Below are 288,358 nucleotides of genomic sequence, written 5' to 3'. Positions count from 1 at the left end.
ATAATGGCCGGAAGGGACTTTTAACCAAAATATTGACGCAAGCGCTTTGTAGTTGGAGCCAGTAGCACATCTACATTGACGTTAATGTCGCGATAAGAACGTTGTGAAACGGGCTCCAAAAATTTCGTCACGTTTTTAGATGATAAAAAATCAATTTGTGTCATCGGGAGTCATCTATTTAACCTTTGTTATCGCAGCCTCTTGTTTATGCCTTATTAGAGGAATCTGCCACTGCTTAAGATACTTGTAGAAATTCAGGAATGCAATTGCCCTAAATATTTTTTCGAATTGCGGTCAACATCATCTTACATGCTACTGGTCAATCTTAAAAGTTTTAAAGATAATAGTAGTCCAGATATCACCTCTGTGGTTTTGACTGAGGATTAATTTTGATGGAAAACGCAACGAGTAAAAATTAGCTAGTTTATGTCCTTTTCTTCAGTTTTAGGATATTAAAGCCTTAAATTAGATTGGCCGAAATTTCTGTTCGGTTTGGTTCTAAGTCCGTCTGGCTAGCTATATCACCATTTTACCTAAGTCCATCGCCATAACAACAATGTTAACAGCATTGTGTTCCGCAGTTGGAGGTAAGATGGCCAGTTCCTCTGTGGTCGAGGATTCCGGGTGAAGCTCGCTTCTACCTTTGACCAGATCATCATTTTCCATCAGGTGAGATGCAGGCTAAGAGATTTCTCATTGTGAGTAAAAAAGTATGACTGTGTTTGGGACTTTAACCCTGTTGACGGCTTGGCATCTCATAGTCCGACACCAGATAACATTCATCATACAAAACACACTCATTTGAAAAATATTTCACAACATGAGTCCACTTTGAATATTGAAAGATGAATCAGTGGAGATACTAAAATACTTCATTGATTACAAGAATGATCTTAAATTGCTTCTGAGAAATGAATGAATCGGTGGTTTGAAATGTCAACCGAAATCTATGTTACATTATACCCGATATTTTCGGCGCTATCTCGAGTCTCGCACGTTGTAAACAAGCGTGATAAGGGCGGCCGATGACTTATGGGTAGGTAAAGTAAGATTTTATACCCGGATATGGGATCGTTCGTAGTTCACATTCCTGATAAGTGCCCGGATATTCACAAATAGTAACCCCTAATTGAACAACTTACTACAGCGCAACTCATTCACTGTGAGAGAAGTGGGCACTGGTATCGTTAAACAATAGAAATGTGTTTATGTTCGAATTTTGACAGGACAGGAAGACTTGTGTTTCCGTTTTTCCCTTTCAATGGACTAAAGAATACATACTTACTTCAAAGGACTTGGTTTTGATCAGTGACAAATAAATACCACAAATAAAAAGTCAGTATCAATCTCTAAAATTCATGTCTCTACCATTGATTTTTTCAATTTTCAATGAAAAACCAAGAAACTGAAAAAAGGCGGAATTATACTTAGTACGCGCTCCGCCCCGGGTGCCAAGCATCAGGGGGTGACACAAGTCGCGCAGATTAGTACTCACTGGCGCATCTGCATGGCAAATCTGCGGTCTATGTCATGATACGGGGGGGTGGGGGGTGCGATTGTCTTTCAATCGGTAGGAAACCCCAAAAATCCTGGGGGGGTACCAGGGGGTGCCATAGGACTTGTGACGGGGGGATTTAGAATGCGTAATATATGGACGGCCCCAAACTAAGTTGGTCCCGGTGAACAATTGGCGGGGTCAGCATTTAAAGTACATGTTTCTTAATCTCTTAAGATGTGTCTCAAGAGACATACACTTTTCCCTTCCCAACCTATTATAGCTAAGTCCTCGATTTGCCTCTGTTAAATTAGAGAGAGTCCTTTGTTACTCCTGTCATCATTATCAACAGCCCTTTACAGTCCACTGCTGGACTATGAGCCGAGGGTTTTGCCACTTTTGTGTTACTCCTGTAGTGGAGACTATTTGACCTGATGATGATGTAGATGTATTCGTTTGGTGTAGTGGTTCGAAACGGACTACTATTCCGAAGGTAGCGGGTTCGATTCCCGCACAGTACAAACATTTGTGTGCATGAACATATTTGTTTGTACTGGATTAGGTGTTTTCTATGTATAATAAGTATGCATTTACAAAAAAAAAGTATTTAAGTATGTTTATATCCGTTGTCTAATACCCATAGTACAAGCTTTGCTTAGTTTGGGACTAGAAGCGCAGTGTAAAATGTCTAAGGATATTTATTAGCTAGTATACAAAACGAAAATAGTGAACACTAAAACAAACATTAAAACAATAAATAGTGTTAAACACCTAGTCCCAAAAATGCTACAAGCAAAGCTGGACAGTCGCTCAGCCTGGCGCATGGCGGCTCGTGTAGCGAACTACTTTGCGCGGTCGCAGGTTCGCATCTCACACACAATACAAACATTTGTCCGCATGAAAATCTACTAAAATTTGGGTGCTTTTTGTATTATATTTTTTTTGTAAATTATCGGTTATATGGTGCCCATAGTACAATCAGCGTTAAATATGTAGTTCGTGACACCCTAGTGGCCAAAAAGTTGACAATTTGTGACAAAGACGTGTTACAAAATTTTTGCTACTCAGGGTGGCACGAACTATTTGACGCTGACTACAAGCATTATCGAAGTACTTTAGTTGTTTGTGATTTAAGGTGCTGTTTAAAAATGTCCAAAGATATAAATGTTTTTTATCAACAACAGGATAAATACCTCAGATGTTGTAACGATTCAGCGGCGCTCACATAGGTTTCAGCAGCAGGAGACTTCAGCTTCAGTGATATGATCTGAAACAAATAAATAATTTATTATTTGAATTTGAATTGAATACATAACATTCTCAAATGAAATACTTATGATCCCATTCCATAAGCCAGTACTGTAAATTAGAAATGCTACGACATAATAAGTTCACAATAGAACATCCAGAGCAGAGCCTGACAAAATGAGTATGGTAACTAAGTATTGAGTTAATTTACTCTTTTATAAATTGATATTATAACGAATCTATAAAGTCAAAGGCTCTCAAGTCCTATGACTCTACATTTCAAGAAATAGAATTTAACATAGCTGGCGCCACATTCAGCAAACACCGCACACATAACCTTCCTCAAATAAAAAAATACTGTCTGAATACTCGCACATACGCACGACACAATGAAAAGTGTTCGAGTATTCGTTTGTCCTTTCAGTTTCATAATTTGTGTACAACAATACAGAAACTGCGCACAAATTGGTGCTGCGAAACCTTGCGCCGGCGCAGAGGCGATCGGCTAAGGTGGTCAAGGATCGGCCCGTCCCAGTTTCGGCGTGGTGGCGAACGAGGCTGAGCCCCCATTTACTGATCTAGAAATAAGCGGGGCGCCGGGCAGACAGTTCGCAATTAATCGATTACAATAATTGAATTACGCGATGACGTAGCGGCAGCTGCGCAAGCGGTGTGCTCAGGTGGCGCGCGTCAAATCAAAGGAGACGCGCACACGACACGTTTCGCGAATTAGTGTTGCCATCCGATTGTAAAGCATGCTTTTGTAATAACAACTCTGTTCTTTATTCACCTACATTTTATTTCAATATAGCCTGAATTGCATATTTTGGATTTTTTTGATAAAATCTACCCATTACGAAAATTTTGTGTGAAAAGTGTTATTTTCCTGATTCATTTTCGCGGTTCTATATTTGTAAATGACAGTGACACAACTGAAGATTATTTGATTTTTAATATTTAACTGAGTTTTATAAAGATTAATTATAACATTTTAAAAGGACAAGTCAACCTTGATACTGACGAATTGCTTGCTTTTGTGAGAACTTGAGATTACTGCGCAATAAACGCTTGTATTATGAAACGTCACTCAGCTCAAGTATGAATCTACTCTTAAGAATAGATTCAAGCCTACGATTGATCCAAGCCATGATTGACTGAAGGCTTCGATTGGTGGAATTTCAATACGTAGACCAATCACAGGACAGAAACTATGCTTGAGATGGAATGGAGTATTGAGTGCTATTTCATTACATGGGCCACTTTTTGGTAGTCATACAGTTCATACTACAAATAGTGACTGTGTTTCTTGTGCTGCTTCTTCTCAGCACTGGCCCATTTGTTGTCCTGAAGCAGTGGTAGGGTTAATACTGGGACGTGAAAATTATTTTTTAAAGGCCTACTTGCATATAAATAAATGAGTAGTTTTGAGTTTTTAAAAAATCCTTAACCTTATAACATCGTGGGAATTTATTAACTATTACAATATAGGGATGATCTTTCAGTGCAAGCAAAGAAAAATATTTGTGGGGAAAAGTTTGATCCCCACCTTCAACACATAAATGATCTAGGGTTGCTTACATACTAATAAACAAACATTAATGGAAACGGGGAAGCTGTTGGTCTGTACTGTATTTTACAATTCCTGGCAAGATTTTCACAATGAAGTAATCTTTGTTTATTGATTTTTTATTGGGGAAAATTACTCTACCTTAGATCAGACTACGAGTACTACTTTAGACTCAAACTTAGAACGTTAACTTAGGTAATTTTACTGACACCTGCTGGTATCTTACCAGAAACTGATTAAATTTATACTTACTATTAAGTAACGTACTTAGTACAATTTATTAGCCAGTTTTAGTAGGTAAACAAATTAAAATTAACAAAAATATTTGGTTTAGTTATTTGTCAACCAAATAAGTATGAAGAAATGTATTTTTAATAAACGCATTTACCTATAAGAACTCACAAGTTAATTAGATACATTAAACATATTTTCCTTGTTTGTTTGTTCCACTGGACATGATATCTTAAATAAATCGCTGTTAAACGACATATCGTTTAGTAACATATCTCAATACTGACGTAGACACCTAAATGATCTTGTTAATGTTCGTCATTACTGATCACCAGTTTTTCTCAGAACTTCTTTTAAAAGAAGACATTTTAATGATTAAACAAATAATATCATTTGATTGGCTATTAATATTGTAAGAATAAGGTAACAAAGCAATGTTAAGCAAGCTGAAATAATAACAAAACTAACTTTATTTTTTTAATTTTAAAATAGAGCAGCCCGTGTTAGTGTGAAATCCAACTAGGGACAAGTTTAGAACACTGTATTTTAGTTGGGTTGGGGTGCAATTTGTAGGTGTACCTTTATAGTATTTACTAATTTTGCTATTGATAGGGAAATGTATTATTGTCACTTTAAGCCTAGGCACAGACCACCGATTTTAGTTGGCCGATAGTTGGGTCGGGCTGTTGATCAGTATGGATGATAAAAGTGCGCACATTACACTGTTTTAGTATCAGCCGATTCTTCATACAAATTAGATTCGGGCCCAACTAGCCGACTAAAAGTCGGTGGTCTGCGCTTAGGTTAATTATTATTAACTAAATTAAAATGTTAACTTGCATTCCATATGAACCTTCTAAGTATTTACTACGTTTGTATTAGGTAAATGTTACCTATTTATTTGTAGTTATCCTTAATTATCCATCTTTATCTTTGTGATGGTATTTTGATAGAAATAATCAAGCTTTTGCACTAAAATTTTAAATCAATACAATGCTATTAATTTATATTATTTAGCTTTTAGCTTCCATAACTACATTAAATATGTCAATTGTCTTTGGGAAATATTACAAATACTTATAAGTAAATGCTTTTAAATTGTTATAAGCAACATTACATTGTTTAAATTGCCAATAAAAATCTACAGAATTGAATTACTAAGTATGTAAGAAGCTCTATAATGGTAATATTTAGATAACTATAGTTCTACCAGGAGGAAATAAAGATTTTCAAGGTTCAGAAATGTTACTACTATTATTTATTATTAATAATAATATCCTCTCAAAACAATCAAGTTACAAACAAGTTAAAAATATTTTTTAAATTATATGAAAGCTATTCGAATAAGTAATGTGCGGTCTGACAAACCCATCTAACTATAATTATGTGCTATCTACAAAATAAATTATAATTAAATTAAAAATATTGGAATAATAAAATAGTTTTAATAAAATAAAGTAATATTTGTTAAGTAAAACCAGTTTAATTTTATTCATTCCATAAAAACGATATTTATTAATATTAAAAATTTAAATTAAAAGTGTAAAAATCAATATTAATTAATTTTTTAATAAAAAAAATTGGAAATCCAAATTCTTAATTTTCAACTGAAAAATTTGTATCTTTTCCAGTAGATTCAAATTGATAATGTTTAAATAATAAATTAAGATATAAATATTTTTGGACGAGTGTATGGCGTATACGCGTAGCGGGTGTGCGCGGGCGCGGTAGGTATGGCGCGCGCGGGGCGGCCAATGGGCGCGCGCGCCGCCGCCGCCGAACACACGCGGCCACCGCCGAAAAACACCGAATTTTGTGCACGTTTATATCACGCACTACCCCGCGCAGCACACCCCCTCACACCACTAAGCTCCAACCACCCCCGACATCAACCGAAATCACCAAAAAAATTCACAAAAATTTACACCCCACGCCGCTCCGCCGACACTTCGACGAATTTTCGCCGCTTTTCACAAAACATTTTCCCGGCTTTCTTCCCATATTTGGGTAGCTCCTGAAATGCGCTATCTGATAAGAAGAATTTGAAACGCAAAAATGTAGAGACGGTGCCCACAAGCGGTTCCAAAGATCGCACTTCATCAAAGGCGCGTAGTTCATATTTTTGGAAAAAATCCTGAATTTTTATGTGATATCCTGTTAGGGGTGATTGTGTGGATTGGTTTTATGCATTAAAATTATTTGTGAAAGGAATAGTTTGCGCGCTAGAGGAGAGCGCCGGGGGCCCGCCCTGCGCGCGCGCCGGGGCGGCGGCTGCGCAGCGCCCCTCGCACTCACACGTCACTAGTAAAAAAAACAACCCCTCACCCGACGGCTTTTGCCACTGGCGTGCAGGCGCAAGCCTTTAGAACAATCTTACACCAATAAAACTAGAAAATACGATAACCCTTTTCGTGGAAAATTACTTGAAATTTTCCGACCGCACCGTAGCTCTGACGTCAGTGCTGCGGTTTAGGTCCATATGGGGTGCATATTTTTTTCATAAAATGATTATTTGATTACGCCTTATAAAATTGATGCGAAGAAAGTATATATTTTTTTGTTAATACTCAGGCAAATAAGATGACATTCTTTTTTAAGATGCAAGCAGCCAACAATTAATTTTTTCATGCAATTAAAAATCAAATTCGTAACATAATAAATCACAAAATTAAGTTAGTTTCATAAAACATAAGAAATAGATGATTTTGTGGAGTAATTTTTAAAAAATAAATAAAAGTAGTGCGCATCCTTGATCCAAAACACATCCTTGTACAGTTCCAGTTAGTAGAAAATATATGTTTTTGACCAAAAATATTTTTCTAAAGTATGCTTTGTACCATAAAGTTAAAATATAAATTTTAAATCAGCGTTGCGTTATTAGAAAATGTCAGAAATTGATAATTGCAAAGAAAGCTGAATGAAATCTAAGTTCTTAAATACAATCCAAAAAATAATTAATATAAACAAATGCCTCGCGCAAAGATGACTTCTTGTCAAAATCTTGAAATCGATTTGACGTTTCCGAATGAAATGTCCCAGTCGGTGTGATATCGAGATAGCCCCGGGCCGTTATTCCCGTGTTATCGCGTAGAGCGCATTCCCGGCATTCCTGGAAGGCGCAGGCGCCAGCCCTCAACTCGTTTTTATGGCAGCTCCAAATCAAAGGCACCTTTCTAGTTAGTTTCTACATGAATATTAAGTAGTTGTCATTCAGTGTGCTTTGGTAAAAGGAAAGTCACACGGTCGGTGTTAAGTATTTTTAGTCCTGCATATTTGTATTAGGTGGAATTTTAAGACTTAACATAATAATTATAATTTTCAATAAGTAAACAATAGTTTAATTTAACACTTTTTAGTGTATAAAAACTTTTCAAATGATACAAATCCACAATTCGCATAGTTATTGTCTTGCAGAAATGTAAATAAAAGCAATTATTTCATTGAGTTAAACAGAAAAGGAAACGCTAAATAAACATTTTATCCTCCACTTCATAGTAATTTTCTAAGGGTGAATAGGGCGATAACCTCATAACGTAGAGCGCGGGCGCCGGTTGGGACCCAAACTCATTTGTGCCTGAATTTCATGACGATGAAACCTTTTAATCAATATTCACTAATATTTCACTTTAGGAAACATCATAAAATAATATCTATAAAATAATTTTAATGTTTTGAAAAAGCTTACTTTTTTCTAAAAGCTAAATATTCACAAATGCATTTGTTTTTTCTTTGATGCTTTCTTATTTCAGTTGACTGGGGAAAATAGAATAGAGAGCTGAGAGTACAATATTAACGAGTAGAAATGAATGGACTCCTCTTAGAGCTAGGTCTTCCGCCATTTGGCAATTAATTTGTAAATTTTTGTGAGTATCAGTTCGTTAGTAACTCTATTGTATGTAGGGCTACCATCGTTTACATTTATTTGGAAATGTGAGCTTTTTGTAGTTTCCTTGATTTATACTATCTCGACTTTGTATCAGTCATTGTCAGAATAATAAGTAAAAAAATAGAGAAATAGAGTATTCATTTGATTAGATTAATGTCAGGTTCGTTGGCTAAAGGAAAAAGCTCACATTTGATTTCACTCCAATTTTCAGTCCAATTAATTTTCAGTAGCCGAATAAACTAGGTACTATTACTAATTTTAGTTGAATATTTCAGATGAAAATAAAATTCCGATCTGATAATACAAAAACTTAATGCATTATTTAAGGTATGTTATATTCTTTATTGATACCGTGAATGTACAACCTAAAATGTAAGTGCCATTATAAGCTTTACACCGGAAAGCATTTCCTGTGTTTTGTTTTACAATTTTAGCAGTTAACTCTGAACTTTGGTAACCCTGTATATGTTAATTATTTGAGTAATTAAGTAGGGCTTTTATTGCCGACCTTGGGGGCGGGGGAAGAGCGGAAGCCGCACACGTGCGCCCCATGCGACGATAACCGAGCACCCACCGTGGAACAGTCAGCGTCAAACATCATTTGGCTGAAACGAACCCAAAGTGACCAAAAAGTTGATAACACAATCTTATTCCAACTGTAACAAAGACGTGTTGCGAACTTTTTGGCTACATTGGGTGTCACGTACTATTTGACGCTGACTGTACTAGTGTAATGTACCAATGTTGCTAGGACTCTACCAGAACTAAAAATAGGATGTACTTGGGCTATGAACCCGCGACACTATGAATAAAGCACTTTTTTGAATGAAGTGGAGTGAATGATCAAAATTGGCGGCGCGTTTTCAGTTTAGTATTTGTTCAAACACAACGTGTTCACGTTGAAAGAATTTTACTGCAAAAGGAATAAAGTTAATTATTAATTTTATAGTTGATTTAAAAGTTGTTTTTGCTATATTAGAAGAAGGAAAAATAGTTTCAAAGGTTAAAGTCCGCGTTAAACCCCTAAAAAGGATGATCGCCTAGTATCTTACTGTTAAACTGGCATCAGTTGCTAGCACATAATACTTCATATTATTGTGGCAAAATCGCACTAAATTCAACTAATATGATGCCACAATATATAACTTGACATACTTACCGCTGTGCTAATAATCAATACTTTAGTGTATTTTGATGTTAAATGATGATTTATCAATGATATACTGATTCTGAAAGGTAAGTAATTCCTGAAAAGTGTTTTTCAATCTTTTTACATTCATAATGGCACCCAAAGTAATTAAAATGAACAGAACAATAAAAACATAACCAACAAAATATGTAATCTAAAAATAGTGCTGCTTACGTGTATTCGGTATTAATTGATGGGTATTTCCATGCATAATTTGCATAGGAAATAATTGCAAATTCTTTCTCACAGAGTGTAGGAAAATGCTCGATCAGGTACTTTAACTTGCACGTGGATGGGACTTCCAAGTAATAGATGTACTGGTGCTACTCTTGATACGTAATAATAGATCTTATGTTGCGAGAATAAAGTTCTTTATGGTTAGTAGAGGGCGCCACAGCGGCCGATTATACCTACGAGGTGCTGACGCGGGCGCAATGGCCGCCATAGTGTTAAATTATTAGCCACGTCGATAACATACAATAGAAACTGTCATGTTTTCCTCATTGAATCCTAGCGTTTAAAACCGTATTTTTGGCATTTCCTTATTTATTTTAAATTTAATAATTGGCACTTTGAAAAAGCACGTGGTCTTTGGCAATATAGAGAATACAGTCAGTCATGATGACGATTCATCACATAAACTTTGAATTTTTTTTGAACTTTTATAATTTTTATGAATAAATGCAATAACAAAAAGATTTATTGCATTATTTTGTTTATCATTAACTGATAAATAAACACATTGACAGTTCACCACTGAAAAAATAACTATATTCTAGACATGTGAGTGTGAAATGCCTAAGTGCACACAGTATAGGACTAAATTATGTATATCTACCTACGTTACATTATTTATCAATACAAAGAAAGATTTGGTTGGCTATTCAGATAATGTTTATAGGACCTCTATCAGTGGCTTGATACACTGATAAAACTATAAAATACCTAAGTAAATGACAGGATATAATCGTATAAGTATTGTGGTTGGACATTTTCAGCCCGCCCACTTCCTTTTAAGATAAATATGTACCTATAGGTACCTAAAGGCACTTACCTAGTTTTATGCCACAAAATGGATCTATTGTTGGCAGCCTGTAGATCATAGATTTCTTATAGTAATTACCTTTAAAACATTTGTAATCACTTTGTTACACTGTGTATCGTGTTTCTGAAGCTCATAAGGTAGGACCTCAGGTGTCACTGCAAACATCTTCGTGGCTCAATGATTAGAGAGTTGGATGCAGAGGTTTTGGGTTCCCAGATTGGACGCTTAGGCTACTGTAGCTTATAAAGTCAAATAAGTTTTGGCCTTAAATGTTTCAGCTTCAGGAGAAGTTCGTTACAGAGCACTTTTTCAGACCCTTATTGTGATACCATTCTGAAGTATTTGTACAACAATAAATTGAAAGTAATATTTAGACAAACTAAATATTGAAACTATTTAATTTATTGAAATAGCTTGAGTAGAGTATAGAGTTAAAGCTTTAAAGTTACTAGAAATTATTAATAGTATGATCGTTTCTGAACATAGAGTCAGTCGACTACAGTTAGCTGTCAAATAATCAAGCGATATTTGATGACCGAGTGGCAAAATACCAATGAGGTTTCAATTTTAGCTCTACATTCTATACTCAATCTATCTATCAAAGAAACATCTTTAAACCAGTGTCTAAACTGATGGTGAAAGCATCAAAAGTCTGTTATAAATGAACATGGATATAAATAACAAGGGTGGAAAATTAAAGTGGCATTACTATTGCATGATGCATCTTAACAGGATTAATTTAGATCTGCAGCATTTTGAATAACAGTATAAAAATTATACCTAAGCAGAAGTTACACTTAAAACTGACTCTAGTTAAATATCTATTAATTGAAGCTTTAAGAGAAAATATCAAAGTATTAATAACGATAAACCAAGTAACCCTGTCTAGACTCAATTATTGAAGTTGTTCTCATTTTCATAACAGAATCATCAACATGAATTTGGATGAAACATATGAATAACGTAAGATATTGCATAGATAGAGTCATTTCCCTGAGATATAATATTCATATTCTTCCCTTTCATGTATTCAATGCTATTCAGAAATAACCAAAAGGACAGTGATCCTTTTAACAATACAAACTGACGAACTGTCTCTATTTCTCTATATTGATTGACATGTTCAATAAGATCAATTTCGTCGCTTTATCTATCCACTTTGTGCCGACAGCTATTTGACATTAACTTCCATGGGACTAACCCCTGCATTTGTTTCTCAAGGAGTTAAGGCAGTTCCTGATTCATGCTGTTAAGGGGTATCTTATACAGCTATTATAGAGCTTTCAGTATACACTTAATTACTCGTACAACAAAACTTTCATGAAAAAGGGACATAAGTACTTTATAAGATTTTATAAGTAAGTACAAGTGAGTATGTAGAGATCTTGAAACATAATGAACATGCTAATAACTCTAGACATACCATACATGGTCAACAGAGAAATAGATGTATTTATTAAAGTATGTACATAGAACAATAGTTTAAAAGCACTAAATTTCTTTTTAATGAAAGAAAATTATAGAGTATGAATTCCTGATGTTAACATATAGCTATATGTTTCAGGTGATGATAATTATGTAGGTATGAAATATTGTAATTAATTATGCAGATAAAACTACTATTTTACCAATTAATTGTAATATTTTGCTCACGGTTAATTTAACCACTTTGCTCAAATCAAATTACGCATCATTGATGATTAATAAAATATTTAGCGCGGCTAATTGAACAAAAAGCTTAAACATTATTACTTGTTAAGGTATTAAGCCGTTTAGAATATCTTTGTCACAATTTTCGTAGTCACATTCTAAAAGACATCGACCTTGTCGTGTAATTAGCATTCTATATTGTGTCTCGCGTTTAAATAGAGGCAAATTTCGGTTCTAGGCGAGTGAGATAAGAAATAGAAAAAGTTATTGAGCAATGGCGGAACGGTTCGGTGTTATATTAATTAGGACAATGGATGTGGAAGGCGCGTAGTTGAATTTCCCTAATCGGCGGCGCGCGCTGCCTACTTGGGGCCGCGAGGGTGCCGTTAGCGCGCAGACACGCCTCCTCGCGCTCGCAGCACAACTCGCATCCATCCTCACGTATGCCGAACTAAAATCACACCTACCTTAAATATTTTGCCAGACACCCATTTTCCACGTGTTAATCGCTGAAATTTTTCCTTGAAAAGCTCCTCGACCCCAGCACACTGCCGCGACGTGTACTCTGTCGTAATCGCACGCGCACGCACACATGAGCGAAGGCGCTGCTAGTTTTGTCGAATATTGATAATGGATGTGCTAAAAAATATACTGTTTTAAAAATATTTTCGAGGTGTGTAGGAAATGGTATGTAAAGGGCAATGTATTCCAGAAAATGGAGGACCAGTTTGGTAGTGTGCGTTGTGGCTTATTTAAGTGTGTGTGAGTTATGTTAGTGTGCGTACGAGTCGTTGCGCGCGGCCCACCAGCGAGGTTATCAATCTATGAATCGTTTAACGTTAAAGTATTAAAATTGCGCATTTGCTTTTTGCGAATTGTATCGGATTAAATTCATACTATTATTTATTCACTTTTTAGTATTTTATACTTGCTTATAGTTAATAGTTTACACTTTTGAATAAAAATGCATTAGTACCAATTAAAATGTAATTGCGACATTTATTTATAATTATTTGTATTATTTTTAAGACACAATTAAGCTTGCACAAAACGGTGCAATTAAAGTCAAGAAGTATTCTTCGACGGGCTACCGGGGGGTTAAGGCAGAAAAATACATTAATAATTTATGTCATTAACTTATTTTGATCATAATTAAAATTCCAATACGTGGAGTTGACTCGAATTATTCCGTTTCACTGGCAGAATTAAATGGCGTGTTCCGAAGTGTCAGAGCAGCAACATTGAATGCGACTTCGACAGGCATAACATTTTTCGTAAATGAAGTGGCCTGCGACACGCTAGCCCCGACCTTTACCAGCCAAAAGAATCCAGTTAGACATCGCAGCAGCGGCGCGAACAATGTTTCCGCCGATAAAATATAGTGCGCTGCAACGCTGGAGTGCGGTCGAAACGTATGGCGCAGCATACATTTCGCCCGCACTCTTGCTTTGTCGCTTTATATCGCTTCGCGATTAGAGCGGTGCATCGCTATGCAGCGGGGCCGGGGCCGCCACGACCGCCGGAGGAATGCGACAGGTATCCAATTCCTGGAAGGCCGCGGCCCGTTACCGCGCCGAATATCTCCCGGCAGTCAAACGCGCCGACAAGTGGCCAGCGCACTTGCGACAACACCGGCCGATGCGCCCCCCCGCCCCCCACCGAGAGCCCCTCACCCCCCACCAGCCCTCGCTGCATTCCAAACGACATTGAGTTAGAAACCAGTTGAGCGCATTCTATCTGATCCATGCACCCGGACCTTATTTGCCTAATATCGCTCATTCCGAGAATGCAAATCAATGTCATAGACTAAAGACCCGCGTTAATAAATCAATCTCACTTTTGAAAGCGATCTTAAGTAGTAAGGTTGTATTTACTGAGATAAATGGAGGGTCAATCGATTTAATATAAAGGCTGTTAATAAGTTGCAGTAATTTTGGGTTAATGTTTTGTATGAAAGGTTCTTGGTAGGTACAAAAGATTGAATCTGTTATAGAGCTTTTAGTTTATTATGATAATAACATGGGATTAGGCACTGAATTCACTGAAGTAAATATAACGAACTCATCCCTGAAATGTTCCCAAAAAATAATTAACTCTATAGTTGGCACATCTATGAAAAGGCGCTTAAGTTGCCAAAAAAACTGTTTCATTGCTTATAGCTGAGACGAAGAAATTCTCGCAGATTTACATTTTAAATGCTCAAAAATGCTGTTTTCTGGTGCCATTCCAAAGTTCTCTGAAGTCAGTTTCGAAGTAATGATATAATTTAGTTCACGTACGCTTTCATGGAAGAATTCGGCTGCCAACAGATATAAATGTTCATCTTTACTTCTGTTGATATCTAGTCCAGCGTGACATAAAATGTATTTTGTTTGATTCTTAAAATAAAATTGTTCTTACAAAAAAAAATGATGTAACAAGATGCATAAATACATAATGTCAACACTGTCTCTTATGCTAAAGCAGAAAATATTATTAAACTTATTTACTGTGCAAAAAATCTTAAATTCTAAGGGCATAGGCAGGCACACCCTCTTTTCTATAAATAAATAGATTTACCTTGGGGTTTATGATATGACCCTCTGTCAATTTGAAACATGTGTTGAGAAAGTGAACACGTGAAGGTATGTCAATATTTTTCGAAGTACCCTCTCATATTCCCCTTAAAGGTTGTTGGACCAATACTGAAGGGCTTATCGAGTTAGCGTTGGAATTTTTATTTAATTACTACCTACTAAAGTTGTAAGAATTATCGTAGCAAGAAAGTTCAAATTATAAGTCGCACTTACTCAAATAAATATAGTCAGAACTACCTGCCACTCCTAAGGCGTAGCTCCTAGAAATGATTGGGAAGAGACTGTTCTAATTCAAAACTAGATTTTTTCTATATATTTTTCTACTAATTCCAGAAATGCCACAGGCTGTCAAGGATGGGGAATTACGATTGCGTCAATTTCGTCATTAGCGACAGGAAAACAGTGGCTCGTTAGTAGACGTAGTGAATGCGTAGCACGTAATATGAGTAAATTGATAGGCATTAGTATTGTCATCACGCCACGTGATATATTTGTAAAAGGAACTTGTTCCTGGCGACAATGTAAGTACTCACTATTTGCAAAATATTTCATGCAAATAATGTCTATAATTGCTATTTAAATACTTCACAAACCAAACCCTTTTACGAGGATTTTATTCAGTCAAAAACATTTAACAAGTTATAGCTTAATCATTAAACGAATATTATGAGATAAGATCGTAGCTTTAAAACGTTTCGTTTCCAAGAAAATAATTTGAGAGTAGATAAACCGTTTTTTATGCGTGGCGCGCTATCACGAATATAAATTTAGGTGGCGTCGAGAGGACGTGCGCGCAGGACCTCCGCCTCCATTCATAGATGATAATCATTCATAGCCGCAAGGACACGCCGAGGGACAATTCATTCACAAACTCGTGTTTGCTTAGCTCCATGCGGGCCTCCGACAGTTAAAACTCATGAACTTTACGACCAAATGTTCCTTAATTTTAAGAATGGATGACTCTACATCACACGGGGGTATTGACAGACGAGCAAGACTCCGATCCGACTTGCCAGATGTATATCTTTCAAATATGTTTTCGTAGCATCGGTGCCACCGGGTGCGAAGTGGCTCCCATATGGTCCTCGAACAACAGGAAACGTCTATCTGTTTCCTGATTACATTAATTACCACCGTAATGAAAATGCTCGGCGTACGTATAGAGATTTTTCAGTGGCCTGTAACTACATACAAATGCACAATATCCTCGGTGAAGGGCGACTAAAAATAGTATAGTTATTACTGTCAAAGCGATGAATTCTCAGTTTGACGTGAGATGCGAAGCACCCTAAGGATCGTACCTAATGACAAAAACAGAGCGTCGTCTGAGCGACACGTGGTGCGCCCCACCGGAAATATCAACGCGATATATTTCGAGGCGAGCGCCCCCTGCGACGCATTTCAATCATCCACTAATAAGCAGACGGAAGGAAAGTAATCTAGACAAAAGTTTAAAAATAAGATGGCCAGGAATAGATCGAAAGGTGAGCTTGAAGCGCGGCGGCCCCACGAGTTAAAAATACGCGCGCGTCCCGGCGCCCACGCGCGCCCTTCGCCGCCCGCCCCAGCGCCCCACGCCCCAGCCGCAACCACCGACTTATTGCAAGTACCTACTTTCTTAAGTAGGCAGATTTAGGCAACTTATTTTAGTATTAATACATTAAACTTTATTATAATAACGTAGGTGAATTGTAAGAAGTGGTTGCAGTAGATGTTTCGAAGGGTTTTTTGAATTTACTTCAAGAAGGTAGCAGTATTAATCGCAAGCGTCGCTTTTGCAAGGCTGCGTTTTACTCCTGTTTTTTTATTAAATAAAACAACTTTTAGTATTCAAATTAAGTGGACAGTTTCTTATTTACTTCAAATTGACTATGTAGAGTCACCAAATCGACACCTTGTCTAATAGTGACTCTATAATAACGGTCTATAAATTTAAGGAAGTAAGTAAGTACAGTTTAAATAGGGATATCAAACACTGCATTGAACAAAACCTGTACTAGTTTACCATAATGATTATGTTTGTATTTGGTAATTAACGATATCATCCTCTATCGCTGAGGGAAACAACGTAACAATTTATTGCGCCCATAAAAATATTGAGGTCATATTAAATTTATTGTATTGACCGGTAGCAAATACACCAAATAAATTCTCTTTTGTGCTCTAAATAAATAATAATGGTGTGTACAGCGTCATAATCAGAATGTGCTCATTCCGGAATTGGGGCATAGCTTTGATTATAGTGGTCAAGCTCGTTATTTATAAAGACGACCATACAATATTTGAAATCACGTTCAACGTTATAAACGGTTGCATCCTTATAAGATTGAAGGATGACCCACGGTGCATGTACCCACTAGATGCATTATGGTTGCATAGCCACAGGCAGAGCGCAGATTGTGCTATAAATAAAAATATGTATAAAGTATACTGCAGAAAGCATAAAAGGAACCGATATTGTTCTAAATCCCTACTAAACAAGTAGAGTTGCAGATTATGAGACCACATTAGTTTTATTGTGAAAAAGCAGCAGTAATTTTGCCAATGTCATTTAAGTTACTGCGTAAGCTTTATCCAATAGAAGATCAGATGTTATTGAAGAAATACTCGTACAAATGCGTCTAAAAGTACAAGTAACAGGGAATGAAAATTTAAGTATTACTTATTTGACGACTCTCCTTTTAAGGTATTATAGAAGTTCCTTCTCTAATATCCCAGTTGCATTCGTGTTGCAGTAGAAAAAAAGTATAGAAATTAGTGCGTATTGTTTATTTATCTGTTTTCTGTTACGTGATGAACCGCATTTCTTAAAGTATAAACCTTTTTTTTATCCACAACGAGGAAGCTCTTGGCCTGTATCCCACCTGATGGTAAGTGACGCCCAAGGTGGAAGCGAGCTTCACCCGGAATCCTCAACCACGGAGGAACTGGCTATCTTACCTCTAACTGCCGGAACACAACAATGCTGTTAACATTGTTGTTATGGCGACAGACTTAAGTAAGATAGTGGTAGCTAGCCAGGCGGACTTAGAACAACCACCAACCAAACCGAACAGAAAAATCTGCCCCCACTGGGAATCGAACCCGGGACCTCTGCGTCTGAAGCAGGTGGTCTTATCACTAGACCACAGAAGCGGTTAAAAGCGCCGTTAAGTTTTAGCGCTTACTGAATAAACTATTTTTTTTTAAATCTATCCAAAGAACCTGGACGACAATGGTGACAGAATGATATGAGACTTCACAATTTCACCTTTATATGTAAACTTCAGTACGTGCATTGTTGTTTCTTGAGTAGAGACTAAGTACTGATCCCAAGACACAGCTACATTACTAAATTTACTTACATGATTTATACAAAGGAATGGGATAAATATCTTTTAAGCTGATTTTCATGGTAGCTGATGTTTGGTTTAAGTTTTTTGAAATAGCTGTTTTCAGACGATTTTTTTATCTTTATCGCTTTCAGAAAATCACCTTATTCACATCTAAAAATAATTTTTTTGTCGCAATTTCGTCATTCAAACTATAGGAAATAACATTCTGTAAAAGTGCATCCTAATAAAAAATTGCAGGAAAAGATACAACTTGAGTTTCTAATTGGAAAGTTGAATAACAAGAATTCCATTTCATTTTCTGAAATTCGCAACTTAACGAATTCTCGGTTTGTTTTTCTGACGGAGGATTGATTGTATATCCGTATTTAGTGAATCTCGTTGCAGCCCTAATACTCGTACTGTAACCATAGCACGGCCGCTTCATGAAAAGCACAAGAACATCCATTTCACCTTCTTAAATTCGCACCGTCTTCTCAATTTCGATTCGATTTCGTTTTGCGACCAAACTTTTATCCGAGAATAACTCCTGGTTTAACTGGCACATTGACAGTTTCAGTATGAGAAATATGCCAAAACTAACGATTTATTTTGAGATTAATATTACAGGTGCGATTGTGGTCAAATACCTGCCTTGTAATGCATAAAAAAACTCTTGTTTGGTCGAATCCACCCTTAATATTTCAAGTGTTTATTCTATTTATTCGTATTTGGTGAATATCTTGGCAGCCCTATGCTGTCACCGGAGCGGCGAGCGCGGCTGCTTCGTGGAAAGCGCGGTGTCGTCTTGCGCGCGCGTTTGATACTCGAGCCCCTCGTGTAAGGGAGCCCTATTGTTACACAAATATTACTTCGTTTAGATTTAATAGTTCTAAATTAGACACGGGATTGATGGTAGCTTACGACGGTTATTGACACAGAACAGACCAAGTACTGCTTGCTTGAAAAGAAATTGTTCGTAACAGAATAACCGTTTAATAATATGAATTTGTGTCCTGAAAATAGGGTATTATCATAAAAATCTGAGAAAATCTGTTTTGCTTAAGTAAATAGTAAATAAATACCCATGTTTTCAAACAATTTCTATTTAATGTTTGCTAAAATAATGCAGCAATGAGATGAAATCATATTACATTTTAACGTTAGGGCAACTTTTCACATGCTGCATTTGCGACATATGACACTAGTAGGTATCAGGGACTTAATGTTATTGCAATTTGTTTATAAATATCACGGTGGAAACGGTTAATTTGTAGTCTTTTTCAAGGTTTGGCACTTTAAAATTGGTATTTCTAATTCAAATAATATTTAGGAATGCCTAAGTGTTTTGAATTTTTGAAATAAATTAAAATTGGAGCTTTTAAACTTCAAGAGGGCGAAGCCGCGAGCATCCGCTAACTTTAATAAGTTTTATCTTTAAATGAATGATTAAAATTGACGCACCCTACGTGCTTAAATGACCAAGGGTTCGGTAACTAAAATATGTAAAAATTGTATTTGTAAAAGTAACATTCATAAGTAGCACTGAAAACATGTTTAGTTCAATAAAAATTGTTGAATCATAAGTAAAAATTATACTGAAATAAATTCAGGCAATGTGCTGAAGAGTAATACTGCTACTTAATAATAATAATGCTTTGTAAATTGAAAAGACATCACGATGGCGCCGGCGCTGCCACTTGTTCATAGCAAAATATTAATGTCCGCGAGTGGCGCATGAAATCCGAACGGTTCCGTTCTCACGACCACCGATTCCCGCACAAAAGGAATTTTCGGAAATGTAAGTCAAGGATGATTAGTGTTGTTCTGAGCCCACCGTGGGAGAGCCGGTCATCCTCGCTATGAGTAATGCTGACAGTCACAGAAAAATGCTACTCAATAATTATTATGATCTTGTAAAAGAGAGATGTATGTCTCGGAATAAGTAATCGCTCGTCGAAGCCTGGGAAGACGCCGCGCGGCGCCTACGCACCGTTCATCAAATAAGTCACGCTGTTTTCAGCCGAGAAATAGGGACAACCATTTACACACTTCATACATTTCGACTCTACCAAAATGATATTCGGCCCGTCTTTATGTGCGGTCGGCGGCCACGTATTTCAATGTTTTTTCTTCTATGTAGGTAGGTATTCTTTAAGCAGGTTTTGGGTCGACATTTAAATTGAGCACTAGAGGCGAGCAGATACCTACCTATCTCGACCGCTCCAATTAGCAAATACATACAATAAAATATATAAGTAATATCAAGGCACGCTTGATGTAGATAAGAATGTAACATTGTTTATATCTCAGATATGAAATGTAGTCCGGCGCTACCAAAATCTTAGTAATTGTTCGACAATAAAGCGATACGCTTTATCAGATCCTGTGATACGACGGCCATGTGGGCCGTGGGTGACGGAGATCGCTGCGGATGTAAACAGTCTTAGTGGGATTCATTCAATTAGCGTCGGGATTGGTATAGGAGTGGGAGTCACGTCATTGAAGGGCCGCTGCTGGCAGGACCGCGGGGCGGGGGCAGCCGGGAGCAGGAATATTCAAAGCGTGAGAACGCCGGCGACCCGCATGCCGCCGCTTCACATATCTCACGCGCAACCTCCACTCGCGCCCGTCGCCCGAAAACCACCTCTAATCACCAGCCTTAGAGCTGCAATTAGCGTCACGCCGATACGTGGTTATCGCTCGGAACATCGAGGACAATACTTTTCTAGTTTAGGTACGGACCGCTGGCATTGGCCCGGATACTGTCGATGAGCGCGCACGTCCACTCGCCACCGCAACTATTCCAATGGAATGTTTCTTAACGATTCGCGATATCTCGCGAAACGGTATGCTCGATTCGGTATGCTCGAGAACGACCCGTCACGGACGATGCATGACACAATAGGAATGAAATGCCAAACGGAACACGAAACCTCCGCGCATGTCATGGTTATCTTTCCAAAACTATTTCATGCCTGATCTACCACAAAAGCGTTTTAAAAATCATGTGATTACGTGGGCCCGGGCGACGTCAAGACATCGCGGACAGTAATGGTCCTTTTATTGCCGCAGCGTCGTCGTATGATCCCGCACGGTGGGTGCCGTAGGCGTGTCGTAAAGTTGAGGAATCGTTTCTTATTTTTGCGGTGAAGTAAGCGTTCTCGGAAAGGTGTCGGAGGGCGTCAGAGGTGCTAAATATAGTATTGGGGTTGTGTGAAATGGTGGAAATGTGGTGGGGTCAGGGGTACGCGTGCGGGTCGTCAGTTTCGGCGGGCCCCGCGGGCGTCGACCCCGTGAAAGGCGCGCGGCCGGCAGCAGATCGGCGCGCGCGCACCGCTCGCCTTTTTACGCGCTCTTTCCCGCGCCGCGCCGCCGCCGCCAACCCCGCGGGCCCCTGGCGCGGTCGCCGCCCGCTGATACTGCGCCAGCCGCTACCAACCGATTTGCTGTCTGCACCGCAACGCGAAAAACTAACACGCGAATATTTCCTAGTAATGAGACCACATTTTCTGACTGATGCAGTTATTAGTATGAATTCATCTTTCAAAGATAATTTTGCTGTAAAACTTCTCTAATATGAAAAATCGATGTGTCTACATATTTGTTAAACACACAAACTATGACCGTTACAAAATAATAAAGTAGATGTGTTTTCACACATGAAAAATGTGAAAATTTACATTGAAAATCGAATTAACTAAAACAGTTAATACCTACGTGTTACAGATTAGAATTAAATGAAAAAACTAATTTAGAGCAAATGAACAGCAATCAGAGATCTAATCATATTCCAATTAAAAACTGCAATTACATTGTATTTATGTAATATTTTACTATATCAGCGCTTAAACCCGCAGTTTGAGGCGCAAGGTTGTAATTATAATTGATAACAGCGCATCTGCCACGTTAATTGTGCACCTGTTGGTCGGACGGGGAACCTCGCACCTCGGAAATAATAATAATATTACACGAGTGTACGTAACTAAAGACTGGCCAAAAGGTGGTGTAATTATTATATTGTAGAGTTTGCAAATCATTTGTACAAACATTTAATTTGATTGCATCCGTTTTTAAATTAGTAATATTTTAACTTTTTCAGTTCCTACATTATCATTAATTGGGCCGTTGTAGATGGATGAATCATCGTTTCACGTGGATTTAGATCGTTTCTTAGTGATTACGTAATCGTCAATCACTCGTGATAAAAATAGGTTGTATTAATTGCAAAAATGCAAATAAACCAGTTTATGTAGAGTTCCAACAAATGTATGGCAAAATTTTAGCTTTGGAAGGAAGGGTAGTTAGAACTAAATGTAGTTTTGGTGTTATGGTGCTGCGTATCGTGTAATTGAAAGAGGCGTTATCTGTATTGTAACAATGTGTAATAGTGTAAAATGATGATGCGGGCCGCGGGTTGGCGCGCCCTGGCCGCCGCTCCGCCGCCGCTTCGCCCTAATTAAACAATAATCGAAAAACTACAATGAACGGGCGCGCGACTCCGCGTCCTCGCGCCCCGCCCCCCCCGCGCCGCGTGACGTCATCGTTGCACTCCTCATTATCGCCTCTCGCCTCGAATCCGACAACTAATACTTTATTCGCATAAATCCAACACCAAACAGGGATTGTTTGGACCAAACACAACCACAACGCAGACTTTTCAGATCACGTTCGAGTCTGCTCAGTAATTATTATCTGCAGCAATCCAAAGATTTACACCTATATTGTTCGGTAATTGTCGTCACGAGCATTGTTGCCGGGTTGTATTCCAACATTGTTGTTGCCAGCTGACTATTCTGAACGCAGGTAGAGAAATTTTATCGAGCGATGAACTCGCGCGCCGACGTCACCAATCGTTGACGTAATAGTTAATTATGCTCGCGGTACGTATTGTAATTCAAAATTGTTTAATTAAAGTAATACACGGCACGCAGGGTAATTACAATAGATATTCGGTCTGGTCTAGACTGAGTTAATTACACCGTATTGCATAAATTATTACATAGTTGTGCTGTTTGTTCGCGGTTGCTATACTTTGAGATAATTGATTGTGATTGTAAGTATGAGATATGTGTTTTGCTGAGTATCGTGCGGCTGCGCCCGCGCCGGTGGAGCGCGATTGATCGCTGGCAGTGACGTCACACGCGGCGGTACGTCACGGTCGCCACGTCACGTTGTGACCATGATTACACGCCTCGGAGTTGTGCCGACATGATTCTGTCAAAATTATTTGCGTCATCAACTATGAGAACATGTGATTCCATTAGGTACATTCAGAAATATTTCTATAAAGTTCAAACTATACTCGTATAACATTTATCGACACATACATTACAGTTACAGTTGGTAATTATAATGTGTTACACTGCACTTTAATCAATGAATAAAAGACTATAATAAAAAAGCCAGACAATCTCTTAAATAATTCAAACTTAGCTACAAGCAATAGCCAGACGAACAGTTAGGCAAGCAAGTGGAAACATCTTATTGACTGACTACAATATTTGTTTTTGTTAGATTTTAGTTATAAAACAAAGTCTAAACCAGCTTAAATTATTCATGTAATAAGCAATACTACAATAGATGAATCATAATGTACAAATGACGGTACGTCAAGCTCAACATAGTGGTATCTTATGTACTTATAAATAGGGGCCATTTTTCAACAAAAATGTAGAGTCTGATGTGCTGTCTGTACTATACCGTCTATGAAATATTCGTGATATAAAAACTGAAAACTTTGTATTAGATGATTCTTGTTACATCAATAGGTATGTGTAGCATATTTAATACACCATAATTTGTATTTAAATGGAAAAATTGTGGAAATCCACGTTTTCGGGGGAAGGTTGGAAATTTTCCAAGCCATGAAAATCATTTTTTATAATTTCATTAGTATTTGCTGAAGATAGTTTTAAAGAAACTATTCGAATTGATAGAGATGTATTAAAGTCTCGATTAACATACGATTGAAAGAAATGTGTCTGAATCTTGTAAAATATTAATGTTATGTGTTCTGTGTGCCTACCATGAGTTTACGTTAGGTGAGCTCGCTAGCGAATACGTCAAAAAATTCTATGAAGATTTTATTTCTTGAAAGTAGCCGCTAGAGGCGCTGCACAATATGTCATACATTTAAATGTCATTTTTTTACGCAGTCGCTAGCGAGCACACCTAACGTAAACTCATGGTAGGCACACTGTATGATTATTTTGATTTTGAAAGATGTAGAGCCGGGCTCATCGAATCTTGATAAAGTTTCAAGTAATGATTGACACACAATGTTATCAAACAGTTAGATTCTAAAATTCTAACTAATAAAAGGTGCCTGTGAAAAATCAAAAACCGCAGTTACTAATAGGTTATTAGGACTTTACCTACAATTGTTGAAGTCCCTCAATGTTTAACTTTTTCCGTAAATACCTACTAAACTGAATAATATTCAGTTTGATTGACAAAACATAATTCATGTTTTAAACCCTGTATTGGATATTTTACTACAGTATTAGTTTAATTTAAAAATGTTGTAATCTGCCACTTTTTTTGGCAAGGAAGCGCTTTTTTGTGCAATGAATAGCATCATCATAAAAACAAATCGCCCTTTTAACTTCCAAGGTGCATACCTCCATCGAGTGCCGCAATCGGCTAAAAATATTTACATTACCATGCCCTTCGGTGCGTGCCTTAGTTATCAAGGTACGGAGGTCGCTAAAAACAAACAAACCAATCCAAACCCTCTGTAGATAGACTTAAGGTTCACCAACCACACAGTCTCTACATACGACTGAATAAATACGTCGCTGCTCGATATACTAAGTGATACTTCTTGAATGTTTTCAACAGTTATCTCGAAGAGCAATGTCCAATTTAAACTGGAATATTATTGTTAACTGTACTATTTCATTAGAGTGTAATTTACTTAGCTTTTTTTACAATTATTTACATTTAAGTAATAATTTACAAGTCACCACAAAGGGTATTGCAAAAAGTGTTTCCAATATTCTTTCATTTAAGGTCTTGTATAATGTTGTGTATATGTTAAGGCGCCTAGTGGCCCCGAGATAAAAATCTGAAACGGATAAAAATCTAAAACGGATTAAAACATGCTGATAAAATCAAAGCTATGAAGATTTTAGTATGTTTTAATTTTCGCCGTAATTGCCATTAATTTTGCTTGCAAACATGTTTCATAAAACAGGCAAACTTCCCATGTTATTTATACATATACATTTAGTAACTGACTTAAATTAGAGTTAACCTTCTCTCAATTGTATAATGGGCAATATAAATTATACATCTATTGGTATTTTATCTTTCTCATTTTGATAGACATTCATCTCAATTTAGCTTAAATATAACGAAATACTGGCAGATTTTTACCGTAAATATCTGAAGTTGATTAAATTATTTCTCTACATAGAAATCACGACATAACTCTCTGTAACTCACGAGTGATCTATTTGGAAGGACTACATTAGAGTCAATCAGAATTCATATCTGTCATAGGTGCATCAGTTTAGAATTAATATTAGCCAATCAAATATTTTTAAGCTTAATCTATACTTATAATAAATCTGTAGAGAGGTCAATTCTGTACATGAAATATATTTTCAAAATAACTATCAGGGGGTGATTAGTGATCGATACTGATGCCAAAAATGCAATCAGTAAAATTTTTGTCTGTCTGTCTGTCTGTCTGTCTGTCTGTCTGTCTGTCTGTCTGTATGTTCCTTATAGAAACAAAAACTACTTGACGGATTTTAACGAAACTTGGTACAATTATTCTTCGTACTCCTGGGCAGGTTATAGGATACTTAGGAATTCCCACGGGCACGGGAATTAGCGGGAAAATCCTTTTTTATGAAAAATCTAAACTGCTTAAGTTAGACGCTTGAAATTTGGCATGCAGGTACCTTAGTTAACTTAAAGCTTAGTTACAACAGGATATTGCAAAATTTCTACGGGAACGGGAGTTAGCGGGAAAAAACATTTGTATGAAAAATCTAAACCGCTTAAGTTAGACGCTTGAAATTTGGCATGCAGGTACCTTAGTAAACTCAAAGCTTAGTTACAACAGGATATTGCAAAATTCCCACGGGAACGGGAGTTAGCGGGAAAAAACATTTGTATGAAAAAATCTAAACCGCGTAAGATAGATGAAGGGGGTAAAACGGGATCCACGCGTACGAAGTCGCGGGCGGCCGCTAGTTGTATAATAATTTACTAATCACTAGCATTATTCTTAGTGATGTTTCAAAATTGAGATTTTCCGTTTTGTGGAAAATTCGTTGATAGCTCATGCGCATACGCCACACACTGAGGCCCGGTCCTTGAGTAGGAGACGCTCAAACCGCGCTTGTCTCTACCGCAAATTGATCAAACGGAACTTTTGATAAGTACATGGACAATGGACATACCTACAGGTTGTGGTTTTGTAAAACAACGCTCATTTCAGGGGTAGTTACGGTATACTGTATACCTACATGACACTGATGCCAAAAAATATTTTAAATTTTCATGGAAAAATCCATGAAATCAGGAAAATGGTATTATTACGCAGGCGAGCTATAGGACAGTCCCTCCGCTCTCCCGAGGCGGCGGCCGCATGTGCTCGATGGTGTAGCTGGATACGCGGGAGTGGTGCGGTCGGTAACAAGCGCCGTCTCGAAAGTTTTAGGAGACATTTTATCAAGGTTTTTTACTATGAAAATAATAGTTAAAATTTTATTTATATTTTTCTTGTAATTACTTTCATGTGTACTACCCTGAGATAGGCGTTGTTTTACAAAACCACACCCTGTATATATCGGTATCTATATGTATACGAGTGTTGCGCATTTGATTATCACCTCTGATAGTTTTTAGCGCAACGGAGGGGCCCCGTTACTTTCGAGTTTACCGCATTTTGACGTCAAAATATGCGTTACGCAAGATTTACCTGACACCATGGTAAACCATCAGAAGTCTTAAGGCTATTGGAAAAATAAATACAATCTCATTGATTATCCTGAATAAGATAAAGCTCTGTGGGTGGCGATCACTTGATTATGAAAGAGAAACATCCATACCGATGCAATAATAAATGTAAACAATACAGTACTAAACATATAGGCAGTATGCAGGTAATGTCACCAGGAAAAGTTCACACGAGAAGTGGTTAATTTCATATAGCTGCTATTATAAATATACCTTTTTCTGTGTTATTTTCATTCGTCTGTAAGTCGCAACAGATGATTGTTTACTTATTTATATGTTATAATGAGAATTATGTTTTATAATAATTATGTTTCCAGCGCGATTGAAGACGATACTTGACTTAATTAATTAATTGTTGTACTTGTAAGTTTTATGGTAGATGCTACAGATACAGTCAGCGTCGAATAGTTCGTAACACCCAAAGTAACCAAAAAGTTCGCAACACGTCTTTGTTACAGTTGGAATAAGGTTGTGTTGGTAACTTTTTGGACACTTTGGGTGTCACGAACTACACTCGGCATCAAATAAATCGCACCTCCCGCGACAAGCACTTATCAAACGTATGCATCCCCACTTCCCAACAACGTTGGTACCATTTGAAAGCCTAGTACTAAACTTCATTTCATTAAAGGAAAGGTGTTTACCCCAAAAATGTGTGGATCCAGAGTCACTTCTTCAAAAAATAGGTAGTTACGCTATAGCCATTTTTTATGACTATAAAACTGTTAAGTTGGGATTAATCGCTATCCATCTGTTAAAGAGGATACGTGAGATCTTTATTTGGTTTTATAACCATAAAAATTGGTTTAATTGATCCCAGAGGTGAGCCCAAAGTGAGGTCTATTTTCAAGTCACATTTATGGTATATGTTAATCATTTATTTACAAATAAAATGTATTTTTCTTTAATGATATTTATTGGGCTTACAAATAACACCAATATTGTTGGGGTACCATGATTGTGTCAGAAGAAAATTTTTAAAGTTCGCGTCGCGGAAGGTGCGGTTTATTTGATGTTGAGTGTATTTGACACTGTACTGTACTCGTAGGTATTACAAACTATCACAGTTCCACAACTGCTAAGGTAGGTCCTGTAGGCCACAATTTCGACTACAATTATAAAAAGCAAACAACATAATAAAGTATATTCTTTACGGACTCGATCCCACGATTTGCATATTTAATTTGAATAATAGTTTGAGTTTAAAGCTTGGCCTAAACTGCTTCAACTGTCAAAAGTTTAATCGGCATCTGTTGGTTTTAAATATCGGGTTTAATGAAACTAAAAACACTTCAATCACCATCAGCTACTGAATGACTGAATATTTCTCAAACAATTTATTTTTAACAAGATATTTTTTGTTATCTGTTCCGAGGAATCGCTGAAAATGTAATTGTATCATCTCACCCGAAAAAATGGACCGTGATTTTCCGCAATAAACAAATAAGGACCATCTCCTAGAGTCTAGACACTAATGTACCTTTTCAAAGAAAGCTGTCCAGTACGAAACAAATGAAGGTATTGCCATCCGATACATTGGGCAAAAAAACCTAAGCCACTTTCTTTCAGGTAAATCACTTGCTCATATTCATAATGTTTTCTAAGTTTACGAACTCCATATAGGTACATGATCAAAATCACTCCACGGGTGTACAAGAAAGTGCGAAACACGAGTGTGCGAGAGGAATGGCGACGGATTATAAAGCTTGCCACCAAACCAGGTGTGACGACCACGACCGCTCTGGCAAGGGTGTAGCGAGTTAGCGACGAAGAAGAAGATGAAGAAAATCATAATCAAAAAATCTACTCCTGAAGGCAGACTAAGCACTACTTGTAAAGGCAAGAAAAGAAAAACAAAAGAAGCCTAATACTCCGCTTCATAGCTGAATTGTCACATGAGTCCGTTCTACTCACCCCTAAGCTTAATGTGTTTCATGATTTTAGTTTTAAAACGTAGTAGTCGTACATAATCAATGCGTTTACAATGTTACTGCAACAAGGTGAACCGACAACATCATAAAGGTAGCAGGAAGCCGCTGGATTGGGGTAGGCCTATGTTCAGCAGTGGACGTCCTATGGCTGAAATGATGATGATGATGATAATGTTACTAATTGCAGGTACGTACACAATTAGGTATTTTAAACAGAAATCCGACAACGGTCCTAGGTGGGTTGTCTTTTGTAATGAAAATGTGAGTGAAGAAAAATGTGTCTTCATTTATTTTGCTTAATGCGTTGATGTCTTTTTAAGGGATGATTTTTAGGAGGCTTTTTTCTCACCACACCTTCTAAAAATCTTTTAGTTGAAACATATTAACGGATAGATTAGATAATACAGCTAAGGAAAGCTCAGATGATATCTTCTAACAACCGAGGTAGGCCTAAGTATGTTGTTGTGGCAGCTTTGTGTGCTGCATAGAACTTGCCCCCAGTGTCTAACTAATTAAGATGCTACAGCGACCTAAAGACTAGGCCTCCATTAATAAGAATCTACTCTCTCATCTGTTTTGCTTCACCTCCCACCACTTAGCGACATGGAGCTCGCGCAGGTCCTTTCGCAACTTGGTCTCCCCAGCGGTTCCTGGGACGACCAACCGGTCGACGGCCACTTGGTCGTCCGAAGTACGCTTGCTTCTCTTCATGATCCTCTCCCTTTCTTTCTAGGTTTCTAAAATCTTATTTACTTTGAATCAACATTCCCTCAGCGCTTATATGACATCTTGTACATCTACAAGTATGACGCCATATTAATTTATGGTTTCGTAGGTGGTACATAAAGGTTTACTATGTTACAGCGGTCTATCCTTATCCTTTTCCCAGTTCATCAACGTGGATGGAGTGGAGATCCATGAAATGCTGCAAATGGCCTTGTTGTTACTACAATCTGCCTGAACTTGACCCTTTTAGGATTGTTTTTCGATAGTGGGTTTTCTTCGACCTACCTATACACGAGATAGTACAGCTTGCTTATTCAAAGTGGTTTCATTCAGAATATGCCATGCTCATCTCTATCTCTCAATAATGCTACACGAGGAAGCGCCTCGAAAATATGTGCATGTTAATAATTATTGTGCATTCGCACGCAATTTGTGAGAAGGGGACTTGTTTGCGACTGGAAGATGTGAAAGACTGAAATGTTAGTCATTTGGGATAGGGTGTGTGTGTAATTATAGTTAATTAAGAATTTTCTTATGTTGTTGGTCAAGTAATTAGTAAATATCAACAGTAGTTTAGTAGCAGCAGCTTCTGATCAAAGAAGCAGTTGGATTCTAAGGCTGAATTGCACCATCTTACTTTAACTTTGACAAACGTCAAAAAAGCTGTCAAACTTCATACAAAAACACTGGTTATCGTTAAAGTTACGGTCAAAGTTAGGTGGTGAAACTCAGCCTATGCTGAGGATCTTAACTGAAATGAATAGTTTCTAATGCGTTGTGCATAGGTGTCATTCTAAAATTGAAAAGAAACAGAACAACCCAGACTTTTCTTCTACAAAATATAAATATTTTGTAAGCTATTGGAATGAGGTCGCTCGTGAAGATTGTTTTAACATCGGAAACTAGGAAAATCCCTACGTGAGTGATCGCACGTATTTCACGAGATATATATGTTACGGTTAAAGATAGGTGTGAACGTAAACTTAAGATTAGACGGCTAAACTTAAGTTTATCTTCGAGAAGCAGCTAAAGTTCGATAACATGTTAGTTTGCGTCGTGATATTCCATCTTTAGCCGGCTAATGTGCACATTAGCCAAAACGAAACGGCTAAAAATGTATTCTATGGGCGCGCCCGGCCGGCGGAGGGCTTGAGGGGGCGGTGGGGAGACAACGCGCATTTTGTAATTTTAAATACCTACAGAAGATCCTTTAATGACCAAATGGTTCCTTATTATTTTATTTTAATGATTAGGTAGATATTATTTTAAGTAATTAATATTTTGTTATTGTAATAATTGTAATTTTGAATACCTACATAGGTACATAAAAGTATGTGTAATGAAAGTGATAATGTTTTAATAAAGTTTTCGTGTCAAAATAGTAAACATTATTACGTTGTTTCCTTTTCCATTTCCTTCTACATTTTTAGCCAAGGGCCTGCGGTTACACTTAAGTTTAGCCGGCTAAAGATAGAAGAAAGTAACATTAACACCTCGTCGAAAATAAACTTAAGTTTAGCCGGCTAATCTTAAGTTTATGTTCACACCTATCTTTAGCCGTAACATATATATTATTTCTGTTATACGTCACCATACCCTGTTAAGTATAATCTATGACAATATTTGAAGCCAATTAAATGGGCATTAGAGCTGTCTCTCTTCCTGTATCTATGTATAAATGGTTCGAAGGCAATAAATACATTTTTTATTTACATTATGCTCTGATTATTTATTTTAGCAAGAATGTTACGCTTAATATCGTTATTGATTAACTTAGATATGTTACTAAGTTCAATTTTGCATAAACAACAATGTTACGGATTTCTATAACGTGACTATGCTTAAAATAGTGATCTGCTGAAATAGCTCTTCTATTTCTTATGTTTTGTTAGTAGCAGCTGATAATGCAATACGAGTCCCCAATACTATCCTCGCCTAAAGCAAACATTGGGGTTTGTTGTTAAAAATAACTTCTTCCTCAAGGGAGAGTCAAAATAGTGAAATGTAGAGTTCGGTTCAGTATCCGGTTATACTCGTATTGATATGTCAGGTTTAAAAACAATGGGATTTTATTATAACCAATGTTTAAATTTTAAGAAGATAAATAATTCAGGACTCATTATTGCAAAAAGTTATAGTTGTTAAAGTAAATAAACATGGTACGCAAAATTGTTTGGCGGTTTTAGTTTTTGTCTACATTTTTTTAAGTTTTATGTTAACTAGTAGATAGCTAACTTGTAACTCATTTACCTATACAACAGTATCTAAGTATCTGTTTGGAAAATCCGTAATGCAAATGCAAAGATAATTGTAACTACCGTTTTATTGTTTGGGGATTTTCCAATAACTGTTTCACTTTGGACGACTCCTAATCTTCATTTTAATAGATAGATAGATAGCTTCAAACGATGCTAACCAAGTGATGGCGCAAATACGGCGTGACAGGCAGGTGTGCGCCGCCGCAGCCCCCCTGCTCGCTGGCCACTTCCGATGTCGTCTGTAGCCGTGCCCTGCTCAATTCATACCCTAACCCATCAAGATAAGGTCCACAATCGCCCGCATCTACGCAGCACGTGCATTCGATGCACTAACGGTTACACATTTTGTACGAAGCGAATTTACAGTTTCGTCAGTTTCGTTCTGCGTCTACAAAAATTAATTGTACCAACATCACTGGAAACGTCAATTGCGTTTACGTCGCACACGTAATATTAAATTATCAAAGTTGCCGATTACGAAGTGAAACGGCGCAGCGTAGAATGTAAATAAACAAACGGCTCGCGTATTGAATCGGGCGCATTGTGAAAATATGCGCATACGCACACGGGACATGCATAACTTACGCGTTTGTGCGGCGACGTGGAGATGTAAACAAAGCTGTAATAGTCCATCGGCGCGGGCGCGCTGCGCGTGCATCGCTGCAGCGTGCGAGGGGCGCGGGCGCACGCGGCTGACTGCAGCGGCACCCCGCCGCGCCCTCTGACCGCCGGCCGGCGCATTGTCAACAAACACCGATGAATGGAAATGAGGCCGTAGCACACCATCGATCGAATGCACTCATCTCGTAATGTCGAAGACGTACGCCACCGTTATTCGTTTATTTATCGCGCCACATCCCATAAATCCTAATAAACAGACGGGGTGATCATTTTATATTCGTTCCGTGGTCGCCTATTGTGCGCGCGGGACGGCTCTATCTTGCGTTGTGTTGAGCCGGCGAATAAAGGATTGAAATGTTAAGGAGATTACTGTTTCTTTAGTGATAATGATCTATCAATGCAATTGATTTATTATTTTATGTATCTGCTTTGATTTTCTGTCTGTAACGCCGAATTTAGAACATTATTTATGGGAGCGCAATTAGAAAATAGTCTAAATATGTAGACAGAAGTCAATAGTTTTAGGTATCTTTATTTTATAAACAAACTTAATGCGAATGCTAATTATGTCCTAAAGTACTCACAATAGTTTTTTGGTCTTGTTCTTTTACGGTTTTGATCTTGAAAAGATCAAATCAAATCATTTCTTTTTAGGTTTTCATACTTCTATATATCTGAAATTTTCAGCATCTTCTACGAGTTTTATTGGCATTGTAATCTTTCAATATAGGCATATGTCTTACTTCATACAAGCTCTAAAGTTCCTTAGGATTGAAATAACTTGGATTGATGCCTATAAAGATATTTGTGCAGGCATCAAAGAAAAATAAACGACTTGAGTTCATAATGTTCTCATAGTAGATAATTCAATCAAGTTATTTTATAACTTATCATAATAAAACATTTTCTCTTTTAACTCATCGCGTTAACGACCATTCAGTTTACTTTTAATGGTAATATAAAAGCAGGGAATGAAAAGTAAACTGATGGAATTAATGAAATGGCTCAGTACGAAGCCCTTATGTAACTTAATCATGGCGTGTTATTGAATCATTTTGATAAATGATTCACAATCGCGAGCTGAGGGCATATCTACTTGCCATCGTGTGTGTTGGGAATTTGGGATCGTTTAACCAATTTGTTTTATTAATGGCTTTAATTTTGAAGTATTTCATTATTTTATTCCAACACAATTGTTTTAATTTTCAACTGATTTTAAAATGTTATGGTTTTCGTTAAGGTATCTTTTCTCTTTGCTCTATGGACTTACGTCTCTGAAATACCTATAATTTTCCTTATGCTCTATTACAGCGAGGTTGAAATGTATGTCCCAGTCGCTATATGACTTGATTGTTTTAGGATATTATGAGACTCTACCTAACAGTTAATGGTTATGTATCTACCTAAATAATAAGAAGAGCTACACTCGGAGGGGAAAGAAAATGGGAAAATTCGTCTATTTACGAGCAAGTGCAAGATAAATCGTTCACTATTGGTCGCAATTTGTAATTTTGGCAACATAAAATCGTACTTCAAGGTTCATTATATCTTGTTGTTATTGTATTAGCTCTACTGTTGAAGTCATTCACGAATAGTAGAGACTCCTAGTCCTAGGCCTATTGCGCGCCGCGATAAGCTTTTCCGCCCTTTTATAGAATTTACGCATTTGTCGCCTAAAATAATCGATAAGATTTTATCACGACGTGCATCCTAGCCCGGTTGAATAAGTCCCTGAAGCCGTATATCTGGCAGCCCTATGAGCGCGTAGGCCAGCGCGTGCCACCGTCGTCGCCATATGTAAACATGCCTCAGATTCCATTGAGAGGGTTTTATCGGCAAGAGGCGCGTACGCACCGGAATTCGGGTGTTAGGCGCATAACACACCTAGCCTGAAGAAGGCTAAACAGGCCAAGACCTTCCTCGTTGTGGATTAAAAAAAAACTACGCTGCGTGGCAGTTATGTCGCTTTTACATGTCAAAAGCTCGCTTAATATTCGTAGCAAAGCTTCGTTATTTTGTGATTTTTGTAATCACAGATTAATATATGTAATATGTTTTGATCGAATGGTACAAATCCTTATGTATTATATCACGCCTAATGCGGACAAAACTTTAGTTCTGAGAAAAAATTATCAGCCAATTAACTTACCTACTAGGTAAAAGCTAGAGGTAAAATAAACGTACCTACTAGGTAAGTTGTAGGCACATTTTCCTAAATTCCCAAATCAAAATCACAACTTTTCTGGTCGTCTTCAAATTTCTTCAGCAATTCTTCAAATCCAAAATTATCCATCTTGAAAGTCTGAAATGAACACGTAATATTCGCGATATAATGTGTTACGCTACTAAGGATGCACGCTGCCGGGTCAACGGCCGCGAAGCGCCGCGCGCCCTTTGGGCGATTTTTCTAATGCAATTGGTAACCGTCAACATTCCTTCCACCTCGTGCAGGATGCGTATGCGTCCTGTGCCGTTGGGAACGGAGGCGTTTGTAGGCACGCGGCATGCATTGAGATTGACAATGGGAGAAGTCAAATGTCGAACCCTATACACATATAACATTATTTTGTTTGACGGTATTTGGTATTTGACATTCCATGCGGTCATGACCACTCAAGATGCATTCTGCTAGGTATTTCACAGAGCTCAAGATCTAAATATTTGCAGGAAGGTAGAGTACATACATAATTAAAAGCCCGGAGCCCCAAAGAGATTTTAAGCACGATGCGTTGTCGCGTTTTAACCGGAATTATAAAATTACCAATTCAGGAAAAGTTACTAGAAAAGGTAGGTTAGCTAATCATATAACTTAATAAATAACTCGCTACGTGGTAAATCAACGGCGGTGTATATGCTTACGCTGAAAACAAGGTTCATCTGGCTATCGGTTAGCGGTTTTGATTTTATAAACAATAGAAGTTTGCTTCCGGAAAATATACCATAGTCTTTGTTTGAAAGAAAAGTTTGTCTAGGCTTGAAATTCACGTACTTACTGTGTTGCAAAATAACATGCCATTATAAACTAACAAGACCCGATCTATGTGTGTTCATGCGTAGTTAATTTAATTGGCAGATACCTAAGCGAAACTAAAGTTAAAGACGCATTTTTTCAGTTTTCAGACGAATTTCCTAGGAAAATTCGTACAAGTTTCAGGGAAGTGCGTGGTGTATCCTCGTCTTGCTGAAACTAAGTGAATTCATGTGCTTACTACCCACTAATTGCTCTCCAAAAGTGGTCAGCGAAATGCACTGTAACTGAAAACAATTAAATTATTTGCCACGAAGTTTTACACGGCGCTTGTAAGACACGTCATGCAATAAAGTAATTACAAAACGTTCTTCGCGTTGATTATTTCACTTCAATTATTTTCAAAAAGTAAATCCGCATTCTTTTTTAAATAAAAACAATAAATACAAGACGATCTTGTAACTGGATTAGGTACAAGCTATAGTTGTAGGTTCGAATCCCTCTGGGCGCAAATGTAAGTGGAGGAACATAAATGTTCGGAGACTTGGATTATTATTTTGCGACACCTAATTCTTGAGTATCCTATCTATCTACAAGCTCTACCTAGACAACCTACTTGTTGGGGACTTAGTTCCAAATTAAGTGGATATCTAGACTTAACACTTATTGACTCTTATACTTAGTAGTAATCAATCATAATTAATTACACAGGCAAGAGCTTTTAAGTTCCTAGTATTTTTTATAGTTATACTATAGCGGCCGCCCGCGACTTCGTACGCGTGGACCCTGTTTTACTCCCTTAGGGGTGAAGCTTCGAGTTTTTTTAGGGTTTTCCCGGAGATTATTCGATTTTTTCTCGCCGTAAAACCATCCTTGGACTTCAACGAACATTGAAAAAAAGAATTGGTAAAATTGGTCCAGGCGTTATTGAGTTATGCGCTTACCAACACATTTTGCGATTCATTTTTATATTATAGATAAATACAGACTTCCTTTACAATTCACAGCAATTAATTTGTGTATTTCTTTTAGTATCGACATACTGATAACAGAATTTAGATTTTTGTTAATTAGTTTTTTTTATGTTATATAAATAGATATTTAGAACACAGTATTTTATGTTAAAGGTAGGTGCAATTTTTCCTGTTGATTACACACCATTCTCGGAACATTTATATAAAATAATAATATTAAAAATTTACAAAAATAATTAACTTTGCGGAAAAGACTAACACTAATTAGGTAAATCAGTCTATTATTGTCCTCCCTATGGTCGGGTATTTACGTATTTAATTTAATTATGTACTTACTTGCTAAATTTGCGTCATTGGTGGTACTTGCAGCAATCTTATCTTCTGGGTATTTCGTCATAAAATTGTTTGTTTAAAACAAGGGAAAAATAACTGCCAATCACATTTACATCAATAGTAACAAAATGCACAATGCCAGTAGGTACCTAATTAACTTATTCGTTAATTTTTACCAGTTATTTAAGTAGGTATATGGTGTAAAAAGGTACACCAGTATTCGATTCCATGATGCAGCAGCGGAAACTCGGTAGTCGCTGTGGGAGTGGGTTATTCTAAAGTTAAAGGACAGGGTTCAATTCTGTAACTATGTGTATGCTTCCACGTGCAAGTTATTTTACATTATACATAGATGGAGTAAAACTTAATCTAGGTATCAGTGTTATTTCCATGACTTATAACTCAGTCTACTTCAGCAAGAGTATCGAGTCTCTCTTGAAACTTCAATATCCTGTACCCTTACAGTTCATTATTATCAAAACTTCAAGTTTGTTTGTTTACGTATATTTAAAAAGTAAACATTGTAATCATTCGCTGATAAACTACAAGACCTATCTACACCCACATGAAAAAACCAATCAGCTTTGTGCCAGTACGACGCTTTTGACATGTTAACACGGCTAACCGCTGCAATGTTTACCTTACAGCAATAATAAACTCGGAATTGGCGCCACCCACCTATGCGGGTAATTAAAAAGTAAATGGGCGGTGTGAAGCAAACGTGACGTAATATTTTTAACAGTTAACTGTTATGGGGAGATATGGCGATGACGCTGTACTATTTTAGGGTTCATATACACGGCTGCTTTTACAGTTGCAGCGGTGCGTTACGCTAGATACTTACGATTACCTACTGGGAGCTTTCGCATGTGTAACACAATGTACCTACCTACCCGTTGTTTCACAATTCGAAGGTAATAACACATTATATTATGTGTTTACTTTTCTAACATGGGAAGCTTTGTAGATGCAGTCGGTGCTTGGTATATCATCAGATTTTCTTCTTCTTCTTCTTCGTCGACAATATGCCTCTATCTTCTTTTTCTTCTTCGTCGACAACAAACCTACACAGTGTCAGCCTAAAACTCCGCCACAAGAGTGGCGTTGTCAGTAGCACTCATCAAATCCTCCTGAGTGTAGTTGCTTGCCTAATATGCCTTTTTATAAGGTACTAGCTTTCCGCCCGCGGCTTCGCCCGTGTAAAATTTTGTCTGTCACAGAAAAACTTTATCGCGCGCGTTCCTGTTTAAAAAATCGAGATAAAAACTATCCTATGTCCTTTCCCAGGACTCAAAACTATCTCCCTGCCAAATTTCATCAAAATCGGTTCAATGGTTTAGGCGTGAAAGCGAGACAGACAGACAGACAGTTACTTTCGCATTTATAATATAAGTATAGATTTTCAGATATGTAGTTACTTAGCGTGCTTACTTGACTTTTTTACCTAGTTGAGTTGAGATGCAAAATACTCTAGCTGTTTAGTAGCAATTTGAATGTATGTATGTACTTACCTTATGAAGCACCGAAAAAGAGCTTCGGGTGAGCCACCAAAAGTAGTCGCATCTCGTAAAGTGACACCCAGTTTTACCCAAATTTCTTCTCCTGTTCCAAAATTCTAATACAACTCTTTTACAGTCGCGTACCTATAATTAGGAAGGTTCAGTAATTAAAAGATACTGCAGACGCACGGAATGTTACAGTTGGATATTTAACAAAAACTATTAACGGCTAGTTAATAACTTCATCCCAGACAACGGAAACGGCGTTAAATTCCATAAATATAATAAAAGTAATTATGTTAAGTAATTGTTGGTTTTAATTATAGTAAGTTACTATTTATAACTGGCGCGATACATCCAACTTATGTATGAAAGAAATAGTAAGAAAAATTTAATTGACAGCGAAGAATTAATCAGTAGTTACGAGAGTTCTAAAGTAGATAATTAAGAGAGTAATTTTATTTATTTCTTACACAGCATAATAACTATTACAGCGTTTTTAAAAAATAGGTGTAAGGCAGAAAGTCTGGGTTTATGATTTTCTGATCTTTACAACTGGCGCTCAGTATCTCGATCCCATTATATTCAACTTACAGCTAATCTTCTAATTAATTTAAAAGTTCATTTTAAGTGCTATGCCTTTGTCCAGCAGTGGACGTCATTTAGCTGAAACGAACGAAGTGCTACACGCAATGTTTTACGGAAGGGGATTGAGTAAATAAAATTCATTAGATGCTGCATAATTTCTTATAATGTAAAAATAAAATAAAATAATTACAATAAAGTAACAAATTCGTATTTTCACTGTGCCACCGGTTTATCAATACTTTTGTTAGTACAGAAATTCAATAAAATAACATTATAATTTTAAATGAAATCATTAATCAAAATAAATTTTTCTAATATTAATACATATAAAAATTATAATTCAAATTTTCAATAAAAATCTCTATTAATACTTTTTTACAAGTGGAAAATATTACTGCTTTGTAATAAATTGACGTTGTGGATTTTTAGCTGGCAATTATCTAATAACCGTATAACCACACATTAATTTATTAGTACTAACTATCGTACAAGTCTCACTCCTTATGAACCCTCAAATGAAATGCTGCTCTATCATTTAGAAGTAAAGTGCAATCTGGCGTGGAACATAAACAAGTTAATGAAACTATAGCAATGCATCGCGCATGTGCATTGAGCTTAATTACAGCGCACGAGAGTTTACTTTGCATCTTCTAGTTGATAGTGATAGTTAATATAAATATTAAATAATTCGAGTACTCCTAGCAGGGATGGCTAGGCCACATAAGGAGTGAGATGACGTAAGGGCTAGACATGCGTCGTAATTTCTTTAGTAAATGCTGCGGATTTGTGTTTCATTCGACAAACGCCAAATATTGTCTTGGTAATAATTTAAACTAACTTATTGGTGCTTGTCAAACAACTCACACTTCACTTAGATCTAAATTATATACACTAATTCATCTATAGAAATGTTAAAACGATAGGTTCTATCAATGATTTCAAGTCGGAAAGTAAAATATCATCAAGTATGTAGTAATTTCATTACTCTTGAAGTCTTGACATTAAAACGCTAATATATAAATTGATGTTCGTTAATAATTGAATTATATTATTAACAATTATGCTTTTATTCGTCTAATATTGGGCATCGCTTCCAAGTTATGATTCAATATCATATTTAGAAATTAAGTGGCACATTCTCTATTATCTCGTGCTTGCGTCTACAGCCGTTTTGTACACACTATACATATAAATATTTTATACATAATGTACAACGAATTCCAATTTAATTATTATGTGTCACTTTGGGTTATTTCATTGGTTTGAGAATACAGAGAACTTCATACAAAGGAACTCTATATGGAGGATTTAAGTATATTTCGGCTACCGATTGTTGGCAATGGTAGAAAAAAATGCTTAAAGCTCATTTATACCTACAGCATCGCATTGCATAAGTACTTAATAGACTTAGAAAGAACTGAAACTTAGACAACACAGTATGATTTTGTCCAAGTGATTTTTAAGGTATGAATGATGACGGTTTAGTATGGTCTCAGTTTTACACACCACGTACTGCAGCGACGTTTATATTCATTCTTAAGAGCCACTGCAATTGATAGTGGTCTGTGACCGGCTTTAAAACTATTACCAAACTCTACTTTAACTCTCATTTAAATGTATAAAAATTCTAATGAATGAAAACAGATTCATATTCAGGTTTTAAACCTACTTTAATATTAGAATGTAGTCTTAGGTGTAGGTTCCCTCACTGGGCTGGAGCGCGATTCTCAAGCACTTTCACGGGTAATCTACTTGCAGTTAAGTTTTTTTTTTGTGACAGGAGGCAAACGAGCAGACGGATCACCTGATGGTAAGTGATTACCGTCGCCCATAGACACACGCAGTCCCAAGGGCGTTACAGGTGCGTTGCCGGCCTTTAAGGTAAAGATACGCTCTCTTCTTAAAAGTTACTTTCTAAACAGCACACGCCATGATAAGAACACTAAATTAAATAACATCACATATCATCGCTTAGTCTTTACGTGGAAGTACTTAACAATATCTCGCTATCTTCTCAGGATCGACAACTTTACAAAAACTAATTATTTCGACATCAACATTAACAAAAATAATGCATTTAAGTATTGTGCGGTAGTTCCCATGAGACATTAATCCTTAAATAGAACATTATTTACGACTATTTTATCAAAAAATACAAATGTTTAAGGAAAAAGAACTGTTTCATTGATAAGACGACTCTATTAAGATAGAGACGGGCTTAGTTAGATCATTAATTGATTAAAATGAATTGACAAATTAAATGTAGAATAGTATAAGTACTTAGCAAGCAAGTAGTACATAACCTGTATCAGTTTATACATTATGCACAGGGGTGTGTATTTTGAAACAACATACAAAACTCCCTTTAAGCAAAGATTTCAGCATGCGATTGGAGAAACATAGTATTGAATATCATAAAGATATTCGATTATTCACAGGTTTGAGCCCATGATAAAGTTAGAATCGAGTCATGAGCGTCATTTTTCAATACAAGCAATATATGAGTTGAAGGTTCAAATAGTCTGACAATGATTAATTTTCACATAGGTTGCACACAGATACAATACGATATTGTATTTCTTTTGTTTTCACAAATAACTAGCACTGTATTTCTTTGATAGCCATCGCCTAAAAACAAAAGCATGTCGATCAAGTGCCAAATACTTGCTTTATGTCAAGTTTACATAACGTCAGATGTACCTACTGCCTAGTGAATGATCCTGAGAAGCCGCTTCGTGTGGGTCCGGTGGTCGCGCGGGTCGTTGTGGGGGCGATCGGGGCGTTAGCCAAGCCCCACGTCCAGGCACATCATGACGGTGAAGCCGATGATGCAGCCCCACGTCGCCAACTTACCGTTACCGCTGCGGACAAAAACGGTTTTATTTATTTATTTATTTATACTTCAGCACACAAGGTAACAAATGCACTGTGGCGGACTTAATGCCGGATGGCATTCTCTGCCAGTCAACCACGGGTCATGCAGAAAGAGTAAGGCGGTGCAAAAAATTTTAGTCATTTGTAGTTGGTAATAATGCCTTTAAAATAAAGATAAATGAACAAGCAATAAAGCAATTTCATTTGAAACAAAAAACTAATACAAAATTATTTAAGTTTTATCAATGTTATGTATAATTTTTATAAAAAGAAATCCAATCGGTAGTCTTAACTGACAAGATGTAAGGCTATTGTATTGTTGATTTACTGTCGTGAAAATGTCAAAATCATATTTGTGTAAAATGACGTGGACGTTCATCCATTATTATCACACTTTTATAGTGTGATCAATTAAAATTCTGTGTTCAAGACTAAAAACATCGACCACATCAATAGCGCCGCTTATTCAGTGTTAATAAAATATAAAGTTTCCAGCGGCTGACGCAACTTGTTCATATACATAATTGTATGTACATTCATGCATAAACCGCTCCGTTATAAAATGCTGTCGTCACAATGCCGGCCATTGAGAAATAACGAGCAAACGACATTTGAATATGAACGAGGTGGCAAAATTACGATATCGGAAAGAGTAACTGCGCGCGTCTCACGCGCAGGTAAAGCCGCGTTTACACTTTCTTGCATGCCCTAAAGGAAACTCGCAAAATCAAGTCAATATTGCAAATTAATTTTGAACATGCAAAACGTGTCACCTTCCTATTATAATCAATCATCATGATCATTTGAGTCAAATCAATATTAGATTACATTCCGAACTTGCTACACTTAAAATTGATATCCAAAATAATTTCGTAATGTTTGAACTGGTTATGTCAAAACTAGTGGAATAGTCACTTATGGCACTAGCTGTTTTAATGTAAATCAGGCTTTATTAAAGAAACAATGCTCATTGACAGCCGACCGGAATCCACTAGCTGGAATAACAGCCCATTACAATAAAGCGATTCCTAGTAGCTTTATGCCACCGCCATACAAGTGACCGCACGTTCGTACTTAGCTGCTGTCAAATTCGAGCTACGTTGAGCTATTTAGTATGAAGTTATAAAGCATTCTGATAAATGTGCGTGTGTCTGGCACGACAATAAGCTAATATGAGCAGAGTTATTTGAAAAATGCGTTACCGCGCGGTTACGATTTCCGGCTTGACGGCAAGCGGTAGACGCTAGTATGTGGTAGGATCGTCGTTACTACCACTCGCGGCATGCCGCATGATGTCTTTAATGCTTTTATGTAAATTTGCGATTTTAGTCTACCACATCAAACTAAGTTTCAAGAGCGGCAAGTTAATTACCAAGCAGTTAATATAATGAAGTTCTCCAATGTGAAACAAAACTTAGTTCTTTAAAATTTTTCAAGTATCTATTTTCTGCAGTTTTACATAAAGCTTAAATAACAAAACACTTATTTTTATTAACAATCGATATAACCTTTAGGAGCGTGCGAGCGTGTTATTATAGATTCGGACGTTCTGATGACGTCAATGTCAACTTCTCAGAAGCGTTGCTTGATGCATAGCTCCGGGACTCGGTTGATTCTCCACGAGCGTGATATAAATGTAAAACGTTGGCGAAAATCATGAATACATCATTCATGATTTAATGTGAATACATTCAAGTTTACAGTAAATCTAGAAATAAAAGTAAGATTCGCCCGATTTATAACGTAAATGGAAATGAAAAGTAATCATTCATTAGAATACGGGTATTTTTCTTTTTTCACAGAATCCATTAAATGTTTTATTTTTCAGGATTTGCGCAAAAGATGGCATGTAACACAGTGAGGATTAGGGTTAGTTTACACGGAGTACCTACTACATAAACTAATTTTTCAGGAACCTATTAACTTAGTTGCGGTGATAGAGTACGAACACATATTTCGACGTCTCTAATAAAATGGATAAGTTTTCGCGATATCTTTTTTTACTATAAGTAAATTAAAATGTTTCACACACAGATAGCAACCACAAGCCTGAAAGCCTCTCCTTATTTACATGTATTCCCAATTTCATAGAAAAAAAAAGGCGACAGCGTATTCAGTGCCTTAAGCTAAAGATATGACCACGCGACAAATTCCCGTCACGTAGCGCGGGAAACCCCGCCCGGCACACGGACAGCACTCAAATGTCACAATCTGACATCACGCAGAAAACAGCAGGAATTCAAGAGCCTACGAAGCTGATTTGAAACCAAATTGGCTGTTAAGAACAATTAATTTCTTGGCATCTAGCGTAAATAAGCGGAAAAAATATTTTGCAAAAGCTTCTAAAGTCTACTAGGTAATAAAGTTATGAAACAAGACACAATATAAACGGAGGATTTATAGATACTATCCATTTCGAATGTTAGGTACAATATTTGTGACTGAAACTAGCCAAAAAATTTACAGCAATATTCAGCACTTGGGCTGTAAAAAGATCAGATATCTTTAAATAGGAATAAGCATTAATATTTTTTTCGTAGAATCTAAAGAAACTACTTAGAAATAAAATCATCAATACTCATTTTAGTTTTCAGTTTAAGGAAGAAGCAATGCACAAAGACCAGAGAAGAAGACGCAAGATCCAGCCAACAGTATAAATACAATTTTGAATAAAATTTAGGTGCCGTTACTCCTGGAGTCCAGGGTGCACAGCTGCAACTTGCACGAGCAGTCTGGAGGTAGGTCAGGGAGTGTCCGAGCGGCGCGCCGGATTCCCAGACAGTGACGTCAGCGCATAGACAAACTAGAGCGGCGTCACCGGCCTTATCCCGGCAACAAACGCGTTATTTCATATATTTATTACTATTGACAGTGGCGAGACGGTGACAAGCCCACGCGTCGCACCGATTTACTTCATAATGCGAGTGCCGCCCGCCCTCCGCCCGCTGCAAATAGACAGAGGCGGCCGCAGACGCGACTCGTGTCTGCATAATCTTACACGCATCACCTGAACACAATGTTCGGCGACGCAAAAACAAACGACGACACAAAGGCAATCGATCTGCACGAATCGGCGAACACGAACCTTGTCTTCTTATAGCGTAGATTGACACATTATCATTTTGAAATTATGATAATCCAGAGGCGAATTTGTTGTGCCTAACTTGACCAATGAATCGACATCATATTGACATGATGTTAAATTGTAATACAATAGGTATTAGGATCATGCCGGGCATAGAATTTCTTAGACAACCATCAGATGAGGGCTTTCATAATCCTAAATTCAGTAATGTAAATGGAAAGGTTGGGAAAGTTTAGGATTCATTTTAAATTTTTGCCCTATCTTTGCACAGTCAAAATATCGCTGACGTTCAGAAGTCGTTGAAAAACCGTTCTAAATCCGTATTCACAAGGGTCATTTCGATAGAACGATTACTCGATAGGATCGCAACTCAGCGATTTGTTGTCGTTGAAGTTTTGTTACGTGAATAAGGCACTGTATTGTACATATATGCTGTGTACATATTATGTGTATCAATATACCTACATAATACTGTATGCTCCCTGTATACTCCTCAAGGAGTGACAAAAAACTATGAATAAAAACGTTTCACTTCAATTTCCTATTAACAAAAGCTTAATAATGATATAACGAATAACACTAATTAATACTATCAACATGTAATTTTAAAAGAAGGTAATTATTTCGATTAGTATTTAAATAACAGGTTAGGTTAAACAAAACCAATTAAAGCAGTTCATTCTGTTATCGTCTGGTGAATGTTCATTATTTTGAGTCATGTTCCTTACCAGTTTCTCGCATTTGCAATGCGACGAAACGAGGACAAAATGTGTCTAGACGATCAGACTAACTAAAATAGACTAGCAAGACAAAATTTCACACTGTCCCGATAGCGCCGCGACACGGCGCGTGGATTCACCGTCAAACGCTGGTGGCAATTCTGTGCCATTCTCTATAATGTATCAGTTAACTAAAATAACTGAAAATGACAATAACTGGTTTCACTTGTTTTTCAACCATATTTTAACAAGTAATGTCTTTGCAAAGTGGTAATACAAATTACTGATGGATATACACTCCAATTAATACAAATATGTACATATTTATGCTGTTATTGGAAGTGGTTGCACCACAATGGTTAACCCCGATAGTTCAGCGATATACGAGAATCGAACTAGCCACCTCTCGAATCGGCAGTCTTGAATGCAACTTTGTATACGGGTTGACAATCCCATACTCTTAATAAGCACTTAACGAACAAAAGGCTTTTTTGAGCGTCTAATTAAGATTAACCCATAAATATGACTTTGACAGGCATCTTATGTTTTGTTACATTCGCGAGAAATACTCAATGATGTATGGTTATGGACGCCAATTGAATTTCAATGGAAACTACGCGCATAAGTACATTTAAGGCATAATTGAACGACCTATAGTTTTCAATTGCGAGAATGACTCGCAAAGAATATGCAGTTTATTGCAATTCTCAGCATTTACTTAATAATCTGCATAATTTTTATGATAATCTTAATATATTCTTAACGCTTCCATGACCAACAATACAAATTATAAATAAATATCAATATTTACCATGTATTTTTACTTGATGACTTTCATATTTCAGCCATAATTATGGAAGGAGCACATCTTTCTTTGTGGCACTAGTGATTACTCATACAATACATCGGGGTAGAGGCGATTTCCTGAGATCGCAATGAGTCTACTTTTGGTAATGGAAGTTAGACTAGAAATTCTGTGACTCATTCCCAGCTGGAGTACCTAGTATGATGCGTATCCAAAGCTCTTAATCAGCTTCAAGAAAATATTATACAATACCATCGAGGTGGAAGCGTTTTTTTTCTGGGATCCCAATGAGACTACTTTTGGTAATGGAAGTTGGATTCGAGAAGATCTGTGATTCATTCCTAGCTAGAATACCTACTATGATGCATATCGCAGAAGGAAGCTTAAAGCGCTATTCAGTTTCAAGCAAAGATTATATTTTTTGATTGGTTCATTTCAATATTTTGATCAATCACAGCCGAATCCACGATTGAAATTGAACTTATCTAGTTTTGAGCGATATTTGTGAGACATACCTTAAAGTGGTCAATCTTTTGTAGAATACTTCCCGGTTGGGTTATTGCTGAATTCTCACGTCAAGAAGGCAGACAAATACCCACCTACCTACTTATAGTAAAGAGTTCAAACTTCAAAGACAGTGGTGATGAACCCGAGCTATTATTCGCCGAAGTTCTCGGAGGGTTGCGCCGGCGCACGCACGTCCGGGGTGTCGGACGTCTATTTCGGGCCCACTATTTGCGGCGCGAGCGCGCCTACACGCGCGATTGCAGCGGACCTATTGTCTCAGCGCCACTTATTGTTGCGGTTTGATGCGTTTAGCTGATATTTTTTTGACTTCTGTGAGACGAATAATGAGTTTGTAATGTCTAAATTTTGTTTGTGAGGAGACATGCGCTACACAGATCTAGTGATGTAGAGGTTAAGCATTTAAGCAATTCGATTATGATTTTAGTTTTCTTGGGGGCAAGAAACTTATTTATTAAATTAAGCAAGGAATTTTACTTTATCTTACCACTGTAACTCTTAGGCTATCCTATCATCATCATCGATATGGCATCATGGTCGATATTTAAACCCAACGAGATTGGGGATATCCAAAAGATATAGTTTCAGAAGAGAAGATGGCAACGATTGTTATTAGTTCTTAAATAGGAAGATGAGAGTTATCAAGAAATTACAATGAATACCTGAATATAATTATGACTGGACTATTTTGTTTAGAGCTGGGTACAAGTCTTTATCGCAAAATAATTTACAAATAAAGTGAATGTACTTATGTAATTCCCCTACAGCGATACAGAATAAATCTAGCTCGCATACTAAATCCACAGTAAAGTCTCTATCATTAAATTAAATGAGGTAGAAGAATGTTATTACTGTAAAGCGCATTTTTGTCGCAGACAACACGAACCAGCAGTTAACGCAACATTGTTGCTTCTGCATTCCCAAGTATGTTGATACTATGAGAATTTAACTTTTCATACCACGTTTACGATAAGATAATATAATCGATTATATTTTACGCATTATTTATGACTTTAAGCTTACGAAGACTAACAAACTTAAAAGTTGTGCTAAGACTGCCACTCGTGTAAGGGCGTTTTTACCCTGGATTTGAATGATGGACTGACTGAATGGAAATGAAATGTGCCTAAAAGATTTTAGACTATAATATTATTTGGCCTTTTTATTAAGCAGACGGTAACAGCTACATAGTACAATATCATTTGTATCACAGCCACATTTTTAATTCAATTCCATTTAGATACAAAATGTAATCTTACAAGAAGATATTCTTCAATATCGTACAAACGCAAGTGCCACATGGGCCTGACTGTAGACTCTAACGCTAATCGGCGCGAGATGCGCCCGCGCACCTCGGGAGTCAGGTGCGGGCGCAATGCCACGCGCACCATAACACTAATTAATTCCCATTTATACGACTCTAATAACGTTAATTATTACGCCCATTTAAATATCTCCCCAGTCTCTACATACCATATTTAATGCTATTATTTCATATTTTATTACAACAGCTTTTATAAGCTTTTAAACGGCTTGAAAAGCTCATTTAAGCATGTAAAATATGAGGACGCGTATGCAACAAATCACTTCCCATGATTTACTAAAGAAATGTGAAAATAGGTGTTGAATGTGCCAAAAGTGCATAAAGTGTGCAGGACAAGATTGAGAATTATAAAATAAACAGACTTTCTATAGAAAAAGCATCTACTGTTTACATCTCTACGTGAAACTATTTCAGAGCTTCTTGGGAATAAAACGAAGTAGAGTACGTTTACAATGATGAATTTGTATCCCCCAATTTTGTGGATCATGTGAACAATGATTCGCCAACAGTCCTTGAACTGGTTCTTATTAGCCCGGAAGGGAGCAAAGACCGGTCGCGAACAAAGCGCAAGATGGACAATAGCTCATGTCGCTAAGGGGAAGTGTCTCGGACGTCCTTCGCATCACCCCAACGAGCCCCGATCTATTGACGGTTATCGGCCATACGTGGATCCCGATCGAAATTGACATGAATCAGAACAATCGACGGCGTGACCCTCGTCAATTATAACAAGTATCCGCGGAATCCAAACGAATATTGTATCGAAGACAACAAAACGGGACTGAATAGTGCGCTAACTACCCGTAAGGGAGGTTCGATTCATATCTTCTGTAAAAACGCGTTCTATAGTAATTCAAATGGCAAAATTAGTATTATTTGAAGACGCAATGAAGGGCGTTGTTATCGGGCCGCCATCGGACGCGAGCTGTCTCGCGAGGGTCACAACAAAGCCCTGCTCGTCCTCACGATTTTTTTAGGTCAATCCCAAGGACAGAGATTTTATTTTACTATCTTGTAAGTAAAGGGTAAAATTAGACTATCTTGAAGTGATTTAAACCCCTGTTTATTTTCGTTTATTCATCAATCGATCATTGGTCTTTATATGAAGTACACATTAATACTAATGAGATATAATGTAGAGCTGGAGCTCTTTGAAGTATATGCCTCGGTATGTCATGAGCGACGACATATTTAAATCATGGCGTCAGCAACCCACAAGGCACTCAGTTATCACTGCCACAGCGTTCAGTAAGAGATGATAGGATAGTATATTGAAAAGATAATCAATACTTATGGCTCAGCTTTTCACTTTCCCACTATCGTACGTCCATGATTTTAAACGAAAATGTGATCTACTTTCAATACAATAAAATTATAGGAAGCAATTTTAGAGTCAAAATCATCGATTTTTATCAGCTTTGAAAAGTGGCGGATATTGAAACCTACCAACGAAGCCATTTAGTTACGAAATGCTACTTTCTGCTATATGCCCAGTGCCATGTTGTGCAGCACTAGTTCCATCAAAGCAACTATTCGGTTAAGGAAATGCCTAGGACACGCTAAGTTGACCAGCATTTTAAACACCAGCTAAATGTCTATTGATGCCTAATTAAATGCCTACGTTAAATAATAAGCAGGCTCGAATTTGACACATCCACTGACTCTACGAGGCAGTATGGCATGCGGTTTGCATTTCGCGATTTATAGTTAACAAAGCTTGTGGTCTTGTGGATTTTGACGACGCGCATCTTAAAAGCATAGTGTTTTAAGCCATAGCAACACACAATACAGCACATTTGTCACCAGTATTCATAAACGATACTTGCATAAGTGAAGCAGCAACGCTATGTGAAGTCGAACGAACAGCTTTGAAGAGCTCTGTGATTGGTTCATGTGTGTCACTCCGCCGGTCAAGTAGTCTATGTATAGGTTTTTGAGACCCTGTGTGTCCACGCGAACTGTGAGGCCTCATAGTAATGTATGTGAAAACGGGTGTTAGAGTACTTACGAAGCGTTCGCTTCAGGTATGATGTCGTCGGCGACGACGTAGATCATGGCGCCGGCGGCGAATGCCAGCGCGTAGGGCAGCGCGGGCTCGGCCGCCGCCACCGCGACTGCTCCCAGCACGCCGAACACCGGCTCTACCATGCCGGACAGCTGGCCGTACCTGGGACAAGCGACATAAGTATTTAGGCGTATAGGAATAGAGTTTTAAGTCCAGGTAACATGGAGCTTGTGTGCAGATAACATTACGATCGAGAACCAATAACAGGATTCCAATGCATGTGAAACGTTGACTTGTCACCAACCCCTACTCTTCCCGCGGGTGTCGTAAGAGGCGACTTAGGGACTACACATCAAACAGAGAATGGGCAGCAGCGCTCTCTGAAAAACATCAATCTTTTAAACTGTGATCTCCAACCCGCCTGCCAAGCGTGGAGATTATGGCAAAACCCTCCACTGTAGTGGAGGAGGCTCATAGTCCAGCAGTGGACTGTAAAGGGCTGTTGATGATGAAACGTTGACGTACGTCAGATCAGATTTAGAAGCTACATTTACCGACAGACTGAAACATTACATGCAGTCAGACTTTTCAATTTCATGAAAACTTTATGGTCAGACTAGAGTTGGTATGTCATCTGTGTTGAGAGGATATTCTACATATAAATGTTTTTTAACAGCCAATAACAGGCAGTGCAAGCAAAAAGTTGACTTATCCCAGCACGGAATCAAAAGTTCTACGTGCAGTGAGTGATACTTCATTTTCATGAAAATTGTGTCATAAAGTTGGTGTAAGTCATCTTGTGTTGAAAGGACATTCGAAAAAGTTTATCAAGAGTCAATAACAGGATTGGATTTTTTGCAATATCTTATGTCAGCTCAGTATCAGCCGATATGTTGTCCCGAAGTGGTAATAGAGCAAGCTTTTGGAAGCGTACATACATATAAGTACCCTGAAAAGGACCTACTGCTATTAATGCATATGAATCGAAGTTTCATTTACTGAAAGACTGAAAATACTACTTAGATCGCGATTTTTCAGTTTCATGAAAGCTTTATGTCAGACTAGAGTACATAAATCATATACAATTCATCAGATTAACACGCCTTTGCTTAATGTAAAACATAAAAAAGACTGAAAGTTACGACAGTGACGGTCGAGTCAACTGAACCGATAAAACCAACTACGTTTCGAGCGGCGACAAGTCGCGAGATTCGAAGAAAAGAAAGGTACACAGAAGTTCATTGCTTTCAGCGGTGCGGAACTTTAAAAGGGCCTCGTGTCCAAAATGCCGATCACGGAGTCAAGTATCAGTGTGTTGTTAATTTTCACGTGTGCGGGTGGCGGGGTGGTGGAGTGCGGTGCGATGCCGAAAGAGGCCGCTAACGAATTGTTTTGGTGAAAGTGCGGGCCGGTGCCGCGACCACATTCCGACGAACTGGTCGAGGAGCCGCCGCTGTGGGAAACGCCGCCAGGGCCACCCCACACGACGAGGCAGCCCATACTCGGCGCTGATGCCTCCCATCCTCGCTGCCGCTCGCCAAACTTTACCAATGCCTACGGCGACTCGCTCCGATTTCGAAGGAGCAGGCCGAGTTGGTACCGGACTTTGTTCTACATACACCAACACCTAAGCTTCCCTCTATTGTAAAACTAAGAGCAATGCTCAGGAGGAGAATCGCAGATATTTGAAAGTTTAGACGGTGTTGTGTAAGGATATGATAACGAGCACATGGACAAGTTTAATTTACGTTAGGTAACAATGGTTAGAATGTTAGAATGACGGAGGTATCTAGACAGAATGTACGGGGGAAACGGGTTTGGTGTAGCTGGTGAAGGGCGCGGGGCGAGCGCGGCGGGTGCGCGACGTGATGTTATGTTATCGCATGCATTATTCAGCGGGTGGCGAAAGCGGCAATTTGCGACAATATCCACTGATTCGGAGAATCGTCCGACTGTTGAGCCGCCGACAAGCCGTAAAACAGGATGCCCGTCACTCAATAACTACGTTGAATTTAAATAAAAGCTCACAAGTACAAAACTTTTATTTAATTTTTCGGTTATTTTTATTTGTTTATGCGGCTCGCTTTGTTCATTGAAACTTTTACAGAGAAGTTTTATTGGACTAACAAAACCAAAAATAGCTGAGTAGGTATTCCTGCTTAAAATGAAACAACGGGTATTTATCGTTAACCAGTTTAGGCATTAATCACGATCATTAAATCATATGCGCAAATCATAGAATACCAATGGTATTTTAAAGTTGACCTATCTTAAACACAATTTAAGCAATATGAACACAATAGTCCTATTTAAGGTTAACTGCCAATATAGTCGATAGATAATAATGATTAGGCTATTAATCCAAGTGGTCTTTGAAAGTTACTACTTAAGGCCGCTGCCTTTATTCTCGTCTGTTACGAAGTAGCCGTGCGCATTAACGAAGTGGTATTTTCCCACGATAGTTGGTGTTATAGTGATAACATGTAGTCGTTGTTTTACATAAGTTGATCGATCAAAGAGCAATTCGACCGAGCAGGATAGAGGCGTTCGAGAAGATTAGGTGCGGCGGCGGCGTGTTGCGCACAAGAAACCGGCCACGATTGCGCAGATCAGCGCCACCAAGGCTGGCAGCGCCTTCCGCGACTGCTTCTTCGGGGCCCGCTGCGGCTGCGGCTGCGGCGTCGCTCTCTCGATTTAATTATTTAACTCTGAAGGCCGATCGCCCGAGGCGGGCAGCGGGCGGTGCGCTGCGACTGGTCGGACGGGTGCGGTCCGGAAGAGCACGCAGACAGCGCGCCGCCGTCCGCTCGCCGCGAACACCACCAGACTCCACGGCACCGCAGCGACACATCGCACCAGAGCTCACGCAACGCTAAAATTTCGAAATAGACGACTTTCTCGGGCCCAGATAGCGATGCCTGTATAAACAGCATGCGATTCCGCCGGCCGGCCGCCGCGCGCGGTCAGCTCCCACCCCGGAACGAGCCGCCGGCCCACTTTTCGGTTCTCACCGTATCCCACCGATTCTTTGTAGCCCGTAGAAATATTTTTATTACGCTCACACGATCTAGCTTTGTGTCGATAACCTGGGTTAATTGCACGCAAATCAATGGCGCCGGCGGCGTCTGCGAATTTATATGGGCAAGAAAAAAGGACGAAAGAATTCCGAGAGCTTTGTATCGAATCGATACGATTATTGTATGGATAGAATAGTTGCCTAACGATTGAGGCACCTGTATGGAGCTAATGCGTGATGTTAGCCTCTACGTCACTATGAGTCATATGCGGTGATAAAGTTGACTAGACGCATTGTCTACAACAATGGATCATTGCTTGTTCTGATTATGTCATATCGCGGGACAAAAACTTATTTACACTTAACATGCATAAGTTTAAGCTTCAAGACCTTAAGATAAGGTATTTAATAAAAATGCTAGTAACCGCAAAAAGCTCTACGAAAAGTCGTTCTAGTATGTAGCAACACTAGAAGTAGGTTCGGAATTTCATAAATTCGGTCATGTGAATGTCAAAGATACGTTGCGTAAGTATCTTAAATGTTTTATAATAGCAATTCACATAACACTAGATCATGCCCGCAACTTCGCACGGTTGGAATTTGGCCGGGTCTCGAAGACTACGAACATGTGATAATAAGCTCTATTTCGTTTAGATGTTACTTTTATCCCTATCAAATATAATACATATCTTCCATATGACTTTAACCCATTGTGTATCGTCAGATGTCCTATGGGCGATGGTCCAGGGTTTGGGCGATAGCGGAGCGCACACGAGCGTTCGTGCCCAGGCCGCATTCCTGTAGCCTGCATTCCGCAACCGCGTCTGTAGTAGCGGCACAGCCTCCGTACTCATCACGTGTACAGTTTAGTAAAAATAGCTCGATTACCACTATTTAGACAATGTTTTTTCAAGACTTTTTTTCACGAAAGAATGAATTCATACCGCTGGAAATCAGTTTCAGTGTCCACTGTAGGTCCTGTAATTGCGTTTTTCGGTAGTTATTGGATTGTGAAGGTATTTTTAACCACCTATCTACTATTTATTATAGCGCCGGAAGTTAAAAATAAAAGGTAAATGGCGCATTAGACCCTATTTTTACATTTCGCTACACAAAACCTCTTTTCTACGACGTCTCTTTTATCGATTGATCATGATTTCATGAGTTCTTCTAAAATTCAGGAAAATTTCAGTAATTGATACTGCAGGAAACTATTTCAATGTAGAATGTCTATAGCGGAATAGCCGTTATTTTATTAATATGTACAAAAATATAGATTCTAGGTATAGGTACACGTTAGTCGAATTCTTTACTATATCACACATTTGGTGCTGAAAATTGTGTATAATTCGGAACCGATCGTGATTTCTAATTATTTTTCATCAAAAAGGGTAAAAAAGTAATAAAATAATGCATACCCAAACAGGTCTTTATAAACTATATGAAAGAGTTGCAAGAAATTAACTACTTAACTACGATTTTACCAATATTGCTTGATACTTCTTTTTACCAATATTGCTACGAAAAATGCTACGAGCTGTGCGCAAATTACACGAATACGAAAAACCGCGTTAAATATTTCAGAATACTTGCATGGGTATCATCGGGCGAGTTAGCGCGTTGGCAAATATTTCCCGTTCGCCGCGGGACAGCGGACGGCTAGGGGCGCTTCTTGCCAGAACCGCATTCCTGCTTCTTGCATTCCGCGCTACAGACCCTCTATTACCCGACGCTGGCTCTGTTATCAACTTATCATAATGCTAGGAATCGATTGAGTGGAAGTTTTATCGATACTTTGTAACATCGATGTTTATTCGTAAAACTGCTGTAATTTAATTTTCGTAAGTTTTAGAAAACGGATTGTTTCAAATTAATTCAGAAAAGTAATTTTGTGATTTATGTACAGCATGCGGTAAATTTTATATCTCAAATGTAAGTTAACCTGATAGAGTCCAGTCAACAATCTGAATAAGTTTGTAAAGTCAGTAACAAAAATATGAGTGTAAATTTTTTAAGTAACTAAGTATTATCCTTAATATCCTTACTCGCAATTGAAACTTTTGCAAACTTAAGGATAGGCTAAGCACACCATAGAGGTTGTTTTCGTACTCTCGCAATAAATTCGCGGTGCAGGTTAAGGGTACTCGGCGCGCGCGGCCGCAGGGTGGCGGGGTCGTCGCTCGCGCATTCCCGGCCTCCGCCGCAGGATTCCCACTCGAGCGCATTCTTGCCGCCGCTTCCACATAAAGAGTTAGGAAGCGACCGTTACGTACGAAATAATGGACGCGCGATTTTCAGTACGAGGAAAACTACGATGAAAATGTTGTTTCGATAAAGATAAACTTTTATCGATTTTGCTCGATAAGCCTCATTTAAATCGCCGAAATTTTGCCATACATCCTAATTCCTAGCCCGGCAGATTCACTAGTACATTTTTGATAAGCGGTATTTTGAAGGGAATCCTAATTATGCAAACTTTCATCTCTTCACACGATCAGTTAGGTATAAGCCGCACCAAATCTTACGAGAGTTAATTAAAACAAAATCCAATGATCGGCTCAAAATAAAGTTGACCAAAAATGGATTATCCGTTCGATATAATATTATTTATTTACCAAATCCGACTTTTATTGGCGTAATGGAAGATTTGAGTTGACACCTTGTAAGACGCGCCAAAGTTGACATTTATGCCAAACCATAAACGTCACGGTTGGCATAAAACGCGCGATTAATAGAGTCGACTCGTAAAGCGGCGGATGGCGGTCGCTTCCGATCATTTCGTCTCATCACTCCATTTCATCGCTATTTCGGTTTTATGTCCACAATCAAAGCCAAAGCGTTTAGAGAAAGAAAGTTGAATAATTACATAATGTCATAAATTGTTTATATAAATTTGATAAATATTTTAAGTGACGCACATTGCTATATTTTATTAACAGGGATATAACGTAGACATACATATCGTTTCCTGTCAATTAACTGTCGGATTCTTATTTCAGATGTTTTAAAAGTGTTGACATATTGAATTTCAACATTTTATAGTTTGGTTACAGTTCTAGCACATAACTGAAACAGTAGCTGAGGTATGAGAGCGACACGGGTGGGTGTTTTTGTGACGTCGAACGTCAGCAAGTCTTTAGAATTTTGAGCTCTGTCATATAATATGTCACGCCCTACCATGCTGCTTCCATACTTCAGACAATCAGTTACGAGCTAGACCTAGATCTTTACTTGACAAAGTCCTCATTGGTTTGTTTTGATCGACTGAAAAGCCATATCCACACAGGGTAAGTGCATTCATAGTTCGGTGGCGCGGGCGCTCCGCGGCGGCGGCGCCAGCGGTTCCGAGAACCCAATGGAATGCGACTATTTACAACTTTTACCTATTTGGTAACGTTTACAATGCGTGCACGTACCGCACTGCGCTAGGCAGATGTAACCTTTTGCTCTGACATTCCTTTGCCTGTATGTAGCCAGCTAATAAATAGCATACGATTCTTAGCGTTCGCGTTAAAATCCACTGCCGTTAAGTTATTGTATGAAATCCAGTAGTTAGTTTAATCTATTCTGAAGAGGACGACTTTTTGTAATACAATATTTTACGTCAAATGGGAAAGAATAAGACAGATAAAAAAAGACAGTTCAACTAAATACTGTGAGAAAATTTTCCTGATGACTCTGAAATTTCAGCTTCCTGAAAGCACTACAGTACCTACTTACATGAGAAATAACAAGCACGGTGTTAAACTGTTTTGAAAAGTAGCAGTTAATCGCGGCAGGCTGTGGCAGACACCGATTAAAATTTCAGCGGAACAGTTAAAACTAAGTTTAACATCTCTACAATAAATGCAGTTAGGGTTAATTATCTGAAGTACATATTACAGATTCAGCTAAGTACTCTTAGTAATTCGTTAGACAAATGATGCCATGATTAATAAAAACAACCTTATTATAGCACATGCAAATTATTTAGGAATCAGTTTTCTTAGAAATTGTGAAAGAATTCAAACAAAATCGGGATTAAAGCCGTAACACTAAATACATCTCTATCTAGAGCAGCAAAATCGAAAAGTCAAAGACGTCCACGAATCAACTACAAGAACACTGAACTTTACGTGTCCAATGCCTCAAGAAGCGCAATGCTAGTTAATTTTAGTATGAAAAGCAGCAGTTAACCGTTGGTTGCGGCCGGGCGGCCACTGTCGCTAAATGAATTAGCCTGAGCAGGAATGGGGTCGGCCAGTCTGGCTGCGCTGGCATCCGGCCTAACGACGATCGAGCGGCGCATTCTCTAGCCGCGCATGCTTGCTACAAGATGTGTTTGCCCTTTTGTTGTCTGTTGTTCTTGGGACAGTTTTAATCTGACTTTATTGGCATATTCAAACTCTTTAATAGCATATATGTATGTATCACAGGCCTTTTTTACACGTTGCAAATATTTATCTAGCCGCGCATGCTTGCTACAAGATGTGTTTGCCCTTTTGTTGTATGTTGTTCTTTGGACAGTTTTAATCTGACTTTATTGGCATATTCAAACTCTTTAATAGCATATAATACCTATGTGTGTATCGCAGGCCCTTTTTACACGTTCCAAATATTTCTCTAGCCGCGCATGCTTGCTACAAGATGTGTTTGACCTTTTGTTGTATGTTGTTCTTGGGACAGTTTTAATCTGACTTTATTGGCATATTCAAACTCTTTAATAGCATATAATATGTATGTATCACAGGCCTTTTTTACACGTTCCAAATATTTATCTAGCCGCGCATGCTTGCTACAAGATGTATTTGCCCTTTTGCTGTCTGTTGTTCTTGGGACAGTTTTAATCTAACTTTATTGGCATATTCACTCTTTAATAGCATATATGTATGTATTGCAGGCTTTTTTTACACGTTCCAAATATTTCTGTAGCCGCGCATGCTTGCTACAAGATGTGTTAGCCCTTTTGTTGTCTGATGTTCTTGGGACAGTTTTAATCTGACTTTATTGGCATATTCGAACTCTTTAATAGCATATATGTATGTATTGCAGGCTTTTTTTACACGTTCCAAATATTTATGTAGCCGCGCATGCTTGCTACAAGATGTGTTGGCCCTTTTGTTGTCTGTTGTTCTTGGGACAGTTTTAAGCTTACCATTCTATTGGTACTCGAATTCTTAACCAGTTCGTAGGCCCTATTCAGGACACTTAGGCCCTAATCGACCAAACTTTTATCCGAGAATAACTCCTGGTATAACTGGCACATTGACAGTTTATGTTAAAATTTACTCTTGTTTGGTCGAATCCACCCTTACAAACATATCCATCCCAAATGTAGCTTGCTCTACCACCACTTCAAAACAAAATACTTATCGGGTGATGTCAAGACCTAATGGCGGATCTCTAATCTAATGTTCGTCGTGTTCATAATGATATGAATTTAAATACGTAATAAGAATTAGCATTAGTGTTTGGTACTCATGATTACAAAAGAGAGCCGACAGCAAACTGAACCAGGAAAACACTTGCGGAACTTTCTTTAATCTAGGATTAACCTAGCGAATTGACAGCTATAGAATGTCGTTTTAATTTAGAGTTAGATTAATTATTGATTGAAGATTAATGAACAAAATGAACAAATAGGCTTTGTAAAGTGAAAACGTAACCTAATCAGATGTTATAACGAATTATTATAAACACAAAAGCTAAATCATAATGAAACTACGAATTAAAATAGAAGTTATGAAGTCTGTCTGTCATTAGGTTACTATTTTGTAATAGCCTTCTATCTTGACCTATTCAAAACGACAATGGCGTTTTCAGTTACAGACCAACTGATAATTAAGCTGTCAGTTCTAAATTACTAATGTAAGAGACGATTACCATTAGGTGTTTATGTTTACCTGTGTAATTAGGTACTCTGTGTACGGCGAAAAAGTTAATTTTAAGAACAAACATTTGCGAAAAGTTTTGGATTATGTCTATTAATGACATCATTAAAGTTTTAGCTGTAAATAAACATTACAACCAAAAAAAAGCGCAGAAGTATGAACTCGTGGGTCTTTAAGGCGCGATTCTACCAAACTTTTATCCGAGAGTAAATCACTGACGATTTATTCTAAGATTAATATTTACTCTTGTTTGGTCGAATCCCCCTAAGACAATTACTGCAATTCCACAGGTAAGAACCTAATACCTACCCTTCATGTGGCTTGACTGTTACTTTGAACAATAAACTTTTAGTGACTGTATCTTAGTAGCAGAACTTACCAGAAAGCTCTCCATACGGAGAAGCCCGCGGCCTGCAGCGGCAGACTGACCGCCAGCCCCTCGGGGAAGTTCTGGATGCCAATGCCAAGTGCCAGATTTCTGTGGACAAACAAATTTCATGCATCAGATATTGATTGACATTTTGATTGACAACACCCACCACTACTATTGCTATTGAGGATGGGATGCGTTAAATGAGGTAAGAAGGGTCTTTATCCAGCAGTGGACGTCTTTTGTTAAGGTAAAAATACGTCATTTTAGCACGAAGAGCAGCTACCATTCTATTGAATGGAAAATAAACTTCAAACACACGTGACAAAGCATAAAAGTTTTTCATTATTCACAAGTGACGTCTTGAGCCACTCCAGTTTGTCATCTTTAAGCCATATTAGGTCTCAATCGGCAAACAAGAGCACTGTTGAGCCCGTGCCACTCGAGCGGCGTGTGTTTACATTGCGGGCGCTTGGGCGGGCGCCGCCCACGCCGCGTGCGCTGCTTCGCGACATCGCCTAAACAGGTGGCTTTATAAAAACTACGGTAATGGTACAAATCTTTAGTGATGAATCAGATAGAATTGAAACGGTGGGATGTGCTTGTGTAGAGAAATGGCACGCAAAAATGGACGAGAGGGCGGAAGGAATAGCGACATAAATAGTCCCGATATAATTTATGTACAGATACAGTTTTTCTGGTAGACATTGCAGTGATGACACCAATTTCTTATCAAACTAGAAAACTAGTTTAAAAGGAATCAGTGATAAATAGATTTCTGTCAATCGATTTTAACGTTGGTCGTAAAGTTTTTATGAGCTTTTAGCGATTTTTCTTCATTTTAGTGCTTTCGGGAGATAAACTTTTTAGTTATCTCAGAGATTTAGATATGAATAAGGATAATTTGTCTAGAACTCCTTTGCTTGTCAAATGGTTATAACTATGTTCAGTTTATCATGAGATATTTGTAAAATTCCATGTCTAGGCGATAGTCTGCGACAACATTCCCTATGGTATGCAACATAATTTAAGTACAATTAAGGTTTATACAATAGGTTCACTTAGTACTAGTCTTAGATTGCAAATGTAGCCCATAAGCTGCCCGCAATGATTTACCTAACAACGAAGACCGAACCCGTGCTTGACGACAAAGTTTAGTTAGATTGATAATAAGATTTTCGACTTGTTTCATCGTCTTATACCTCAACCCAGATATGACTTATCTTAGAAATTATATCTTATCCCTTTTAATCAATGAATAAATTGTAGAGGAAAATGGATATCTCTAACCCATTATAACTATCTACAGGTTATTTTAAGTCTTTGTTTTGTTTTGTTCTAATGAAAAAACTGTAGGAAGATACCTATTATTATCAACTCATAGAGTATATGAGTAGTTTAAGTAAGGGTGTACATTGCTTATTGCGACATCTGGTGTACTGGGCCTACTGCACTCCATTGCGTTTCAATCAGCTCGAGTGTACGGCCGGCTTAAAAGCGCGAGGGAGATGCGCGGGCGCATTCCACCGGCGCCGCCCCCTCCCTGCACCTGCACCCTCCCCCCGCTCTAGGAATGCGACTAACTGTACAGCCTCCGTCACCGTTAAACGCAACTGTTACTGTAAAGGTTACCGACGTACGTATTACGTAAGCGTAATAGTGTACTATTTGCATGTTAGTCCAATTTCGTTTGATGTGTATGCTGATCGGAGATATTAACAGTTTATTTTGCATTAATTATGTTTAGTTTTAAAGAGCTTATCGATTATGTGTGGGGACTATTAACTGAATATGTTAATCGTATATAGGGTGTTTCTTGTAAGGTGTCAAGCCGAAGGCAGGTGATAGGTGAGGACTAGACCTATCGATTTCACCCCCATGTATGTTCTACGATTTTTCATAGTTTAGAAGTTATCGTTAATTTTGTGATTTTTTCAAATTGTATGACCCAGTAGGCTTTAAATTTTTTTATCTTTTTTTTGGGTCGACTTTTCTCAGATTTCTTTTTTTTGACAGATTCCCTATTAATTGCAGATTTTTAAAAAAAATAATCAACTTCCTATCTTTGATGCAAGATACAAAATTTTTGCTAGAAACATAAAAAATATGCTATTAGCGGAACATTCTAAAATTTTCAACTTAAAAGTTAAAAAAAAAAATCTGTTCAGTTATTGTCTCTAAATGTGTTCTACATAACGTAAACTTAAGGGATTGCAAACATTACTTAGTCCTAAGAAAGTCAAAAACATGTAACGGAATCTCCGACTTACCACTTTAGTGGAGCGATTACAGAAAATAATGGCCTATTAAGTACATGTTTTTTTGTGTTATTATGAAAGTTCAGAAAACTGCGCAGTTTTTAAAATTATTTTGGACCTATGGAAGTTCTTTTTTTTTTTCAAACTTTTAAGTTGAAAATTTCAGAATGTTCCGCTAAAAGCATATTTTTTATGTTTCTAGCAAAAATTTTGTATCTTGCATCAAAGATAGGAAGTTGATTATTTTTTTCAAAAATCTGCAATTAATAGGGAATCTGTCAAAAAAAAAGAAATCTGAGAAAAATCGACCCAAAAAAAAGATAAAAAAATTTAAAGCCTACTAGGTCATACAATTTGAAAAAATCACAAAATTAACGATAACTTCTAAACTATGAAAAATCGTAAAACATACATGGGGGTGAAATCGATAGGTCTAGTCCTCACCTATCACCTGCCTTCGGCTTGACACCTTACAAGAAACACCCTGTATATTAAGATTTTTGCAATTAAATGAACACCTTGCATGTAAAACAAGGTGAAAATAAAAAGGAATGAACTGATTTTCATATAGAAAAAGACAAAAATGACATTCCAGGTTATATAAAAACCAACTTTTAATAGTTCCAGTTGCGAGCAATGTTGCCACCAGGAAAGTCATTGTTCGACTTTCGGCAGTGCTTGTAACGTTTAATCGAGTTTTTTATGATTACAATTACCATGCCAACTAAAATATGTGTCAAAACGTTACACTTGGACTGTAAAATTTACGTAAACGGTAAACTACAAGGTTAACAACCATATCTTCGTCAAAAAGTTAAGTTTTCCAACACATAGAGTGAAAATATTTATAGTCCAGTAGAATTAGCTTTTAAATCGGAAATAATTCCTACAAAAGATTTTATTGTTTTAATGGCTTCTTTGGTTGCCCATTAAGACTCTCCTAAGTTTTCGACTTCGACGGAGTTGTGCTTAAGTGGTGGGGGCCCCCGAAAGAGGCATTTTTTCGGTTTTCCGGTTATACCGCGTAAAGGACTTACTCTATCAAAAAGTGGTCTTCATGACGGTTGAAGGGCACTTAATCCTGCATTGAATAAGACCAAATTCATATGTTTTGGACAAACCGTTCTCGCGCTAAAGTTCGGCAAAGTAGAAAATATACGTATAATTAATGACCCTCTCCACGTCCAATGGTTTGTTACCCACAGGCTTCAAAGTCTTGAAAAGGGCCACCTCAACCAGTGTAACCCTATCAAGGCTTACGAGCTTGATGCGCCTATCCTTGTTCGTCCCAGACGTTCCTTAACTGCGGTTGCTGCACCTCTTCCTGGCACTCACCTGAACGACTCTGTGTTACCTACTGTGGCTGCCCCTCTTCCTTGTATCCTCCTGCATGACTACGTTGCCTAGCCGTATGCCTGGTCTAAGGTTCGACGCCAAAAATCAACAACAACAAGTTCATATTAAAACGCTGAAGAGTTTTTTGTTTGTTTGTTTGAACGCGCTAATCTTAAGAATTACTAGTTAGCCCTTCGCCGCATAAATAACCGAACTTGAGTGCGAGCATTTATTGACACACGATTTTCAGTTTTCCTTCGGACACTTTTTGTAGAGACGACAGCAGACCAGCCCAGCTGAGCCTTTGAGCGTGGCAATGGGAGCTAACTTCAATCAACACGCGTCTCACGTGCTTACTGTTAGCCCTTCGCCGCATAAATAACCGAACTTGAGTGCGAGCATTTATTGACACACGATTTTCAGTTTTCCTTCGGACACTTTTTGTAGAGACGACAGCNCTGGCCTATTAGAGCTTTTTCGAAATAAAAGCTAGTTAAAAGGTGAATATTTGAAATGCGATCTTTAGGTACTTGTAAAACAATTATAAATTGTAAGCCAATTATTTAAAGAGAAAAGGGCTTTTACAAATTTTGTGCCGCTATAAAAAGAGCTATGATCAAGAGTCGGAAATTGTTATGAGTTCCTAATATGTACAGTTCTCTACTTTTCAACATAATAAAAAAGTTTACGGGAACATGTAAAAGCTACGAGTAGGTGTAAAAGCTACTCGCGCATAACATCGCATGACGCCCGATCATGTTTTCATTTAACGAGAATTTTATTAGAATACAAACATGTCTACCCTACAAGAGCGAGGCCAGGAATTCCTGTTAAAATGGTTAAGTTAATAAACATGCACAGCGGAGCCTTTGAGCCGGTGAAAGCTGTCCGCCGGCGGTGCGCGCGCGCCGTTCATCAATTGANTTTTATAGCGGCAATAGGAGCTAAAAACTCGTAAAACTCATTTATTTCTGTAAATAGGCTTAAAAAAAGCACTTTTACACGTCCCAGTATTAACCCTACCACTGCTTCAAGACAACAAATGGGCCAACAATTTTAAACAGCATTGGTCTGATTTGCTTATCTTGAGTGCAAGCATTTATTGACACACGATTTTCAGTTTTCCTTCGGACACTTTTTGTAGAGACGACAGCAGATCAAGCTAATTCAATCTTTTATAGTGGCAATAGGAGCTAATTTTCAACAGCAATGGTCTGATTTGCTTACTGTTAGCCCTTCGCCGCACAAATAACCTATCTTGAGTGCGAGTATTGATTTTTATTGAGAATTGAGTTATTGACACACGATTTTCAGTTTTCCTTCAGAAACTTGTAGGTACAGACGAGAGCACATCAAGCCAAGCAGAGTCGCATCTTTTATAGTAGTATGCGTTAATTTCTAATTTAATTTTTAGCACAGCAGATATTATCTTTTTGTATAATAATCGCATCTATTACACATGTCTAAAGAGTCATAGTTTGGCTGAAGTCTTGTCGTCTATAAAAATTGCTTTACGAGTTATTTTGAGTTAAGATTGAAAAAAATAAAACTTAGATGTGTAGGTACTGGTTTTAGGGGCCCAAACGGTTTGCTTCATAGAAAATGGTTCTGAGTTTGATATAAACTCAAAACGAATGAAATTCAATGATAAATGAAAGCAAGAAATAGATATGCACTTCAATAGTCGATATAACAAAGATTACCTACTTACTTAGTTTGGTTGTAACGTATTATGTTATAACCTTTTCAAATGTACAAAAATGTTAACTGCCTCATACTGATTACGAGAGCTATTGGCATAACATCAATTTGTTGCAAATTCCATTTGAATAAAGTTATTTCGTTACCGGATCGAAGTACAGTCAGCGTCAAATAGTTCATGACACCCAAAGTGGCCAAAACATTGATAACCAACCTTATTCCAATTGCAACAAAGACGTGTTGCGAACTTATTAGCTTTGGGTGTCAAGAAATATTGGACTCTGACTGTACGTACAAGTTACACAATAAACATCGATTCCATGGTCGCATTTTCCCAATCAATTGATGTATCGAATTACGGCAAAGATAAATCGTTTGTGCGAACGATGGCTACGTTGGGCCTTTCTCTGACCTTACAGAAGGAATGCTAGTTTTAATTTACAATTTTGAGCATAATTTTAAGCGAAAGGAATTTATTTCTGCTAATCGTTACATTTTTGAGGTTGTTGGGAAAAAGTTCGCAATCTTACATTTTCCTACGTTTGCTACGCTAACATAGTGTAGGTCTTAACTTCCTAAAGGCGGATGTGAGCTCTACCTTACTAAGTGCCCCTGACTAGACCAAGTGGAGCATTGATATCCAAATAAGGAAAAAAAATACAGACACATCATTTGTATATCAACCAATACACCGTTAATAATGACTGAAACAATGCGTTATTCGTTATACAGCTTGGGCGGCAACGAGGGCGAAATACGTGCGGCGGGCGGCGCGGAATGCGGACGAACATGGAGTAAATTATTTGGGACAACGTGTGTACTTTGACATGTAAATGTCCTTTTTATTGCCTCAGAGAGGTAATTTGCATAAGATTATGTCACCTATTGTTCAAACTTTCTGAGAAATAAAACAGTTTATGTAAGTATACTTATAGCGGCCTAATTTCGCATTTCAGGACTGGAACTAAGTGGCAGTTTATTAAAGCTTTATAATAAAGAGTAAGAATGTCAGCTTACGCAGTAACCACAGAAAAAAATTCATCTTACGCTCTATCGCTTTAATTGTTTAGTGTGTCACGGAAACGGTTGCGCACGCGGCCTATTATGTCAACTTACTAATATCTATAGAAATTTTTATAAGTGAACGGAGTAACGCTGACTCCGGATACATCCGAATTCCAATTACATCACAGACGAGTCCATTTCACTTTCCGACCTACCCGGAAGTGAATTCCTAAGCACGATCATACGGCGCGGCCGAATTTTCAGAAGCGCACACCAATTGCGACCCTGTGCGCACCGACAATAGAGGCGCCGCTTCGGCGACCGCAGAAAGTCACCGAGACACGCACGAAAACCCGAAGCGGATGTGAACGTTCGAAAGCGTCGGTCGAAAAGTGACTTAGTTTTCGAGCGTTAGAGTGTAGATTGTTGCGTCCATTTGAGCGACAGTCGCGAAAGTAGTGGCAACTTTCACGGCACGATGGGGGCGCAAGAGGCGGCTGCGCGGGGCCCAGCCGCGGCGGCCCATTGACGACACCGTGACCTACATACCGCAGCTCCATTCATGCCGCGGCCTCGCGAGCAGTGCGCACGCACAGGACTCTAAGCCCGCACACTTGCCGATACTGCGACACCGGAATTTCCATCGACCACTTGCATAACCTCGCGGCAGCCGTTGTCGCAATCGGAGCCGCTCAGGCCGAGGTCGCACCCGCTACCATCACTACACTTGTTCAATTAGAGCCTTCCAATAATATGCGCAATCAACTAAGTATAATCTCTATCCATCTCTAGGACGCGCCGGCTCGCACGCCAGATCGCCCTCGCAGCTGCCGAGCCACGAGAATCCTTGGTCAGATCGTGGTTCAATGCCTATTTTTAATTGATAAGCACCGGATACAGTATAACGTGCAGACTCGACTATAATGTATGAGTAATGTTAATATGGCTAATTCACGTGAGACTAGAACATTTGGGAAGTGGAGTGTTGTCATCTAACAAAGGCCGAGAACACAGACTCGCATGTCCGCGATCGTTGGATTAATCGTGAGAAACACATGTTTACTCACACGTCCTAATTATAATACATAGACACTTCATATAATGTTCACACCATTTGACAAGCTCGCTTACGCTCACCGATGATTCGTTATAGATTTTTTTAACTATAACGAAGATCGTTTTTGATAGTTTCGAATTAAGACGATATCAGTGGAAGCAATAATTTATTATCTGAACATCAATCGTTTCTTAGCGAGTAATTACATTTCGATTTCAGTATTTGTTATTAGCTTATTTATACAGTGAGCATTGTAACCTCTTTGTTTTGTAATTGATTGGAAATCCCAACAAACATGTCGAATACGTTTAAAAACGTTACCGAAACACATGTATTTACATACATAAATATACTTTATAACAGGTACCTAGTTGCAGAATTGTATTTCTTTGTTCTAAAAACAAGTTTTCAAAAGTAAACGAGTAGGCAGCGTAGTGCTTGGTAGACAAAGATTACAATGTGGAGACAAATTCTTGTGAATTGACAAAGCCAAATGTTTATCAAAGAAGTGACATTAGAGTTGTCGTAACAACGAAACGAGACAATTGGGACAAGAATGCTCGAGCGGAGTCGGGGTTTACAATGGGCTGAAAGGTTTTCAGTTGGTCAACCTTAGAAGTGGCGAAGAGGAATGTCGACGTGTCTTTGTAGTATGCGGTGGTAGATGAAGTGGCAGTGCGAGGTAGTTGCGCTAGGTATGACAGGCGGGGGCCGGGCGGCGGGCGGGGGCGCCGGCTGCCAGACAGCGGGGCTCCGCATGGGAGGCTAACAGCAGCCTCTTGCATCGCTCGGTGTTCCGACACGACAGCTTCACGCGAACGGTGCTCCACTTAGATTAAAATTGCATATTAAGTAACGATTACTTTGCAATCAGCAGTCTCGTTTGGAAACGTTTACACGAAATGTTTAATAGCTGTGACTTGGACGACTTTTTGTTATTTAGGAGGTGCGTTTATAAATATATCTAAGTTTAGAGACTTATTCAGACTTTTCTTTTGAGTGTCTTGAGGAGTTTGATCGGATTTACATCTTAGATTACATATTAATCTAATGAGTTTTGGTATGCGTGATGCATTACAGTAGTAGCTGGTACACCTTCACACAAAATATGGCTTGTGATGCATGCGTAATAATAATGTATGCTACGAAATAAAACAATGCATTTGATAATGTAAACGAGGCTTCACTTTTCAGGCTACGTATTAGAGATGGGTTATACTAGGTAAATTTGATACTAGGTGCACCTATTCCAAGTATTTATTAATACGTGATCCAAATACCTGTTCCACTTAGTACGTAGTAATTTACCATACTTGACGCGACTAGTGCGGAGTGCGGACTAATCCACGTATTATGACTTTAAAATACAATTTTCTTTGAAAAGATACAACCGTAGTATTAATAATGCAATTTGAAATTGAATAACTTGTAGAATAGAATGTTTCTTCTATAAAAAATAAACACTTCAAAAATCGGACGTGTGACGGCTCATGTCAAACTGAGAGTGTTCCATTTCAACATTTTTTCACATCGCTCACAAAACGCTTACAGATTAAAGAAATATCACAGATATCGCTAAATTTATCAACGTTGATGTCAAAAATAGCAAATCTCCATACATGTAAAGGAACACGCCCAAATTGACAAAGAAACACAGACAAAAAATCTTGGTGACAAAACTCCCCATGGGTCATCTACTACCAAAAATTTCTGGGAACTTTTGTCACCACCGGTATTTTAGCGGGTAACTTCTCAGAAACAGGAGTTAAATTCTATCTAATCAACACTCGAAAACTATTCCAATTTAATCTAATTATCAAATTACTATTTCAATACAAATTATGCAATTATCACGGACGCGTGACAACAAACCAAAACAAACCTGTCGGAAGAATAAAAACTGGTTTTTTACCGGCTAGTCAACAAGGAGTGAGCTGGATGAGAGAGAACAAAAATTAAAATATTCAAAACCTTACCTGTGTACAAATAGAGTTTAAATTACGTAATACATCAAACACCTATTCCTATCTCACACCTGCCTGCGCTCAAATTTGTTTGTCAGACAGAGACGGAGTGAATCTCTACGTTCGCACATAAGCTTAGCGAGAAATACGCGGTGCACGTAATACACGACTACGGATTATGCAATAATAACCTCTATTACTTTGATGGTAGGGTCGGAAATCGTGTAATTTAAAAAATACTTAGCGAGAAATACGCGGTGCGTGTAATACACGACTACGTATTATGCAATAATAACCTCTATTACTTTGATGGTAGGGTCGGAAATCGTGTAATTTAAAAAATACTAGGTGGATCAAGTATTTTAAAAATTGGAATAGGTGCCACTTAGTACTGTAAAATACCTAGTGTGTGGATCTGTTCTAGTAAATACGTCTCATCTCTACTACGTATCCGTTTCATAAGTCTAATGACAACATAATTTTAATTAACCTTTATTAGTTTATACTTAAAAATGCTGATTAATAACACAAGTTTACCAAAATTAATTGCACTTAACTCATGCAATAAAATGAGTCATTACAGTAAAGTTTTTAAGATGCACTGTGACTCTACTGAAACGTGACTGAAAATTATTTCTATAAATAAAATGTCAATCGATGTTAAGTAAAAGTCATAAATATAATAGAGCATATTGCCAGTCGGCGACACTGTATATCGGCGCGGCCGACGACCGTTACTTGTGAAAATTATGTTTGAGTCGCAGTGACGGCGGCCCGATCACAGTATAAATAAATAATTAGTAAGAACACTTCAATACCCACTCACGAACCCACCAGACGGCTGGTGCTTGAGGAAAAAGTCAGCTGTAAAGGACGCGCGCTGAAATGAGACGTGCTCTACATAAAGCTCTCGCGTTCGAGGATACGCTAAGATACATACATGATACATATCAGCTCTGCTCCACCGGCAGTTGATTGGCTACAATGCGCCGGGCTGTTGTGGAAAGTTTCGCATTCGACACGTTCCCAGCAGGGCGCGTTATTAGTCTACTTAATTACTATACCGCTTATTTGATTTTATCAAACATAATAATAGTGCGCATAAAAATATAATAGGCACCTAAAATCGACTACCTATAATCATAAAAGTTAACAGGCAAGAATTTGTCCATTCAAAAACATAATTCATTATCTATTTAAAATACAAATATGGAAGGAATGACAGGCGTAAAAAGTAAACAATAACGGCGCTTCAAACGTCCATAAACAAATAAGTTTCTGATTAAAAATAATACCTACACCATTCACAGATATGAGACGAGCGATCGGAATGTAATATCTATTGAATGAGAGAGCAATTAATAATCAACATTGGAAAGCGTAAAAGATTACAAGCAGAGCCGACGAATTCTTGAGCGGGCGGCGAGCGCCATCGATACAGGACATTAGCGCGCGGGACAGTGCGGGCATCAATAACGACAACCGATTGCCAAACAAAATTTATGCCGCATTCAGATCACTAACTGTAAAAAGGCATCATTAAAATGACTAATCAAACGATCAACATTCAAGAATCCAGTAAATGTTAATTATATGTCGGAATTTATTGAAATTATTCGAAATAAAATTAATTCTCGTTGTGATATTTACTAGAAGAGAGGTTCTGGTTGTTTGTGGTGAAGTGGAAGGCTCCCACGGACCGGTTGAGGTAAGTGGTCCATCAACCTCGTCGCCTCCTTGCGGGCAGCCAGCCGCGTGCTGGCGCTGCCTACCGCAGCGACGGTCGTTGTACAAGCCCCCCGATATGCGACTGAAAGCCTACTTTAATAAGTTTCAAAATCCTGAACAGGTCAAAACAACTCTGAAACAAACGATGCGCAGAAATTCTGCAACGACTGACCAAGCTAGAAACTTTAGATAACGAATCCTACAAACCTAAATACCGAGAAAATTGACATGAAGCTTGCGAAACAAACGACGATTCAGCACTTTGCGATACCGCGCATATTCTACACAAAGCAGCGATTTAGAATGTACGGCAAAAGTACAATGGTAGAACTAGCCCTATGGTAAAGTGCAACGAGATCGCGTCGGCGCCGCGCACGTCACGCGACCGCATTCCATGGCGCCTCCATTCATGTGGCGAGAGCGAGAAAACGCCACAATGCCTTAGGCGAGAACGAGAAAGGCGAACGAGCGCCGTTACCCTGTATGGGAATGCAATTCGTAAGCGCACGCGCACGGATTTGATGCCGGACTTGGTGCGTTCCATCTCACGCCCGTCACCCGGCATATCGGTGTCCCACTCGCTCGCTATGAGCGCTCCTTTCGGCGCAGCATATCTACCGATGCGTCTGTTTGCATACTGGCGATGTGATTTGATCGATCGCCGGTTTCCTGTGAGAAACACAGGTTGTTTGTCGAGTCAGGTGGCGAGGTGCGTTACCGTTAACTCTTTGTGTGTCCGAGCCGCACGCAGTGCTCATTCCTTTTAAGGATTTGTCTATTTGACTTGATCGTTACTAAAACCCTGACTGAAATAAATCTAATTTGGTGGAGAAACATAAAAACAAATCAATTTGGGCACACCAACGACGCCGCGACGTTTCTCCGTTGCTACTGAATCTCAATAGCAAACCAAGTAGAAAACCCATTACATTTTGTCGTATAATAAAAACACACAGATACAATAAAGTAGTGAGCGCGTTAGCTGTAAATTTTATAAGTACTTTCTTATTACGAACTAAATGGAATGCGGTTAGGCACGACAACCGTGTCCGAGTTCCGAGCCCTGGCCATAGTTGAAACAGGTTAACATTATTCAACTTTATGTTTAGCTCCATTCATATTATTAATGAATTTCGTTACCCAACCATTAAAAAATGTGTTATCGAGTCACCCTAACAGCCAAAAGATAATCTAGCAACCAATACGAGAATAGAGCATTGTCGCCCGATACCGTTACGCTTAGTCACATCCGCTTATACACATTACAATAGCAAGAAAGCTAAATATATCAAGTGAATAATGACTTTCTACGAAAAAAACTTTTATCATCGTACGAAATGGGAACGGCGAAATATTCGCCCATAACAAGAACCGCAGGAACTAGACTTACCACCTACTTTTGTTTTAACTAAATTTTCGATATTTCGAGCCGAATGATATTCAAATCTAAAGTGTTATCAGCGGCAAAAATATACAAGTTGTTGCGAGAAAACGTATAAAAATACACCAAGAGTCCCAGACACGCATAATACCCGCCCGCCCAGACATTGCACTTCCAAAGTATGTGATGAGCAGTTTATTCAATGTCACAATCTGGACTCTCGCCAAAAATTTCACAATAAGGCGAAAAATGTAAACACAGCCGCATTCTAATTTCACTAATAAGGTCGCATGGCTGGGACTGTCTCGCCGTCTGACCGCGGCTGCACGAGGACTCGCCAAAACAATTCGCATAACACCGACGACGTATTTTAGGAACCTTTGATCAAAACCGATGTAACGCTCCGACCGATGTAACATCAAATTTTTACATTCTTCTAATTCATGAAAAGAACAGTTTTGGCACTAATTGCTTGAAATATTGTCAAATATAAAACGGGTTTGATGCTGAAAACTTGGAAAATGTACCGTAAGTGTCTAAATAATTATTGTCTATTTACGAAAGACTTTGATATGTTACAAGGAGGCATCATTTTAATATTTTACTCTAATTTTGATCTGCATTATTGCGGGCAACTTCTAACAGGAAAAGTATAATTTAATTTTGCTGATTCTTAAAAAAGTTCAATTCTGCTGAAAAATGTTCAATTGATCAACACATGAGAAATGTATATTAAACTACCTACAAAACATAGTTATTGTCGTCTTTTTTTTTTCAAATTTATAAGAAACAGAGTTGAACTCTATCTACTTTTAATATCTAACAAGTTACATCAAAACTAACAAACGAACGAAGTTTACACCAACTGTTTGAAAAACTTTCTCAGAAAAATTTAAAGATAACTTCAATAAACCTTTGAGGGTCACGATAAATTTACGAATAGTGCACGCGAATTCCAAGAATCCTCAGAAAGCTGTCAACATACATCATGTTATGATTAGCATGCAGAGGCAGTCCTTGTGCATAGAATGTACTTAAGGACGACATGTTTCTGCTCTTAGTCATACAAGATAGAGTCATGCACACACGATTAATCTAAAATCTATTTAACAGTCTATACATATTCATACCGAACCTTTACATAAACGATATCTCGAATACATAATACATAATCGTCATGGTTTAGGTATTTATTCCTTCCTATAGTTTAATTGCGAATAGTTATCCGCTTACTCATCAAAGGTTTTATTCAAGATTATTCAAACCGGTAAGGTCGAGTAGGCAGTCAAGATAGTAACATGTTCAAGGAACACTCCGCAATCAGTCCCGGTTTTATACGAGTACTTATTTATAAGTAGAAACTACTACGAATCTGAAAAGTCCATGCATATCTTTCAAGTATCTAAGTAGCCCTGAACGTTCTGTAAAAATAAGATTTAAAGCTGTACTGTAAATAAAAGAATGATATTAGCATGGTATAAAAGCTCGTGGTTCAGCATGTCATAATGATTAAATTCTATAGTGTCATTTTACACAGATATTCAAGCCTAAGGAGCAATAATCTACAGCAACAAAGGCCTACCTTAAAACTAGCAGGCAATTCAATTATTCTTTAGTAAATAGCATTACTTGCGATTGCCCGTAGATTTGTATTCATGAAACATTTATGAAGATGAAGTCACTTAGTTTCGGCCCTTCGAGGCATCAGTATGCGCATGATGTCATTCGTGAGCAACATGCGACTTGTACTACAAACAGGTATGTAGGTGAGCGTAAACGGCGCCAATGCGGATTTCCTTCAAATGCATTCCTTGCAAGCCTTCGCGATTACTCAGCGATCAATGTACAGCGACAAACGTGTAGTGATGGGAAGATTCACCGTTGTGGAATTAAGAACGTACGAAGATACAGGAAAGATGCACATACTTATACTATAGGACATCCTGAGATCAGTAAATTAGTCGTTTTACTAAACTAATTAACTCATCTTTGCCTGCGGCTCTACATTTCGAAACTACTATGTGCTCAAGAAACAAGCTCCTGCGACAAGAACTTGTTAACTTTGTAGTTTTATATTGGTGAAGGAATTACTAGAATATCTCGAGAAGTTAGCTCTGAGAGAAACATTCATAAATCAAAATACTGTACATTTCAGGTCAATTATGCATTGGCATTAACAAAAATTATAACATTTGAGTATAAACAAACACATCCTGAAAAATCTATGTAGAGTCAAGCTTTCATCTCTTGGTTTAAAATCACCCACAGTTAAAAGATTTGAGATAATACATAATTAAAAAAGATACTGGGAGCGAGGAGATAGTGGTCACACACTATAGGAGGTACCGGTCGCATGTTGAACAGGTGAATTATGAATGGGACACGTCATTGCGCCCACGCAGCGGCAGCCTGGGCGGCAAAGACGCCGCGGCCAACGTCGATAATTGCTTAATCGATATGCTTCTCGATTCGGGATGGCTATTATCGATATCACACAACAATTGACGACCTAATTAGAAAGCCGTGACGGGAAATCGGAGATTTAAAAGATTTTATACTCGTTTAATCTTTGAGAGGCATTTAATTATACAAGTACCTACACTGTGACCAAAATTAAGGCTAAATGTGATAAAAATAAGTTTAATTCTAAAGAAGATTATTCAGATATTATTATACAGGCGCCTAAATTTTATATTGTTAATCGATAGTTCTACTCAGCAAAACTAATTTAAAAAAGTAAAGAAACTGAAACATCAAACAAACAAATCACCGGTGAAATCCAATGCCGACACATGAAAATGCATTTATCGAAACGTGCATTTACACTTAATGCAGTATCTGCCCGTGGCACACGATCAAAGTGCTAAATATGATCATTACGCTCGCAGGACATGAGCACAAAGGCGCCAGCGCATTGCTCACCCATTCATTCACCGAAGATGTCAAGGGCGGCAACTCGCGGACTTATCACAGATTTACTCACTTCACAATCATATAATTTACTCATGCAATACTCGGAAAACTTATGCAGATGATGAGAACCAGCCCAGGTAAACAATCATGACTCACGCTTAATTCATAAAAATAGCAGGCGCATTTTCCTGCGGCGGACGTTGTAATTATTTGTGTAACTAAAATGAGCAATGCCTATAAAAAGCCACGATGCCTCATTAATTCCTTTATTTATGAAAACAAAGATTTTATGTTGGACATGATTGAAACTACCAGAATCTTGTCCATCAAGACCTTTGGTGTCAGATAATATATTTTGCTTTAAACAGCGAATTATACTCTCATGTAGTACTTAATATGGGCGAGAATTTTGCATGAAAAATAAAAATGTTTTCAAGAAGAAGATCGGAGACATACGTCTAAAGATTAATAGGTGTACGATAAGCAGTAAACATTTTCAGTTACTTCCATTGTAACAATTTCAGCGTTCTACAATATACCCGAAAATCCTGCTTTCTTTTAGGAAAATAAATACAAATTGGAGAATTTACTGCAAAGTAACATTTCATGATGTTATAACACAAACAAGTTACAAACGCACAGGTGCCAATGCAATACATATAATTAGTAGGTAGGTAGGTACGTCAATAATGTCTTTACAAAACGATATGCAACAACTACACAAAAACTTAAAACACCTACCTACTACATCACGAAAAGCAATTCGCTGTTATTTACTCTGTCATCAACATCAACCCCCTGATTGTACGCATTGAGTTATGGCGTGCACAACGGGCAATTATGGCGCGTATGACGCGGGCGCGCCGTGACGCGCGGCGGCGCCTGCGCATACAAATAATTGTTACAATAAACCACTTCAGCGCCACAGATAAGATTTATGTAACCGAACATTTGACGTACACGACTTTCATAGAAGTTAGAATGCACCGATAACAAGGCTCGCTACAAGGAAAATAACAAGGGTTGACTATAATCGCATGGCGCCGTTGCAACTGCAATTCTAAGGAAATGCGTTTTAATACCTTTTGATATGGATTTAGCTTGAAAGCGTGGCAAAAAATTGTTTTGCTGTTGATATTGAATTGCGGAAAGGACATGTAACACATAATTCATTCATTTTAAATCGAATAATTATAGTTAGTTACACTTTCTTTATCAACGTTTTATAATATACCTTTAAGCAAACATTCTGAAAACAACATCTCTTTCCAACTTCAGTTCAATCAATAGCCTCGTCCATCAATATTTTATCCCAATAATCATAGTAAGAACAGTGCGTCAAAACGGTCACAAATTCACTTTATGCGGAATAGGTAAATTTAGTTCTGGCACATGGGGGCAAGTCAGTTTTTTAGATACTTTAGGTACGAGCACACAATTTCCAGGGGTGGGCAGCTAAACTCCCCTGCCCCCCAACCATTCTAGGCATGCCCATGCCTCAATCTTAGCGCAGGCGATCGCGTCCGGCGGCCGGCGCACAGGAAATCGTAAAAGCGCATCTAGAGCGGCACCGAGCCGGCGCGGGCGCTTCTTCCGGCATCGCCGCGTCACTTCCGCCTGTCCGCCGGTTTATGAACGTTTGAACTCCTCTATTTCGGGCAAAGGCGCCAAGGAAGTGCCGGAATGGCTAGGATGATTTCGCTAACGACACTTCCCGGACCACGAATACCGGCTGTGTAGTTCGCTAGGATCAGATATTTTCGTGGCGCATTGTTGGTAACCGAATACCTACCTACCTACTTATGAAACTTAAGTTTCCCACGATTATTATTTCAAAAGTAGGTACGTTATTGAGGTTTGATGTGTTTTCAGACATTTTTCAGTTTATTGCGATACAGAAAACGTTTCAATAACTTTTCGGAAAACGCCATAAGTCTTCGAAATTGTTTTACACAATTAGTTACCATGATGGTAGAGTTGAATTGATGTGAGCATGTGATTGATGTATTGTGTCAACCGTGTATCTTATTAGAGATCAATCAATGCAGCCACATAAAACCCAGCAGTTAAGTTGTCTTAATAAATCTCTTTTCTTTTGTGAGAAAGACATTCACGATATCGTCATTCCTAAACTACAATGCTGGCTAAACTATTAACAAATTGTTGTAAATTGATCAAACATTTCGGCACGATCATTTAGCCACACCGCCCCACCTTTAACCAAAGCGCATTCCATCGAACAAAGTAAAAAAAAATGTCAATACGTAAACCCGAGCGACTGTTTTAGAAAGTATCGCGTTAGTAAAGAATTCGTTATGAAATAGTATGAAAAGGTATTGTTTGTGGCGGCGGCGGTGAAAAAAAAAATGAAAAAGCAAACAGTTGCGCATTCCAGTGCCTAGTGCACGTGGTACATTCCAATGGGGTCATGCACCACGCGGCGCGTGCGCGGCTGCGCCTGCGTAAAAACAAGTGCAGCGTTCCACCGGGTCCGCACTCCTCATTCGCCCGGATCCTCCTCGCAACGCTCACGTGTCAAACGCTTCGGCGTGTCAAGGGTGAATTCGTTAACGAGATGTCACATTTATCAAGATGTTAATCATTTCAAAACATCGTTACGCCTCTGAAGCGATTTTTAATACATTATCCAATTGATTTTTTGTCAGTGCTTATTTTTGTAACTGAATTCGCGCATTGTTTGTAATTGATATCCTTAAGCATTTACTTAATAATCACTATCAACATATTTTGTGTATTCAAATAAACGCAGTACTTAATTGACATAATCGTGAACTAAAACAGAAACCACGTGTAAGGTAACATAATGCACAAACACAATAATCAACGTTTGCAGTTTTGAATAAACCTACTTGACCCCGGATTTCAATCTTGTCAATAAAAATTGGGCAGCTAGTCAAATAGTTTGATGTCTTGGGTTGAATGGAATAAGCTTTATAATTTTACAAAAAAAGGGTAAGCTGTTATTTTGAAAAACCAGTTACTGAAAGAATATGTTTCTGGTAACGAACGAAACGAAATATTCATTAATAACAATCTTTTTCAGTTTTCTTCAGTTAAATAATAGGTGATTATCGTATTGTGACGTATCTTGAGGGAATCGCTTTGCATTGATGTAAACGCTTTCTACAAGTTTAGCGGAAAACACCGGGGAAAACTTATCAAGAAATGCAAAACTTGTATTTACATTATTTATGTCAAGATTTGTAAATTAATGCCGTTGGTAGAGTCGGTAGCACATTACTAAATCCAAAATAGCACTTATTTGCAATGACATAAGATGCAGATTGCAGAATGATAGCCTGCTATGCTGTCACCTGTATTAATACATACAGTTTTCGTTTAGAATCAATCCTTTAGCGTCATAACATAATAAAGTCAATTTCACCGGATAAAGTTTCAGTTTATCTGCCATATAGGTAACTATTTTGACTAACTTCGTACACCAAGACATGTGAAACCAAAAGTTGCAGTTCGTGAGAGGTAAGCTTTATGGGATTTTACCAGCAAGTGGCGACTGAAATAGAGGATGAAAAATAAGTCCTTAATGCACGTTTTCACCATCAATCCCTAATTTTTAAGTGACCACTACGGTAATACCAGGAATTTTGTTTTCATATGGGTCACTTAAAAATGAGGGATTGATGGCGAAAACGGGCATAAGACTCCTGAAAACAAGCACACAGGCCTTGACACAGGCGAAGCTAGCGAGGTCCGCCGGAGGGCCGCAGGCTCCGCAGGAATGCGGCCGGCGTCCGGCCCCACTGACCTCCCCGCCCCGCCGCCCGCGCGCCACATTTTACAACGACCAACGGCATTTTCCGAGAGGAAAACTCTTTCTAGTGCCATTCCCAGGTACTGCCGCTTGGTGTTTTCGAGATTGAGCGCGTGGATAGAATGGGTCTTATTCAAATGATTCGATTTTGGACTTGCTGTTTGCGAAGTCACCGGTGTGATAGAGGAGTTGATCGTATAATTGATAGTTTCGTAAATAAATCGAGAAGTCTTAATTGTATCAAAATAAAAGGAGTAATTATAGCACAAACCAATGAACTGATGTTAGGTTTACAGATGTGGAATAAGAAAAGCATAATGAAATAACGAATTTTCTCTAGAGGCGCTTTCTATCGGACAAAGGGAGGAAACTATTAAGATATTTTTTTTGATTGGACACAAATGGAACTCAAGTCGGATTGTGTTACAAACCTTAATTTCACGGCATACCAATGTTTTCAAATAAACATGCGAGCATCAAACAAAAATAAAACTGCAATATTTTTCATCCCAAAGTCACCTCTAACTTAAATTTAAATTCCTCGACTATATTGTATACGTGTTACGGCGTGAATTCTCGGAGGAGGCGTAGCATAAAATCGACAAAACGGGTCCGAAATCCGTGGAAGGAGCCAACGCCGACACATTCTCGAGGCTCGAATCGTAAATTACCGCGGCGCGAGCGGCGCCGGCGCCGGGAGGAGCGCTTGTTACGTTATTTGAACAAATTCCCGGCGGTGTTAATCTGCATAATAACAGCGGCGGTACAAAGCGGTTGCCGACTCCCATTATGCGCGGGCGCCACCCGCCGCCCGCCGCGCCCCGCGAGCCTTCCCGACTCGCGCTAACTCCGCTGCCTTATCGCTTGCCATCGTTACGAACGTCTACCTCCGATGCAGTTTTCCTCATGCAGTAACAGTGAAATGCCTCCGAGTATTAAGACCGCAACAGTACTTTTATTAGGTGAAATAAAGAATAAATAATAATAGAATTACACGCGCGGGACACAGAAACATCAATCAGTTTCGGGTTGAATGTAAGTCGAGTTCTTCGCGTCTGTTTTTTTTTACTTTACGGTCTACTTTAGAAGACCTAAACTAAATCTAATCATACAAAAAAGCTTCGATTGGAAGCTGTTAGAAGCTGCAACTTTTGTGTGTCAGATTGCAAGTCAGGTAGAAAGTAAGTACATTCGCATAGAACTATGAGAGAGCTTTAGTGGCTATATTTATTTTGCGTCAGATTATTCAAGATTGGTGTTTGTCGATTGTATTATAGATTAAATCGGTTTGCGGAGTGGACCCCTAATGTGTGACTGACTACCCGTGAAAATATAGAGCGGCGCTATACAGAATAAAGTTTAAAGAACTGTTAAATGAATATAACACATTCAGTCTAGATACTCGTAAATATCGTAAAACACTCAACAAACGCACCAGAGTGCATATTTAACAATAGCTTATTGACCAATTACAATGCTCATCGTCACGTTGTCGGCGAAAGACAATTAATGGGTTGAGAACGACAAAATACGTATCGGCGCTGACCGCAAGTTCGAGTGTAATTAACAAAACGTTAGCTCGTTACAGAGAGGTGCAATTATTCGTATAATAAGGCAGGGGGCGATCTGCATAACAGGCGGGAACAAAGGAATCGTCGAGTGTTATCTTGTTAGCGTTACCGACCATTACCTGGGGCGGCCGCATCGCGCCCTGAGCGGTCGGCATTCCGATACCCCGGTCGCGAATCTTTTAATTTCATACGGCTATTTATATACCCGGTCCTGACGAGACAACACAAAATCACAAATATTCGGGAGATTGAAGCTTGGGATTGATTAATGAACAGTGCTCGGAATGTAAGGGTCTTTTTGCACATGTAGAGCAGGTAAAAGCATAGCATTCATAATTCATAACATTATTTAAGGGATCTCAGAGAAGAGACTCTCGGCAATTTACAAAACATATCTACGAATTATGGGCAATAAAAGCAGAAATTGCCAAAAAGTACTTGGATATGATGATTAACTTATTTTCAATCTAATCCATACCTATGCTCTACATTACAGATCGAAGCTCAAAACTCTATCTTCTATCTCAAACATAAATTGAGGCTTTTGATTGGTTACATTTCAATATTTAGACAAAATATTAAAGAACAAAATCAATGACTGTGATTGAAACGAGTAGGTAAACCGAATATCCAAGCTAAATAGTATCTAGAGGTTACCTAACTAGAGAGGTAATCATGAATAGACTGACAAACAGATAATCCTGCCAAACTATGTATAATATCCTAAAATTGCACCTACCTACGTAACTATTTACTATAATCTCTCCGTGAAAAAGTTTTGATCTGGAAAAGGGAAATGCCTCACATTCATACGGGTTGCCTGTGTATCATACCAAGACTGGAAAAGAAGATGATAGAGCTATATAAAGAGGAAGAACTTATTTAGGTGATCTCACGGTCTTCTGTCAAATAATAGTCTCACATTATGGACTAGGGTGAGACCTATTATATTGACCAGAGTTATTTTTTTTAAAAAGGTTTGGTATTTGACTAAGGTTTCTCTTCTCAGACCTAAGGATTGATGTCACTACTGAAACAAGTTAGTGGTTGTATCGAAGTTCTTTAGTCTAATTGAATTGGATGACTATTAACTTTTTGGTCCATCGAAACGTCAAATTACTGACTTAAATTCAAAATATGTATCATAATGTACCACCAAAATGATCTCAAACACTAAAGTACATTTTTTATCAAAGAATTCTACACATCGGCCACAAAAGCATAATAACCAAGTCTAATTAAACACGCAATATTCTAGCTATCGTCACTCGAAGGTAACAATGAATGAAAATTCAAATCGGTGGGTAATTAGGCGCCATTATCATTTTACGAGTCTAGCTTGAGTGCATCAGGAAGCTATCAATCAAGGAGGCTAAACTAGTGTTTAAGCATATTTAACTGCTCCCTATGCCTGCCCACACTTATTAAATTATTCATTACTGTTATTCGTAATACGAATAATATGTTTTTTATTGTATGATATAGCTATTTCTTAATTTTAGTAAATCGTTAAATGCCAATGGTCTGTAAATATTATAATTAGAACGAACACAATTAAATAATGACCGTGCCAATGACTTTTGAATGTGAGCACACAAATATAAGAGTTAACGTAACCCAATAAGAAATTGCCAATCATTACTAAGGTACTCAGATGCTGTATGTACTTGTTAACAAGTACATTAGTGACAGGTGGCAATGTTTAACGGTTATGAATATGTTCGGGAGGCACCCACGCGTCGGTATAGACGACGCGACAAATCGTCAAGGTTGACTTCAATGATACGTCGCGCCGGCAGATTTTTCAGTGAAATAGTTTCACCGGGCGGCGGCGGCGGCGGCGGCGGCGGTGACGGCTACGTCTGCGCCGCCGGGTCGATGCCCCGCGGCCGCCACGCGATTTGGCTCGACTCGGCGCAACTACAAATGAACCGACGTTGCCAATACACTCATTTCGCTACTCCTCGCTCCTCTCTCGGACACCTTCACCGGCGGGCCCCTCGGCCGTCTCGACTTACTCGCTTTGTGCACACAGAAAAAGTTTAAAGTCGCCGATGAATGGCGAAAAAACTTGCAACATCTCTAATTTGCCATAGAACGACCGGCGCTATTCAAACGTTTCATAATGAAATAGGCAGAATTAACTCTTGTTGCCAGAAACGAGATCACCATGCCAACGAGGTAAGTAGGCGTGTGACGGCTTATGCCAAACATTCGATGAGACGAGACGTGACAATTCTCTACGGCGTTTTATCTTTAACAAAAAGTAGACGGGATATTTATACTGAAACCTAAAAATATAACAGAACAACGATGAGCAATCTTCCATGTAAAAATAATAGGACAAGTATTTGGATCCAGTTCGATAGCACTTTACACGAGTGCACTCCAATTCCAAATTAAATCTGTATTAATTATTTTATGTCTGACACTTACATAAATTCTTCGAATAAGCGATTGCACGAGCGCAAGATGATAGAATTAAGTGTCGTAATAGAGTGTCGTTTGTTTAAATAGCCCTTTGTTTGGTACAAATCGTAAGTGGAGCATTACGTTCAATATCAATAAATTAAAATGCAGATGGCGCAAACAGTGTGTTATTAATTAATAGGTCGGAGACAGAGGGCCCGGGTCCCGGCCTAGCTTGCGTCCCGCTCCCGCAAGTTATCAATGAAATTCCTGCGCCAGCGCCGCACCAACGGTGCCTCACGTTCCTTCACTGACGTAACAAAATGGCGGACACATAAGTACGTGCTTGCCCTATCTAAGTATTCATAGAACTACGCGTTTTTGGCCCATGGAAATATACTAACGCAATTCCCAGGAAAAACCTAAGTTATATCATGACTACGAAATGAACTCTAAAGCAACAGTATCAGTTACACAATAGTGTTGTGTGAATCGCTAAACGTTATTAGCCCAATCTATTAAGAATTTGAGCTGAGGAATTGCTGCCTAAATGTTATAAGCATAAAAATTTTTATGGCGTAATACTAAATCAATACATTCGGAGTAGTTTCCTGATACGACTTGATGGTATTTTCATGTGGCTATAGACCTCTATTAGTTGTCCACAGTTTTATGACTCCACCTACTAGCTCCCTCTATCGATATATCTTCGGAACCATCTTATCATGAATAGTAAAATACACTAATCCATGACAAACGGTGGTTTGTAAAGTTAATCGGTTTATACAGAGGGCAGCACTGGTGAATGCTTAGAGCGCTGCTGGCTATCGCAACAACTTTGATAAAACTCGGTAGAGTCAAAACTTTTGTTATTCTTGGATAGATGGCGCAGTGTTTATAAGTCATCAGAAAAGGGAAATCAAGAAAAATTTATTCACCACAAGTGGCAACTAAATAAACATGCGTTTATAATGATTTTGCTTATGCTTGTTGGTTTAATATGATAAATTCTAGTCAACTGCTTTCTCTACAGGTGACCGAGGACATATGGCAGCGGATTTATCGGGAACTAAAATCAGTATGCAATCCGTGAATGAAAGATATTTTATCTTATCGATCTGTACAATAAGATCTCAGCAATCTTATATCATTGTTTAAAAATGTTTTCTTTTTATAAAATTATTTCAATTTTGCTTATACGTTTCATAAAATTGCACGTGTTAATCTATTATGCTCTCACTCATTACAACGACCTAAGTCTCTAAATTCCACCATTAAATTAATGAACTAATTCAAATATGGCAGTGGTATATTGAATAGACCTTCTAAAGGTTTTAGAGGAATTTTAAAGTTATCCGACTTCATGCAATAAATATACACCGTGTTACTTTGCATTCTTGCCATATTCACAGAGATAAAAGTAGGGAACAATACCTATTATTTAAGATAAACAAGAGACTCCCATAAAGAAAGTACACTAAGTTTTTAGTAAATTTGGTTTTTCAGTACAAATTGGAATAAACCAATTTTGTCTCGCACGTTTTACAGGTGCAAGTGGAATGAACCTAGTGGGCGTGGCCTAGTTCTTAATTTTATGGCTCTGGGTACCAGCCTTTTTATCCAGTCATAATAATTATTTTAAAATACTCTTCAGTTGATTTCAGATTTTCCTTTCTACTTTACGGGCTTAGGACCGTCAAAAATACGTAATAATTATTAGGGTTTTAATTAATTTATAACATTGTACCAAATTTTTACAAATTAATAAATTAAGTATGAAATGAAATCACCTTATTCACAATTAATTATTTATTTATAAGTTCCTACTTACAAAGTTTACGTACTGCGAAGCAAATTTTCAAAGTGTCCTCCGTTCTGATGAAGGCACAGTCTAGCACGGCGAAGCGTAGGTTTTTCGCTTTAGTTTTCTCAACACTTAAAGGTTTTGTCTCACAGTTTCACTAAAACAATCCTTTCATGTAACGCGTTTACACTGTTTATCTCTTCTGCGCATACCAGTCGTTTCAAGTCACTCCAAAAATCCATTGGTGTCAGGTCCGAGGATCGTGGTGGCCAAGCTACTGGACCCCTCGTCCAATCCACTGTTCACCAAACGTATTATTCGCGCACTTGACGTCCTTATTGTGGGGGAGCACCATCCTGCTGGTAGTAGAGCATTTGGTGTAACGCTAAGGGTACGTCATCAAGCATTTCGTCTAAGACGTCTTGCAGACACTCCAAGCACCATTTTGATTAAATTATTCGTTGTTTGAATACACTTCAGTCATTTTTGTATTATTTATAATGTGATTTGTGATTGATGGATTTCTCAGTTTTTTACAAGTGTCAAAAAGACATTTTAAAGACAATAGATTGCAATAGATATTTAAAAATACAATAAAAAGTTAAAAAGTCTCCATCGCCATCGCCAACAAGTGATGTGCATGCGTTACGATAATTAGTGGTGTGTTTAACAAATTGTCGATAAAATAAAATACTCAAGATTAAAAAAAAATTTTTTCGGGCATTATTTTTTTACTGATTTGTGTTCAGTATCAGTAATATAGTAACCTCTGTAAATATGGCAAGAATGCAAAGTAACACCCTGTATGTAGGAGAATAGGACACTACAGTCGCAATGGCCTCAGTTGAGGTATTATCTAGCACAAAATCAATAAAGCAGTGCCCGCTCCTTTATGTAAACGTCCTAAAAAGCATTTCTGCTTTAATAAACACAGAAAACTAGTACTAAGTACATAAGAGATAAGGTCTACAACATACCTGGCACTGTTGAAGTTAGCGGCATCGTTTTTGGAGGCGGCACCGAAGGAGACGCCCACAGCAAGCCCCTCGGGTATATTGTGGACTGTGATGGCCACAACGAGCAGCATGATCCGCTTCCACTGGGACTGCCGCGCTTCAAGCGCTTTGGCTATGCTGTCCCGATGGTCACCTTCGCCGTTCTCTTTCTGGAAAGTTAGAAGGAAATGTTACATGAAATGCTCCTGATTCCCTGTCTATTGTCCCTTACCACCGTTGTGGTGTATCTGGAAAAAAAGTTGCGATATCCACCTGCCAACGCTGGTCACAGAAGGAGTAAGTTGCTTTAGGGTGTATATCAAATCAAAAAAAATTACCCTCACTGATCGTTTTTTGTGGTTACTACAAAAGCACCATGTTTTTCAGTTTCCTATACAATCTTAAATGAAGGTCGGTCTTTATTTTGAATTGTGTCGGTGATTTTAACAGTTCTACAGGTGTTAGGTAAATGGGTATATGAGCCGACACTAGCCCATGTTCCCATATGCATATAAATGGTATGGTGAAGTCAGAAAATTAATATCATCATTCTAATTATTTTAATTTTCATACAAATCTGATTTTATAAATTTTATTTTGTATGAAAAGAAAAAATAAATAACTAAATGATGATATCAAATTTTTGACTTCATCATACCATTTATATGCATATGTTAACATGGGCTAGTGTCGGCTCATATTCGCTGGGTGCGAAGTACTAGGTGGGGGTAACATAATCTATCGCAGCGCTCATGGTGGTCAAAAGTAGAAATAATGTAAGCTCTGTCATCAGATGTATCTGTCAATGGCAAAGCGATTCTACATAATGCATTTTAATATCATTAATTAATAGCATGAAAAGGGTCCTACTGGGAACTTAAATAAAAGAGTGGACTGTATTTCGATAGGGCTGGTTTAATAGGCGTTTACAATTTGGAAATAACTAGACTATACAACGTGGTAGTACAAAAATGAGTCACAGTAGTTGTTGTGCACAGATGTGTGCCTTATGATGAGAGCGTGAAGTATTGAACTCTGCCCTTGTTTTGTTCTTAATTCTTCTACATCTCGGACTTGTCCAGCCAATACCAACAACTTCCCTTTAAATACGGTTTGTGGTTGGAATTTGATATTATAACACTCACAAACCAGGTCTTCAAAACAATACTCATTTCGATCTGAATACGATATTTAATTTATTACTAGCGATACAGGAACATTTAAATATATTTACTGTTATACAACGTGTCCCAAAATTCAAGGATAAGCCGACGCCACAGGATGGACATAGTCTTGACTACTTTAGGAAAAATAAAGAAAAAAATCTATCTCAATTATTTTTTAACTTGCACAATAAATTATGAAATTCGACGAAAATTGACACCCCTTATGATATTTTACATTACCACGACCACAAATTTTCAAATATTCCTGTTTTTCTGTTTGTATCGGCAACTTAAGTAGTGCTGCTGTCCATCCCAACTCTTAAAACCCCCAGATTCCTTGCAGTGTTTACACAAAAGTTAATCAAAATATGTTATTTCCTTAAAATTTTCAACGATTATTACTTTCACTAAACTTTGACTCATCGTTTTGTAAAAAAAAAGTATGAACACTACTACGGCAAGTTTTTTATAAAGTTGACGCAACTATCCAAGATTCCAAAATGGTATAATACTCTAAGAAACCTAGTCGCAAAAAAGATATGCGTACCATTTTTACAAGCACTTCGCTAGTTAGTTAGTATGGGATAAATCTTGCAACTGAATTTAAAACCAGTTCTCCTTAACCAATTGAGCTGAAATTTGGTATACTTGTGTTCGTACGATGACAATGTAATATTATGGTACCATTGAGCTGGATGGAGTCTGGAGGTGGCCATAGGAACTCTTAACGAAAAGGCGGAATTGCATCTAGTTTGGGTTTTAAAAACAAGCTTTTTTATTACAACTTTATTTTAAACTTTTTAGTTGTTTCTCAATCTCATGGCCCAAGTGCTCGGGAAGACAAATCCAACGAACCCAAACTCGATAAGCTTCCGCTGTTTCGTTTAGGAGTTCCTATGGCCAGCTCCTGCCACCTCTTGACTTCATCATCAGGACCCTGGACATCATCTAGCACTAAAGTGCTCGAAAAGACAAATCCAACGAACCCAAACTAGATGCAATTCCGCCGTTTCGTTTAGAAGTTCCTATGGCCACCTCCAGTCTCCATTCAGCTCAATGGTACCATAATATTGCATTTTCATCGTACTTACATAAGTATACCAAATTTCAGCTCAATCGGTTGAGGAGAACTGGTTTTAAATTCAGTTGCAAGATTTATCCCATACAACTAACAAGCGAAGTGCTTGTAAAAATGGTACGCATATCTTTTTTGCGACTAGGTATCTTAGAGTATTATACCATTTTGGAATCTTGGATAGTTGCGTCAACTTTATAAAAAACTTGCCGCAGTAGTGTTTATACTTTTTTTTTACAATACGATGAGTCAAAGTGGAGTGAAAGTAAAAATCGTTGAAAATTTTAAGGAAATAAGATATTTTGATTAACTTTTGTGTAAAAGCTGCAAGGATTCTGGGGGTTTTAAGAGTTGGGGTGGACAGCAGCACTACTTTAGTTGCCGATACAAACAAAAAAACAGAAATATTTGAAAAATGGTGGTCGTGGTAATGTAAAATATCATAAGGGGTGTCAATTTTCGAAGGATTTCGTAATTTATTGTGTAACTTAAAAAATAATTGAGATAGATTTTTTCCTTATTTTTCCTAAAGTAGTCATGACTATGTCCATCCTGCGGCGCCGGCTTATCCTTGAATTTTGGGACACGTTGTATAATGAAACCGTTAAAGTAGATTTTTCTTTTTGTTTTACTGTAAAACTACAACTATAAATAAAGTAAACAAACCCTTACACAATCAAAATTAAACACACTTTTTGGACTTACCTCATTTGATTTGAATGACCAAAATGATTTCAAAACCTTTTTTCCACCCAAATCGTGGTATCACAACAATCTATTAGTCGAAAATATTTGTTATTTTTCATTTCGATATTTTTTCACAAATATACGACTTAAATGTCAATGTGACAGAGCCCACAAAGTTGTGGACGCTAGTTGGCGCTGTAATCGTGCACAGAGCCAATACCCATTTACCTAACACCCTGTATACATAAGATCGCACATGATTTCGGTCCAGACTCATAAAAAATTGTGGTTTCTCCACATTACAGTTTCCGTTGAGGAAAGTCCAGCACAACTCAATGCCATTCGTCAAAAGGCTATTTGGCAACGGAATTTTCCAATAACAACAAAGAGTCTTACCAACTTGCTTTTGGATGATATGAAATAATAAAATTCGTAATAAATTCACCCATTCTACCACCACAACAACATTTAAATGTGCTGCACGTATAGTAAATACCGACCATAATAATTGCGACCCGCTGAATCTTTGCTCACTGGCGCAATTGCAAAATTTTCCTGCGATTGATGCAATCAGATGAGTCTGCATCACTAAAGAAAGAAAGAAAAGTACTCTACTCTTTTTCATCAATTTAGTTCATTTGTTTTCATCATCACCTGAGTAACATGACACTACACTATACTTCGGCCTGCACTCCCCACGCTGGCCAGTCGGGTTAGAGAGGCCTGATGTTCGTATATTTTCTTTTATGACATCGACGGGAAGAGTGGCAGTAGTTGCTACTACGGTGCATTTGTTTTGTTCTACTTACTCCAGTAAGTGCGGGCGGCGCAGGACCGATCGTTATGGAAATCCTTGGAGGAGGTCTTTGTCCAACAGTGGCGTCATTTGGCTAAAACGATTGCTTACCAGAGAATGCTGCGAATGGTGATGGCCGCGCCGCCTCTGCGCTGTGTGCTGATTGCTGATGCAGTCAGCAAAGTCTGCAGGAGGCGGCTGTGCGTCCAACGTCACCACGCTTGTTGACGGCCGCCTGTTGAGCGCCGTCATCATTTCTAAGTCCTCTATCTTCTCTTTTGAATCTTTAGTTTTCGTCATGCCTGTAAAAAATGAAGATATTTTGCTTACTCATATTATGTTAGACCCTTTTAGTCTTAGCTACCGGTCGTTGTGGAAATCCTTGGCGGAGACCTTTGTCCAGCAGTGGACGTCATTTGGCTGAAACGAACGAACTCTTAACTACGCAATTCTACTATACCAGACTATTGTAATCTCTAAGCGATTATCGCAATACAAATTCATAGAGGTTAGTACACAGGCACGCCTCGCCATTTTGTTCATTGGTCACCGACACGGTCGGGTATCGAAGATTTGCGTAAGCCTTGTGTACGAAGGACATTAGTTGATAAGTAAAAAAGCCTGCAATGATTTTAAATATTTTTCGAATTTGTTTAATTGATAAGATTCGGAATGTTTGTATCAATACAATCTCTATTATCTGACCGTGACATGACTGCTATCTTTGAAGTAAAATAGAGTCGTTTTGCGGATTTGGTTTGCAATTTATTTGAAGATTTAAATGTAAATATTAGAGACTTTGATGTTCAGTCTTTTAGAGAATTCTTGGAGGATGTGTGTGACGTACCTACACAGACAGAAAAGAGTTGAAAAAACAAAGTTATGAAAATTTTTCAGAGATTAGGCGTACGACTTCCTCGGATTTTGATCGTATTAGAGGTTCAAAGAAACTATACCCACTTGATAATACTCTTCTGTATGAACATCTACTTACCTATTCATAAACCTGACTTTTCGATTAAAATAAAAGAATACAAAGCTTAAGGAAAATGTGTAGGACACGTACTAGTTAGCCATTACCAAAATAAATGTTTAAACATTTGTTTTCTAAACCAGTTTTACTTGGGGTATATAGTGAACGACCTGGCTTCTCATACCTACAGGTAAGTATGTATAGTCTTTGCCTACAGATTTTGACAATCTTGCAAATTAAAAATATCGTTTTACACTCTTCGTAAAATCGTATCATAAAAACCGTTCCTTACTTAAGTCATTGAAATGCAGACAGAAACCTGCACTAATATTATAAAGTTGAAGAGTTTGTTTGTTTGAACGCGCTCACGCGGAAAAATTATAAAACTATTTTAACGCGCCTAGGTACCTCTGGCTACCTACACGAAGCTGCGGGTACAGCTAGTGTAATTAATAAGATGATTAGATAGACCATACATTGCCTTTCATAGCAAATCAGTAAATATTTTAGCTAAATCAGAGATGTCTTCAATCAATGATAAAATATGTTACCCATCTAAAGACATAATGATCTTAAATAATTAATGCACGAGTAACTACGTAAGTTATTAATTGTGGACTTTTCTCAGAACCTACAATCGATTCAGATCCAAGTTCTCATTGAATTATTTTAAACAATGAGGTTTTCTTTATCAAATATTGACGATCGAATCGCGCAAAGTTGACTTCATATTTATTCTATGATGTTCTATAACGAGAATACGTATAGGTACCTATATCTTATCCTATTTATACTTGAATTTTTTTATTTGTTTGTTGATTTAGTGATGATAATGTAACATGACCGACGACTTTCAAAATGTTTGTGCACTATGTGTAATTGTGTATTGATATCAAAACCTGTATTTTTATACATAACAAGGCAGATATTTGACTGCAATCGCACCTGGTGTTAAGTGAGATGCAGTAGTATTGACCATTTAAGAAAATATTTGGGAGTTACTATGTGCTCTAAAATTCACATTTGAAAAACTACATAAATGCATTATCATTTCAAAACTGCAATTAAAGCAAACAGACTCATATTACATGTTGAAACTTCTATTGCATGACATTATACATTTATGTCACTGCTATCTTGAAATAAATAAATAAATATCTACATGCTTTACATATTAGATTGATGCAGTCATAAAGCAATGCTATTCACTGTAAATACTGATAACACTCTATGTGAACTCCAGACTACATGCTGGTAGCCAAGTCTTTATAGATAAGATATATCTTAACAGAGACCACACTCTATTCAGAGTTAAAATCCTCAAGTTGATCTCTAGCAAGATAAAATTAACAATATTAGTATAAAGTTTAAAGAATCCTACACTAGTTTAAATAAACAGTAGTTGATGTATTTCCTTGTTATTACGTCTCATACAGAGTAACTTAAACTTGAAACACATCAGCGTCAATGTTAGAACTGTATGAAAGCAAGCCTTTGATACCAAGTCATAAAAGTAATAAAAATTACTGCTGATTACAATACATATACTACACACACACGACCCAACAAAAAACGTGATAACATACTCTTTTAATATTTACTAATAAAAATTGTATTTTGAATTATTTGTCCTCATTAAAATTTCCATGTTTATCAACTGTTATTTTTCTTATAATTATTCTTGCTTGAGGATCAATATGGGTGTGTTTCTAATTTGTAATCACAATTTCACACCAATTATTTAGCCCCATATTATACCTACAGAGCTTAAAGGTACTCTTGACAACTATATTTGCAGATAAATGTAATATTAGTTACTTAAAAATGTATGAATATGGTAATATCTATCACATAAAATATTCTGAACTTTGGGAATAAATTAACATAAAACATCACACAAAAGTTTGAGCCTTTTAGTATTCATACTTTGTTACACAATAAGCACTGTTGGCCATTCAATGACTATGTGTACTATAGATATGTGACCTTCAATTTATAAGAAATCATTATTGAAAATATCAAATTTGAAAGAAGGTAATGTAACAATATTGTAATTGTAACCATGCAGAAATAGTTTAGGATAATGAGTTAGATAGTACAGAATAACTTTAAAATAATGTTTGAAGATGTTAATAATAAAATTTTCACATCAACAACTGAAGTTGCTTCCATAGCCACATATTATTGTATCACTGGAATTTGAAGTACCAATATGATGATTTTGTTAATATTTGTTTAAAATTATCAATATATACATGCAAGGGCACTACATTGTAGCTGTTTCAATAAGGCATTCACTGGTGATTTTATAGATTTAATATGAACAACAAAGTTATATTGGTTTTATCTTTTTTGTAGGACCTTGCAATCAAAACAAGGTGAATATACTAGCTGCCAATAACAGCCGATGATAGCAAATATATAATCCTAGCAAATTCAAAGATTAATAACAAACAACAAAATGTATCACCTGTATAAATAGATTTTTCAAAAGTGGAATATCATTTAAAATAATTGAATGTTTCATTTAATACTTTCATTATGGTACAGATTACATTTAAAAAGTAAGTATTGAATAGTAACATTTATTGTTCCATTGCACGAATTTATTCTACCATGTTCCATAAAATTAAAATATTTATGATTTAAGTTAGACCGAGCTCAGTTATAAGTACTTACTGATAATAATTTTGTTGACATACATGCAATAGGGTTCAATTATTTGTATTATCTGGAGCCCAAGTAAAGGTCAAAATCAATCAAATAAATGAACAAGTCATCATTCGTAATGATCATAAAGGACCTACATATTGATGGTATGTGTTACTAGACAAGTTTATTTGGATGAAGGATAGTAGCCATCTGTCTATCAGCACAAACAGTAACTATTCCAGACACATGATGGTTCATTCAACCTGCACCAGGTGTGACCTCAGTTAAGCAAACTCACATAACGATAACAGAAGGGGACAAACCAACTCAATGAGGTAGGCAACAATTAACAACAAAGTAATAAAAAAATATACTTACTCATCATCATATTTGTCGAACTAATTCCTAAATAGTCCAAAAATCTGTCAGTTCCAAACACAAATACCGCTCCAAACAAAAAGCCGGCGGCGATTGGCACAAATGCAAACTGTCCTTTATCACCATATAGGGGAGATCTTTCACACATTTCTATCGCTGGCTTCAAGAGAGACCAATATGATGCCGCTGTCATTACTCCGGCAGCAAAACCAAGTGATACATCCAGTAACTTCCTCTGTAAAAGAAAGCAATAACAATGGAATCAATATCACTCGTAGTTGTTACTGAGGACCAGTAATTATCAAGCACAGCATACGCACATGTTTGCCTCGTATGAAGAATACGCAGCCGGCTCCAGCGGCAGTAAGTCCCCACGTCAATAAGGTCCCAAGAAGGGCCTGTGTTACCGCACCGTATCCCGATATCATTTTGTCACTTACTGCTAACTACGTATTAAGTAAATAATTAAATTTTTAAGTACTTTTTATGGAGCATTATTCAACACATGTTGACGCGAAATAAGTCACAGTTTATGCATTCCTTTTTATATATCGCACATGTTTATCTGCTTTGCTGTGTGGCCTTGCTAAGTTGTCGTCAATCAAATGTCAAATTTGACGTTTACTCCGGCTGTCATAGCCACAGATGATGTGGAAACCAAAGATAATATAAATTATGACCACAGATAATTGAGAGAGAAATCGAGGTAAATAGTGGAGATGTCTTATGACAAATAGTATTTTGATTGAATTTGTGAGATAGGAGTAAGAGGAAATTGTATGCTTTCTTTTTTGCAAAATAACACGATCACTTTTATTATCCTATTACTATCATATTCAGACATGATAATATTTTTAGATAGTTCTTCAGTTATAGGGGTTTAGGTAACTCGTCTCTGCACTTGCCCAAATCAGTTAAACAAAAAAATACAGTTAAGTTATATACACGCTACGGTCCTGCCATGAAGCTACAGATAAAAATGAAGGCCAGACTCCCAATACCTACTTGAAGCACAATTTAAGTATCAGTATCTCGCTCTCTGTGGGCAGACTTGCTCTTTCTAAATAAACAAACAATATAAAATTGCTCAAATTCAATGAAACCAATGTAAAATCTTTATTTCTTGACATAGGTATCATTAAAAATGATAAGTGTATTACTGGTAAAACGTTTTAGGAAGAAATTACTGTAAAAAATGTGAAAAATGTTAACAATGATCCAATGTCGGAAATCAGGGTCCATATTGGCTCACCTAAAGTTATTTACCCGAAATTGTTCTTCCTAACGATTTTAAATCCGAATGATCACTCTTCCTAAAATTTTTCATCCTAAAGTTTTCATTCATACTATTTGTAGTGCTACTGGCGATGTTCATAACACTCATGTTTCCTAAAATTTTAATTAATAATATCATTAATGTAAATATATTTAAACTCCTACTGTTTTTTATCATAACACTTTTATCCCTAAACATAATTACCATAATATTTTCACTCATACCACAGAATAATAATAAGTACTACGTACAGAAGGTTTTCTTCGCGAAGGTAACTTAAGGTCACAGTTCTAACCTAACCTAAACCAATAATTTTATGAATAGGACCGATTCGTTTCTGGAACTTGACTGAATGACTGGAGCGGGACTCTGGCTTCGCTTGCTCGACTCGTGCGTTGTGGTCACAGCTCTAAACCTAACCTAAACCAATAATTATGAATAGGACCGATTCGTTTCTGGAACTTGACTAAATGACTGTGGCGGGATTCTGGCTTCGCTCGCTCGGCTCATGCGTTGTGGTCACAGTTCTAACCTAACCTAAACCAATAAATTATGAATAGGACGAATTCGTGTCTGGAACTTGACTGAATGACTGGGGCGGGACTCTGGATTCGCTCGCTCGGCTCGTGTGTTGTGGTCACAGTTCTAACCTAACCTAAACCAATAATTATGAATAGGACCGATTTGTTTCTGGAACTTGACTGAATGACTGGAGCGTCACTCTGGTTTCGCTTGCTCGGCTCGTGCGTTATGGTCGCAGTTCTGATTTAAGTTAAACCAATAAATTATGAATAGGACCAATTCGCTATATGTATACTTCCTCAAGTATACGTGCTAATGCCAACAAACTTGAACTTTAGACAAGTAATATTATCGTCAAAAAAGAAATCTAAACAAAAAAGATATTACTTTAAATAATAGTGTAAAAGATGGTTATGTTGAGAAAATATAGGAAAACAAATAAAAGTATATTAGATGTTTATTGATAATGACATTATGATGTTGGATGATTCGGAATTATGAACATTAGAGACAGAGTAGTTAGGAATTGTGATTGTTAGGATGAAAAATGTTAGGAAGAACATTTTCGGATTTCCAATTTTCGGAGTTGAAAATTTAGGTGAACTTTGGCGCACCCCGGAAATCACGAAATAAGTAAACACTTACGCGTGGAATCTTATGTCACTTCCAGGACAGCACGTAGGTACTACCGCAACCACGCACTACATAAGTGTAATTACTGGTAAAACGTTTTAGGAAGAAATTACTGTAAAAAATGTGAAAAATGTTTACAATGATCCAATGTCGGAAATCACGAAATAAACACTTACGCGTGGAATCTTATGTCACTTCCAGGACACCACGTACTACCGCAACCACGCACTACAAAATTTTGCACCAATTCTTGTGATAAAACAATGATTATTTCCTGTAAACAATCTCAAACGAAATTAACTGCTTATTAATAAACAAAATAGTAAACAACCGCCATGAGATGGGCCGGATTGGGCCGATGTTGCCACATGGTACCGATTACCCAGGAATTGGGATTGTAATTCCCTGATTCGCCAACACATTAAGCCTAAATGGCCGACAATTTTGTGATTTTTTATTTAACTAGGTAATCTTAGTTTCAAATATTAATTATTTATTTGTTTAACTTCTGATTTGGTTAGTGAATTGGCTATTTCGAAGAATTTACAAGGAGATTTAAATCAGAAGATAGCAATACTACAGTTCACACTAAAAAGAGAGGTAGGGCCGCAGAGAGCGAGATAGATATAAGTAGGTATTTGACTCAAGTTTTTGTTCCAAACTCTGCCCTCCATTTTTATCTGTAGCTTCATGGGTCCTGCTAGGTTTGAATCCCGTAAGTAGCGTACCTACATTCAACTTTATTTGAAAGAAAGAAAGAAGAAATGTTTATTCAGTATTTGAAGAATATTGTAGTTTTACTCTTTCTTACTATTACTATGGGCTTTGTCCAGCAGTGTATGTCATTCAGCTGAAACGAACGAACGATCTTATTACTATTAGATCTACTTAATATTAATTTGCAAAAAGGTACCTACTTACATCTTATGTAAATAAATAGGTAACTGATACCACACAGACCACACTGCTGCACTGATACTGCCACAACGAACACTATCGAAACTGCAACGTAAATTAATAGATAGTTACCTTGTTTCAATAGTGTTCGTTATCTTGCGGCATCAATCGTTTAATCTGGTCAAAAAAGGTAAAAAAAGAAAAAGACCCACGCGATCAGATCTTTTTTTCTAAAATGACTCGACCAGGACAGAACTCCTGTTTTTTTCGTAGCGACTTAAGTACCTAATATGGGACCACTTCGACATCGGTCTGATAAATAGGAGCTTTCAGACATTTCCTTCTTATAACTCCACTGTTAAGTAGGTATAGGTATACCTACTCGCATTTTTGTAGGGATTTCCCTGTAGAAATAACAAAACTAATAAAAAACTAGCCGTTTCACTCAGGCAGGACCATCGTACGCCGCTGCAGATCTCATGACTGCATATGCTGGTAGCTAATACACTAGCAACAGCAGGTAACTAAGTACCAACTACCTGTCAAGATACCTATTTATTGTTTACTAGCTGACCCGGCGAACTTTGTTCCGCCTTAATGGCAATAAATAAGGAGACTTTTTTTTTTAATTTCGAACGGGATAAAAAGTATCCTAGTTATGTCCTTCTCCTGGCTCTAAACTACCTCCCTGACAATTTTCAGCTAAATCGGTTCAGCCGTTCTTGAGTTATAAGTGGATTAACTAACACATTCTTTTATATATATAGATATATATAATATATATAGATTTGCGTACAAGATGCATTGATCCATTACTTATCGCCGGCCGCGGCCGCGGCCGCTTGTAGGATCTTTCAGACCTTATGAAAATGAGCCTCTCCCGTTATTGTTATTAACCCTTGTAATATACCTTCCTACTAAGTTTCTACTAATAGTACTACATAATTAAGCGCAAAACATTTAACAGTGAATAATAATAACAAAAGTGTTAAATGTTTCCTAACAGTTTTAAATGAGTCATCATACAACCAAGATAATAAAGGCCGTTATAATTAGCCGGTAATATAAAAAAACGCACGTGGTAGTCCTTAAACAAACCGCACTATCGTCTTAGACGAATCAGTCACGTCTTCAGACATTCGCGAACGACGCGTTAACTGCCGTGTTAAGCGCTTAAGCGTTAATTAAACACGTGGGAATTGGCCCTGTAAAGTGAGATTACAGTAAATACACCCATAAATATAAAGATAAACAAACTCGTATTGTGCTCGACTATAAAAGACGTACGAATCGGTTCTGTGAATCATTCAACACTGAAACTCTGCTAGGAAAGCTCTTATTAGTAGGCATCTTAGAAAAGGCCTGAAAAAATTAACAAACTTAATTTAGATGTTTTTACATTAGCCCTAAACTAAGCTTATCTTATGTCCTGCCTAGGAGTATTTTAAACGAATATAAACATAAACATATTAAATAGGTATACTTACTTACATAGAAAACACCCACACACATAAAAGCAAACATACCTAGTCCTTCAATAAAAAGTTACACCTAGGATGGACATTGGATTAAAATGTCATTTCCATACTAAGTAAATGAAAATTTAAGCCAGAGTTCAACTATGGGAGCCTACGGGTGACGAGCTATTGGACGTGGAGAGGGTCATTAATTATACACATATTTTCTACTTTGCCGAACATTTGCACGAGAACGGTTTGTCCAAAACATATGAATTTGGAAATTAATACAGATTAAATGCCCTTCAACCGTCAGGAAGACCACTTTTCGATAGGGTAAGTCCTTTACGCAGTATACCTAACCGAAAAACCTAAAAAGCGCCCCTTTCGGGGGCCCCCATCACTTAAGCACAACTGCGTCGAAGTCGAAAACCTAGGAGAGTCTTAATGGGCAACCAATGAAGCCATTAAAGCAATAAAATCTTTTGTAGGAATTATTTCCGATTTAAAATCTAATTCTACTGGCCTACATATATGGTATAACTAACTTTTATTAGTAAGGGGGAGTATTATTATAGTGCGAGGTCGCGCGGATCGAACCCGAGACCTCCGGCATAGTACTACTTAGTCCGGTACATGAACCTATATCAAACGACCGTTACAAAAACTCCATTTGAAAATACCTAGTTAACCATAATCAAGCGTGCAGTCAACATTTCCTATTTAACAACTGTTTTCGGTTGTCGATATTAAAGTAATTAGCCCAATTTAGGTAGTTCATTAATACCGTAAAATTACTGCCGTAAAATAGACAATAAGTAAACAAAATTAATAAGGCGTTTAACTATAACTATACCTACTTACCTACCTACTGGTGAAAATTACACCTAGATACTCGTAGCTTTGACATTTACCGATATTTTAACTGAGATTAAATAAGATTTTTTTCTAAATAGGTAGTTACTAAGTTGTTTCAGCTGTAAGGTACCTACGTACCTACTTAGGTTTTCTTATCATCTACTTAAAAACACCAAAGACTATTATAGTTCACTAGACACCAATTGGAAAAGGTAGGTAACTTAGGTAGGTAATTACGATAAAACCATAAAACTAGGTTCTCCAAAATGAGCTTGTTAAATCTAACTGACAGTTGATAATCATGACATATCAAGTTCATGATTTCGCAAGATCGTTGAACCCTGAGGAGCACATTTGGAGCGTGGCTGGTAGGTAATGTAGGTAGCAATCGTACCAGCTGAGGCTTAGAGTGAAAAGCGCACTCGAGCCGTGGGCAGTAGATATACAGGGTGGGTAAAAAATAGCACAGCTGTTATTGGCAGCTGAATGCAGACACAAATTATATTATTATCACATTTGTTTCGACTACCACATACCTACCAGGGAATGAATGCATTAGATCAATTTCATGTTTCTTAAGATCATACTTAGGTAGGATCATACTCAGAATAAAGGATGATGGGCACAAATGTATGGAAAGTGGTACCCGCTCCAATAGCCATAACCAATATATATTTTAAAAGGCCTTTAGATGTAGGAAAATATCTGCTATGGGGCCAGTTCCAATTCACGTTTTGAAAGCAGTAATTCCACTAAGTATTATAATGAAAGTATAACACAATCATCCATGTATACGAGTATGTATTATGACTACAATCTATTAATATAACTAAAAGAAGCATTGAAAAGGAAAGGATTATACATACGATGAACTACCCAAGCTATTAGCCCTTTATTAGCTTTCATCATAATCATCATGATCATTTTAGCCATAGGACGTCCAGTTGAACATAGGTCTCCCCCAATGATTTCCACAGTGGCCGGTTGGTGGCAGCCTGCATCCAGCGCCTTCCCGCTACCTTTATGAGGTCGTCGGTCCATCTTGTAGGTGGACTTATTGGGTCTTGTAAGTTTATTCGCTTTAGCAACTCATAATAAAACCCTTAAGAAGTAATAAAACTTTAACACCTTTATTAATAAAAGTTACACCCTAGTTGTAGCTTAAATTGTCATTTGGTATGGAAATGTCATTTTAATCCAAGGTTCTTCCTAGGTGTAACTTTTTATTAATAAAGGGGTAGTACTTCTTTAAATAAAAATATTTATTTCATAATTATCCCCATCAATAATTATAGAGTTAAGGAAGGATGCTGGAGTAGTAAACCCTTCCTGCCTCGCATAACCTAAGTACCATACGATGGACACGTATGATACTTGTTCTACTTCTTCCTCGGTCCCTCACTGATGAGGATCGCGACCACAGATAGTGTTCCTCCACAGACTGCGGTCATAAGCTGTGTGGACCGCACGATGCAAACTCCCGCCCACCGTCTTCCTCACCGCGTCCGACCATCTCGTCGGTGCCCTGCCCCGAGCGCGTCTGTCTTCCATACTGTATGATACTTAGGTTACACAAAAAGTATCTTTATCTTCTAACGCAACCAGATCTGAGGCTGGTGGCCATAGTAAATGTTGTTCGTCTTGGTAAGATCTTTCAAATGACACTACAAACATAACTATTGGAGCCGGGTACCATTCTGCAAAAAAGTATGTAGGTATACCTTCGTACACAACCAGATCTGAGTCTGGTGGTCATAGTAAAAGTTGTTCATCTTGGTAAGACCTTTCAAACGATACTAGTCACATATACAGGGTGTTTCTTGTAAGGTGTCAAGCCGAAGGCAGGTGATAGGTGAGGACTAGACCTATCGATTTCACCCTCATGTATGTTCTACGATTTTTCGTAGTTTAGAAGTTATCGTTAATTTTGTGATTTTTTCAAAATTCATGACCTAGTGGCTTAATTTTTTTTTTATCTTTTTTTTGGGTTGACTTTTCTCAGATTTCTATTTTTTGACAGATTCCCTATTAGTTGCAGATATTTGAAAAAAATAATCACCTTCCTATCTTTGATGCAAGATACAAAATTTTTGCTAGAAACATAAAAAATATGCTTTTAGCAGAACATTCTAAAATTTTCAACTGAAATGTATGAGAAAAAAAAATAATTTCCATAGGTCCAAAATAATTTAAAAAACTGCGCAGTTTTCAGAACTTTCATAATAACACAAAAAAACATGTACTTAATAGGCCATTATTTTCTGTAATCGCTCTACTAAAGTAGTAAGTCGGAGATTCCGTTACATGTTTTTGACTTTCTTAGGACTAACTAATGTTTGCAATCCACTAAGTGTANGAGCAAAAAAGGGTGTAATGATTTAATTTAAAGTAAATGTCCGTCGCTGACCTGAATGCACATTCGACAACGACGCAAAACAATTATTCGTATATTTACAAAAGCTTCTTGCATTCTAATATGGTTTATCATCAAAATTTTCATATTCCCTTTTGTATACAACATGAAGAGCAAGAGCTTCCACGTTGTGGATAAAAAAAACTTTTCAGTTATTGTCTCTAAATGTGTTCTGCATAACGTAAACTTAGGGGATTGCAAATATTACTAAGTCTTAAGAAAGTCAAAAACATGTAACGGAATCTCCGACTTACCACTTTAGTGGAGCGATTACAGAAAATAATGGCCTATTAAGTACATGTTTTTTTGTGTTATTATGAAAGTTTAGAAAACTGCGCAGTTTTTAAAATTATTTTGGACCTATGGAAATTCTTTTTTTTTCTCATACATTTCAATTGAAAATTTTAGAATGTTCTTCTAAAAGCATATTTTTTATGTTTCTAGCAAAAATTTTGTATCTTGCATCAAAGATAGGAAGGTGATTATTTTTTTCAAATATCTGCAACTAATAGGGAATCTGTCAACAAAAAGAAATCTGAGAAAAGTCAACCCAAAAAAAAGATTAAAAAAAAATTAAGCCACTAGGTCATGAAATTTGAAAAAATCACAAAATTAACGATAACTTCTAAACTACGGAAAATCGTTGAACATACATGGGGGTGAAATCGATAGGTCTAGTCCTCACCTATCACCTGCCTTCGGCTTGACACCTTACAAGAAACACCCTGTATATTGGAGCCGGGTACCATTTTGCCCATTGTCCTTTCAATATGATAGGCATAGCTTTCTTTCTTCTTGAATTCTGGTATAAAATTACAACTGTAGTAACAACAACCATGGTGTCAGCCTTTATAGGCCACTCTATCTAAACTGGCTAATTCGTTTTTGAGTGTCTTCCAGAGTCTAGGTAGATTTTTTGACATCTGGTTTTTTAACTTTGCTCATTTGCTTGCTAATTCTCTCAGTAGATCTATTTTTATTATTTCTTTGTGAACATTTTTTTTGTACGTAGTTAGCAATGTTTTGGAAATTGTTGGCGGCGGCCTATGTCCAGTAGTGGTCGGCCAGTGGTTGAAATGATGATGATGATTGATTAAAGCCCCTTGAAAAGCTCTAATTTCGAATACCCGCAGGAACTAGTAAGTAACTACGACACAGTTATCTGATTATCCGTGGGGATCAGTTCTTTTTTGCTCACCCTGTGTGCAATGGATTGGCAGGCGTGGGGCTGTCGCGGCTCGCGGCCGGCATTATGTCCCGCTCGGCCCACATTGACAGCCAATTAGCTGGGAGGGGCTGACAGCAATGTGCGATCCACTTATGGTCACGATACGTCCCTATAGTTCTGCTGGTTCTGCTTTCGCCACCACTAAAATTTTCTTTAGATAAGGTAAACGGCTACTAGTTCGTGATAGTACGTAAGTTCGTAAGTTTTTTTTCTAGCTCAAATATTAAGCAAATGGAATATTATTTATTAAAATTCTTCATTACTACAAAAACTCTATTATTTAAGCTATCTAAAAAACCAAGTACCAACATTGTGGCTCCAAAAATGAGAGCAATACGAAGCTTTAAACTCTCAGAGAGCCAAAAACAGCCGTGCGGCGTGCAAAGGTTGCTCTCACCCTAAGGTTAGCGCTCCAACTTCTTAAGCTTATAGAAAGGCGAAGGAACGCCCATTTGAATAAAACTTGTAATAGTGGTTTCATGTGTTCCTTGACAATTGATTTGGCTTAGAAATATGTTATAAGAAAACGTAGAATTCCTTTAAAATTGCGATTAATTGACTCACGAAATAGCGTACATATTATTTTTCGGGTGTCCCTTATTTCGTGACACTACCGAATCAAGGATATTATGGATAACATTTTGATGCTTGGTTTTTAAATAATTATTTATGATAATTTAAATGTAAGTTATGAAACAAATAATGCATTTATTTAAGTTTCTCATGACCTAAATTCGGTATATGTTTCGTTCACTAGAATTTATATGACACGAGTTTGAAGTTCACATAAATGACCAATTTTAAGATAAATTAGCATAAGTACTACCAGTGCAATTTTGGCTTTCATTCGATTTGTTTTATTTATCTTTGTTTATTTGTGTAATATATGGGATAGATAATAGTTAATTGACACAATTTGACAAAAATCCATGAATTTTACTTGGGGAATTTGGAATAATCAATATCACGAAACAAGAAACCGTATTAATGTTACTTTTTTCCAAGTTCGTGATATGTAAATGTATAGTATTAGGTATTTTTATGATACACACCATCAAAGAAATCGACATATTTTTTAGTTTTTTTAATACTGACCTACCTACCTAGATAAAAAATGTATTAATTACTTACTTTTTATTATGAATCAGTGGCGTATCTGGGGTTATTTTCAGGGGGGGCTACCCTCACTTGAAGCAGCTCCAAAGATGGGATTAGGGGGAAGGATCCACATTTCTAATGGCTTGTATAAATTATTTTCACGTACTTATCGTCAGAAATAACAAATCAAAATTTCATAGGTACGAAGGGGGGGGGGGCAGCCCCCCCCCCACATTTCTAATGGTTATATAAATATTTTCACATATTGTTAGAATTAACAAATCAAAATTTTATACGTAGGTACGTACCTACTTAGCTAGACTCACATTATTTCTCATAAATATTTCAGGTAAGTAATATCGTCAATTTCACACAATTCATTTATTCTAAATGTATATTTTCGTTTTTAAATTTATTAAACCCTTAATCATTATTAAAATATCCTAACTCGATCCATAAAACCTTATCCCGAAATAGGGGACATGAGTTCACGAACTTAAAATCAGAGCAAAATTTTATCACGAAACAGGATCCAAACAAGAGGTCCACAGAACAATTAATATTAAAAAAAGTTCAAACTATATAACTATAATTTATATATTAAGTTACTGTCAAAAGACCAAAGTTTAGCATACAAAAGCTTTCGTACTGATATCATGCTTGGTTATTTTTAAATAAAATGTTAAAGTCGTAAGTGCCTTAATATACCGAAGTAGGGGGCACTTACCTTAACAGTGACATAACAGGTAATTTTGAATAAAAAATTCAATCTTCCAAGAATGTTTGCCTATCCTTTGAATTCCACCAACTCCAATTTAGGTAATGGTGAAGTCTGTCATTCACCATCAAAATGAATAGATATGGGAAGTAAAATCTCTGAAAGTTTTCAAGTTTTGTGATTTCTGTATAAAATGGACAAAACGAATAGTTTCGTATTAGGTAGGTCCATAAGGTTTAATTTAGTTTAGAACAGAAAGTAAGTAAATCTCTTTAATGGAAAAACTCTAACTCGTAATTTGGCTATAGTTTCACCAGTACAAACTTAATAGGAAAACCGCAATCATTATTTATTTTTGATACATAATGACCGAAATAACTTGACCTAGTGAAAGCTGAGCGTTTACGATAAAAATTCCAAGTAATTTTATTGCTCATTCTCATAATGTCGTGATCCAACCCTGTAGCTGTAGAGTCATGTTCTTGTAGGAAAGAAGCATGTCGTCTAGATAGATTTTCTTATCTGTTTTCTTGTCTAACCTTGTATGATTACACTGAGCAGTTCTGAGGCACTTTACTGACTTTAATTTTACAAGGAGCTTTTAAGCGTCATATGCCCGTTTTCACCATCAATCCCTAATTTTTAAGTGACCCCCATGTAAACAAAATTCATATTATTTGTTACCATAGGGGTCACTTAAAAATTAGGGATTGATGGTGAAAACGGGCATTAGTCAACTATTTTTGTAGTTCTATAAAATCGTATAATCCTGTTATGGCTACTTTACATGGTTTCCGCACCGCATCGGACGCATCGACGGAAGTAAAATTTTGGCATTCGGTGAGGAGAGCAAACCATTCGTTTAATTTTATTAACATAACCTAGACTAAGGCCAAATGAGATCTTTAGCATGCTAAAACAGTACCTAGTTACTTATCTGAAGCAGGTATAAAAAGAAAAAAAAATATTAAAATGAATTAATTACTTATGTAATATCTCGTAATAAGCCTAAACTAGCACATTCCTTCCTAGAAAGTTAGAAACATAATACTTAGGCTTATTTTAAAATGCGGCAGTATTACGAGTTAACTTGAAGAGCATGAAACATTAAAGTAAGTACCACATAATAAATTCTCTCACGATCGAGCGTTCACGCGACATTATAATGCCTTCTAGTGTTGATCGCAGTTAGCGCATCATAAAGTGCGATGGTACCTTAAAGCGCAGCGATGGCTGCGCTTGCGAGCAGAGCGTCTGCGCCGACGCAGCCACCGTAGCGATGAAAGAACAAAACATTCCGCTAGATCGTCATTATTCAAATTTTCGCTGTACCACTTGCCCGGTTGTTCCGGCCTCTGCTTTTTGTCCTATTTCGTAGCACTCTGAAATTACGATTAGTTCGGTCTAAATGAGACGCGGTCATCCGTGGCAGATGGCCGTGTGAACGTTCCGTTATCAAAACAGTTTACGCGGTTTGTGGAAAATCTAAGAGGGCCTGGGCGGAAGAGTTTACCGGCAAATGCTTACTTTCTATTGAAACAAAACCAAATCGGAAACCAGCAGCTAATGCCCTGGTAAGTCTCTTCAAATATAAATAAAAATTACGTGCGGTCTACCGCAATTTTAGTTCCCATTCGCATTTCCAGGAGTCAGTATTACCTACTCATCAAAATAGTTTTATCTATCAAAAATTACGGCTGTTTTCTAATCTTCAAAGTCACACTTAGGATTTTAAAATGTTGTTCTGAAATCGAATCCCATGCTGAAGACCATTTTAACTTCTGCACCATCGCGGCCGGCTCAGTCAAAATATTTATTAACTCGTTAGATTTTCACTAATCATCACACCATACAAGAGAACGAGCGCACTGACCGAGTAGTCCAATAAAACAACTTCAAGGATCTTAGAAAGTTATTTTAACATACCTACATACATACACCTAAACAAAATTTTGTATAAAATTAGAGTCGCATAAATCCTCATTAGCACTTGCATCTACTTACTAGGCTATCATCGACATCTACGCGGTTAATAATAGTTTTAAATACAATAGACCAAGTCCAATTTATAGCAATGACTATTTCATTTCCACACTTCAAAAAACAATTAAGTAGTTACCTAAATAATATTTGGTTGGCGCAATTAGATACAATCAAAATCTATCCAGGCCAAGTATCCGTTACTTGATACGAATATTAAGGCATTTTAAGTAGCTTTACGTTCTAAGAAAACAAAGCGGATTAATTAAAGAAGATTATTAAATAAACGCTTCCTCAGTCATGCACCTATTCGCGCAAGACGAATGATAGCAAACCTAATTAAGAAGTTGTTAATGAATTTTTATTCATCATAAGCCATCTATCATTACTCTGCTTATTCTCACGTCGGCTTATAATAGTACCATTTACATTCATTCATTCAATTTCATGCATTACAATACAGTTACATGATCTAATGTTCAGCAAGCCACTTTGTGTGTTAGTAAACACGACATATCTATTTAGGAAATAGACTTTAAATTACCGTTGTTATGTATCCGCTCGACCAAGACTTTCGGCGCATCTAGATGAGCGTGGTACCTACACTTCATACTGAATAAATACATTTTGAAATCTATCGCCACGCGCTATTTTTAGTCAAAGATCTAGAAAGGTAGAGCGGGTAGGAAGGTTCATTTTAAAAACAATTGGCTGGTTAAGTATCTTACTACAAAATTCACGATAGTTTTCGAGCTGATGACATCAGTCTTGCTACCGTAACAAAGCTTTGACCCGGCGTCCATTCCTGACCCTGAAAAATCTTGAAACAATACCGCATGTTCCTCACTGCGTTGCATCGTGACTTCGTTGTTTATTGACGTTGTGACTTACGATTGCGTCACGAAGCGCTCAATAACGACGCATACAGTTTCATGCAGCCGTGTGCAATTAAAACCTAATGTGGCGCATAAAACAAATGGCCGATGCAGATCGCCGGCCACCGCAACAACCGGTGCGGCTTTACTGCTTACCATGAGCATTACCTGGATTGCGTAACGGGCGCTTACTGTATCGATTTCGGTACAACCGATCTGGATGTGTCACGACAGCACGCGGAAGGTTCAACATCATCAATCATAGAATTCGATTCGCAGCGCTTCGTCTGGTAATGGTTACAAAAACTCACCATCGCACGCGCATGCCATACTGCCATACCGCGCGCGTTTCCCTTGATGCATTGCTGTAATAAATCGCAGATTCTGCGATTTGTATCCAGGCCATGCAATTAGGTTTACGATTTATTACATACAATCTTTTGAAATTTAAAAATGGCGGTAAAAGTGTCCTAGTAGTCGCCAGTGAATCATATATGATCCACAGGTCGCTTACTTTCACAATGTTACATTATTTTACATACGACAGGAGATTTAGAAAAATGACGATTACGAGTAGACAGTAATGTCTGCTATTCAGAGAAGGAAAGCAGCTTATAAGCTAGTGCACGACAGTAAATGAGCCAAGACTTAATTATAAGAAATTTTCAGTAAGTAAATTCAGAAAGTTTCAATTGTGACCCGTGGTTAAAACATTGGAAAATTGACCTACATATTTTTAAATGAATTTTCACTGAATTTCAGATAGGTACGATGCAAGTAAATTCATTATATTCATAAAATGTTGAGACTGAATTTGTAGGTAAAATATCATTACAAGTCTCTGAGAAAGAATATCAGCTATAAAAATCAACGCTTTAATTAGTAAATGTATAATGATAAGGGTACTTCTCATTTACACTCAAATTTGATGGTCACACAGTAANTAAACATTCTCACAAAACTTAGAGCAAATCTACCGTACATACCGTGGTTCCCGTTAAACAAGTATTAATATCGACTACTGGGTAAGTAGAATCTTTAAGTAGCATACAATTTACATTAAACATGGCTTTCATTACCATATACTAGCCTTATTTGATTTGCATGCGCCTAAAAAGAATATAATACCTACTTAAAGAGAATCCAAAGCCGTGGATTACGGGTTGAGGGATGCGGCTCTAGAAAAGGCTCTGAAAAATAAAACAGAATCGTCTAAGAACTACTATCGCGACCTTAGAAACTTCGCAACGGCAACCATTAAACGAGAAAAGAAAGCATACTTTAATCAGTTCATAAATAAAAATTCTAAAAAGCCAGAAATTCTATTTAGACACTTAAAAAAACACTGTCTTACAGGTAACGAGTGTTCTAAATTACTGCCTAGCCATTTAAATAATCCCGAAAAAATTAATGCCCACTTCTTGAACCTTCCTTCTTGTGGTAGTGCAGATACAGATCAGGAGAACTTGGAGGGCCGCCGATATCAAGGTCCTTTGTTTGAGCTGAAACCAACAACTGAGGCAGAAGTGCTAAAAATAATACACAAAATTAAAACAAAAGCCACTGGTTATGATGATCTAAATATAGAAATGATCAAGTCGACGTTACCGTGTACACTAACTATTATTACAGCAATAATTAATAGATCAATTGAAACAAGCACATTCCCATCTGATTGGAAAAGAGCCTTAGTAAGACCCATACCCAAAAAAAACTCTATTGAGGATCTGAAAGACTTGAGGCCAATTTCGATATTACCGGTTCTATCCAAGGTCGTGGAAGAGGTAGTTTTGAAGCAAGTGGTGAGCTTTATAGAAGGAAATAATATAATACCAAAATTCCAGTCCGGGTTCCGCAAGGGACATGGCACGGAAACAGCACTTCTGCATGTGACTGATGACATAACAGAAGCTTCCGATCTCGGACTGAGTACGATTATGGTTTTGCTCGACTACTCTCGAGCCTTCGACTGCTTGCATCCAGAACTCCTACTAAGGAAATTAGAGCTATATGGTTTTTCTAGAAATGCTTGCCAGTGGTTTAAAACTTTTCTGGTCGAGAGAGAACAGATTGTAATCACTGAATCAGATAACGGTGAGGAAAGACTATCATCACCTGGGAAGCTACAGCGTGGAGTCCCTCAGGGATCACGATTAAGCCCTTTTCTCTTTTCTTTGTTCACCTCAGATCTACCTGATAATATAAGAACCTGTAAATACCATCTTTACGCGGATGACACGCAGTTATATTACTCTTTCAAAGGCAGTGATGCCGCAGTTGCTATAGCTCGAATTAATGAAGATCTTCTCAACATTTACAACTGGTCACAAAAGAACTCACTAGTACTCAACGCAAGCAAATCGCAAGTGCTGGTCCTAGGTACTAAAAGACAGATGCAAACAGTCATCATCAACAGCTCTTTACAGTCCACTGCTGGACTATGAGCCTCCTCCACTATAGTGGAGGGTTTTGCCATAAACTCCACGCTTGGCAGGCGGGTTGGAGATCGCAGTTTAAAAGATTGATGTTTTTCAGAGAGCGCTGCTGCCCATTCTCTGTTTGATGTGTAGTCCCTAAGTCGCCTCTTACGACACCCGCGGGAAGAGTAGGGGTTGGTGACAAATATATTCTACTCTGCCGTCACCACACGGCTTATGCAAACAGTACTTGACTGCAAAGATAAGGTCGAAATAAACGGTGTACCTCTGGAACGGGTTGATGCTGCAAGAAACCTGGGATTAATACTGGATGGCGAGCAAAAGTTTACAGAACATATAAATATAAAAATAAGGAATGCCTTTTACAAACTAAAGATACTATATAAAATTAGACCTTTTATTAAAGAAGAATTACGGATACTTCTCACAGACCTGTTGGTACTCTCCCCCTTTAACTACTGTAGTAATGTTTATGGTCCAAGACTGTGTAGTAGCCAGGAAAGAGCAATACAGCGAGTTCAAAACGCTTGTGTCAGATTCAGCCTTAACGTTCCAAGAAGGCAGTATATTACTCCATATATGAACCGACATAACATCCTCAACATGAAGGGCAGGAGAGAACTCCATTATGCATGTACCGTCCACAGAATAATATGGAATAAAAAACCAGAATACCTGTATGAGAAAATAAATTGGCGTACGAATGAAGCCTTCAGGCTGCTCCGTTCTACGGCGCAAAATCTACTCAGGGTTCCTAAACACAGGACTTCCCGATACAGGGGAAGTTTCAGGTTTTCCGCAACAAAAATATGGAACGACCTTCCTCCACCCCTGAGAAAAAAAACTAGCGGTCAATATTTTAAAAATATGTACAAAAAGGCTTTATCCCAGAAACAAAATGTCGCGGAAGACTTGAAGCACGCCTACTGGAAACATTTGTCTTTGAGGCAGTTTTTTTTTTCTCCACTCATCCCAACCTAAATTCCTTTTATACGCAAATACACTAACAAACATACACCAACACACACAACACTCACGTCTCACATGTACACACACAATCAACTGAAACTAACGAGTACCGTACATACATATTGTCTTTGTATTTATAGGGTTTTTGTTTTTGTTTTTTAATTACCCCTGTTTAATCTTGCCCTCCTCCCCTTTTTACTGGTTGTTTCCCACCTTCCAACTAAGGGAAAAGGAGGAGGCTGAAAATCAGCGCGGGGTAGGGTATGCTTGACCTCGCATATGCTGAGTCTCATCCTTTTGCCTCTTATGTTTTTTAATGTAATTTTTTTTGTTTATATTTCTATGTTTGTAAAGCATGTAAAAACGAGGCAATAAAGTATTATCTTATCTTATCTTATCTTATCTTATTAGTTATATCGCTTGTCAGTAAACTAATTTTCTTAATAGCTTTACTTACCAATTTGTCCAGTCTGAATGTAGGTCAATATTTTTCTCATTTTCCCAGGTTTTTATACATTTTTTTTTTCATGTGACAGGAGGCAAACGAGCAGACGGAATAGACATAATGCCTCTTAATACAAATCAAGTCTCATACAGGAGTATCAAAAACAGAAAATTCTTCTACTGAACTCCTGAAAGTACTGAAATATCCGTAATGTAAATACTTACATAAATAAAATAAAAATATCTTTCTTTCTTTCTAATGTATACTATTAAGAGCAAAAATCTCAAAAATATCTTGCTACCCATAAGCCACGAGTGTCATGTCTTTATAACCTATTTTCTCGTAGCGCTATATTGGAAACAATACCTAAGTACAAGAACAAAGAGAGACATTACTCATCGAGCAGCTCGCATTAAAAGTGCATTAGCTGCTGTAATTCCGATCACTGAGAGCCGAAGCTCACGATGCGTTGCGGCGGCGATGCGACGCGCCGGAGCGGTGTCGCTGCGTCGTCTTACATAGAAATATCTGTGGCGGGCACAGGAGAGCGGTGCGGGCGCGGCGCTGCGTCGCGCGGTACGGCGAAATCTTTGCGGTACGGCGCCGCAACGCATCGTGTGCTTTGGCTCTAACAGAAATAAGTTCACAGACAAATCGTTTTCCGCTCCCCAGCGATGGTTCGCACAATCTCATAATTTATTACAGATAACGATCTGGCTGGAAGGACTGATTGGTGTTAATGACCAATTGATACTTTGTGCCAGTCCAAATTTGGCGCAGCCGAACTTTATGTTCTGATTCTCTGCAAATGTATCATTGCTTCGATCTTTACCGGAGCACTTGCTCTACATAGATAAAATAAGCTGAATGATATCTTCATCTTACTAGGTAGTATGTTAAAAAACAACAGACACAAGCTGCTGAGCGTTGATTGACATGACCTGGCGACTGTTTTAATTTATATTGCCTTGCCATAAAAAAGAAAAAGAATTTTATAGCCACAACGAATAACAGAGCTTTTGAAAGAGCTTTTTACTCGTACTAAGGTTAGACCACTGAAAACTATCGTGTCTTATAATTCCATCACCATTTAATTCCGCTTCCGAAGTTAGCATAAAGACTGCGGATAAAATTTTAAACGCAATGAATAATTCGTGGTAAAATTTTACATGGTACGGTAGGTCAGCCACTGCGCAGAAATCTATCGTGCAGGGATTCGCAACGCAAACAATGAGACGGTTGACGCGTGTCACTCACGCGCAGTCTGGCTGCTAAATTGGCGGGAGGCCTGTCACCGGCGCGAGCTTCCGTGGATGGACCGGCGCTACAGCCCCGGGGCCCCTACAAAAGAGGGGACCCCACAATAGACTTCAGAAGAAAAATTCAATTCACTAGAAACCATCTTTTCCTTTGATATTTTTTCGCGTTTTACTTTTATCTACAGTACTTTGTACAAACATGATTATGTTTAATATTTTTCATTTTATTAGGATGCATGATTGGGCCTGGGGGCCTCCACTCTTTTATTGCCCCTATGCCTATTTATACCTCTAAATCCGGCCCTGGCGTCAAGTCTGTGGTCAAGATCAACGACTGTCCACTTTTCTGCATTGTTCGAGCACACGGAACAGGTGGACGCACCGGCTTGTGTTTATAATGCACTTTCTTTACTCTGAGCTATACCTAGATACTGCGATTGAATTGCAATTTGTTTCAGGAGAGACTAGCTTTTTCCCACGACTCGTATCGCATAGATTTCGATCAAAATTAAACGTATTCGTTAGCACAGTTTACTAATAATTAACCTAATTAGTGCTACCTATTCAATAGTTTTGTATGAAAGAGTAACACTTACTTAATTGTTCGTTTCAGCCAAATATCACAATAAAAAACAAAAAAAAAATAATGGCTTCCCCCAAGAATTCACTCATTAGTATAGTTCAATGTATTATGGTACGTTTGATTGCATTTAAAATATTTATGACTTGTTTACCTACTGCATATTCTTCGTGCCCAATTCATGATTAGTAACCAGAAGTTGTTACATGTGTATGTATGACGATAACAGTATTTTTAACTAAAATGCACGTGCATAGGCTCTTGTTCATTTACATTTCATTGAACTCTAACCTTAAGCCCTTAGGGGCCTTTTGAGAAGTTCACAGAGTAAGTATTTTTCCTTTACAACAAGAATACCAAAAGTGGTAATAACCAAATAAGTTATCTTTCTTTTGGCTTTAGCATGCGTAAAAAGGATTTGGAGTCTGCCCGATACTAAGATATTACCTTAACCACTGCCTTTTGACAAGTAAATCTACTACTTTATACCTATAATAAATCTGTAGAGAGGTCAATTCTGTACATGAAATATATTTTCAAAATAACTATCAGGGGGTAATTAGTGATCGATACTGATGCCAAAAATGCAATCAGTAAAATTTTTGTCTGTCTGTCTGTCTGTCTATATGTTCCTTATAGCTAGAAACAAAAACTACTCGACGGATTTTAACGAAACTTGGTACAATTATTCTTCATACTCCTAGGCAGGTTATAGTATACTTAGGAATTCCCACGGGAATGGGAATTAGCGGGAAAATCCTTTTGTATGAAAAATCTAAACCGCTTAAGTTAGACGCTTGAAATTTGGCATGCAGGTTACCTTAATAAACTTAAAGCTTAGTTACAACAGGATATTGCAAAATTCACACGGGAACGGGAGTTAGCGGGAAAAAACATGTGTATAAAAAAATCTAAACCGCGTAAGATAGAGCGGGTAAAACGGGATCCACGCGTACTAAGTCGCAGGCGGCCGCTAGTGCAGTATAAAATTGAATTGCTTCCTAATGATATCAATTTAAATAAAACTTTTTTATCCACAAACTTAATTTCTGATTAGAGAAACAAGACCACAGCTGCGCAGTCAAGAAGACAAATTACTACCTATTTTTTTAATATGGTTTTGTTTTTATTAATACTTGATTAATATTTCCATAGTCGATCTGGAACGACAATATCAAGTTGTGGTCGTTTTAGAAGATATTGCTTTCCTCAGTAGCAAAAACGTAGTCCAAAATTGTAAGATGACCGGCGAACGAGCAATAAAAACAAATTCGAACGATTAGTAGAGTTTCGACAATGTTTTTGTTAAAGTTCTTTCTCTGGACCAAAAAACGTATTAGCTTTTATAAGTTTTTACTCAATTTGAACGGATTTTAGTTATTTAGCAGATATACTTTTTATGTTTAAGTTTACAATTACATTAATTATATTTTGGTATCTAATTTTAAGTTTTCACTAAAAAAACAACATTCCCTGAAATGTGAATGCCACTTTCTCTGCGTACAGGATGATCCGGAAAAAAATTCAAATTGATTAAAAAGTATACGAATAGTAAGATCATATTATGCAAGTACAATCATCACTGGTCTAAATATACAGGGTGTTTGGTAATATATACGAAGTTTGTCTAACGTTCTACCAAACACCCTTAAACATAATATCACCATTTAGCCAATGCGCGATGTTTTCGTTATTATGTAATAAGTAGATTTTCCAAAAAAAAAACTACAAATTAATTCACACTACAGATATGTAGGTATGTATGTATCAGTAATCTTACATTATTTTTAATGTTGTCAAATAGCCTCTTGTTGGTTCAAGTCTATAATTTCCGTCCATTTAAAATTTTAAATGAATTATTCAGTTATTTCTGGCCGTGAACATGTGAATGTGAGTTTAAATGTAAATAATGGTCGATGAGATTAGAAATTCCATTCAAATGGTTTAATACGGGTGAATACGGAAGTTAAACCTATTTCATTTATTATCATCGGTACTGAAAACAGGTTTTAAGCTCTACCAATCACATTTGATTTAGATATAATGCATTATTAGATCTGTGTACAGTGAACAGCATATTAGAATATACATTTCTGTAGCGAAATAGCACTTATTACAATTTCATAAGAGGCTACAGTGTTTAACTTAACGTGCCGTCGTCTGTAGCTACTAGATTATGTAGATAGCGAAAATTGTGATCGATTGTCTAGATGAGGAAAAGGCGACTGACTTGGATCCTACCATATGTGATGAACACGTACACCTCTATTACAAGGTTAGAAGTAGGAGGTATCTATCCTTAGTTACTCTGGGGTTCGTTCGTTCGTTTCAGCCAAATGACGCGCACTGCTGGACAAAGGCCTCCCCCAAGGCTTTCCACAATGACCGGTCCTGCGCTGCCTGCATCCAGATTCTTCCCTCGATCTGCACCAGATCGTCGGTCCACCTAATAGGAGGCCTGTCTTCCAGCCCGTGGTTCCCGGTGGTAGAACTTTTCTGCCCCAACGGACATCATATCAGACTTGTACCAAAACTTCTATTGACAAACTAAAGAAGTCGATGTTGCAGCTTCTATCACAAGTTTTGTTTTATGACTCTTTTTATTAGTTCGTACGTGCTGATGTTCTATTATTAAGCTGCCTCTAAACGCCTGTCATTAACACAGACAGTGTAGAGTCGTAATGTACATAACTGTAAACTAAATTGAAGGTATGAAATTGCCACCATAATTATGTATGCAACAATGTAGCTCCCCTATGGAATTTTAGCAATGTCAGAGCCAATAAGCGATCCGTCTTACTTACTTTGTTATTTCTTTGCTATTTGGTATTGGGTCACCACTAATAAATAGCGGGTATACTAGTAAAGTGTCAATCGTACTAAGTAGGTGACTATCTAACAACACGACCACTTACGTTGTAAGACAGCGAGACATGAAGTACCATTTCATTGTTGCCTTCCTGTAACTACAGTGATACAACGTTTGTCTTTAAAAGCTTCAAATAAAAGTATGCATGTTGAAAATACTGTTATTAGTCAAAATGATCAAACTAATCCACGATGTCATTTAACACCAATAAACGACCAAGACCCTTATATACATTTTTCGTTAGTTTTTCAGTTAAAACTTAACGTAACTGAAACATATAGCCACGGTCAATACACTTACTTAAGTACGTTTTCAGCGATAGCGAAATCAAACTGCAGCACCTGTTTCCCTCTGCAAGCATAACGAATCATTTTTTCTGCGGAGTTTCTTAACCTCTAGAGACAGATGATTAGACGATGTTTAATTACTGAGCAACCGTAGGCCATTAGCGGAACAAAGTAAGGGCGTGACTGGACGGTCACGGGTCGCCGCCTCAGCCACAGCTGCCTCTGGTCTTGTACCTCGTACACCTGTTAACTTCATCAGTGTCAACCTGTTTGCTGATTACCTCACGTATTCTGAGAAGTACCTAAGGTTCTTGCACTTTAGGCTGCTCAGAAGCAATAGTAGAAATCATTTAGAGCATTTTTATTTTGGAGCAACAAAACTTCATTTCGCGATATTTACATGTGTACATAGATTTTTGTGGTGATTCTTATCACTTGAACAACACAGCTAGAAGGTATCAAAATATGATAACTTCTGAAACATAAGCTTATGTAGGTAACATTATGGAAGCAATTGAGTACCTAACTATTAATTTATATAAAAAAATACTTGGGAACTTAATAATCGTAATTAGATAGAGATCAGTACTCTTAAGAGTCCTACCTGCATGAAAGCAGGGATTATAATATAATCTAAAAAGGAATAAATGCTAACGGGTAATGCGATGACATGTTTTGATAACTATTAACATAACAAGCAATTAACTCTAATTAATAGGTTAAAGCTGACCATAATATTTACTTATAGAAATAAGATTTTGCTACTTAGTTATTACGAGTATATCTATTCATTTCAATTAGATATACCTACCTATCTTTTATAACAGGTATTTATTAATTATTTTTATTTCCGATTGCGCAGTGACATTTCAGTGAACATAATTTATCAGTTCCAAATAGCACTAGCAATAACAAGACTCGTGTCTACGCCCAACGAAACTTATCTTGAGATATTCATCTAAAAATTGATTGACTTTCTATAGCGGTTCTAATTTTATATCAAGACGATAGCCGCGATGAGCTCAGTAAAAAAAGCTATTTAGCCATCTTATCGAATGATCATTTCCTGCGTTTGTAGTCATCGCTGTGGAGATTGCGACCCGCGCATAACCGCGCTGACCCGCTCTCGAAGCTCAGCCGACTGCCATTCAATCACAGCACTCCACAATTTCTCCACGCGAATGTCACGGCAATGAACACACCGCAAACTTTGGAACCAAAATCTGCCCTGATCCGATGCCAATCAGCAATGTAGATCACGAGATTGCCAAATTGCGAGGCGGATCGGTGATTGTGTCGTGAGAACGATAAGGTACAGGCGAACAGGTGGTGCCCTCCCCGTCGATGGCTAACTGTTCCACCATCATCAACGGAGCAAGCCGAGCGCGCCTGCGGCAGTCCCGTCCCGAGCCGTCGCATGCGCACCACGCAACCCGTCCCTAAGCGCAGACGCATCGAAACACGCGCGCGGGAAAACTTACGGCCGCGCTTTCTTCGGCGCTCGCGGAAAGCTTCGAACTTTGATCTGATCAGTGCCAGTGTGGATTTTTATTTTTTTCGCAGTGATTGATTTATTGTTTAGAGGAAAAAACAATTGTTGGTTTTTTGTCTTGCGTCAGCAAGGTAATCGGGGCAGATAGCATTAACGGTTGGCTCCGCGCTCGAGTGTGGCAGACCGCAAGCATGACGAGCGCCCACGGCTGCGCTCTCGTGCTGCTGTTGCTGGTATGTTTTTATGATTATCGGCTTGGTTATCGATTAATTTATTGCGTACGAGCAACTTAACTTTAATGATGATATAAGAGGGAAGTGCATTTTCTGCACGAGCTTTATTAGCTTTAATAACACTATGTAGCGATAATTTAACGTCATAATGACCAATTCTTTCAACTCATTTTCATGGAAAAACTAATATTTTTGGTGGTGGTTTTTAAGTCCATTTAAAGCTCTATCCGATCTATTACAGAAATAGATGTTCCTTGGCCACTGTACTTTTTGTCCCGATTATCAATAACTGATCAATAGGCCAAATAGGACATGGCCTAATCTTATGATAAATCAACATTAAATCTAATGCATTGCCTGTCAGTACAATTTTAATTAGACGGACTTTTTCCGTTGCGATATCGACTCGACTGAATGAGAGCGGATGCATTTGTTTCTGACTGACCCTGCCCCCTAGACAAAACGCACTTTTTGATCGAATCGAAAATCGAATCCGTCAAAACTCCATACAAAAAAGGGGCTTTTCGACCACTTTGCGACTGGTTTGCGATTATAATTTGCACTTTGTCTAGGACCCACTGGCATATGCTTTTAATAAGAAAGTCTTATTATCATGAAAAATATACATATAACAAAAAATAAGTATTTTTCTCATAATTATCTTCATTGATCAATTATTTAATTAAGCTTATTTTATCAATTATGCAGTTTTTCAATTTACAAAAATGTAAGTAAGAAGTAGTAGGTTATTTATATCAAACCAAATACTAAAAGCTATAGGATAAAGATCCTAGTTCACGGTAAAGCGTAGCACGTGTAGTAATCGAGATATCAGCGCTACAGATGCTGGACAAGCCTGAAATGATAACTGAAATACCTATAAGTCGACAGCTTTTGTCATTATCGCTTTTATGACTAAACCTAGAAATCTGTCATCATTTGTTTGAATTATGGTATACTTAGTTCTTGCAACTCACGAGGCGAGTGAGCTTCATTTGTGTGTGTACGTGTTCGTTCGTTCGTTCGTTTCAGCCAAATGACGTCCACTGCTGGACAAAGGCCTCCTCCAAGGTTTTCCACAATGCACGGTCCTGCGCTGCCCGCATCCAGGCTCTTCCCGCGACCTTTACGAGATCGTCGGTCCACCTAGTAGGAGGCCTGCCCACGCTACGTCTTCCAGCCCGCGGTCGCCACTCGAGAACTTTTCTGCCCCAACGGCCATCGTCTCTCTCTACGAGCTATGTGCCCCGCCCACTGCCACTTGGTTTTAGCAATTCTGCGATCTATGTCGGTCACTTTGGTTCTCCTGCGGATCTCCTGTGTACGTGTACATGCATATAACGATAGTGTAATGTTTATCAAAATTTTTGAGAAACGATAGCGAGCCACCACACATGTAAAGTTCACCCGCCTTCGTGAATTGCCACAACTATAAAGGTTAAGTGGTTGTTTCTGTCTCTGGAAGCGAGTATTCTGGACTAAAAAAAGAAAAAAAAAGTAGGTATTTCGGGCATGCATTAATTAATTTCGAAAGAGATGTTGTATCTCATAATGAATATTTGCTAACTTGTAAAAGCTTTTACAAGCATATTTTAATTGAATTAAGATATTTGTTAGCACAATTACTTGGTGTGCTTATATTTTCTTTTAGCTTTTAACTTCTTTCGTGTTATAGTTATTACTTGTTACTTATACNAAGGGAAAAGGAGGAGGCTGAAAATCAGCGCGGGGTAGGGTATGCTTGACCTCGCATATGCTGAGCCTCATCCTTTTGCCTCTTATGTTTTTTAATGTATTTTTTTTGTTTATATTTCTATGTTTGTAAAGCATGTAAAATCGAGGCAATAAAGTATTATCTTATTCTTATCTTATCTTATCAAAACCACTTTTGACTGCAAATTTCAGTTAATAGTGGTTTTGACCGATGGCCTTAGTCAATATTACTTTTGTCAAATTTTTCTAGTCGTATCATCGAACTCCCACGGGATAGGCAATTAATATTTTCAGGTATTATAGATAATTATATCGACGGCAGAAAGCGATTTTGTCGTATCTCAAAAAGTCCGATTTTACACCAGAGCAAAAAAACTATTTCAAAAATTCATAAATCTTAAATTAAGAAAGTTAGAAAGCTGAAATTTTACATGTTTCGTCTACTAATTAAACTTTATTTAATAAAGGTAATTGGAATAATCTAGAGTTACTACTTCATTGACTTTTGACTAGTTACAGCAATTGATTTTTTAATGTCGAGCTGCAGAAATGTTGTATCAGGAAGGTAAAATGTATGGCTTATTTAAGTAGACTTCAATTCCCAGGCAGCGGATCTGCTGTATCTCAAAGTAACGATAAACTGTACAGGGCTATTTAGCTGTATGGATCTTATAATGAAATAACTTTCTACATTTGAAATGTTTTATCTACAATAAGAGTCAGAGATGTGAAAACAATAAAATACTGTATCTTTTTCTTAACAGTTTTATTAAAATTTTAAGAATATAATGGCACAAAAAATCAGTCTGNTTTAACCATTAGTAGCAAAATTTAACAATTAGTTATTTTAACTATGAATCAAAAAACTGGTCCTAGGTTGAAGCAATTGCTTGTCTTACTAAACGACGGGAAGCTATGGAACCCTGCACTGCGCGTGGCACGAGCACGACACTGGGTTACTGATTTTTTCATATAAATCTAATAGACTCGAAGCATAGACATTGCAAAATAGGCATTTTATTAAATATCACGTGAGATTAGGGGGGTGGGGGAGGGGGTCAGGCAAAATCTCACCAAATCTCACCAAGGGGGGCGGGGGGGTTGAAAAATGGCCAAAATTGTCTCACGTAATATATGGACGCCCCCCTACCATTCACCAACTATCAAACCACATGTAATGCAATGCAATAAATGATTTGATTTGATTTGATTTGNCATGAAAAATATACATATAACAAAAAATAAGTATTTTTCTCATAATTATATTCATTGATCAATTATTTAATTGATCAATGAATATAATTATTATTATATTTTACTTACGAACAATTTATTTATAAAATGTAGATCGATAATGTTTTGCGATGACCCTGATTGTCACGTTACGAGTAGAATTCGGTCGTTTTACGGAATCATAAATTATTTTTATTGCCCAGTACCTCTAGTAGGAAAAACTTTCGAGTTCGTTTCGTTGCGTATTCAAAGTGTCATCGAAAAATTTTGTATGAAAAATTAAACAGCGCCCCCTAGGGCGGCTATAATATAGGGGGCGCTGTTTAATTTTTCATACAAAATTTTTCGATGACACTTTGAATACGCAACGAAACGAACTCGAAAGTTTTTCCTACTAGAGGTACCTACAGAACATAATGAAGTCGATCATTATAGACCACCGAGGAATCGCCGATGTCACATTTACGACCTAACATTAACAACAATAACTTCTTGAGATGTCAAGAACAGCCGAGAAAGCAAAAAGAGAATTAAAGTGAAAACTCAAAGGTGATCTTGCTAACCTAATTCCCCTTACTCTCTTGATTTTATGGGCAATAATAAAGACTTGATAACTGCTCTTAAAGAGATTTGCATTTTATAGTGACGTAAATTGAATTTTAATACCTTTCATATTACGTCGCTAACCTCCCTACATCAGTACACTAACCTGGGAGAACACCTACTCCTACAAGAGGCTATGAAACTACACTTTTATACAATCTGTATCTTACTTACAATCAAAACAAATGTAGATAACACCTTGTAGAGGCGTATCATTCGCACTTTACCAGTTTTTATTTCTGATAAAATAATTGACACCCCTTTTGTACAGAGTAGGTACGATCGCAATATCTTAATGCGTGTAAAAAGACTACGAAAAAATTAAATTGTTACGTAGGTTTTTATTCTTTTTACTTTACCCATTAATTGGTATGATAGTACCAAAGTAAGAAATGTAGAGAACCCGTAAAGAGTTACCACTGTCAGTTTTTATTGCTGGTTCAATATTTATTTAACCAGTTTCAAAAAAATGATTTCGCAATTACCTACCTAATTTGATAGAAAAAGTGACTATATGTACTATTTGTTTTACACATCAATTTACTTTCCTGTTTGCTTTTTTGTTATTCCAACTGTAATCATTTGTTAATTACATAACATTTTTCTTTTTCACGGCGGATTACTCAAAACGAACAGGCGGAATTCTATATTATACTTATTAATTAAAATCTGTTACGGTTAATGAGCATTTCGAGAACTATAACTAGGTAAGTATTATTTTAAGAAAAGGTACTATGGCTGTAGTAAGTTACTACAGTAAGATGTATGTTACAGTCAAAACTCATAATTATAATCGATCAAAACCACTTTTGACACCTAAAATCAGTCAAAAAGTGGTTTTAACTGATGCTCTTGGTCAATATCACATTTGACTGATTTATTCCAGTCAAAAGTGGTTTTGACCAAGGTCGTTAGTCAAAACCACTTTTGATTGCAAAAAATTAGTCAAAAATGCTTTCGCCTGATTTCAAATTTTACCAATCAGTCCAAATTTCATACAAAGTAGGTAATGATTTACTTCTTGTATTTTGCCTGGCTAATACCTAGATTTCTTAAAAATATGATTTCACTAATCATAATACTTTGTATGAATTTAGACTGATTTTTCGCAGCTAAAAGTGGTTTTAACTGATGCCCTTGGTCAATTTCACTTTTGACTTATTTGTCCAGTCAAAAGTGATTTTGACTGATTATGAGTTTTGACTGCAACATATACACTAAACTTTAGTGTCTAAAGTCTTATTAGGTGATGATAAGGGTTTATCACCCATTTACGAAGTCGCGGGTACATTACATACATATATTGATGGAACAAAAGTATAAATATATTACAATTTTGATTTATTGAATCCCAAAAATTTAAAGAAACTAGTAATTTAAAGTTTTCGAAAAAACAGACGAACGCAATTTAAAAACGCCGCGAAAAAAACAAAGAAAATTCTCCGTTCCATTGTTCCGATTTCTATTCATCAATAGAATCTTCTGGCCATCGTTTTATTCAGTTATCACATTGAATAGAAAGTCTCAAATGTCTCGTTACATGGCCCTGCGCCGGTCTATAGAAGAATCGTGATTGAAGCCACTTATAAAATTAAATTTCACGCTCGAGGGATTTGCGTGAAACACATAAAAACATCTTAAAGTGGAGCTTGTAACCATAATAGAGATATATTTATCGGTGAAATAAACAAAAACATGTCTGAAGATTAGATATAAAGTGAAAATAACTTTTTAGCACATAATTATGAATTATAAAAACATTTGCCTTTTTTACGGATTTAATCAAATATATTTTAGAAATATTTTCATGTCAGTCTACACTCTACAGGTTGGAAGCTTGGTAAAAACTTAATGAAAGCTTCTTTTAATTTTTCATTGTAGTAAATTGTTATTTCCGAGAAATTCAAGATTTTTATGTTTTGTTTTCGCAATTTATACTTTGAGTCGGAATACTTAATACAAGGGAAGATGGTCAAATTCCGTTAAATTAATTTACCCGAGAGATAAATAGATAATCCTCCTTCTGTCGCAGTCGAGTAATAAGATGATGGAGTAACAGTGTACGGTACATAGGTACGAGTAATACGACGTACTGTACAGTTCTGCTTTTAAGCTTCCCGAAATATGCAAGACAGCATCTTTCAATAGTTGTATCTACTAAGAATGGTACGATATAGCTCAAAACTTTTAACTAGAATATTTAGCAAAAACACAATAGTCTACGCATGACGACAGATATATTACTGCGGATATGGGTACTCTACCACGCGGAACGGTCTGAATTTTTCTAACTGTACCATTTGTAAGTACCTCCCTACCGTATTGTTATCGTAGCCAGTGAAATTGTATTATCCGTCTTCAGAAATATTTCAATTTATGTCAGTAGGGCGCGCAATTTCGCGACTGCCAAAGAATGGGCCAAATTTATTTCATACGATAACATCTTTTGAATAGGATTTACAATGTTACTATTTAGGATGTTTTGTGCGAATCATAAATCTTTGTCTGGCTCTGATTCTGAAAGTGAAAACGTGCATGCTAAAGCTCTCTTAACATAACTGAACTATTCTAATTTTACCCCCAGTTTCTCACAACCCGTTAAGTGTCTGACATTTCACTAAGTAGGCGATGGAGATACAATGGACTTGCACTAGAAACATTGTTTAGACAATTAAAAAACGTTCACCTAATCGTCGGGTAGGTGTATTGTTTTAAATGCATCTTTTATCAGTCCTTCCCACATACACCGATCGGGCATTTGAGATTAACTACTTCAATCCTTTCTTAAGCATCATTGATAATCTAGAGACTAAAAACCAAAGAAAAACGCAAAAAATGAGAACAAAGCCCTAAGTAGGTGTAAGTTTCATTAAGGTAATATAACTTTAATTACATACCAATAATTTTATTTATATTGCAGATAAATTACATACAAAGCCTTTTTTATTGCTAAGCGGTCAGTAAGGGGCATTAGCTCCCCCAAATGCCCAGCCAGTGTAGGTATTGTACCTACTGAGGTCAAATCCTTCACGCTAATTAGAAACAGTCTGCTCCTGCAGTGGAGACATGATAATGAACTATTCCCACTTCTCGTTCCTGCCGCTGCTGCAACTCCTGTCATGTGGAAGTAAGACCTACAGGGTGTTAGGTAAATGGGTATATGAGCCGACACAAGCCCATGTTAACATATGCATATAAATGGTGAAGTCAGAAAATACAAATTTGATTTTAATAATTTTACTTTATATGAACATTTAAAAAATTTAAATGGTGATATCAAATTTCTGACTTCACCATACCATTTATATGCATAATATGTTAACATGAGTTAGTGTCGGCTCATATACCCATTTACCTAACACCCTGTATAGCTTCAATCACTATCTTTAAGCCGCCGATCTTACAGCAACGCAGACGCGTCGCGAATGGTCGGCGCGCGCGCAACCGGCCGCACGCTATCAATTACGGTGCACGTGTAACTGCATTATGCATCACGATGACGGCTGGTGGCAGAGATTATTTTACAAATTGCCAATTAGATCAGTGTCAATTTATTCATAGGCAGTTAGATTCGCTATTATTTAATGTGCGATAAATTAACTTTATACTAGTAATCTATGAATGTAAACTTATAAAAAGTAAAATGAACAGATACCTACCTAATATAGCCTAGTAAAAATTACTTCATTAAAGTAGACCTAAAGTACGCATAAGTAAATAACTATTATGACAGACAAAGAATTGAACTTATCTTGCCCGAATAGGTACTACTTATCTTTCCTACCCGATCAAAAGTTCTTCAAAAGCTTTTTCCTAGTGATTTTATCATTAGGTGTTTGAAAAAAGCATTTTTAATCTACACTCGCGAGCAAAAGTATGGAATCACTTACATGAAGTTGTTTCCACGCGATCTTGTGTACTAACGAATTTGTTAGGAACAAAAAAAGTGGCACCATTTTAAAGATTAAACTTTTATCTTATATTGATACCAAATTCATTTAAATCACACCGGTATTTAAAAAGATATCCCGGCTGATGTGAAGAAGTAACGAAAAAGACATGTATGAACTGTTTGATACGTCGCGAGTTGCGGTCTATTTACCCCCTATAAAAGCACGCGTTTTCGGATTTTTGCTTTCACACGTAGATTCATACACATCTCCGCTTCTTTTGACACTTTACCTGGGATTCTACACCTTCAGAAGCAGCACAAATCGTTGCACTATTGCAAGAAGGGCTCAGCCAGCGGGCTGTCGCACGTCAGCGCCATATAAGCCAGTGCTGGGTTTCGAAAGTTTCAAGACGCTTTCGGGAGACTGGTGGCTTTATCCCGAGACCAAGTTCTGAACAGCGCCGGCGCACATCGCAGANTTAAATGCAACTTTTTATCAGTCCTTCCCACATAAACCGATCGGGCATTTGAGATTAACTACTTCAATCCTTTCATGAGCATCATCAAGGAGATATAAATAAGTACAATATACGAACCTTGTTACCTTAAAAAGATTCGTTGTTTTGATGATAATAACACAAACCTAAAATGGATTACTAATGTTTGGCCAAAAAACGTTTCCCAAATTATCACATCGCAAACAAATTTTCATTTGGCAAATTCTCATTTGGCAAAACAACTTATTGCAAACTTTTAATTCGCAAATGTTGTTTTTGGCATATTATTGTTTAGCAAATTTTGTTTGGTATAGTATGTTTTGTCAAATGTTTCATTTCTTTCCTTATGCTTTGATTTGTGGGTAACGGTGGGTAAGTATGTGAAGTGTCAATTTGACCGTTTTTGACCAAAAAAAATAATTTGGGATATAATATTTGGCAAAATAAAACATTTGCTATAGTATAAACATTTGCCAAGTAAAATTTTACCAAATGATAACTTGACCAAATGAATTAGTTGCGAAAAGTACAGTTGCTAAAAGTTCATTTGGGAAATGAAACTTTGGCGATAAGTTGTTTGCGAAGTGAAATTTGGCGAAAAGTAATTTGGCCAAACGGGAGGATACCACCTAAAATTCATATTCAACTGAACTAGTCTACCTACATGCCTACTTATTTTAAATTAGAGACAGTCTGCTCCTGCAGTGGAGATCTAATGATGAAGTATTCCCACCTCTCGTTCCTACCGCTGGAACTCCTGTGTAAGCAGGATCTACTTATAGCTTGAATTACAATCTCTATGCCGCCAATCTTACAGCAACGCAGACGCGTCGCGAATGATCGGCGCGCGCGCAACCGGCCGCACGCTATCAATTACGGTGCACGTGTAACTGCATTATGCATCAGCGATGACGGCTGGTGGCAGAGATTATTTTACAAATTGCCAATTAGATCAGTGTCAATTTATTCATAGGCAGTTAGATTCGCTATTATTTAATGTGCGATTAATGAACTTTATACTAGTAATCTATGAATGTAAACTTATAAAAAGTAAAATGAACTCTACAACTTACAATAACAACAAAACTTTCTGATACCTACCTAATACTCGTATAGCCTAGTAAAAATTACTTAATTAAAGTAGACCTACAGACTATTATGTGTAAGTACGTACGCATAAGTAAATAACTATTATGTCTGACAAAGAACTGAACTTATCTTGCCCGAACACTATCTTTCCTACCCGATTAAAAGTTTTTCAAAAGCTTTTTCCTAGTGATTATCATTAGGTGTTTGAAAAAAGCATTTTTAATCTACATAACATCATTACAGCATACTGATAAGAAAGATTGTATCTCCCCGCCCATCGTGTAGGTAATAGGGATCTTTTGCTGCTTTTAACTATTAAACTAAAGCGATTTTTCGCTGAACTTCAATTAAATAGTCGGCGGCCGCCTCTTCCGCGGTAATTACCTTACAATTACACTTGCAATCTTTTCTTCACAACTGTCCTGCTGCCTGGGAAAACGATAAGGTACCGTGGGACTACCCCATGCAACCGCATCCAATTTTCAAATTAAGGAAGTGATAAGTTTTAATGGTGTAAATTGCTTTTTATAACTTAAATGGCCATAATAAAGTAATAACTGAAAAGTTTCTTACTTAATAATTAACGTTACCTACCAACGTTTAAGTAACTGCTATAAACAATAATAGTTTTAGATACAATTGAGGAGGTTTACAGAAATTCTATTTGGTCTCTATTATTTATTTATCATCGTCTTAAATGAGCCTCTAAAGTAAAACTGTAAGTAAAAAGCAATTGCAAATACGTTTTACAAAACCAACTCGTTATCTAAAGAAACCGGAAAGCTAGTCTCTTTAGTTAGGTCTAAAAAGTCTGCATTCTAATATGGTACACGTAGAGTCGTAGAAAACGCTAAGAACCGTTTTTGTTACCGAATAAAATCGTTCTCATCCTCCGAAAAAGTCTTCACGCCCAATAACCAGAGCAGCACCGTTTTAAAATACTCGCTTACCGTTTGAATGCGAATTTGCATACGAGCGTCAACCAACGACCGATTATCAACAACATCCGAACGTTGTTTCCGCACGAAGCAGCTCGCTGAGCCAACGGTCAGAGGTTTGACCCCAACGAAACGAGATAAAATCAAGCACACTCTCCATTGCTTTCCTAACGAGCGCACTTTTCAATGAAACGTGTTTGGAGATGGTAATGCACAGCGTTCACTTACGACGGTTGGAGGAAACGAAGCGTAACTCGAGTCTGTCTAGCTATCTACAGCGACTTACTTTCGACGCCGCATTAGCCGGCATCACGTACGTGGGTTAAATGGTGTGGTGGTCCGATTTATTTGTAAAATCGCAAAACCATACTTTAACTTTAGCAGAAACCATCAATTTACCTACTCCAAAAGAATTTAGTGTTTTTATTGCTTTTATTTCATCGTTTACGTTGATGTTACTACGTTTTAATGCAATCTTGTAACAGTTTTCTATAATCGTTTTCTTTGAATTTTCTATTTAAATTGATCATTTAACCATTTTTTGTCAAAACGTATACCTTGCTACCTACTTAGATATTTAAAAGAAATGAATTAAAAATATGTTGAGGGAGTAATACTTACCTTGCATAAGTATGAGCATTACGTGCCTTAGGTAACATACTTTGAACAATGTTAATCGATTAGTGACTGAATAATCTCTGGCAAACATATTTCCATTCTTTAATTAGATTCAGAACAATATAAATCAATTAGTTACATACCTACTTTATTAAAAAAAAAACAGCATTAAAAGGAATGTAAAACCAAACTGAATTTGTGTGAAAGCAAACGAATCTATGAATCTAAATAAGAGGAAACTACAATAGAACAGTAAATTACTCGTGGCATTTGGCATATCAGCCAAGATAACATTCAATTCAATGTAGAGTTCATCACGTAAAATATTAGAGTATAGGATAATAATGAAATCGCCCATGACTCAATTCTTGCACACACCAAACTTATTCTAATGGTCATCCGCGAGGTTTTTACTTGCGGTTGATCCAGAACTCTATTAAATTAATCTTTAGATTGGTTCAGTGACTCCGATGTCAATTTCATGCTGTATCACGCATAGAGGATAGGTAGCTTAAAAAATTAAAAAATGGCTTGACATTCACATTTTATAAATACCTGAGATACAGGCATTAAATATAAAATTTGCTTAGTTTAGATATTAATTTTACTGATTTTACTTTCGCATACTAACCTTAATTTTATCGAAACCAAACTTATACGTATTTATTTAGGCTAAGTTTTTTATACAGTAGTAATTCTTATTCTTATTCTTATTCTATAAAAGGTTTAACAGTTTACTAGGACTTTAAATGATCTAACCTTGATAGAGTCTGTGAGAGCAGACTCGTAGCACTCACAGAGAATAGTCACCATAAAATAATATTATAAGTAGAGTTGTTTTTAATTCTGGTTTAGGAAAAATTGTGAAACGACAAAAGAAAATCTAATTTCATTCATGAACGTCGAAGTGTAAGAGCATTTATTACTGTGGGAATGCAAGATTATTGTTTAAGATTAGAGTTTCTTAATATTTATTATTATGTAAATTGTTATTCATGAGCAAGTTGATGTACTCAATGTATTATTTTCATACGTTAGGTATATTAATTTTTGGTCGGTTTAAGTCGTAGTCGTAAATGTGTTTTATAAATTAAGATTAATTAATTACATTAAGGGGGATAGAGCATTAGATTTTAAGTTTAAATGCTTCGAATTATTTTGATAACGTTCATCCCTCATCATCTCTTAGATAAAAACTTACATACCTATATCATTTCGTAACAACATATTTTATCTTACCCTACTATAAGACATCCCACTCACAAATAAATGCCTGATAACAATCGGAATAAAGTCAAAACTTTAAACAATGCGAGCGACCCATATACCTAAATGTCTAACAATGCATACATTCAGCTGAATTAATTAAGTTAACTGCACAATCGGCTGCCCTTCCTTCCTCTGATTTTGAATGCTTATTGTTACAGATACAAACTGCGTGCACACAAGATTACGATGGTGAGTTAATTTGTAATACCTATGTACACTACCTTTTAAAACACATAAATCGTTAAGGAGTCAAAGAAACAGAGTTATCTCAATAACTTTTGATATTCGTTGATATCAATCAATTACAGTCCATTGCATCGAGGAGCGCCAAAGAGCAAAGCTCCCATTTTTTACCTTAGCTATGTAATTATAAATAATAACTACCACTGACATTAAATGTCAAAGTAAGTAAGTGGTAACAGTGTAAAATGTTTTCACGCGTTCGCCGTTTTTAATGAATTAGAGATACCGATAATGTCAACATACAGATAACGTGCGAATAGAAGCAGCGTAGAAAGACGTTAGCTTCCCGAAATGCGTATCTTCATTATCATCATTTCAGTGATTTCAGTCACAGGACGTCCACTGCTGAATTTCCCAATGATTTCCAGATATAGCCGGTTGCGCATGGTTTTAAAATACTTTATCAGACAGCACACCACTCCTTTCGAATTTCCAAATGTATTTTACATTACTAACAAGTAACAAATGAATGCCCTGAAAATTACCAGTGTTTTTTTCTTCAGTCACAGACATCCAATGCACATTCTCAAGCGGCGGGTCGGGCATCCGTGACTCGGTGACAGCACTCCTGCGCAAGCCCGAAGGCTTCCGAGGGGCGCCGCTGTTCGCCGACGACCGCGCCACCGACCCCCTGGCCGACCCCGTGTGCCAGATCCGACCAGAACCTGACGACCAGACGGAACTGCTGTACAGGCTACGAATTACAGACTTCACGAGGTGCGGGGTGCTGAAGAGGAATGTGAGTATTTTTTCAGTTTCGCTTTACTGTGATTCTATATAATAACACATACACGATATAACGCGACCTAAACTTTTATTAACGCGCATACCGTCACGAAATTTTTCATCACATTACAAGAGCGCTACAGAATGGCCATGTCCAAAGTCATGAAACACTTGAAGGTGCTTCGCTATATTCTACTTCCCTGAATTTTTACACGTGGAAATTCATTTCGCTTGAAAATAAACAAACATCTCAATGAAACAAATGGATTTGGTAGAATTATTTTTGTCCTTCGTTATATTTTTTACGTGGTACAGATGTTAGTCATAGCCTTACGCTGACGCTCGAGTTTATTGCTGCTACTGAAGTTATCACGCTTCATTGTAAAGATAAGTATGTCCAGGTACATACAGTTTATTTCACGTTAATGTTAACTAAACAGATCATAAACGGGATTAGTTTTCACTACGTGATCTTTGCTGGAAAGAGTAGGTCGAAAATGTATAAAAATGCTCGCTCATCAGGTGATCAACGGGGTTATGTCAGGCATGTCGGCTTGTCAGAGGTAGAAACATTATTTGCTATCGAAAGTAGATCTCTAAAGGTTAAACGATTTAAGAGGCGATGATTACTGATGATAGAGATGATATGCACCTCATTTAGTCAAAGGCGCTCGTCATGAGTCATTCGACCTAAATATTTTACTTTTATCGTGTTTATGGTTCATTAATTGATCCCCAATGGATAAATATACCAATTAATAGATTATAAGTTAACTCATTTCATTATTAAATGAGCTTGAATAATTCAGGTGGGTATAATATGACATTCTAATAGTTGGTAAATATGAAAATAATTAACAATCTGGAAGCAAAATACAGAATGAATTTCCATTTACGCGTGTTCTATTGAATATGCAGGCAATGTTTTGTCATCGGTGGATAATAACCCGTGCCGTTATTAACGTACGGTGAGTAGTGGCCTACAGAGCTGCTCGCTGCGCTGATATATTATTAAGCGGTACCCTGGCATACTGGGAGGTGCATTAAACACGCGTACATCGATACGATTTCAAAGGAAACCTTAGAATCCACCGTACTAATGCTCGGTTTCCACGAAAGCGGAGAAGACGACAGTTTTTTGAATTACCACTCAGATTTCGTTTCGCCACGTTACCAGAAAACACAGCGTGGGACGTCTACCCACAAGGTGGACCGACGACCTGAAAAGGTAGCAGGAAAGCGCTGGATGCAGGCTACCAACCGTGCGATGTGGAAGTCAATGGGGGAGGGCTCAGTTTCGGTTACGAAACGTTTGGAATAACCAAACGTTTCGTAACCGAAACTGAGCCCAAAACATATCTCTTCGCTTTTGTGGAAAACGGGCCTTTCTCGTCAGTCGTCATTTGTTTATGGCGACGGAAAAACTATAGAAACGACCTCATTCATCTTTTACGAGATCTACTACTGACACAGTAGCTCTATAGTAGATGGGTAAACATAACATAAATGTCTATAATAAGGAAATCTTAAGCCCTTTATCTCTTGTTTACTGAATTGGATATTACGTCCACATAGTTTTACAGTGTAGGCGCATGCTGCATATTTTGAGATAACATTTCCTTGTTTAAACTTTTTGACCGTGGCCTATACTTTTCTCATCAGCTTGTGTATTTAGACAAGGCGTAGAAATACCATCTTCTGGCTCATCAGTATGCTGGTTTCAATTAAAGGCGAGAGTGAAAAGCACTTACAGGGCAGATTATGTACCATCCTGGACAGACTCTCATTTGACATCAGGTACGATAGGGTCAAATACCTAGCTTGTTCTGTATTAAAAAATCTACTTTAGTCTAAGTATGAGCCCTTTTCAGGCCTAATGATACAACACTATATGTCATTTTGTTGCATGTAAAAGACATTTTTACTAAGAGCGCAATAAAAAGACTGTTTAGCACATAATCTGTGTACGTCGAATTTGGACGCCTTATTGGAATCGCAGGTTTTAGAAACTGCTTTTGCTGCGTTGAACTTCCGAAAGGTCAAAAGTCTAAAAAGATTTTATATGAAAAAAACTTTGTGTTACTTTCAGGGTTTCGTGCACGTCCGAGTGTGGTTCCCACAGTTCCCCGGGGTGGTGATGCAGTCGGACCAGGAGCTCATCATCATGTGCAAGCCTCCGGAACCCACCATCATCGAGAACAAGGCAGCTGGCTTCGCTGGCAGTTTGTGAGTCTTCTTCTACTTTACTCTTATGGTGTTTCCACGTTTGCCGATGTCTTTGGAGCATAGTACCTACTTATCATCTTATCTACTCCTGATCATATGTCTTATTTACTTCGAAGTTCGAACTCCTCATAATTATTTTAATGCAATTCGTTGCAAGTTCCAAGTCAGTCAGGACCATTCAACTTTTATTGTTTGGGTTTCATTGGCGGCTAAACTTCGAAGTTGCAGCGATGTAAGTAGTCCTAAAATATATAANAATATTATGATGATAACATCAAATGTGCTACGTGCCATAATTAAGTGTTACAATTTATTTTATGACTGAAACTATAGCACTAATAACTACATTAGTTTCCTTTCTAATCCTAACACTAGTCTACGAAAGATCTAGCTAACAAATAAGGCACGAACAGCCTAGTTTTCGAGAAGTGGAACATCCGTAATAAATTAATTCGGATACTGCGTAACGATCAGCTACAGAATGGGTGTTATAATAAATCATCCAGTGATAGAATCACTCAATAAAGGAATGACGCTCAATAACAGCTATTATGTTAGATTAGGGGCGTTACCTTGTATATTAGGGAGACAGAAAGCCGATGATTATACCTACGGCGGTACAAATTTACAAGCCACGATTGTAACAATAATGTCTTCTTCTTGCGCTTAGAAGAGTACGTGCCTAATCATATTATGAGTTCAAAATAATCAAAACAAATGAAGGTAGGACTATTATATTAGTAGCGAAATTGGTATAATTTAAACACGATTAAAATTAGGTAAGTAAATTAATGACTCTACATAAAAATTCAACGTGTTTGGCTAGCCCTCTACCGAGCATCCTGTATAGCTGTATATTATACTGTAATATTTTACCCGGGAACGATGCGAACCTGCAACGGGCGCAAAACCACCAATCCATGGCGGCCTTCTGTCTGTTATAATAAAATGCAGTGACGTATGCTTATTTAGTGATGACGTTAGAATAATAGTTGCATTATATTTTACTGCTTTTGATAGTGATATGACGGTGATAGTAAATACTTGCTTACACATTCCATCAACAAGATAAACTCATGTTATTAGAGTGATCGATGGATGATTTTTTACTCTTTCACGCTTAAACCACTGGCTGAACCAATTCAAATGTTTTATAAGTTTGAGACCCCGGGAAAAACCAAGGATAGTTATTATCCCTGTTTTTTATTAACCGATATTCACGAAGACAAAGCCGTGGACATAAGCTAGTGTTATCTAATCTTATCTTATCTTGTTATCCCCAGCCCCCACGGAGCGCGTGTGTCCGGGGTGGTAGAAGAGACGCCAGGTCGGCTGGAGTACGAGGTGGCGCTGTACAAGGAGGCGCCGCCGGTCACGCGCCACTCCAACCACTCCGTCGACCTGCCTGTAGACCAGGTAACTGCTGTACGTTCAGCTGAGTATATTATTATCAATACTTAAGTAATTAAGAGAGACAGGGCAGTCATCCAGCAGCAAAACACGACGCAGCCCACAAATCTAGCTTAAACTCCAGATCCTCGCAATCCTAAAGTAAGCATTATCACCAAACAGCGCTGCAGCGTAAGAATATTTCATTAAAAGCATTTCACTACATTTGAATTCAGGAATTAAATTAATTAATTAAGGAACTCTGCATTTTAAGATTAAAGAATACATTTTTGATAAATCAATAAAATATCTCACCTCTCATCTCTTCGTAGGCGGTACCGATCGGCACAAAGCTTCAGTTGCGCGCGCGCATCAACCCCGAGTCAGCATGGCGCCACATCAAGCTGCTGGAAGTAGCCGTCTCTCCTGACCCAGACCGCCCGCACGCTGCTGGCTCCGTACTGCTGGTCAAAGATGGGTAAGCATTATTACGTGATAAGTACTAAGTAATTGTGTATCGTAACGTAAGCGTGTTTGTAAGGGCATCATCATATCAAAATACTTACCTATGGAAATGTAAAGTCGCGCTCACGTGGCATCACAATTTACCTAAATAAGATTTGTAGCGAGGGCGATACCGATAGATCACTGCAGATGGGAAGACTGAATTGCTTGCAAATGATGGGTTTCCTAATACGGGGAATCTTACTAAGCTATAAAGTACGAGTAGATGCGAACATCAGGCTTCCACAACCCGTGTAGGTACTTAGGTCGTCTGTAGGTCCTCTACATCCTCCATTTATCTTTTGTTTTGAGAGGCTCTACAGTGGAATATAAACAAATTACATAACGCTGAACTCTTCCATAATTAATTTTTCCATAAACAACACGATAATGATGTTACTAAGTATACACTTTTTCACAGCTGCCGTAACCGCGAGTACGCAACCATCATCCCGCACCAGCCGGCGCGCTACCGGGAGCGGCACAACGAGGTGTTCCTGGACTTCGAGGCCTTCCTGCTGGCCTCCATGAAGGAGCGCTCCACTCTCTGGATCCACTCGCAGATCAAGGCGTGCATGGACGCCGCTGACTGCCAGCCCGATTATTGCCTGGACTTGTATGAACCCTCGGGTAACTTACCAATTTTAAAAAAATAGAATTTACGAAGAGGCCTCACACCAACAAGGTTTAAAATTTTGGTCATGTGACATCAGAGGTTTCTTTATTTTTCGCGACACAAAACTTGCATATTTTCAGGGTAGCTGTAAGTAATGAATGGGACGCATAGTAACCCAACAGAAAGAAGTCAAAGATTTCTTTTTTTTAAATCGTGACCGCTTTTTATACTTTAATGATACATATTTACATAATGTATATTTTTCTTTTATTAACAAAAAACGTTATTAATTCCAGGACACGGCCGCAAACGCAGATCTCTCCCTGACGCGGAACACACCTACAACATCACCAGCTCTGCGCTGGTGTCAGACAACAATAGTACGCCCTTCACGCGGTTCAAGGAGAACCTCGAGTACACCGTGGTGATGCCAGGGGAGCTGTTCCACCGGACTCCGCTGGAAGCCACCTGCGCGACTTCCATGATGGTTGCAGTGGCGCTGGGAGCCTTGCTCTTTATGTCCGCGCTTTTGGTGAGTGAATATTAAACTGGGACTTTTTGGTCTTTTACACAGCTAAATACAAAATACAAATACAAAATCTCTTAATAGATGAGTCATTAAGTTGGATCATCTCGTATACCAAACTTAGTCTAATTTAGTGAAAATTAATCAATGTTTATTAAGCAACAACAACAACATGCGATTGACAGGCCCCTCGTTCCCACTTCGGGCAGGTTCCCAGGGCCCCGCGACCGAAGGGGCCCCATCAGACGATAAGGCCCCCCTTGATCCTTAAGTGCCCAGGGCCCATAGTAGGTTAAAGACGGTCCAGGCTATTAGCCGTTGTTTTTTTTTTTTTAATTAACTGAGTAAATAACTGCCTGTTTAGCTACTTGTTACGTAAGAAACAGTCTCTTCACATTTACCTACTTATAATTTGTGTATTCTACAACTTTATCAGTTTCTTAAATGCGGCTCTGTCATTTTCAGATGTGCTATCTAGCAACCAAACTGAACTCAACGATGATCAAGAACAGCAGCTTACAAGCCCCCAACGGGAAGGGCTTCGAACAGATCCTGAGGGAGCTGGCGCACCACTCGCTCCCTGACTCAGGATACGCTGGGAGACCCACTGTACAATAACACAAAACTTAAAATATAATTAACCTCACTCGCTTGAATACGAGAAACTTCTTGCCTATATTCTTATTCTATGTATAATTTTGGGGTTAGATAATTTTACATTCCTATAAACTAATAACATCCTCTTTCTCTAAACTGTATCTACACATCCTCAAGAAAATAAGTGACTGGTAATTTTAAAAGAAATTAGATAATTTGTAAAATATTCATTGTGTACAAAGTCAGTTTGAAATCATTATTTGTAAACTTTTTTATTATAAACGAATTCTTGCTTCTGGAAGTAGCAGATAGGTTATTTACATTGCTGAAAAAATTGCATTATTTATAATAATTTAATTATGTAATTTATTATTTAATTTAAGAGAAATGGAACTTATGACTGAAAAATCTGAAGTTATGCCGAGATAACTTTTAAACTTTTTCAGCCATGACTGTCACTTTATTGTAAGCCATTGAATAGCTCTAGAAGTTTAATTTATTAAACCAAGATTTTAATATTTAACTAGATTTAAACGATCTAATAAAAAAGATAAATAAACATTAAAGACTTTTCATTTAAAAAAAACCCTAAATTATCATATAGAATAATTTAGTAAAAATACTGCTGGCGAAGTGGAAAAAGCCCATGACGACAATTAATTATTTGAAAGCCTTCTTGGCGGGAAAGTATAGCGTCATGTTTAGCAGTTTTGTTTTATTTTCTAAAATTTATGTTTAGCCGACTTTAATCGTGGATTTAACGTGCATGAGTGTAAGCAAACGAAACAAAAGAGTGTAAACATATGATTTCAAGTTCCCTAAAGAAGTCCGCGTGTTTCAGTAGTGTTAAATCTTTACTGAAACTCAAGGGGATAGGGGGGTATCATCTCATTTATCATTATCATTTCATCAATTTATGATTATTTTTTATACTTGAATAATTTTTACACTTTGACACTGGCTGTGCAAACCACACGAATCACAGATATCGAATCCTTAATTGAACAAAAAAAAAGTGGACTTGGGGCTTTGCTAAAAAGACTCTAACCCAAGCCGTAAGCTGAAATTTAAAAGAATACAAATGTCATGAAAGAGTGTTGTGATGGTTGTAGATATCGATTGAATTGAATATCGATTGTTGTTGACATTTTTTTTGTGTATGATTATTATAAAATTAATTTCATTTAGTGCTATGTCCGAACATAAATAGTAGAATTTACGTTAAGATGATAAATTTAATCAGTAATGTAAAAACTGTTTTGCTATTAAATAAAATGATTCCCAATAAATAGGGTTGTTGAAATGGAAATGGAATTTTAAAATCTTTTCACTTATCATAGGTACATAATCATCTTGAAAAAGGATCATCATGAATAAAATGTATCAATATTTTAAGTGATTTGAATACGACTAAAAAATTTACCGATATTTTTATTTGACAATAATTATTTTGTTACTACATTACTTACAACACTAATAACATAAACATAACATAACCTATAGAAAAAGCGCGGGAAANACGCGTGGAATCTTATGTCACTTCCAGGACACCACGTATTACCGCAACCACGCACTACAAAATTTTGCACCAATTCTTGTGATAAAACAATGATTATTTCCTGTAAACAATCTCAAACGAAATTAACTGCTTAATAAACAAAATAGTAAACAACCGCCATGATGGGCTGGATTGGGCCGATGTTGCCACATGGTACCGATTACCCAGGAATTGGGATTGTAATTCCCTGATTCGCCAACACATTAAACCTAAATAGCCGACAATTTTGTGATTTTTTATTTTACTAGGTAATCCTAGTTTCAAATATTAATTATTTATTTGTTTAACTTCTGATTTGGTTAGTGAATTGGCTATTTCGAAGAATTTACAAGGAGATTTAAATCAGAAGATAGCAATACTACAGTTTGCACTAAAAAGAGAGGTAGGGCCGCAGAGAGCGAGATAGATATAAGTAGGTATTTGACTCAAGATTTTGTTCCAACTCTGCCCTCCATTTTTATCTTTAGCTTCATGGTTTTGACGTTAGAGCGATAAGGATGCGTGCGCTGCGGACATAGATTAGTTAGTGCAGAATCGTTAAAACTATAGCTATCTCTTTCATTTGCGTGCTATTTCGTATCTTTTGTTTCACCTATCAGTTACATTTGTCAATGTGTGCGATTTGGAATAGCTCGGCACGGATTCAAATCGTAATTTCTATGAACGTAACATATCTATAGTTCTTTAATATCATTGGTTAAATCTTTACTGAAACTCAAGGGGATAGGGGGGTATCATCTCATTTATAGTTCCAAAATACTGGACTGTCCTGTCGATGACATTGACAGTGGGGCGCCACCGTCAATACCGGATCGCTGGTTCAGATTTTTGCCATGTTGGAAACCATATAGTTGACCGATGGTAGCGCCCCCCTGTCATTGAGTTTGGCGGGACAGTTCAGCGTGGGTCATCTATATCATTATCATTTCATCAATTTATGATTATTTTTTATAATACTTGAATAATTTCTACACTTTGACACTGGCTGTGCAGACCACACGAATCCTTAATTGAACAAAAAAAAAGTGGGCTTGGGGCTTTGCTAAAAAGACTCGAACCCAAGCCGTAAGCTGAAATTTAAAAAAATACAAATGTCATGAAATAGTGTTGTGATGGTTGTAGATATCGATTGAATTGAATATCGATAGTTGTTGACATTTTTTTTGTGTATGATTATTATAAAATCAATTTCATTTAGTGCTATGTCCGAAAATAAATAGTAGAATTTACGTTAAGGTGATAAATTTAATCAGTAATGTAAAAACTGTTTTGCTATTAAATAAAATGATTCCCAATAAATAGGGTTGTTGAAATGGAAATGGAATTTTAAAATCTTTTCACTTACCATAGGTACATAATTATCTTGAAAAAGAGGATCATCGTGAATAAAATGTATCAATATTTTAAATGATAAATACGACTAAAAATTTACCGATATTTTTATTTGACAATAGATTTTGTTACTACATTACTTACAACACTAATAACATAAACATAACCTAAAAATTGTTTCGTCGAAATGTTATGATTTTACATAATCGTAATTAAATTAATTTACTTAGTTAAAATCTCGTTCTCCAAAGCGATAATAGTTAGTTTACATTACGGACAATTAGTTGTAATAATTTAGTTGCATTATTCCAAGAAAAATAATAATTAAAAACTTCAATTCAAAATTATTTTTAAACGCATTAAAAGACTAAAGTGCAAGTTTGCAGACTACAAAATGAGCAAAAGAAATCTGGATGCCGGCCCTAACACTGAACCGAAATCAAAACAAGTTAAGCATTGGTCACTTGGCTTACTTGAATCTATGAAGGATCCCAAGTCCATAGTCAAAGAAACTAAATCCGTTGTAGTAATACGAGACAAATTTCCCAAAGCTAAAATCCACTATTTAATGCTGCCAACAGAAAATATAAACAGTATTTATAAAATGAATTTGGAGCATGTAAAGCTACTTGAAGAATTTAATAGATTGTTTGAAGAAATAAAGAGTGAACTTAGCGATATTGAACTTAAAGCTGGTTTCCATGCAGTGCCTAGCATGCAAAGACTGCACATGCATGTAATAAGCATAGACATGATCTCTCCATGCTTAAAAACCAAAATTCATTGGAATAGTTTCACTACCAATTTTTTTATTCCATTTGAAGGTACCTACAAAATCATGCCTATTTAATATTATTTATACAAGTTTATCCCCTATGTAATTAATAGTAAATTTTTAATTATTGCAGATATTTTAAATGAACTGAAAGAAACTGGGTCCATAAAGAAAATGTCGCCCGAGCTTCACAAGAATTTAATGGCAACTCCTCTTCAATGTAATCAATGTTCTTTTAATCCTAAAAACATGCCACAACTTAAGGAGCACTTATTAACACATAATAAATCATAAGATTTAATCAATAATTAGCTTCTTATTTTAATTAAATCCTCACTTTGTTGTGCTTAAGCAAATAAAACAAATCACATGTACGATTGCACTTTTTTATTGCCAAAAATGAACAATCAGATCAGTCACTACACACATTATGTTGCTTTGTCAATATAAAAAATCTAGTAAATTACTAGGACAAATATGTAGAGAGATCACAACATGTTTTGTTGCAACAGAACTTAAAAACAAAGTGCAAATTTATAACTTTGTATTATTATGACAATTTAAAATTCAATTGTAATTAGTTTAAAATGTTATTTTAGCTCATTCTAATGAATAATGTAAAATTAACAATATTCTTAATCTAATCAACATTCACATCACATGACAATTCTTATTTACATACAAATATATAATAGCTTTAATGGGTCTACCTTGAATATCCTTAATAAAATTGATTTGTGAATAAAATTGTAATATGCTAAAATTCTCCTACAGACATACAAGTTGTAAAACATTTGTACAATTTCTGTCATATTTTTTTATAATTAACTTACATAATTTAAGAGAGTACATTAATCACAAAACAGAACCTCTACATGGCAGTTTACTTGATCGGGGACTTTCCGATTCTAGCATTGAGCTAGACGTACTGACACCATCATCATCTGGTGTATTGTAAATAGATAAATTTCTGCGTTTAAATGTCTTCTTAGCACCTGCTGACATCGGCGTAGCACAATCAACGGGAGAGGCACATGTGCTATCGGACAAAAATGATATTTCTGTCGATAGAGACGAGTTTCTATTTGTATCTTCACTGTCATTATCATTTGGAGTTACAGGAGCAGGAAGTGAAAGTTTAGACTTCATTGGTGTTCTCACTACAGATGTATCAACTTCAGGCGATTTAAATTGGATATATGGAGATTTCGTCAACTCTACATTCGGTTGAGTCATAGTCCTTCCAGATCGAGCCATAATAACTTGCACAGGGTCATCAATGCCAAGCTTTTCACACAAATTAACTGTTTGTGGGTTTGATATTGGATTCGAAGGCACAGTTTTGGGAGCACTAGGATTGTATATGGGCGCTGTCCGTACAAAGTTATCTTCACTTATTCTTGTATCTTGCAATAGTTTTAGAACTGCTTCTTTCTCAGCTTCTGTTGGAGTAAATTCATACCTAGAAAAGAAATAATTACATGTTATACTGGTACTAAAATAAATAAATCTAAGATTTCAAATAAGTTATTTTCNGGTTATATTGGTTATACTGACCTTTCATTTCCACCAGGACCAGGCATATGAACATCAATGTTCTTCACACTTAATAGGTGATTGGTACTTTGAAGAACAGCCAGCCATTCTTCATCATACTTCAATGTTTTGTCACCATCAAACTCGGTCGGTATATTCAGAATTTGCAGATGTCTACGCTTTGGAAGACACTTGTCTAAGGCCAAAAACTTTGTTTCGTGGTCATCATCATGTTTGACTAATGCAGCAAATTGACAATGTAAATGAGCAGCAAACCAGTAGTCTGGTTTCATAGAGTGCAATAGTTTTTCAGCTGGAACGCTTCCCAATTGGTTAGATTCAATATCTTCCCTGTGAACAAACAAATTATTATGATTAGAACTATGTACAAATCTGAGAGGATGGACATAAGCAATTTAGTACAAAGGCACTTTAAGTATGAAGAAAAATTACCTAAAAAAAGGTTTTCTTCTCAATAAAAACTCCTTATCTCCATATTCAGTGATGCCACGTGGCCAATCGTGAGAGAGCATGACATGGACTTTTTCCCCCAGTTGACTGAGCCGGAAGACATCCAGCGAGCGCACATGGTAGACTGACCGTAAGGAGTTCTGAGTGTATGGGGGACATTCCCACAGTCCTTGTAAGTAATCATGCCCCTTATAAATACCGGACATACCTGGAAAAAAGAGAATACAATATTTATTAAAATATGATTCCAATTAAATAACACATTGGGGTAAAGTTGATTTGAGGTTATTATTTCTGGTGTCAGCTAATTAAGTTCAAGTAACAATCCAATAAGATCTTTTGGAGCAAGTTATGTAGAAACAAACTTACAAAGTTGAAAGAGTCATTAATTTTTTAAATTACTTTTGGTTGTTTGTACAAACAGTATTATTCAAACAGAAAGCTTACCTCCTATCCTCAAATTCCCGAATTTGATGACACTCGCACGGCCCATGTAAAAGATGTTTGGCGCCACCCAGCCTCCATAAGGGAGCTCCTGAAGATAGTTTGAAGCTTCATGGTTTCCGCCGATAAATATGGTAAGTATTGGCGCACGTCTCTCACCACTATAGTACCTAAAAAGAAAATTCGTGTTATTTAATTTATGTTCAAAATACCACAAACTAGTTTTAGGTTAGAAAAACAAACAGGTTTTTAACTTAGTAAAAGTGTATAAATAGTGTAAAATGCTTACTTGTAGAAGCTGCACATGTGTTGATACTTGTCTGGCACTGCCATCGACCGTAAATCTTCACTATTTCGTACTGATTGGAAGTCACCACAACATATCAACAAATCTATTTTGATTTGCTCTCGCGCTTGTAATGTTTCAATACAATCGTAAATTTTTTCAAGTTCACCATGAGCACAACCTTCTACGGCAATCTTCATTTTAATAAATTGATACTCAAACACTAAAACAGTCAATTCTAATTCAAGAATCACAAGCACAAACTGGAAATCAACAAAACAACACAACACCGTCCAATGTCGTACGTCTGTCACGTTCCGCTGTCACCGTCACACTGACAAGAACAGATAATATTGCGCAGTTGGGCACTGTGTAGCAGGCACAGACTACGTCTTATAAATAACTCATTACGCTAATAACGGTATTTTAAAAGGAGTGGGGAGGCGGAGACGCGTGCGCTTCTTGTTTACAGCATTTTTTCTTATAGTCAATAATGATTTTAGCAGTAGTAAATAATGACAAAAGAGAATCTGATAATAAAGGCATAGCGGCCACACTGTTAACTATCGATTTCCGTTTTTGCTCTCGCTCTATTCAAATGGCGATTCTTGGCGATAGAACGAGATGACGTGACTGGCAATGGGCAGTTAACACTGTTGCCGATAGTACCTACTCATAATAAATTTCTCAAATCAATAAAATAGCCACCTTAGATTACATTATGTTTACTTTTACAAAATTGTATTTTTCAAAAATAGAATTTTGATAATCAAACAAAATTACATCCTACTAAAACTACGAGTAAGTATTTATCTTACTAAAAAGTCGATGAATCTGATTTCGGACAAAGATAATACGAGTAGGACTACTTAAGTATTATTCCCAGGCTCTACCCGTCTGAAATAAAGATGAAGTAAACTAAATTTACCTGATAATTACTTAGGTAGATCATAAATAAATCATCCATTCTTTAAATTTCAAGGCTTTATGCTTTATGGAGATAATATAAAAAGCTTCTAATTTACCTACTTACTTAGTTCCTAGAGTCGATTCTCGGGCAGGACACGCAAAGGTTGTTTCAATAAATAGATACGTTTACTACTTAACTACCTACTTAACTGCGAGAATTACAAACAAAATTTTATATACAAATACTTAAATAATAAAACGAAAATACTTTTTGAGTGGTTTACTATTTAACGACTTCGAAAAAATGTTACTGTTGAGTAAGCGTTCTTTGAATTAGCATGAACCCATTTTAAAATAGGCATTAGTCATGCATTATTAGCATAAACGTCATTAGGGCAGGATTAAACAATCATTAGGATGACTATCTACCTCTTACTTTCTTACCAGGCCTTATCTTTTTACCTGACAATAGTAGTTAGACAATTAGCGTTTATTGTATAAAATATTGTTTGTAATCCTTCAACACCAAACCATAAATAACTTGAGAAGTTGCTGATAATTTTAACAACAAGGAGTTTTCCTTTGTAAGAGCTTTCTTTTGTTTGAACAAAGCCGCGGCCGCTCTCGTGGTCTTTCTTTACCCTTTGATAAAGTTTTTTAAAATGCAGATTTGTTTGCTCATTGCTTGCTCGCTTGATTTCACGCTAATTGCATTCAAATCTAAAAATAAGTGATCAAGTGTGGTGGCAAAACATTTCTTCAATATTATTAGTAGAAACTAGGATGCAATTAGCGTTCACTCATTTTTTACGCAGTAGAGTTGGTGTAGGTATATTGGAATATTTTTTAAACCTTTCAGAACTGAATGAATTTAGGTGTTGAAAGTAACATGTTAAAAATACCTACCATTTACAATACCTTCCAATCCATTGGATCTTAATCCGGTTATTTCACTTCAATAGACTCTGTCAATTTTTCTGACAAAAACCACATTAACACCAATCTTTTAAGTAAGTAGGTAGGTGTTTTCTGGGTATCTGTGATTTGAGTAGGCAAACATCATCAAACTACTACCATAATCCAAATCTCTATTGAAATGATTTTTTGTTTTTAATTTACTGCCAATTTCTATTAGTATGCATACGTATACGATCTGAATCGGTCAAAATCTACCGACACAACCAAAACCGACTTTATTACATCTCAATAAATTAGCGTCGGCTAAATTATTACCGCGAACCGGATTGTAGGCACGAGATAGCGGGCGTCGTGACGTCACAGCGGCCGGCGCACGCGCCAATGGCGAGGCGAGGCGGCGCCGCCTGCGCGCGCGCACCGCCCACTGCCGCGCGAGGGAAAACTCGGAAAAGTCGTGCGACTCTATCAAAGCTGCAGCGGATATTGCTGATGTACATGTTTTGTAGGTATAATTTTTCCTTTTAAAGTAGGTACGTTTCATCATTTACTATAATAGTAGACTTAGGTAAGCTTCTCTGAAAGAGGAAATATTACGTATTTCATATTACTTACTTCATTAAAAAAATAGAAGGCTTATCTACTCTACTATGTGATATTTTAATCCAGACTACGATTATAATATGTAGCTACAATACTTAGCATTAACAATTCTTAATGGTTTCTAATTAGCACTGTTAATTTGAACAAAGGAAATTTTGAATAAGTAGGTAATTACTAATTAGGTACTTAGAATTACTAGGCACTTTTAATTTGAGTTGAGAACGGGTTAGGCATCGATGATTCAGCAAATAATCAAGGAAAGTACCCATTATAGGATTACCCAAGTTTAATGTTAATTAATTAAAATAATAAGTAATGAAAACTTAAAACAAGAAACTTAATTTGGTGTCACAGTAAATTAAATTCAGCTGTGCATATTTTCCACTGTCAAATCATTTCGATATCGTAATGTGCATTTAACCCTTAACCGCCTACCATACGTCTCACAGACCCTGTCGATATAATAAATGTGAATATTTTTGCGCCGGAGTGTTGCATCGACTCGTTCGTTTCTGTACCTTTTCCCCGCGCCCCTCAGCACCGCACAACGGCTTGTCGAGGTTGGACGTGCGCGCGTTTGCTTCAGGTGAGTAAATAAATACCAGAATGGGTCTGAGAGACCCCTGTTAGGAGGTTACGTAATTTTTTGTATGAGTGTTTTTTTTAATAGTTTTAGTTGTAATGGCTCTTAGTGAAGCTGAAATTGAATGTTGGGTGAACAAGATCTGCCAGACGATGAAAACATACAAAACGACGAATGCAGCGATGTGGAGCTGGTTGAAAATTATCATGTGCTGGAAGAAAGTAACGTGTCTGATTCCGAATGCGAAAGCTCAACAGTAATGCAAATTAACTTTCCATCACAATGTGATATTCCCTCAGTAAGTGACCAAGAGTTGTCATCTGAGGATGATGTACCGTTAGCGGAGGTTCGATCGAGACCTAGGAAAAATAATTATTTTGGAAAGAATCGTTTTCGTTGGTCTTCTGCCCCCGCGACTTGACGATCGCGGACTTTACAGGACACACAATTTACAGCAGGTTCAAGTTTATGAAGAAACTGGCTGAACAGCTGACGACACTGCATATGGCACGTCGTGAAAGCAATGTGAAATTGCAACGTGGTATACGTATCAGTATACAACGCATCCTCCAGGTCAACGTGACCCTTCCAGCAGCTGTCCCATGCAGTAGCACAGATGAAGAGCGATTGGCGGTTCGTAAAAACTCTTCCACTTGCAAATATACAAAAAAAACTCAAACACAATACATGTCTTTCGAATGCAAAGCGCCAATTTGCCTCGAATGTTCGAACAATATGAGTCTGGAATGCCGTGAAAAACTCTAAGTTTAGAGCCTGCAATTTTGATTAATTGATTATAATAATAAGTTTTATTTTTTTTATTAAAGTTCCTTGTTGATTGAATTATATAAAAAATATAAGAATAAGTTCCTATCACCTTCAATATTTTTTAGGATCTAATTTTCTATAAGTAATAGTAAGCAAGCCAAAAATAAAAGATTATGCTAATTATTCGAAGTTTTTGTAAAAATATTGATGATTTTCGCATTCCTCTTTTTAAAAATAAAAAGTTTAATCATTTTCATAACAGAATTTTAATTAAAATGTGCACATTTTGTACACCATCCCTTAATATTTATCGTAATCGTATTATTTTTTATTCTGGGGTCCCACAGACGTATGATAGGCGGTTGTGTGACAATAATATGTGGTAGGTGGTTAAGGGTTAAATAACATCTGATAAATCGATAGGTAAACAAACAAGAGTGGTATCAGCGCGCTCCCTCTGTACGAGTTTATACTTTATAGTATGCGCGGGAGCATAGAGGGCTCTTTATAGTGAGTGCGCGCGAGTCGGCCGCACGCGCCTCCGCGAAAGCTTTCGTTCCTCGTACACAATGAGCTGGGACCAGGAGCACGACCGGCCATGCGACAAGCTGGAAATTAATGAAGCTGTCGGAAAACTGCTGCGGAATTTCAATTATGAAAACATCATTCCACAGCCTTCCAAGTAAGTTCTTTTGGGTTTTCTTGGGTGTAAAATCGTAGAACTAAACAAAAAAAACTAGATAACTACTCAGACCATTTTCTATTTACAATATTTTATATTGACTCGAATTAGAATAAGTACCTACTAAGCTAACTCATATTAAATTAACCATTGCAATTAGTTAATTAAACTTTTATTTCGAGTAATATTTTCATAAACTAAAAGTTTNCTAAAAGTTCATTTTTTCAATAAGTAGGACCTAACTCTTATTCACAATTCCTCTGGATTTTTATGTAATATTATTTTTATTAATTTATTCCGATGTTATATTTGATACAATACTGAAATCCATCGAAACATTGTTGCGGTTATTCCCAAGTAGATATACAATTTTCACGAAACGAGCTTTTGTAGAGTTCGCCGCATACATTATGTAAAGTTGATAATATTTTTTGTATTTCATCTGAGTTGCACGAAAAAAGGCTTTCTAACTTTTACGTGGGTACTGAAACTTAATAGTATTTAATCAATGTCTTACAACTACCTGCCTAAATAGATTTTTAATAAAACCAGAAACATCATACAAGTCACACCTAGACCTTAGTTTCCATGACGTACTTACCTAACTGTTCATTTTCCTCATTCATTATTTTAATCTATTATGTTTAATGGAACTTTTATTATTAAGTATTATGAAGTTTTAATGGTCGTCGTTCGTCTCTCAGTACTCTAGGTTCAGAGATAAATATGAAAAAACTTTTTCGACGTAAAATTGATCGTACCTTCTCTTAGCTTCTTAAAGCTTTTAATATTTCCCAAATCATCAGATTTAATCTACTTATTTAATAAATTTACTTTAAAGTTATATTTAGACTGCTTAGTATTAAGTTGTTATTCGTTTTTAAAGAAACTCGATATTTTTAATGAAGATTTAATTTCGAATGCTCGTTTCATACCGGAAACAGATCTCGAGTGGACTGTAGGATTAGAACAGATGTTGAAGATATTCCTTTACCCGCGGCTTTGCTTTTGCCTTCTCTGAATGGAAACTTTTTACTGTCAGGAAAATACATAAACTTGTGCGAGTATACCCACCAGTCGCGGGGGCAGCTAGTGGGTTATGTGGGGTTCTCCCGGCCAGAAGGGCAGAGCCTACCCACTAAAAACCTGACGTTGCCCTCGGTAAGCCACATGGACTTGACATTGACAATGCACAAGCCGCGCGACGGCTCGAGCCATAACAAAAAAAGTCTATCTCGTTTCTATTAACTCATAGTAAAGTCAACATAAAAATTAGGTATCATCAAAATAGGTTCAACGGTTTCCTAGGACAGCCAATACAAATTACGATTCCAAATTACTCAAGCTCAACATTATTTGAGTAACAGGTTCCTACTTTACAATTACAAAAAACTAAAGCCATTTTTTTTTCAATAATTCAAGAATTATAAACTTATACTAGCCTTTGCCCGCGGCTTCACCCGCGTGAAATTTAGTGTCAAAAATCGTCATAAATTATAGCCATATGTAAATCTGGGTTACAACAAAAACAATACTGTAAAGTTTCAACAAAATGCGTTCAGTAGTTTTTGCGTGAAAGAAAGAGAATACTACATTTATCATGACATCCTAACATTCATACAAACTTTCGCATTATTTATAATATCCTACTTAGTAGAAATTAGTAGCATAGTAGGATGCTCTTCAGGCACAGCAAGCTTTTGTTTTCCATCTGATACTTACGCTATGTATCAGAAACGCACGTGTTTTCCGTAAGTCACAATTTCCTCTTGACAATTTATTTTCCGGTATTTCATTAGTTTCATAGTGATTGCGACGGAAATATTTATTTTTCAAATGTGAGTCATTGGTTCGCCATCTCTACTCTCGGGCCTATACTCACTAAGTACATATTATTATTGATTGGTTCAAAACATGTTATCTATTACATCTATCTTTAAATTACATCGCAGTAGAGTACTAATGAGAAAATAACATGATCAGCCGTTTCTATCGTTAATTAATGGATGCACAAATAGGCGGGGCCTCATAATGGCCAATGTGCAATGATGACAAATAAGTAATGCTACTAAATACTGACAATGATTATGAATAATAAATGTTTCACTTGAACTCATTTGTTGATAAGAAAAAATATCCACCACTCGTAATTATGCGAACTTTTTATCTGCTAAATTAATTACGAGAAATGGTAATAAATTATTATAAGTGAGATAATGAGTTCTGTCCTCTAGGTATATGTAAATAAGGTAGGTATATGTAAAATGTATATGTAAATATTTGTTTACTTATCTAATAACTCTACTTTAAAATTTGTGTTCATCCATTTCTTTAAAGTGCATAATTAAGATACATGACATTATTATTCAAAAACTCTACACTTATTATAGTCAAGAAATTAGGTATTTAGCTTGGCCGTTTCGGTACCATCACATTGAAAAATTTATATCTAGGCTGTTATTTACCTACTTATCTGTTAATAGGTCTAGTAATAAAGAAACTGCCAAATCACATTTTGACTAAGATATAGAATTTATTGTAGAGTTTGTGAAGCTTTTAATTCTACACGCCCTAACTTTATAAGGCCCATCGCCTTATAAAGTTAGGGCGTGTAGAATTAAAAGCTTGTCTCTACATGAACTCTGATAGCTTTTTGATAGAAAATTATTTTAAATTATAAAAAGTTTAAGAAAATCTAACTGGAACTAATTACTAATTTATTTACAATAATGATGTCTTTGTGGAAATCCTTGGGGGAGGCCTTTGTCCAGCATTGGACGTCTTTCGGCTGAAACGAACGAATGATGAAATAGTTATACTATAATTCTACGTAGTTTTGAATGTAGAAATGGAGTAACTTGTAAAAAACAACCTAACTGCTGCCAACTTTTTTCAGTCAAAAGGCAACATCTCTTATTGCCTCCTTTTTTCATTGTCATTGCGACCATTGCGGGATCATATCGATTATTTATGAACTATCCTACTACCGATAAGTATGTCGGAAGACGAATTTTACTGGAATCCATTATAGCACGTCGTGGAAATACCATAATTAGTGGTACATAAATATGGTTTGCGATAGCTTAACGGTCGCGGCCGACCTGGGGTCAGTGGTGGCACTTGATCCACCGCCTCAATGCGTTTCTTATCGCTTATCAGTCCCTTGTTCATTAATTCCGTATCATTTGTCGGCTCGTCTCATCATCTTTGAAGGAGAGAAGCCAGCAATGCTGTTCGTGGTATTCATTCTCGTATCTCGTGGTAGTTTTACGATCGAACGCGTTATTTTATGATTTGTAACGAGTTTAATTTGTTTAATTTTCCTATATAAAACATAAAAAGATAATTTACCCGTGTACCTACTTAGTTACTAAGTTAGGAAATAAGTATTTTACGGTCATTCTCACGATCAGGCGTTCTCAGCCTAATTACCATATCATTTTTGAAATTTGGCTTAATTGACTTAAATGCATTTAAATATAAAACACATGAAAAGTACGAATTTAACAATCGTAAAGGCGTCAAATTATTCAAAGCGGTTTTCGCTTAAATGAGATCCAAAAATTTTATGGTCACGGTAATTAGATAAGGCTAATACTTAATCTAACGGTAATTAGAAAAGATATGTAAAATAGTAAAAAAACAACATCTTGCATTGATAAATCTGTATACAAATATATAGCGTCATAAAAAAAGCTGTAGGTACACTTAATAAACCCTTTGCAAAAAGAAAAACACTAATTTCTATTATTTATTGTATCAAGATATTTTTAGTATACTGCAAGAATCGAGGCTATAACAGGAACACTTAATTTCAGCAAGAAGGGGCTACGTGTCACATTTCAAATGAGAGCAGAATCAGAATCTTAATCATAATTTATTTAATTTAAATGTGGTACAAACGATTTAACGTACAGATAATTAATGGATCAGGAGGTCTCACGAATTAGACTTTTCGGATCACTTACATCATTGATGATGTAAGTGATCCGAAAAGTCTAATTCGTGATGATGTAAGTGATTTTTCCTCTTTTTAATCTATCTGCGATCAGCCATCAGCCATTATCAGATTAAATTGAATTTGTAATAATGACAGTTCCAGCTCTGCATATCCCATGATTGGTCACCTCGATTCTTATAAAACAAGTTTTTAGATTGATGCTATTCGCTTTCTCCTGAGCCTGAATGCAGAATTCTCAGAATTTAGAAGGGATGCAGCAAATAGATTTCATGACGGTCTAGTCTTTGTTTGTAAGCTTTACAGGAATTTTCTACACCCTCTTTGACGTTTGGTATCACTTCAGTGAACTTTGTAAACCAAGGTGCACAGCTCAAGATTTTTAATACTTTATTTTGAAAACGTTAAAGTATTTCTACATTTGCGAGGCTAAGTCGATGCCATAGATATAGATATAGGATGCATTTGTATATAGTTTGTTCTCCAAGCTTCTTCTGCCCAGTATCCATTGCATATCACGAAGTTTTTTCTATGCATAACAAATCAGTTAGGATGCAGTCTAGGATGGTACAAAGTGCCTATACACTCTTGTCTTGAAAAGTCCCATTGTCTGTTGATTTGTTCCCTTTTGTTCTTAATGTGATCACGTAAGTAGTTAGCACCAGGTAAGTGTTAATGTTGGACAATCTCATCTTCTTAGGGCAAAGGTAATATGGATAGATTTTAATGGTATTATATTAGAATTCATTAATGATTTAACATGTTCATCAATGATATTAATAGTAAAAATAAGTGTCTGGTACGAGACATGTTTCACGCAGGGGTGACATCTCCTGGCCATCAAGAAGCCCCGATTTCACTCCAGCTAACTTCTTTTTGTGGGGTTACCTTAGGGGTTAAAATATACTCTAAAATCCAACAACCATGCAGCAACTGAAGCTGAACATTCGTCATGAAATCGAATCTATTTCGAGGTTACTCTAACGAAAGCTTTTTAAAATTTTGACTTCAGATTGGAAGAAAAGTCTGTAAAGTTGTTATGGGAAAGTCTAGGTATATTTCATATTTTATCATCATACTTATTCAATCGTGAGTGCAATTTGTAGGTAATAATTTCATACAACGGTGATTATTAATATATGGTAATTAGTACATGGAAATTATAAAACGATAGTTTTTCTTCAAAATTTCCAAAATCTGCAGCGTATGCAAATACTGTCTTACTACAACGTATGAAGGCCAAAGTACTGATTCTATTTAAATTAACAACGTGGATCTACCTTCAAAAATCGAATATAAAAATAAGGACATGGTAAATAGAAAAATTGAAAACCAAAGATATGGTAATTATACTCTTACGCAATTCATCGACGGTACGCCAACGCAATAGACGTCTACTTGCTAACAGGTCTTAGAACTAACTAAGGGCTCGCGCCGCGCGCGTAAATGATGTGTCAAATATTATTATTTAGGCTTGTGTGCCCAAAAACAGAAAACGTCACGGGAATTAGGACTTTCGCTCGGACAAGCAGTTTTTTAATTCTAATTATTTACATAATGGTTCTATTGAATAGATATTTTGCTATGCATAAGACAATCTTTTGTACTCTTTAAAATGTTGAATGGAGTGAACCAAATCTATACGACATAAAAATTACAGCCAACTTTTAACATTAAGTCGGTGTGCGGACGCGTAACGGTAATTAGAGAACAGAGGTTCATGAAATTAATTAAGTCACAAATACTTAAAATAGAGGCCTATGATTTAATGCACAACTGGATAGGGTTGTTAAGTAACATATAAAAATACTTGCATGTCTCTAATTTGTCATTTTTTACGATTTAACAGCCCGGACACGCAAAAACTAGCTCATCTGAGAATGGCCGTTTAAATGCATTTCATTGTTCAGAACTTTTCAGAAATTCTGCCCGAAGTTAATTATCATTGCATAACATATTAAGTAGATTTTACATTAAATTCGATATCATCGAATGAATACGAGTATAACTGAATTCTAAGTTGCATCCTATTTACTAAATAACTAAATGATTGCATGAATATTAACATAATTACATATCGAAAAATAACAGCCGAGGTCATAAACTAAGTTTTTCCATGAGCTTCAAGTTGGGACATGAAATCTTTCGGTTAAAAGTGAATTCGTTTGATAACCTTATCTGCTGCAAATAATGTTATTATTAGACACTTTACACACCTTTTGCTTGAGTTGACTCGGCTGTAAACTTGGCGTGGTTTGTAGAGCTCGTGTGACAATTTTTATCTTCTTCCTGCCTCTTACGGATTTGTTTCCGCGTTTGCTGATACGCTGAGCAAACATTTTCATTGTGGGGTGCTTATCTCCTGCCAGGGGTGTCCCCGCTTACCCTCATCCCGTCTTCTACTTAGTCAAATAAAGTGCTACATAAGGTACCGTTAAACTATTAGGTAATCAAGTCAGTTCCTCTGTACAATACGAGTACCTAATATATTTTATTGGTTAAACTGACTACTGACGATTTCTTGATCGCTTCATCTTACTCCACGTAGGTAACTGAAACTACAAAATTGGATGACAACTACTAAGGCCTTGTCGAATTTTCAACTCGCGCGTGTCTTGTGGACGCAATGTATTGGCTGTTACTCGTAGTATCTCGCCAACGCGCGTATGATTCTACGCGCGAAGACATTCGCGGCGAATTCGCCCTCCTGGACAAGGCCTAAAAGCTCGTGAAGACCAGCTTAGTTTAATATTTTAGTAGATTCAATACATTTACGTTATTTCATGCTTGACTTTATTTAATAGAATTCGTATTTTGCCCAAATGCAACTGGACATTTTAACGAACGGAAAAGCACTAAACACGTAGCAGTATCTAATGATTTACTAAACAATTAGCGAGTGCGCGAGTATGGTGTGGTATGGTCTACGAACACACCTTAATCAGGCCAATGTTGCCGCTATTATTCAATGATATTCAAGGACTTACTTAAACAAAATCTTAACCTATCTAAGTACATTAACATTTTAACATCTAGTTAGCTAAATACTTACCTAATTAATTAACAACGACAACTCAGTGACATGAATCATGTAGAATAGAAGACGTCATTTGGCCACCCTTCGTCTTATGCCCGTTTTTACCATCAATCCCTAATTTTTAGGACCCCTATGAAAACTAAATTCCTGTTATATGTTACCATAGGGGTCACTTAAAAATTAGGGACTGGTGGTGAAAACGGGCATTAGTCACTTTCATGAGAAATACTGAACTTATTATTTCCTTATTCCTAACCTAACTTAACCTACCTATTGCCATTTAACAAATAAAGCTCCCTAAAGCTTCATCAGTAGACCTATTTCTTGACAGAGTAATCGTCATTGACAAGTGTGTACAAGTAGCTCAAAAACTCGTGCCGGTAAAACTCTACATTCCACAAGAAACAAACAATTGAAGTTTCAATTCTAATCCCTTCAAAGGGGCCGGCAGATGAAGACTTCCGCGCCTGCTCGCGTGTGGTGGTGTGCTCTGCAATTGTGGCCTGCGCCCTAAGTGGGGGTGCAAACATGCACACAGGTGCCGGTAGACCCCAGTTTGTTTGCGCCACTTCGCACCCCCACTTCTGTTGCACTTTGACATTATCTAGGCTGCAATGTTTGATCATTTACTGCCGTAAAATTATTTTGAACACTATTTTTTATTGGCTATGTAGAGCTTTGATTTTTGCGTTAAATAAATACTAGAACCAAAAGCCTATCTAAGTAGTATATTATGCATACTTGTAGTAGGCACTTTTTATAGAGACATGCCTGCCTAATGCCTATACTTTGGCACTGAAGAAAACGGCAAAAAATCCAAGTACTTTTCTACTTGTCTTGATTTAATTAAACAATAATATAATAAACGCTCGGACCGCTTATGTATTTTGAAAATACATAAAACATTATTTCCCGTTTCCCATCGCATCGTTATAAGCTTCAGCTTCAGTCTGAATTACAGCCAAAAACATCTTTTTGATTGGGATACCAAATGCTATATCTGACGGATACCTTAACTTTAGAGGAGTAGGTACCAGTAAAAGTCGTATTTTAATTGCACATCAGCGTTTGCGCATTCCTCGCTTCCCGCTCCGGTCCAGCCAAATATTGACAGAGCGTAATCTGGGCGGCTTCGGCTGCGCGTGAGCAGTTAGCGGGCGCTCGGTAACGCGCGCGGCCAACACGCGGTTCATTACCAGGCCTACCTATTTCCAACGCATCTACTCGCTAAATGTTATTCGCGATGGGTACATACGTAAAGTTATGTTTTGAAGTGTTTGCAGCGAAGACGAACGAAGCAGCAAATGGAAAGAGAAACGAAACTTTTCACGCAAGCTACGAATTATCATTCTATATTCATTCGTTTCAGCCGAAACGTCCACTGCTGGACAAAGGCCTCTCCCAAAATTGGTATAATTACAAAATACCAAATGATACATACTTATTTCCTACAGTGTTAAAGCTTCAATTGGTATTTGAGCTTAATGTAGAGTTTCATACGATGATATAATAATCAATTGGTCGTCGTACTGTATCGTACTGAACTTATAAATTATTGCCTATCGAAATATTGATTAAGATATGTATAACAAATACCAGGCGCGTCAGCTATCGCTAACTTCCCAACAAAACTGATGTTTACAAAAGAAATGATAACATAAAATTGCGAATAGATATATCAATTTGAAAGATAATTATGGATTGCGCATTTCAGCGAAGGTTGTCTCCATTCAGCCTGAAATACATCTTAAGTCAAAGGAGCAAGGTTTTCCCCAGTATGTCTGTAATACCTACGCATTACGTCGATATTTCATATTATCAAGTGTTATCAGTGGCAGTGTGGACACAGATGCCTTGGATGCGTTCCCATGCGCCTCGCCACCCTTCACGGCTACTAATTGAACGCTTGAGAATCTGAGTCAAGGACTGATTACTTATTGAAACGGCTATAAACGAAGACTTGAACATGTTGCGATGGTCAGGTACTGATGGAAGAAGACATTAAACATCTATGACCTCTAGAACTGGTATCTTCAGGCTGGAGCAAGGTTTTATTATTTTTATATGGCTAGGGCATTAACTGATTCATCGTCAGTAAGCCTACTACTACTACTATTCTTTCTGTTTTGAATTTAATGAAATACATTTTGATAAGTTAATTTGGAAAAAAAACAGAAGAAACTTTATCCATTTACAATTTAGGTACATAATGACTTAATTTAATGAATACTTAGGTATAATAATGTCCACCAAAATATTTACATACTTATTAAGTTTCCGGGATACGCTTCCAATCGCACTCGTTCGCAGAATACGATAGTTTATCAATACATAATGTTATTATGCACATCTGCCATTGGCCACGCCTTGTATTTACCTACCTATATTGCAAAATTATTGCATTATTATGTGAGATACCTATTAATGTTAATGTTTGTTAGGGGGCTGATGAGACGAGTTTATAAATTAGACAAATACAGGACTTACAGATAAAATAAGTTACAGACAGTTTATAAATAAGGGCAGAGGAAGTTAGTAGAGCAGAATCTGAATTAATTAGATGCCAATGTTTGTTTGAATTTGATAATTAACAAAGAATATTATGAGCTTAAAAGAATAAAACATTTGTTCAAAATAAATATAAGACAGTTAAGCTAGAATTTCCGCATCTTATAATAGAGTTTCACACAAGGTTTCACCATTTTAACGCACTTAACTACTATTCGCAAAGTAAACATGAGTCTGTGAGAAAATTTTCCCTTTCCCGATTATGGGAATTCCAAAACACGATAAGGTTGCACAGGGGTGATTTAGTGAGTGGTAATTCCCCATTCAGACCCTATTTTCCCATGAAAGCTATGACCAGGTGATCTTTATCTGTCATTTGTTTTGTTAAAGGTTACAATATGTAATTTATAGGGGTGACACTAAAGGTATTTTAGTCGGTGTCACTTAGAACAGTGATTGAAATTACAACTAATTATGTTTGATAGGTGAATAGACTCGGGACTCTTAGATAAAAGTACTCCATCAGTAACTTAGGTTTTAGGATGAATTTAGAGACGATGAGTCTTAATTCTGTTTGACCCAAAGGCTGACAGGGAGAGTTGCCATATGGCATTAATTTTACCTTTTGTAGGTACCTACCTACCCTATGTGCATAAATGTATTTTGTGCACATTTGCATCCGTTTGATCCCATATAAAAACTTACTGCATTTGATCATATTATAACTACCATTCGTAATAATTTGATTGGTTTACGTCGATATCTATCATTTATCAATAAACACTTGAATAACTTACATAATTTTAATAACTGTAGGTACCTACCTACTTATTTACTGTAAACATGAAAATAATGAATGAAATAAAATGATTAAATGCTTTTTAATGATTGTTAAGTGGTATGTTAGTTATCTTTTAACATGGATATTAAAATCAGCTACTGCTTATGTCCCCCATTTGTGTACACGAGTTTTACAGAGTCATTAATTGTTTATAGCCGTCGTGCATGTCCTGAGATAACCGACATGTTTAGAGTGTTCAGCTTTCAGTAGCGAGGGACAGAAGAAAAAAAACATAACTTTCCTTCTGGCGCAGTCGGATAAAAAAACCGTAAATTGAACGATTTTTTCTTCTGTTACTACAAAATTTCCAAAGATAAACAAACTGATTTACCTAATGTAGGTATTTTTTCAGCAACTACTCAGAGCTTTCTTTATAAGGTCTTAATGCTAACAGTCAGTGGCGGCGTAAGGCGTAGGCGACGTGGGCCACCGCCTACGGCCTCGCGGAACAGGGGGCCTCGCGCATCAAAAATTTTGCTCACATGTCAAATTCAACTTTTAAATACTATTAAATATAAATTATTGATAGGTAAACAATGTAGTTAATTTTTTTTTTCAGACAAATTCAGCCATAATCAGACACAAAATTAAGCAACAACACGGTTTTAAGTGACAAAGTATTCTTTGGCGCAAAATTCCTTTAAAAATAATCACTGAATCAAGAAATCAGAAACTGACAATGAATAGACCATTGACCCGTTTTTTTTATTATTCCATAAAATCCGTCTTCAGGTCGCCACAGAACAAGGCCTCGCGAAATCTGTCTTGCCCACATCAAATTTAGGTATTGCCCCGCCACTGCTAACAGTGCTATGTTCTCCCTGTATAATTCCACTTAGATTAACTTACAGTAGTTTTTGCAGTTGTAATACAAGTGGTTGACATGACAACACTAGTTTATAGCAACTAAAGTGTTTTGCCAAACATAAAAGTAAACTTTAAAGCAAACAAAAGTCACTTATGACTTTTCGTGTAAAGGTGCGTAAAACACCGAACTTAATTTGTTAACTTGTAGTCCCTAAATAGCACTGACAGTTAACTATTTGCGACATGAAAACTGGATCACTTTTACCGCAAGCTGTCTGCGTAATGTTCGTTGTCTAATTTATGCGTAGTTATCCCGCGGGCTGCGCCGGCGCATCACAGGCAGAAATAGCGTGGGCGGGCTCGCGACACTCCACCGGTTTATGACTTCCTCAGCCAACGGCCTGGCCATTGTGAATCTTCTCTAGGTTGCACTTCTTAAATCGGTAGAACCAGCATCTTATGGTTTGCAATCAAGCTAACTTATTGTCATTTAGCAAATTATGCTAGTGAACTTTCACATTAACAACGGTTAATGACTTCCTCAGCCAATTGTGGATAGCTTCTTTAGGTTGCACTCTTAAATTGGTAGAATCAGCAGGCTAATAAATTATTGTCATTAGACAAATTCTGCTAGTGAAGATTAGCCGATCAATTTACACTTTAGATTACTTACAAAAGATTTACCTAGATGTTAACAATGCAGAATGCCCATCAATCTCATATGCAACAAATATTTGTGTAATATTTTGCCGTTTCTGTGCACTAAGTAAGTATGCTGTATATTGAAATGTTAAGTTAGTAGTAGCGTTGCATACTTTAAGGATATTTACTATACAATTAGACATTACGTCGCACTCGCAGTAGTTAAAAGTAATAATTAATACGGTCAAAATTATTTCGACAACAACAAGTAGGTAGGCATAGTACAATAGTTACACACATTATGTAACCCTACCTTTGTTTATAACTATCCATCACATATTAATAGTTCCTGGTATTATTATACCTACTGACGAAAATTGTATTGCTGAGGCTACCATAACAAAGGCCCGAACGTTTGTAGGCCCAAATTGTTTAGCACCAATAAGTACGCTCCCGTCTCTATTTCGTACGTGACGTTAGAAACAAAGAATACAAGTAGTAGCCATGTTGTACAATTCATCACGAATTGTAGACGATTTATTGAAGTTAGGTATAAAAGCCTGCTTCTTAGTGCTGAAAATAGTTGAGGTGTCAATTTTAATAATGTACCTAGAGTCTACTCGTATCTAGTTATTAATAGCTGGATTGTAGAGTTTGTAATATTCAGAACATTTTTCACCAATAAATTGAAGGAAGTCAATAAATAAACTAATCATTAAATATCTTACTGGGTAAGAAGTTATTACTTAAAAAATTGTAGAGCTATCAATCACAGTTAACTTCTTAATATAACTCTGCCTTAAAATATCTCTATAATATTTCCCACCCTCCCCTTTCTATTCGAGACTTAAATTGGGGCAGAAAACCATAAAACTATAAAGTTTTTGTGTTAAAATACCTATAATATTAATAGCTTGTCAGTTATTTTCAATTGGAGATTGGTTAGTTTTCTTTAGACTGATGAATGATTACCTATAGAATAAGATATTAGATAACTCTACATTATAAAAAATAATGTGTGCTTAATTTTATGACATTAAAATGATAATGATGTTTTAAGTATTTCTTATTTTTATAAACATATTCATTTTAATTTTGATTTGTTAATTTCAAAGTAGTAATTTATATGACGCGCTAGACAGACAGCATGAAATATAGTTGTACAATCGCAGATCCATAAATCATCAAGCTATAAGTATAATAGTCACATGTTGGTGCTTCTACAATCTACATGATATGGTACAGTCGACAACAGTATACATTTTTGTAGCAAAGTAGCCTCTATTACAACTGAATAAACCACTTTGGTTAGGTTGATGTGCCGTTGTCCGTACTCTTCGTACGCTCTTGTGCGATTGTCAGAGAGTTACTAAGCAGATGGCCGCGGCGGTAGGTCCCTGCTTATCCTCTGGCGCTCACAAAAACTACACTCCACGAACGCTCTAAAACGTTTTGATCCAGCGATAATTACAGCGGTAATTGTTAGCTAGGCAGATAATATTAAGAAGATATTTATGGAACTTTTAGGTTTTTAAAGTGCATTAAGCTATGAATGTAAGATTCAATATTAGGTATGTAAAAAGAAAGATTAAAATCATAGGTCAAGGGAAAATTCAGCACTTTCCTACGTTACCGCCTTAGGTAGCCTGCATGAGATTATTTTTTACTCCTACATTATTCCAGGCTGAGGAAAACTTTATTTGCTTTTATTCTATTTTATGCTATAGCACTAATTGTAGCTCCCATATAACTTTACAAAAGTAGAGTCAAAGGTAGATTTAAAGACATCATAGGGAGAATAAGCAATTTAAACTTAATTCTATCTTGTCCCTTCGGTAACATAATTTTCTTGGCAAAGAACCTAGCATGAAACATTCACCTAACATAATATACCAACTAATAATCGTTGTTGCTAGAAATGATTCCAATAAACAAGGAAACCGCGTCGGTTCCCCGAAGCAGTAGGTAATTATTCGTGCTCATATTGCTTCCCGAGAGTAATCCGTTAGAAATCGATCGACTTTTAGTGGCGTGTCAGTGTTCGAAAAAGTATAATTTATTGTCAGCATTCAGATCGCGAGGAAACCCGAACGCGTTAGAAAATAAAAAGAGCGATAAAATGAGAGATGTTTACGAGCGTAAAATGACGTGGGGCCGCGCCACTCGGCTGTTTACAAGTTTACATGCGCGGGCGCAGTATACAGCACGCAAAGGGTTAGTCGTAATTTATTTTCTTTATTGTAGTCGTCACTTGATGGTTTTGGTTACCTAGTAATTATCGGGCGCGCGCCGAAAGCTAAACCAATTTGAGGAGAGCCGGTGCCGGCTCAAGTGCGCATTTCATATTGTTTATGTCAACATCAGCTTTTTGTTCGAATCCGGGTCTAAGCCTCAGCTATTTATAGCTTTTGTGCTCAATGCGTGCCGCCGCGGATAAGTGCCCTCGTGTTCGACTTCAAATTGAAACACACATTAATTATTTATCAATGCCTGAAAGTGAACAAATGTGTTGAAATTATTATTTATTTATGTTAAGATCCTAAAGGCGGATTTGATAAAATATCAATAAATACCAGTACCACAGAATAACAGTGCCTGCTACTGTACCAGGTTCAACCAATGTAATCAAAATTTTTAATATAAATAGGGTTTTACTCCCACTGGGTGGACTGACGATTTGGTAAAGGTCGCGGGAAGTATATGTATGCTAGCAACGCAAGACTGGTCGTAGTTGAATCCTTTTGTCCAGCAATGGACGTCATATAGCAGAAACGAACACCTACACTTATCTTGCTCTATAAATTACGTCTGTTGTTGCGTATTGTGTTAAGTTAGGATACGTCTTCGAGCTTTCTACAGTGATAGTACCTAACCGGTGCAACTTTATCCACAGAGGCGGCGGCTGCATGCGGCGCGCGCACGTGAAGCGGCCTATGAATGCCTTCATGGTGTTCGCTCAGGCCATGCGCAGGCGCCTCTCCGAGCAGCGGCCGGCGCTGCACAATGCAGAGCTCAGCAAGTCGCTTGGCAGCATGTGGAAGTAAGTAAGACTCACGAGAATGTGTTTGAACAGGTGACGGACAGATATCCTTGACCCGCACTGTAGAAGAGACTTAATTAGTTCCAGCAAAACAAGGAACTGCTAGTAACCGTTCGTTCATACGGGGACCATACTTGCGACTCACAGCTCTGAGGTGATGAGCAGACCTCGTTACATGCACCTACTTAAAAGTGACTTTAGGGCCATTAATGTTTAATATTTAAGAATTGATGGCTTTGTAAAGTCCCTATTACGAAGCAATGATTAAAACCTAAGGACTTTTATCCATTGCATCCATTTTATGCATCTCTACATTGACATCAATGAAAGTTCCTGGAGAGGACCGTAAAATATATCGGCATTACTCACCACAATCAGGGTAAAGCTTGCTAATCTCTTAGCAAATCTCTCCCAATCATGATGAGACGTTTGATGTCAAATCACCCCAGATCTAGAGGACCGAGAAAGTATCAGGGGGGAGGGGGGATGCGCGTGCGGCGCCCAACCGAGCGCGTGCATCGATTGTTTACTCATTAAAATGCTATCGCCGCTAACCGACACGATAACATCTCTAACTGTCTTTGGAGAAGCAATTCGGATCAGCCGGACAGAAAATCAAAATTGTAGAGCGAAACTGATTTTTGGTATCGGCAGATTTTTTCTATAAATACAAAGATGCCTATGCAATATGCACCGACACTCTCAATATTCAGAAAGAATGCGATGACACTACTGAGTATGTGTCAGTTATAAAAATGCATTAAAGATAATGTAGAGACGCGTGCTACGACATTTGCAGTATAAGGTTTACAAAATTTTCAGTTGTTTATTTCGCAACTTATGAGCTTAATGAACATTTATATGTACACTCTACGCCTGGTTGTACATTGTACAGCCAGGCGGATTTACTTGGACTTAAGGACTTAAAGAACACGAATGTAACAATTTTGGTTACTTTACTAAGGAACCCTAAAATGGTCTAAAACACCTTGATGCAGGCCACCCACGCGCCACCCGCTATGACACCAGACTGACACGGCTATGCGGGTCAAACGCTTGAATCATCTAAGAAAACACTCGGTCAAGAGACCCTGATTGGTGTTTTGATCTGCCGGCCTCTCTACTGTCAGCGCACGCGCAGCGCCATCGACTCGGTGGAGATTAGCAAATACCCATAATTTAGGATTTTTTAAGAATATAAAGGAAATAATAAATTTTCTCTATCTTTTTGGTTCGCTATGCAGTTGGCAAATTATAGGAAGGCAGAATCATACCTACATACTCGTAGGTGTATTATAAAGTGTGTAACAAAATGTGTGAAAAAAGATTCCTTTTTTTGCGTCAGGAAAATGCATTGATAGCATTCTAGCTCAACCTTGTGCAACTCAAATACTTAATCATTTAGTATCTTAAGTCTCGTATTTACTTATTAAATTGATTGGGGCTTTCTACCAGCTCTACGGTAGAGCTAACTTAGTGGAGTTGCAGTGATGAAATTAGTATAGTTTTTACAAACTTAATCACAGCAACTCTACAACAATTCCAAAGACGCAAACAGACGAAATAAAATGTCTAAGATGTCTAAAATATAACTAATTATAACAGTGAGTAACTGGCGCAGACATCTGCGTTACGGTCACTGATCATCTCTTAAAAATTATCTCCATCCAACATCTCTCAGCAAATACTTACTTAACAAAAACAAAAATCTGATCCTATTTTTTATGTCTAGCCGAATCAGTGAGCAATAACATGTGTTTTTCTGCAACACTAAGATAATCCTATACGCGTATACACACAAGTCAGGATCTCTACAATAAATGAATTATAGACGTATTATATTATAGGATTAGTATCTTAATAAAAAAAAACGGTTTACCAAATTACAAAACTTTGATTATGGTGTTTATTTATTTGCATTTACTTTTTAATTTCATATTAGGCAACGAAAAACATATTTTCAGACTTAATTGTCACTAAAAATGGATGCTAGCTAATTAACGATGAGAAATTAAATGTGGAAATAGTCTAGCCGATGTTATCGCTACCCTGGCGGTCGGCCTAGACGGGGCGTCCCAAAACCGAATACTTTTTCAAACTACACCCAATGGTTTATAAGCTAGATTAAAATCAAATAGGGCGCAAGCGTAGTCCTGACTTTAATTTCCGGTCGAAACGATTTAGGTCTTAGATTTTACTTGTAATAGTGGAAGAATAAATAAAATGAGATTTTTTCTATTCTAATTTCAAAATGTTTCTTCCACAGAGGTCTGAGTGAAGAGCAAAAACTGCCGTTCATCAAAGAAGCAGACAAACTGCGCACTCAGCATAAACGGGAGTACCCTGACTATAAGTACCAGCCGCGGCGCCGTAAGCCGCCTCCTACCAGCACCCGGTTGAAACGGGAGCCCTCTCCTGACAGAGACCAGATTGACTTCGCTGGCATGCCGGAGATCTCACCAGCTCTACTGCCGGACGGGCCGCCAGATGGCGCAGAACTCGACCAGTACTTAAAACCAGGCAATATGCCCGAATACCACGAACTTCAAAACAGATACTCTGCGCACAGCTTAGCTCATCACGGCCCACCACCAATCTACGCACCAATACCCCCACATCTTCACCCTTCGTGTGCAGACTGGCAAAACTATCCAGGACAACCGTAAAGTGTTTCGTAGTGTTGTGTAATTCCCCGATCTAGTGATAAAAAAATAAAAACTTTATCGTCGCGAGTATGACGAACGAGCATAGCTTTTTTGTGAGCTTTTAAATTAGGTCACGCAAATAGGTATAGTTATATTGTATAATATATCACATACCGCCAGTCGGAACGATGCGCACGTGCGTGTAATCATGAACAAACATTTGCCATAAAATTATTAATACATCGTAGACTTCAGCAATGCGTTCCTCCTGGCTTGTAATTATTTGTTAAGTTACATTCGTTTAATAAAACACGACCATTCTGAATTAGATGGCTACAAATCTCCAAAAGCGAATGACAGATTACTCATACCTACTACTTAACTAATTACACAATTTAATCGGTCCATCTACAAGAAAACGGCCATGCATGTGAAATATTATATTATTTTTAAAATCTCTATGAATTATTCTTGTGATTCATGTCTAATATAATTTTTAAACTCCATGGAATCCAAAGTTAATTAAGAATTATGTTACTAAAATGTAAACAATGGTTGCAATTCCTTGAATCTTATAAATTACTAGTCACTTATTAGATTTTGCACTAAACTATGAAAAGTCATCATCATAAAAATAATTTAATAAATAATAAAACATGATAAAGGAACGTTATTTATATTGGATAAAACCAAACTAATTAATTGAAATATTCTATAAAATAAACTAAAAATGATTATTATGTTAGAGAATTGCCACCATTGATTTAAATTGAAGTTTATGGATGATCTAGTTGATAAGATATAAGTTAAAGAATTATTCATTAGGTTTAAATTATAAGAAACTCGTAATTTTAAAGTTAAATCGGGAAACAAGACAAATCCTTGTTTTCATTAAGCTTTGTTTAGCCTAATATTTTAATCAAAATTTAAGTTACATTACTTAGGGACTATTTTATTTGTAAATATATTTGTACACTACCTAGGTACATCACTATTACTTAAGACAATGCAGACTACAAATGGTTGATAAATTATTTTGTTGGAAATACTTAATGTTTTGCTTTATTTAAAAATAAATATTTTACTAGAAAGTACTATCTTTTACTCGAATCCCAGTATTAAATACCTTATACTCGTACGAAAGAAGAAGAGACAACGAAACGACCTAATAAAAACGTGTTAAAAATGCAGAGAAAGAAACCCTTCCACACATCAAAGCTACTTTATACATATGTACATAAATTAATTTTATCTAAGTCTAGTATTTTCAAGAGCTTTAGTTTTCAAGAGTATTAATATTTCCATACTTTCAGAAGGTTTTTCGTAAACTTTTATTCCGCTGAAATACCTCACCAGAAATAAATAAAATTTTTGAAACACGTAAGTTTGTGTAGGTATGAAAAATTACCTTTTTCACATTTTACATACTCCACCTACCTAGTTCTGTGTCGATGAATAAAATGATGTCAAAGATGTAAGCTGGTTTCTGATTTTCAGATAGGTTTCTGACATACTAACTGTCCATCAAATATAGGTACCTACTTACTAAAAGTACCTACTTATAATGCAACTTTTCCTATCTGAAATATGTAAAAATCTAAAGATTTCTATGAGACCGAAGCCTGTACCCCTATCTAGATCCCAAAATTCGATGTAAGGGGGATGGCAAATCAAGCTGTACATAGGTACGATAGCCATCGCGTATTGGAATCAATTAGAATGGTTCGATGGCGTTCTTGGAAATGTTATCCCAAGTCAAGAAGTTAAAGTTTACCAAGCGTCGTAATAAGAAACTCTTGATTCTACGTAATTTTCCAAAAAAATTGGTATTTTTAATATTATAAGTACTTAGTATACCTATTAAACTTAGATATTTATACAATTATCTTATTTCTTATTTCGTAACATTCTGCAATATCTTACTAAATGGTTGCTTACTCTACAATTCTACATAGATTTAAGGCTGAGTTGCACCACCTAATTTTAACGGTAACTACGACAATAACCGGTGCTTTTTGTATGGAGTTTAACAGATTTTTGACGTTTGTCAAAGTTAAAGTAAGATGGTGCAACACAGCCTAAGTTTTGCGTGGCAAATTCATTATGTATAGGATGATTAATAACATTTACATATTTCTACTCGAAAAGGAATTTAATCGATTAAATAAGCGCTCGCACATCACTTCGATTCAGATGAGCGATAAATCCGCGACCCCTAACCGCCCGCGCTTCCTGCGCCCGCCGGCGCAGGCGCACAGAGCCTCCTTGTTCGACCCTCTATCTTATCACTCTCACATTTTCGCGACTAATGAGTGCAATAAACATATCGGCAGATTATGTAATTACGCGACTTCACGTGAATTTATGCTCGAATGATGATTTATCATGCCTCTGATGTGCCGGCGGATGATAACGTGATCTACATGCGTCGTAACATCCACCAGCTACTTGTTTGGTAACTTGCACAAAAAGCCAAACAGAAAAGCTTCCATGCCTTTATCATTATTTTACATCAGGCGAGATGCATATCATGCAGGCCAAAAGCTTTACCTGTAGTGGTATAAAACAGAAGCAATCACTTTAGTGTGGGGGACTTTTCTGAAAAGCCATAAGTAATGATGAACAATTAAGAAGTAGGAAGAACCTTAAAAATTACCAGTGGCGGTAAACGTAGAGACGAGATAAGTAACTTGTAAAAAGTAAGTAAGTAGGTAGTAGGTAAGTACACGTGCTTCAGCTCAGCTCAGCTGGTTAAGGTTTCCAGTTTTCCACCAAGCAAGATAGACGTGAGCATCTCACTGACTGAAGATTATCTAAAAAAAAGGCGACGCCTTACAAAACTGTAAATCATAACTGAGGAAAACTGTCAATTAGACCGTCGCCAAATCATTAACAACATTAGTCACCGTTTCAGAGATCGGTGAGTCAAAAGCCAAACTTCACTAGAAGCAAAAACGTAAAAAGCTCTTGTTATGATATCGTAATGGTGCATCGTGGGCTGCAATATTAAAATTGAGCGCAAATGAGCCGAGCGGCGCGTGCGCCGGCGACTCGCGTTTCACATACGGCCGCCCGCCCGACGGACATATCGTGTAACTCCGAAGTTTTTGTGCTACAACACATAAGATATTAATTACTGGGGCGGAGGGTAACGCGTAATTTTACGCTTTAATCTGCTGCTGTTTTAGTTTGACATCTTTATTTGATGAAGGTCTAACGGAAGACAGTAAGTGGTATACGTTCCCAGCAGACCTTCTTAGGTCTGTATATGTAGATAAATATTGCATTGCATTGATCTTATGCTGATTTTTATAATATTTTTCTGAGTAAAGAAAATTAAAAGGCCTATGATTCTAATTCGGCTATTCTCGTTTGTTCCTTCAACTAAGTAAGTACTTAGGTCAACTTCAACTGAACTAAGAGGTACCTACTCTACAACTATATTACATATACGAGGGCGGCACTGAAAATTTCGGGAATCAAGGAAGTGAAACAACATTACTATTTAAAAATGTATTTATTGCTTTTTAAAGTATTCTCCGCGAAATTTGACACATTTTTCCATACACGAAACCATTCATTGAAGCAACCATTTCATTCGGAAGTTTGGGTCTCCAAAATGGCCGTTTTGTAGGCTTCCACAGCTTCTTCAGGTGATGAAAATCTCTGACCACGCAATTTATTCTTTATTTTAGGGAAAGTATGGAAATCATTAGGGCTTAGGTCGGGGCTGTACGGCGGATGGACTAATAATTCTATGTTTTCTTGCTCTAAAAACTCTTTTGTTCAGTGCGCGGTGTGAGAACTCGCATTTTCGTGATGGAGGATGATGCGGCGGTTGCAGTTCTCTTTACGGAGTTCAGAAACGACCTGTGGCAAACAAATGCTAGCATACTAATCTGCATTAACCATTCTTTGTCCCCCAAGAGGAATAGTCGCAACATGGCCGGTTTTGGAGACAACGGTGGCCACCATTTCTTTTGCAACACTCCGTGAACGAACAATTTTTGTTGGCTTTAATTCATTTTCGAACACCCAAACTCGTGACTGGTTTTTTGTTTCGGGTTCGTACGCATATATCCATGATTCGTCACCTGATACGATGTTGTATACAGCATTTGAGGATCCTGCATGTAATCTCCCGAGAGTTCTGACGCACCAAGTAACGCGAGCCGCTTTTTGCTCTTCACAGAGCGAATGCGGTATCCATCGGGAAAACAACTTTTTTACACCTAATTGTTCATGCAAGATTATTTGTATTTGACTCATGCCAATGTCTAAAGTTGCCTGAATTTCGCGGTATATCACATGTCGATCTTCTTCAATCAGCTTACGCACAGCATCAACGTTTTCTTAGGTGACTGCAGTTTTTGGACGACCTTGACGGGGATCATCACTGAGCTTGACACGTCCACGTTGAAATTCAGGAAACCAGCGATAAATTGTGGTTTTGGATGGGGCTTCATTACCAAATGCAGAAATCATCCGGTCAACACACTGTTTTTGTGTTAAACCACTTCAAAAGTCATAATAAATCATCGCTCTTGAATTTTCTCGAGTCAATTCCATTTTCTCAACGACTAAACAAGTTTGACAAGACCTTGTGATACGACCGAGAATCTTTTTTTAAATAAATAAATGGTATACGATTTTTAAAACCCTGGAGTTTGTAATTAAATAGATTTTAATATGACTGGAACAGTGGAAATATTCCATTCCCGATACTTTTAGTGCAGCCCTCGTAGGTACTCCTTCCTTTATTACAATTCTTTCAGAAAAAATAATTTGGCAAACTAAGTAAGTGATTGCATCCAGGCTTATTCCCAAGTCCAGCTGAAGACAAGTGGGGAGTATCAGTTCTACTTCAAGTGGCATCAGCGAGACAGTTCGTGTGAAATCTCATCTGTTGCCGCTCCTGCGCAGATAGCTGATGAATCAGAGGTTCTCAAAACGTTGGAGCATTCAACATTAACAGGCTTAACGTTTAATTCAACATATAGCGATTTAAAATATTACCATTAAAACTGTTCCTGTCTAGTTAGGTAAGACTTCGTAGCTAGCACTGTCCACAAATTTGAGAAACTGCTAGAACTTTTCTTAATTGTGAGCAACTTTCTGCAGCCCTTACATGTACATACTTGTGGTCACGTTACCTATTTAGAGAAGAATGCATATTAGAACATCCATGTTAGAACTAAGTATCATTAAAATTAGATACGAGAGACATAAAACCACAAAATAATAATGTAAGTAAGTACCTAACCTACTTACTATAAAACTAACAATAAATTAATTATTAATTTAATTTTGTAAACATTCCTGCTTCGTCTACTCTGTACTTACCTATCCATTGCTATCATATTGAGAACCATTGCCTTGTAAGGCGACACCGTGCGTCTGGCGTACATCGTTGGGAAATCAAATCCTGCGCCCGCTTCGGCCAGCTCAACATGTGGAATAAAGCTTTCGTGCCCATTGGATTTTAAATGAAATTACTTACATACTTATGAATTGAATTATAGTGGAGTAGGTAATGGTACCTACGTTTGTAACGCATCGTTATGATAATATGTGCAATTTCAAAGGCTCAATAGACTTCGGGCAAAAAGTAGGCAAAGCAACATTAGCATGCTGTGTGCTAGACAGGTAAGTAGGTATAACATTTTTTAGGTCGCGACATAATAATGTTATCCCTGGGTATAACATACATACGCAAAGTACTGGGTACATGCTAGAATCTAGACTGAAATCTAGGCTGAAATAGTAAACTGCCATAATTTGAGGAATTCGGCCTTGGTAAAGATAGACCTACAAAAGCTTAATATGGCATTATGCTTTTCAATGGGATATCATTCCATTACTATAAATTATACAAATGCAACATATCGTCACCGTCGTGGCAGAATTAAATAACTGACAAAACCAAAGTTGCGAGATATTCACGTTTTTGTGATTTTTTTCGTTAAAAATGGCGATAACTTTTAAGGGTAAAAATATTTTACTGTCGGTCTTTTGATATTTTATACAGCAAATTTACCTTTATTAAATCAATATTCTTCAATGATGTTATTTTGTATTATTTTAAATAAAAAAAATAAAAATGTAATTATTTAGTTTTGCCACAACCGTATTTTACAACTAAGTTGCAGTTATTTAGTTTTTGCATGTCACTTATTTAGTTTTGCCACAACCAAGGTATTACAAAAACGAATATTTCCATTGAATAAGTACACTTGTTTAATTTTGCCACACTTTTATTGACCTAAATGTTGATTTATTCATTTTATTTTATTTGTTTTGTTAATGCGATTTTAGTCAAAATCTGTAAAATTGTTAAATAATACTAGAATATACCTACTTATTAAATACTTATAAATGTTTAACAAATTGGTATGGTAACCATCAACATCAGATTCCTATAACATTGAAATTAAATTGAAAGAACCAACATCAAAATGAATATCAAAATTAAAATAATCCAAAAACAATAAAACTGTAATAGGGATATCTCCCTAGGGATCCATAGGGATCCCTTACCCTCAACGTCATGGCAGAACGACGTTCAATGTCACTGCAGATCTCCGTTGACGCTAAGGCACATCGGCAGCTCAATAGACAGATATGGAAGTCCTTGCGACATGATGTTCGCAACTTTAATACAAATAGTATTAAAGAGGCGATAGAGCGGAACCAAGGCTCGAAAGTGTTCGCTAGAGACAACTCTATTGGGCGAAGCTAGCTGACGAAGCTGAAGACTGCGGAAGGTAGTGTAACGCCAACAAAAGCCGAGGTTCTGGGTGAGATTGAAAAGTTTTATGGACAGCTATATACCTCGACGAAGATATTGTGGATATCAGCATTATCAGCCTATACGAGATTAGGATGGCTCTCAAACACCTAAAGAACAACAAAGCACTGGGTCATGACGGGATAACCTCGGTCCTTCAGAGACTATTTAACTTCGTCTTACTCCAGGGAACAACGCCAGAGGCATGGAACAGAAGCGTGGTGGTACTCTTCTTCAAGAAAGGGGATAAAACCTTGCTGAAGAATTACTGACCCATCTCGCTTCTGAGTCATGTCTACAAGCTGTTTGCGAAAGTTATCACGAATGATCTCGCGCGTAGGTTCGATGACTTCTAGCCTCCCGAACAAGCCGGTTTCTGAAAAGTGTCGGTACATATCGAGGTGCAGAAGTGCTTGTACAGAAACGCCACCATGTTGGTCCGAGTACAGGAGTGGAGTACGAGGGCGATTCCTCTGCAGCGAGGCATGAGGGAGATGTTATATCTCCGGATCTCCGAAACTATTCACCGCTGCATTGGAAGACGCTTTCAAACTCCTTGAATAGAAAGGATTCGGCACAAACATCAACGACGAGTACATCATTCAGCTTCGGTTTGCCGACGATATTGTGTGGTCATGGCAAAATCACTGGAAGACCTCGGCACAATGCTCGAAGACCTTAGTCTCCCAAAAGGTACGGGACTATTCCCACCTCTCGTTCCCACCACTGCAACTCCTGTGTAGCCAGGATCTACAGCTTGACCGCCACAAAAACCCAACCAATGAAGGTCAAGTTTGTCCCGGGGGAAAGTTAAACTGTCATTGGACCCGCAACGAAATTAATCAGAAGAACATAGGAGGAGTTCGAAATTAAGGTTCGACTTCCCTCCATTGCAAAGCGGATGACAGGTGACAAACAAAGGTTTAAAACCTTTAAGAAAAGATTATGCACCACGGACAATAAATTAAATTAAGGGGGCCTATCTTATGAGCAATTAGCAACTACCTGCCAATAATATTTTTCACAAAATCGCTTAAAAGCACGGAAATTTTTCCTTGTCGCGACAAGATCGGTGTAATAAATTGCGGAAACAGATGTATGTTGTATTGAATTAAGCATTATATCACGTTCATGTAAAGGTTCCCAAAAGGTAGGCCTTCGGGTGAACAACATGGAAAAACGAAGCTTTTGTTGGTTAGGAGCTCGAATCTTGAGATTGTTGACAAGTATGTCTACCTCGGACAAACGTTTCAGCTAAGTAGAGAAAGAGGTCGAATCCAACTCGGCTGGGTAGCATTCGGGAAACTACACAACATCCTTTCGTCCAAAATATCTCAGTGCCTAAAGACAAAAATCTACAATCTGTATGTGTTGCCACTGATGACGGCTCGGGAACGCGGCCTCTTACTCAAGTTGCACAGCGTGCTTTGAAGAGGGCTATGCTCAGTTTTTCTGTACAAGAGACAGGGCACATTATTACGCAGAACTGACAGACGATGGGGCAGCAAGGTTCTGGAGTGGAGGGCACGTACCGAAAAGCACAACGTGGACTTCATAAAGGTAGCAGGAAAGCACTGGATGCAGACCGCTACCAGCCGGTCATATTGGAAATCATTGGGGAGGCCTATGTTCGGCAGTGGACGTCCTATATGGCTGAAATGATGATGATGATGAAGGTTCAACATCTGAGTAATGAACATTGAAATTAAAAGTAACATTTAAAGTAATGTTACAAAAATGAAATAAATCAAAAACACAATTTGTACGAGTATTTTGAAGCAATGTTTCGGATTGAGTTGTGGCAGAATTAAATAAAGTCACTTATTGACTTTCTTAGTACAAGTATTTTGAAGCAATGTTTTGCAGTGAGTTGTGGCAGAATTAAATAAAGTCACTTATTCAGTTTTGCCAGGTAAATTTTACAACAAACAGAGTTGTAATTTATGGTCAATAGTTTCACTAAACTGAAGATATCTTTGGAAATATCATAGATATTGCCACGAGAGTAAGACCAAAATATAGGTAACACTTTCTACTATACAAAAAGTGGAAAAAGTGATTTTTGCCAAAAGTGTCAGTTATTTAATTCTGCCACGACGGTGACGATATTTTCTTTAACTCGATAACGTTACGGATTATTTTAATTTCAGATTCAGTCAAATGGCAACACTGTTATGTTTTTTTTTCATGGCAATAGTAAAATTCTGTTCCTTTTTATGTTTTGATCATTAATTTCATATCGTTGCTTATCACTGTGGTAACAGTAATATAGCATCATGATAAAACAACTTAAGCGTGGTGAATTTGGGACATAAATGTCTATCAGAAGTTTTAATCGACGCAAGTTGCAAATCGTGACAGTTGTAATCCAGAGCCCCGATTACGGTAACTTTTAACGTTTACAATCCAGACACGCTTCTCGATTCTGCGATACGATTGGTCGTTCAACAGCGTACGTCAGCTGTTTCGACCAATCGTATCGCAGCGTCGATGAAGCGTGTCCGGATTGTAGACGTTAAAAGTTACCGTAATCGGGGCTCTGAAATCACTTCACCCCGGTCTGTGTTATTTGTATGTAGTTCCTTCACTCCGTGACGCATCAAAATATGAATAAAAGTACTCTGCATTTAAATTTTAAATTATTTCGTAATCTCAATTATATTATCTGTGTCTCAATGTATATTCATTTGTTCGTAGTAAAATAAACATCAACTAAGAACAAGCCCTGACAGACAAAACGTCAGTGTCATTATTCTGTCAGCGTCAACAGTTTGTCATTAGTGTCATTTCAGTTAATCTTGTCTTGCTTGAAGGAAATGTTATCAATTGAATTGTACGTACCGTAGTGAATAGTTTTCATTATTTTGAGAATTCTATTTTTTTTCGGAAATGGTCAAAGTTTAGTAGTGAAGAGTATTTAGAGACAGCATTAATGGCCAAACTACCGAATGGCTGGGTTCAGCTGGTGAGTAATACTTTAGCAATGAAATTGAATGAGACCCGATGCAACGGGGCTTGGTATTTTGTATAGATTGCCTTGTATGAGCTGTTTAATTGGATGGAATTACCCAATTGACGAGCCAATGTGTTCAATATATTGTAAGGTAGTTAGTAAACTATATAACAAGTGGTTGTTAATTGTTATAACATACATGTATCCTATTTGTAAGTAACATTGCGAAACTATTGTGTTGTCAACTCGGCCAACGAAGTTTACGAGTTATTAAATTTAGAACCAGAGTTTCGCAGTCGGTGGTTGAATGGTACTACCATACAATCAGTGCAGGTCATAAAACATCCAACATTCTGCCAAAGTTAAAAGTAAACTCATTCCATACTAAAATTATTTTTCTTTCGTTTGAATCTTAATACTAAGCTATTGTATTTTATGAACCATCATAGGGCAGATTTTTTTGTTGTGGCTAACAAATTTTTGAGAAGGAAAGTAGTTTGATGCTCTAGATATTTATTATCCACTTAACAATACCTCAAATGACTCCTTTCATCAATTTCTCATCATAATTATTGCAAAACAGGTTTCAATAATAAGTAAAAAATATGCAACTTCCAATCCCAGCATATTATCTGAAACTTTAAAGTTAATTCTATTCTAAGGGTGAGCAAACTTTTTTCCCCAGACAGCTTAAAAAATGTAATATTGAAAAAACTAATCCTAATACAAGTAGTAGCCCTTCCTCTATTTCATTTGTAAAAGTATGATTTTGGGATAACTCTTGTCTGCAGCATCATAGAGCAGTGTTAAAAACTACCTCAGTAAAAAATCAGAGAAGTTTTAAAGCTAGATTTATTCTAAACCTAATTATGCAAATGCACAAATGTTGTATAGATTGAAGAATTTGGTCCCTACAACATCTTTGTAAAAGGCATGAAAAAAAAGCGAACGGTCGAGGGGTCGCAAAAAATTTTTTCATACTAGGGGGGTCGCGTCATAAAAAGGTTGAAAAACACTGTTTTAGAGGAATCTGATGTATATTTTTTCAAAATATGTACTAGATGTACGTACAAAAATATGTTTTTTGCTTTTAAATGAAGATAAACAACTCCATTTTATTCAACTCATTCTGGTACATTTAAGATTATTTAGAGGTTACAGTATTTCTGTGAAAATTGCTATCCCTCCTTTTAGATTTTTTTCATGGCTACTTACAATGCAAAGAGCTTCACTTAAAGCTTTGCGAATTGTAATCCATTATGAATAATACTTTGTCTAAATAATACCCTTAACTTTGCTTACCTTTTACGTGCTGGTACAGTTAGCAGATCCATTAATAAAAAAGTACATAATTTTCTGCCTTCATAATTATAATTAAAAATCATCAAAAAAACTTATAGGAAAAGTCCTCTTCTAACAACAATGATACAGTATTACAGAAAGTGTGATTTGAGACGTAGTAAATTTTATACCTGATTAATATATGTATGTCCAAGTCTGGTCAACTGAATTGTTATTAATTTTTATCTATTCTGCTTATAACAGGTACCTGTCTGAAGGCTTCCAAGTGATAATTGAAAAGTCGAAAGAAGCGAAATGCTCTCTAAAAGACGTACAATTGCGTTTCTTGTGCCCTGATGATTTGGAAGAGGTATGAAAGTTATTAAAAGTTAACTAAATTAATATTACAAAACATTAAAATCATACTGATGCTACATCATCATATTTCTGTTATAGGTTCGATCGCTATGCAGAGACTGGTTTCCCATAGAATATCCGCAGTCATGGTATGAAGACATAACATCGTCAGAGAGATTCTTTGCGCTCGCCGCCGTGTACAAATCACAGATCATCGGCCTAATTGTTGCCGAGATCAAGCCTTATCTAAAACTGAACGCAGAAGACAGAGGGATATTGTCGAGATGGTTCGCGTCAAAGGACACGCTTGTTGCGTACATACTCTCTTTAGGTAAAGATTCATTTTATGACACAGATAACTTTATTTGTCTGGTTAGTAATGCAGATAAAACAATGCGAAAAAACATATTCCTCTTACGTTGGCAGTTTAGTACTTATCAAATGTTCTGGCGATAAGGAATAGCTGCGCAAACTTTAAAGCATTCAATTATAGTTTTAACTCATAAAGCATTAAATTATAGTTTTAACTCATAATTTATGCTTAATTTAACGATTTGCCTCGTGTCATCATAATTTATTGCACTGACTAATGAAAATGCTTACTAAATTATTTCCATCAAAGAGGAAAAAAGTAGTTTACTAATTGTTGTGACTAAGTTTTAGAGGTTTTTCAAAATTATCCTCAACAGTGCAAATTCTGTTACCTAAAATAAAAGGTACAGAATGTGTCTGAACAAAAATTCTTTACCTGATAATCCTGATATTATACCTCAGTACAGTAACGTAAGGGTTTCGGCATTGGATTCGCTAGCCCGATCTCTGTAGCCGGATTGAGTGGGTTCCACTTCTAAAGCAAGCATCATATTAGCTACGGTAATATTAGTAACTCGTTCCCAAATAAATTATTAACTGTACTAACCAATTTTAAACCTTCCCTCTCTCTCATTAAAGGCGTAGTTCGCTCGTACCGGCGCTCGGGCGTGGCGACGATGCTGCTCGACGTGCTGATCAACCACCTGTCGGGCTCCATCCCGCAGCCGCCGCACGAGCACCGGGTCAAGGCCATATTCCTGCACGTGCTAACCACCAACTCGGAGGCGATACTCTTCTATGAAAAGAGAAGGTAGGTGCCAATATAGATTAACTACACTGAACCGTCTCACCTGTGACATTGACGGGGGCGCCACCGTCAATATCGGATCGCTGGTTCCGATTTTTGCCATGTTGGAAAACACTGGAATGTTATTGCAGGAGGGCGCTGCCATCAATGCCGAGTTACTATTTCCTATTTCCGATCTTTGCCATTTGACGTTTCAAAATCGTTCAACTATACCTACTTGTTTCAAAACTTCAAAGTGCTCTTTCATAGCCTACTTCCAGATTCTTTTTTTGCTGCGTGTTTTTCATAAGCCCCCGATGTGAGTTCTACAAAAGTGCCTTAGCTACCTGCGCTGCTAGACTTTTAGAAGAACGTTTAGAGAAATTACATTGATTGCGCTAACACCGCGTCCATAGCACGTTTCAATAGAGCAGTGGACACCTAGTCAATTGACATACTTTTAATGATATGACGTCGTTAGGTCGTGAACTCAATTAACTGACAATTTATTGGTCTCGAAATTACTAAAGATCTAATTTCACTGGGTTTTCAGGGCTAGAATGAAATGATTTTTAAAGAAGTGATTTGATTGATATTTCTTGTTAATGGAAGTCGACAATCCAATTTTAATAAAATAATTAATTCATTTGGATATAGATAGATGTTTTATGCCATGTAAAAAGAAACTAAAATTTCTTAGAAAAGCTATCTTAACATAGTATCTAACATATAAAAATTAGGTCACTNAGGTAGGTGGTAATACCACAGAATAATAATAAGTACTACGTACAGAAGTTTTACTTCGCGAAGGTATTTAAAAAAATGTATGCTCAAGGTCATTAACAATATGGTGTAATTTAGCCTGTCTCTAGAGTCAAGCACCATTTTGTTGACAAACGTCAGTGATCGGCACTGCGCCGAAGCTATAGGGCTGACTTCGGTAAAATGATGTGACGTGAGGTGCTAAACTGCGGAAAATGGCGGAGAAAATACATGATTTAGCATGAATTATCATGAATAATATTAACTACTTATTTACCTCTCAGTGTCTTGAGGCAACTTAAAAAGTACATTCTGTGTTTTTATTATTATTTAGGCAGTTAAATACTGCACAGTATTTAGTACACCATTTCTTTATTTTCTTCCACCATACACAAGAATACGTGTGCGTGAGTCAATGTTCGCTCGTATGTGAGGCCTTTTCGAATAGTATCCTGTAGGTGGGCCATCATGCGTGTTTTGTTTTTGATGTAAACTCGCGGAGATGAACAGGCCTGGTAATACTTGTTTCAAAACTTCAAAGTGCTCTTTCATAGCCTACTTGACTTAAGGTCCTACGTCCCCTAGATGGGGCAGAGGGCTCCATAACAGTCCTCCATCGCGTTCGATCTTGAGCTTCGCGTTTGATCTCGCTCCAGGTTTTGCCGATTTTCTTCGCCTCGTCTGCTTCAGTGCGCCCCCAAGTTTGCTTGCGGTGACCACGTTTCATAGATTACAGATTATTTTCTTGTTTTTTTTTACCGCGTCTTTTTCAAACGCCTCCGATGCGATTGTTACAAAAGTGCGTTAGCTACCTGCGCTGCTAGACTTTTAGAAGAACGTTTAGAGAAATTACATTGATTGCGCTAACACCGCGTCCATAGCTCGCTCCAATAGGGCAGTGGACACCTAGTCAATTGACATACTTTATACGTTAGGTCGTGAACTCAATTAACTGACAATTTATTGGTCTCGAAATTACTAAAGATCTAATTGTAAGGTTTTCAGGGCTAGAATGAAATGTTTTTTAAAGAAATGATTTGTGTGATATTACTTGTTAATGGGCGTCAACAATCCAATTTTAAATAAACGATTAATTCATTTGGATATAGATAGATGTTTTATGCCATGTAAAAAGAAACTAAAATTTCTTAGAAAAGCTATCATAACATAGTATCTAACATATAAAAATTAGGTCACAGAATTTCAAGTGTACAAATGAAACATAATCTAATCAGTAGTATCAATACATTTCCGTAACAGTGATAAACGATATCTGAGTTCGTAAACAGATCTTACTACTGATATTATGGCTTTCTGAGCGGAGCTAAATGAGAAAATGACCAGACGTTTCTATTTTACGACATTACTTTTTGTTAAGTCTGATTCAATTGTCCAAAAAGAATAATGATTGCGTTTTTCGAAAGGTCCTCTCCTGGTTGAGCCAGATATTATGGGAATTACTGGTCAGAAGGCTTAGTGCGAGTTTAAATCAAACGTCTTCACTAGTAACTGCGTAAAAAACAAGACATTAAATGTACGACGGATTATACAGCGCCCCTAGCGGATACTTTGAAGAACTAAAATCTTCATAGATTTTTGTGACGTACTCGATATCGAATAGGTTTGATGTAAACTCACACTAGGCCCCCTGATTTGTACCACCCTAGACTGCTACTCACTTAACATCAAGTGCAATGGGGGTCAAATACCTGCCTTCTTCTGCTTAAAAAAATACTTCTAAAATATGCAGTGGTCATACAAAGTGGCTGCGTAAGTAAGTACCGTGGGACCTTCACTAGTTAAAATTGTATCACTCTGCCTCAGTTTATTTTGTCCTGTCCTAAAATATTACTACCTTTTTTTTTATTCCACCTTTTAATCTTACACCTGATCACTCTCATTTCAGATTCCGCCTCCACTCGTTTCTGCCTTACTACTACTCAATAAAGGGCCGCTGCAAAGACGGGTTCACGTACGTCTACTACGTGAATGGGGGCCATGCACCGTGGGGTCTCTACGACTACGTGAAGTATGTAGCGCGAGCGGCCTGGCGAGGCGGCGGACTTTACCCGTGGCTGTGGGGCAAACTGCGCACCGCACTAACCATAGCTTGGCACAGGTAGTCCACACACGACTTAGGGTCATAACACCCTGTTTGCGACCACCTACTTATTAGCATCTAAACGACGGATCACTCGTTAAACTACTCACACATTACTAAAACAGTGAAAATTACCTAAAGCCTTCTATAAATGCCTGGATGTGACAGGTATTTTCCAACTGTTCCAAAGATTGATTCGTCGTTTTAATACTAATAATTATATGGACGGAAACAAGCGACATGACCCTACACTTACGCCGGCATACCTGGAAATCATGATCATGACAGTGAAACTTTTTGCACTCGCATCTCTGTTATTCTGCCACGTTATTGGTAAGTATGACGGAGATGTGTGTGTAATTGTTTCAAGATATAAAGGTAATGTCGGCGTAGTGAAAGCTTTCGAGTGAGCGAGGTGATAGTGACTTCTCTATGACGTGATAATGTATATTTTTAAACTGCAATAAGAACAGACCTTTACAGGTTGTTGCTACTTATAGACTATGGCCATGATCGACAAAATAAGACTAATAACAGTAAATTATATTATATTAATTATTCTATTTTAATATCGTATGAGATGTCCTCTGCAATGTTTGCATGGCAAGTCACTGCCACGTCACTCACTATGACGTCATTACCAACACTAATCATCGGTGATACTCAACTTCGGCTCTCAGAGGCAACGTGAACGAGAAAAGCATTAACTAGATTATGTGATATATTATTATTCTTTCGAATTAAACGCCTTATTAAACATAGAAATCAATATTCAACAGGTGACCCTGGGAGCCGAAATCAGTATAAACATTATACAGGGTGATTCAACTGTATGTGGTAGAACAAATCCGAAACTAAGTCGTCTTTGGGCATTTAAAGCTTGTTTTCTCATAGTTTAGGATCTGTCCAATCACTGATACTTCACCCTATGTGGTTTTCTTAAACAAATTGGCGCAAATGAATTACAAAACATATACCAAAGGATGACACGGCATACACGACGATGACATAAGAATTTTATGACAAATAAGTTACTCTAGGTTTAAATAAACGTGAACAGGACATAGTACAAGAACTTGTGTAATCCTTTGTCAGTTCGCCAGTTTGTTTGAAGTGAACGATATTTGATAGCTACTCACGACTCGCGTCCACTTCAGTTATTATCGGTGTAAATCGTAGCACACGAATTTATGGAAAGTAATAAGTGACTATAGGATGTACACTGCACGGGAACGTACAGAATACATTATAAGCTGCTCCCTAATTGTGTAACTCAGTATCTATATTGCATTCAGTTTAAATTGTACATATTGTCATTTTCGTTGCAAAATAACACCTACTAGTCTTCTACTACTTAAGGTGGCAATACCTATATTTGTGAATTCCGACTTTTTATGATGGGTGTATCAGATTGCCACAATACAATCAGTCGTAATCGTAATAGATATTGAGTTAAACAATTAGGACCCTGGTTGAAGTGGTATTGTACCTCGCAAATGAATCGTGAACGTATTGTCCACGGCATATGGACCATGTTTGATTGACTGACATACTCGGAAAGGGTCGAGGTGATGTGTGCAGAAATGCACTTCTTCATGAATATACGTTAGTCGACGTTTTGGATTGTCTTATGAAATCGATTTTTACAAAATATATCGATTTTGTTCGTTCATGTAAATGTTATTACTGATAATTAATGTAAAAAACTAAGAGCAGAAGAACAAAATTTTATGCATCGCGATCTCTTCATCTTTTAGCGACAAATAATTTTATAAATGGTCTCTTCGCAATTTTATTGTTGTACATACATCGATTGGCTTAGTGAGGGAAATATGTATAGCATGATATTATGTATCCGCCTTTACGTTGGTTTTTGGATGACTAATGTTCGATGTGAGCATGGGGTATCGTGCAAAAGTCAATTGAAATTAGTATTTAGTGTTAATTTAGTTCAGTTGATGGTGATCGAAACAAATTATAATCGTCGATGACGCAGACGTTATTGTCGTTGTTATTAAACTTGACAATCCAAGACGCAATTATAACAAACGAATTATATTTCAATTCATTATTTTACTCGTAATCATTCATTGTTACTTTATTTTTCATAAAACATTATAACAATAGCCAAAGAATGAAACCTAATAATTTCTGTATTTTATCACCATCAACTATTAGTGAATGTGAGTCACATATTATTTAACTACTTCACACAGTAATACACGTTTCATAATGTATTATTTTTTAATGATTTAGTTATTAAGTTAAAATACAACAAATCCTTTTATTTTTCTTCCGAATTAACTTACGAAATTCTTTGTTGTAGATCAATGTATCCCAAAAAAATCTCTTCACCGTTATAATTTTTCACTATTTGCTACATTATCGTAAGTTCTCACATAACTTAGAGGTGCAGTGTTTGTGCAGTCATTGTCGCAATTTAAATTTTAAGGTATTTTATTTTAACGCACGAAAACAGTCCTACTTACCCTTTTCAGCGGCAGATTAATAATTGTTTACCGCATTCTGAACGTTCGCGTATACGTCACCCTATTAGATACTCAACTCGCTACTCCAATTCTAAGATGGTGTTTTGTGATAATTATTAGTACTCGAAGCTTTAAATTGTAAATGAGTACACAAAGTACATTTTCATGTTTTACGAATATTGTAATTGACATCTCATTTGCCTGTAAATGTAACATTGAAAGTTGTAACAAATGTAAGAGAATTGCAGAAATATTGTAAAGACAGTATTGTGTGCCATGTATAACTGCCAAGAAAATTAAAGTAAGGTGCCTGTGTGTTCAGTATAAGATGTAATTTTACAGATAAACATTAAATTAATACTAATTTATTCAAATTTATACCTACATCAATAGTGTGACGAAGTGAAATATTTTCATTGTAATAGATAATAATTAAAAATTATGTTAAAAATCCTGGTCCATTTTAGCTACTCCGCTATGAACTTGTTTCTGCACTGAACCTTACTTATGTACGTAGAGGCCTATTCGTTACTCATTGTAAACCAAAGTATTTCATCATTTGTTATTATTACTTACTCATTATCCATATTTTATTCTTAGTCAAGTATTAATTAAATTATTGTTAAGTGTTTTTATAATAAATGAGTATTATTTTTGGACCACAATAAATTATTTTATTATTCCATTGATTTTGTATTTGTGATATTGTCCTAATTGGAAATATTTTCATATTGTGCACTTGGTTTAAAATGTTGAATTAATATTTTGTGTATTTTTGCTAGATATCGAGGCTCCGCGGCCTGTGATCTTTTTAACACTAGCACTCTCCTAAGTAATATTGAATATAAATTTATGTTATATTTCTACTCTACACTTTAGTACATGACTATTATGAAGAAAGAATTTAGCTTCCAAATAAATATCATTGTTGACTACTGCCGTGTTTCACTTCACCCATAGACAAGGTAAATCAAAGAGAAGTCATAACAATTTCAGAAAATCTTTAATTTTAATAATTGCTTCTTTTTCATCAACTATGCTGTACAAACTATATCGCTTAAATTAGAATTAGCAATTAATAATTGCACGTAAAAAAACTTAACAAATAGGTATCTTCAACTTTTCGATTGGAATGAACGATTATTACATTATGTAATATTTTTTTACAATATTTATAACCCTACTAAATGAAAATCTATTCAACAAGCAGTCACAATCGCCCAATGATATGTTAAAATTATTAATGTTTGAATCATTATTGCGCTCTAATATTGTAGGCGAGCCCGGGCGGCTACGAGACCAGGCTGTCTCGCTCGTGGGGGCCGGCCTTGTGGTTCTGCCCTTTGAAGTCCTTCAGTCGAATTGGCGACGACTCGCTGCCCGAGTCGCCCTGGAATATAGCGTATATTTAATCATTAATCAATTATTTAAAATTACATTGATCTCTATTATGCTTATTGACGGAATGAGGAAATGCAGTATGCATTCACTGGTTGGCGCTACTGCAGCACTGGCGAGTTATTATGGGCCCTCGCCCACGGCGACAGAATCGCTACTAGTGCGCGTTAATCGCATTTGCAACGCACTACAGAAGTGATGGACGATTATTTTAATTATTTTAAATAAGGGAAGTTGTTGTAACCTTGATATTTATATTCTAATTTTTGACTACATACTCGGTGACTTTATTCATATCTAATATTTGTGTTCTATTTGATGTTAATAACTTTATTGTTGACATAATTACTTACGTAAAATGACATTGTTTAAATTTTATATTTTTGCGTGCCATACTCTGGCGAAATGTGTGATACTACTCTAATCTACTTTACCATCACTTACATGTACCACTTTCAAGCGAAATAAATGATTTGATTTGATTTGATGCCAACGCGCTTCAGCATCGGGACTGCATTGCTACAAAAAGTCGCCGTGGACGAGGGCCCTAAGGTCGCTTTGCTGTAACTATGGCGTCAACTATACCCTGAACATTAGTGAACATTATCGTCCGCTTTAAGGCCTGGTAATCGTTTATTTTTACAAGTATGAAAGTACGTTTACGAGTGTTATCCGTGCTCAGGGTACTGATATGCGCTTAAAACAATACGTTGACTATTGTCTATTCTCCCTCAAAGCACACATGATAATAATTGTTTCAAATTCGATTTTTCCACCAATGTTACTACCGAAGCTACCAAATTACCTACACCTAGGTACAGGTAGGTATTCCCTCGTGGTTCTTATGAAGTTTTGAACTTCCGTTTAAAACTTTTATTTACTAAAATTATTTTGACTATTGTTAGTAAAGGTTAAAGAAAAACATCCTGTATACTAACATTGGCGCCAAGCGAAGTGGTCTCCTGGAGGAGGAGCTCGCTGTCGGTTCCGCGCGACTCCTTGTTCTTCAGGATGGACCGCGAGCGCGAGTCACCTTGCTTATTGCCGTTTTTACCTGGAACATAAGGAATATAGTAATAACTTCAACTTTTTCATATTTATTGTTACCTTATACATTTTCAAACATTATTAAGTTCGCTTTGCGGCTGATGTCACTATTTTGTGTGAAAAAAGTCGTCGTGGTCACTCACGTTTCTGGTAAAGTATATGGGTGGTGCTCGAAAAACATTTGCATGAAAATCAAAGCATTTTGCATACATTTATAATGCGTTAATAACAGCATTGGCAGAGGGAGTTAAGGAGAGGTTAGAGCAAAAAAAATGTCTACGTCAAAATTTTGATAAAACCAGGGATCAATGGCTATTTACCAAAAAGGATGTGGTGATTGATTATCCTCGTAGCTATCCCTCTCGGCGGCCTCCTCTCCTCCTCCGACCATTCCTGAAAACCAACCCAACCACGTTTTTTTTACCATGAAATAATTGATTGTTGTACCTAAGTACAACTCTCAAAGCGTCTCCGGGGAAGGAAGCATGCACTCGATACTTTTCACAAAATTAATACCATGCAGACAGGACAACGATACGATTAGTACTGCATAAAGACAAGACTGGGACAGTGCAAGATTCGACAATTCGGGAGTCGTTCGATTTCTCCGATCAGACCGGTATTCGGTTTTGTTCTTACCTGCTGGAAGCGGGCCTTTCTGTGTTTGGGCTTGGCGTCGTCGGGCGGCAGGCCGGCGGAGGCGGGCGCGTCGTCGAGCGGTTGCGGGAGGCTGGTGCGCGAGGAGTCCAGCCGCGGGCCGGGCGCGGCGCCGGCGCCCGCGCCGACCGAGGCCGCGCCGGCCAGGCTCGCGCGCGAGCCCCGCGGCGAGCCCTCGCCCTGAGAACCTTTCGCACATAACACGCCCCCGTCCCCCGAAGCGCTCCTGCGCACACCGTTAAACTCTCCCGACACCGTGCCCCCACCCGCCCCAGAGCCGCCACCGCCGCTACCGTCCAGAGGGTTCACATACAAGTTTGATGAGTCGTTCTCGCATGCGATGTCGCCCTCTGAAGGAAAAGGGTGCGTAAGGCATGATGCAAATGTATCTGTAACGTAAGACATAAGACGCACATGGAGCACGAAAGTGGTGTGTGCTGCCCATACTAAACACTAAAACATGTAACGAGTGAGTGCTTAGAAAAACAACATAGAAGTGAGCTAATGAGGAGCTTTACATTGAGACAAATCGAGGATGCTACGGGAATCTTTAACTACTTGATTACAAGTAAATATCAATGAATCAAAATGAATAATTACTTAATAACAAGATACAGCATTCATGAAAAAATATTTGAGGAGCAATCGTGAACAAGTCGATTTCATGAAGAAAATCCACTCGAGATTGCGATTGATTCGCAGACTTTGGTGATATGAATCAAAATGAAGTTGGTTGTGGAATTGTTCACGCTTGCCCAGGTGCTAAGGCTTGGCTACGTACCAGGGCTGTCGAGGCTGTTGGGCGTGGCCTCGGGCAGGGCCTTGGGTGCAGGGTGCCGCTGTAGGCACGCCAGCTCCACGCACACCGGCTGCCGCAGGTCCGACGTCGACATCGGCATCAACTGCTCCGCGTCTATGAACTCCTTGTAACCCTACCGATCACACAACAAAGTTACGAGATCTTCATTAAGTTTTTTTTTTTTCATGAAGAATACCTACTCGAATTCGAGGGAATTTTCTGTTAATTGAGAATTCTAACGGTTTTAATTTTAAACATTGCCTACAAGAAATAATATTCTTCTACTGAAGAAAAGATAGAATAACCCATGAACCTGGGAATATATTGAAATAGAAAAACATTAAGTACCGAAACTAATGAGAAGAATAAGTTAAAGAAAGTTACTTAAATTAAGACTATTAAGAGATAGAATAGCAATTATACCTTTCATACTTACAGGTAAAACAGCTGGTTGAATGGACTATTAGTATAAAATAGTTTTAGTATAAACAGTAACTCAAAAGGTACGCAAAGCTATACAATATTATTCATTAGTTGTACGCGAGAATGTTATTAATTAGTATCTTAGTACCTTGAACGTGCAAAAACAACATTCAAACTCAGAAGGCAGCTGATCCAAGTCAAGCTGTTTGTCAGCCATCTTCTTTTCCTAGAAAAAGAGAAACCATTAGATGCTACTGTAGTTTTCTATTTCTTTAAGTTTAAAAGCGGTCAAAATTTTCACAACAGTAAGTGACAATAAGATATTAGTTAAATTGGTAAGTTTGAAAGCTGAAATACAATCACATTTATCATTAATCTTGTTTATTTAAGTTTGTATGTAGTTAAGTAAATACCAGTGCTCTAGAAGGTTTCTATTCTAATGATTTTGTAAGCTTGGTAACTAACTATATTATTTATCACTCCGTTTTACTTTCAGTGAGTTGGCTGTTGCTAAGTTGCAGCACGTGTTAGCGAAGAAATTAAAATTCTTACTGGTGTTGGTTCAGGATTAATGAGCAAGCGTTTCTCCGGCGTGCCCAGGCCCTCAGTCGAGTACCGGCGCTCTTTCTTAGGACTGCTCTGAAACTGACCTACTGTGTTAAGAGCAAGCCAAGTGCACAAATTTATCGAGTGGGTGCGTCCGCATCTTTGACATGCGTCTGGTTTCGAATCCGTCGCGCAGTTGCAGATTGATTGGGAAGCTTTATTGGGTCAAACAGAAGTTTAAAAGTGGGTGTGCTGGAATAAAAAAGCGATCAACTGATCGTCATCAATTTAGAATTTCGTAATAGGAGAAATAAGCATACTGCACTACAAGTAATCAACTATGAAAACTGTATGTTACCTACTTAGCTCACCGTAAGAAATAGCCACGGGCCGTGGACGCACCCAGGCCGTTCGTTTGTGTCTCTTACCTGGCTAGGATCAGTACTCTGAGGTATCTTGTTGGAGATGGCGTGTTCATACTGTTTGTAGCAGCCGGTGGTCGCGGGCGCTTCACCTTCCAAGCTAGTGGCATCCGCCTGCGACAAGTTGTGTCCTGGAGACACACACCATCGTAAGTAGCCACGATTTTACATTCCTCCACCCGGTTAACTCCAATTTTACGCAATTATTTTAATGTAAGAGTATTTATGTCCAAGAAAACGAGTAACATTTAAATAACAGATGATAAACAAGTAGCAGCGTGAACTACACAACACACATTCCACACGAATAGTCTATGAATCCAGCTTCCTCCGGATACATACATCAGAAGGTCCACAGAAGAAATTATTAGTTCTAGGAAGCGTTAGGCTTACGCTGACAATTAACGACCTTAGATTATAGTGTCTTCGCCGCACATCGCAAGCTACACGCGACGCGAGCCCGACCCGAGAACGGACATTAATATTAGGGTCGAGGGTGACGACTGTGCAAGTAGCAAGTAGCTCATCTGGCGTCGTCTCTCGCCTCAATGAGGACGCACTTGTCACCTGAAGACAACGAATAAAATACTCTGAGTGCACCACGTGGGAACGGCCGGGTGAAGATAGCTGTAGCTGCGATGTAACGTGATCTGTTTTGATTCTGAAGATGTCGCGAGTCCGGAGAGCTAAACGATACGACACATGCGTTCATTCAACATTCATTGCATTCAATAACACAAATGCGGAATGAGCACGAGAGGCATGCGTGCAAAGTGAAGAAACATACGCGGGCAGAGACACATGACATGGACTGAAAAAGCGGTGCAAGCAGGCGCCCTGGGGCAGTACTGACCTGTGTCCACGATGACGTCGATGAGGTCCATGCTCTTGGCGAACGCGTCGCGCAAGTTAATATGGTGGAACGAGACGATGGAGCCCTCGCGTTTGGCGCGCTCGAGCGCCTCCCGCCTCTTTAGCGCCTTCTCGCGCCGCATCTGATTCTTGTAAAACTCGGCGAAATTGTTGACGATAATGGGGATGGGTAACGCAATTACCAACACGCCGCAAATACAGCAAACTGAGCCGATGACCTTGCCCAACGGGGTCGTGGGGTAAATGTCACCGTATCCGACTGTGGTCATGGTGATGCCGGCCCACCAAAACGTTTCCGGAATGGAAATGAATTTTGTTCCCGGTTCTTCTTTCTCGGCAAAATACGCCAATGAAGAGAATATGAGTACTCCCATCGCGAGAAACAACATGAGCAGTCCGAGTTCTTTATAAGAGTTTCTAAGTGTGAAGCCGAGCGACTGCAGTCCGGTCGAGTGCCGGGCGAGTTTGAGGATGCGCAATATTCGCATGATACGGAAGATTTGTACGACGCGACGTACGTCTTGAAACTGGTCCGTCGCGTTCTTATTCGTTTCGAGCAGAAATAGAGATACGAAATAGGGCAAAATTGCCAGCAAGTCTATCACGTTGAGTCCACCCTTGAAGAACTTCCACTTATCCGGCGAGGCACTGAATCGCAGCACATACTCGAGCGTGAACCAAGTGATGCACACGGCTTCAACCATGGCCAGCTGCGGGTTGTCCATGGGCGCGCCCTTCTCGTCGTACACTTGCATCTGAGGTATCGTGTTGAGAGTGAGCCCTATCGTGGACAGCACGATGAAGAGGATCGATATCACCGCAATCACCTGCAAGTACGCAATTGTGAGGCCGGCGCTCCCCGCCACCGCGCTGCCCGCGGCGCTGCCCGGGGGCGGGCGCCGCGTGTGTCAGTTTGTTAAACTAAGTATGCCAGTGTCTATACATCACTAATCTTCCTACAGTTTTGTACATCGGTATGCTACGAATTCTCGTAGGAGGTTTATGTAAGTAGGTATATGTAAGTATTTACAGTAGGTAAAAGACGGTTAAAGCCAATATCTTATGTAACAATGTCTTAAAAATAATGCTTAAATTTTGGTGTAAAAATAACATCTATACGTGTGATATGTTAGTAGTGTTGTGTGGTCGAGGTGTAGATAGTAAGTAACTAAAATTAATGGGTGAACGGACGTGCGTTTAGTCGCGAGTGGCTTAAGGGGGAGCACGCGCGTCCGTCCATTGCCCGCGTCGCTCGGTTATTCGGATCAGTACCACGAAGCGGAAGCATTAGTGGGTCGATGGGAGAGCGCTGGGGCCGGGAGCGGGAATCGGGACGGGAGCGCGGCGGAGGGCGGGATGGGAGAGGGACGCCGGCGAGCGGCGCTCAGCCGTAGTGGGAGGCGGCGCGGGCGCGGCGCGGCGCCGGCCGCACGCGTGTCCGGGGGCGCCCGCGCCGTCCCGTGCCGCCCCGCACGCGGGCCGCGGAGCGCCGCCGGCGGCGGCTGGTCACATCGCGTAAGCCCATCCCATGTTTGCAACTTTGCGACAACAATTAAGCTTTGTTTTATTAAATATTCTCCATTCGGAGAACGATCGACGCGGCTGTGAACATTTATAAAAATTAACTGTTACAGAAGTATTGTTTCGGCATGAAATGCCTTTCTTCGCGTGAACATTGAATAAGAAAATTATAATATATATTATATGTATAAATAAGACCTATTTTTACAGTACCTATCCAATAAATATTATAGGAACAGAGTCGCTGCATAAATGTTTTTATTTAATTAAATATTACTACGAGTACTACAAGGATTTTCAATATTAAGCTATGCAGTAGTGGAAGGTAGTAAATAATATAATTAAATGAAGCAACTCTTTTTCCAAAGTGGCTAAGATAATTTTGTTAATTTTCCACGTGTAGTGGTGGGTGTAGGGTTTTTTTTTTTTACAAAATATAGAATGTTATGGAAAATGTTAAAGAAGTATTAAGCGTAAATTGCATGGCACTCTCCCAATACACCGTGGAATATGAACAAAAATAAATGTGTTAAGTACTAAAATTGTATAATATTGTATAAATGTCAGATACTTTGATACAAAAATAAAGGCAAAACCGTTAACCATATTACTTATATTTTGTAAAAATATGCCATGATGTTTAGTACTAATGCAGAATTTTCTTAGTTTTTTTTATTCATAAAAGATTTTTTTAAATCTCTAACGATTTTACCTCCATTTTAAACATATTTATAAAAAACGAAATAAAAAGTGTATTATTTATAATACAGTATACCATACTATACAGAAAGTACAACCTTTTAAAGTTATGAAATAAATACATCGAGTTCATATTATAATCAATTTGCTGTGTAGGCAAGCTGCATGAAATAAGTTCTATAAAAAAATTACAGAAAAAGAAATAAAAAAAGGTACAAAATAATACTTCCGAACTAAAGGTTCATCATAAAAAAAAAAGAAAAAATAAATAATATTTTATACTTACACGCGCGTTAGTAGCACCGCTGTTGTCGAAATAATTATGAAATGTCGAAGTATGTCTACAAGCTGTAAGGTGATCCAACAAAGTAGCGGAAAGTTTGGTTCGACAAAAGCGATCACATGTCATGGTCACGATACACGTACAACATTTGAACACAACACCACATTCCATAACACAACCAGCGACAAGACACAGACACGACATCCAAGTAGGAGCAGCGAGAGATAGATGTTATTCATGCACCACAAAAACTACACGGTCGTACAAAAGCCTAGTTCCTAAATAAACCTACGAAAATACCTAGTCTTATTAAAACTAACTCATTTCACTTTAAAACACTATTTACAGTTACCATTATGTGCTTAATATCGAGTAATAGGTAATTAAGAATGACAAAAGTTAAGCAGCAATTAAACAAAGTAAAGTTAAATGAGTTCCATACTTCGAGTCCTGCCATTGTCTGTGATGTTAAAACTCTCCAATGATGTAAAACTGTGCACTGTGCAGTGCAGATAATGCACTTAACTACTGAATAAAACTGTATAACAATATTATGTTGCCAGTGCGTAAGCTTTTCCTTTTTAAGTAGGTATACACAGAAATGGATTTCTTAATAACGTACGAGTATGTAATTAGCATTAACTTCTTTGTAAAAAAGTGTTTACTGTGTACTGAGTGTGACCTAAAAAGTTCGTGTACAAAAGACGTGTGTGACAAATATATTTTACATAAATAACGTATAGAATAAACTGTAAAATCTACTATCTACACAAAAATACAATATAAGTGCAAAACTTTGACATTGTAACTATTCAAATTGCTCACAGTTGACAAAAGCGTTAAATTTTATATTGGCTATACCTTCCCGTCAATAAAGTTAACATCCTTGGCAGCATTGCTAGAGTGGCACGATTAGTTGAATATAATTTTAGTGTCTTTTAATAACGGAGTCAGACAATACGTTACCCTAGCTGCGATACTGGTCGTGGGCTTCTCGAGCAAGTCCCAGAGCCACTTCTGGTACTGAGCGCAGGTGCCCTGGCCGAACTCTTCCTCTTCTCTCTGCCGAAGGCTCTCGGCCTCTTTGCGCATTTCTTCGTGCACGTGCTCTTTCCGCTGGTGGTACTTGTGCTGGCAGCACGACTCTAGGTAGAGCTCGTCGACGCCCCAGTACTCCAGGTCATCGCTGAACGCCAAAACGCACATCTCGTCCACTAAATGCAATTTTCCAGTGCGGTAGAAGTTCAATATTGAACTGAAGCTTTTCGGGTGCCTGAAAAGTTAGGAATTCGAATGTTAATAATAAGGCAATAACAATAACATATCACTGCATAAGAAGAACGACACTCGGACATTGTGCCTCTCATTACAGCATCAGAGAGAGAGAGAGCCAAAAAATACTGCTGTCTTTGTTTTGCTTTGAATAAAAACTCTATCAAAGAAATACCTACCTACCTACTCGTTTTCTTGCAGCGAATAGTCGTCGCACAGCTCCGTGACCGCCTCGCGCGTGTTGCAGTCTCGCAGCAGCCCGAGTCGAGTCATCATAACATTATCAGAGTCAGTGATATGAGAGTGAGTAGGAGCTGAAAATTACTGCTGTCGCTCTTTTGTAATGAAAACTCTTTACCTATCGAAGAAGTACTCGTTGTCTTGCAGCGAGTAGTCGTCGCACAGCTCCGTGATTGCCTCGTGTGTGTTGCAGTCTCGCAGGCGCCCGAGCCTCGTATGGGGCAGCCGCTCCAGCGTCCGCCACAACACCTCGTGCCGGACGCCGCCCACGTTGATGATCACCCGCTTGCTCAGCGCCTTCGCGCGGAGCATCATAAACGGCTCCGGCGGTAGGGACGACATTGATCTGGAAACATTGGAGAACACCATAAGAAAGACTATCAAAGCACTTGAAAAAGATTTACGGGTCATAAGTTACAATTTCGTTTTGTCTAATGTTTTGAATGACCATAATATTGTTCTGCGCTGTGCTCTACCCCAGAACCAACCATTCAGCATCATCGGTACCTATAGTCTTATAGTTGCGGGAAGCAGCTTGATGTTTGCAGAGCAAGACGGGTGGGTCGTTGCGGAAATCCTTGCGAGATGGAGGCCTCTGTCCAGCAGTAGCTGAATTATACTGAAATGTTTAGGTAGCGTGCGGCATTTCGGCGCCTCTTGTGGTCTGCAGTCTTATTATATGACCGCGGCGCGTCTCTAAGCTATACCCCAGCGCCAACGCCAATGTTACTGTCATACGGAACGAGCAGCGCGACGGCGGCGCCGCGAAGCCCATGGGCGCGCGCGGGGGCGAGTCCACTAACTTTCACATCACCTTGATATACTAAAAGGCTAGATTTTTTAGGCAGCGTACAAGTTTCGGCACCGCTGGTCGTGTGATGCTTAGAGTGACCACGGCGCTCCTCTTTGCTCTACATTCTCTCTTTTTCCGTCCTCATCAGCATTATGTCTTCACAGCAGCAGGAGCACGATTTTCTCACAAAAAAATAACTTTAGTGTTGGTAGTTACCTGGAATGCGCCCGCTGCAGCGCGGCCGCATTGCCCGCCGCGGCTGGGACAGGCGCCGGCGCCCGCGGTCGAGCAGCGCGAGCCCGCGGTCGAGCGCGTCCGGCGGCGCCGCGAAGCCCATGGACGCGCGCGGGGGCGAGTCGCCTACGTGCCTTTCACATCACCTTAAATTACTAAAAGCATTTCGGCGCCGCTGGTGTGATGCTTAAAGTGACCACGGCGCTCCTCTTTGCTCTACTTTCTCTCTTTCTTCTTACTTTCTTACTTTCCGTCTTCATCAGCATTTTGTCTTCACAGCAGGAGCACGACNTCGCTGAACGCCAAAACGCACATTTCGTCCACTAAATGCAATTTTCCAGTGCGGTAGAAGTTCAATATTGAACTGAAGCTTTTCGGGTGCCTGAAAAGTTACGAATTCAAATGTTAATAATAAGGCAATAACAATTACATATCACTGCATAAGAAGAACGACACTCAGACATTGTGCCTCTCGGCTTAAAAACACTATGGTGAAAAAGAACAGTGACACAATCGGTTATTGTTTCGATATGGTTACACAATTAACATTATTTATGATGTAAAGAATAATCACATGCAGTACAGCAACTGTCATTTGCAATGCAGAATCAAAATTATGCAATTCGTTTTCAACCACTTATCTTCTACCTTCGGCCTGAAACGCTCTACCGATGAGAATGTTTCCGCTTTACCTCACGTTCATTACAGCATCAGAAAAAGAGAGACAACAATTACTGCTGTCTTTGTTTTGCTTTGAATAAAAGCTCTATCAAAGAAATACCTACTCGTTTTCTTGCAGCGTGTTGCAGTCTCGCAGCCACTCTAGTCGAGTCATCATAACAGCGTCAGAGTCAGTGATATGAGAGTGAGTCGGAGCTGAAAATTACTGCTGTAGCTCTTTTGTAATGAAAACTCTTTACCTATCGAAGAAGTACTCGTTGTCTTGCAGCGAGTAGTCGTCGCACAGCTCCGTGATGGCCTCGTGTGTGTTGCAGTCTCTCAGACGCCCGAGCCTCGTATGGGGCAGCCGCTCCAGCGTCCGCCACAACACCTCGTGCCGGACGCCGCCCACGTTGATGATCACCCGCTTGCTCAGCGCCTTCGCGCGGAGCATCATAAACGGCTCCGGCGGTAGGGACGACATTGATCTGGAAATGTTGAAAAACACAATAAGAAAGACGATCAAAGCACTTGAAAAAGATAAACGGGTCATAAGTTACAATTTCGTTTTGTCTAATGCTTTGAATGACCATGGTACTGCGTTGTGCTCTAACCCAGAGCCAACCATTCAGCATCATCAGGTAGGTACCACCTATAGTCTTATAGTCGCGGGAAGCAGCTAGATGCTTGCAGAGCAAGACGGGTCGTTGAGGAAATCCTTGGAGATGGAGGCCTCTGTCCAGCAGTGGCTGAAATCTTTGTAATTTTTCTTTATTTACCTGGAATGCGCCCGCTGCAGCGCGACCGCATTACCTACCAGCCGCGGCAGATAGCGTGCGGCATTTCGGCGCCTCTTGTGGTCTGCAGTCTTATTAAATGACCACGGCGCGTCTCAAGCGTCAACGCCAATGTTACTGTCATACGGAACTCCACTGCAGAAACACGACCCTCTTTCAAGAAAACTTATATTTATCTGGAATGCGCCCGCTGCAGCGCGGCCGCATTGCCCGCCGCGGCTGGGACATGCGCCGGCGCCCGCGGTCGAGCAGCGCGTCCGGCGGCGCCGCGAAGCCCATGGGCGCGCACTGAGGCGAGTCGCCCACGTGACTTTCACATCACCTTAATTTACTAAAAGCCTACATTTTAGGCAGCGTGCAGCATTTCGGCGCCGCTGGTGTGATGCTTAAAGTGACCACGACGCTCCTGTTTGCTCTACTTTCTCTCTTTTTCCGTCCTCATCAGCATTTTGTCTTCACAGCAGCAGGAGCACGATTTTCTCTCAAAAAATAACTTGAGTGTTGGTATTTACCTGGAATGCGCCCGCTGCAGCGCGGCCGCATTGCCCGCCGCGGCTGGGACATGCGCCGGCGCGGGCCCGCGGTCGAGTAGCGCGTCCGGCGGCGCTGTGAAGCCCATGGGCGCGCACGGAGGCGAGTCGCCCACGTGACTTACACATCACCTTAATTTACTAAAAGCCTACATTTTTAGGCAGCGTGCAGCATTTCGGCGCCGCTCTACTTTCTCTCTTTTTCCGTCCTCATCAGCATTTTGCCTTCACAGCAGCAGGAGCACGATTTTCTCTCAAAAAATAACTTTAGTGTTGGTATTTACCTGGAATGCGCCCGCTGCAGCGCGGCCGCATTGCCCGCCGCGGCTGGGACAGGCGCCGGCGCCCGCGGTCGAGCAGCGCGAGCCCGCGGTCGAGCAGCGCGTCCGGCGGCGCCGGGAAGCCCATGGACGCGCGGGGGCGAGTCGTCTACGTGCCTTTCACATCACCTTAAATTACTAAAAGCATTTCGGCGCCGCTGGTGTGATGCTTAAAGTGACCACGGCGCTCCTTTTTGCTCTACTTTCTCTCTTTCTTCTTACTTTCTTACTTTCCGTCCTCATCAGCATTTTGTCTTCACAGCAGGAGCACGACCCTCTCTCGAAAAAGAACTTTCGTCTTAGCAGTTACCTGGAATGCGCCCGCTGCAGCGCGGCCGCATTGCCCGCCGCGGCTGGGACAGGCGCCGGCGCGGGCGCGGGCGCCGGCGCGAGCCCGCGGTCGAGCAGCGCGTCCGGCGGCGCCGCGAAGCCCATGGGCGCGCGCGGGGGCAAGGTGCCCACGTAACTTTCATATCACCTTAATTTACTAAAAGCCTACATTTTTAGGCAGCGTGCAGCATTTCGGCGCCGCTCTACTTTCTCTCTTTTTCCGTCCTCATCAGCATTTTGTCCTCACAGCAGCAGGAGCACGATTTTCTCCAAAAAAATAACTTTAGTGTTGGTATTTACCTGGAATGCGCTCGCTGCAGCGCGGCCGCATTGCCCGCCGCGGCTGGGACATGCGCTGGCGCGAGCCCGCGGTCGAGCAGCGCGTCCGGCGGCGCCGCGAAGCCCATGGGCGCGCTTCGACGAGTCGCCCACGTGACTTTCACATCACCTTTATTATAAGCTTACAGTGTTTAGATAGCGTGCGGCATTTCGGCGCCTCTTGTGGTCTACAGTCTTATATGACCACGGCGCTTCTCTAAGCTATACTCAGAGCCAACGCCAATGTTACTCGTACGGAATTCCACTGCAGAATCACATCCCTCTTTCAAGAAAACTTATATTTACCTGGAATGCGCCCGCTGCAGCGCGACCGCATTGCCCGCCGCGGCTGGGACAGGTGACGGCGCGGGCGCGGGCGCCGGCGCGAGCCCGCAGTCGAGCAGCGCGTCCCACGGCGTCGCGAAGCCCATGGGCGCGCGCGGGGGCAAGGCGCCCACGTAACTTTCATATCACCTTAATTTACTAAAAGCCTACATTTTTAGGCAGCGTGCAGCATTTCGGCGCCGCTCTACTTTCTCTCTTTTTCCGTCCTCATCAGCATTTTGCCTTCACAGCAGCAGGAGCACGATTTTCTCTCAAAAAAATAACTTGAGTGTTGGTATTTACCTGGAATGCGCCCGCTGCAGCGCGGCCGCATTGCCCGCCGCGGCTGGGACAGGCGCCGGCGCCCGCGGTCGAGCAGCGCGTCCGGCGGCGCCGCGAAGCCCATGGGCGCGCACGGAGGCGAGTCGCCCACGTAACTTTCATATCAACTTAATTTACTAAAAGCCTACAATTTTTAAGCAGCGTGCAGCATTTCGGCGCCGCTGGTTTGATGCTTAAAGTGACCACGGCGCTCCTCTTTGCTCTACTTTTTCTTTTTCCGTCCTCATCAGCATTTTGCCTTCACAGCAGCAGGAGCACGATTTTCTCTCAAAAATAACTTTAGTGTTGGTATTTACCTGGAATGCGCCCGCTGCAGCGCGGCCGCATTGCCCGCCGCGGCTGGGACAGGCGCCGGCGCCCGCGGTCGAGCAGCGCGTCCGGCGGCGCCGCGAAGCCCATGGACGCGCGCGGGGGCGAGTCGCCTACGTGCCTTTCACATCACCTTAAATTACTAAAAGCATTTCGGCGCCGCTGGTATGATGCTTAAAGTGACCACGGCGCTCCTCTTTGCTCTACTTTCTCTCTTTCTTCTTACTTTCTTACTTTCCGTCCTCATCAGCATTTTGTCTTCACAGCAGCAGGAGCACGATTTTCTCACAAAAAAATAACTTTAGTGTTGGTATTTACCTGGAATGCGCTCGCTGCAGCGCGGCCGCATTGCCCGCCGCGGCTGGGACATGCGCTGGCGCGAGCCCGCGGTCGAGCAGCGCGTCCGGCGGCGCCGCGAAGCCCATGGGCGCGCTTCGACGAGTCGCCCACGTGACTTTCACATCACCTTTATTACAAGCTTACAGTGTTTAGATAGCGTGCGGCATTTCGGCGCCTCTTGTGGTCTACAGTCTTATATGACCACGGCGCTTCTCTAAGCTATACTCAGAGCCAACGCCAATGTTACTCGTACGGAATTCCACTGCAGAATCACATCCCTCTTTCAAGAAAACTTATATTTACCTGGAATGCGCCCGCTGCAGCGCGGCCGCATTGCCCGCCGCGGCTGGGACAGGCGCCGGCGCGGGCGCGGGCGCCGGCGCGAGCCCGCGGTCGAGCAGCGCGTCCGGCGGCGCCGCGAAGCCCATGGGCGCGCGCGGGGGCGAGTCGCCCACGTGCCAGCGCGCGGCGCCGCGGCCCGCCCCCTCGCCACCCATGCCGCTAGCTCATGGCGCCGGGCGCCGTCGCTTCATTGGCGCGATGATTCCCGGCTACCCCTTTCAAACTGGAACAACGAAAAATACAATTAACCTTTAGTACCTACCATAGACAAGGTGGTCTTGGAGGAGGCCTTTGTCCAGCAGTGGACGTCATTCGGCTGAAACGAACGAACGAACGAACCTACCATAGAACATTAAGGGCATTTGGATATTCTTTCTCAGGTTTTGACAGCCAAAGGGGAACTTAGAACGAGAAGACAAGCAAGGCCGCCTATACTGAAAATATCTATCAAATCAAATCAGATTAATCAGATCAAATCATTTACTTAGTCTCAGTACCTACTTAGGGCCTTTCGGGTCCAGCAGTACATGTCCCGAATACAGCTTGCCCTACCACCATATTTAACTGTCACTAAAAAACGTTAGACACATGTCTAAAATATGAACCCTACCTAGGTACCTATCTGTTAGGAGAATTGCCCAATATTTGTCTCTACGTGCTACATAGACCAAATTATCCAACCGCATTGAACACAAGTTTGTTTGCACGCTGCTGTTTACTGTTTGCCAATATTGGCTGACAAACCTCGTACTACCTATATTAATTTTAGATCAATCGTTTTTAACAACAGTTATTTAGACCTTAATAAATCATATCTACTTACTATTCACACCTACTATCTATAAAATGTCATAAATAGCATAATCAGGTGCACCGATCTAGGTTCATACAAATAAGTAAGGTAATTGTCAATTTCCGACCCTCTTTCAGGCACTCCAGACATTGATTTAAGGGTAAGCTGGCAATGTGCCAGCCTGGCAGCCAGGGATCTTTAGCATATCATTATTAAGTGAAATTGGGGACTATTCCAATTTCGTTCTGATGTCATTTATTTTGCTTCAATTATCCTAAAATTCAGTTCAGGAAACGGGGCTGTCTTAAGATTTGAATGTGTACCTGCGTATAGATAGGTACTTATTGTACTTAACGTACCTACATAATGTAACATTACATTATTGACGATTTATAAAACCAGATCCTTAATTCACACTTTTTCAATGAAATCTGTAAGTGGTCACATCCACCTTATAAAAATAGGTCGATCGAATGCTCTTCTTTAGTTATACAGGCTTTACAGCCAATCGATATAGCAATTCTAAGAAGCATACAACCAACGGAATATACTATCATAGGGCGAAATTTTACATCAATATACTGAATTTACGTTCTGATTCAGTGGCGGATTTACCAGCAGTCTGAGTAGGCTGAAGCCTAGGGCGGCAGATTTAGTTCATAATTATTTTTTACATATACAAAGTATACGTATTTCGGATACGAATATATCAATGTTCGCCAGGCCAGTCAAATAAGATCCAACAGAGATTTCATTATGTCTCTATGCGAGTTCAGTCCGTATTTATTTATCCCTACTTATTATTTGATGAATGCTATGCATTCACAATCATTTATATTTAACAATAATAAAACGTTCCTGACCTAGATTATCACATTATGCAAATATAAAATGCTTAACAGCATCATAGGTCAGGGTGTCAGTATCGCGGCATCGTTAAGAAATATATGGAGTTCCTTCAATAAAATATATAGTGGAACAAACATAAAATCAAAGGAATCATTTCAATTTAAAATAAAAATGAAGGATGATTTCACTAAAAAAAATTTAATTACCTACTGCTTTAAACAAAAAAGTGTTAAGTTTTTTCAATGTTCTTTAGTGCCGAATCTTATTGTCGTCAGTCCGAAAAGCTCCACCGACAGACGACTTTAGTAGCCCAAAGAATTGAATTAAATCTCACATGAAAATCCTCAATCACAAAGACATTAAATAAGTAGATATCTTTTATTTTATTCACTTCTATAGGTATTTTATGCATTTCAAGAAACTAAACATGTTACGAGTACATAAATTATTAAAGTCAATTTCGTAGATGCTACGAAACCGAACATTTCAATTACATGTCTACAAGTAGCCCAACATATTGCGATTGGGATCGGTCAATTTCGTAATGAACAGACTTGGCCGGGCGCTAGCGCTAGTGCTGTTGTATTAATATTTCAGAGTGGCTGATGGAGCATCAGATCGATACAGGGGTTTCCCTACTCACGTCTGTATTGGCTACGTATGTACTGACTTACAAGCGAACCGAAAGGGCCGTGTGAGACAGATTTCCGCCTTGATCATAACAACTACTTATTATTTAATATTCCTAAATACGAATTTAAATTCAACTTAAGCTTTCAAACAAGTATTGCGTTTGAAGCATTACCTGCCAAAGAAAAAAAAGCGCGGCTCTGTTTACCACATCCAAAAGTAAAATTAGATATTAACATTCGGTATAGGTACTAGCACTACCTAGACTCGAGTCGAGAATGAGGCTGCATATCCTTACCTAAATATGAAATAGGTTGTGTGACCTACTTACGTGCTTTATGCACACTATCACAAACTACGGCCACAATTTTTAGAGATAAGCTGTAAAGTTTAAAATTGAAATACGTGTTAGGTAACTTAGGTTACCTAAACTTACCCTACGTAGTAATTATTAAGCCGAGTAAAATATTGAACATTTCGAAAGCAGTGACCTATTTCCCAAAACTTGTTTCGTATTCCCTAAACCGGCAACGGGTGCTATCAAAAACGCATGAGTTTAGTCGGCTCAACTCTACCTACCCTGTCCCTTTTAGTTTACGACTGTTGTTTTCTAATATTTATGCTGACTATGTACAAAAGTTTCCATGAAATGATTCACTCACGCATTCATAGCATTCTCTAACAAAAAGGGGGATTATATTGCCCCGATCGACGTTTTTATAGCCTTAAATAAAGCTTGTAAAAATGTTTTCGTTGTAGTTTTTCCTTAAAGCCTTCTTCCTACTTAGTAGAAAGTGTATAAAAAATTATACGTATTTTACCACTCGTGCTTATCTAAGAATTCCCAACTAGTATTTTGCCTGAAAAAAATCACTACTCAGGTTACTTATAACTATAAATTCATTATAAATGGAAGGACAACAAGCCTTCGCCTCCCGGGTCCCGGCGCCTAAGAGGCTGCGACGGCGGAGATTCGGGAAGTCAATGGTCCGTGAACAGTTGACATTACCCATAGGGATGCTTCTGTGTAATGGGAGTACGATATAACAAGCCTAAACCTATTGCGTAATAGAAGGTTCAATATGTTGGACAATGTTACTGTTAAACCTTTTTTGAAATTTATCGCCTTTTACATGCGGCTCACGCTTGACCGTATTTTTATTTTTTATTTTGTCTATGACAGCTCTGTCACCTTTCTACTCTCTGATCTACGATCCGTACATGTGATTGTTTGGTGTTATTAAATTCACATTTATTTCCTCGATAAAGACTTTAATTTATCAGGTTATGGGCCCAGTAAGCCCTAAAAGTGAAGCAGTGTAAAAACTTTTGTGGAAATACATAAAGACTTTAATTTATCAGTTACGTACTAGCATCTAGATGTAGTTAGTCTTTATCACGGATTTATTTTCAAATAATATAGGTATTACGTAAAGCTCACCCCCCAATAAAAATGGAATTGCGTTTCGTTTTGGATAGCGAATACGTATTTCAACTAAGTGCAGCTCCGGATCTGAACGTAGGTAGGTACACCGTCGATAATTTTTGCAATATTGGACATGATAAAATTGGGTCAGTGTGCAACCGGTAACTGTGCGCGTTTTACATGAAAAGTAAATACGTTATACATCGTCAACGGCTAAACGTTATTACGTGCGAAAACTCTGTGAAAAAGTCCGTAATATTGTGTTATCATTTTTAAAAATTATTTAGCAAATCACGTGTATTAAGTGTGTTCATTTTAGTTTCATCACCAGAATGTTGCCGGACGTAAACAACAGTCTTAATTTATTTTAGCAAAACAAGAAGAAAGAGACCGTATAATATGCGGTTTTAATTTTTTGGGACATTAATTTTAAATATTACCATACCTATTTTATATGTGTTTTGTAATCCGGCTGTAACGATTCCGTTTTCGTTTCACTTGCTACGAATCTACGGGCGCTACGGGTGCTACAGGTTTACTTTTAATCCGTTCTCGTTAATATAATTACCATAGATAACAGCGACCTGTATACCTGACAGTGAAGCATTGTGACAAACTCAGCGTACTGATAGGAAAGGCATCATGTGACAAGTCACGAGAGCAATAATGCGGTGGGAGGGGTGAATCGATGCGCAGGGCCCGGCGCGCCCTACGGCCCTATCAAGCCTTCGCGGATCGACCTAATCTAATAATAGCGCGACATTCAATGCACTCGGCAACGGAACACCACCGCGCTTTGTTTTCTGATTTCCATTCCAACGGTAGATAGACACTCGCATTAATTAGATCAAGGTGTGCGATACGTATTCCGTTTACGTAGAGGTAGAGCGACTGCGTGCCTTCATTATTGTCACGACGGAGCTTTAATTATAAGGCATAATTGGTCTACTCAAAGTACTCAATGAATACGTAGCACTGATAAATTAAATGTCAAGATTATTTGTGAATAGAGTCCGTTCCCTACTTGTTATTAAAGCTCTACCATACGATACTATTACAATTTTATTATGTTCTTTTGTAATTTGTGTAACTCACATGTTAAAATCGTATATTTTATGGCCATGTTGCTTAAATTGCCCTGTCTTATTTTTATTTGTTCACATTCAGCCTTATACGCTTTTAACAGCGTGACATAAAATTCGAAGTGTGGCAGTTTCGACTATTAAGTACGAACAAGAGCGTTCGTTTTTTCGATGTCAAATAGTTTAGTGGAGTTTAAACTGGGCACTTAACTTTTTCCACCCCGTAATTACCACTGTAACGTCGGCATAAATTGTTTCACGAAAGAACACAAGAGCACGCGAATCAAACTACTTTGCAATTTTTACTTTCATAGCTACGCCTACTATAGTGTATCAATGAAACATTTCACATTAAAAATATTGACAGTTATTGTAAACACATAAATAAATAATAACTCAGTAATAGGCAACCATATTTAGTTTAAAACATTTATGTATTATTGCAATGGAATTATGGAAGATTGGTTGTTGTTGGTGTTGATTTTGGATACTCCAATTCAACTATAAACAATCATAAAAGACTGATTTTAAATTATGGCCATAAAGGGCTNAAGTACCCAATTATACTTGACGTACACAACATACGTCTCTTAACACAGATAAGGGCAAAAACTTAAAGTTTAAGGACACAGAAATCGCCCTACATACGCGGATATATGGGTCAAAAGATCCGTAGTCCATAACGGCTCATTACCACGGCGCCACACGGTCTGTGTCGGTTCTTACGAGTAATGAAGCGAAAACAACACCCATAAACAGTACAAGCCTACGAAAACACCAGGAAATCTTGCAAGGAAAACATATTGGATGGGACCATTATGTAACAAAACATTGCAAAGCTTATTACGAGTTTCAATCTCTTTATGGGCTCTTTTATCTATCGTCTTGACTAAGCTTTCTTGAAAATTACTTTCAACAGAACATATTGACAGAACTTTTTCTTTCAAACAGGTACTTTTAAAGGTATCCATTCAAAGCTTCATCGTAATAAGCTTCAGATAGGTACGGTGTATTGTTATGTAATAGGCTAGAGCGAGAGAGCGAACAAGTGCTTAATGGACTTGGATCGAGGGTGGAGACAGCCTCCGTATTGATCTGAAGTTGGGAGCGGGACAGACGACGCCGGTAGTAGATAAATAGTGATATGCTCGACTTTTTGTAACTTTTAGCGCTTACGTAACGCCAGATAACTTCTGACATCCCCCCAGCCGTGACGGCAATCGGAAAAACTGCCTCCCGCGAGGTCAACAGTCTCGAGTGAGTTGGTGAAATAGTTGAACTGGAAATTATTAATACTTAAAAGTTCTGTAATATAAATACAGCAACTTTGGCAATAACATAAACCATTACCCAAAAAAAAAACAAAACACGCACTCTTACATTGGGATTACGACAAAATAACGGTTTGTTTAACTAAATAACGAATTTTTTATTTAATCAGATTTATGATTTTTTTACATAAAAATATGTTTTTGATTTCATATACATATATCTGAAATTATTGCTAGTTAATCTTTATAATAACCGCCTCTGTGGTCTAGTGGTAAGACCACCTGCTTCAGACGCAGAGGTCCCGGGTTCGATTCCCAGTGGGGGCAGATTTTTCTGTTCGGTTTGGTTGGTGGTAGGGCTAGTTCTAAGTCCGCCTGGCTAGCTACAACCATCTTACCTAAGTCTGTCGCCATAACAACAATGTTAACAGCATTATTGTGTTCCGGCAGTTAGAGGTAAGATAGCCAGTTCCTCCGTGGTTGAGGATTCCGGGTGAAGCTCGCTTCCACCTTCGGCCTGATCATCAATTACCATCAAGTGAGATACAGGCCAAGAGCTTCCTCGTTGTGGATAAAAAAAAAATACATATTTTATCACTACTTATGAAAAGAGTGTGAATTCACTCAAACTCGCGGCGTTTTAAAATCATGAATGGTGCTTGGTACCTCATTAATTTTTTCTTCAAAGAGCAAAGTCTCAAAAGAGAAATACTCTGATGAATTGCAAGCTTAAGGTTTTAAAATATGTACGCAAAAGAAGTAGGATGTTTACTTATTCAGCGCTGAGCGACGGATCGCGCCCCTCAAGCCTCCTCAAGAATGTGCGGCTTTACGTAACCAAGGTAATTTAGGAGACCCGTCTAAAATTAGGTAACGTTACTATAAATAGACTTCTTAGCTACCCACACGGTCTTGTTTAATAATATTATATAAACAATGTTACGGTTTTGTGGTAATTTAATAGATTATTAACCTTAAGACTCCTCTCGAAAGATTGCTCTGAAGAGGCACTTGTGTAAAGGGGCATAGAAGAGGAGATAAGAGGAGGGGATAATTGAGAATATTTGAAGCTGAAATTGAAAATATAATTTTGCATATCACGAAAACATTGTATACTTGACAAAGAAGTACCGGAACTGTACCGGAAATGTACCTACTTCATTGAAATAAACGTTTCATAGCCACTAATAGGTAGGAATGCTAATGCAGGACGAAACGAACCTCGTATTGTGAACTTAATTTTTGAACTTAGAAAGGACAATCGAGGTTTAAGTGTCATTTAACAAAACGAGTAGGTATGGGCCTAGTATCTGAAACCTGAATCAGAATCAAATTGTCAAAAGTTGGCGGCACGCCATAGACTAATTTAAGGCAATTTGTAAAATTATTATGAATAAGCATTTGCATGTTTCATATTCACGCTACAAAAGATACCTACGTTACGTTTCATTCAATCGTACCTATTCGGAGTGTTCTATTTTATTTGTTTGGTGGAATTTCTAAGCAATTTAGAATGAGAATGTTACACGAAGCTGTATTTAGTGTGTAGTTTATTTTTCTGCCGTTTGTCCACACTTGGATTGACGCGCTGTTTGTGCACGCGTGCCTGTGTAAAACAACCATTTTGCCGGGATATTGTGGCTGTAAATGGATTAACAAATACGTAGAATTCCTTTGTTACCACGTCACGTGTGTGATTCCCGGGATACCTGATTCTGAGGGTCTTAGCGTAATAAGCGTAAATAAATTAATACAACACAAAACTAAGTTAGCGCTCACAAGTGTATTTATCTATTGTATTGGGGACTTTTAGTTAAAACCCATAATTTACAGAATAAATAGCTTCAATTTGAAAGTAATAACTAAGGTGATTTTACAAGTGTTTTGCATGTCACACGCAAGAGCTTGAAATGTGTGTTATTATGTTTATATTTATGAAAATGTGTTAATTTGTAAATTATTGAATACATAATAGTGTCTCTATTAAATCATACATACCTACATAATACAGTCTATCAATCAATTAGACATATTTTTGTTTAATAAAATGAGCACACTCAAACTGTTTTGTAAATTGTAATCAAAAACATACAACGATAAATTCAAAATTGTGTTGTAAGAATTTATCAGCTGTTCTTAATGTGCAGAACGTGTAACAGTACGGCTCATTGAACTGCTCTAAAGTATGCCTTTGAGGAAACCGAACTTAAGCACGAGTCGTTGTTATATACGTAAGTATATTTTAATTTGAGCACTCCTACGGTATCCCAATACTTATTGAGTGAGAAACATCACATAAAGATACTTTGAAAAGTGTTCATACGTATATTTTTTTCATATATTCACTGACAATATTATACTTACCCTAAAACTCACGATGCTACGATATGATAAATATTAGACGCTATCAAAACATTTTCAAACTTTAAAACATGTTTGTAAATATAGGTCAACAAGCAATGTTACAGCTAATAACATCATGCCGTAGTGTGTAGCACATACGTAGCAATATCGGGCGGTAGCGCTACGAGCCGTAGCCGGACCGTAGCAGCCTGCTACGGCTCACCTCTGACCTTTCGCGGCGAGCGAGCGAGCGAGCAGCGGTCCGGTTAATGTAGCCTCCGCAACGCAACTCCGCTCTGAGCTTTCAGTAATTGAATTCGGAGCACGTGCGCATGAATAAACGATTTTAATACCTTTCAGAGGCTATCGTCAATATAATACCTGTCATCTGAATACACCTATAACCTATCTCGACATTGTGCTATATTTACCTCACTATCAAAAGATCACATCAATATAGAGGTACGGCCTTAACAAACGATACCAACACACTGCTATGAAACGGCAATTATGCTAAATAATGTACAGTCACGGAATGAAAAGGTTCGTCAGTTTTCAGATTGATTCCTTCAACGAATCGCGAGCACATATTACCTTTTGAAACTATGTTACAGAATAATCTCGAGTTAGAGAAAATAATCTTTAACTGTTCGTCAGTAGGTAAAGTTCAAAATTATTCAGATCAGTTGTTTGACGATTTATCTTGTCAAGAAGATTATTATGATTGATAAACTAAAACCTTCTTGTTGGTTCAACCTGCCATTATTATTTCTATTAAATAAAAAAAAACTTTTGTCAATTGGTCAATGTCATTATTGCATTGCACTGATGGGATAGAAAAATAAACAAGCAAAACCTTATTCGTTAGCAAACGTCATATTTATTTAAATTTTAGCAGCACTGTTTCTTGCACTGTTATGTTGGTAGGTTTGACTATTATAATACCTAGTGCAAGCGAAAACCGACACTAAGGTGACGAACCTTTTCATTCCGCGACTGTACCAGCCACCTACCCATTAAAATTCTGCTTTGTAATTGGAAAATAATGAATGACGATCAAGCTGCGATTATGGGTTCATATTTCAAACTTCGAAATCGAACCGGCTGTAATGACTTTAGTAATTACTCGGCACTATACAACGCCCGATCGTTTATGTATAGGCTTTGATTTTTAACAAACAAAATACTATTTACAGTCACAATAATGATCCATTAAACTACAAATATACATATAAAACATGTAGGTACTTGTTAGTTAGTCAAAGACTCAAATAACATCTAATGAGATGTTTATTTGCAGATTAATATAAATAAGGTTCATTATCGCAAAAAATATTTCCATGCTTCATGAAGGAATTTTAAGAAGTGTAAATTGTAATTTATTTGCATTTTTATTCTTATTTAAACATCCGAAAGATATTACGAAAGAACGTTTGACGTCTTCTTCAAACGAAAAAGTAGCACCAATCATATATGAAGCGATTTATAAGCCTCATTGAAATAAATAAGATATTTTAACATAATATATTTCAAAACATGTCTACGCAAATGAGTGCAAATGTGCAAGACTAGAAATGTACAATTACGAGAAACCTAAAATTCTTATTTTACAATACATAGGCCAATTAGTGTAGGTATAAGCTAATTTTTGGCTATATGAAAAATAATAATACGTAAGTATATTGAGCCCAAGAACCTTCATCATCATCATCATCATTGAGACTTTATCCTATAGGCTATAACTGTCAGACTTTCTGTGGAACAATAAAATTAGTCGCGCCATTAAATGCCGAATTGACGTGGTGACCGGGGGCGTACTACCCCAATTATAGGACCTGTTTATCTGCCCTACCGTACCGGGCAGCCGTTGTAAAGACAATCTTAGGTGGAATTGTGTAAAGCAATCGTTATCATTTGACAGTTCATAACGTACGATTATTCTGTCAAACGCTTTGTTTAATTGACTTTATCGCACGTTATGAACTGTCAAATGATTACGATTGCTTTACACAATTCCACCTCTGTTCAGGTTGAGATTCACAGATGGTTCAAACTTGCAGTGCAAGTGTGGTTGTGTTCCCCAGTCGATGAAGCACATGATGTCGTGCCCTGCGGCCCTGCGTATCCAAACTGCACGCAGGAAGATTTAATAAATGCTACTGACAACGCCACTCTTGTAGCAGAGTTTTGGACTGACACTGTGTAGGTTTGTTGTCGACACGACAAGAAGAAGAAGAAGATCTGCCCTACGCAAATTTAGATGCTGGGCAACTTTATTCATACCAATAAAATAATGAAGCATATAATAAAATTACCTACCTATGCATGCACATAAAACGTTCTGCTGCATGTATAAAGTTTATTCACTGCTAATGAAACCGTTGTGTATTTTATGACTTTATCATGTTCGATTCAATTGCCAAATGTTATTGCACATTAGGTGATGACATAAGACACTCGTATATAGAGCTCATTAATGACATTTACAACCTTTAGCATTCGATTTAGCACTTTGATTCTTCGAAACGCCTATTACCTACCAACATATTTTGATTAAGCCTTTAACGCAAATGTTTTACATATTAATTAGATATGTAAATCGGGACTCGTGTGACTCTATGGAAACTATTTAAAACCTGTAATGATTTTTCGAAATGGGCTTAGTCATAACCGTAATTGTTATTGTCGACTGTATGAGACCCACCCCTAATTTCCACTATTATAAGGTTACATCCAAATAAACTAATGCAAAAATAATGAAAAAAAAATTGACATCACGTAACGAATTTTTATTATGGATCTATCACGTGAGCTAAATACACGGAAGCGGGAAGTTTTTCCTAGTCGCGACATTATCGGCTTATAATAAATAGTCGTCTAGCTTGTTTAAATAATTTAGGTGAGTCGTTATGTATGTAGGATGTGAAACTGATGGCGCCATAGTTTCTTTCATCGGGGAAAAAAGTTGTTTGATTCCGTAGCGCTTCTCGAATGTAACCAAAATATTTCGGACATTATCAACTTGTTTATATTTAGCCACAGCGAGCTTCGCGCGATATTCCAACTGCGTCTACTAAAAACAAATGGAACGTTCCTATACTTATTGCGAATAATTAAACGTGGATTGAATTGGATTTCGTAAGTGATTTGCTGATGTAAGTTCGCATGTCACGCTATAATGATTGTGGGTAATTAAGAAATTAGGGAAAGAGTGCGTTGATTCGTGACGGTCGCGGAGCGCGCGGGCGCGTGACGTGTCCCGCCGCTTTTAGCGCGAGTGTTTTTGGCACGCCTCCCGGGCTCTTCCCGCTTGTCTCATTGCGCCCGCTCCACTCATGCACGTACAGAACTGACACGTCGCGAAAACAATGCCCTCATTTACCGAATACGTAGAATTTAGCTTGGAAACTTAGGTTGGAAAAGCGGTAGTTGTCACAAAAGTACTGCCCACTCGGAGCTAGCCTATAATTACATTTCTATTGCAAAAGATGATTCAGCTAGTGACAATTTAGTACAAGAACGCTGTTTGCAAGTGAGTCATACCTACCTACCTCTACCATGAGTTTACCTACCGAGCATCTCGCTATCGAGGGCGTAAAAAATGTATGGCAAATCGTACAGCGCCTCTAGCGGTTAGTAGCTGAACCACAGCAAAACTAAAAACACTACCATGAGTTCATCTCAAATCGTTAGGTAAAAAAATCTATCTAAATGAATACGATAGCGACTAAAGTTTTTATTAAGTTTCATACAAATAACTTACCATGAGTTGCAATTTTCAAAGATGTCATCGAAAAATACCTTTGCTGTCACAGTAACGTAACTCACTGGCTTATTGACGTGTGAAAAGCAAAATAAAATTGTGGTTTTAGGTCATTTTAGGTGTTTTCTTTATTAAATTATGACGGAAAGAAGTTTATTACGATGGAACATGTTATCAGCATGTGGGCAGACCTCCCACTAGGTGGACCGACGATCTGGTGAAGGTCGCGGGAAGAACCTGGATGCGGGCACATTGTGGAGATCCTTGGGGGAGGGAGAGGATGCTGCGTTTCCCAGAGATATGCGAGGGAATTGTGTCGTGCGAAGATGTCTAGCTGTGCTGTGAAAATGTGTGCGGGTTTCCACCAAAGCTGTGCGAGGAAAATGTATCGTACGAGGATGTGTAGCAGAGATTTGAAAATGCTCATTAGTGTTGTACAGCCTGAGCCTTTTCTACCAGAGATGTGCTGACCGAGGCGAGGTAAATGAAGCGATTCTATTGGTTCTTTACAAACACATCCTTCGCTACGCATCCTCGCACATCTCTGGTGGAAACGCAGCCTTACGAGATCATGATAGAAAGCTAATCCGACAATGAATATGTATTTTCATAAGTTGAAATTTACTTTTGTTTTTAATCAGTGAAAAGGCTCAGGCTGTACAACACTAATGAGCATTTTCAAATCTCTGCTACACATCCTCGTACGATACATTTTCCTCGCACAGCTTTGGTGGAAACCCGCACACATTTTCACAGCACAGCTAGACATCTTCGCACGACACAATTCCCTCGCATATCTCTGGGAAACGCAGCATCCTCTCCCTCCCCCAAGGATCTCCACAATGTGCCCGCATCCAGGTTCTTCCCGCGACCTTCACCAGATCGTCGGTCCACCTAGTGGGAGGTCTGCCCACATGCTGATAACATGTTCCATCGTAATAAACTTCTTTCCGACATAATTTAATAAAGAAAACACCTAAAATGACCTAAAACCACAATTTTATTTTGCTTTTCACACGTCAATAAGCCAGTGAGTTACGTTACTGTGACAGCTAAGGTATTTTTCGATGACATCTTTGAAAATTGCAACTCATGGTAAGTTATTTGTATGAAACTTAATAAAAACTTTAGTCGCTATCGTATTCATTTAGATAGGTTTTTTACCTAACGATTTGAGATGAACTCATGGTAGTGTTTTTAGTTTTGCTGTGGTTCAGCTACTAACCGCTAGAGGCGCTGTACAATTTGCCATACATTTTTTTACGCCCTCGATAGCGAGATGCTCGGTAGGTAAACTCATGGTAGAGGCACTCATGGTATGATTTTAATGCAAACTTCATCGATCCACGTTTAAACTCTATCGACTGTAGTATACGAATACAAGTTTTCGATGGCAACTCATGGTAGAGGCACAGATGGTGCGACACAGTGACACTCGTAAACAAGCTTTTGAATGTGCTTGTATGAAAACAAAAGCAATGAATTTGAATATTATTTAGTTTAATGGTAGGTATACTACAATTTCATAATGCAATAGTTTTGTGGAATAGAGAATTCACATCACAGAGCTACTACTAGCTAAATACCGAATGTCCGAAATAACAGTAGCTGACTAAGTAAGTAGTATTTGCATAAGAGCTTTTATGGAGTTGGTTTTATTGATCTTGATATAGTAGTGAACTGAATAAAATAAACGTGTACCTTACCTATAGTCCAGTCAATGAATGCCTTAACGATGGTGTAGAGAGAAATCCGTGGAACACAATTTCTGACCTCGGGACTTTATTTAGCCTAGTTAGGTGGTGAACATAGCAAAAGTCCCCGCCCTTAGCCCTTGAGCCGGCGGGGAGAGTGGGGTTTAAAGGTACCACTTTTCGGTTTTTCGCTTAATCCTCGGAAACTATGAGTCCTACTGACATGACTACTATGAACCAAAAAAAGCTTATTCAATTTGCTATAGGTGAGACCGTCAAGTTTTTCTATATCTTGTATAGTTTTTGCAGCATCTGCTCTAGAAGGTCTGTAAAATTGGAAATTTTATTGTTGTCTTACATGTTCCTTTCAGGAGAAAATCGACTAAATCAACATTGAGCAAACACTATAGACATGTGGGAGCATGTTAAGCCTAGTTCCATGGAGGGGACTGCACCGTGCGTATATTTAGACGAACCAATTAGAGCCACTTTTGACTCCTCATCATTCAAAAACTACTGTGCATTAACACTTCAAATTTGGCTCATGTATTGAGACTTGCAAGATATACATCAGCTTCAAATTTCATAAATATACCTCAAACGGTTATTTAGGTATTGACGTTCAAAAATCGATATTTAGAGCACTAAAATCTATCTATCACATGTGAAATGTTAAAATTTACTGGTTTTTTATTTGTTCCTTTGTATTTACATAACTACCTTTCTGGATGCCAAATTTGAACCTTCGAGGTCATCTGGAAGTGGTTAGAATTTGGTCTATAGGTCAGACATGTAGATTTTTGGACGTCAATATCTAAAGAACCGTTTGAGGCATATTTATGAAATTTGAAACTGATGTATATCTTGCAAGTCTCAACACATGAGCCAAATTTGAAGTGTTAATGCACAGCAGTTTTTGAGTGATGAGGAGTCAAAAGTGGCTCAAAGTGATTCGTCTAAATATACGCACGGTGTAGTCCCCTCGCTGGAACTAGGCTTAACATGCTCCCGCATATCTAGAATGATTGCTCAATGTTGATTTAGTCGATTTTCTCCTGATGGGAACATGTAAGACAAAAATAAAATTTCCAATATTACAGACCTTCTAGAGCAGATGCCGCGAAAACTATACAATTTATAGAAAAACTTGTCCATCTCACCTGTAGCAAATTGAATATGCTTTTTTTGGTTCAAAGTAGTCATGTTACTAGGACGCATAGTTTCCGAGGATTAAGCGAAAAACCGAAAAGTGGCACCTTTAAACCCCCCTCTCCCCGCCGGCTCAAGGGCTAAGGGCGGGGACTTTTGCTATGTTCACCTCTTAACTAGTCTAAATAAAGTCCTGTGTGCCTACCATGAGTTTACGTTAGGTGTGCTCGCTGCGACTGCGTAAAAAAATGACATTTAAATGTATGACATATTGTGCAGCGCCCCTAGCGGCTACTTTCAAGAAATAAAATCTTCATATAATTTTTTGACGTATTCGCTAGCGAGCTCACCTAACGTAAACTCACTGAAGTCAGAAATTGTGTTCTACAGTTTTCCATCTATAATGCTTTATTGACTGGACTATACTCGTATAATGTACGAACAAATTGCTTTTTTACTGAAACAAAATTCGAATTTCTAAACATGCTCGTATCGCATAAAATATTCCACGTCATGCAAGTAGAGAATTATGTGACCTAGAGGGAGAAACTACATTAATGTCTTTCACGAAACGCGATCCTCCGAAATAACGTTAGTTGTAACGTCGCCGGCGACTGTCCCGGGATATTTACGATGCACACAACTCAACCCTCGCGTGCACGGAGTAAGTGGAAGCGAACATTTTTTCGCCAAAAAAGAAAAGCGCACCCAAGCGACTCCCGCCATTTGTCTAATACAAAACATTGCTTCGTCGGCCTCGCGCCTTCAACAGGTTAGAATTTGTCTACACGCTAACGAGACGATTATCCGCTTACCTATTTATAGCTAAGAGCCTATTATCAAGCTCATTTACGGAATTATACCCTCTAAGTGAGGATTATGTGGTAACATTTTTACACAAAGCCCCAGGAGATATTAAACACATTTATCGCTTAACTTTAAAACCAATATTGTGTTAAGTAGCAGGCATCTTAGATTGTTCTACCTACTCCGAATTGGTAAATCCCAATTTTGGTAAAAGTTGCGTCTGCGTATAGCACTAAGCAAACCCCAATAAAAAGCCATGACCTACAATCGTTATATCTGCTTTACTGCAAAAGCTTTTCTAACATAACTTATTTATTCATTCATTACCCGAATCTGTTCATGTTAACATAAGCTGAGAGTCCGAATGTCGTGTAAAGGCCAACGACACCGCGGATCCGCAACCATTGAGTCCAGTGACACATGTAGCGCTAACGACATGTTCCCGGAGCCGAAATAACGCGAGTCGCCGCGTGGCGCCGTAGGTCAAGTCGGGTATTTCGGGCCTCGCCTTGATACAGGGCTACCGCATATCATATGCGTCCGTTTAATATTAACTCTTTCGTCAGCAGAAACGTATGTCGATCCCGATACGAATAGTAATCCAGTGACGACTTCCAGCGCCAGCTTCGCATAACTCCAACGCACCACTTCAGCACATGTATAGTATCATAGATGTCCGCAGCATTAGAATATAGAAATGTTAAATGGCGTGTGGCGAATGATATCCCAAAGTAAGTCATGGAATAAGTGGTAGACTTATTCCAAAATGTTTTAGAATTTACAACAGCTACTATAATTCGCTTTGGATACAACCAGTAATGTTATAAAAGTTTATCGTTGGAATTGTGGTATTCGACTTTGAAGTAGTGTTTTATGTTTCACCTGTTGATAAACAGAGCTCACACAAGTCTTGTAGAAAACAGAAAATAAGACGTGTCTAAGCTCGAACAGTGTTTATATGAACTGAACTCTCATATTTCTCATCTAGACATTCATAATATGACTTGTACTCGTAGCAACTAATAAAAAAGAACTTAGCTAAAATTCCGAATTGTGTTTTTTGGATTTGGATTTTGGACCGAGCTTGATTTGATTTTGTAACGTTACGAAACTTATTAATGCCTTTGAATTTGTATGTTAGTTCATATGTGTTGCGGTTATTTTAGCAATATGTGCGAACAATATTTTACTTGCTGCCCACGTATAAAACGTCTAAAGCTTAATCCAATTCGAAAGTTTATGACGAAGAAATTTATTCAACAAGGCATTTATGACAGGGATAATGTGGAGAAAGCTGTTTCAATGTGTCTGGGGATGCCCTGGTGACTCAATTATTCCAGTCCACTCTTTACTTTCAAGACGAGCCCGCAATCTCGCCGGTCGTTACGCAGCGCCAGCTTGGATCTAGCCCGAGACATTGACCTATCTCTGCGGCCGTAGCATCGGCATCACAGGAGGTACCTACACACGCAAGTGTACACGCGAATATATCCGTGTGGAGATATTTTCGCCTAAGCAGCTGGTCGGATGCGACCGCCAGTGCGACTCATCTGGCACGGTTATCGACAAGCATGTTTTAGTCGACAAGTAGGTAACTAGATTACGTTTTTCTTTAAAATAAAAAATGAACATTATTTTTAAAAAAAATGTAATTAAGTATACCACGAAATCATGTTAGTATAACTAATTAAAAAGTTACAACCTAGTTACGTATTCCATTAATTATTGAGAGAAAATCAACAAATTAATAGCTTATGCCTTCGGCTGCGTCATTTCTTGCCCTTGTACTTATATATTATAGCCAATAATAATTATCCTGCATGACATGCAACTTAATTCAATGAAATTCAAGTGTAAATAGCTAAGTGTGAGGTGGCAAAGTAAAGTTGTTCAGGGGCAGTCTTTCCCACGCGCGGACTGAAGCAAATTACATTTATTTTCCGTCCACGGTCATAAAGAAAATTCGATAAGTCTTCTAAGGTCGCGTGCGCGTTCACATTCGATTTGTAATTTGTTATTCTGTTCAATATTTTGACTAGCCCGCTTTTATTAAATTAACATTGATTGATATTGCTCGTACTGTTTACTTTACGAACGAACTGATAAACGAGGTGTAGAAATAATTTGAAGGATTATGATTTGTGCGATTACTAGGAAACATTTGGAGCAACAGTAGGTACCTACTACTTTTTAAACTGTATGTAGATATTGCTTATGAGTGAAGATCAAAAGCTCCAAAATAATTCTATAGTCATCAATACAATACAATAGTCTAGATTCATCATAACAATTCGTGATTCATATTACCCAAATAACGTTTTTAATTTCAATCCCAGATAACTTATTCAGGAAGGTAATACCTACTTTATATCCTTAGCCAGGCCCAACGACTGAAAGTTCGAAGTCTTTCCCACGTTAAACGACGGCATCGTGCTGCAATTAATCTCGCTAATATATTCATGAAAGGAGAGCCGCGTAAGGCGCAGACCGTCCTGGGACCCTGCAGTCACTGACTCGTAAAGTGTCGGCGTAACGGCCGTCAATAATGGCCGATTTTACGGGCCATCCTACCATTTACGACTCATTGGCAAGCAGCCGATACTATGCGCGTGCCCATTGCTTTCGTAAGGACATTTTAACATCAATTTTTAATCATTTAAATTGCGGTATAAAGTAAATCTTCCTTTATTGTTATTGCCAGCCGTTATTCTAGATGTTAATTTTCGCATAGGCACCGTTGAAAATTAAGGTCACAGTTAATGTTTCACGAATCACGAGATTTTCCTACTGTAACTACAAATGATAGAGATACAAAGCAATATGAAATACAAAACAATATTATGGTTATTTCTTCGTGTTTTCATTACATAAAGCAATCTTTTTAGAAATCGGAATACTATGGACACGCAGCTTGGTTTGTCCAGGAACCACACGTATACCAATTAGGCTAAAGTCATAACATCGATAAATTTTTGCCAGGTACAGTTGACAGCACATAAGACGATATATTTTTATTGCAAAATAGCATTAACATAGTACTTAAGATGTTTACTTGATGCAAACATAAGTCAATTAGGATACAACTTCATTTTTTTTTATTTTATTACTGCTACTCACTATTCAGAAGACGGCACTCTTCTGCGTGTGTCCGTTTCTTGTTATATCTAGGTAAACTTACTACTCATGCTACATCATAAAATATTTTACAAGTCGACAACGAATAAAAAAAATATTTTTATTAATTCAAATTACTCATCTCTGTTCTGTACCACTATTTCCGGTTTCACTTTACACGCGCTGTTGGAGCAGAGTTAAAGAAAGCAATAAAAAATAAAATTTAACTGCCGGTATTACAATACATAATATCAAATCCCTTTGTCACACAAGCTTTGAGAAGATTGGAATGTCGTAAATTTCATAAATCAAGTTGTAAAATTAGGAAACAACAAGAACATTAAACAAACGAGCCAGAAATCGCAAAATCATACACATGAACTATAAACTGCTTTGGTTATACGTACTCCCACCGCTGGAAGCTTTCATTTCGGAAACATTAAAGAATCGCTACAATCTTAAATTCCTTACAAAATAAATAATCTCAACCAGTGTTGAAAATAATGATGATTTGTTCGTGAACCAAATAGTTTAATCACATTATTCAAGGCTCCATAACCTTTTCACTGGCATTTTATAGCAATTGATGTTTAACGCCTAGTTCTAATTATAGACAGAAGCGACGTAACATCTCTTACATCATTTAAAAATAGCTGATCGTACACATTCGTATAAATGTGAATGATTACATGTGTAGGATTATATGCGCAGGGAAAATTCCAACATAACAAGTGATTGCAACAATTTATCACGCGTTAACTCAACTATGTGTGACGTTTGTTCGTAAAAAGCAATTCTGTGTATAATTGCATCGTAAAATTTTGTGACGAAGGCAATAAAGTAATATAGCGATCGCTCAATATGAAACAATTTCATTGCACGCTGAAGAAAAACTGAAAGAAAAACGAGAAAAGTTTATCGAAGTTAAACAATTTAGGGGAACGCCGCTGCAGTTTGCGGCGAGAACTTCCGAGAGCTCTAAAGTGCACTTCGCTGTGGGATCAAAGCAGCTGACGATCGCTCCGTAAACAACGCCGGCATCCGTCGAGAACTACTAAGGATGCAAATCCACTCAGCGCTCACGCTCACATTAAACAAATTGGTTAAATCGACCTATTGCATGTTTGTTACCGCTCGCGTGTGACCACTGTTTAATGGAACTGACAAATAAAACAAATGATAGGTGCGAAACCTGCGAATATTATTTATTGGAGCAGTTATTGTCATTGTCACGTACAGCTCCATAGTAGTGAAAGTAACTGTTCATTATGTACTTACGTCATACTAACACGAACAAATGTAATAAAATAATTCTAAAAAATCTCATAGGAGTTAGGATTTTAAAACGTTCAGTTGCACGATTAAATCATTTTCATCATTTTTGTACCACATCTGTTCGAATTAGGCGATATTTCAGTTCGTAATGTTGATATTCCCAGTTCCAGTGAACCGACGGATTCCCGGTTAAACAAAATTAACTCGCTCACGTTTAATCCAGCTCTATTAGAACGACCTTGACAGTCGTAAATATTTATAAAAGCTTTACGACGGTCAGTGTGAATGTCTTCTATATTTATTCGAACTTGTAGCATTATTTACAACAGCTAAGAATTTGCAATCAACATAGGAAAATATTTGCAGTCTTTAAACAATAGTTAATCCAAAGAAAAATTACATTTGCTTCTTTATTCCATGAAATGCTCAAATAAATAACGGTAAAAAATGTTAAGAAGCACGTAAATTACGGTGTTCAACACGCTCCTCTAATATTCAAGCAAAAAAGTCCCCATTTAGTGAATAAAGCGAGCGAATGTAATGGAGCTCACTGAACTTTTTCTATAGAGCTAACCCATGCAATAACCACCGGCGAACTATAGCATCAAAATGCATATTAAAGGTGTTAGGTAGGACTCCAAACCGAATTAGTTCGTTAACCTGACTTCTAACCTCCATCAATATCCATGGTGATTGAAGATAACTCTCATGAGACCGCGGTAACACTCGATTCGCTGATACTTGAAGGGCTAAATATTTTATTGTATGGCAACAAAAGCTGTGATAGTTCTATTCAAAACATTTGCTGCAAAATATTACAACAAAAAGTTCCATCCCTTCTATAAATCCACTAAGCCTTGATCAAAAACTATATTGCCTCTAATACGTTTAACTCTTAACTCGATTCAAAAAGTACCTCTACTCTACGTGTCACTGCTCCTGAAAATAATCGGATGTTTCCTGCAGCGCACTAAACAAATTACAGGGCTCACATGGCAGACCGCTCTCCCCGTAATTGAGCATCATGTCGCCCGCGGTGGACACCACTCGGAGTTGTTGATTAATGTTTTTCGCTTGTGATTTAGCTTTTAATAAAATTAACTCTATTTAATCTACTAATTCGTGTAGGAATTTTCCACCTATCGATAGGTAAAGACTGTGCTGAATTGGTAGTTGACATCACCAAGAACAATAAGTTGGAAGTATTAAACACAACAATATACAAACATGTAATCCACTAATCAATAGCTTTGTTTCGAATCAAACATCGATTCGTATTAAAAATAGAGCTTTCAAAGCAGCGTTTGAAACGTGTGTGTGTGTTTTCTTATGTCTCTGTGCGGCGTATGCATACGTAGTCCCATAAATTACTTAAAGAGCTGTATATTGGGTCGGCAAAAATGTTCAGGAGTGACGTCACGAGTGGAATCGTCAGCGTTAGCGTCGAGAGCGGTGCCTGCACCAATCGCGCGGATGTGGGTCGTTAATGGGGATTTATCGCCTAAACCACAACACGGCGACTACTAACTCAAATTAGCAACATTCATTGTTCTAGACATCATAATTATCTCGTGTTGTTCCGCGTAAACCAGATAGCGGTCATTACAGCCCGATGTGTTTTGTATTGAACTGTTTATTGCGTTTAGCTGTCGAGATGTAGTGTCGAATCTGTTTTCAACGAATGCTATCTAAACAATGAACTTTGTTTCTTTTTAAACGTTGCTTTTAAAGAATATCACTTGGAACGCACGTGTTCTTTTTTCTGTAAAAAAGTCACTATGATGAAGGGTAAAATAACAACTTAATATCACATATTATTATTCTGGTGAACTATAATTATATGAGTCACCGTAATGAGATATATCGTAGCTCCACAGGCCCGAAGGTTTTTTTACACTATAGCAAACAATCAAATTAATTCGAACTATCTAATGTCCTAACAAATCTGATGAAATAAACAAAAAGTCTTATCTGGGAATATAATCCAGAACCTTCAGCTCGAAAGAGTCTAGATCTCCAACCATTAGACAACGGAGACGTCATGCATGTTATTTGTGTACACTTCGTTAAAATTATAACATCTAGCAGTCACTTCATGATCTAAATTTAGAGCTTAATGTAAATAGTTGTATATCCGTAGCTAATAACGGAATACACACAAGATAGGTGTTGATGGACGAGCTGCTTCTGGTAACAAAATTAATGGTGCATGTCTGCATCGCTCAGTAACAAAGAAACCACTTCCATGAAAAACTATGAGCAGTGCAGAGTACCTACTTTAACTATGATTAGGTCTTCCAAAAAGTTCCGCCTATGAATCAAGTTTCTTAAAAACATAATTTTTCACTATTGAGCTTGATATGCTATAAACCTACTTCGAATAAATTAATTGGCAATACGTGGAAGTACGATCGCCGGATATAATGCTAAAAATAGGTGCGTTTATTCAATTGGGATTTGCGCACATAAACAATATCAGTTACGGAAATCTAAATTTAATAATCTGAAATTAGTAAAATCAGTAATAACATACTTCATTGATTAATATTATGCCAACAGTTCCTGCTATATTAAACGACTGTTAGTGCTGTTAGGTACATATTTATGTAGTAGGTATTCTAATAAACAGGTGATATTATGTACGTTGTAAGCATCGATGAAGTTATAAACAACTATGACTGCATTTTCATAATAATATTGACTGCATTCTTGTTTTGTGTAAACATGTCAACGCCAGATGCATCCGGAGCAGGTGGACAGAAAACCGCATGCGAAATAAAACGTTCACTGAAAAATCTAATGATTATGGAAAAACATTATGTTCTCAGAAATTTTAATGCTATGCTTCCTGTGCTCGATATTACGAGTTTAAAATAAACTTAGGCTTATATTGACAGTTGTTTATTGAACACAAAATTATAGAGGAAGATTTAGGACAATGAGAAAAATCTTAACCATCCTTAACCAGGTAATGCGGAGAGATTACAAGCCACTTAATATTTAATTATACACACACACATCAATGTTACACTTCTGGAGTTAATGAAGAAGTAACATCAATAACTAACTAGATTATATTAACTCGAAGGAGTTCCCCAGAGTAGGGTTTGAAAGAAATATGGAAATAAGCGTTAGAATGGGGATAACTACTCGCTGGCAGTGCGCCAGCGCAGCATTCGCCGCGTTCCCGAAACCGCTTTCGGGAGCTTTTTCGCAAATTACACGTATGGGTCATACGTATATACTCCCGCAAAGATATTATTTGACTCAGTCACTCTCCGTGCTAAGAAGTGATTTAACTGTCACGAATCAGTGATAAATGACCCGTTTAGGGACAGTGCTTTACGAATTGGACTAGTGACAACTAACAGTTAACGCAAACATGGAAAACCCTTGAAGTTCTATAAAAAGCTTTTCGATATACTGACTGAGTAGCTGTAGCAGCTAAATCTCTATCAGTAAAGATAGTACATTAACACTTAATTGGGTCACTGTTAAACATCAGCTGGTAATGTGGATTATTCTATTCTCCATTGTCCAATAATAAAAAATTAAACTTATAACAAAATTAACAATTTTAGTCAATAACAGAGGAAAAAGTTAGAAAGGTGTCTATTCCAAAGACAAGAGAAGAGTTTTATCTCCCTTTGTTTCAGCTGCAGTGGATATTTTGTATCCGTCCCTAATAACTCGGCTCATGTAAGGCCTTTTAGGTACGACGCTCAAATCATAATATTGTGAATTTGTGATAAAGATGGCTCTTAGCTGAGACTTGTGGGAGTGGTGTACGTCAAAATATTTGTTTCATCTTTTAATAATGACTCGTCATGAGTAAGTGCTGGTATATTCACTGTGATATTTACTCTCATCGTGTTGATGATGTAAATTGGAGTTCAGTGAATCATATTTACAATTTTATAAACTTCGTACTAACCGAGCGCAATATGGTACTTTATTATGTTACCCCGAAAGCAACTAGCGATTTTAAATTAATGTGAACTAAATAAAATGTTTCAATTTTAGACAAACGAATTCCTATCCTTGAGAGAAAATGTTGAGGGTGAAGTGAATAAAGAGAAACATAAGCTCGCTCAGATCTGAAACTGTTATTAATATAACTTATTATTATTCTGTGCTATAACTAACTATGCAATACTACTCCTAATTTATTTTTATAACAATCGCCAACCTATGTATTACAGCATCTAACCAGATGTTGCGACATTCACTTTCTAGTGAGCTTTAATTAGTGCAGTGACATCTATTTGTGACGCAACGCGCATCAGAAGCCAAGTGTAACGCGCTACGTAACGTATCCGATACCGTAATAGAAGTGACGTGGCACGTGCACCGCCTGCGCCAATATACACCTTAACAACATAATATTATTATTAACTGGACGGAATCTTGAACGGGCTTTCAAACTGTCAAACAGATGCAACTCATTATTCAGAGGCAAAGGTCATCAAAAATATTATGCCTACTCAAATGCGTCGGACTAGAGACGTAGCCTAAAGAGCAAAGTGTATAAAACTGGTGGAGTGCCAGTTCTAAGCTGCCAAGTGGGTGAACTGCATCGGCAACCTGTCTCCGAGCCTCGATGTGATATCGATTTATTACGACTATAACTGTACTGATAAACATCTCAATATAAACTAGACACGAAAATAGAGAGTTACAATGTAAGAAATTCAAAATTAAATTGCGAAAACTGAGCAAATTGAGCAACATAGTGAGAACATAATTTACTGTGCGCTGAACTACTTTACGAAAATGAAATTTGTGTACTTGTTGGTACAAAACGAGAAAATAACGTGTTACTTTCAAAACATCATTATCATAACTTGCTATTCGTTCTTAAAATTCACCACAGCGACTTTACATAATATTTTATAGTTGCATTTATACAAGACGTAAGCAAGACTACGAATGCTACTGCTACGAACCGTAGCAGCATTGCTACGAGTTTCGTAGCATACTCGTAACTTAATTCGAACGCTATTAATCTTTATCTTTGTTTAAGATTCGCCTTTATCCTGACTCGTGAGTTCTCTTGCGTTAAAATGCATATATACAGATTCTTTTGATCATTGAAATACGTTTGGCCACGGCTCAGGTAATAAATTGTTGGCCTCAGCCATATCTGAAGTGAAACATCTCCGAAGGCTTCGCAAATAGGTCAGGGCTGGCGTCGGCCGAATGCCTAATGTGCGGGAAGCGTGCTGTACATCCTTAGATAAATGCATACTGCGGACTCGTAATGCTTATGTACCGGAATTTGAGTACCTATAAATACATACGAATAAAACGTAGTCTCAAGCAATCGAATAAAGTACCGTCTGCGATACTTACTGAATTAAGTACAAGTAATATTTTGCACAGGGTATTATTACCCTCCAGCTCTACTTTCCACTTGCTCGAGGAGTTCGGTTAAGCCACGTTTGATTATTACTGATTCAAGATAAATTCAAATTAGTTTTTGGTTAGTTTACAAATAGATTGGAATCTTTTATTGATCTTAGCAATGGTTTACCTTGGTAAGGACAGTGATGGATGCCTTGCATGCATTTGTATGTTAATAATGGTGGGCTCGCCGATTAATTAGGTTCTCCACATACCGAGATTACTGCCTTATCTCACATAATAGCCTGATAACTGAAGGGCTTGTCTATTTGCCGAACAACGCTTATCACGAGAGCCATGCCTATCTGAATGCACACAGCTCACAATACAAAACACATCGTTTTTACGTCATCAACCGATAAGTCGAAAGCCGTTAAGTTGTGCAAACAGAAATAGAAACATTAGTTTTAATGTGTTAAAATATTATTCCGAGTTATCGTATTCAAATGTCGCTCATCTAACTGCAAGCTATATTTTGTTCTGACTTGAAATACTGCCAAGTCGCAGATTAAATGTTTGTTGTTTCGATAGAAACACAATACAGCATTAATAAATTCCCTGGCTGTATGACAGTTTGGTTTCAAACAATACCCCGTCAGGATCTTATTGTTGAGTTTTCCTGATTTTAATTAAGAGACTGATCAGGATCTACAAAGTTGGAGCCTTTATTCACTCGTACACGTCTTTTAATAAGCAAAGAAATTCATCTGAGAGTTAGAATAAGTCTAATACTTATTAAAAATACAGGTTCGTAGAATGGATTGATCCATTTCACTTTTACTTTAAACTTAGGATAGGTAGGTATGTATAAATAATTTGCGACCTAAATACATTATCGTCTTCAATTACACCATTCATTATAATTATGAAAAGATTCGCGTAAGTAGCCTTCAATGACGAAACGCACATGGCTGTTTTTCAGCTCCGGGCATGTTCAAATTAATAGCACATGTAGTCGATATGCGTGCAGTGTGTAAACTTCCTCGATAGGTAATTAGGAGGCGGCCTTGACAAAGCGGGAGTAAACACGGCTGACAGTTGGCACCATCTCGCCCGAGTAATGGCTCCTCACGGAATGCAAACGACTCGCGATCCTAGCTCGTTCGGATCAGCAGTTACTTGCACGCTAATTTATTGACTAGACTTACTGATACAATCGTAAACACTTTTTATTCCACATTGTTGAACGGGGGAAGAAGTTAAAATGAGGTCTCTATTTATCGCTACAATATTTTTACTGTCAATATACATCTGTTCCCTAATAAATATTCGAACGAATATATCACCTTCACCCTTACTTTAGTCAAGACTGTAATAAGAATTAATGACGCATATCTAAATCGAAGTGGCAACAATACAATAAATCCTTCAGCTCTTACAAGTTGCTAACTTTCGCACCCCAAATATCCTTTTAGCGTTGATTGATGGCCGAATTATGGCTAACAAATGTGCATGTACAAGCGTGTGAGCAGCGAACGTTCGCGTCGAACCACTCGCGGTAATGGCGTCGTCGATGGGCTCCTGATGGCGTTATACTTAATGGAGCTGTTACGTGCTAGATTGCCAACGACCGCAAGGTGAGAGTTTAACCTGAACGTGAACATCAAGCCTCGCCGACAACCCACACTGGCGCACGCACAGCCACAACGGCTAAACAATCTATTGCGTGCCGTAAATATTTACACTAATTATATAAATAATTGGGTATTGCTCTTGAAATATTTACATTTTACTAATAAAAACTATGTATTTGTTTTCGTAAGATGGTTTTAGAGTCATGCAGACTTTATAAGAGATACCATAAATATAGATAGGTACTAGCCAAATCTTAAAAAAATACTCGTATCAAAATACAAAGATGGTTTATGACATTAAAGTAAGCTCCAAAAAAGTGTTGATCTTTTTAAATATTTTGTAACTTACTGTATAAACAAATCAGTAATAAGCAGTTTTTTAAGGTCAGCTAGTAAAATATAAAAACCATAATACCTATCAAAACAAAACACGTCCTGAGCAGAATCCAAAAACAATAGAGCATCAATTAAAATGGTTCACGTGACTGACACGTGACGTTTTATCTCCCGGGAACCGACAGCTGTAAATTATGTGCGATCGATTTTATGTTAAAACACTCTACGCGAGATATAGACATTCTATAAAATGTAAAATCATAAATTTCGATCGTTAGTTCACACATAAAACGCGTTTTAATATATGCTTAAAAATAGAAAAATAAAATTATTTATAATTTAGTTTTACCTTTTACCTAAGTAGTTGTTATTACATTTTAGAGGTTGATGTATTTTCATGACTTGCAATGAGTAGTAAACCAATGAAACTATTATTCTTGTATATCTACATATTCGTACTTGCCTATTTATATGGTAGTAGCTTTCCGCCCGCGGCTTCGCCCGCGTGGAAGTTTTTTCTGTCACAGAAAAACTTTATCGCACGGGTCCCTGTTTCAAAAACCGGGATAAAAACTACCCTATATCTTTTCCCAGGACTCAAAATATCTCTATGCTAAATTTAATCAAAATCGGTTCAGTGGTTTAGCCGTGAAAGCAAGACAGACAGATAGACAGAAAGACAGACAGACAGAGTTACTTTCGCATTTATGATAGTAGTATAGATACAGGATGGAAACGATAAGTCATCTCACTCGATTTATATCTAAACTAAGTAGGGGAGAGTTCGGTATATTGTACCGCCGGGTAAATTGTACCACCCTTATATTTCGTAAAGTATTTATTGAATGTCTGTAATTGCAACACTTAGCGATACACAACTAAATTCAATTAATATCGGCCAATTGGTTTTTGCCATGACAACGAACACGTGTGTTTTATTCATGGACCTATAAAAAAAGTCGGACGGATTCTCATCAACAAAATACTGTGACATTAGGATACACCAGCTTGCCTGTACGTATAGGCCGGCACGCACACATTCACACCCTGATACACCACTTCGAATGCAAACTTCACACAGTTGACTCATTTAAGCAGCGAAAAAACAACACGAATACGACATGTCTTGTGTGACGAAATTGTGTAAAAACCGTTCTGTTCGAACAAACAAAAATTAAGGAATCACATTTCACAGGCAAAATAATAATCCAATCACTTATTTCCCGACATTAAAATATTGAAATTAATTGAAATCAAACGTCATTCACTCGAAAAAATAATACGTCAAAGACTAGTGTTCTCAGTTATTTACGTGGGAAAATTACCCGAAATATGGGAAATTAATAATAATTTTAGGACTTTTTAGTTAATTATTACGCATACTATGGAAATAAAATAATTTATCATAATAATTGTGTTTTAATGGGATATATTTTCATAGGCAAATTTGATCCTTCCCAAAAATGTGGAACAGCGAAATTCAAATTTTCTTACATTGATTGCAAGTCAGTGTCAGGTTGTATGTTAAAATCTATCAGAGATAATAATAATATATTGATGATGCATAAGCTTATGATTATAATGTACACAAGATTCGTAATTTGTAACTGCGTGAATCATTTTTGATCAAGATTATGTACATACCCTGACACACTGACTTGCAAACAATGTAAGAAAATTTGAACATTGAAAATTTCGCGCCTCAACCTCACCGCATTCACCTTTCATCCTTTTAAAATGGCACGGAATAATTCTGTCTACATTTCCAAGTAACATCTGCCGATCTATGTTTTTCTTAAAATAAATGGGTAAAATGTTTTGGCTAACATGGCATCCCTAAATTCACTCACACAATAGACAAACGCCAAAATTTTGCGTCACAGTTTTGTTGCAGCGCGAGTTCCGTCCGCCTTTTTTTATAGGTCCATGGTTTTATTTTGAAAATTATTTTTTCATTGTTTTCAAGTAACTTTTGACAATGCATGTATAGTTTGTAATTTTGTTTTTAATCACAGGATGTTTCTAATATATTATTTAGAAGCGTAAATTAGTGTGGATTACAATTATTTGAAACATTTTTCGGTATTTATAAGCTATATTTTTTACCGATTTTTTAAAAGCACTATCACCTAGTCGGCTAAATTGTACCACATAAAGTTGTATGGAACTTTACCAAAGGATTTTGAATTGTTTTTAGTTAATCATATTTTGAAGTTATAATAGCGTAGTTATGTTTGACTAACAATAAATGAAAGCAAATGACTGGCAAAGTAGATTAGGTACAAGTGTGCGTTACGATAATTGAAATTACAAAACTTTTACTCAAAATCGTGATAACGTGTAAAACAATATCGATTGTCTATGTTATCAACTACTGCTCCTTTTCGTTACCTAATTTGTTAAGAATGTATCGTATAATATTTTGCCATAGTTTTTTTAAAGGCTTGAAATTTATTGAAATCCAATATAGTAACCATGTGGTACAAATTATCGAACCGGTTGGCTAAATTGGACCGAAGCTCTGAACTCGTATTTTGTTGATTTGTGCTAAATATACAAAAATTATGTTGATCAATACCTATGAAATAGTAAGTTGAATATTTTTTTCTTTAATTACCTATATACCATGAACATGAGCAAAAACAAAAGAAAACTATGTGTAAAATGGGATTGAAAAAAACTGGTCCAAATTGCCGGACTCTCCCTTAATATAAGAATCGAAAACCTGGTTACTGATTCTGAAAGTGCTCCATGAGCTCTTTCAAACGCTATAATTTTGAAACATGATGCAATATGTTTTCATCAAAGTAACGACGAAAAAGTATAAAAAGGCTTTCTGACTTAAAATTTTGCTCGAACAGGTGAGTTGCGCAAAGCCTTCAGTTCCAGAACAGTTGCTGGTTTGGCTTCATCCATGAAGCTTTCCTTTGTCCACAAAGGAAGGATTTCAACTCAACATAATTTGGATCAACATTAAAATTAGAGAGAATATCGTTTTCACAAGTAAACTGTAAACGACGTTATATAAAATGTCCACATAACCGAAGTTTTCGCCTACGATGTAGGTAGGTAGGTACCTGCAGGTGGCAAACTGAAAAGACAACCCTTCAAATTGTGCATAACTTGTACATTTCCGGCATAGAAAATTAGTCCTGACCAAGTAAGCGTGCTACGAAACCGTTGATACGTCCAATAGCTTGTATTAAGGCGCAGCTGTACTTAGTATGGGGGAGGTGCGCCGACCCGTTTCCTACCAACTTTGATAGGGTAGGATGACGCGTGCCGCACCGAAATTACACCAACTTGTGCTACGAAAACTGAATCCGAAACATCACTGTAGAAGCATTACTTTAACTCTACAAATAGTACCTACTTATTTTTTCGAACATAGAGGTCAATAAAGTTTCAGTATTTTATTCTATTTATTGGCACATTGAGCTGAATATCTTTATTTGTATTGGATTTCAGAGTGCGAAAGAATAAAGTTGCCTAATGTAGGTACTTTTGGCGTATATAAAATTTTTAAAGCTCCAGGTGACACTATCTCAAAAGATAACAGGTACAGCGATAATTGCAGAGTCCCAGGGCGGTGCACAAAGCCGCCCGCCTTTGTTCTCGCCCGCGCGCCCGCGATCAATACCCGGTACAATCCGCACAGCGTAAATACAACAGCTACATCGTTGCTTACAACATGCTATATTGTATTGGCTAAAGGTTAAGGTAGCTTATTTACTGGGTTAGTGCTGAAACTTTAACCCAATTTAATAAGCCTTTAATGCACATTTGCCAAAATCCTATGAATGGTCTTTTCAGGACATTTACGAGTAACTACATAATTTGCTTGCTAAACCGTCTTAAGCCTTAATTTTTCCAAAACCAAGTGTCTCAAACATTAATAGGTTATTTTTCTCATGTTTCCGTTGAAAAACTATTTGATAAATGTGTTTTTATGTTTGTCTCTCTGTGACAATTTCTTCTGTTTTGGCTATTAAGCCGTCCAAGATACGCGGCATATAAGCCCGTAATTAGCCGATGTCGCGCACTTCGTGCTGAATGCGAGCTTAATTAACGGCTAATGAACGAAAGCCTTCGAGGCGCCGAAGCATGCTCATCGCTTTTGTTGTTGGCGTCAGTTAGCAAACAATGTGCTCGATCTAGACTTGCAAGTGGCTCTATGTAGGCGGATATTGGTTTGTCTGGGGATAAACTACCTATTTATGACCATTATGTACCTACTTTAGTCACATTTCTACAGTTTATATTCCAGAAAAACCTGAAGATCCAAGCTGAAGATTCATAAAATACCTCTATTATATGAATGGTTCAAATGTTGAAATTCAACCATTAAAAGCCTTAAATCTATCATCATCATCATTTCAGCAATAGGACGTCCACTGCTTCACATAGGCCCCCCAAATTAAATCGAGTTTTGAGCTTGGTTCTGTACGAATTTGAATCAAAAAAGGAACTGCAATGCTAAATGCATTTACGTTCTATACTCATTCTGGTTTATTTGCAGTTCAGGTTAGGTAACGCTTGTACAAATTAAAATGCATTTCAGCTAACCCCTGGGGTTTTAGTCAAGCTGGTATCAAAGTGTGGTTAGGTAATAATATGAATATTTATACATATTTTGCATTTATGGGTACTTCTCATTTACACTCAAATTTGATGGTCACACAATAATAGTTCATAAACGGTATAAGTTAGAACAATAACTTTGAAATCAGATGATAAAATATCTATTTAGAATAATTCTAAATAGATATTTTATCATCTGATATTCTGATCTTCTATTTAGATAAAATATCTATTTAGATAACAAAATAAATTTTATCGTAATAGAAGCAAAAATAATACGAAAAAATCACATGAAACGATATTAAACGGGGTCATTTTTCGCGTTCTCATCGTGTCACACCTTCGGTTGCAATGAAATATTTGGTTACTGCATTCACAATTTTCATTCAATTTGTGTGTAGCATATACGAAAATCATCGTAATTAAATATACTTTCCACACAATAGTCAAAAAAATATCTTCTCATAATTATTTTGAATTGAGAAAGCGAAATACGTTGGTCACACGATTTTAGGTACCTAAAATCTTGAGTAATAATACAAGATTGCCGTTAAACCGAACACCATCAACCAATCACTGCGTTCTATTCGGTTAACGTCAGTCACGCTTCGACCATTGGGGAGTTGAGATAGGTCGATCGTCGCTCTGCGAAAGAAATACGTAGCTTTTTGTGATTTTCCATAGACATACCGTCGCTTGCTTGAACCATATTTTCTACCTCTAAAATTTAAACAATTTAATTGAAACTTTGCCACTGAAAACTTAACATGTTAGACTTATTTGTGTAATATTCGACTTGAACCGTTAAATTCAAATTTAAGGATAATTCATAAAAAACTAAAATTTTCGTCACCTTCGTGGCATCACCTTCGTGGTGTTTTATACACGAAGGTGATTTTAGGCCACGAAAGTGATTTCTTGCTTTGGTTTATTTTAAAATATAGTGACTGGTGTTTATATTTTTACAATATTTTAATAATAATAAATTTTATTATACGTGGTAAAGTAGAGATCAGTACAATATCAATAAATAAATAAGGGCCTCGTATTTTTGTTGTCTGTCTGGATGACTGTATGTATGTCTGTATATATGACTGTGTATCTGTTTGTAAGATAAATTTAATCTGAAGTTTGAGTTAAAAGTTGTACAACAAAAATTACGAGAATTATATAAATTACGAGGCCCTCTGGCCTAAATAAAAAATATATTTTTGTTGAGGGACTGATAATCAGTTAGTTCTTTTTTATTGAGGTTTTATTGATACTCCGTTTTTTGCTTCTTTAGCATTTCAGAATGCCACCAGTATCACCCTTAAAACCAATTGCGTAGAATCTTGAAACTTAGTAGGTGACCTAATCGGTAAAATTTTATCTTGTATTTAAGTAGGTACCTATTTATATTATGTTATTGCTATTTATCTATGAAAATAAGACAAAATATATGTTTTATAAACACATAAGAGTCATTTACAGTAGTAAAGTTTGAAAAAAATATTGCTGTGAAGTACAGAATCACTTTCGTGGCATCAAAAAATTCAAAACGTTAAAGCTTCCAAACGAGACTCACTATTTGACTGATTTACTGAGACTACAATCTTCACATCAAGCGCTACAATTTTTGTTTACAAAAAGTTGAAATAAGTTAGAAATAAAATCCGCCACGAAGGTGACGATGAGAACCGTGGCGATGAGAAATACCCTTATGTGACAAAGAATCTTCAATCTAAACATATCATTAAGATTTATTATGAATTTGACTCACATGGCAGACGTGAACCCGGCGGCAATAAAAGCATATTTTATTGTAAAAATTCGTTGTTCCTGCGAGGCATAAAATCTGTTTGTGGACGAGTTTCCCGACCATAAATGCAGGGAATGCGAACTGCCAACAACATGGCGATTGGAGACCGGGCGAACCGGGTCACCACAGAGAAGTATTTTTGCTAATATGTGAGCACAACAAAAGATAAAAAAATATAGGTATAATTTACAATGTTAAATAAAATTTTACTCCGAAAAAAAACCTGTTAAATTGTTCATTGGTAATCGGATTTTATTTCATTTACTCACGAAGCAATTCATCATTGAACTCTATAGGGACTACAATTCGTTCTTTAATCCGTTAATTAACGCTTTTACTATTTTTAGTAAGTGTCTGTTATTTCAACATGTAAGAAAACTGCTCGTTTGCCTCCTGTCACATAAAAAAAAACGTGCTCACTTCACTTAACTTTATTATTTTTAAAATTCTATCTCACCACGAAGTATTAAACTCTTTTCACTACCTACCAGTGTTTTCATATTCCCGCCAAAGGAAGAGTTTGTTTGGCACGCGTATTTGCCTGAACGCGTGCCAACCGAGGAAGAGGCCACGCGACTCTCATTTAATTACAAATACCATATAATGAATAAATTATTTCATTACCAAAACAAAAATGCTTGATACTGCTTGCACAAACATTCGTATAAATATGGAAACTTCTGTATCTGTGAGAACAATTTCTAAAATTGGAAGAGTTATAATAATCAGTATGAATACTATCATATCTGGAAAGGGTTGTTTTTAATTTAGTAAATTACTAACATTTCTCACGGGAAAACTTTTACGAAAGCCATTAGATAATTAGTTACTATTGTTTTTGAATAAAAAGCTAAGTAAGTAACCTTTGTTCAAATCAAAAGACATTACTTATCTATCGTTAACAATGATATTGAAAGGTAACACAAAAAATCTACTTGACAGTTTAAAAACTTCTGCAACCGTAACACAATGCTTAGAAAAACTACGAGTAATCAGAGGTTTTAAGTCTAGTCCGCTTCTAATTTGTTCCTCTTATTATTGCCTAATAGTTAAAACATACAGATACGTATTAGACAAAGAAAAAATTAAAGGCTTAATATTTATCTAATTTTACAACCCTATGTTTAGGCAATGTCTGCAAAGGTAAAGATTATTTCGCAAGTGGGCCGATAAATTTAGCATCTGAAAAACAACTAAAGTTATTCTAAAACTGAGATAATATTTTTCCACCCCTTCCAAACGTCTAAAGTAAACTCGTCGAAATTCGGTCAGGGCTGGCTCGTTGGACAGTTGCCAACAGAGCCTCCGATCTCGAATGAACCCGCCTAAGCGCCGCCATTTATCTCATAGGAAAACTCCTTCTCGTACCTACTTGGAATTAATCAGATTTTACACTCTGATGAAACTTCGTTACTTTGAACTATTCGGCTACCGAACCCTTACTGAATTTGTAGATTTGGATAGTTTTGTATAATGGCTACGTTTGGAAAGTTAGTCACCCGCTTCAAATGTTGTACTTGAATAATTAAGATATTTCACTGTAGCAGTACGTAATAAGGGATTTTTAAAGGTCTATTAAGCTACCCAAAATATCCTACGTACGGTGTGTAGTAATTTAATTATACATTTTAATTGTAAAAGGTAAGTACGTACATTACTTCTTGAGCTTTTAGATAAAGATAAATACCTACATACAGTTACGAGTACATACAGTTGATTGGAATGACCCCAATCTAAATTTTATCCGATGCTGCTACTAGTAAAAATCTAAATTTCTCTCTGTTATGCCGATGGTTACAATAAATAGGTATTGTTTAATACCGGATAGGTATTGTATAATAGTTTGCTATGGATAAGTTTGGAAACATCTGCAACTGGGATGTTCCCGGAGGTGTTCATCAACTTTGAGGCACAATCTAACTTTGTTCCAAACATAATTGTGTAGGTACGTTGAAATTGTTAAACATTGCCGACGCCCGTTGAGGTTGAGGAAAATTCTATTTTGAGGATAAAAGTTTTAATTCAATAAGCTTTGAACTATGTTAAATGTAGAGTTCTACTTTACAAAAACTCGACCTAAATGTACGTTGCATACTTTAAGCGTTTGTCGATTTTAAAACAATTAGAAGCTATACTACTTGTAATGTAGTGGGGTGTAGTAGTAATGAACCTAATCAATAATAGACAGACAGGTACGGCTATGGTGTCGTAAGACGTTGGATCAATATCTGAGTGGGTTGTACCCACGATACCTCGGAGTTGCACACCAATTATAGGTAACGTTACTTGCGAGGTTTGGGACAAGGAAGAGGCTCTACATTTGATAGCAAGATGATACTTTGGAACAGCAACTTATCAATTTAGCTTTATTTTTACTTGCGTAAGTGTAGTAAGTTACTACAGACCCTACGTAAAATGATGCTTGTTGAGGTTTTAATTGACAATTACTTTACTATCTACTTTTTTACATACGTTATTTTTGATACTGCAGCAACGTTAGCTTTTGTGCAATTAGGTTTCATTTGATTAATCTTTTGGGTTTGCAAATTGCTCCTGTCACGCTCAAAAGAAAAATGATCCAATTAACGGAGACACCCTTTTGATACTCCTTGGTTAACTTTGATGAAAAATCTAACATTTTTATTTTTTACTTGCCACTCGTAAGCCTATATAAGTAATATTAATTTTATAGACGTAGTCATATTATGACCCAATTAAGTTTTCCAACTGAAAAACAATTTCCACGCATACGAAATTGCAGGCTGTAAATAACTCATGAAGTACATAGTACAACTAACTATAAAGTATAAAGAGCAAATTTAGTACTACATACTTTTCTGTTTACCCCTAAATCAGAATTGAAAGTGACAATTAATGAGCAGATTAACCTAAAGATACCAAAAGATAGTAAGCATCAATAAGCCGCATCAATTATTCACGAAGCTTATTTCAACATCAATGTGTATTTCTGTGCTAATAAAACTTTTGTTTTATAGAATATTTTGTCATAAATATACATAAATATGGTATATTCCAACCAATAATAGTCTTACCCTCATACATAATTCATGGCCGAAGGCTTTAATTAATTACAATGTTCTTTACGCTTGACAGATTTTACGGCTATTCGGTAATTTCGTCAATTCTGTGGGAAACCCTTCGTCAATGTTCATTCTTGAATGTTCGACGATAGCATAATGTTTCCAACCTATTTGTTTTCCAGGAAAATGGCAATTTATTTATCGTAAAGTTTTCTCTGAATATCTAGGTGAAATCAAACCTAGCCTAGGCGCAGACTGCCGTCTTTTAGTTGGATCGGGCTTTTAATCAGTATGGACATGTATAGGTAACGTGCGCTCATTACACCTATTTGATTTTCATACAAATAAAAATCGGGCCCAGCTATCGGCCGACTAAAAATCGGTGGTCTGCGCCTAAGCTTAGTCGCTCCCTACATAACTTATATTGAATTAATGAGATTTCATGGAAAAAAAACTATCGAGGTCGCTGAAATTGCACACTGACCACAGATTTTTGTAGAATGATGTTCTGTTTACTGTCTAGGCTTCTGCAACTGAAAAGGAAAATGCAGCCTTTATAAAGTCAATTCGTTGTCCTTGAACTGATCTAATCAAAACCTACAGGGTTCTTCCTGTTGACCTACGTACAATCATGAAACTTGATAAGCTTAGCCTTTTTATTTATTTAGTTAAACTTTTTGCACAAAAGTAGAGTACTGTGGTGGACTTAAATGCCGGTTGGCGTTCTCCACCAGTCAACCACGGGTCAAGCAGAGAAAAAATTAACATGCACAAAAAATAATATATCTACTTACATAAGAATTACATTTTTATCTTAGCCTGATACTGATAGGTAGTTTTGGCTGATAAACAAGGCGTCAGCTATTGCAATGTTTAAACTAAGGAAAATAAGTAGTTCTTTTTATTATGAGTAAGTATAAAAAAAATTGAATAGTTATATTAAAAAGGAATGCAATCGCTTGCACGTCGAGCTTTTTTCATTAATGTTCTTAGATTACTAATTTACGAATTTTCATATAAATAAACAGAGAGAATATAGTTTGTCACATAGCTTATATGTATAAGCATTTGTATAATTTGATTTAAGCTTATTTACCTTTATAGAGAATACAAAAACATTTGAACGTCATTATTCATGTTTATGGTAACAACAATGAGACTGTTTGTAATGTATTTTCTGTAATGGTTTAATGCATTTATTACAACCGTACGTAATCGTACGTGAATTACGTGTAATTTCGTGCACGCAACTGTCCAGCAAACAAAGGGTGGTGGTGGAGCCGAAGGTATTTGTTCTACCGTATTTGTTGATCGAACGCGTCGGCAAATGGCTGCTACTTCGGACAAATGCTTCCGAGTGCCTACACAATGGCATCGTGTCTAAGTATCCTGCTTAACATTGGTAACTTAATGACTTCAAAAGGACTGATGCATTTTGAACTCCCGTTCCTTAGACGCTGATATTTCAATTGAAGACATTTCAGTGTTTGTAGCTTAAAAACCAAAAATATTCTTAAGTTGTAAATTAATCATCTAATGAGTTTTATGAATCCATCCCTTAAGGACTGGGCTGCAACTCTACAATACCGCAGTAAGGACAGGTCCATCCTTTTCCTCCCTTCAATAATATTAAATAGGTCTTAATTAATATATGTTTTTAAACATTTGCGGTTTACATTTGTAAAAACGATGTATAAAAACAATAGCAAAGACAGCTGATACATTTTCTTAAAATAAACTTCAGAGAATTCGTGAAAGCAAATTTTCTCACCTACATATTGCCAAACGATGTGTAAGATGCGGAATGTCGAAATCGCGAAAATGGGTCACTGCTTGTCATGCACTTCACAATCGACTCGTAACTTTACATTGTGTAAATAACTTATAGGTAATCGAAGTTTTTGGGGAAATAACTACAAGCTCAAGCAAGCGAAGAAACAAAAACGTTTTCAAATTGTTTTAAGCACTTTTCGTGAAGTTTTTCATACTCGTACACAAGTGAGCTTTTAGCCTACTTCAAAAATAACACTACACGATTCGTTTTCTCTTGAAGCTTATTTTAATAACGGCTATTTACATTAACGCTTTGATCTAAATTATGAATGAAAGCGGTCTTTGTTTACCTCCCCTAGTGACCTTGAGAAGGATGAGACGAAGAGGTGGGGCTATCGATTCCAGAGCCACGTGGAGGCGGAGGACGTTCACCAGCACACCTGGGTGGTCCAGGTTTGATCAGTTCACAGGTAGTTAGGGCGCACCAAGTTATGGGAACTGTTAGTAAGTTTTATGAGGAGTCGTCGCGATTGAACAATTCTTTGGCGGAGGTCTTTGGGATGGTGTGAGTGAGTTGGTGGAGATCGCGCGCGATCGAAGATGATGGAGCGCGGCGGAGCTCTTTAGAGCGAGGAGGCGAGCGTCGGGCGGTGGAGCGCGCGGGCGCGGACTGCCCGCCCGAGCAAAAAGCCCTGCCGCTATTTGCGCCCGGTCGCACTCGCCGCCCTCCCCGCGCTCGCCGCACAGAGCTTTCTCTGCGCAACGCAACAACAATAAGGCGGCCAACCGTCCCGCATTCTGCGGGACCGTCCCGTAATGACACTTGCAATTCCGCATTGCAATATTTAATAAAATAGTCCCGCAAATCGTCCGAGGCGTCCCGTATGTCCTGCATTCCTCGTTTCCCATCGTTTTGCTCGCATAAAAGTGTTTCACATGAAAATACAAATGACTTTTGCCTAGCCATCGTCCAGTACCTACTCTGTTTGCCAGGAACAAACGCTCCTAACAAACGACCTATTAAAAAATGCCACTCATGTGAAAAATATGATTTTAAAAATAAATGTTAATTTGGTAGTAGTGTTGTTTGTTTCTAATTTAAGTACATCATTAACAAGTCCAACAAATCCTAAGTCTTTTTGTGGATAGGGGTGGGTGTCCCGCATTGACTTATTATAAAGTTGGCCGCCTTAAACAACAACACTTCTTTCTTCGTGTTGTCAATGCTTTTGATAAGCCCGTTTAAAATTTTAACGATAGCTGCTGCACAAGGCGAGCGAAGTTGTTGATTGGTTGAAATGCAAATTTTCATTCTCTTACGAAGTTTCCAGACTTGGAAACAGTTAAAGTTTCTTTCTAGACTTAATTTAAAGACAAGTCAAGGGAAAGATTGTCTTAACTACACCGTCATAAAACTTAAATATTTTTCTGCGATATCATGATGTTTCGGTCAGAGAACAAAGGAAACATACCTACGAATAATGCCATGTAAGAACCGAATAAATTGACACTCTTTACATCCTTCATAAATTATAGTACTGTATGAAAATACAAAGCTGTAAAAGTTTTGTTTGATAAGTAATTAAGAAAACAGATTTTGTAATCACTCTTACCTACCTGCCGAAGAAAACACTTTCGCGCTGGAAAGCTTTGCGCTAAGCTTCTACTTACTGCATGACGTGGCCTGCTGAATCCCGCAGCTAAGTCTCTTAACACATTATTAAATTTTAATTAAATGCACGCCCTATTTAGACACATAAACACGCTGATTTGTACTAAACCAACTTAAAAGCTCTTGCAATCTGTAATCCGCATAAACTTACCTAACTAGGTATTGCCTTTTCGATTGTAATGTACTTAATTTTTCATCCCGAAAGGTAGAAGATAGAATACATAAAACCTATAACAACTACTAACTATGAATAAACCCATTCATTCTCGCATGTATTTTCCGCGAATAAATAATAGCTGTAAGGTTTTGTAATAAATATGTTTATTTTAAGACCGATAAATTAAAGCTATCATTTTTAATTTAATACATGTACCTACTTTACAGTTGGAACCAGTGGCGATTTACATTGTGCAAATGCAATAGTCCCCCTGTAACTACGTAATCAGCGCCACTTTGTTCGCCACTAGCAAAAAAGACAGTGGAACTCCATAGTGGCGCCAACTGGTGAGCGCTAAAAGCATAGTCCTCATTAAATAACTAGAGAAAAAAATATGAAAAAGTTATTATGTAGGTAACCTATAAAACTTGAGGGTTTCCTTCGATTCCCCAGGATCTCATTTTTTTTTATCCACAACGAAGCTCTTGGCCTGTATTTCACCTGATGGTATAAGTGATGATCAGGCAGAAGGTGGAAGCGAGCTTCACCTGGAATCCTCAACCACGGAGGAACTGGCTATCTTACCTCTAACCGCATCGGAACACAACAATGCTGTTAACATTGTTGTTATGGGCGACAGACTTAGGTAAGATGGTGGTAGCTAGCCAGGCGGACTTAGAACAAGCCCTGCCACCAAGCCATCAACCAAACCGAACAGAAAAATCTGCCCCCACTGGGAATCGAACCCGGGGCCTCTGCGTCTGAAGCAGACGGTCTTACCACTAGACCACAGAGGCGGTTAAATTATCAGATCCTGACCTTCACCTCATGTGTACCATATCAGGAATATGGTACACATGAGGTGAAGGTAAGTAAGAGCGGTTTGATAGGATTATTCCTAGACCGATTAATATGATACGCCTGAGTATCGGCCGTGGGGAGGCGTGCAGTAGGATCCTCGATTCAACCCAGCACTTTCAGTCAGTGCAGAATTACAGTTTTGAATCAGTTAGTCTTAGGTTCTCAGTCAGTCCGAGTAAAATCTGAAAGTAGGTAGGTATAACAAAATCATTCATAGGAATATATAATAATAGGTTAATATCCTTACCTTAGACATTTTTCACTGTGCCATCTAGTTATACATATACCAAACTAAGCAAAACTGTGAGTACCAGATAACTGATATAAATACATAGGACAGTACTTAATATAATTCGTACTTTTTGTAAAAATGTACAATGTACATACATAGATAGAAAACACTCAGAACAATACAAATACGAAAGTCGAACCCGCAGCCCTGATATGTGGCATAGTACCTACCTAGTTTGTTACGACGAACCACTAAGTAGGTATATAAGGTATGCACTAACTTACTACATCAAACGGCCGCCGCGGCCGCGGCCTGATATGAGGGCTATAAACCTACTGGGGCTACCGTTTCCTATTTCCGCCTATAGTTGGATTAGTTAGCGCCACCGCCTTAGCCACTTGGACTAGCCCTTGCACCACCTTACTATACTGTGGCGACAAGTGGGCGTTGAAATGGAAGAAGGGCTGCTAAAGTGCTAAGCCTCATTAAGTTCTTTTTAAATCGGTTTAAAATAATACATATTCGACGCCGTTATGAGTGAACTCCAAAACTGAAATAAAAATGTTTACAGCGCGTTATAAGTAAGTAGTATTGTTTATACTGTGGTTTAAATTCTCTCCATTTTATTGCCCCAAATTAATAACTCTATGCCCCAAATACTCAAACATAGGGTCTCACTATTGTCAAAAATTTCCAAAATAATATCTCCCTTTTTGGGATAAGATATAAAATTAAACACAAACAAATTCAATAAAATAACTGTTTAGATTTAAAAAAAAACATTAAAAATAAACTAACAAGTAGGCAGTTTAAATATAATGTTCTGACCAGGGAATATTCTTTCCAGTTAAAAAAAAACTTAGAGCTGTCATTTTAGACGCGAACTGTCACAATACTCAATACAAACTTGTCAAATTTTTCTTAAAATGCGGATAATACTAACCGCCTTTTCGTGCAATTTCTGTTGAAATTAATAATATGTTACAATTAAAAGACATATAAAAGTTGTATTGGGTGGTAGCTTTTCAGTTAGTAAAAATGACGAAGTGGAAGTTATGCCGTCAAACTTTCGGCAGTGAAACTTATTCCTTTTCGGAAGGAGAAGAAGTGTCTTTAGGCCGAGGATTTAACAATACCATAACATTGTCCAGTTTAGTTGTATCTAGGACACATTGTTTGATAAAGTTTCAAAGAAACCAAATACTTATAACAGATTTAAATGTAAGTACTAATCTGTACACATGCATTCTTTTTAATATGATTATAATAAGTAGTAAATATGTAAGCATGCTTGGTAACTTGGTTATGTACAGTAAACAATACTACAAAATGTTTTCAGAGTTCCAATGGAATATATGTTGGTACAAAAAGAATTCCGGCAAACATACCATACGCAATAAAGGAATCTGATGTAATTGGAATCGGATGGGCTATAGACGTACCACTTGGTAAAATTCAGGATAATGAAAAATTTGTTTTCAAAGTTGTCAAAGAACCAATGTCTGTAATAGACAGGATAACTTTTCAAGATGATGAGTTAGACATCATTGAAGAAAAAATCGCCAGTTTGGAGGGCACTGAAACAACTAAAAATGATTTATTTGAAAGCAAACCATTTTTAAAACGGAAATTTTTAGAATCTAATTCTTTGCCAAGAATAATAGAAAACAATAAAATAAAAAATGAACCTATTAATATGCTAGATGGTGATGAAATAATTCAAATTTCCGACAGCGACACAGAAAATAACTTTAAACAGCCTGAAACAGTACTAAGAAAAAAACCAAAATTAGAGCCAGTATCTGAAGAGCCCCATAAAGAAACATGTATGCATAACAAAAATGAAACCAATTTAAATCATAAAGGACTGAAATTGGCAATAGGCAATGGGGATTCTCGCAGGGATTTTATTGAAACTAACTTTAATCCAAAAACTCCAAACTGTGATCAACCCAATGAATTTCCTCAAAAAGAAAATATACAAATCAAAAATGAAATAAAAACTGATAATGAGTATTTAGAATTTGAAGCTTTCAATGTAAAACAAGAATATTCAGGATATGATGAAGCTATTGAAATTGATAGTGACAGTGACAGTGAATCAGAACATTGGTACTTGAGATTGTCACAGAGCTCTCCAGGTAAACCATTTATGAAAATCCCAGAGAAAATGGACAATAAACCAGAAGATAGCTCTTACAGCCAAATGGATGATGGTCTTGACTGTAGTGCCTATTTAAACAATGAAAACGAATATTTAGATGAAGCTATATCTATACCACCTCAACCACCTGATGCTGATAATGAATTATCAGAAGCTGTTGCTGAAATACTTTATGAAAGCAATCAAACTGCTCAAAATAGTTCTAAAGCTCAAATACATGAAGTTGATCTTATGGGAAATCTTTCACATTCTAGAAGTCCACCTAGTTCTGGTAAAGATGAAATTGATGGATATTGTACAAAAGAAGCACTCCATGTGACTACAACTACTACTACCAAGGTTTTAGAACCTCCTGGAGGGAAAAAAGCACAAATGATTGAACCTCTACACCAAGTGAAAAGAAAAATAGGTCTTAGTACAAAAGCAAGTCTCTCTACAAAAACAATTCAAAACATAGAAACAAAACAATCCACTAAAACCAGTGAGAATGAAAGCAAAGCAACTGCTAAACCAGAAAGTAAGTATTTTTGATTTCAGGTTTTTTTTTGTCTTAAAGATCTAATGATTGTTAAAAACATAGAATAAATTTTAATAATTTAGTAAGATAGCCCAGTAGCAATCAAATTGTAAGTTTTCATACACTTGCAAGTATATTACCTATATTCAAAAGTCAGAATTGCCAAATTTTGAATTGTGTGGTGTTGTTTACTTACTAATGTTATACATACCTTGCTACTTTCAGGTAAATCAAAAAGATCTTCCAAGCATGATAAAAAAACAAAACACACTTCAAAATCCCATATAACTAATTCACAAAAAGAAGAACGGAAAAGAAAATTAAAGGAAATTGCTCAGAAAGGTAAAGAAGAACCTGAGCCAGTTTCTTCCCATCAAGAAGATAAATCTACGAAGTCAGTGTCTCATATAAAAGTTACATCTTCAACCAGACAAGCATTTTTAACCGATGAACTAATTAGGAAACCAATAAAGAGAAAAGAAAGTCCACCAAAAACAAAAACAGACAAAATAAAGAAAGGAAGTGCATCCCCAGAAGATAAAAATAAATCTATGGATAAAACTAATGATGTTGAACATAGAACCAAATTAGAAGAAAAATCTAAAAAAGACAAAATCAAAAAACAAAGTGTGTCCCCAAAAGAAGTCCAGAAAAATAACTCTACAGAGCAAATAGATGATGTTGAACACAGCACCAAATTACAAGAAAAGTCTAACAAAAAGGAAAGTAAACATTCCAACAACAAAACTATACACTGTCCAAAAGATCCCAAATGCAATGGCATTACAAAAAGTAGTAAATCAGATTCAAAAACATCATTAAAGACCTTGAAACCATCAATAGAAAATGTTAATTCAAAGGCACAAGATTTAATTGAAAAGAAAAAGAAACGGACGGTCCGTTTTTCGGAAGCACCACCAGAAGTGCATTATTTCACAATTGAGGATGGAAATAAGATGAAGAAAACTAGTTTAGCCCAAACGAATTTAGGGGTCACCAGACAAATGCCCTGTCTTTCTCTAGAAAGAACTACTCTGATGAAAATCTTGCGATGGAATCCTCACTGGTTAGAGGAGCAAATAAACAATAATGACCCACCACCAATACTGGGGCATAGTAATCCACCTTTAGCTGTCTTCCAGTCATTTAGCAACCACAACCAATATGTGCAGTACGTAAATAATAATTATTATAATGCCCAAGCTATGTTTTACAAGCTATTGAACACATCAATATTTACTTAATATTGTTTCATGTTTATGGATTCACAGTTAATCTTAATCTAAATTCTAGGTTAATTGGAGATTTACTACTAATGGAAATTTGGGAATGTTTAACAATAGCTTATATGAAACTGCGTAATCAAGATGTTGGTATAAGAATGGTCATTGCGTCGTTACCACCTGCACCCACTCAAGAGAGAATTTTTGATACTTTTAATATCAGTGTTGATGGTATGGGACAGTAAACATTATATTTGTATCACATGCATGAATTGATTTGATGTTTGAACTTTAAAAAAATTATTTAATTATCATTATAATTAATAATAATAACATCGAAAATGTCAGAGGCTTTAGTATGTATTTAGCTATGTATATCTTAATCCTAATGTTTGTTTCAGTTTCAATGCCTACTTCCGAGACAAGGAATATGCCCAGGGTTGGCGAAATATTACTTGTTACATTCGGACCAGAGAGTGTGAGGCATCAAAGGTTTTTCTTCGTACACCATATCAGATGTCTTCCATCACCACAAAGTAAGTGCAATATTCATGATTTTTTAACCTTTTCAGCGCCATCTTTTTCTATAGCAGACAAACGTCTCCGTGCCATCCACGCCACGACTTCTTTAGAAGACAATGTCTAATCACAACATTTCAGACAAATGCTTTCTTTATTTTCTCTTACTGTTTCTGTCGCCATAGCTTGGCGCTCGGGATTAGAACCACTTTTGAAATGGATTGGCGGCTAATAGGTTAAAAAACTATATTTTAAAACATGCAGAGTAGAGCATTAGCATACATTGTAATTATTTCAGGTAACAGAAATTCCTTTTATAACATAACTCTGCAAGCCACATACAGTGAGAAAATGCAGTTGTTGAAACAAGGTGAACCTATGACAGCGATTAGGTTGGCTTACATCAATAAAGAGCTGTCGCTGTTCGAATCGATGGCGTATATGGCAGGCTCGCCGCTCAGCGAGGCCATCTTGCGGCCGGAGCCGCGCCACTTTATGAGGAGACACCATCCTGGCGTGAATATTACAAATCCGGTAAATATGCATCCTTCATTACTTTTATTATCATGGAGGTTAGGTTTTCAAAACTTTTATTTTTTATATCTTTCTTAAACTTATAAAACAATATTTTTCATGTTATATTACGTTTTATTTTAATTGATGAAAACCGGTAAAAAAAAAGAAACGATATAGGTACTTCCTATTAATTGATTATATGCATCTTGCTTTATTATGTAGTGCTTTATAATCGGAGCCAGAAACTCTGATCCAGAACAATTTTATACATGCTCATCCGAGTTACATTATTATCTATGCAGTTAGAGACAGAAGCATAAATATTCCTAATAACGCAGATTACTACTTAAGTGGAATTTTTATCACTAGATGACCTTAATATCTTATTATTATTATTTGTGTTTTGCTTTGCAGTGGACGATAACTCTAAACCCGAGTCAATACGCGGCGGTGGAATCGTCAGTGTCGGCGGCCATGGGCGACCGGCCCTGCATACAGATGGTGCAAGGGCCGCCTGGGACAGGTCTGTTACTTTTACTACTGGGTGACTTGCACTTAACCTGTAGGCCAAGGATGCAAGCCACGATAAACTTTTATCGTATTCCAATCAATCGTAATCGAACCTTATCACTATAAAATTAAGATTTAGTTCGGATCTATAGAGTTGAAGTCTTCAACTTGAAGTGTTAGCAGAAATCTACAGGCTATTCGCTGGGTGCGAAGTACTAGGTGGGGGGGACATAATCTATCGCAGCGCTCATGGTGGTCAAAAGTAGAAATAATGTTAGCTCTGTCATCAGATGTATCTGTCAATGGCAAAGCGATTCTACATAATACATTTTAATATCATTAATTAATCGCATGAAAAGGGTCCTACTGGGAACTTAAATAAAAGAGTGGACTGTATTTCGATAGGGCTGTTTTAATAGCCGTTTACAATTTGGAAATAACTAAACTATACAACGTGGTAGTACAAAAATGAGTCACAGTAGTTGTTGTGCACAGATGTTTGCCTTATGATGAGAGCGTGAATTATTGAACTCTGCCCTTGTTTTGTTCTTAATTCTTCTACATCTCGGACTTGTCCAGCCAATACCAACAACTTTCCTTTAAATACGGTTTGTGGTTGGAATTTGATATTGTAACTCTCACAAACCCGGTCTTCAAAACGATACTCATTTCGATCTGAAAACGATATTTAATTTATTACTAGCGATACAGAAACATTTAAATATATTGACTGTTATATAATGAAACCGTTAAAGTAGCTTTTTCTTTTTGTTTTACTGTAAAACTACAACTATAAATGAAGTAAACAAACCCTGACACAATTAAAATTAAACACACTTTTTGGACTTACCTCATTTGATTTGAATGACCAAAATGATTTCAAAACCTTTTTTCCACCCAAATCGTGGTATCACAACAATTTATTAGTTGAAAATATTTGTTATTTTTTCATTTCGATATTTTTTCACAAATATACGACCTAAATGTCAATGTGACAGAGCCCACAAAGTTGTGGACGCTAGTTGGCGCTGTAATCGTGCACGGAGCCAATACTAACACCTGACTCTGTGGATAAACTGTTGGAGACATGAGACATCTCCGTCCAATCTCCTTAATTAAATGTTTGTTTATATGTACTAGAAAGAGGCCTTGATTTTACTTTATCTCATATAACTCATATATCACTCATATGTTAATAATATCGTTAATAAGTTGAATGGTCATAATGTATTTTATCTTTCTTTGCATACAGGAAAATCCAGCGTGATATGTTCTATAGTGATGTCGTACTTTTATGACGAACACCGGAGCAAGCAACAGAACCGAGGCAAGATTTTAATTTGCGCCACGAGCAACGCCGCCGTCGACGAACTAGTTATTAGGTTGCTCAACATAAGGCAAACATTGCCGAATGGTAAGTTTGCACTACAGAAATTATTTATAAACAGCTTTCCGTTCCATTTTTTTAGTAAAAAAACTCAGTAAAACTCATTTATTTCTTTAAGTAGGCTTTAAAAAAGCACTTTTACACGTCCCAGTATTAACCCTACCACTGCTTCAGGACAATAAATGGGCCAGTGCTGAGAAGAAGCAGCGCAAGACACATACACGTTACATTTAGTCTTTCAATTTTTTTGCGATTAAGTAAATAGCATTGTATAATGCAATAGAAAACGATACGAGAGAAATAAAAACTGAAGTCTTGGCAGTATTGCATTAAAACAAGGGCTTTTCCCACAACGTCACGCATCCTGATATTTAACACCAATCAAAATGCGTGACGTCACGTTGCGGCGTGCACCCGCACGCGACTGACTCAGAGCTCACAGAAAATTAGCTTTGGGCTTAGGAGAAAACTATTTTCATTGATTTTCAACCACATCTTCACAGCGTAAAGTTCAAATTGGGTTAAATGAAGTTTCGGCCTGGTTCGCGTGGGGCGGTCACCCGCTCGCGCGTGACGTCAGCTTGCAGTAGCTGGCTTCGAAGCCTATTTTAACTATATCTTCACAGCATAGAGTTCAAATTGGATTAAATGATGTAGTACTTATGGTATTTTTTACCTACAGACGATAGGTTCGGCATGGTGCGCGTGGGCCGCGCGGAGGCGATGCACCCGCGCGCGCACTATGTCAGCTCGCAGTAGCTGATTTAGGAGAAAAATATTTTTAACTGTATCTTCACAGCATAGAGTTCAAATTGAAAGAAAGAAAGATGCATTTATTACAATGGACGTCACACAAATACAGGCAATTACATAGACATGCCAGTGGCACATAATAATGGAACAAGAAAAAAAAGTAAAAACAAGAGTAACTGAGCAGTGCCACCCACTCACCAACAAGATGCCCACTGCAACGGGACCCCACTCAGCATATGCCGTGGCCCACGGTGACGAAGACCACGGCGCTGGTTTTCAGTGTGCCCCATGCCGAGTGAGGGTCACGGACCATTGGTAAAATAAATAAAATTGGAAGAATACTAGTATTTTTTTCCTACAGACGACAGGTTCGGCATGGTGCGCGTGGGGCGCGCGGAGGCGATGCACCCGCGCGCGCGTGACGTCAGCTCGCAGTAGCTGATTTAGGAGAAAGATATTTTTAGCTGTATCTTCACAGCATAGAGTTCAATTTGGATGAATACTAGTATTTTTTACCTACAGACGATAGGTTCGGCATGGTGCGCGTGGGGCGGACAGAGATGATGCACCAGCGCGCGTGTGACGTCAGCTCGCAGTAGCTGGTTTAGGAGAAAAATATTTTTAACTGTATCTTCACAGCATAGAGTTGAAATTGGATGAATACTAGTATTTTTTTCCTACAGACGACAGGTTCGGCATGGTGCGCGTGGGGCGCGCGGAGGCGATGCACCCGCGCGCGCGTGACGTCAGCTCGCAGTAGCTGGTTTAGGAGAAAAATATCTTTCGCTGTATCTTCACAGCATAGAGTTCAAATTGGATGAATACTAGTATTTTTTACCTACAGACGATAGGTTCGGCATGGTGCGCGTGGGGCGGACAGAGATGATGCACCAGCGCGCGTGTGACGTCAGCTCGCAGTAGCTGGCTTAGGAGAAAAAATTTTTAACTGTATATTCACAGCATAGAGTTCAAATTGAAAGAAAGAAAGATGCATTTATTACAATGGACGTCACACAAATACAGGCAATTACATAGACATGCCAGTGGCACATAATAATGGAACAAGAAAAAAAAGTAAAAACAAGAGTAACTGAGCAGTGCCACCCACTCACCAACAAGATGCCCACTGCAACGGGACCCCACTTAGCATATGCCGTGGCCCACGGTGACGAAGGCCACGGCGCTGGTTTTCAGTGTACCCCATGCCGAGTGAGGGTCACGGACCATTGGTAAAATAAATAAAATTGGATGAATACTAGTATTTTTTTCCTACAGACGATAGGTTCGGCATGGTGCGTGTGGGGCGCGCGGAGGCGATGCACCCGCGCGCGCGTGACGTCAGCTCGCAGGTGCTGGCGCAGCGCGAGGCCGCGCGCCTGGCCAAGGAGCCGCAGCACCGCCACGGGCTCAACCAGGAGGTACGGAACTTAATTAAGATTTATGCTAATCCATACCTACAGTTAATACCACATCAGATTCAGACTAATTTCTGTTGCAAAGTTTAAGTAGCACCTATTACAACTACATGAGATACCACGGTGTTTACATTAGCTTGCAGTAGTGATAAAATCTTATCGAAGATTTTAGACGACTATAAACACTATAAATGTCCATACATTTATCGAAAATCATCGATAAGTCCATACTTATCGCGTAAAATCGATAAAATGGCTTATCGCTGTGCACATTCTAGATCTACTGTACTCATCAACATCGCCAGGGGCGCAACCCTTTCGAACTTACCTACCAATGCTTGGCAAATGGACCTAGTTACACGCCCCACATTAACCTGACGGTGGTCCTATTATACTTATGCAGCAACGTAATCGAAATAAATCTGCCTTTTTTTAAGTTCAAGTTTAGCAGCGCAGTGCAGTGATTCTCTAATCTGAAGCTTTATGACGTTAATTTTCAGATCAAATTCGAGATATCCCGCCTAGAAGCAAAAATAAACATGTGGAAAGCGGCGGTGCAGGACGCGGCGGCCAAGAGCGACCCCAGCCGCATCGCCTACTGCGAGGGCCGCATCAACGAAATTGCGAAACGGATCGCACTAGTAAGTAAACGCTCATTTTAGAATAGTTACGTCGCCACCGGTTTCTCTGTCATAAATAATTAGAGATTTATAGGATGAGGCAACTTATTCTAAATCTGCATCTAATTAGACGGTATCGTTTAAACAAAGTTTCCAACATTGCAGTGTAACAATGTAACACACAGGGTGTGGTTTTGTAAAACAACGCCCATCTCCGGGGTGGTACACAACACTGATGCCATAAAAAATACCTTAAATTTTCATGGAAAAATCCATGAAATCAGGAAAATGGTATTATTACGCGGGCGCCCTCCCGTGGCAGAGGCCGCATGTGCTAGGTGATGTAGCGGAGGTGGTGCGGGCGGTAACGAGCGCCGTCTCGAATGTTTTAGGAGACGTTTGAACAAGGTTTTTTTACTAATAAAGTAATAGTTAAAATTGTATTTATATTTTTCTTTTAATTACTTCTATGTGTACTACCGACTACTACCCCTGAGATGGGCGTTGTTTTACAAAACCACATCCTGTATTTCCGAACTTCACCATTTTGCATTTCCCGTGGTTTGCGGTCTACCGATATTGCTAACCCTCTCACTCACGAGTGTCTCTGTGAATAAAATTGACATTGAAAATATTAATTGGTGTTGAACTGAGCATCTTGTAGTTATTTTACCTTATACATTATTTTTGATTGTTTAAATTTAATTTGCCTCTGGAGGAGACTGGGAACATTATTGCTGTCGCGCTCGCACACTCACTGCGGGCGCCCGTCGCACAGTCGCGACAGCAATATAATTACCGCGCGCGAGCGATAAGGATGGGTAGCTTGAGATCATTGGACAAAATTCTACGTGCTCACAGACCGGGCTTTAGTAATTTTCTTATATTTTATTAGTTAAAATAATGCGTATCTAAATGTTACACGGAAGAAATAAATTTGCCTCCGGAGGCAATTTCCTCGTGAGCAACCGGGGGAATAAAAGCTAGTAGGTATAGTACTTGCAACTTACGAAGGCGAGTGAGCTTTACTTGTGTGTGTACACACGCCCACACTGTTAACTATCCACATCTGTTTTTGCTCTCAATCTAATCAAATGCCGATTCTTTGCGATAGAACGAGATGACATGACTTTCAATGGGCAGTTAACACTGTTGGCGATAGTACGTGCACATGCAAAGCTCACTCGCCTTCGTGAATTGCAACAACTATAATAAACGTATCATATTCACCAGCTGCGCAGCGGCGGCGGTGGCGGCGGCGAGGAGCTCCGTCCAGACCAACTGGCGGCGGTCGAGCGGCGTTACATCGAGCGCGCCGACATCGTCGTCACCACGCTCGCCAGCGCGCTCAGCCACAAGATGCGCGGGTCAGTACAACCACAGAATAATAATAATAAGTACTACGTACAGAAGTTTTACTTCGCGAAGGTATTTTAAAAAAATGTATGCTCAATGTCATTAACAATATGGTGTAATTTAGCCTGTCTCAAGAGTCAAGCACCATTTTGTTGACAAACGTCAGTGATCGGCACTGCGCCGAAGCTATAGGGCTGACTTTGGTAAAATGATGTGACGTGAGGTGCCAAACTGCGGAAAATGGCGGAGGAAATACATGATTTAGCATGAATAATATTAACTACTTATTTACCTTTTAGTGTCTTGAGGCAACTTAAAAAAGTACATTCTGTGTTTTTATTATTATTTAGGCAGTTAAATACTGCACAGTATTTAGTACACCATTTTCTTTATTTTCTTCAATCATACACAAGAATACGCGTGCGTGAGTCAATGTTCGCTCGTATGTGAGGCCTTGTCGAATAGTATCCTGTAGGTGGGCCATCGTGCGTGTTTTGTTTTCGATATAAACTCGCGGAGATGAACAGGCCTGGTACAACTTGACCTTTACTGGTTGGGTTTTTATTGACGGTCAAGCTCGTAGCTCGGTAGATCCTGGCTACACAGGAGTTGCAGCGGTGGGGACATGAGATAGTAATAATCTCATAACCCTGATGGCACACTTTAGCTGACAATGGCAGTTACACTTTTCCCGGGACAACCAAGTAAAACTAATGCAAGCGTCCGCACTGCGCCTTTGTCCCGCGTATACGTTTTGGGAGGTCTCGCGATTTGAAGGTTTACCGCTTGCGGGAAAAAACCGTAGTGCGGACTTAGCCTTAGGCCCTTTTCACACGTCCCGGTTGCCGGCTAACCGGCGCCGGCTACCCGGCGTCAAATGTATGGGCATGCCGGATTAATTACGCCGGAACATGTGAAAGCTACGTACCATGCCCATACACTTCACCACCGGGTACCCGGCGCCGGATAGCCGGCAACCGGAACGTGTGAAAAGGCACTTACAGTACGACAAAGAAATACTCTCACCTCTCATTTCCACTGCTGTTACTCCTATGTAGCCAGAAACACCCAACCTGTGAAGGGCGAGTTTGTCCCAGGGAGATATTAAATTGTCATTCAACCTACATTCAGAATAACATAGGAAGTCAATAGACTTATCTAGTGCACACTTCTGGCCAGCGCACTTTCTTTTCTTTTTCTTTTTATTCACAACGAGAAAGTTCTTGGCCTGTATCTCACTCAGGCACAAGAAAATAAGGACACCACATATTATCAAAATCAATCGGGTCTTGGCGAGACGTCGTTCTTCTGGGACTCTGCGTGTCGTTCTAACATGACCAATGACGTCATGAGATCTCTAACGTCTTTATCTAAGGCAGTGGTTCTTAACCGGTGGTCCGCGGACCACTGGTGGTCCCTAGAGGCATTCCTAGTGGTCCACGAAGACATCGTAATAAACAAGTGACGTGACGTCACGTGATGGAGTCAAGTCAACACAACGCAAACGGCGCACAGCGGGCGAGAAATCGACCTCCTCTTTGAAAAAAAAAAGTGGTCCCTGACAAGATAGAAATTTGGTAAAATGGTCCCTCGTGACTTAAAGGTTAAGAACCACTGATCTAAGGTATCTTTTGAATTTTTTGTTAAAGAAAAGCACTGATGTGAGAAATAAAAAAACCTTGCTTTAACTTCGTAATTGTTTTCCAGCCTAAAGCGGCGTATCGCGCTGTGCATAGTGGACGAGGCGGGCCAGGCCATTGAGCCCGAGACGCTCATCCCGCTCACGCTTGACGTCACACGTCTCACGCTCATCGGCGACCCGCAGCAATTACCCGGATACATCTGCTCGCAGGTAACCGCACTATATTTTAAAGCCTGGTCCGTGAGCACGTGGAATTTGGTCCAATGACCCCAAGCTACCCATCCTTATCGCTCGCGCGTAATTATATTGCTGTCGCGACTGTGCGACGGGCGCCCGCAGCAACATAATTACGCGCGAGCGATAAGGATGGGTAGCTTGGGGTTATTGGACAAAATTCTACGTGCTCACGGACCAGGCTTTAGCTCCAGATTTTAGATAGAATTCATAGAAAATGCATAATGGCGCGCACGGGAGACGCACGAGTGGGGGAAGGAGAAAAAACTGAGATGGTGTTTAACGTCTCACGCCCGTATTCACAAACGATGCTTGCTTGAGTGACTCAGTAAATCGAACGCACAGCGTTGAATGGAGCTCTGTGATTGGTTCGTGTGTCACCCTGTGCGTCCACGCGCACTGGGAGACCTCATAGTAATGTTTGTGAATACGGGGTCTATCAATTTCCTGCATAGCTTACTTGCGCCATACAGATAATAATTACCGTTTACACCTGGCACATGGGCGTATCCAGGTGAGGGGAGCAGAAGAGGGCAGCCCCCCTGAGAGGCGCTTTTAAAGAGCAAGTCAAACTATCTGACCTAAAATCTATTTGCCCGTCAATTATTCAAAAAGTACGTCAATTATTTTTTAAAATGGCAGTGACTCAGGTTTTAATAACCACGATTTCGCCAACGACGTGAGATTTGAAAAAAAAAACAGGATTTTAAAGGTTAAAACAATGAGGGTTTTCGCGAATGAAAGATCCGCTAGATGGCGGGACGTGGATGTGGGGTCTGACTGCTGCGTGATTGGTGGATTTTGACATATCTGTCAATGTCATGTCAAAAATAACCAGTCATGCAGCATTTGGACCTCGCGTCTACGTATTGCCATCTGGCGGATTTTACATTCGCAACAACCCTCATTATGTCATTATAATGAGGGCTATCGTTTTAGCGCTCACCAGTTAGCGCCACTGTAGAGTAAGGTCCTGTCACTTGCTAGTAGCGAAGACAGTGGCACAAACTTGTGAGCGCTAAAGTGGTAGGAGGACTATCGCATTTGCACTCATCAAGATGGCGCTACTGTAGAGTAAGGTCCTGTCAATCGCCAGGGGTGCCAACTGTTAAGTATAAAAACGATTGCCCTCATTTATTGGAACTGAACCAAATGTAATTTTTCAGCGCGCGAAAAAGCACGGCCTCGGCGAGAGCCTGTTCTCGCGGCTCGCGTCGGGACGTGGATGTGGGGTCTGACTGCTGCGTGATTGGTGGATTTTGACATATCTGTCAATGTCATGTCAAAAATAACCAATCATGCAGCATTTGGACCTCGCGTCTACGTATTGCCATCTGGCGGATTTTTCATTCGCGAAAACCCTCATTATGTCATTATAATTTGTTGGAACCGAACCAAATGTCATTTTTCAGCGCGCAAAAAAGCACGGCTTCGGCGAGAGCCTATTCTCGCGGCTCGCATCGGGACGTGGATGTGGGGTCTGACTGCTGCGTGATTGGTGGATTTTGACATATCTGTCAATGTCATGTCAAAAATAACCAATGATGCAGCATTTGGACCTCGCGTCTATGTATTGCCATCTGGCGGATTTTTCATTCGCGAAAACCCTCATTGTTTTAACTTTTAAAATCCTGTATTTTTTTGAAATGACATAATCATTATAATTTGTTGGAACCGAACCAAATGTTATTTTTAGCGCGCGAAAAAGCACGGCCTCGGCGAGAGCCTGTTCTCGCGGCTCGCGTCGTGCGCGGAGGCCTGGGCGGCGGGCGTCGGCGACGGCGAGGCGGCCGTGACGCTGCTGAGCGAGCAGTACCGCATGCACGCCGACATCGCCGACTACCCCAACCGCGCCTTCTACGCCGGCCGCGTGACGTCGGCGCCGCGCGCGCGCCCGCCGCTGCCGCTGCCGCCGTACTGTATAGTTGGGATCTCCAGCGGGGATAAGGGACAACGTGAGTCTGAAATCTGAATATCTATCTATCTATATAAATAAAAATGAATTGATATCCGTTAGTCTGATTAAAACTCCAGAACGACTGGGCCGATTGAACTGATTTTGGTTTTAAAATGTTTGTCGTAGTCCAGGGTAGGTCTAAACGGTGAGCAAATTCGCGCGCGATATTGTTTTTCTGTGACAGACAAAATTCCACCCGGGCGAAGCCGCGGGCGGAAAGCTAGTTAATAATAAATACATTTTATGTACACTACATAACAGTAATAAAAAAATCAGGTTGACAAGATTTGTCGTTTCAACCAAATTTTAATGCCGTCCGCTGTTGGACTAAGATATTTCCCACGGATTTCCACAACGATGACCGGTTCTAAACTGCCCGCTTCCAAGTGTTTCCCGTGACCTTCGAAAGATTCCATTGAGTGGGAGACCGGCCTAAACTACGTTTTCCTTCTGCGGTCGAGAACTTTTCTGTCCCAACGATCATCATTGCTACGCTGTTCTTACTGCCACTTAAGTGGAGATTCTGTTATTATAATATCAAATGACATACCATACGCTTAGTTGACGTCTAACCGGCGTAGGGTGAAAACGTGTTGATACACGGAACAACAGCTTTTTTGTTTTGGTACGGTGTAAAAGAGACAGCAATTCCGCAGACGCATCGGGCGCGAACGAGACGGAGGCGTGGGGCGTGTCGCGGCTGGTGGCGGCGCTGGGCGCGGGGCTGCGCGCGCGCGGGCTGAGCCTGGCCGTCATCACGCCCTACAACGCGCAGAAGGAGCTCATCAAGAAGTGCCTGCGGGCGCTGCTGGAGCCGTGAGTATACAGGGTGGAAACGAGACGGAGGCGTGGGGAGTGTCGCGGCATTGGCACGCAATATACATTTTATAGTACAGTCCCGCACACTAGTTGGGTACCAGCCTGACCGTAGCTGTAGCTGAAATGTAGCCTGATCCTTCCTCTTTGGGCGCGGGGCTGCGCGCGCGCGGGCTGAGCCTGGCCGTCATCACGCCCTACAACGCGCAGAAGGAGCTCATCAAGAAGTGCCTGCGGGCGCTGCTCGAGCCGTGAGTATAGTCCCGCAGACGAGTCCACGCTAACTGTAGCTAAAATGTACCCTAAAATTTCGCTCCAGGAAAACCATTTCTACGCGTATGAATCGAAGATGCGTTCAAGGTTGGTTCTTCGACGAGAATATTTTTGCACTACGCGGTAGTGTGGAGCCGCATTACTAAGATCTTTTTTTGTAAAATGAGGGTTTTCGCGATTGAAGGATCCACCAGATGGCGATACGTGGACGCGGGGTCCAGATGCTGCGTGATTGGTTATTTTTGACATGACATTGATAGATATGTCAAAATCCACCAATCACGCAGCGGTCGGACCCCACGTCCGCGTCCCGCCATCTAGCGGATTTTTCAATCGCGAAAACCCTCATTGAGTAACCATTCACCAAGAATTTTAAAGTACAACTTTTTAAAAAACACATTTCATTCTGGTCTTAAAAACCTAATTAATTTTAAATTAACTGTAAATTATAATTTTTGGTTGCTTTGTAATTGATAAAAAGAGTTATGTAATTAATTTTTGATTTGCAAAATAGTGACGTCAAAAGCATGTATTACCCGTGTCTCGTTTTGACAGTTTGTTTTATTTTTTATTAGTTCGTCAATTAATTGGTGGTATCAAATAACCTATTCTCCCATGGCAGGTCGGAGGCGCAGGTGGAGGTGAACACGGTGGACAGCTTCCAGGGGCAGGAGCGCGACGTGGTGGTGGTGTCGCTGGCGCGCTCCAGCGGCGTGGGCTTCCTCACCGACGCCGGCCGCATGAACGTCATGCTCACGCGCGCCAGGCACGCGCTCGCCGTGTGCCTCAACCCGCACGCAGTACAGGTTCGTTCGTTTTTTGTTTATGTGACAGGAAGCTAACGAGCAGACGGATCACCTGTACCTCTAGTAGGAAAAACTTTCGAGTTCGTTTCGTTGCGTATTCAAAGTGTCATCGAAAAATTTTGTATGAAAAATTAAACAGCGCACCCTAGGGCGGCTATAATATAGGGGGCCTGTTTAATTTTTCATACAAAATTTTTCGATGACACTTTGAATACGCAACGAAACGAACTCGAAAGTTTTTCCTACTAGAGGTACTGATGGTAAGTGATTACCGTCGCCCATAGACACCCGCAGACAGTTTCAGCCGAAAGACGTCCACTGCTGGACAAAGGCCTCCCCCAAGGTTTTCCACGAAGACCGGTCCTGCGCCGCCCGCGTCCAGGCACCTCCCGCGACCTTCACCAGATCGTCGGTCCACCTAGTGGGAGGCCTGCCCACACTACGTCTTCCGGCTCGTGGTTGCCACGCGAAAACTTTTCTGCCCATCAGGTAATATTTTATTACTATACATACAGGGTGTTAGGTAAATGGGTATATGAGCCGATACTAGCCCATGTTAACATGGGCATATAAATGGTATGGTGAAGTCAGAAAATTGATATCATCATTTAATTTTTTTTAATTTTCATACAAAATAAATTTTATAAAATCCGATTTGTATGAAAATTAAAATAATTAAATTTAAGATATCAATTTTCTGACTTCACNGGCATATAAATGGTATGGTGAAGTCAGAAAATTGATATCATCATTTAATTTTTTTTAATTTTCATACAAAATAAATTTTATAAAATCCGATTTGTATGAAAATTAAAATAATTAAATTTAAGATATCAATTTTCTGACTTCACCATACCATTTATATGCCCATGTTAACATGGGCTAGTGTCGGCTCATATACCCATTTACCAAACACCCTGTAGATAGGTACGGCACTGGAGGCTGTATTTGAGACATCAAATGTCAGAAAGACTTAGATTGTATGCTCTAGCACGTCTTAATATGGCAATCTATTACTATAGGTCTACATAGTAACTATAGCAGTACTAGGTTACCATGTGACACCCCTCCCGTGCCGCTCCCACACCTTAAGCACTGACCGAGTTAAGCGCTAGACCTATTATAGTGCTTGGTTATAGGTCGCGCAGCGAGAGTTGAGACAATCAACATAAGCAATTATTTGTTCATTTATCTGTGACGTAGTGCGTAGTCAGACTGTCAAACGCTTTCTGTCTCTCTTGCACACATTCTTTATTTTGCGTAATATCGTAACTTTGATTATTTCTTTTTTACAGAAAAATCATCAATGGCGTACTCTATTGCAGGATTCACAAAAGAGAAAAATGTATAAAACACTTCCGCATGCAATGTGCCAAGCAATAAGTCTAGCCCCCAACGACGAAATACTTAGGTATATTTCTTAAGTCGTTATTTTACATCAATAATGTTATATAAATCTTTAGGTATTTATTTACGAGTAGGAATGAAGTGCAGTGTATCCCTTGATTGAATATCCTCGAAGTAATCGAAAGTCTTTGATAAAATTATGAAAAATATTATGCTTATCCTATCCCATTACTAGTGTAAATGTGAGAGTGGAAAGATGGATGATACTCTCTAACTAAAAATAATGAACGGATTTCGATGAACTTTACAGTATCATTGTTTATAAGAAAATGAAGTAATTCGTCAAATTACAACGATATGTGTCAAGTTGGACGGTAATTCTGTGTCAAACTAAATATTACGCGGGCAAAAGCTAGTGGATGTTACTTTAGATTTTAGGATTTTGTAAATTGTATAGTAAAACTTAAAAATTAAGTGATGGCGCCATTAGCTACTTGATTTTTTTAAACGTTTATTGAACCTAAGACTTAATCTTCATCAATTTATAAGTGCCTGACTAATGTAAACTCTTACTTTAATATAATAAAAAAACTAATAAAGCATTTAATATTAACAAACAAATAAAATTTGTAGGGAATTAAATTTGTCGTGTAAGCTCTCTAAGTTGAAAATGGTTTTGGACATACTTACATAAAATTATCTTTCCCAGTTGCGTGTATCCTCAGGTCCGCGGCAAAACATAAATATTTTTTACGAAACGTAATATGCGGTTCGTACTTAAAAAGAAACGTTTACGTCTGAGAATGTTGTTCTTTTTATCAGGACCTGCCTTCCTAGACTAAGTAAGATTCAATTCCAAAATCGCTTCACTCCGGCTTTTTTTTGTACGCTAACCACTTCGCTCTGTGAAGCAATTGCAGGATTTGAGTCTGTTATCGGATGATTCATGTAACTCTCTTCGTGTACTCGTACATTGTGTATATTAATCCTTATAATAGACTTAAGACATTGTAATAAGATCGTTTTTTTTAATTGGACTCGTCCGAATTAATGAAATATGGATGTGATTTCGGTAAGTTTGTGATCATTGGTATAATGGAAAGCTTTAAAACGTTGAATCTAAGCTATTAGGTGCTGTAAGTAGAAGCTTATTTAGGTATGGAATGAAGTTACACCGAAAGACAGCCAGTTCAAGAAACCTAAGCAAAATGTTTTTGAAATTGCTTGTGGGTCTTGCATTATTTTTGGATTTTTATATCAATAAAATAATATAAGCGTTGACTATTTTAGGGCGAGTCAATACATAGATACCTAGTCGCAGGTTGCGCAACGAAAGTTGAGGTGAACACTGTACTCACACTGACGTAATATTTGTATCTACTATCGGCCACAGTTCCAGCTACCCATTTCCGTTTTTTTCTCTCCCTCTCATCAAATAGTGAATTTGCGATAGAACGAGAGGACATGACCGGAAATGGTTAGCTGGAACTGTGGCCAACAGTTTCAACAGTACGAACTCTTGTGTTGATCGCCTCAACTCTCGCTGAGCGACCTATACCTTTTGAAATCTTGAAATTGAATTTCCATTTCGTTCTGTTGGCAGTTTGTAATTTGTACATAATATGTTATTGTAAACTACTATTTATATACATACCAATAAAATGGTTTACATATTTTAAATAACTATTTGTTGACTCATTTAAATTCAACTAAGGGCTGATTTTTCAATCGTCGGATAACTTTTAACTGAGGAATAAACTTGTCATTTTGACATATTTTCCATACTGAAACCGTCAATGTGCCAAACTTATTCTTCAGTTAAAAGTTATCTGACTATTGAAAAATCAGCCCTAAATCTTTCCTTATCGAAAGTACTACTCGTCCCTAATCTCGAACCTGTTTTAAATCGGCTCGACATCAGAATATACACGCGACGTCTGACATTTGTTGGACCTTATATCAATATAATCTTGAGTCATTGACGCTAATACATCCCAATAATAGAAGCACTGAGGGGTTAATGAATTTCACATGTATTTTAAATCTTGAAGATCGTGACTTCGTGTTATTTTTAATAACATCACATAAAAAATAATATGGTACAGAAACCAAGGTTAAACCCGATTAGAGATTGGCGGGCAAATACTGCCGTCATAATATTGGCCAACCCAGTTTTTGTCCACCACTGTCTGCTATGTCAAATAATAAGACTTGAAGTGATGTAACAAGGTGTTTACTATTGTTGAAATTAAAACACAAGCTTTCAAGTGTAGCAACTTTTTTCATATTTTAGTCATTGGAGTGGATATTACAAAAATGCCTACCCACTCTAGCTTAGGTACCTAAATATTAATATTTTACATTCTCCTACGAAACGAATTATAACCAAAGGCTAACTATTATCCTAAGCTTATTTCATAATACATTCTTAAGACACTATTGACTGAGGTTTGAGTTTTATTATTGCTGGAAGAAAACCTTTAACAACTTACAAGGTCCTATTTTATTTCTAAGTAATGGCCTTCTACAACGTGCGTATGCCATAATTCTGAAATAGAATAACTTTTTCTCCAGACATCATTATCTTCATAAAATCTATATTAACTAGGGCAAATCCAGTTTTTACTAGTTTGTATGCAAAGGCTGTTCCATAAAAAAAGGTATTTAAATTAGAGCAGTAGAATTTCCCGTAACTTGACTAATAATATAGGACCTTATATTTGTGTAATATAAATCTATAACACAACGTTAAGTCAATCTAAATGTTGTTTGTTAGAACCTTTATACATAACTTTCGACATCGTCAACCATTTAACACCTTAACACCAATATCTCGCTTGAAAATTGAATAATCTATGGGTGAAGACAACAATACCAAATTCAATCAAAACATATGTATGTATACCTTACTTGTTTAGTCAGCCAGTACACTACAATATTGGCTAAATGTGTTAACATCAAAATATAAAAATAAACTAAATATCATAAAAGGATCACAATACCACTTATTCAAAAAAACACGAATACAATGTGACAAATTATGTCCTGTTATTGTGATAATTAAGTTTTGATTTTATACGGAGGCTAGGACTTCGTCAGGGCGTACGCTAATACTCGTACACTTACGTGTTTGGTACTGAAAAAATTGTTTTGTAATAAATCTTATTAACAAAGTGCTTGAGAACGTGCAACATTCCTAGTATTAGAGTGCGCCCTTACATCCTACGTAATCAAATGTATTGTGGTCTCCACCCTCTGTGTCAAAACGGAAATTTTGTCACATATCAACTATACAGTGACCAACGATCATAAGTAGCACCGTTCGGTCGGTTCCTCAGGTTTGACTTACTTTTAAAGCGAACTTAGTATGGTGCGAAGGCATCAAAAGGGCGACGATGGCATTTGAGAAACATTTTTAATGCCAAAAAACCTTAGGGTCTGTTTTCTGTAAAGCAACATTGTAGGGGAATTGTTGGAAGCACTCTGTCTATAAAAAATTCACAGATAACATATTTTATTAATTTACCAGTGTTAATTTTTTGTACTGTTAAATTTTAAGAATGCGTCTCATAAACAACAACAGATTTGATTCGTCTCAAATAGACCTCTTAACAATATTATTATTCTGTAAAATATTAATATTCTGTAAAAATGTTACAAAGAATAAAGGCATTTACCGATCTGGTTTACGCGGCTGTATAGGCACGCATTTCAATCTATACAAACTGTTTCGTTACTGAACTTGCGTTAAGCATTTTCGCTCGACAAGATTTTCACTGTCGGGAACGACGTAACTCGCATCCGGCACTAAAACTGTGCACGTATAATGACATTTTAGTGCCAACTTATCATTTTTCTCAAGAGTTTGACAAGACGGCCATGATACTTCACCATCGAAGCGTCTGCGCATTCCCAGTTCTGCTGTCAGCCCAGCAGATGTCTTGCGGCCAGTGGACAGAATCAATAGCCAAGAGATAATATTGATTGTATTACCTTTGGCTACCGTCTATACTGGGCCGTATAATTCAGTGTGCAAGAGAACCTAACCTATTTCTGAATTTCCCGCAAATTCGTACATACGAATAGCAAAGCGAAATATTTCTTACTCCCGGTTTCTGAATTAAGATTTTATTATGATCATATTATGATCAGCACGCTCGAGCTAAAATTCAGAAATCCCAGGTTAATCAACTAATATGAATTAAGTATTGATGAAGTATTGAGACGATTCACCGCTAAATACTTTTAATTACGCATAATAAACAAGTCTCTCGTTAACAACGTGTGTAACTTACTGCTAATTATTTCGGTTATAAAATATCTCTATTTTAATTGAATAAGACAAAGTCAATACCGCTATGCTCGTCATCGCAGCACGCGAGTGACGCGTATATCTGTGCAACAAATGTATTCTAATAAATTCAAATACACATTCATTAAACTTAGGTATACTTAACTACCAAACGTATCAGATGATAATGGTGCCCAATTTTTTAGAAACGGTCATGGGTCTGAAGAATGTAATCGAAATAAAATACTTAAATCTATCTCTAAACAAAGGTCGTATAGTACAGTACAAATAAAATAACATTAAAATATAACTGTTCTTTTTAAAATGCTCTTAACTGCGTTGTCGTGTTGGATATATTCCAATGGGGTGGCCTACTCATCTAAAAGAAAACCTCGCATAACGTGAACATCTTGCCATTATAACCATTTACAACAATTAAAAATATAAATCACAATCTTATTTCTGGCAAAGAAAATTCAAAATAAAACAAACAGGTAAATCTGAATTAAAAGAAACAATTGCAAACGAGGAAAATAAGACAAGTACCTTAATTGTACCGAATTGGATAATTTTGAATTTCTATTAATAAATTTAATTTAAATATATTGTGAATAGTATTATAATAGAGAAATGTTATATTACAGTAATTTTATAATGGTATTTTCAGTGTAGACATACTACGAGGTTATTTCACTTCCCGTAACATTGCCGGAAATCGAGCAATGTTTAGTATTTCATTCAACAACCGGTAGTATGTCCTATACCATCCATGCTGAATGAAGTAACAAATAGACAAGAAGTACATGATTATAAAATGGAACCAATAACAATTATTATAGCTGTAGGGACTAACGAGAAGGGATTGACGAAAAGCCTACATCTAGATAGAGCTTTAATTTTATGTTTTCAAAAGTTTGACTATTATTTTTTGAATATTTTACTACACTAAAATTAATAATGAATCAATGCCAGATAGTTTGATTAACGTCCCAATATTATACGGAAAGTATCAATAAGTAAGACCTCAGACCGGCATATTCATAATAATGTTCATTACCTTTGATAACCATGTTTCATAAAAGGTAACAAACAAGCCATGTTCAGGAAATAATTAATAATAAAAAAACAACTACACAACTAAGAAGTTAAACTTTGCAGTCAATATTTCTCATTAAAACCGAGACATTATTCAAATGCAAAAAGTCACAGGACAAACCCGATTAGACAATACGACGGCTATTGCCTGCACAATTTACATCAATAAGTAAATCAATAAATCATCAAACTAGGAGTTATCACTGCATTTCAAATGCAAACCGTGAATAAACAAGAATAATATGTATAAACACGTAAATTGTATAGTATCATGTATATATTTTATTTTATTTTTTGCGTTTATGCGGTATGGAAAGGCTGTTTGGCAGTATATTGACGAACGTTTTGTTTTTTTATAACATGCATCAATGGTCTGGCTGCTAGTTATTAATTTGACGCGGCAGCAATTTTTTATATGAATATACATGTTGCAATTATCACTATGCATGACTATTAGAAGATTAGCTAATAATTATGTCCAGAGTATCTATATACACCTTAGAAGGACTATGTTTGACCTGGGTCAATGATGCCTCGGGTAGTGATGCCCATTGCTGTACCTAGAAATAAATAAGTTCATTTTAAAATATTTTAAATGCTATAAAACCTTAAATGTTAACTAGATGTATTATCGTATAAGCAGTGCACATTTGTGTTAATGAAACACAGCATTAGTTAGTTACGAACTCGACCGCGATAAGCCATTTCGATAACACGAAAAAGTAAAGCTACAACACTCACCGGTTGAATCTTTTGTTGTACTTATTGTTGTGATGTTTATTGAAGTGGTGCGGTGGACGGCGCTCATTCCGATACTTGAAGTTTCCTCCCCAATGGGGTTTGTTTTGCTTTTCCTGTTGGAAACAAACGATAATATAAATACGGATGTACTGCATAATAATAATAGATCGCAAAATATGAAGCCTTTACACCTTTTAGGTACCCCTTAGACTAGACTTTTAGTCCGCCGAAAGTTGGGTCGGATTCTTATTTGTATGAGGAATCGGCCGAGACCAAATCGGTGTAATGTGCTCACTTCCATTCATAATGATTCAGCCCGACTCAACTATCGGTCGACTAAGTCTGTAGTCTACCGAGTCTTACGCCTCATGTACAGTATTGTACAGCACAATCTAGTAAGGTTTGAGGTCAAAAAAAACATTTAATGGATTTTAAGCTTTATATCTTCCAGTATAAGGTTAAGCTTTCAGCATTCGAGGTTGTTACCTGGAAGGGGTTGTATCCATTCCTGTTGTTGTTGAAGCGGTTGTAGTGGTGGAACTTCTTGACTTTCTTGCTGCGGCCGCGGTCCATCTCGTCGCTCGCTTCCAGAGCGCGCTTCCGCTCGTCGCGCTTCTCCTCGAACACCTACGGTCAAACACCATGCTCAGACTTTTACTTTAGAATCACCCAAACCGCCTTTTAGTTTGTCCTTGAATTCCTCCAATGCTGACGGTCAATCGCAATGGAAAACAAGCCTAGGGAAACATTTTCTTAACTTGTCCTGAATCGAGGATACTCTTGCTTGACCCTTTAAATTCAAAACTAGAATTATATTACAGCTATTTCCTGCACCAGCGGTGGTGTGATCAATAATGGCTTTCCAGTGCTTGGAGTTGGACATCTATAGGAATCGCATTCAATCACAGACACGTCATGTTATCAGCGCTCTAAAACAAAGAAGGGTTCTTGGTCAAGGAAATTTAGAAAACAATAATCTGAGCTCACCTGTCTGGACATGGCGCTGTGGGTTCCATTCCAGGAGGCAACGGGCGCGCCGTAGCCGCGGTGAGATAGCGTGTTGAGGTGGCGCGCCGCCTCGCCCGGCAGCAAGGACGGCGCGGGCGCGTTGGCGGGAGCGGAGGCGGGCGCGGGCGCGGGCGCGGGAGCGGGCGCGGCGGCGGGCGAGCTGCGGTCGCTGAGCGGAGACATGCTACTGACGCTCGTGTTCGGACTCTGCTCGTTTTCCTCCTTTTCTTTCACCCTGAGAAAATAATAATTTAAAATTGTAACTTCGAAAATCACTGTCTTCATGCATATTAGTAAGCCTGTACTCCATAGTATTGAGTCAATACTTGTGTACAAATGTTTTGATAAAAAACTTGACTTAATGATAACTCTGTTTAAACCGCCCTGCTAATTGATATGACGCAAATCTTGATAATTACGAGAAAGAAATTCCAAATATTTGCCAACCTACCAATTAATTTAATTGAACGTTAATTTGAATGTTCTAATTAGAAATCAAAGACTAACTTTTTGTTGGTGACGCCGTTGAGGCTGGGGCTGAGCAGCGGGCCGCTCTTCTCGCTGGAGACGGTCCAGGCGTGGTGCATGCCCTTGGTGGTGACGACGAGCCCGGGCGGCGAGCGGCAGCGGCTGGGCTTGGGGCGGCGCGGGCGCGCCTCGTCGCCGCTGGACTCCGAGTCGTAGGGCACGAGGCGCGCGCGCGAGCCGCTCGACGAGTCGCTGCGGTTCATCTGCTCCTCCAGTTTCTCCAGCGGCGACTTCGGCGGCCGCACCAGCTTGCTCGTCGACGCCTTCTCCGGAGTCTTCGCGACGCCGTTGCTCGACCTGGCTTCCGTCTCTTTCGCTTTCGATTTCTCCTCCCCGTTCTGCCTCTTGATTACGAAACTTATTTTCTTGTCCTCGTCGAGTTTAAAATTGCTCTTCTCGATTCCGTTCAATATTTTAGGAGCTTGAACCACTTTCTCCACCTCCCCGTTCTGTTTGACCACCCAGGGTTCGCTGTTGGAGTTGCTGGACTCCGATGACTTGCTCAGTGTGCTGTTCAAGATTATCGGTTTATTTTCAGATTGATTAGCCTCGGTGGATGTGCTGTTGAGGACTATTGGTTTTCTTTCATCGTTTCTATAAAATGTTAGTTTGAGAGGGCTCTTTTCCCTGCTTATAATACTATCTGGTAATTGAGGGCCGTACACGGCACTGGAAGTGGATGCGGTGGGGACGGAGGTGTCTTCAGTGCTGTTGTCTTTTTCAAAAAACATTATGTAAGCGTTTGTTCCGAGAACAGCTGACAAAGGCAGTGGTCTCACACAGCTGTCGTCAAACTGATAATAATTACTATTTGGTGCCTGGCCAATTGCTGTATAATGTCCACAATTTTGCGACGGACCAAGATGAGTCACTAAACTCACCAACTTGTATGACTGAAACAATACAAATACATTTATACATACTTCCAATTAATTTCTTCTTTAAAAATGAACATTTGAAATCACAAAGCTTACCAGCTGTTGATTGTTGTTTTTGTTGTAGATATATTTATTTAGTGTTATCTTTTTTCTAAATTGAACATGTTTTGAAAGCTTGCCTCCTGTCAGCGAAAACCTTTTCAATGCAATGCATAACACCATAGGGGCCCGTTCAATGAAAAACTGTTTTGTGGCAGACACCTAAAAAGCAAAAAATAATAAGTACGTACCTATCTAGAGAAAAAGAGAATTTTGAAAAATGAATCATTATAGGCATTTTAGGGCAAGAAACTTACCTTCTTATTACATGCTTCACATTTGTATCCCAAATCTTCTAATCTCTCCCTTGAGAAAAAGGAGTCAAGTGCTTCATCTAATGTTGAATGTTTTCTAATATCCAGAAGCAAATCCTGCAAATAAAAATAGATGAAAATTAAAGAGAGTATGAAAAAAGGACATAATTGATGAGGATCAAAATTCTTCAAAAATCAAGAATTTTATCCTTTTCAAATAGAGTTTCATATTTCAAAGGATTTGTTTATTTATTAATATAAATATTGTTATACTTGCCTGGAAATGCTGATAAGTGGTTGATAGGTGATGGCAAGCCAAGCACCGAACTGTAGACCTCAGATAGCCACCTAATATTTGGTTCATAGGTGTTGTTTCCTTGCTATATTGATCCAACTTGTCTGAATTCACAAAACGTGACAGGTAACATTTTTCCATTGCTTCTACCAGGTATCTAAATAAAATAAAACCTTTGTTGACACAAATGTAAGCATAATAAATAAATACAATAAAAGTTGGCACAAACTTCAAAAGTAGGTAGCTAGGTTTTATATCAAAATATTTGTGACAAAGTGCAACTCTGCCATAGAAATAAGGCTTTGTTACAGGTATAATAACACATAAATGGTTTCTACCTCAAAAATTCATGGGCATCCTCTTGGCGACCTGGTGTTAAATGTCTGCAAATAAGACGTAACTTGGAATAAACTTGCCAGGGTTTAATAGGTGCTCCTCCACTTTTTTGAGTTGCCATCAATGTAGCACGCATCCCACATATTACACATGCTTCTGTAATAATAAAGAAACAGAAAATTGATTACTATCATAACATCACAAGCTTCGTAAAAAAAGATGTAGGTAGCTGTTTATCATATCTGCTACCAATGAATGATCTTAAAAAACAATTGAAAATGTACCTTGTTGGTTACATTTTTCAGCATGCCCTGATTCTGAGACCAACCAATTAGCTAAAGCAGGCACATGGAAGAGTGCCTGCAGTGTGGAGTTGAGGTAGCATGTGTTTCCCACATTCTGCATGCCAGCTCCTGCAGCCCATGCACTTTGCCATCCCAACTGCACTTTTTCAACAGGAAAAAGAACCCTTTTGGGTTTAGGTAGTCCTTCTTCACCATGTTTATTACCATCTGAAAAACATTTTGTTTACATAAATGTCAAAACACGCAAAGGTTACTTCGAATTTATGCAGTTTATAAATATTGACAGTTTACAGTTAATATAACCTCTAAATTATATTTAACATGCATGCTGAATTTATTTATCAGTGTTCTTTCTAAACTATTTTAGGCGATATTTTTACCTGTTGTCTGATTACTAGAAGATCCTTCTTTTTTAAGAATTTTACTTTCTAGCACTGTTTTTTTAGGTCGAATCACCACGTACTTAGACTTCAACCCGTCAAGAACATTACTCTGAAAGTCCCCTGATTCTTCAAAGTCTATTTTCGTCAGGAGAACACTTTTAGCAGAAGAATATATTCTGCTGTCCAACAAAGAAGAACTTTGCGATTCATCTGCTGTAAGAGATAAACGCAATGCGCTTGATACTGGATCGCAAATGGAAGCGGGCATTTTACCTCCAAAACTGCACTATCACTTTATCAAATCACAGCACTGATCATAATTCTGCCGAATTTTCTTATCTGTTATTTAAAGAAACAATCACCAAAATAAAGATAACCATGTGTATTTCAAAATAGCAAAAAGCCTTGGAAAAGGAAATTTTCACAGCCACAAGTCCACGGCGCTCGACATTACCCACAGACAATAACTTTTTTTTTATTTACGTAAATTAATGACATTCACTCATAGACATCATCCCCATTTTATGAGGAACATGAAAATTCAAAACTTTGGTTGATAAATTATCTAAAATACCTTAAATTAATATATTTTTCATGCGTTATTATCCCTGAAAGAATAATAATTCTAGCTATTCATTTAATTTTGATTTTTGAAAAACCTTTGTTGAGGGCTTGGCATTGTCATAGAGAAAAGAGTGATGACATTTGTCAAAGTCAGCAAAAAAAATTGCTAACCTACTCTTTGATTGAAAAAATCAGAATTATTTGAGTAATAAATTCCTCATCCTAAAATAAACGTAGATTCGCAAGTGTTGAAGCAACAAAAATCATTTTTATAGTAAATGCCGGCATATTAAAACTACTGGCAAAAGTAATTGTGTAAGTAGTGTGCGCCGGTGAAATTCGTGATCATGGCGAATCCGTCATCAGGCGTTGGTAAGATTTTTTAGATGTTTTATTTTGTATTTGTTTCGCAGTTATCATCTTGATTTTTCATGGCAATACTTATTTCAAATATACTTTATTTTCTACAGTTGTACCCCGCAACTTTCGCCTCCTTGAAGAGCTTGAACAAGGGCAGAAGGGAGTGGGTGATGGCACCATTTCTTGGGGACTGGAAAGCGACGATGACATGACTCTAACTCACTGGACTGGCATGATAATCGGACCCCCTAGGGTAATTATTTCAGCAGCTTTTTTTCAATGCAACATACTTTAACTTCTGTATGTAACACTTATTTTGTTTTCAGACTCCTTATGAAAATAGAATGTACTCACTTAAAATTGAATGTGGCACTCGGTACCCTGATGAACCACCAACTGCTAGATTTATTTCTAGAATCAACATGAACTGCGTGAACAGCCAGACAGGACTTGTAAGTAATGCATATAAGTAAAGTCTGATCTCTATTGTCTCTATAAACTAACATTTGTTATGTTGATTACAGGTTGACAATAGACAAGTCCCGATCCTTGCTAGATGGCAACGCGACTACACTATCAAGACAGTTCTTCAAGAGCTTAGACGTCTCATGACACTGAAGGAAAACATGAAGCTGTCTCAGCCTCCAGAGGGAAGCACTTTTTAGTTCTCTTCTTGCTAAAACACGTCTTAATGGACCCAATCTACTTTGATGAACTATTTGCTAGATTTGATCCCTATTTTGATAGTTTTTATGAATAATTTCTTCTATAAATGTGATTTATGAGCTTATTATCTTGCTGTGCTGTTTTGTATCTTCAAAATCAAATAGATTTATTATAACAATGCATTTATTTTCCTTTATATTAAAGTATTCTATAAGCATTTTCTTCTGACTGCAACTGTCACTGTAGATTGGGTAAATAATTATGTATTTTGTAAGAATCATCTCAACAGCTGTAATTTACCCACTTAGAGGGTAACACCCATTTATTTATCATATTACCTAAATTATTGTGGCCTTTTAAGAAGTTAAACTTGCTTTTGGTATGATTAAGGCTAGTTTTACTGACATCTTGATTTTAGGTAAGTGATTGTTATACCTATATCTATGTATAAACCATCTATCCATTTCAAACTTTTGATATGGTTGCTTATAAATATGGGTATAATTATTTATAATCTATTCTCATTTATTATATGAAAATTAAAGGTCTTATTTTCTTAAATTGGTTAATTATGGTACTGAAATGATAAAGGAAATTAGCTTAACTTTCTTAATAGTTTAACATGATCAAGTGTAAAATATTTTAGGAAACTTTTATTTCTTAGGCACATAAGATAAAGTACTACTGGTTCAATGAAGCTTTGCTACCGTTTCCTTATTCATAAATACTGTGACAACTTCATAATAAAACTTATATTAACAGTTTTACTATGAAATCTGTTTATCAAAACACTGTACCACTACAATTATCTCCCATTAACTATTATGCGTGAATTTATTGTTACAAACCAAATGCTAAGTCAAATTGTTTCATAGCATTAATATTTTTACCAATGTATAACTAGCAAAGGTAAATAAATCAAATAATACTGTCATAAATGGTCTTTAATGTTGATTTTGAATATTAAGGTAGGTTATCTTTTGGATTTCACTTACCTACGCTTCAGAAGTGTACTCTTCAATTTCCTATTTATCCAGAAAATCACTCAATACCCATAATATGAGTGATTAAGTGTGACTTCAGTACGTAAATGGACTTGTTTATAAGCCCCGATTAGTGAAGCCATACCAAAATACCAGTAAGGAATAACCATTAACGTCATTTTTATTTATTTTAATAGTATTAAAAGGCTAGTTAGTGATATTATGTTGAAATTCTTTCACTAGCATAGAAAACCAAAGCTTTTTTCACACCATTGCCATTGACTGCCCTTACGTAATAGGGAAATGCATAATAAAAACCCAGCTAAGTGCGAGTCAAACTCGCGCTACGAAAGTTCCGTACAAACTTGTAGGTATATGGTATAGACTATTAGATAGTTTGTTCCTGGAATTAAGGTTTATTTAGGATACAATGGAAAAGATTTCCTTTAGTGTTTCGAAATACAAGTTTATTTTTTGCGTCTTATACAGCCCTGTATTTTATGTTTTTTGTTACTTAGAAGTTTGATTTTTTGGGACTGTAAATCATCTGAATAGAGTTGCAGTTTTAATATCAATTCGATACCTCGTAAGCATCAACCCAATCATCATAACAATAAATTCTAACTAATGATCCAGGGATTTTGACGCTTACCGTATCTCCACGCGTCAAAGGAATGATCCTTTATGGTACCTATCCGTTTTTCCTTTTAAGGTACGGAACCCTAAACAGTTTTAAACTTCTTTCAGTTAATCATGAAGCAAAGCAGTCTCTTCTAGTTACTAGACGAGTTGTTGCGTTTGGTCGTGGTTTGGTCGTTCATAATTTTTAACAATACCTACCGGAACTAGACATCCACCTAATATCCCTTCAATTTCAGAAAAGATAATATTTGCATCAGTGTAAAATCTAATTTGAAAATTTCTGCTTTTGATCATGATAAGAAAATATATGTGCTATAATAATAAAATATAGCCGGGTCCTAAACAAATTAATTTTATGAATTTAAAACAAATGCATATTTTTTTACATTTATTTGAGACAAACATTTTAAGAGAACATTCAAACTAAAAAAATATTTTATAGGTACTATATATTTTTATTTGTTTATAAAACAGATTCTTTGATACAACATTAATGTTTTTATAAATTATATGCAATACTGGAAAACAATAATTTCTAAATTCCGTTTTTATTGGCAAGACAATAGTCCTTTGATTCGAAGTCTCAAATCAAATACACAATGCCTATTAATAACTTGTAATGATACATACATTATACAAGATCTAATTATTTGCTACAGGTTTGGACATTTTGCAAAAGCTTAATTTATGCCAAATACAGATGGCCACCAGGTACACAGTTATTAGAATATCAGTTTAAAATGCTATAAAGCTATACTATTAACAGATGTACTCCAATCATACAAATTTAATATAAATGTACAAATTACAAAGCTCTCATTGAATATCCAATATATTGCACAGACAGACTTATGGAATATTTTTTTATAAATTGGCTGGTTACTGGTTAGTATTATGTATTTATAAAAACTTAATGGTTCTAACAAAATTGAATTAAATGAGTATTTATCATTATCACAGTTTTCTGCTGGAATCATAAAAGTGACTTGGATTGCTAATAATTTATTTTATGCCACATTAACAAATCTATTTTAGGCAAGATTACTCATTCATCCCGATTACCAGCAGAACAAGGTGAAATAATTATTACTGTAATAACAAAATTGAGATATTTAAGTTTTTGTTCTATTGATAAACTTTGTTCGATTTAACATCAAGTAACCTCCCGCCGTCTTATTGACTGTGACAACCTTCAGGCCTAGCAGTTAAACTGTTGATAACATTATTGTGGCGTTCATAACTATCTATTGTTTTAGAATCCGAACTATAATGGCTTCATGTATATTCCTAGATATTTTTAGAACGCGCCTCCCTAATCCGAGGTTTATTGCACCGTATTTAAGTAGCTTCGTAGGATAATAGTTTCCTCTCCTATCCTGAAGTATGCCAAAGCCGACACGATTAAGGAAAATAGGTGGAGAATGGACATTAAATTTAAATGAAGGGTACACGATTAGCCACATGAAAAACAATAACTTTAGACAGTACAATCACGTCGTGCGCTGCATGGGGAGAAATACCACCATTTAAAAAAATGGAAAGGCTGGTTTCCGAAAAGAACTTCAATGTCTTGCAGGCAGGTGACGACTTTCGATCATACAACACGCCAGTCACAGCACGACTTGTCACGGGTTCCTACTCCAAGCAGGGAATGACCTATCTATCAGCTATCAGAGCCACAAGTCAATCGTCCATATTTAATTTAAAAAATGGAAACGAGAATAACAAATTCAAATTACTACCATGTAAGAAAGAAGATATAAAGATACATTACTTAAGTAAAAACAATTTCATACACGAGTCTCAAAAACGACAAGCACCGGAACAGTTCACTCAAAAAGAGCAATCACACGAGTGTACGGAACTTAAAATTACATTTACGTTGGCACCGAAAAGCACAAAGATGTGGTTAGAAAATGCATATAAACATAATTTGTTAATCTTTGGTTTTGTTATTTTTACTTATTATTGCAGAAAACACCACAAAGTGCAACAATTTTTTGTATGAGTGCAATTACTTTAGTTATTTTTATGTTTCAACAGTCTAACGATCCACACAATACACAGATTTGTGTATTCAACTGATACATACTGCATAAATAAGAACTAAAAATCAACTTATTTTATTATGTAATATTTGAGATAGAATATTAATTATTTACAACAATTTAAATATGTACATAGATTTTTAATACACAACATTTAACTTAACATTCCCGTTCATAATAAGTAGTGCATGAAATACAGTTATCAAACAAAATTATTCACATCGAACAATGGAATACCTAAAATAACTAACTAATATAAGTAATGCATAGTCCATATAAATAAATTGATAGATTAGAAAGTGAATGGAAAATATCTCCAGCTCAAACAAATTACATAAATATTCATTCAAATAATCATAAGTTGTACAGCAGTACTTTAAAAGGGTCATTAGAGTTTAATTTTAAACAGTTTGAAAAATTCAGTCACTAAAGCAAAGAAAGCTTTTCACAGTTTTGAAATTTTAATCATAATAATATAACAAATAAACAACTTTCGTAAAATTTAATAGCATGAATAGTTACTACTATCTTGGAAATTACTTATTTAATGTATGTATATTTAATTACGTATCACACTGCTTGATCTAAATAGCTGCACAAATCCCAATTTATAATTTGTATTTTAAATATATTTTTATCAACTTAAAAGGTTTAATTAAAAATCATTACTAGTTTTTATCCCGGTTTTTAAAAGGGGACGCGCACGAGTTAAGTATATTCATACATATTTATCGATATTTACGCGGACAAAAGCTTGCTATTCACATTTTATTTCAGCTAGATTATTACGATATCGATAAATAAAAATAACCATTAAGTCAAGTTTCAAAAATCTTGTCTTATTTCAATCTACGTATTCAAATCTCATAGTCCAGGGGATTTGCTTCTCTTTAGATCTAGTATTGCGTCAATCATTATTTAACAATGTAAATTACAATCTGGGTCTGGTATTCTATACATTGGAATACAACAACAAGATATCTAATACAGTTGACACATGACTAATTAATTTAGTTAAGGTTAAGTATAAAGGACCACCCATCACTAAAACACATCGCATAGTTCGAAAATGTTGTTGAAACATTCCACAATGATATATTAGGTTCATGTAACTGATGCAATGTAATTACATGACTTAGGAGTTGGAATCAGTCACCGGGTTTCACCCCATAGTTGTAAAAATATGGTAATCTGAATACCATACAGCATGTAACCAAGCTCATAAAATATGCCTTTAATAAAACCGCACATATAAGGGCTATATTTCACCGGGACACCATGGCGGCGCAACCAGTCGCAGCTACCAACAAAATGCATACAGCTTTGCGCAACCAAACGGACACCAGGTGAGTAACTCTCTATAGAGCTGTATACATTTTGTTGGTAGCCGGCGACTGGTTACGCCGCCATGGTTTCCCGGTGAAATATAGCCCTAACGGATCGTCCACGAATCACGTGATGCTTGGGAGGGGGGAAAAGAATATTTAAATATCACAAGGATAGGCAGTATATCGAGTATACGACTTCAATGCTGAAAATCAGTGCCACTTGCCAGTGACACTGATTTTTGTGCTTTACACGTGATTTTGGGTAGAGGACAACGTTGAGAGGGAGGGGGAGGTTAAAACATTACGTGATTAATAGATGACTTGTAAGCTTGCTCGTTACTTCATTATAATCGGAGATGAAATATGAAGAAAATTGAAAATAAATCTGGATCCAAGTTTACCTTAACTTCCCTTTAGATTCTCCTGTGCTTTGGGTACAAGCTGTATAACAACAGAACAAATTGTGTACGATCAATAGAGATCTGTATATTAGTGAATTTAAAATCATGAACTCGAAATTTAGAGAAACCCTGTTTAACGATCACTTAAAATGCTGCATCTGCATGGATATTAAAAATATTTGAGTAATGGCCCCATACACAATATTTCGCTTCAGATTGGAATATATTGGCTGCACGTTAACACCGCCACGCTCTATTCGCCTTCAAATGTATGAATATACCCCCAACTTAGAACAAATACACTCGGAATTTAAACTAGGTCGAAAGTTCAATTTCATCCGCGAATCTAGTTTCAAGTGTTATTCCCATATAATCTGGCCTAGATCTTGCATATAATCTTATCAAATATGAACGAATAGGATGTGGCAGATCAACTCGTGCTAAGTGCACACATACGTACACTAAATGCTTGGACGGGCTGAGCGCCCGGGCGCGGCGCGTTGTATAATCATTTAAGAATCGCGCGCGGGCGCCACTATGGAGACTCAATTAAGATTTCAAATGTTTGAGTACAATGCGCCGCGTTCGCGCGTGCCCTCTGGCCAAGCACAGAGTTTAACGAAGGGCGTGAGGCGGGGAGTCCGCGGAAAAGTTAATATAATTTGCGTTCAAGCGGATCCATACGCGCTAGATTAACACCAACGTAATGCATAGTAAAAATAAAAATAGCAAAATACCTTTTCGCTACGCTAATAATTCAGCAGTCTAGTAGAATTTGAATAAGGCGGAGAAATATTTTAACCGATGAGTAAGTGGCTGAAGAAATAGCCTTAAGTTTGATAAGAACTTTTATTGTGGTTTATAAACGCATGCTTTTGTTAAGTTTTTGCTATTTTTATTTCCGAGTACTTTTGGCACGTATAGGTACAGATTATTGCGCCGAGTCAGCAGCTCAGGGCATCATGCACTCGTACGGCCTGCGTAATGCACTCGGTCGGGGACCAGCTTCACGCCCCGCTTCACTCCTCATGTTATGTGAACGGACGGGGCTTCGGAGCCACTTTTCTAACAGCGGGTGGGGCATGAAATTTTTCAACAATTTGACAGCCACCGATGCGCCCCGTAAAGACGACCTAAACTGAAGTGTCCCACCAAACTCCTTGACAGAGGGGCGCCACCATCGTTCAACTATATTACTATACTATAGTCTCCAACATGACAAAAATCGGAACCAGCGATTCGGTATTGACGGTGGCGCCCCGCTGTCAATGTCACGGGTAGGACGGTTCAGTATATTGGGTCTATATCCACTTTTCACACGGCTGTCAAACAGTAGAAAACGTCACGCAACACCCGTCGTCGGTCGAAGTCAGCGGGAAGTGTAAGTGGGCTTTCACATTTAGGCAATGAGGGCTATCGTTTTAGCGCTCACCAGTTTGCGCCACTGTAGAGTAAGGTCCTGTCACTTGCTAGTAGCGAAGACAGTGGCACCATCTGGTGAGTGCTAAAGTGGTAGGAGGACTATCGCATTTGCACTCATCAAGATGGCGCCACTGTAGAGTAAGGTCCTGTCAATCGCCAGGGGTGCCAACTATTAAGTATAAAAACGATAGCCCTCATTTAGCAGCGCGACATACGCGCTGCCGAAAATTTCATACTATGCGACAGCGGATGCCTTCACATTATAAAAAACGCCGCTGCCGCGCTGCTGTCGCGCTTCTAACGCCCTAATGTAAAAGCGCTTTATGTGAACGGGTATACGGTCGACGTCCATATCGTCCACGTTGCGGAGCTCGCGGCGGGTTCACACGTTCGGTCGGCTACCGGCGGGTTCACACGTTCGGTCGGCTACCGGCGGGTTCACACGTTCGGTCGGCTACCGGCGGGTTCACACGTTCGGTCGGCTGCCGGCGCCGCAGAAGCCAGTTCGTGGCGGCGCCTAGCACAGGCCGTGCAGGCGGCGCGCGGAGGGCGCGGGGCGGGCGGCGCCCAGCAGGCGCAGCAGCGGGCGGCCGCACAGCGCGACCAGCCCGCCGCCCGCCCAGCGCGCCGCCGCCGCCTCCTCCACCTCGGCGATGCGGTTGAGCGAGCGCGACTCGCGCAGCCGGCTCTCGTGCCGCGCCGCGCGCCGCCGCCGCCCGCCCGCGCTGCCGCCGCCGCTGCTGCCGCTGCCCGTGCATCTGCACATGATGAACATGATAAAAGATACATCACATTGACACATTGCATCATCATCGTTTCAGCCAGGACGTCCACTGCTGAACATAAGATTCCCCTAATAAATATTCTGAATCTGATTCCTAATGATTTCCACATGCATCGCCCTGTTCCACGACCTGCATCCAGCGCAGATGCATACGTGAGCCTAATGAGGGCTATCGTTTTAGCGCTCACCAGTTGGCGCCACTGTATAGTAAGGTCCTGTCACTTGCTAGTCGCGAAGACAGTGGCGCCAACTTGTGAGCGCTAAAGTGGTAGGAGGACTATCGCATTTGCACTCATCAAGATGACGCTAATGTAGAGTAAGGTCCTGTCAATCGCCATGGGGGCCAACTGTTAAGTATACAAACGATAGCCCTCATTAAAATGCACACGCACGCCACAAGATAATGAGAAATATTTTAAACGCCATTGACCTTCAAGCGTATTGATTTTGATTTATCTTAAAAACAGGACGTAGCGTGGGCAGGCCTCCTACTAGGTGGGCCGACGATCTGGTAAAGGTCGCGGGAAGAGCCTGGATACGGGCAGCGCAGGACCTTTCATTGTGGAAACCTTAGGGGAGGTTTTGGTCCAGCAGTGGACTACATTTGGCTGAAACGAACGAACGAACAAAAAGGTCTTTTAAAAACAAACGAAGGTTTGGCTGGTATTCATACTTTTAAACTCGATGTAACCATAATGTTCCTGAAACGTATCCATAAACAATATAAAGTAGAACATACCCGCCGCCGCCGGTGGTGGAGCCGCGCGCGTCGCCCGCGCCCGCGCCGCCCGCGCCCGCCACCGCCGAGCGCGCCACCACCCGCGCGCCGCCCATGCCGCCCGGCCCGGCGCCCGCGCCGCGCTCTTGGCTGAGAACAGGTATCACACGTGAGAAATAATGATAACCGAACATTGAACCATCTGTAGGTACACATTAATCAGAGTAATAAATTAACTTTATGAATGAACAGAGCGTATTGAGTAGCGTCCTGCGTTCCCACATCATTGCCCAATACAATCAACAATAGAAAACAATAGTTATACTGTTCCTTGTATGTGTCGGCGGCTGATCCCGCCAGTTTTATTTTAGTCGCAAATACACCTTTAAAGAAATCACATGTTTTACTGTTCCAACCTTCTGACGTACGTTTTGTGGACTTAACTTATAAAGTGGACAATAACAATAATATACCTGAACATAACTATATTATACAGGGTGTTTCTTGTAAGGTGTCAAGCCGAAGGCAGGTGATAGGTGAGGACTAGACCTATCGATTTCACCCCCATGTATGTTCTACGATTTTTCGTAGTTTAGAAGTTATCGTTAATTTTGTGATTTTTTCAAATTTCATGACCTAGTGGCTTAATTTTTTTTTTAATCTTTTTTTTGGGTTGACTTTTCTCAGATTTCTTTTTTTTGACAGATTCCCTATTAGTTGCAGATATTTGAAAAAAATAATCACCTTCCTATCTTTGATGCAAGATACAAAATTTTTGCTAGAAACATAAAAAATATGCTTTTAGCAGAACATTATAAAATTTTCAACTGAAATGTATGAGAAAAAAAAAGAATTTCCATAGGTCCAAAATAATTTTAAAAACTGCGCAGTTTTCTAAACTTTCATAATAACACAAAAAAACATGTACTTAATAGGCCATTATTTTCTGTAATCGCTCTACTAAAGTAGTAAGTCGGAGATTCCGTTACATGTTTTTGACTTTCTTAGGACTAACTAATGTTTGCAATCCACTAAGTGTACGTTACGTAGAACACGTTTAGAGACAATAACTGAACAGAACATTTTTTATCCACAACGAGGAAGCTCTTGCCCTTCATCTGACCTGATGGAAAGTTGGAAACTGCTGGATGATCAGCGAGCTTCACCCGGAATCCTAAACCACAGAGGAATTGGCTGTCCTAAATAGGTAACCACATGAAGAGCAAGAGCTTCCACGTTGTGGATAAAAAAAACTTTTCAGTTATTGTCTCTAAATGTGTTCTACATAACGTAAACTTAGGGGATTGCAAATATTACTTAGTCCTAAGAAAGTCAAAAACATGTAACGGAATCTCCGACTTACCACTTTAGTGGAGCGATTACAGAAAATAATGGCCTATTAAGTACATGTTTTTTTGTGTTATTATGAAAGTTTAGAAAACTGCGCAGTTTTTAAAATTATTTTGGACCTATGGAAATGATTTTTTGTTCTTATACATTTCAATTGAAAATTTTAGAATGTTCTGCTAAAAGCATATTTTTTATGTTTCTAGCAAAAATTTTGTATCTTGCATCAAAGATAGGAAGGTGATTATTTTTTTCAAATATCTGCAACTAATAGGGAATCTGTCAAAAAAAAGAAATCTGAGAAAAGTCAACCCAAAAAAAAGATTAAAAAAAAATTAAGCCACTAGGTCATGAAATTTGAAAAAATCACAAAATTAACTATAACTTCTAAACTACGAAAAATCGTAGAACATACATGGGGGTGAAATCGATAGGTCTAGTCCTCACCTATCACCTGCCTTCGGCTTGACACCTTACAAGAAACACCCTGTATAGTAGTATATTACGTAAATTGATATTATAATAACGTACATCGGGTATTATTAACGTACACCATCGGCAACAATGTTAACTATCCATTGCCTGTCATGTCGTCTCGTTCTATCGCAAAGAATCACCATTTGATAAGAGCGAGAGCAAAACCGGAAATGGATAGTTAACAGTGTGGCCGTGTGTACATAGTCTGTTCAAAAAGTAACGGGAATTTTCGTTTTTTTTAAAAATATTTATTTATTCATATAAATTAATATCGTCGCCACAAAGCCCACTGTACAGAGGATGCATGGAAGCATGGAGGTGCTCATGGAGTGCAGAAGCGTAGCAAATCAACGGGCTCAAATTCTCCAATCACCAGTATCGCTACAGGAGGCCTGTAGCAGCCTAGACAGGCTTCTTGCTTTCTAGGGGGATCTGAGGCGGTTGGAGTAGGAAGATAAACCACAAATCGCGCACAATGGCCCAATCAAGAGGTTAAGGTTTCGATTGCCCTGCAAGACTAAATAACTATATCAGTTTTCCCAAGTATCCGCACCGATGGTATGGTCCAGTTGATAAACTGGAGAACATAGCAAGCGCATAGAATTGAAAATCAAATTGACAGATTTATTGAGTTATAGCATGATTTCAATCAATCAGGCGTAGCTCGTGTTCTACGATTCGCTTTTTTTACCCGATCGTTCCAAAATCATACCTGTCGCTGGAGTCATCATGCGAGTCGCTCAGCAGCGCGCTTCTTCTTCTCGGAGTCGTCATCGGACAGGTCGGAGGAGGAGCATACTATAAGCCACTGCGCTATGTTAGCTAAGCTACAAAAACAATTGAATGATGATGTATGATTGATACCTGTCGCTGGAGTCATCATGCGAGTCCCGACGAGCTCTGTCAGGCAGCGGCTTGTGCTCAGCAGCCCGTTTCTTCTTCTCGGAGTCGTCGTCGGACAGGTCGGAGGAGGAGCATACTATAAGCCACTGCGCTATGTTAGCTAAGCTACAAAAACAATTGAATGATGATGTATGATTGATACCTGTCGCTGGAGTCATCATGCGAGTCCCGACGAGCTCTGTCAGGCAGCGGCTTGTGCTCAGCGGCCCGTTTCTTCTTCTCGGAGTCGTCGTCGGACAGGTCGGAAGAGGAGCAGGAGCCGCCGCGCCGCCGCCGGCACTCGGCGCGCCCGCGCCTCGCCGCCTCGCCGCTCACGCCTTCGGTCAGGTTCACCTGGACAACGATCGGTTGGTTAGAAGAATAGAGGACCTATAAATTAGTTTTTCTTAAAATTAGTAGCGACCCAAATTCTGGGGGTGTGTTTACATCAAACGTCATCACTAGTGAGCGCGTAAAAAAATTTGAATGTATGACGGATTGCACAGCGCCCCTAGCGGAAACTTCTTTAAGGCGAGAGTGAATAGGCACTTACAGGGCGGATATGTACCATCCTAGACTGCATCCCACTTAACATCAGGTGCGATTGTGGTCAAATACCTTGTCATGCATAAAAAAAAACTTTCAAGAACTAAAATTCTCATATTAATTTTTTATTAGTGTAGTGAGAACGTTTGATGTAAACTCACACTAAGCCCTTAGTTGGTTAGAAGAGTATAGAACCTTTAAATCAGTTTTTCTTAAAATCAGTAGCGAAAAGCAGCCCAAATTCTGGTCACGGGAAATGGATGAGTCGCGAAAATTTTTAAAAGACATTTTGAGCGCCGTTATTGCTGTCATCATTGAAAGAGTAATAAAACATCAAGCATCGTGACGTCACACAGGGAAGTGACGTGCAGGACAAGGTGCGTCCAGACTGATATCCAAGAAACTACGTAAGTTTTTCCATATTCCATGATTTCTAAGTCATTTTTTTGATAGCACATTTTATGCTAATTAAAGTTAATTCCAATTTTTCTTATCTAGAGTAACACTGGATAAGATCAAATTAATAGTTACATACTATTTATAGATAGTATCACATTCCTTAAGATTATCGGAGGAATCCGGCTGATGGCGGCTCGAAACCGCGACGTGCGTTTAAGACAATACGGCTGGCGGCGACGTGCGCTACGAACACTACTAATTTTCTGTTGTATTGTGAAGTTATTGTGCCCCTCAAGGTCTTCTGTGTAGGGACGAGTTACTTTGGTGAGGTATTTAGTTAGTCGTATTGTCGTACTCGTATAGCATGACAGCGAGGCTTTGGCGAATTTTGCCACTGCAAATCAGGTTTTTAGGGCGTGTGTAGTGGGTATCCTAATAAGGTACCTTTACAGCTGCTGTATGCCATATCAGGTTTAAGGCCTGTGACTGTGACTGAGTACGAGCATAATACCTTGGTGAGGGACTCGGGCCAATTGGATGTTTCTGCAGAGATCTCTAAAGGGGGTGGCTTAGTTCAGTATTGTTGGGCGCGACGCGCGCGGCCAGATGCAGTCGGCCCTCAGAGCGCGAGCGGGATCTTAGTGAGGTACTTATTGCTCATATTGCAGGTTGCCAAGACCTGTATAAGCATATTACCTTAGTAAGTTATCAGCCAGCTGCGTAGGTCGAGCGGCGTGTTGCGGCGCCACCGCGGGTTCCTCGTCGTCCTCTTCTTCGCGGACTATACTGCGCTTGTACGAACCATATTACCTTGGTGATGTTATCTACCAGCTGCGTAGAGCGCGCAGCCAGGTACAGGCGGCTCTCGGACTCTCTCGGAGGTATCTTAGTGAGGTACTTATTGCACACATTGCAGGTCTTCAAGGCCTGTATATGAGCATGTTACCTTAGTGAGGTTATCAGCCAGTTGCGCAGGGCGGGCCACGAGCTGCGGTGCGGGCGCGGCTCGCGCGGCCAGATGCAGGCGGCCCTCGGAGCGCGAGCCGCGGCGCGCGTCCGAAGACCGCGTGGTGCCGCTTCCCGCCACCGCGGCCTCCTCGTCGTCTTCTTCCTCGCGGACTATACTGCACTTGCGCGAGCGCTGTCAGAAAAAAATTAAGACGAATTTAGTTGTGACTCATATTGGCGTGATGAGTCGAGACGATATTTTTATGTAGCAGATCTACTCTCAATCTGATTGCAAATCAACTGACAGCTCGTTGCGCTGCCACTGACCAATCAGAAGCGTGTCCAGCCTGGGAGACGCGAAATTTCCTCCAAATGTTATTGTTCTAAGTTTAAATCATAAGTGCACCTACCGGCGGCCAATGACCCCAAGCTACCTATCGTGACTGTCGTGACTGTGCGACGGGCGGCAGCAGTGAGTGTGCGAGCGGACGTGCAGACTCCCATCTTTTACAGTGAAAGCTCGCTGTGCCACTGGCCACTCGGAAGCGTTTCCAGCTTGAGAGACGCAAAATGTCTTCCAAAATCCAAATGTTACACAGTGTTCTAAGTTTAAAGCATAAGTCCACCCACCGGCGGCACATCCTGCGGCGTGCGCGGCGCGGCGGGCAGCGCGGGCGGCGCCAGCAGGTTCCTCGTGGCGCCCCCCTGCGCGCCCGCGCCCCGCGCCACGCCCAGCGCCTCGGGCCGCCGCGCCTCGCCTCCCCGCGCCGCGTAATTATATTGCTGTCACGCTCGCACACTCACTGCTGCCGCCCGTCGCACAGTCGCGACAGCAATATAATTACGCGCGAGCTATAAGGATAGACAGCTTGGGGTCATTGAAGCCACAAAGTCTCCTTCAAATGTTACATCATGTTCTAAGTTTAAATCATAAGTGCACCTACCGGCGGCACGTCCTGCGGCGTGCGCGGCGCGGCGGGCAGCGCGGGCGGCGCCAGCAGGTTCCTCGTGGCGCCCCCCTGTGGGCCCGCGCCCCGCCTCCCCGCGACAGAGCGTGTCTAGTCTGGTCGCCGAGCACGTAGAATTTCGTCCAATGACCCCAAGCTACCTATCGTGACTGTGCGACGGGCGGCAGCAGTGAGTGTGCGAGCGGACGTGCAGACTCCCATCTTTTACAGTGAAAGCTCGCTGTGCCACTGGCCATTCGGAAGCGTTTCCAGCTTGAGAGACGCAAAATGTCTTCCAAAATCCAAATGTTACACCGTGTTCTAAGTTTAAATCAAAAGTAATAAAAAGTGCACCCACCGGCGGCACGTCCTGCGGCGTGCGCGGCGCGGCGGGNTTTTTTTTTTCTATGTTTGTTACGCGATAACTCCGCCAATTATGAACCGATTTGAACAAATCTTTTTTCGGCGTATAGGTAATACCTCAAGGGTGGTCCCATTTAAATTTAATAATAGAAAAAACAACCCCCAAGGGTGGAAAATTGGGGATGAACTTTTTTATACGCAATATCTCCGCCGATTATAAATCAATTTGAACGATATTTTTTTGTTGAATAGGTATTATCAAAAGGGTGATTTCATGCGAATTTGAAGAAAATATTTCACCCCCAAGGGTGGAAAATTGGGGATGAACTTTTTTATACGCAATATTTTTAATTTTTAGTTTTTTTTTGTGTTCACGCATTTGAAGTCGGTTTTATTTTTTTTAAAAGTTAATTATTTATAAACAACTAGCTTTCCGCCCGCAGCTTCACCCGCGTGAAATTTAGTTTATCACTGTACAGATGGTCATAAATTATAGCCTATATGTTATTCTGGGTTATAGACAATAATACTGTAAAGTTTCATAAAAATCCGTGTTTTTACGTGAAAGAGTAAGAAAGATCCAGACATCCAAACCCCTAGCACTCGTAGTTTCTCAGATTTCGTGATGAGTGAGTGAGTCAGTCAATCAGTGATCTTTCGCGTTAATAAATGCGTTGACAAATATCCAAAAGGACATAAAGTAAATAAGGACATAAAGACTGATTAGGCTACTGTACTGTTTTTATTTTTTAAGTTCACATGTATAAACTCATGCTGTTTGTTTCCTTAATAAAGAAAAATAAAAAATAAAATAAATAAAAGTATTGGGACTCCACAAATGAGACGTTCAAGATAGGATCGAATGGCACCGCACGATTGGGAAAGCCGACCCCACGTAACGGGATAAGGCGAGGCAGAAAAAGAAGAATTGATTGTGCACATGGAATCTTTTTCACCTTAAGAATCCTACATTATTTCTCCTGCGCTGCATTAAAACTAGTGTCGAATGAGTCGGCTTTTTCGTGTAAAACTTAATTTAACGCGGGCGAAGCCGAAAGCTAATACATCACATGACTCGTCATTGATAGTCCTTTATTATAACATAGATTATCATCTAATCTGGTGTAAATCTAATAAAAATTAATGAGTAGGAGTATTTTATCAAGTTACAAAGTTATGGATTGATAAATAGAAACTTACTGATAACAAACACCAACCTTTTAGTTCTTAATTTCCTTTCTGCTAATAAATAATATGTAGCAGTAATATGATTATAGTCATTCTTTTCTAAATATTCTAAAATCTCTTCTTTAGTTGCTATAGATCCATTGACCATGCGTTGGATGATAGCGGTGCGGTCATCCTCCGACAGCTGCTCCTTGGCTACCAGCGGAGTGTCAAAGTCTTCAACAGTGATGCCTTCTCCCGCTGTTACCCATGGATCAGTGGCTATTTCTGAAAGTGTAGCTCTTTTCTCAGGTTCCCTCACTAACATTCTACCTATAAGCCTAAAATTTTACATGTATTATTATTATCAGGTCATATCTAAATAATTTTACACAACAAAATATTATATGAAAAGCACCTTTTACAAGATTTTGATATATGAGGTGGTATAGTATATTTACAGTCCATTATCATTGTCAATGTTTCACTATCATTAGCTTCTTGAAATGGAGCTTGTCCACACACTAACATGTACAGAATAACACCAAGGGACCACACATCCACAGCCGGAGCATCATAAGAGTCACCCAAGAGTATCTCTGGGGCAGAATAAGCTAAGGATCCACATGAAGTCTCTAGTTTTTGACCTGGACAGAATTTATTGCTAAAACCAAAGTCAGTCAATTTAACTACTCCTAGTTTTTCAAAAAACACTACATTTTCTGGTTTCAAGTCACGATGCACAACGTGTAACCTGCAACAGAGAGTATTTTTTAGATCATCATCCAAAATCTAATGTACTTTATTATTTTAGAAAATTAAATTACCTATGACAGTATGATATAGCGCGAACTATTTGGCGGAAATAATCACGAGCAAGAGATTCTGATAGTCCAGATTCATGTCTCATTATGTAGTCATATAAATCTCCGCCATCTCCTAATTCTAGTATTAAATATAGTTTAGTTTGTGTGTCTATCACTTCATATAGTCGAACAACATTTGGATGCTGCACTAATTTCATACACCGAACCTAAAATGGTAAAAATAAAGACATCATTAAAAATATTATTTGTAAATAACACTAATTATGTAGTCTGTAAATATTGCAAAATATAACTGCTCCACAATACCTCTTGAAACAAATGTGATTTAGACACTTCATCCAGCTTGCTTTTGTCTATAACTTTCACAGCCACTTTTTCTCCTGTGAATACATGCCGGGCCAGTTTCACCACTGCAAAGTGCCCCGAGCCGAGGGTGTCCAGCAGGTCGTAGAGCCCCGCGATCTTGGCGTCGTACGGGCCTCCTCCAGCACCCACCCCGCCTCCTCCAACTCCACCACAATTATTCATTATTTTAACCTGAACATGAACACATCACTGTTTATTACAATGTTAATACATATAGCAAATACTACGGCATTGCATATAACTTGGAAAACGACTGATATTGTAGGAAACAATAGAATAACATTCACTAAGTCATAATATTTACAAAATGCATGACCTGAATGTGACAAAAATTTTAATAAAATAAAGTACACATCTTTGAATGACCTCTATATTGTTTTAATGTTGAAGTTATCAGATAACAGTTATTTGTTTAATTGCTTACCTACGTATAAATGAATGTAGCCCAGTGGAAGAAAATTTACACTGAATAGCAAAAATACGATCAACTGGTTTCAAGTAACATAATTACATTAAGATAAATTTATTCCATTTATAGACTCCAAACTAATAAATGTTAATAAATATAACAATAAGAATTACAAAACTGCATTGGTTTACTTAGAAATTGTTAATTATCGAACATAAAAATAAGTTGATCCTCAAGAGTCACAATTTCGCCATTTCACAAAAATCAGTTCAGAAACTTACGACCTCAATTGATTGTCATTTTATTTTAATAAATTTCAGGTAAAAAGTCGTGAAATGATGAAAGGATAATGGATAAATGTAAATGAAATCAAGAAATATGAAGTCACAAAATGAAAATAAAAAAATATTTACAAATAATCACAATAATTTTATTAAAAATTAAATATTGAATAAAATAATTCAATGAACAGTTTTTGAACGAATTGTTAAATGTCAGTGTTTTGTCATTATTTTTTTTAATAATCTTGCCAGTTTAATACATTCTCCCAATTTCCAAGAAGAAATATGCCTAAGTTCATGATAAGTATAATTAAAATATTTTATGTCAACGAATGTTCATTTTAATATTTTTTATGTATTCGATGCTTTTGGTACATACTGTCGGTCAATTCTGTACTTTGCGTCTTTGATATTTGGAATACAGCTGTCTCATCTGTAGAATACAGTCAATTTTGTCTGCATTTCACAGCTTCGCTAGCTAGGTACGGCTTGGAGTATAGGAAACGGGGCGCCCTATGGGGCACGCGCACGCACGAGACTTAGAAAAAATATTTTAAATTTTTAGGTTTTTTTGACTATATAAAATAGATCAAAATAAGACTACACTCGCGAGCAAAAGTATGGAATCACTTACATGAAGTTGTTTCCACGCGATCTTGTATACTAACGAATTTGTTAGTAACAAAAAAAGTAGCACCATTTTAAAGATTAAACTGTTAACTTTAAATTGATACCAAATTCATTTAAATCACACCGGTATTTAAAAAGATATCCCGGCTGATGTGAAGAAGTAAGAAAAAAGACATGTACCAACTGTTTGATACGTCGCGAGTTGCGGCCTATTTACCCCCTATAAAAGCACGCGTTTTCGGATTTTTGCGGTCACACGTTGATCCATACACATCTCGGCTTCTTTTGACACTTTACCTGGGATTCTACACCTACAGATGCAGCACAAATCGTTGCACTGTTGCAAGAAGGGCTCAGCCAGCGGGCTGTCGCACGTCAGCTGGACGTTGATACCAGTCAAATGACTATTTCGTAGAGAAGTTGACATGAAAAAACGGTTTTCCCTCTGCGATGTGCACC

General features: G+C 38.0%; 12 protein-coding genes and 2 long non-coding RNA genes across 20 annotated transcripts in view; 7 read left to right on the top strand and 7 right to left on the bottom strand.

The window, feature by feature from the left end:
• LOC114361660 (uncharacterized) overlaps positions 1 to 32,774 on the bottom strand; it is a 50,941-nt gene extending 18,167 nt beyond the window's left edge. Inside the window, exons 1-2 of the long non-coding RNA XR_003656614.1 lie at positions 32,675 to 32,774; positions 2,689 to 2,762 (exon numbers count right to left, since the gene is read on the bottom strand). This is a non-coding gene — a long non-coding RNA (uncharacterized LOC114361660). The remainder of the gene's footprint in view (positions 1 to 2,688; positions 2,763 to 32,674) is intronic.
• Positions 32,775 to 39,506: 6,732 nt separating this feature from the next.
• On the bottom strand, positions 39,507 to 93,901 carry Zip48C (Zinc/iron regulated transporter-related protein 48C). Its single transcript, XM_028316720.1, has 7 exons — positions 93,627 to 93,901; positions 93,307 to 93,541; positions 89,415 to 89,605; positions 85,562 to 85,749; positions 59,675 to 59,773; positions 50,413 to 50,571; positions 39,507 to 41,933 (listed from the first exon to the last, which is right to left on the bottom strand). The coding sequence occupies exons 1-7, from the start codon at positions 93,732 to 93,734 to the stop codon at positions 41,855 to 41,857; spliced, it is 1,059 nt and encodes a 352-aa protein (XP_028172521.1). The 5' UTR covers positions 93,735 to 93,901; the 3' UTR covers positions 39,507 to 41,854.
• A 23,619-nt stretch (positions 93,902 to 117,520) lies between these two features.
• LOC114361654 (uncharacterized) lies at positions 117,521 to 136,719 on the top strand. Of its 2 annotated transcripts, none has more exons than XM_028316775.1 (9): positions 117,521 to 117,833; positions 129,844 to 129,874; positions 130,432 to 130,667; positions 132,744 to 132,880; positions 134,164 to 134,296; positions 134,602 to 134,747; positions 135,195 to 135,403; positions 135,686 to 135,921; positions 136,381 to 136,719. In XM_028316775.1, the coding sequence occupies exons 1-9, from the start codon at positions 117,792 to 117,794 to the stop codon at positions 136,531 to 136,533; spliced, it is 1,323 nt and encodes a 440-aa protein (XP_028172576.1). In that variant the 5' UTR covers positions 117,521 to 117,791; the 3' UTR covers positions 136,534 to 136,719. The 2 variants fall into 2 exon arrangements, with proteins under 2 accessions (XP_028172576.1, XP_028172575.1); XM_028316774.1 differs by having other exon boundaries at positions 134,164 to 134,305.
• A 2,845-nt stretch (positions 136,720 to 139,564) lies between these two features.
• Positions 139,565 to 140,652, top strand: Aptx (aprataxin). Its single transcript, XM_028316784.1, has 2 exons — positions 139,565 to 140,226; positions 140,311 to 140,652. The coding sequence occupies exons 1-2, from the start codon at positions 139,797 to 139,799 to the stop codon at positions 140,469 to 140,471; spliced, it is 591 nt and encodes a 196-aa protein (XP_028172585.1). The 5' UTR covers positions 139,565 to 139,796; the 3' UTR covers positions 140,472 to 140,652.
• Positions 140,629 to 143,275, bottom strand: ldbr (lariat debranching enzyme). The gene is made up of 5 exons (XM_028316783.1): positions 142,918 to 143,275; positions 142,632 to 142,798; positions 142,167 to 142,392; positions 141,735 to 142,064; positions 140,629 to 141,639 (listed from the first exon to the last, which is right to left on the bottom strand). Exons 1-5 carry the CDS (start codon positions 143,112 to 143,114, stop codon positions 141,033 to 141,035), a joined length of 1,527 nt encoding a protein of 508 aa, XP_028172584.1. The 5' UTR covers positions 143,115 to 143,275; the 3' UTR covers positions 140,629 to 141,032.
• Positions 143,276 to 147,217: 3,942 nt separating this feature from the next.
• LOC114361671 (transcription factor Sox-9-A) lies at positions 147,218 to 165,937 on the top strand. The gene is made up of 3 exons (XM_028316795.1): positions 147,218 to 147,374; positions 162,061 to 162,207; positions 164,474 to 165,937. Exons 1-3 carry the CDS (start codon positions 147,262 to 147,264, stop codon positions 164,871 to 164,873), a joined length of 660 nt encoding a protein of 219 aa, XP_028172596.1. The 5' UTR covers positions 147,218 to 147,261; the 3' UTR covers positions 164,874 to 165,937.
• A 5,324-nt stretch (positions 165,938 to 171,261) lies between these two features.
• Positions 171,262 to 173,113, top strand: LOC114361674 (uncharacterized). The gene is made up of 2 exons (XR_003656615.1): positions 171,262 to 172,332; positions 172,790 to 173,113. It is a non-coding gene; the product is annotated as an uncharacterized LOC114361674 (long non-coding RNA).
• Positions 173,114 to 174,432: 1,319 nt separating this feature from the next.
• Naa60 (N-alpha-acetyltransferase 60) lies at positions 174,433 to 183,616 on the top strand. The gene is made up of 5 exons (XM_028316756.1): positions 174,433 to 174,604; positions 176,138 to 176,243; positions 176,330 to 176,561; positions 177,182 to 177,353; positions 179,998 to 183,616. The coding sequence occupies exons 1-5, from the start codon at positions 174,588 to 174,590 to the stop codon at positions 180,212 to 180,214; spliced, it is 744 nt and encodes a 247-aa protein (XP_028172557.1). The 5' UTR covers positions 174,433 to 174,587; the 3' UTR covers positions 180,215 to 183,616.
• A 97-nt stretch (positions 183,617 to 183,713) lies between these two features.
• Positions 183,714 to 193,931, bottom strand: LOC114361622 (potassium voltage-gated channel protein Shab-like). 5 transcript variants are annotated; one of them, XM_028316725.1, is made up of 12 exons: positions 193,871 to 193,931; positions 192,980 to 193,207; positions 192,316 to 192,622; positions 188,827 to 189,673; positions 187,980 to 188,104; positions 187,558 to 187,650; positions 187,154 to 187,231; positions 186,565 to 186,715; positions 185,766 to 186,172; positions 185,447 to 185,519; positions 185,018 to 185,133; positions 183,714 to 184,071 (listed from the first exon to the last, which is right to left on the bottom strand). In XM_028316725.1, the coding sequence occupies exons 2-12, from the start codon at positions 193,201 to 193,203 to the stop codon at positions 183,973 to 183,975; spliced, it is 2,520 nt and encodes an 839-aa protein (XP_028172526.1). In that variant the 5' UTR covers positions 193,204 to 193,207; positions 193,871 to 193,931; the 3' UTR covers positions 183,714 to 183,972. The 5 variants fall into 5 exon arrangements, with proteins under 5 accessions (XP_028172526.1, XP_028172528.1, XP_028172530.1 ...); XM_028316726.1 differs by having other exon boundaries at positions 183,715 to 184,071; positions 185,766 to 186,133; XM_028316727.1 differs by lacking the exon at positions 187,154 to 187,231.
• Positions 193,932 to 194,161: 230 nt separating this feature from the next.
• Positions 194,162 to 237,892, bottom strand: LOC114361618 (potassium voltage-gated channel protein Shab-like). The gene is made up of 4 exons (XM_028316719.1): positions 237,555 to 237,892; positions 198,461 to 198,722; positions 194,809 to 195,036; positions 194,162 to 194,270 (listed from the first exon to the last, which is right to left on the bottom strand). Exons 2-4 carry the CDS (start codon positions 198,652 to 198,654, stop codon positions 194,162 to 194,164), a joined length of 531 nt encoding a protein of 176 aa, XP_028172520.1. The 5' UTR covers positions 198,655 to 198,722; positions 237,555 to 237,892.
• A 3,137-nt stretch (positions 237,893 to 241,029) lies between these two features.
• Setx (probable helicase senataxin) lies at positions 241,030 to 259,864 on the top strand. 2 transcript variants are annotated; one of them, XM_028316763.1, is made up of 17 exons: positions 241,030 to 241,347; positions 241,466 to 242,807; positions 243,033 to 243,978; positions 244,101 to 244,261; positions 244,432 to 244,566; positions 244,848 to 245,083; positions 245,480 to 245,588; positions 246,828 to 246,989; positions 248,991 to 249,133; positions 249,631 to 249,771; positions 250,984 to 251,117; positions 252,814 to 252,958; positions 254,679 to 254,937; positions 255,596 to 255,717; positions 255,969 to 256,006; positions 256,651 to 256,834; positions 258,130 to 259,864. In XM_028316763.1, exons 1-17 carry the CDS (start codon positions 241,165 to 241,167, stop codon positions 258,256 to 258,258), a joined length of 4,569 nt encoding a protein of 1,522 aa, XP_028172564.1. In that variant the 5' UTR covers positions 241,030 to 241,164; the 3' UTR covers positions 258,259 to 259,864. The 2 variants fall into 2 exon arrangements, with proteins under 2 accessions (XP_028172564.1, XP_028172563.1); XM_028316762.1 differs by lacking the exon at positions 255,969 to 256,006 and having other exon boundaries at positions 255,596 to 255,755.
• Positions 259,865 to 260,442: 578 nt separating this feature from the next.
• On the bottom strand, positions 260,443 to 268,875 carry scny (ubiquitin specific peptidase 36). Its single transcript, XM_028316764.1, has 11 exons — positions 268,392 to 268,875; positions 267,991 to 268,218; positions 267,709 to 267,862; positions 267,353 to 267,527; positions 267,079 to 267,192; positions 266,819 to 266,983; positions 265,824 to 266,737; positions 265,296 to 265,551; positions 264,795 to 264,935; positions 264,309 to 264,421; positions 260,443 to 264,127 (listed from the first exon to the last, which is right to left on the bottom strand). Exons 1-11 carry the CDS (start codon positions 268,660 to 268,662, stop codon positions 264,091 to 264,093), a joined length of 2,568 nt encoding a protein of 855 aa, XP_028172565.1. The 5' UTR covers positions 268,663 to 268,875; the 3' UTR covers positions 260,443 to 264,090.
• A 210-nt stretch (positions 268,876 to 269,085) lies between these two features.
• Positions 269,086 to 270,887, top strand: Uev1A (Ubiquitin-conjugating enzyme variant 1A). The gene is made up of 4 exons (XM_028316765.1): positions 269,086 to 269,330; positions 269,429 to 269,571; positions 269,645 to 269,770; positions 269,843 to 270,887. Exons 1-4 carry the CDS (start codon positions 269,306 to 269,308, stop codon positions 269,981 to 269,983), a joined length of 435 nt encoding a protein of 144 aa, XP_028172566.1. The 5' UTR covers positions 269,086 to 269,305; the 3' UTR covers positions 269,984 to 270,887.
• Positions 270,888 to 281,142: 10,255 nt separating this feature from the next.
• On the bottom strand, positions 281,143 to 287,231 carry Snrk (SNF related kinase). The gene is made up of 8 exons (XM_028316717.1): positions 287,004 to 287,231; positions 286,520 to 286,750; positions 286,214 to 286,419; positions 285,805 to 286,140; positions 285,405 to 285,727; positions 283,540 to 283,667; positions 282,908 to 283,102; positions 281,143 to 281,370 (listed from the first exon to the last, which is right to left on the bottom strand). Exons 2-8 carry the CDS (start codon positions 286,739 to 286,741, stop codon positions 281,143 to 281,145), a joined length of 1,638 nt encoding a protein of 545 aa, XP_028172518.1. The 5' UTR covers positions 286,742 to 286,750; positions 287,004 to 287,231.
• Positions 287,232 to 288,358: the final 1,127 nt, after the last annotated feature.

The sequence above is a fragment of the Ostrinia furnacalis genome, unplaced genomic scaffold (assembly GCF_004193835.3).
Source record: "Ostrinia furnacalis isolate ACB-3 unplaced genomic scaffold, ASM419383v2 OfSCF5861, whole genome shotgun sequence".
In the NCBI taxonomy this organism is placed as follows: Eukaryota; Metazoa; Arthropoda; class Insecta; order Lepidoptera; family Crambidae; genus Ostrinia; species Ostrinia furnacalis.
This window is presented reverse-complemented; position numbering and strand designations above follow the sequence as displayed.

Excerpts from the sequence above, each read along its gene's own strand:
- LOC114361671 (XM_028316795.1), top strand. The coding sequence starts at position 147,262 with ATGAGCTGGGACCAGGAGCACGACCGGCCATGCGACAAGCTGGAAATT. Across the intron at positions 147,375-162,060 it reads ATCATTCCACAGCCTTCCAA|AGGCGGCGGCTGCATGCGGC; the intron begins GTAAGTTCTTTT and ends CTTTATCCACAG. Across the intron at positions 162,208-164,473 it reads TCGCTTGGCAGCATGTGGAA|AGGTCTGAGTGAAGAGCAAA; the intron begins GTAAGTAAGACT and ends TTTCTTCCACAG.
- scny (XM_028316764.1), bottom strand. The coding sequence starts at position 268,662 with ATGCCCGCTTCCATTTGCGATCCAGTATCAAGCGCATTGCGTTTATCT. Across the intron at positions 268,219-268,391 it reads TTCTAGTAATCAGACAACAG|ATGGTAATAAACATGGTGAA; the intron begins GTAAAAATATCG and ends AATGTTTTTCAG. Across the intron at positions 267,528-267,708 it reads GATGCCCATGAATTTTTGAG|ATACCTGGTAGAAGCAATGG; the intron begins GTAGAAACCATT and ends TATTTTATTTAG.
- Snrk (XM_028316717.1), bottom strand. The coding sequence starts at position 286,741 with ATGAATAATTGTGGTGGAGTTGGAGGAGGCGGGGTGGGTGCTGGAGGA. Across the intron at positions 283,668-285,404 it reads TATCAGTAAGTTTCTATTTA|GCGAGGCGCGGCGGCCCGAG; the intron begins TCAATCCATAAC and ends CGGCGCGGGGAG. Across the intron at positions 283,103-283,539 it reads CGCCGCAGGATGTGCCGCCG|CGCTCGCGCAAGTGCAGTAT; the intron begins GTGGGTGGACTT and ends TTTTTCTGACAG.
- LOC114361654 (XM_028316774.1), top strand. The coding sequence starts at position 117,792 with ATGACGAGCGCCCACGGCTGCGCTCTCGTGCTGCTGTTGCTG. Across the intron at positions 130,668-132,743 it reads GCGGGGTGCTGAAGAGGAAT|GGTTTCGTGCACGTCCGAGT; the intron begins GTGAGTATTTTT and ends TGTTACTTTCAG. Across the intron at positions 135,404-135,685 it reads GGACTTGTATGAACCCTCGG|GACACGGCCGCAAACGCAGA; the intron begins GTAACTTACCAA and ends TATTAATTCCAG.
- Naa60 (XM_028316756.1), top strand. Across the intron at positions 176,562-177,181 it reads TGCGTACATACTCTCTTTAG|GCGTAGTTCGCTCGTACCGG; the intron begins GTAAAGATTCAT and ends CTCTCATTAAAG. Across the intron at positions 177,354-179,997 it reads CTCTTCTATGAAAAGAGAAG|ATTCCGCCTCCACTCGTTTC; the intron begins GTAGGTGCCAAT and ends CTCTCATTTCAG.
- ldbr (XM_028316783.1), bottom strand. The coding sequence starts at position 143,114 with ATGAAGATTGCCGTAGAAGGTTGTGCTCATGGTGAACTTGAAAAAATT. Across the intron at positions 142,065-142,166 it reads AGAAGAAAACCTTTTTTTAG|GGAAGATATTGAATCTAACC; the intron begins GTAATTTTTCTT and ends GTTTGTTCACAG. Across the intron at positions 141,640-141,734 it reads GGTCCTGGTGGAAATGAAAG|GTATGAATTTACTCCAACAG; the intron begins GTCAGTATAACC and ends TTTCTTTTCTAG.
- LOC114361622 (XM_028316725.1), bottom strand. The coding sequence starts at position 193,203 with ATGTCGTCCCTACCGCCGGAGCCGTTTATGATGCTCCGCGCGAAGGCG. Across the intron at positions 189,674-192,315 it reads CGACCAGTATCGCAGCTAGG|GTGATTGCGGTGATATCGAT; the intron begins GTAACGTATTGT and ends GCGTACTTGCAG. Across the intron at positions 185,520-185,765 it reads GAAAGGCCCGCTTCCAGCAG|GAATGGTCGGAGGAGGAGAG; the intron begins GTAAGAACAAAA and ends GTTGGTTTTCAG.
- Aptx (XM_028316784.1), top strand. The coding sequence starts at position 139,797 with ATGAGCAAAAGAAATCTGGATGCCGGCCCTAACACTGAACCGAAATCA. Across the intron at positions 140,227-140,310 it reads TTTTTTTATTCCATTTGAAG|ATATTTTAAATGAACTGAAA; the intron begins GTACCTACAAAA and ends TAATTATTGCAG.
- Setx (XM_028316763.1), top strand. The coding sequence starts at position 241,165 with ATGACGAAGTGGAAGTTATGCCGTCAAACTTTCGGCAGTGAAACTTAT. Across the intron at positions 254,938-255,595 it reads CAGCGGGGATAAGGGACAAC|ACGCATCGGGCGCGAACGAG; the intron begins GTGAGTCTGAAA and ends GCAATTCCGCAG. Across the intron at positions 256,835-258,129 it reads TCAACCCGCACGCAGTACAG|AAAAATCATCAATGGCGTAC; the intron begins GTTCGTTCGTTT and ends TCTTTTTTACAG.
- Zip48C (XM_028316720.1), bottom strand. The coding sequence starts at position 93,734 with ATGATATCGGGATACGGTGCGGTAACACAGGCCCTTCTTGGGACCTTA. Across the intron at positions 85,750-89,414 it reads ACCATTCGCAGCATTCTCTG|AAAGAGAACGGCGAAGGTGA; the intron begins GTAAGCAATCGT and ends CTAACTTTCCAG. Across the intron at positions 50,572-59,674 it reads TCCGTATGGAGAGCTTTCTG|GTACGGCCAGCTGTCCGGCA; the intron begins GTAAGTTCTGCT and ends CGCTTGTCCCAG.
- Uev1A (XM_028316765.1), top strand. The coding sequence starts at position 269,306 with ATGGCGAATCCGTCATCAGGCGTTG. Across the intron at positions 269,331-269,428 it reads GAATCCGTCATCAGGCGTTG|TTGTACCCCGCAACTTTCGC; the intron begins GTAAGATTTTTT and ends TATTTTCTACAG. Across the intron at positions 269,572-269,644 it reads TGATAATCGGACCCCCTAGG|ACTCCTTATGAAAATAGAAT; the intron begins GTAATTATTTCA and ends TTTTGTTTTCAG.